This window comes from Aulonocara stuartgranti (genome assembly GCF_965226115.1).
Source record: "Aulonocara stuartgranti genome assembly, chromosome: 11".
In the NCBI taxonomy this organism is placed as follows: Eukaryota; Metazoa; Chordata; class Actinopteri; order Cichliformes; family Cichlidae; genus Aulonocara; species Aulonocara stuartgranti.
The window spans coordinates 35,563,247-35,812,133 of NC_138947.1; the positions used below are offsets into that span (position 1 = coordinate 35,563,247).

General features: G+C 40.5%; 2 protein-coding genes across 15 annotated transcripts; both read right to left on the reverse strand.

The window, feature by feature from the left end:
* Positions 1-18,343: 18,343 nt before the first annotated feature.
* Positions 18,344-237,548, reverse strand: adgrb1a (adhesion G protein-coupled receptor B1a). 13 transcript variants are annotated; one of them, XM_082550997.1, is made up of 36 exons: positions 237,253-237,548; positions 236,965-237,058; positions 232,584-232,671; positions 232,240-232,319; positions 189,784-190,687; positions 138,692-138,850; positions 137,888-137,992; positions 135,662-135,829; positions 135,112-135,276; positions 132,483-132,647; positions 131,495-131,659; positions 131,266-131,367; positions 131,047-131,153; positions 130,620-130,814; positions 128,462-128,530; positions 127,089-127,197; positions 99,614-99,757; positions 90,754-90,829; positions 87,610-87,712; positions 87,474-87,517; positions 73,768-73,894; positions 61,801-61,904; positions 56,213-56,315; positions 55,851-56,001; positions 55,448-55,517; positions 55,131-55,197; positions 51,809-51,894; positions 49,015-49,074; positions 42,680-42,778; positions 35,906-36,077; positions 32,903-32,998; positions 32,095-32,134; positions 29,579-30,240; positions 27,530-27,565; positions 27,231-27,389; positions 18,344-20,502 (listed from the first exon to the last, which is right to left on the reverse strand). In XM_082550997.1, the coding sequence occupies exons 5-36, from the start codon at positions 190,517-190,519 to the stop codon at positions 20,308-20,310; spliced, it is 4,839 nt and encodes a 1,612-aa protein (XP_082407123.1). In that variant the 5' UTR covers positions 190,520-190,687; positions 232,240-232,319; positions 232,584-232,671; positions 236,965-237,058; positions 237,253-237,548; the 3' UTR covers positions 18,344-20,307. The 13 variants fall into 13 exon arrangements, with proteins under 13 accessions (XP_082407123.1, XP_082407126.1, XP_082407116.1 ...); XM_082551000.1 differs by having other exon boundaries at positions 135,662-135,826; positions 236,965-237,548; XM_082550990.1 differs by having other exon boundaries at positions 236,965-237,548.
* LOC309716920 (uncharacterized protein) lies at positions 175,184-178,756 on the reverse strand. Of its 2 annotated transcripts, XR_014279541.1 has the most exons (6): positions 178,413-178,756; positions 177,878-177,971; positions 177,594-177,749; positions 176,635-176,727; positions 175,703-176,268; positions 175,184-175,656 (listed from the first exon to the last, which is right to left on the reverse strand). XR_014279541.1 is itself a non-coding variant. In XM_082551070.1 (5 exons), the coding sequence occupies exons 2-5, from the start codon at positions 177,884-177,886 to the stop codon at positions 175,888-175,890; spliced, it is 639 nt and encodes a 212-aa protein (XP_082407196.1). In that variant the 5' UTR covers positions 177,887-177,971; positions 178,413-178,756; the 3' UTR covers positions 175,184-175,887. The 2 variants fall into 2 exon arrangements, 1 of the variants encoding a protein (XP_082407196.1); XM_082551070.1 differs by having other exon boundaries at positions 175,184-176,268.
* Positions 237,549-248,887: the final 11,339 nt, after the last annotated feature.

The window sequence follows — 248,887 nt, forward strand, 5'->3', positions numbered from 1 at the left end:
TAGATTTATTTTTAGGATAAAGGGGAGAGCTTATAAGTAGAAATGATTTTTATACATATTGCATTTTGTGCCTTTGTTGTGGCTCAATTCGTCTCTTGAGGGTCACGAGCCTTTGGCTAGCGCTATGATTAGCCAATCTACTGTGAGGATGATATGAGTTATTGAAGGACTGCACACGCTTATAGACATAGAGTCCATAAACACACATGACAGTATTGATTCCAGGCAAAAGGCCTCAAATTCATTCAGCTTTTAACTGAACTTAAAGAAGGACCAAAGAGGAAGGAAAGGATATATTTTGGTTAATTCTGATAAACTAGAATTAGAAGGTATTGTTACATTAAAAGGAGTAAAATGAAATAAAAAGGCTATATTAAAAACAGGTTATAACATAGGAAATGTGAGTTTTAAAATGAAGTTAGTGTTAACACACAGGAGTTGTTTCAAGGCAGCGTTTAGCTATGATGAAATTTATGTATGAGTGTGTCTGTGAAGGTTGTCAGTCATCCAGGTCATCGTAGTCAAAGGAGCTTGCAAAGAAAAGCGTCTGGACTTCTTTAAGTTGCTTGAAGACGTTTCACCTCTCATCCGAGAAGCTTCTTCAGTTCTAAGGTCAAATGGTGGAGAGTCCCAGATATAAACCTAGTGGGAGTAACCCCCCACAGAGGGACAAAAGGACCCCCTGATGATCCTCTAATCGCCTGAGCCAAGGTGGGAAACTGGGCGTGGGTCCCAATCAGCCAGAGTTTCGGGTGTGTTCATGCTGAGCATTCCTCGCTGCACTGTACAGCATACACCACATTGTTAAGCCGGTGTATCAGAGAAACTCAGGAGAGTTTTCTCCAAGCATGACATCCCAGTGTATTTCAGACCCAGCAACACGCTCAGACAGAAACTGGTTCACCCGAAAGACAAAACGCCAAAACACAAACTTAACAATGTGGTGTATGCTGTACAGTGCAGCGAGGAATGCTCAGACCTCTACATTGGAGAGACCAAACAGCCACTTCACAAGCGCATGGCACAACACAGAAGAGCCACCTCCACAGGACAAGACTCAGCAGTCCATCTGCATCTTAAGGATAAAGGACACTCTTTCGAGGATGCCAATGTTCACATTTTGGACAGAGAGGACAGATGGTTTGAAAGAGGAGTGAAAGAAGCCATCTATGTCCACTGTGAGCGACCATCTTTGAACAGAGGCGGGGGTTTACGACACCAACTCTCTGCCATCTATAATCCAGTTTTGAGATCCCTTCCCAGACGCCTTAATGCCCACTCACATCCGGGGCCATCTGACCTCAGGAATTCGCATGATAAGGTGGGGCCAGGTTTCACAATGAACACACCCGAAACTCTGGCTGATTGGGACCCACGCCCAGTTTCCCACCTTGGCTCAGGCGATTAGAGGATCATCAGGGGGTCCTTTTGTCCCTCTGTGGGGGGTCACTCCCACTAGGTTTATATCTGGGACTCTCCACCATTTGACCTTAGAACTGAAGAAGCTTCTCGGATGAGAGGTGAAACGTCTTCAAACAACTTAAAGAAGTCCAGACGCTTTTCTTTGCAAGCTCCTTTGACAATTATGTATGAGTAATTGCTTATATGCTTAACCTTAATTGATTAAAGTGGTTGTTTTCTTTTGGAGCTTTTAGTAGAATAGGCGCTTATAATGATTTTCTTGTGAAAGGTGACTTTAGATCAGAGTGGAGGAACTTGCAGCAGCGACAGTTTGTGTACAGGATGTTGATGATCAGATAAGGGAAAATAGAGCGAGCAACCGGACGTGAAAGCAGCGCTTTAAGAGTTTTAAAGTGATAAGTAACGTTGAAGAATATATATAAATACAAGTCAATAAGTCAAGAAGATAATTAGGATAAGGCTTTTGATTACAGAGTCCCAAATATGATAAGTTAGGGAGGTGCAGGAAAAGGTGTTTTGTTTCCTTTGCAGAAGATCTCGGCGACCACAGGGGGGGCGAGGATGCTGGAGGCCCGAGGCCTGATGGACCACAAGAGAGGGACCGAGAAAACCTAAGCTTACGCATGGAGTGTTCTCGGATGGAAGCTGGTGTTTATTACTGGACCCCTTAGATGACATGAGGCTGTTGTCTGATTTGCTGAGCCAGAGGATGGATGTCAGAGAAATGAAACAAGTGTAGTGACCCTCTTTTTTGTTTTAGGGAAAAAAGAGGGTCAAAAGGGGAAGTGTGGAGATCAGGGAAATTATTTTACTGCTATTGTTAAATAATCATCATCATTACCATTGCATTAATAATATATTTTACAGTATTGATATTGCATTCAGATGTTTAAACAGTGTGTGTGTCTTTCAGAAAGACTAAGTTGCAGGCTGACAGGAAGTTGCAGGCTTTGCAGTTAGGTTGTTACACATAAGGATGAGCCTCTGTTCTGGTGAAAGGTCAGAAGTGCAACGGGTGAATTGAGAGAGCATTTGAGGACGACATACACACACACACACACTCAGAGGGAATCTGTCACGGTTCTGGGTCCGTTGGACCCAGTATTTTGAGTTTTTTATGTTTTGGTTCACTTTTGTCTCTCTGGTACCTTGTGTTTCAGTTATCTTGGTGTTTTGGATTGTTTCTCATTCTCTTGTTGTGATGTTTATTATTATTATTATTATTATTGTTGTTGTTATTATTATTATTAGAGTTTCATGTTTCTATTATCCATGTTTTAGGAATGGTGGTTTCATGTATAGTTCAGTTCCATGTTTCATTTTCTGTCTCTGTGTTGAGTCCATGTCTCTGAGTTGTGATTCATGTTTCCTGTTTTATTGTGAAAGTCTTTGTCTTATGTTAGTGTGTGCAGCTTTGTTCCCCATGTCTCGTTAGCCCTGATCTCTCCCAGCTGTGTCTCCCTTCTGTGGCCCATTTCCTCATTACTACCCTGTGTATTTAAGCCCTGTGTTTTCCCATGCCCAGTGTCGCGTCGTACCCACAGATTATGCCTGTGTGTCCTTGGTCTCAGTGTTCCAGCCTCACTTCATGTTTGTTTTCCTGCCAGCAATAAAGCTGAGGTTTTTGAGTTACATTCCGTTTTCCGAGTCCTGCATTTGGATCCTCATCTCTGCCTGCCCGCACACAGAGCCCTGACAGAATGACGCGACCAGTATGGATCCAGCGGACTCACTTTTCACCTCTGAGGGAGAGAATCTCACGCACCTATGGGATTACTGTCGGAGGATAATCCACGCTGCGAGCCCCTACACGAGGCATATGGAGGTAGTGTTTTTTGATAATTTCTTGTCTACTGCCTCCACCATCAGTTTTCTGCACATAAACGGACTTAAGAAAATGATAACAGCTCTAAGAGCGAGGCTAGCCTTTGAACTGTTTGGCATGGGCGGCCCAGGGAAAGAGGATTCAGCTGTTCTCCTGGAGGCCCTCGTCACTTGGTACTCTCAGCGACAGCAGCATGTTTTGCCACGTTTATCACCAAATCATTTGATCCGTCCCTGAGGAAGAAGTGCAACCCTTGCCATCATCATCCTACCACACTTCCATTCTCACCTGTAGTACGGACTGGTGCAGTTTTCGTTTCCACACCTTCAGCTCAGTTTTCCGATCAGCAGCCACCTTCAGTTCAGTCAGCTGATCAGCAGCCACCTTCAGCTCAGTCTCCAGTGTCACCTGCTCAGCAGCCGTCTGTAGCCCAGTCACCAGTGTCACCTGGTCAGCAGCCGTCTGTAGCCCAGTCACCAGTGTCACCTGGTCAGCAGCCGTCTGTAGCCCAGTCACCAGTGTCACCTGCTCAGCGGCCGTCTGTAGCCCAGTCACCAGTGTCACCAACTCCACCACCACCACTATCACCTCAAGTTCAGTTATCCATGGCTCAGTCGCTACCTCAATCAGACCTTTTGCAGACTTTATTATGGTCCATAGCCCAGTCAGTAGCGCAGCTAGTGCAGGAATCGTCAGCTTTATCTTCTGCTAAATCAGCCTCTCATCTTCGCCCTCAGTCAGGGGTCCCTATTGCCTCTGGCCCTGCATCCGCTCCAGCTGGAGGGCCCGAGGAGCCCGTCCAGCCTCAAGCCACGTCCGCTGGAGGGCCCGAGGAGCCCGTCCAGCCCCACGCCACGTCCGCTGGAGGGCCCGAGGAGCCCGTCCAGCACCACGCCACGTCCGCTGGAGGGCCCGAGGAGCCCACCCAGCACCACGCCTCGTTAGCTGAGGGTCCTGGGGGACCCAGCCAGCACATCCTCACACCTGCTGATGGTCCGGGGAAATTGGTTCAGCCATCACCTGCTGAATCGTCACCCGCGACTTTTACATCATCATCCGCAGCCGTCCCGCTGCCGTCAGGTTCCACAGCCGTCCCGCTGCCGTCAGGTTCCGCAGCCGTCCCGCTGCCGTCAGGTTCCACAGCCGTCCCGCTGCCGTCAGGTTCTGCAGCCGTCCCTTCATCCACGCCTGGTCCGGCCTCCGTCCCTTCATCCACGCCTGGTCCGGCCTCCGTCCCTTCATCCATGCCTGGTCCGGCCTCCGTGTCTTCATCCACGCCTGGTCCGGCCTCCGTGTCTTCATCCACGCCTTCGTCTTCGTCTGGTCCGGCTTCGGCTCCGCCTTCGTCTTCGTCTGGTCCTGCGGTTGCCACACTGCCGTCAGAGCCAGCTCGACCCGTTCCGCCTTGCCTCTGCCGGCCGTTTTCCGGGCCTATTAGGTGGCATCATGGCCTTCGAGGACGGCCTCCTGAAAGGGTTTGTCGCCACCGCTGGCATCGCGGCCGCCCTCCGGACCTGCTCAATGGCCGCCACTGCCTTCCAAGTGGTCGGCCTCCGGAACTGTTCGCCCGTCGCCGCCGTCGCTGTGTGCACGGTCGGCCCCCTGAACTCGTCGTGGACTCTAGAGCTCCCGTCTCCTCCCGGGATTCCACACCACAGCGACAGCAGACGGAGATCTCCACCAGGCAGCCGCCGCAGCGGCAGCGAACTAAGCTCGCCGCGACGGTATCGCAGCAGCAGACGGGGCTCTCGGTATCGCAACAGCGGCTGCTAAAACGAGAGGGTTATTCGGCGCCGCTGCCGCAGAGCCTTTCTCCATCTCCTCTCAGCTCTGACCGTCGCTCTCCCGCTGCTTTCCTAGCAGCGATGTGGTCGGATGATGAAGAGGAGACCGTCACCCCCGCATTATCACTGGTTTCCCCCATCACCTCCGTTCCCTCATCAAGGAGGAGACGCCGTGCACGCCGTCGCCGGTCCTCTCCTCAGCCGGATTCCGGGACTACTGAGCAGCCGGCTGGGGTGAGTGACAAAGACACTCTTTCTGTTCACTCTGAGGCTAGTTCTCACTACTCTGAATGCAGGAATGCAAACTCTGTGACTCTTGCCGTAGGCTCTGAAGGCTCACGATCTGTAAATGTTGAATCCAAACCCGAACTTCTTATGAACCGTTGTACTGCCCGGAGAGTCAACTCAGAGACCGTTTCTCCTACGTTTGGACTCATATTTGAGAGAGGCCCGTTCAGCCTCCTGTCTCGTCAGCTGGGGGGTCCGTGGGGCCCATCCAGCCTCCTGCCTCGTCAGCTGGGGGGCCCGAGGAGCCCGTCCAGCCACCAGCTGCTCCACCAGCAGCCTCATCCACGTTTGCAGCAGCAGTGTCATCCATGCCGCCGCCTGCTGCAGCGCCTCCGTCTCCGGCTTCGTCTGGTCCGGCCTCATCCGAGTCTTCGTCCTCGTCTGGTCCGGCCTCATCCGAGTCTTCGTCCTCGTCTGGTCCGGCCTCATCCGAGTCTTCGTCCTCGTCTGGTCTGGCCTCATCTGAGTCTTCATCCTTGTCTGGTTCGGCCTCATCTGAGTCTTCATCCTCGTCTGCAGCGTCAGCTGCTAAGCTAACGTCTGGTCCTGCCTCGCCTGGTCCTGTGCCCACCAAGCCTCGGCCAGTACGCCTGACGCTTGGGAGCCGCCGCCGCCGCCTTCCACGCGGCCGGCCCCCTGAACGGCTCCATCGTCCCCTTTGCCGCCACCGTTGCCGTCCACGCGGCTGGCCCCCTCAACAGCTCTGTCGTCTCCTTCGCCGCCGCCTTCCGCACGGCCGGCCGCCTGAACTGTTTTCGCGCCGTTGCCGTCCGCACGGTCAGCCGCCTGACCTGCGCTGTTTTGCACTGTTGTGTTGCCATCCTCCAGGTCAGCCTCCCGAACTGTTTTTTGTTTGCTCCTTGTGCTCCGGTTTTTGTGGTTATCTTGTTCTCGGACTCGGTCCCTCCGTCCTGGGGCCCCAGTTTTCCTGTGGTTTTGTATTTCGTTCCTTATGTTCATTGGATTGTTTGGTTTGGTATTTGGATCCCCCCTTTGTCCATGCTGTTATTGTGGTGTTTGTTGTGGTACCGTGTTCCCGTCCTTTGTGTTCTGTGTTCTCCTCATCCCCTCGTGTATTCATCCTTGTTCTCTGCCTCTCTCTCTGTGCTCTTCTCTGTGTGCTGTGTTGTGTTTAAGGTCCACATCTTGGTGTCAGTATTTTCAGTTTCATGTCCTCCCTGCCCGGTCATGAGTAATTGTCTTCAGCTGTGTTCCCCGTGTGTTCCCACTTCCCTCATTACCTTCTGTGTATTTATGTCAGAGTGTCCCTTTGTTTTGTGTTGCGTCGTCCCTCTAGGTTGTGTGCATTTACCGTGTCTTCCCAGTGCCTCAGCTTTAGTTGCTCCCAGTATAGTTTTTGTATGACTTCTTATGTTCCTGTTAATAAAGACCTGCCTTTGAGTTCATCCCCGTGTGTCTAGAGCCGTGCATTTGGGTCCTCTCTTGCCTTCACACAGCCGCCGCATGACAGTCAGACCTTGTTAGATTTATGGCTCGACGCGAACTGGTGTCTACAGGGCTCCTTCACTTCAACGACCGTCCCGAATTCTACAGAGCCTGGAAAGCATCATTTATAAATACCAACAGAGGCCTCAACCTCTCACCAAGCAAACAGCTTGACCTTCTTGTGAAATGGCTAGGTAAGGACTCAGCTGAACATGCCAGACGAATACGATCCATGTATGCAAACCAACCAGCAAACGGACTCAGAGCTATGTGGGATAGGCTTAATGAATGCTATGGTTCACCAGAGGTCATCGAGATTAAAGATTAGACAACTTTCCCAAGATTCCAAACAGAGACGGTCGTAAGCTAAGAGAGCTGGGAGACTTGCTGTCGGAAATACAGGCTGCCAAAGAAGATGGTAACCTGCTTGGGCTTAGTTACTGGATACTCCTCGTGGTGTTACCCCTGTGGTGCAGAAGCTGCCATTTTATCTCCAGGAAAAAAGGCTTTCTCTAGGCTTTGAGTACAAAGAAGATCGCGGGGCTCCCTATCCCCCATTCGGCTTCTTTGTGGACTTTGTGTGTCGGGAAGCACGGATGCGCAATGACCCTGGCCTCACACAGACAGCATTCAGCAGTGAGTTATCAGGCGCTAAGCAATCGTCTAAAGCCGAAGGTCACAAAGCTGTGTCAGTTTTTAAAACGAGGGTCTCCTCTGCCCCCTTCCAACGGTACAAGGACTGCATCGTTTGGCACCCAATCTGGAAGCGAGTCGTCCACTAGAGATGATCTAGCAGAGCGCTGCCCACTACACAATAAACCCCACCCCTTACCCAGGTGTCGTGGGTTTAGACAGAAGCCAATAGAAGAAAGGAAAGCACTCTTAAAAAGGCACGGAATATGTTACAGGTGCTGCAGAGCCTTCACAATTGGCAAGGAATTGTGAAGATGACATCTCCTGCTCAGAGTGTGGGAGCAAGAGCCACATTGCAGCCCTCCACCCTGGATTTGTTCAATGGTCCACCAACACAGCACGTTCCGCACCAGATCAGGGCAGGGAGGGAAACTCCAACCTGAATGAGGCTGATGTTTCCACAGCATGTACTGGGGTCTGCGGAAACTATTCCGCAGGGCGTTCCTGCTCAAAAATATGTCAGGGTGTACCCGACTGGTTGCCCTGACGCTGTAGCTACGGTTTACACAATATTAGATGATCAAAGTAACAGATCACTTGCACGTACCGAGTTTTTCGACTTATTCAACATTTCAGGGTCTCCTTCACCATACACTTTGAAGACGTGCTGGAACACAAGAGACAGAAGGCAGACTGTCATGGCCCGAGGCCAGTAGGAAAACGGACTCTAAGGCAGACAACACCCGGAGGCGCAGGGACTGAGGGTGACAAGACTTTATTTACAGTGATGAAATTAATGTAATCAAAGTGCTTACCATAACTCCGAATTGCTTAACGTAAACAAGGAATAACTCAAAAACACTCATAAGGAACCGAGGACTAGCAGCAACCTAAACAAACTTAACACACGCTAGAAACTCCACTCTGGGACATGAATTTAAATATAACGTTACTTAGAGGCACACTATATTTCATAGTATTCCGCTTGGAGACAAACAGTTTTAACTCAGAAATTCACAATCCTTTACTTTGAAACTCATGGCCGACTTGGCATTTCTATGAAACAAAACTAGAAGGTGCACTAGAACTGGTGCACTGTGGGGCTGTCATAGATTGAATGGAGAACCCGACAATGGAAATCTGTCAGTGCAGGAACTCCCGAGGAGAGGGGGGGCCAGAGGTAAGGGTTTAGACATCGAGCGCAGGCGGAGGCAAAGCTTAGAGGGGAGGTGGTCCGGGTGAGGGGAGATGATTGTCCTGAGCACTGGGCAGTGAGGCAGGCAGGCATGGAGAAACTGTGAACAGACCAGCGCTGGAATCCTAACAGATGATGGCAGCGGCTTGACAACGTCCGGAGGTCCTAAAAGTTTGCAGACGATCTGGTGAGGTGTGAGTCTGAGCGCTGGTCTTAAGAACCCGGCAATTCCAATTACGCTCAGGTGCAGCCCGTCAGCATGATGTGGCGGCTCCGCCCAGGGATGGAAATGCCGGCCCTGTGGGAAGGCCCAGCACTCACCCGGACCATGACAAGACAAGCACATGGCTTTGTGATCGAACCCATCAACGGCAGTGTCATACTCTCTTTGCCGCCACTGATTGAATGCAACGAGATCTCAAATAACCGTGCAGAAATACCAACAACAGAGGTAGCATTAAACCACAGTCATTTGAAGGCCCTTGCAAAACACATTCCAAAGCTGGACTCCCAAGATTCCATTCTGCTCTTGTTAGGCAGAGATATCATTAGGGTTCATAAGGTCAGAAGACAAGTGAATGGCCCACAAAATGCACCCGATGCCCAGAAGTTGGACCTGGGTTGGGTTATTGTGGGAGATGTGTGCATTGGAGATGTCCACAGACCTACTGTTATCAGCTCTTGGTACACTAACGTACTGAAAAATGGACGCCCTTCTCTCTTTCAGCATTGCCCAAACAAGTACTCTTTAAAAGAGAAATACAGTAGTGGTGGGTCCCCTTCATTTCCCCTGACATGCAAACATTCCCTTGCCAGTGAGAAACGGGCCACTTTAGACAGTAATGTGTTCCAGACAACAAAGGACGATGACAAAGAAGCTCCTTCAATCGAGGACGGACAGTTCATCCACATCACGGAACAAGAGGTTTACAAGGATCAAGAAAACAGGTGGGTGGCTCCCCTGCCTTTCAGATCTCCACGACCAAGGCTCCCTCATAACCACGAGCAAGTACTTGAACGTCTCAAATCTTTACAGCGGTCTTTCAGAAGGAAGCCTAAAATGAAAGAAGAGTTTGTCTCGTTCATGGCAAAGATTTTTCAGAATGGGCACGCTGAAGAAGCCCCACCTCTGAAGCCTAATGAGGAGTATGGTACCTGCCTTGTTTTGGGGTTTACCATCCCAAGAAGCCCTCTCAAATAAGAGTCGTCTTCGACTCCAGTGCCCAGCACAAAGGTTTGTCTCTGAACCAAGTACTCCTAACGGGACCAGACCTCAACAACACCCTGGTAGGAGTCCTCCTTCAGTTCCGGAAAGAACAGATCGCCTTCACTGTAGATGTACAACAGATGTTTCATTGTTTCATGGTGCAAGCTGAAGACCGGAACATCCTCAGGTTCCTCTGGTTTAAAGAGAACAACCCAAAGAAAGAGATTATGGAGTTCCGTATGAACGTGCATGTCTTTGGAAATAGTCCTTCACCGGCTTTGGCTATTTACTGTCTTAGACGTGCAGCACAGGAAGGCCGGAAGGAGTATGGGGAGGATGCAGAACAGTTTGTCACTCGTGACTTTTACGTAGATGACAGGTTAAAGTCCTTGCCCACAGCAGATGCAGCTATTGATCTGCTCAAAAGAACTCAAAAAATGCTGGCTTGCTCTAACCTTAGGCTGCATAAGCTGGCTTCGAACAGCAAGGAGGTCACGAAGGCCTTTCCCAGTGAAGATCATGCCACAGACCTGAAGGATTTGGACCTTACTGCTGACACTCTACCAATGCAGCGTAACCTTGGGCTGTACTGGGACTTGAATTCAGACTGTTTTACTTACCGGGTTCAGGATGAGAGAAAGTCATTCACTCAACGAGGAGTTCTCTCAATGGTGAACAGCCTGTACGATCCTCTAGGATTTGTTTTGCCTGTGACAATTCAAGGAAAACTGCTGCGTCGAGAACTAGCCTCAGAGTCTTCTGACTGGGACACCCATTGCCAGAAGAAAAAGAAAAGGTGTGGGAGAGATTCTCTGCAGGAGTTAAGACATCTGAGGAAGTTAACAGAACTCTGTGTCTTTTCAGATGCTTAAGAGAAAGCAGTAGCAGCTGTTGCCTACTTGAAGACTGTGGATGCAGATGGGGGATGCTGCACTAGATTGGTTGCAAGTAAAGCCAAACTGGCCCCACGTCCAGAGCATACTATACCTCGGTTGGAGCTTTGTGCAGCAGTCATGGCAGTAACTCTGTCTGAGGTCATCACCTCCGAAATAGACATTGTATTTGACACAGTCAGCTACTACACAGACAGTAAAGTGGTGCTCGGATATATCTACAATGAGAAAAGGAGGTTTTATGTATACGTGAGCAATCGAGTCCAGAGAATCAGATGAAGCACAATGCCACAGCAGTGGCAATATGTCTGCACAGAAGACAATCTCACAGACATCGCCACACGGTCTATCACAGCAGACCGCCTTGAGAACACAATATGGTTTTCTGGACTGGCATTCTTGTCTTGACCTGAAGGGGCGTCACCCGTGGTACAGAGGTTTGACTTTTTGGAACCAGATCAAGACAGTGAAATCAGGCCTCAAGTCACAACACTGTCGGTCACAGTCCTCAAACATCTTGGCTCTTCAATCGCTTCTCATGCTGGAGTTCCCTCATAAGGGCTCTTGGTACCCTTATTCACATTGTTCAGAGCTTCAAAAAAGGAAAGGAGTGTGTCGCTCAAAAATGTGAGTGTTGGCATCAGTGCAGCACACCCCCAACCGGGGATATTCTTGAACAGAGTAAGCTAGTCATTATCAAAACAGTTCAACAAGAGGTCTATAGAAAAGAACTGGAGTGTCTTGCATCAAACGCCAACATTCCCAAGAGCAGCTCACTTGTTGCCGTGGACTCAGACAGGCTATTAAGGATTGGGGGTCGTCTCATTGAGGCAAAAATAGAGTTCCACGAAAACGGCCACTGGTTCTGCCTGGACGGCATCACGTAACCACTCTCATAGTGCGTCACTTTCATGAGCAGGTACGTTACCAAGGACGTCTCTTCACTGAAGGAGCTGTCCGATCTACAGGTTACTGGATCGTTGGTGGCAGGAGATGCATTAATAGACTTGTTTTCGAGTGTGTCACTTGTCGAAGGCTGAGAGGGAGGTGTGAAGTTCAAAAGATGGCAGTCTTGCCACCAGACAGGCTCAGCATCGAACCACCTTTTAGCAACGTCGGCACTGATGTGTTTGGGCCCTGCTCTGTATCAGCCCGTCGCACGAGAGGAGGCCACGCTGATAGTAAGAGATTTTGGACATAAAAACCTATTGAAGCAACAGTGGCGCAGGGTCCAAAGCTTGTCTAACACATTTTGGGTGGCGGAAACAGTATCTGTCAACGGTACAGTGTCGAACAAAGTGGACATCTAACCGGCCAAACCTTAAGCAAGGAAGTGTGGTGCTTCTTAAGGACAGTCAGTGCAGTAGGAACGATTGGCCCTTAGGTATTACCGTTGATGTGTATCCCAGTAAAGATGGAAGGGTGCGTAAAGTGCAAATGAAGGTCATTAAGAAAGAGGGACCAAAGCTTTACATCCGACCCGTGAATGAGATGATCTTGCTCATTCCTCCAGATGACTGAAATGTGTTTGACCATGTCATATTAGTAGGTGAAACCTGCTGAGTTTCAGATGGGAAGTGTTCTGTCAACATGTAACCGTGTTCTGTTTAAATAGATTTTCCCTGAGAAAGTTGCTCTTTAGTGCCTCCTTCTGGCATGACCTGGTGTAACGTGCGCAAATCTGTCTCTGTTCTATGATGTCATCAGAAAGTGCATGGTATTGTTTGGGGAAAAGACTTCTCCTGTTCTCCTGTTCTCTGCTGTAGTGACAATTGTCTTCCTTAAGATGGTCTTTAAGGGCATTGTCGGTATGTAATTCTGTTCCATCCTTACTAATGAACAAAATCTACTTGAAGAAATGTGATTGCAGTGTTTGCTTAATAGAAATGTTTGTAAAGAGAGGATTCGCTAACGCTTTTGGCTAAACAAGTCATTTGTACTGTTATTGTGTATTTGACATCTATGATTTCTAAGAGCATTTCATGTTGTTTCTCAGTTTTACCCTACTTCAACTGGCCTAAGTAAAGGGAGTGAAGTCAAACCCTCTTGTCGGCGTGGTCATTTTGAAGAGGAGTTTAGTCTGAATGTCGACTCTAGCAAGGCGTTAGAGGCAGAGGACATTACACTTACTTCTTGGAGCTTAAAACACCATCACTAACACGTCACAGGGAGAAATGCAAATTCTGCAGGAGTAATGCAGTGCAGCTTGCGTTTTCTGCCTGAACTAGCTCACAGTCCATGTCTTAAGGTAAGTATGAGCAGGAATGTGTATGTGGACACATACAGAAGAGCTAAGTGATTAACAAAAAAAAAAGTCTTTGAAGAGTTTAACGGAATCATAGTGCAAGTGAAGGATGTTTAAATAAACAGGCGAATATGACTGCATCACATGCTAAACTTAGAGGAACTCTCTGAAAACATTATAAAAATTAGAAATGACATGACACTAAATGGGCAGTTATTCTGGATTGCATATATTGTTTATTGTGTCCTTTCTACATTCTAAGCTGCACATTAGCTTCACTATACACTTTATAAGACACGACAGGCAGCACACCACAGTGTTCAGGAACACACCCATCTTGACTCCCCATGCAAACACAGCCTCTGCAAATTTTGTGTTACAGCAGCCATGAAATGATATGTCACTGCAATAATCATGACCAATGCCACAGTTATGTCACCCCAATGCTGCAGTCATCTTCACAGCTACAGGATGTAACCTGTGTCAGTCATCTGAGTAACAAGCTTCATTCGGTACAGTAGCTACATGTAGAATAACAATGCTGTGAAAAATTGTTCACCTTCGTCCAGGTTTATAGTTTTTTACATGTTTGTCACTCTATTTTTCACATCAGCAAACACATTTTAATATTAGACAAAGATAACCCAAGTGAATACAAAATGAATAACATTTTTTAAATTTTTATTGTATTATACCAGCATTATACATATGATCTAATATTACACGTTGTATAAATAACAGCATTGATGTGGCACTTATTCAGCCCCATACCATCAGAGATGTAGGCTTAAGTTACTACTGAGAGCAAGCTGGATGGTCCCTCTCCTTTTTAGTCAGAGGATATGCCCAAGGGTCAGTCAGTATTGATTTTCAGCCCTGTTTCTCCAGCACAGAGGTGTCCTCTGTTTCCCAGAATCTGCTGATGATTATATAATGCAGATGATAAGCTATTTAACATCTTGGGAATTTTATGTGCAGGAACACTGTTCTGAAAAAGTTACACAATTTTAAAATGCAGGAACCTGTGCCCATTTTTATTTTTGAGAAACTCAGCCTCCCTAAGAATATATATTTTTTTATGCACAATCATGTTAACCTGACCTGAAAAATGTTTTTCCAGCCATTTCTTTTAAATATCACCTTGTTTTCCAACCTTTTGTTGCCCCATACGAATTTTTTTCAAACATGTTACTGCGATTCATAACACTTGACAAATAACCACTAATTACCCATATGGAAAGGATATATATAAATCTTATAAAGTTTGTGTCTGTCTGTGTGAAAACTTGTATGAAAAGCATGCAAGACTGAAAACAGATATGAGATCCCTAGAAAAATTATGTAAATTAAACTTGTATGTTTTGGATACTTACTAAAACAATATACAGTGGGGCAAAAAAGTATTTAGTCAGCCACCGATTGTGCAAGTTCCCCCACTTAAAATGATGACAGAGGTCAGTAATTTGCACCAGAGGTACACTTCAACTGTGAGAGACAGAATGTGAAAAAAAAATCCATGAATTCACATGGTAGGATTTGTAAAGAATTTATTCGTAAATTAGGGTGGAAAATAAGTATTTGGTCACCTCAAACAAGGAAAATCTCTGGCTCTCACAGACCTGTAACGTCTTCTGTAAGAAGCTTTTCTGTCTCCCACTCGTTACCTGTATGAATGGCACCTGTTTGAACTCATCATCTGTATAAAACACACCTGTCCACAGCCTCAAACAGTCAGACTCCAAACTCCGCCATGGCCAAGACCAAAGAGCTTTCGAAGGACACCAGGAAAAGTATTGTAGACCTGCACCAGACTGGGAAGAGTGAATCTACAATAGGCAAGCAGCTTGGTGTGAAAAAATCAACTGTGGGAGCAATCATCAGAAAATGGAAGACATACAAGACCACTGATAATCTCCCTCGATCTGGGGCTCCAAGCAAGATCTCATCCCGTGGGGTCAAAATGATCATGAGAACGGTGAGCAAAGATCCCAGAACCACACGGGGGGACCTGGTGAATGACCTGCAGAGAGCTGGGACCAAAGTAACAAAGGTCACCATCAGTAACACACTACAACGGCAGGGAATCAAATCTCGCAGTGCCAGACGTGTTCCGCTGCTGAAGCCAGTGCATGTCCAGGCCCGTCTGAAGTTTGCCAGAGAGCACATGGATGATACAGCAGAGGATTGGGAGAATGTCATGTGGTCAGATGAAACCAAAGTAGAACTTTTTGGTATAAACTCAACTCGTCGTGTTTGGAGGAAGAGGAATACTGAGTTGCATCCCTAGAACACCATACCTACTGTGAAGCATGGGGGTGGAAACATCATGCTACGGGGCTGTTTTTCTGCCAAGGGGACAGGACGACTGATCCGTGTTAAGGACAGAATGAATGGGGCCATGTATCGTGAGATTTTGAGCCAAAACCTCCTTCCATCAGTGAGAACTTTGAAGATGAAACGAGGCTGGGTCTTCCAACATGACAATGATCCAAAACACACCGCCCGGGCAACAAAGGAGTGGCTCCGTAAGAAGCATTTGAAAGTCCTGGAGTGGCCTAGCAAGTCTCCAGACCTCAACCCCATAGAAAATCTGTGGCGGGAGTTGAAAGTCCGTTGTTACGAGTTCAAATTGGGGATGGACACAAGAGAAAAACCACAATAACAACACTGGTCCGGCCGGGTTGAGTCAAACGATGATTTTAATGCACACACGCGTGGGAGATGGACACTGTATGCAGACAGCCTCAGATCTCAAAATGGTGGAGCATTACTCAAACTCTTATAGCCTCTGGTGCCTCCACCTTATCATAAAAAGCCTAAACATTCACATGTTTTCTCTCACACGGCGCCGAAGCTACAACCTTGGCTCCCAGTTTATCTGCTCCGGCTGAGATGGGGCAGAAAACTCCAGTATACTCTGTTCTCTTCTAATCAGACAAATAAGGCGATGACTTTTCTGCAAACAGTATTTCTTATAACTCAGCAGTATAATGCATCATAAAACAATATCATTCATTCACAATAAATCAGCAGTCTACTCTAATGCAAATCAGTTTAACTAATGCAATAGTTGTCAGCTTCTTCTAATTTAGGGGAATAATGCAAACTAAAACTACATAATAATTCACAATCTTTAATTAGGGGTATAACATGGCATAAAATGATATTATAATCTAACACCGTGTTGCTCGGCGACAGCCCCAAAACATCACTGCTCTCGAGAAGATCTGCATGGAGGAATGGGCCAAAATACCAGCTACTGTGTGTGCAAACCTGGTAAAGACCTATATTAAACGTTTGACCTCTGTTATTGCCAACAAAGGTTATGTTACAAAGTATTGAGTTGTATTTTTGTTATTGACCAAATACTTATTTTCCACCCTGATTTACGAATTAATTCTTTACAAATCCTACCATGTGGATTCATGTATTTTTTTTTCACATTCTGTCTCTCACAGTTGAAGTGGCTGACTAAATGCTTTTTTGCCCCACTGTAAGAAAGTAATGAGAAAGTGGCCACTTTCATGAGTAAATCATAGAAGCCTTATATGATTCATTATATGAAGTAGGCCACATCTGATTCAAGTCTTTTAGAAGTGTTTTCTATTTCTTTTCCATATGGGTAGGTTTTTTGCCTGAATTAACACTTTTTAACACATTTCTTTGTGATTTTAATTATTACTTGCCCAACTTAACAAATGCTGTGCTTTGATAAAGAAAAAACATATTCTGGTGATATCTGATTAGCTGAGTGATTAGGTGATGTTTCTGCAAGACATTATTTCACTACTACAGTATATACAACTAGCGAACATGTGGCAATATTACACAGTGGTTTAAGATAACATGAAAGGCCAAAAAAACTCTAGCTTACAAACTAACGTTTCACAAAAGTGGCCTAAGGATAATTTCAAGTGCTGACTGTGAAACTGGCTGATTGCATACTGGCCACATCAGAGAGTTTCCATCGCAGCACAGAGAAACATCTAATTGTCAAAGCTGGGTTGCAGTAGTGCAGATCACCCACAAAAAGTTCAACAAGGACACATTACAAGGTGTAAAAAGAGCTTAAAAACTTCATATAGAACAAGACTGAATTTCCTGTGCTATTTTTTTTTCTTAAATGTATCTTAAAGTAAATTTTTCTGAAGCCATCTTATGTCCCTGCTATAAGCTTGTGTACTAAAAGTGAACACACTGCATTTTCTTTGTAAAAAGAAGATGTTACAATGCTCACACAAATTGGTTTATATAGTATCAGTAAACATGCAAATGAATTAACAATTCTAAAGAACTATTAGTTTTTTTTTTACTTGTACAGAACAAACAAAGGTTTGTGAAGTTTGTTTTTATGCAATGTCTAAAAAAACGCATACAAAAATATTTTAAGGGAGTCTTGAGTGATTAATGAATGACTAATGAGTGGTAAGCTCAAAACAATACTCAGATGGCGACGGTGTTAAAATACAATAAAGAAAACTTAATGAACATTCCTTGAGTTGAATAACTATCAATACTGCCATAATTCATAAAATTATTGTTACTTCATATTGTTATCTATCCATCTTCTTCCGCTTATCCAGGGCTGGGTCGCGGGTGCAGCAGCGTAAGCAGAGAAGCCCAGACCTCCCTCTCCCCTGTCACCTCCTCCATCTTGTTTCGGAAAACACCCAGGCCAGCCGAGAGATGATCTCTAGCGTGTCCTGAGTCTGCCCCAGGGCCTTCTCCCAGTGGGACATGTCGGAATACCTCACAAAGGACGCGGATACTACGATACCCACCCAAGCCCACAGTTTCTCACCAAGGGCAACTCCAGACTGTGACAGAGTCCAGCCCCTCTCCAGGAGACTGGCACCATAGCCCAAGCCGTGCATTGATTCACTGCTATTCCCTATTCACTGCTCTCTTACTGTCTTACTCCTCTCCTGCACCCTCTTATTCTGCTGCATGTCTTTTTTTTTTTATCTTTAGCTTGTCTATGTTTTTCTACAACTACTTTTAAGTATTTGCTTTACAGGAATCACTTTTGATTTGTCATTTGTTTAGTTTAAATGTAAAGTTTAATATACAGGATGTGGCTCTCCTCAGCTCAGGAGGTAGAGCAGCTCCTCTACTAATCAGAAGGTTGGTGGTTCAGTCACTGTCTGCTCCTCTCTGTATCCCAAATATCCTGGGACAACATAGTTCATAACATAATTCCTCTCCGATGCATCCATCAGAGTGTGAATGTCAGGGATGCCTCATTTAGCTTAAGGGCTTTCTGAGTGCTCAGGTAGGGTAGAATAGCACTATGTAAGAACCAGTCCATTTACAATATCCATGCCACATTGTCAGTTCAGGTTTTATTTTCTGAATCAAACCAAGTGTTTTGCCCACACCTACACAAATTCAACATGTAATGGCATCTTAGTACCACAGAAAATGGGAAACTAATGAACTCTGTGCAGGACTAAAACTGAAGTTTCAAGTTTGATGAGTAAATTGACTTACACCAAAACAAAAACAGCAAAACTTTCACCTTTGAAATAATTTCACTTTAAGTTGATGGACTCAGATCAATAGCCATTAAAAATAGAAATGCATTTCTGTACAAATTGACATTCAAGAACACAAATAGATTAAATGTTGTATTTCACAAATGCTCACGAGAGACTGTTGGCAAAACAATAACAAAAACAAATCATTTTGTAAGATCACATGATGTATTATGATGAATGACTGTGTAAGAAAATAAGCAGACTTGTGTTATTTTATTATATAGATATGCTTTTATTAGAAATAAGACACATTCATTTTGTGCTCTGAAAACTGTACATTAACAAAAAGGCGACCCCAGTGAAATAAAAACAGGAGTGAGGGGAGGAGAGAGAGAGAGTGTGTGTGTGTGTGTGCCAGGGTGGGGCGCAAATCAGAGGTCAGAGGAAGCAGGAGCGCAGAGGTCGGCAGTCAGGGTTTTTTCGACAAATACAGATCTGAGGGAGTGACTGGCGGTGATATCAAAACACACACTGTTACACTGTGATACAGAACACTCGTATAGTCCAATACCCTGAAAGGACAGGGGGAGGGGAAGGAAGGACTGGTATCAGAATAATCATGTTCATATTTATAATAATGATGACAACTATCCCCAAGCACAGTAAGAAAGATATTTATAGGCTAAAATCCATTCTGTAGAACTCTGTTGAAATAATTACAATGCTGTACATCAGGACTCCAAATGAGCCTTGTGCTTTCTCTGTGTGCAACCACCATCCTTTATATTACTCTACCTTGTATGTGTCATTATCTGTAATCATCATAACATATATATCGATAGATCTATGGATTTACTCATCTTCCATTTTTTCAGTGCGCGCACACACACATATACACACACAGTAATACCTTTTTTCCCTTAGCATCATGTTTGCATTAACTGTATCAAGCCTGCTTGTACATCAAGAAACTGACCCAACCAACTCGTGTTTGCTGTATTCCTTTTGGACGTCCACGTTGTCCCTCTTTTAGGCGGTATTGAGGTTGAAAAGCGAACAGAGCGCAAAGCCCGCCGGCATGCGCTCCACCATCTCTGAGGTGTCCGTCGATGAGAAGGCAACTTTCCATTTTGGCTCAACGTGATGTTTTGGATTTCTTTTTCTCACTCTCCCCCATTTTTTCCCTTGTCGCTGCAGGGTGAGCCTTGGCCTACTATCGTGAGGGGTGGGATAAGGCGTTAGAGATTGTTGGGGAGCAGGGAGCGGCACTGAGGGGCACATATGGGTGTATGTTTGGCAGTCTGCCTCCTCAAATGCCGTGTGAATTTTTTCTTCCCAAGTCTTATGTTGAAAAAGAGAGAAATTCAGAGGCATGTTGAGCTGCATACAACATCAGAATTTGGTCAGGAATAAAGAGAGCAGAACAGCAATGCAACAATACTCTCAACAGTGAAAATAAAGAGACATAATCATGATTATTACATCGTAACCATTTAATACAGGGGTAAACATCGTGTGATTACCTTTGCTATGCTGTTTATTACATGACTTAATGATGCACATATAGCAGCTTTGTCTGCTACTTTGGCAATCTGTCTCCAGCGTAAGCCTGAAGATCATATACAGGAAGATGACCAGTAATTGGTGACTTCAAAAACATCAAATGAAACAGAGAATGAGACACCGTTATCTCATTCTCTCTTTAATTCATTAACTTGATTTTCTGTAATCGTGACTCTTTTCCTTGCCCTCCTTGCCCCCTCACGGTCTTGGCTACATCCACCCTTTGAATAGAAGTACACAGTAGGGCAGTATGTGTGTCGTGTGTCTGCTTGGTTGTCTGAGAGCTCTGGAGCGAAAGTGGAATTGTTTAGTGTGAGCCAGAATCTGGGTCACACCTCTGTCTGCAGGTCCATGATCTCCTGGCCCACAAGAGGAATGGTTGCACTGGTCTTCTCCCACTCTACTGTCTGCAGCTCAAGAGGGGAGGCCGCCACTGTCTCCAGGTCCTTCCGCACCCAGGACGGGGGTGAGTTGGTCTTACGAATGCCTTCCCACGCCCTCTTGCTCGGGGTCTGCTGTTTGTCCTGAGGGGAAACGGACATAAGAAAAAAGTTGGTTTGTCTCATCTCTTAGAATCGCTGATGTACTTTAGCTATTTTGGGGGCTCTTCCTCACCTTTTTCAGTCAATTTATTATACCCTTACAGAATCAGTCTAGCATTTCAAATTGTTAACGTTCAACCGGTCACCAGAGACCCATCTAGGGTTACTGGCAGAGTTATGTTAATATGAAGTTATATGAAAAAAACAACAACATAAAAAAAGTCATGCCAAAATGAATGTATGAGACTTCACTCCTCTATCTCCTTAAACTATGCCAACAGTATTTAATAGGTTGATAAGCAAAAAACCCAACCCTAACCCTTACTTAAAGATCCCCAATGATCCCATATGAAGCTGAGATTAACATTAGGACACTTTGTAGCACAGTTTTGTAGAAGATTTTGTCTACCTCTTTCTAAATGTAAAAATACTGGCGGCAGCTAGTGGTACCGTACAGCCTAAACTAGGTAATTTCAATTCACAAGATTTCCAGGAAATTTGACCTTTGATCTTGACCTTGAGGTCGAGGTCACTGAGATGCAAACTTGTCTGAGATTTTGAGTGGACACACCTTTGGTATCAGTTTGAAACTCCTATATTGCCTCATTTTCGAGTTTTCACATTCACAAACTTGGGTGTCCAAACTTCCTTCCCACCCACCCACCAGGGTGACGACAACACCCAATGTGCATTTGTAGGTAAAACCTTCAAACTCACAATTTTGTAAGCTGAACATCATAAACTGTAATAATTGTTATTTAAAGTGAACAACAAAGTTCTCAAATTTTACATGCAGATGGGTGACAAAGAAAAAACACAATATTAAGTCTCGTTAGGCCCCTATACAGTGATAAAAACCACATGCTCTTTACTTCTGACCTCTAGTTGAAGTGTGGAACACGAGTTCTTTAAAGCATATACTCTCATTTGGTGTTTGGATAACAATAATGGAGAGTGCTGTTTAACCTGGGTTGGGATATTTATTTTCTTTGTTAGTCAAGGCTTTGTGCTTCAACCGTTGTGAGTGCTCATATAAAACAGTAATTGAAGCATTGTTTGGCTCGTCTTCCACTCAAATTGAACTGATCGATGTCCACCTACTTCAGTCAGATCATGGAGAGATATAAAGAAAAAAATTATCACTGGATTCAAGTAAGGCAAGACAGCAAAGCTGTTGTAAATCAATAAGTTATTACTATATTAACAGCAGCCTATCATATTGTGCTGCCATTTGTTCTAATGTGATGGATGGACAATGGAGCCGTTCCGTAATCTGTGTTTGATTTACTGAAATTCAGCATCATATAGACTTGGCAGCAAATCAGGAACAAACAGAATATTTAACCTATATATTTTCTGCATTACTTATTTACATACAGTCTGCACTGCTGTAACTGTAATGCACTGCTTTGTTTGTTAAAGTACAACGTATACTTCATCGAGTTTGCATGTATTCTCTCTGAGAATCAACTAATAAAAGGAATCAATACAGAAACATCACCGCTTGCTTGCAAAGCCATGAGCAAATATTATGTGCATAAGTTGCCATAGTCATTTATCCAGTATAAAAGAGATTTATGACATGAAAACTCTTACATGTGTCATAGTACGTTACTCTGGTAACTTAAGGTCAGAGTATATGATTCACATCAATGGCATGCTATTCAAACCATTCAGTAGGTTTACTGAATGGTTTGAATGATGAAACACTGTTCAGTGAGTTATTCTGGAAGAGACCCCTCCCACCAGGACAGAAAGAAATGTTTCATCATATGATAAAGGAGACCACTCAGGACAAGTGTGTATTGACTTGGTCCCCTCTATCAGGACAAGTGCACCCAAATCCACCCCACAGCATAACAGACCTAACAGATGCATTCTTGTAGGTGTTGATGCTTCAAATTGTTCTTAGAATTTGCCACACACCTATAGTTTATTAGTTGGAAATAATTCTGAGAGAGTCATTTGTAAACAAACTGTAAATGCCAGAGTCCTCATGTGAGCCTTCACTGTCAAAGGGGTCAGTCCATACAGAACACAAACAGAATCTGTCAATTCTGTTTATGTGGGAAGTTATGAGACAGAATTACCTCTCTGCTTGATTCCAAACTTGCCCCTCATAGTTTCATTCTTTATGCAAAGCTAAGCTAATCACTTCTCAGCTCCAGCATCAATGTGAGACAATGCCACATGAGTTCTTATCCAAATTTCATTAGCAGAAGCAAATATATTATTCGCCTACTTCCTAAAACAATACCTATACTTATAACTCTAATGACCACAGAATGGACGTAGATTGTTGATTCAATCTATACTGAGTAGATGCAAAATGTTTAATTACAGTTGTGGTCAAAAGTTATTATGGTCATGATTATCATGGTAAATTAGGACTTTTAATGATTTCTCTTGACTGTTCTTTTTCAGGATGGAATGACTATATAGCACACATTTTTTAATGATTTAAAAAAAGATTGATGTTTCAAAAGCATAAATATAGGTCAAATATATACATAAACACCCACTAATATTTCATTAAATGTCCATTAGCAAGTTCCACCTCGACCAGATGATTTGGTAGCCATCAACTAGCTTTTGGCATAATTCTGATATTTCTTGGAAGAACTGGTAGAGTTATTTAAATCAGGGGTGTCGAGCTCATTTTACATTGTGGCCCACACTTTGACCTTAAGTGGCCAGACCAGTGAAACTCCCCATTCTGTCAATGTAAAGAAGTTACATTTTTAATAATTGTTCTATATGGCAAAGAAAACGCTGCTGTGACAAAGAAAGAAATCTGTCAGCACGACTCTTTTTGACGTAAATTATAAGAAATAAATGTGCAAAATTATGGAAAAAAAATCTGGTAGCTCATTGCCCAGACTGTCCAGCTTTTTGTTTGTTTTAACTGTTCAGGTTGTAAAAAACCTGAACGACCATAAGGGAGGTTTTCATCAGTAGGAGAAACTGCAGTTAAAAGTCCAAAATTTTTGCTTGTGCTTGTTTGTGGTGAGCAGCAGATCAAACAAGTTAAGAATTATAAATTGAGTCAGGCCTGTGAGACTATGAAGAACACACATGAGGTCTAAGGCCTGGACAAGTCTGAAACCTTTTGACTTCCACACTGCAAAATGGCTGAAAATAAAAACGGGTTTCATTTTTATAAATTCTGTACTCAGCTTTGCAGTCTTGTTTTGTCTCTGGAACATCTGCACCCCATCCTTCTTTCACATAATGGTATGATCCCGGTCTGTCTTTGCATGTGATTGGCCGCATGGTGTGCGGCCCCCCCCTACCTTGTATGGATCTCAGCAGGGCTGAAGATTGGACTTTCACATAATGATGAGCCACTAATAACTGATATATGAAATTAGAGCTGGGCGTTATGAGATTTTTTCATATCACGATATGTTTTTTTCATTTCAGGCGATAACGATATATATCACGATATAAGCCAAATAACTATATTTGTAAGATTTAAATGTGCCGTTGCTCACAAGTAAAATGTGAAATAATCAGCAGCTTGTTTTTATTTAAATATTTATTTCCCATAATAAGTTCAACAGGGTAGATGTACTTAAGGAACATGAGACTTTTTCAGATAAATAAAGGCAAATATTACAAACTACACAAAAGGCAGCCGCTAAAGCGTTTAAGTTTCAAAATAGAACAAACGAAACAGACTACTAAATTGTCAATTCCACTTAGAAACAAAATATTAATTCTAAAAATAAATCTTAGTTTGTTTTACAGAAGAACAGACAAAACTAACTTTTTTCAATATCAAATAAACTGAGAACTAAAAGGAAATTCTCAATCTCTCCTTGTTGTATAGCTGAGCTTTTCAAACAGTTTTAACAGTTACTTTAGTCTGACAAAAGCCGAATGATGAATTAGCGCTTCCAGTCAGAGACTGAGGCTACGTCCACGCGTACACGGGTATTTTTGAAAACTGAGATTTTCCGTTTTCGTTTTAAAAAATAATTCCGTCCACACATAAAGGCAGAAATGAAGGAAAACGCTGCTATGAACATGCCAAAGCAGCAGGTGGCGCTAGATTCCTAACCGTGCAGAAATGTTGGCCAATCAGAAGTCTAGAAGCCTCGGTGGGAAAAAGTAAACAAAGCTGGGGCATAGAAGCAGAACCGAGTCGTATGTGTGGAGGGACAGTAACTGTGTGTATATGTAAGCATTTAAACACTGCAGAGAGTAGAATGAACAGTAACAGTATTGTAGAAATTCATTTCACCGAAACAATAACGTGGCGCAGTGTGACGCATGCACCAGTTTATTGTATTTCCAGACTTGCTTTCAGCACAATTTACAGTGCACGCTACTCTGTTTTTTGTCAGACTTGAAATAGCCGAAATACCTTCACACTACGGAACTTCTATGGCTCTTCCGTTCGACAATCTCTCCGGCGTTGGAACCATCATCTGTTTTCTCTTAAGGTCACGCTCGGTTGATTTTTCTAGTCGGCACACTACTCATTTCCTCCATTACGCGCTGGCTGCTTCCCAAACAAACACACGTGCGGCTTGGCACTTGTGCTTTACGTAACAAGTCACGCGACGTGACGCTGCGGCTGTGATTGGTTCGGCTCTGCGCTACTTAATTTGGATTGGCTGACCTTTTTTTTTTTTTTTTTTTTTTAAGAGGACAAGAGCGGCGAGCTCTATCACGATAGTTTAATTTCTCTATCGAGTAAAAGTTATATCGCGATACATATCGTTATCGTTCTATCGCCCAGCTCTATATGAAATTATATTGCAGACTGGATCTCGAGTCAGATATTGCTCCGGGCCATAGGTTTGACACCCCTAATTAAATTTTGATGGCTTTACTGAACCTGGCTTTTAAGCCTAGTCCACAAATTTCCAATAAGGTTCATGTTTTGACGCTTTGGGAAGGCCATTAGCCAAGCTTAAGGTTAGCCTGCTTTAAAAACGGAGAATGGGAGGTAGTCGTCCTTCTTCATTATTCAACTCAATATACAATATACCAGTACCACTGTAAGCATTATGCTACCATCACCATGCTTGACAGTTTTACAATCGTCTGATCAAATTTACTCTTCCAAACATTAAGACCATCAAAAAGGCAGTCGCTACCCTTTCTATCACAGCTCATGCTTTACTGAAGCAAGAAAGATGGTCAGGGCCATGGGACAGTCATACAATTCCTAAAAAAATAAACAGCCTCTGTGGGAAGCATTTTATTACACAATTAAGGTTGTGATGGCTGGGTCAACTTTATTATCAGTTAAAGAATTGAAACCCATTTAACCAAAATTCAACATGTTGTGACTAAAATCTGATGTGTCGCTATCTGCTGCAGCAACAAGTGGCATTGTTGTCTAAATGTGTCAGCTCGTTATCCATGAAAACGGGGCATTTATTATCAACCATACACACAATTAGGGATGCTCCTAGCACCATACTTCCAAGCTTATCAGAAGTTTACAAGTAACATTACACCCAGAGTGTGGCCTTATGAAAGGAGCCAGCTGAAGCCAACCTTTCTTTTCTTATGTTCTCATGCCTGTGGGTGCACAATATTTATGACAAGCTAAAGTACCAAAGTACTTTAAACAAATCATCTGTCCCATTTAAATGTTTCACATCTTGGCATTAGTATGGAGGGAGGTGGGGGTTGCCCTGGTTGCACGCAGATCCTGCACCACCATTCTACATATTTTTTTTTGTTATTTTCAGAATCTATATATAAGCTACATTTACTACCAGAACTTTGATGTGGTACCTCCATTTCAGTTTCATAGCATCAATTTCAATTTTATACTTCTATTTCTGTCACAAATATTTACATATGAAACTGACTGCTTGGAAAGAGATGCTGCATCTAAAATTGCATACATACTAAAATTCAGTATTTTGTTCGCATGGACATCTACAACTTTTATGAGCATAAATGGTATACTTAAAAACAGGAACATGTCTCTTCCTTAGCAGCTGCCTTGGCCAAGCAGCAAAAACAGAGAAAACACCAAAGAATTTTCAGCTAGTAGAAGAAGGATTCATTGAAATGCTTCTATCTAGGTAGCTCGGTGCAACCTTTGGTGTTATAATTTCATGTTATTGTTGATAAATTGTCTTTACTGCATAAGTCCTTGGTATATGCAGTCAGAGACTCAACAAATTGCAAATTCCACAGGTAAGAAGACAATTAGTGTCAAATCCTGTGTCATTTTTTGTCAAGTGAACTAATTGCTGCACTCATTAGTTTAAACTCATGCACAACACAATTAAGCACGTCGTTCACACAGTGTACGACATATATATGTATCTCCGAAGTATCTGAATTGGGCAATATTATGTGTATTCGGTTCGGTTTGTAGTTGGAGATTATATGGCCATACACAAATAATGCCTATGCATAAGTTAACACTGTAACAGGGGTGCGCAGTGAATTTTCCCAAGGGTCCTTCCACATGAGAAACCAATACAGAATTCAGTACAGCACATTAATCATTTGACCTCTTTTTAAGCTTATTGGAGTGTCCCTCCCAGTTTCTCATGTGGCTCCTTTGGGAAAATTAATAGCACACTGCAATAGAAAAAAATGACAATTTTGAAAACGGCTGCACTTACAAATCAACAAGCAAGTGTGGTAATTTTTGCTAATTATAGAAGGAAAGGGGAACATTAGATATTAGGGAGGGAAGGGGCAGAACAGAATAAATTTAAACTCTTTACACTCATGTTGGTCTTGTCGCTGCTGGCAGAGGACACACTCCATCTTTTGGCAGCTTTGGCGTCAACAGGTGGAGATTCTCTATCCTTGTCTGCACTGTGAATCTTCCTGTTCAGGTCCTGAAACATGTCCTGGTGGCGTTTCCGGGTGTGCATTATTTTCTACACAGGGACATTGCACGTTATGTACAAAGTAAACAGCACAGGTGACCATCACTCCTATTTTAAAAATAAATGTATGCAAAAATGTTGTGCTTTGAAGTCTAAACAGCTCTGTAGGAATCAAAGAGACTAAAAATTACCTCAAAGTCAAGCTCTGCATAGCGTGATTTTCGTCTCTGGAGGGAGATGAGACAGAGAGATTAAAGATGTGTCTTGATATTGTGTGTTTTTTGAGTAGCAAGTGTTTCTCGGCAGTTTTTACTGCGTATGTGGACATTAGGTAGTTAGTAAAGGGCGTCTCTGGGACTCAGAGAAGAGCAGTGAGTCATGAGGGAGGAAACGAGGTTTGCTGCTGGTCATTTTGATCCTGCTGGCACAAGTTTGCAGTAAACAGATTGTGACCGAATGACCTTTCGGTCCTCAGTCACAGAGTGGTAAAGGAAGACCTGACCTTCAGGCTGCCTGGTTGCCGTGGCAGCTGCCGTCTCGCACCAAATTATAGAAGTGTGTTTTACCCCCCAAGTGAAAAGACACCAGCAAGCAGAAGCCTGACTGCTCTGTGGCGATCTTATCCCGCCACTTCTGTCTGCAGTAGGAGCTCTATGAAAACTAACCTTTTCAAAGATGCCGCCATCACACGGGTGACAAAATGTTGAGATACTTCTTGTGATGTGAATTGGAGATTATAATGGCACTGACAAATATGTGGGATGGTGCATCTCTGTGGAGACCTAATTAATGTTGTTTTTTATTAGTCCACCAAGACAAGAAGAATCAATGCTGGCCATCTGTTTGCAAGCAAAATTACACAAAAACTACACAGCCCAATTTCATTGAAGCTGAAGTGGTGAAGCTCAGGGAAAAGGACAACTTGTTTTCTGTTGGATTGTGAGATGCAGCTGAAGGACTACACAGACCAGTGTTCCTCTTCTGTTTGTCAGCAACACATTTTACTGAAGAGCTGGAATCCAGAGAGCCTTCTGACCTCCTTTCTTAGGTGGATGAGGATCCCTTTGTTTAAATTTTGGGAGAATGTACTGTCTGAGTTTTAGCTTCGTCTCAAAAAAAGATAAAGCAAAAACTACCAGCCTGAAACCTGAACTATAGACAACAACGTATACAAACAAGTTTTGCTGCAGCCAAGTTTTTCTTTAAATTCAAAATCTTTCTTTTTTGCCCCTAGGCGATCCTCCTAACTCGACCACTCGAGCATCACTGATGCTGTAGTGGTCATACATCACCACATGTGGCACGCACCATGCCACGTAAATGATTCCAGAAAGCAAATACAAAAAATGTCACTGGTTTCCCAATTTTTCTATATGAATGGCTGCAGACCATGCAAAATAACACAGTAGTGTAGCAGTCAGAATGTTTGGCGTCATTCGCTAATAGGAAAAAGCTACAGCACCTTTAGAGTTTGATAGCCCTTTAGTGAGAAAGTTATAATAAATCGATGTGATAAAAATGAAAGTGACATTCACCACAGTGATGCAACCCTAAATTCTCAAACAGGCAGTAAAAGAACATTGAGACTTGTGAATTATATTATCACACATGATAAATTCTGCATGATGTCCATTTCCACATCACTAAACCCATCAAAGCAACAACAAAGTCATGTACCCACCACCCTGCTGTTTGAGAAGCACTCTCAATAATTCATTCCAAATGTGTTTTTATGTTCTTTCTCTACAACTGTTTACAAAAAGTCCCCATGTCCTGGGGCTGTTTCACATTACAACCCTTCCAGAAAAGAAAGGGATTTTTGTGTATGAGCTACAGAACTCGAAGGCCTTGCAGAGTTGTATTGACAGAAACCTAGCAGTGGTAGACAAGATGGCAAATGCTTTGCTTGAAAAGAAGAGAGTGGTTTGTCTGTTGTTATTCTGATGGGAATACACAGAATTCTACTTTTACTGAGGAAATAGCAAAATTGTTCGATTGTTAAATTCATATTATCGAAACTATCAATACCAAATCATATTAGCAGATTAGGAAACTCACTCAAATATGTGAGCATTCACCAAATAATCATAATAAAATGCCAGTCTCCGATACAGCCTACATCTGGTTGTTCATTTGAGAATTTATGATAAGCACAAAACACAACTCAGCATGCATGTATTATGTTAAATATGAAGTATGAGGCTGATAATTCAATACATTAAGAGGTTTTTCCGTCTTACCTCCAGCGAGCTCATGGACAGTGTGGAGACAGTCTCACTCTTGGACACCACTCCAGAATTTCCAGACTCTCCTCCGTCACACATGTTGTTGGCCACCTTGGAGTCTCTGGGCATATTCTGCAGGTTGTGCGCAGGTGAGTCTCTGTCAGAGCATGACACACTGACCTGGTCAGCAGGCAGGCTTTTCAGCCCAAAGCCAGGCACTGGCTCTCCACTGACAGGGTTAGCCAGGTGGATAAGCCTGGTCTGAGGCAGCTGCTCAATGCTGATGTTATACTTGGCTGCCTGCTCCTCTTTCCCCTTGGACGGTTTCAGGGTGCCCGTGTTGTTTGTCGGTAGAATGACATATCCCGGGCCTTTGCCAGCCCCCTCAGAGCTGCTGCCTTCACCGTTCCCTCGAGGCAGATCTCCATCCAGCTGCTTGAAGAGTTCGCCATCGCAGATGTAGATGGATTTGGCACCCGGCAGCTCGGTACTGATTCCTTTTGTGGCGCCTTTCTCCCTCCGCATCGTCAAAGTGTGGCTCGTATAGTCGGCCACATTCTGGAGGTGAACCTTGGCCATGCTGGCCGGCATGGTGTTAAAATTAGAACCTTTTTGAAGAGTGAGGGTCCCAGAGGAGGCCTTCTCCTCCCCCTGGAGGGATGAGCGCTTCATGGTGCCTAAAGAGACCAGAAAGAGAGAAAAGCTGTGTGAGATGCAATTTCTCCACCTGGGAATCTCGGGAAGAAACCAGCAGCGGAATGTGTGTAAGTAATAAACACATTACTTTTGCACTGTGTGAAACAAGGAGATTTTATAAATCAATTATTAAATCACTGAAATTATAAGATTCTTCCCTCTACGTCTGACAACCAATACAATCCTGGATGAGTCTCTTATTTTACTGCTCGACTGCATTTCAGAGCAACACACCTTGCTCTGGTTGAGCACCTTAACCTGATCTCTAACTGCTGCAGGTTGTGATCACAGTGGGTAACCAGAGCAAAGAGAAAAAACAAAACAAACAAAAAAAACCTCCAGTGCTGACAGATTCTCTCTGGGGAAGCAGAAAATCATATCCCGGCCAGCCCCCTAGCTGGTAGGAAAAATACAAGATGGAAGGACAAGGTTAGCAACTAATAAACTTCCAAACTAAGAGTGATGGGATTTTTTCAATTGTGGATGACACTAAAGACAAAAGAAAGAATAATGCTACAGTGACTTGTAAATGGACTGGTTCTTACATAGAGCTTTTAAACTCCATGAGCACTCAAAGTGCTTTACACAGCCATTCAAACAACATTTTTCTATACTCTTCTATCTAACATTTGTACACATTCATACTCCAACGGATGCATCGGAGAGCAACTTGGGGTTAGTATCTTGCCCAAGGACATATGGCGTGCAGACTGGAGCAGAAGGGGATCGAGTACTGTTGATGACTTGTCAAAAATACCTGTGTTGCCTGTCTACATAAAGTCTTGGCCTATGACTTCAGTTTTGCCATCATTACTACATTGAATACCTGCTAAACACATCCAGAAATCCTAGAGCGAGAGAACTGGAGTGAAGAAAGTCAAACAAAGCCACACAGTATAGTATTTTTTCTCCACATGAGGACATACAAGTGCTTGCAGTTCTATCAATATGCTCGTCTTCTAAAAGGTATTGCTTTAGTGCACAAAAAACCTCCAGACCTCTGTGTCGCTTTCCGGTGTAAAGTCCTGGAATTTCTTCACTAGATTTTCATTGGAAAATGCTTCCTACAGCAAAAGGTTGTAACCAGTTTTGACATGAGTAACGTAACATTCAGCTGGGTACGGCATGACCTTGTGGCCCAAGCTTTTTCACAATAACAGCATTTGGCATATGGCAGCAAACATATCCTGCACCAGGTCGAGGCTGCTGAACAACATCAGACAATGCTCCGTACTAAACATCCCCTGATCGTTTTCTGCCATTCCTGCTCCCTCTTGACAAACATTAAACATCTCTCATTTCTCTCTGCTCTTTTCTGTCTTCCCTTGCTTGAGCCTGTCTGCTTCTGAATAGCTTTTCTCTTCCAGACACTTTTCTTGATATCTTGTCTCAAGAGGTAATCAGATTTTCACTCCCAGTGGATTTTAGAGCATCAACCAGTATCTGATGCAGCGCTGTTGGGAGGGACTTAATTACACAGCATCAGTGTAGGAGAGGCTCAGACAGCCATATTTATCTGCATATAACTGCTCAGCACACATTCATCCCACTCCCATCAGCCTGGGATAAACGGAGTTACGCAGCAGTGATGTGCTGCATCTCTTGTCAAAACAGCTCCTTGGCGTAGGGAGGCTGCTGTGATGTTGACTGTACGGCACAAGCGCAAAAATGAGAGGGAACACGGCTCACATCTGTTCCAACAACAACGAGGAATTTGACGCAGTCAAAATACAGAGAAGGAGGCACAAGAGACATCTGTAGCATCTGAGAAACAGTTCCCAAAGTCAAATCAAATGCAAACACACAAACTCAAACACGCTCAACCTGGAGCTTACCTGATCTGCAAGCCATATCCACATCTTTCTCAAAGTCAGTCTGAGGACAGAAAACAATAAATATTAGATTAAATGTGGAGACGTGGGAAAAATATCATATGGGGGGATTTTAAGCCTTTATTTGGCGACTGCAGTGAAGACAGGAAATGGGGAAAAGACACCAGGGAAATGGTCCAGCCTGCATCAATCAATGGAATACCTGCTCAGGGCACATGCACACTAACTTTTAGCTATCAAGTCAATGTGATGGTATATTTTTAAAGCAAAGGCAGATAAACATTGAGAAAATGAAGACTAATCAACAAAACTTAGATTCATTAATAATCAGTTTTATTATATTTTTTTTATTTGGATACAAGCTGAAGAGAAAGAGCTTTGGGTTTTGTAGAATTTCTTCTTGTAAGTCACTCTGACCTCTTCCTAAATTGTTTTATTCTAATCATGATTCTAACACGATGCCATTTCCTAAACAATGCTTTGACTTCATTATTTTTAATAAATTTCTATTAGGTTAGTTATCTTGAGGGGTTTTTATAAATATTTTCAAGATCAGAATTTAAGAAAAAAAATATATGTATATTTTCCATAAAATTAAACATATGCTTTAGTTCTCTCGTGCTCTGAGATGAGAAGATCAGAATTTGGAGGACACAGGTCTTGAACCTTTTCAAGCTGTTTAGAAGTCAAAATTTCAAGAATGGAGCAAAAAGTGCGTACCCCTTTTTGCGCTTTATTATTCCATGGAGTTAGTTATTTTAAATATTCTCTCACATCATATCAAATTTCTCCAAATTTTAGCTCTTCATACCATTAGCTGAGCATGGCCATTCTGAAATGAACCTCCTGAATCTCCATTGGTGTCTTCCTGTCGGTCCACCACACGACACTTCACTGCCTCCTGAACCTGAGGCAAATCATCAGGGCATAGATCACGATCTTAATACAGACAGAGTAATAGGACATGCAGTCCTGTGCGAAAGTTTTAGGGAGGTGTGGAAAAAAAAATGCTGTAAACAAAGAATGCTTTCAGAAATATAAATGATTGTTTATTGGCTCCAAATGTATTCTGCAGCAGGACGACGACACCAAACACACAGCCAAAGTCATTAAGAACTATCTTCAGCATAAAGAAGAACAAGAAGTACTGGAAGCAACAGAGGTGGGACCAAGTCATTGTTTTGCAAGTCTCAAGTAAGTCTCAAGTCTTTATCCTCAAGTCTCAAGTCAAGTCTCAAGTAATGTCAGGCAAGTCAGAGTCGAGTCTCAAGTCACTGGTGTAAAAGTCCGAGTCAAGTCACAAGTCTGAAACTTTGAATTTCAAGTCCTTTCGAGTCTTTAAAAAAAAAAACAACGAAAAAATAATGTTGCAGTTATATGCTAAATGTAAATATTAGACCATGTAATTTTAAAATCTGTGTTTTTCTCAACACATGACAAAATAGTGAACTTAGAAAATATACACAAATTGTGAAATTGCACCTCTTTAAAATGCAGCTCAATTAAACCTAGCTCCAAGAATAATTTTCACCGACAGTTCTGAGATAAGCTGCATGTTATTCTTGGATGCGGTTGTAGGACCAGCTTTAAAATCGCATGACAAAAATATACACATTAAAAAAAACTGTATCACCAACGTAGCCTGGACAACATTTGCTAGTTAGATGAAGTCAGCTATCTCATCGTAGCATATTTATATGCATATTTATAATTATACGCTTCTTGGAGTGAGTGCATACACTCATGAAGTTTAGTAACTTCCGGTCACTGCAACAAGCCCAGGTACAGTTTACCGACGGATGGGTGCAGGACCTTGAAATGCACCGTGTAGAACGAAAGACCATCGTACGTATCATAAGTTTACCAGTCTCACAAATCGTCGTCATAAATACACATTCGTTAACCGTTTATTAATAGGACCTTTGAGCTCAACGGTAATTAATTAGTAGTGGAAATAATTTCTGGTAGCATCACAGAAATGTAGCAGTGACAATAATACTGTATGCTGTAATCGTACTGGGCAATTAGTGATACAAAAAACCTGTTTTATCCTGTGAATAAAAGTATATGTTTTTGTCAGTGTACCATAATAACAGAAGCGAAACGCAATATTGTGTCAGGACAATTCACTATTTATGCACAATAAACAAAGGAGCATAGCGCGACAATTTCTGTTCAGCGCCAGACTTGCTTGTAACCTATATCACCAATTATGTTATGAAAATGACGTATTAACTACTAAAAAACACTGACCTTCGTGTAAATGCTTGGAGCAGACTAACCTGTGAGCTGGAGTGTTCTGGGACGTTATATTTGATCTTTGAATGATCCAGGCCATCCGTCGCGTCTTTGTTACTTCGGAAACACGGCTCAAACAATTTCTCTTCAACGACGTAATCCGATAACAACCGATCTCTTTACCCGTCGGCTTCCCGTGGCTGTCATGCGACTGGCTATTGCAGTTAATAATACAACAGCTTCTTGACATTTTTGTGTTTCTTTTTATCGCTGTGTGACTGATTTCAATTGAAAGCCTGCGTGCGCTAGTACCGCTTGCCACGAGTTCCCAGAATCCTTTGCGGTTCTACCCGTGAATGACGTCACATTTTCAATCTCTATATAATATGCATGTTAAATTTTATATTTGGGGTAAAATATCAAGTCTTTTCAAGTAAACCGGTTCAAGTCCAATTCAAGTCCCAAGTCATTGGTGTAAAAGTCCAAGTCAAGTCACAAGTCTTAGAACATTATTTCAAGTCAAGTCTAAAGTCATAAAATTAATGACTCGAGTCTGACTCGAGTCCAAGTCATGTGACTCGAGTCCACACCTCTGGGAAGCAATGGTACGGCAGACAGAGCCGTGATCTCAAGATCATGGAGTGTGTCTGGGATTACATGAAGAGACAGAAGGAAGTGAGGAAGCCTGCATCCACAGAACATCTGTGCTTAGTTCTCCAAGATGTTTGGAAGAACCACCAGCTGAGTTCCTTCAAAAACTGTGTGCAAGTGTGCCTAGAAGAAGTCACCCCAAATATCAATTTGATTTATATTTCTCTCTTGTTCACTCACTGCATTTTCTTGATTGATGAAATCAAATGATTAACACTTCTATTTTTGAAAGCATTGTTTGATAACATCATTTTTTCTCACCTGCCTAAAACTTTCGTCTTTTAAACATATACAGTACTGTGTAGAGGCTTTTAATGAATAAAGACGACAGGCTCGAGCGGATCTGACTCCACATTGGCTTAAGTGGGGTCAGTTTAGGATTCCCAGATAATAAAGTATACATCATACAGTTTGTCACATTTCAGCTATCAAACACTCTTTGATAAACTCTCCATGAGAGATGCCTTACAGGTTTTTCATTTTGTGAGAAATGACAATATAACTTACCTGCTTTTATTATGAAAGGGATAATTTTTTACACATTTCATACGTACGTTTGTATAAAAGCGAATGACGCTTTACTCTAAATGAGTCGAAACCAACATTTATGAGTCCATGTCTTGTTAAATAATCTAAATTCATCTTTCGGGGCTAGCATGGTCACATCTCTTAAATGTTCACTATCCAATGGGAAAATTTAAGTCAATGAGACTCAAGCAGACCCTAGTGGACTTGGAAAGTATCACCACACCTGACTGAGATGACATCCAGAATTGTATAATATGGTAGCTTGCTGTAGCTCAACATATTAAATCAACACATCACCCACTACAGTGGTAGTAGTCAGCAAAGAATCTCAGCTGGAAGTACTAGACAGGACGCACAACTACAAACAAAACAATAGGGTAGCGTTCCTATAATATACCTCTCTGCGAAGGATGCAGTGAACCATGACAATGACAAAGCCTTCCAGTGAATCAAACACAGCAAAAAGGATCTGGAAGAGCGCAGAACGCCGGTCGGTGATGGCCAGGACAGCTGACATCCACGTGAGAGCCAAGAGTGGCAATACCACACAGGAGCTCCACAGTGACGCCCTACAGAATGGAAGGGGAACTGTAGTCAAGAACAGTACAACCCAAACTTTGTGAAGGCAGGACTACAGTGATTCCTAGCCATTGCATTCTAAGATAGTTAGAATTATTAGCTGATTTTATATTCAATGCCCTATAACACACACACACACACACACACACACACACACACACACACACACACACAAAAACAAGGTTAAACTGATTTCTTTTGCTCAACTGGACCTGTTCACCCTGTTAGCATAGTGTTAGCCTACAACTCTAAACATGCACTAATACAGAACATCAAACAAATAATTATGTTACCAACGCAAACAAAAACATACATCCATTATTTGCTGATATATATGTTTTTAACTCACATATATTACATGCATGTATGTTTAAGATGATTCAGTCAAACCATAAAGGATCTAGTGCCACAGGAAAGAGAGGGAGGGAGGTGAGCAGTGGGGGGAAAAAAACAAGTGTAATGAGGCTGAAACAGAATGCAGACAAACAGAAGAGGCAGAGCAGAGGAGGACAGACAGAGAAAGAGAGAGAGAGTCTGAAGAAGTGTTATCCCCTGACTCTTTCCATTTTTCTAATGCAAATACTGATAATAAACTAGCACAATAACTACTGGGAACGACTGTACCCGCAATGAATGTGGTGAAACAGTCTTTCATTCAGATCCTCCAAATGAAGATAATTAAGCAGGCTAACTTTTAATTACAAACTATCCCAGAGGTGGAAAAAAAAGCACTGAAGACTAAGTCAGACTAAACTAAACGTCTGCTCCAAGTTGCAATTCACACCCACTTTCTCTTTTTAAATTATTTTTAAGCTGTTGTCAACAATGCTTCATATATTGTAGGTCTTTCATATTCAATTGATATCCAGAGACTGAGCTTACAGTAAACATTACTGAATAAAATGAATAAAAAATATTTTCAACTTGTTCTGATATTGATTATTGATGTGTGTCAGACTTATTTTAAATAGACGTATTAACATGGATTAAAAAAAATAAATATCTGATTTCGCTGCAGTTAATACCACTAGCTAATGTCTCCCATAGCCGCCTTGTAGATCTGGTTAGGGTGTAATATTTACACCTTTGGCATACCAAATGTCCTATAACAGAAAAACTAGAGCAAAAATGTGTGATTTGAAAGATTAACTCTTCTAGCTTGCGAAACTATGTTTTATTAGCATGTGGCTGAAATGCAAATAAGTAGGTTTTTTTTCTGACAGATTTTTACTTTTACATCCTACATTTTAAACAAATATCTACACCCCACATAGCAAGGAGGTCTGGCCCGGATCTGGTATCAAGCTGGCACTGCTGGCTGACTTCTGGCATGACAAGACGTATGTCATCCAGATATGGGCCAGGCCTGGCATAGATGGCACTGTCTATGTGATGGCATGCAATATCTGGCTCGATTGCAGTTTGGTTTATGTGGCCAGGCCCATGGAAAACAGGTCTGGCCGTGATCCGGCATCAAGCTGGCACTTCTGACTGACTGCTGTCATGGCAGGGTGTATGTCAACCAGATGTGGGCCAGGTCTGGCAATGATGGCACTATTTATTTTCCTATTTTCCTATTTTAGCTAGAAGACCCAAATGCGATGTTGCAATACTATACTGCTATGGTAGCCAACGTTTCAAATGCAGGTTTGATAGGTTACACTTTATCCAAAACCTAGTGACGGTTTACTCATCCTTGCCAGTGGGTAGCTCAGGAAGGAGAGCAGGTCACCTTGTGATCGCAAGCTTAGTGGTTCGATCCCTGACTCCTCCAGTCTGCATGTCAAGAGTGTGAATGTGTATGAATGTAATTAGGAAGCACTCAGTTTAGAGAAAGTGTGGGATTGGGTGAATGTGGCATGCTGTATAGAGCATTTGAGCAATCCGGGAGACTAGGAAAGCATTGTATAAGAGTCCGTCCATTCACTGTCTGAGCAGAGTTTCGTCATGTTACTTTTGCACTATTATGTTCCGGCATATATTGTTATTACATGGCTTGATTAAGGTACACATTAGGCTGACATCTGGGGCCAGAGCTGAAACTGTTCTGGGCCAGCACATGGCCAGCAGTGTGTCTACAACTGGCCCGTGGCTGCACACAACTTACACATGGCCCACATACCGCAAAGAATGACAGCCCTTTGGTGGCCACAGACGGGCCAGCACAGGACCACCAGTATGTCTGCAACTTCAACATTATGCACTCCACACTGTATATAAATGCCACTTGTTTTGCACATATTCAACTCTGTATATTTTATATATTTTATTATTATTATTATTATTATTTTATTTTATTTTTTTTTACTATTTAATTTGTAAAAATGTGTATACACACACACACACACACACACACACACACACACACACACACACACACACACACACACACAGGAAAATATTTAGTATACACATCCAGAAATGCATACACTATTATATATTGTACATATATTTATTAGTTTCAGGTTGGCCATTCTTGTATTTTGCTCGTTTGTGTTGTTGTGTTTGCACATCTCTGTTGCTTGTGGGGCTCGCACACAAGAATTTCACTCGCATGTGCTGTGCCAGTGTGCCTGCACATGTGATGTGACAATAAAAGTGATTTGATTTGATTTGATTTGATTTGGCCTTGTGCTGGCCCATGTGTGGGCCACCTCTGGCAAACCAAATCTGGGCCACCAAAGGGCCGTCATTCTTTTTGGTAAGTGGGCCATGTGTAAGCACATTGTGTGGGCCAGATCCAGGCCATACCAATTTTGATATGTGGGACTTTCCACTCCTTACAGTTTCAAAACAGTATTATTGTACAGTCAACCTTACAATGTAAAGTGCCTTGAAACAACTGTTGTGATTTGCTGCTGCATAAATAAAATTGAATAGACTTGTTACTTTTGTTTTAACGCATTTGAAAGTAAAATGTTGTGGCAGGTAACTCCAAATTCAACGTTTCTATTAGCTGAACAAAAATCAGATAAAAAACAAGCTGTTTGTGTGCAGTTTATCTCACAGTGTGTTGCTAGCTAAAGGTCCAGCTGCTGTATTTCACAGGGAGAGAAAAGAAAGAGAGCTAAGAGGTTAGATATAAAAGTAGAGACTGCTCCGTTGCATTTGACAAATTGGAAATTTAAAGCTTACATGTAAGTCCTCGTGTTTTTAAATCAAGTACTGGGCCTGTACATGTGACAATATGTTTTTTTCACATTGTGAGAGATGCTGCAAAACAAGTGTCACTGTTTCATTTAAAGGTTGCATGAAAGGTTAGTGCAGGATAAACAGCTTAGTTTTCTGTACTGTGATGGGTTTAGAACAGCTGATAACAGCCTGTACATTAAGAGTTATGATTCTTCCCTATGCTGAGCCATTTCAACATCCCCCATTTGCTGAATCCCACTTTAACCTCCTCCCTACTCATTTCCTGTTTAATGTAAGCAACAGAAAACAGCGATTTTTTATTTCCCTTCTTTTTCTCTGCTCATGTTCTGTTTAACAAATTCAAGATGAGAATATTTATTAGAATTTTGATTCTAATAAATATTCAGGCTAATATAAAGTTTGTATTCCCATCTACTTATATTATTTTATTATTACATTAACATAGTACAAGTTTCAGTTAGCTTTGCTAACAGCTAGTAGAAACATCATCCAAAGAGCTACTTTTTACTTTCTTACTTCAGAGTACACTTCAAAGCTGGAACGTTTTCACTTTTACTAGAGTAAGAAATTGAACCAGTACTTCAACGTTACTGAAGTTTTATTTTTTAACACTGGTATCTGTACTTCTACTTAAGTACACAATGTCTGTACCTTTGCCCCTCTGACCTCTACCCTTAAATGGTTTGCCAGTGAGAAACAAAATAACATTCAAGGAGGTGCACACTTCCTCCAAGTCATGACTAATCAATTCATTTTTACACAATCACTACAAATCATGAACAACAGTGGAATTAAGTCTCTGGTAACTTTCATTATTTACCACATATCTAAATTCTCACTAGCCACACAGTGGGTTTATTTAAAATGTTCTGTATGATCATTTTATCTCAGGATAAAATATTTCCTATTTGTCAAATGTTTTTTTGGTCAACAATTCATATTTTCTAAACTTGATATTTTGCAAAATGAAACCTGGCATCCATATTTAGAACGTAGAAAACAAAAACAAAGTACAATGATGGGAAACCCATAAATAACTGAAAAAGCATAGCTAATTTCCACCTCTGGTAATAACCTGGGCTTTGTTAAAAGCATATCACACGTTTCTTTTGTCCCATTGTGCGGAGACTTTTCCACCCTGCGAGCAGTAAACCCCTGTGCAGCATCACTGTACCACGTCAGTGTCTGCACTGGCACTTTACACTTTAAGTGAGTTCTTCTTCCCCACTGTCACCAATTGCTTTCTCAGAGCAAATACATAATATTTTAAATATTACTAATGATGAGATTTTGCATTCTATAAAATAACTATGCTATTGTGTTAATATATTTATAAACTATAAACTATCAGCTTTACTTAAGACCTAATGCTTACTTTTTTCTCTACAACAATCCAATGATAATTTACACACAGAAGTTATGAGACATTTGGTGACCAAGTGGCTGTCATTTGTAATATCCTGAAAGCAAACACTGTTTGCCTCAATGGCAGCTTTACACAATGCTGGTAATAATAATAATGGCCAGCTCAAGCAGGTAGTCACCTGTAATAATTTTCAGTTAGCATGGAATATTTTGGTCAAACGTTAACGGACAAATTCCTGTACCTGTGATTACAGCCCAGGCCCGAGTTTAAGTAAAGCATCTCAAAATCAGCACAGAGACAAAAATACACATCTGGGCACTATAAGAACTTTCTGATCAAGAAAATGAAGTACTGCATTTAATCGCCTACTAGGGCTGGGCGATATGGCCTAAAATTCATATCGCGATATAATTTGAAGCATGTGCTGTAACGATATATATCACGATATATTCTTTTCTTCTGTATAACGTATTTTCCACACTATAAGGCACACTTAAAATCCTTTAATTTTCTCAAAAATCGAGAGTGTGCCTTATGTATGAATTCTGGTTGTGCTTACTGACCTCGAAACGATTTGGGCGTGCAGAAATTTGTTTAAAAAATGTTTTTAGGGACAATCGCATAGCAGGATGCTATACACGGGCCAAACTTCAGTCAGGAGAACAACTGAGATTATTCATCCACAATACGAGGTTAGTTATTAATATACTGCAACAACATGGAAATAGAGCAGCTGCGAGAGAATTCAGCATTAATGAATCAATGTTATGGAAGTGGAGGAAGCGCAGTTTTTGGCTTTCCCCATATTTCAAAAGTGCTTCATCTCTTTGCTATGACTGTCGCCCGGCATAATTTGCAGATTATAATGGTTGTAGCCGCTGCGATGCTTTTGACCAAAACAGGCGCAGCTTAACGACATCATCAACATGCGCTATCGCGATAGAGCGGTATAGTCAAAATCTCTATCGTTGGCCAAATTTATATCGTTTCTATTGTATATCGTATATATCGCCCACCCCTATCACCTGCCCTCTAAATTGACAACCCAAGCCCAACAGAAATGTTTAGGAGTAGAATAAAGCAAAACCAGCCAATAACTGCTCAGCATAGAAGCTGGAAGTATGCACTGTGTCTTTTAGACTACAGGAAATGTGAATGGAGCTGGTTGAGGGAGTAAAAAACGTCCTCCTTAGCTTTGTTTAAAGTTTAGGAGGACGACTTTGTTTCAAAATCAGAATAGGCAGGTCTGTGCAAATGTATAATAATAGTTCAGTGCAAATCCCACAGAGTACTGAACATATGCTATTTTGTAATATAATGTCTCTGTCCCAATAACTAGCTGCTCAAACCTTCTCTGGGCAGCAAACCATTTAGAAGAAAGTTTGCTTAAACTTGAAGAACAAAACCAGCTTGTTTCTGACAAAAGGGTGGCCCCGAGGTCCAGTATAACATAGATGAGGATTGTGTTGAACTATAAATGTAGCAGTGTCCAAGAAATGTAGAATATAGAGCTGTAAATGAGCAAAATGGGTTTACCTTAAGCCTGTGGCTATTGGTCGTATTTCTGGATTTTAGAAAAGTGTAACAGACATACTGCAAAAAAAGAGGACAACTACCTTCCCTTTTTCTAATCAGATTCTATCAGCACAGTCTCTAAAAGCAGAAAACTATTGCCCAGGCAATAGTTACATAATGGTCAACCTAAGAACTTACAGATGACAGCAAGGCACATCCGCCCACCCACACAGACAGACAATAAATATAAGTATATGCTAATACCCCTTCAATATCTGCTTCTTTATCTCCTATTAGACAAACACACAAACACGCTTTCTCATTCTCATTCAATCGATCACATATGCAAAACTATTTACATGGGTACAGCTAACACAAGTTTGCTTTGAGTAAGAGCACATAACCCTCAAGAACAAAATCCTCCCTGCTAGTGCACGAGGGAGAAAAAAATGACAGAAGGATAAAGGACAGAGAACCAATCAAGTGAGGGAGAAGAAGGCAGGTAGAGGAGAGAACAGAGGTAAGAGGAGTTAAGGAAAAATAATTAGCAGGACTAACATGGCGTTACTGGTAGCTGTGGTGGAAACGTCAGCCGAAGAGATAACTCCGCACTTGGCACATTTGAGCGTCATATTGTACAGTGGCACTGTCATCTGACTGCAAAGTCAAATTAACACGCTGTAACATACACAAACAGATACAGATGCACCTGCACACAGACTCGCACAGATGCACGTGAGCACACATACAGCCACGCACGCACAGTGAGTCACAGTGTTCTCGCACAGTGTTCTCGCACAGTCTCTCTCTCAGGGCTATTGTACAGTTGTTGGATGGTTTTGGGTTTACCCGTGTTTGGCTGAGGGGCAGGGGAGGTGGGGCAAAGATTGCTCAATTATTAAGCATTTCCTATTAAACATAATGTCTGATTTTCCTCACAAATAACCAGCCGGTGGCATGAAGGAGTTGGCGCTCACTGGCATGCTCTCATTGTAATTCATAAAGCTTCAGTCAAATGCCAATCCTGAACAGGACTGACATCACTGCCGCTCAGACCATGATCACGTGCTGGTTTTGTGCTTGGTTTTGAGTAAACGCCAAGCCTGTATGCAAAGATGCTCTCTCTCTCCCTCTCTCACACACTCGCACAGACACACTCAAACGCACCTGGCTCCATACAATCCCTGAGTCAAGATTACATGTCAACAATGCATTCAGTATGTAACAATGATTTAAGTCATAGGTATCAAACTCTGGCCCGAAGCCATACCAAATTACTATTAGAGCTGGCCTACTGGTGTTATACAGCTAATATATATGTATTGTTTAGTATTAAGCTTTGCTTGTTCCATATTCAGTTTTTCAGCAAAACTTGTTTGAGTCCATAAGAAAAGATTCATTCTTATATCTGGACGAAGAATTTTTTTTCCCAATAAATATTAATGTTAGCCCGCAACTTTGTTCCAGCTTTGAATTTTGGCCCTCTGTGTATTTGAGTTTGACACCCCTGATTTAAGTCAACAAAAAGCTGTCTCTGTTCTCATGGCCACCCAGCCAAAATCGGAGCTACAAAGTTAATGCAAGCCAAAGTCATGTCTATTTCACATTTTGACATTTTCTTCAAAGTCTTTTATCTGAGACTGTCTGAAAATATTTCTAATGGTGTTCTCACTCAGCAATTTGCTGAGATATCAGCATATCCTAACTTTAAGTATCATGTAAGCTTACTTACACTTACATTTGGCATGAATGCCATGGTAATTTGGGGCATTTAATGATTTCTTTGAGATGTTCTTTTTCCTGGGTGGAATGATTTGTACATCATAGATGTTTAATATTTGAAAAAGACAGAACTGGATGCACAAATATATACATACACCTCCACAAGTATCTGATTAAATGTTCTTTAACAAGTTGCACCTTGTATTTAGAAATACCAAATCCAGTTCTAAGATTTCAAGTCTTACACATGTATGTTGACCATTTCCATCAAGTTGGAGGAAACCTGTTCAGGGCTAGGCTTAAAAACACATCACTTTGTGCACATAGATTTCTCATAACAGAATGCATGAAACAGCGTTGATGTAAAATGTTATCATTTAGTTACTGAAGGTGATAACCTAAAGGGTTTGGCGGTGAATGTTAGAGGTTTTGATGTTCGCCAAAGTCTTTGTCTGTCTGCAGGTTTTGTCAAAAACAAAACTCTTGTTTTTGACTCAAATGTTTGGCCTCTAGACTGTCAGTGTCAAGTAAAGAAATGATTGTGTATACAGGGCTCTGAAACCAAAACCAAATGTTTACCATTGATTTTCTGGATCATTGAAGCATTGCTTGTCTTACATTTCCATTACAGCAAGTAGATATTTCTCAGTGGGCCACATTGTTTGTGCCAGAGTTATTCTCAAAAGTATCAAATGGACCCAGTGGTGGTCAAACGTGATGTTTGGGTGGATTTCTGTTTTAATTAGTTCACTTAAAGCTAGGGATGGGAATCGAGAACTGGTCCTTGTTCCCAGTAGTCAAATGCCTGCCTATTGATCCCGTTTATCAGTTCTTTGGCTGATTTCAGTTTAAGTGTCAAAGGAACAAAATAGCGACGCAGTCTAAAGCATGGATATGGACATTTATTTTTATTGCACAAAAGGACGAAATGGTAAAGTGGAAAACTGCATCCAACTGCATTATGCTGCTAACACAGCTTCGGTTGCCTTGATGCATGCTCAATCATCCAGGTAAGAAATTCCCCAAAAAGTTGATTCTATTCATCTGGACGTAGCGTTTTAAGTGGGAGAAACGTTTCATCACTCATCAAGTGACTTCTTCAGTCAGTTCTTTGAAAGCATCTGCACAGACAGCATGCTTAGCATTAGCTAAGCTAGCCAAGAACGCCAGCAGCCTAACATCAACTGGTAACAAGCAGCCAGACTGCAGCCTCCTTTTCTACCTGTTCATTTGATTTGATTTGATTTGATTTGTTTCTAATCATAAAATCTGTATCACTAGTGACCGCTTTTTTATTCTGGTTGTCATCTTTGCTTTGTGCGGTCAGCTTTGTATTCTACTAACAGAAAGATCTTAGGCTACGATCACACTGCAGGTCTTAATGCTCAATACCGATTTTTTGCTCAAATCCGATTTTTTTGTCTGCTTGTTCACACTACAAATAAAATGCGACAGCAAACGTGCTCTAGTGTGCCCGCATGCGCAAAAGAAGACGTCACACACAATGCGCTCTGTTTAGACCCAGAGCAAACAATATTGCTTGACTGATGGCCCTTAATATAAAGACTTCGGATTTTACGTTTCCCAATTTTTGCTTTAAGTTATTGTGTTATTTACATAATAATGTAAATAACCTAATAATTATCCTTATTGCTGTTTTAGAGAGGAGCGGTGCTTCAAAAGATAGTTACAGATTTCTGTCAGAATCTGCAGATTATACAGTACAAATAAAATGTTCACGTTGTCTTCCCAACAGTTTCACTGACATCTACACGGGATGGCCAGGAAGCGTTCACAATGTCTTCGTGGGCGCTTCTCCGGCGCTGATAATTAGCGTCTGTCTTGTGTCAGTGACGTAAAAGACGGATTTAATGCGACATCACCGTTCAAACAGCAGTCGCTTTCTAAAACATCGAATATGTATCGGATTCAGCACCACATACGAAAGTGACCCAGATCGGATTTGAAAATATCAGATTTGTGCTGTTCACACTGTCAGACCATGATCGGATATGGGTCGCATAGGGTCAAAAAAATCGGATTTGATGCGCTTTTGCCTGCAGTGTGAATGTAGCCTTAGAGATGCGTGTCCTTATTAGGGATTTGTGTTAGTGCATGGGGTTGTAGCCTCAGATTTATATTTTTAAACGGTGATTATAAGACCGTATGTTTCAGCTATTTACTAACATGAAAGCAATGTAACGCGTAGTATAACGAATTACATTATTTTCATGAGAGTAATTAAGTAACGTACTGCATTCCTTTGAGGAAAGTGTTCTGTGCAACATTGAGTAACGACAACAACACTGGTAACAATAAAGCAGATAAATAGCATACATGCACAAACTTTTGACCCGAAGCATGCAATTAATTTACATGTATGAAGTTTTTTTTATTGCTGCTTAACAATGGTGTTGACTCTCGTAAGTGAATCAATCTGTGATATCGATAATGGAATCGGACTCACTAAAATCTTATCAATTCCCATCCCTACTTAAAGATTTTGACTCTCTACATGTATTTCTATAATTTTGCACTCAAAAAGTAAGCAAACAAATAAACAAAATAAATTTAGTTGATTTGCAGGTGTGATCACCATGAAAATACATCGCTTTGCTTTCCTCCCAAAATTCTTCTGTTTGCAGCTCTCCTACCGCTGCTGTTGCTAGACAAAGACTGACTACAATGCTTGCAATATTGACAAGTAATAACAAACTAATCTGTTGCCATATGGCCTTCTGCTAAACAACAATTAGAGCAGAGGAGCTGAGGGAATCGATTTTTGTAGCCTATGGATGCCAGGATTAAAAATCACATAATGGAAGAAATTCAATTTCAAGTTAAAGGGCAATACAGGCACTAAATGTACACTGCAGGCAGTGATATTAAAAAGCAATCAACACTTTGTGAAATACACCATTTCCCTGGTCTTAAGGATTGAGAGGCAAAAGGTGGCCATTTGGCAGGTGGGGTGACATGCATTAAGCTCAGTAAATAAATAATGTGCAGCTCACAGACAAATATTACATTAATCAGGTGGAAGGTAATCCTTTGGTCAAACATAAACCTGTCTATAGACTTTATAAGATTTCAGAGCAAATGGTAGGTTCTCAAAGCTAAATGTTCGATTAACCCTCTATTACAACCTGTAAATATACGGCCTGATGACTGAAACCATTTAATGTTCGTTAAGGAGGAAAGGAGCTCTAGCACTGATTTGATTTGGCCTCTCTTGTCTGTTGTAATTTTCTAATTGAATTACCCTTTAATTTTCAGTGGCGAGGCCCATCTGACGTTCAGGCTGACCTGTTTTGGACCTGTTTGGTGGGGACCCTGCTGTGCAATTAATCATTCTACATATTTAATTAACTTCATTAAACATGTTTTGGATTGGATGCTTGAGAAGAGTCATGTGATGGAAATGAGATTAGAACATTAGACATCCTTCTTTACTATTTTGTTCTACTCTACCAAGCAAAGAACAACAAATTTCAGAGTCACAGAATGAAAAGTTCACAAAGTAAATCAATGTATGATTTGGCATCTACACTGGACACAGCCTTGAATAAAGCAGTCCCTATAGACTCTATGCTAGAATAGTCAACCACTTTTATAGCCTGGTAATAAAGAGGTTAAAAAGACTTTCTTTCTTGATCTCTGTAAACACTTTGGCCCCGAGTTCATTGTCTCAGTCATATTTGTATAATACAAAATAAAAAATGATGGAAAAAGGTTTAGCCATGCTATTGCTCATTAGCTAACAACCTGTCACTCACAAGCGATTAGCCAATAAACAAGCAATTTCAGTCAGGCCTGCAACTTCTCATAATATCACGTTTCTTTCATACCAAGATGGCAAAATTAGAAATGTTTATCTTGAAACTCTAAAATGCAAGTTCAGAAACCGACACATAAGGTCACACTAGCTGCGTCCATCTTTTCTCCAAAAATTTAAATAGATAGAAAACCCCCCAAAATAATTTACCTGTTAAGTAACAAACTTTTATGAATAAATGATGTGACATTTTTGATTGTCCAATCCAGTTATGGTCAATATAGCTATTCTTAAAAAAATAACACATAAAGACAATTTTTTAAGAAGATGGTGCCCTTACAATTAGTGCCACCTCTTGTCATGTAAGTATTTGGGTTACATGAAGACTGTTATTGTGGTTCAAGATACTCATGGTAAGTTACAAATATAATAGAATAGTACTTCAATTTCAACAGGGTAGGGTTTTCTCGAATTGAACACTTAATTTTGTCAACATCTGCAAAACTGTTACAGCACTAAACACCACAACATGTCTACTGTCAATGCCCGCCAGCAGACGTGGTTCTCATCTCTCATCTCTGATGATCTACAACCACTGAGGGAGAGAAGCGTAACACTGCCGTATTTCTTGTGCACATCATGTAGCCATACTTGTCTGACTGTATTTATGCACTCAAGTAAAGTGCAAGTATGGAAGCACACAATATGAGCCATATCTTGGAGCATGCTGATGAAAGCTCAATAGCAAAGCAAGCAAGACTAAAATTAGAATGACTCATTCCAAGGTCAAAAACGTCTGTGCTATCAAGTTTAATTGAAACATGAAATAATAACATAAATTTCTTCTACTTCTGTGATTTTGTTAGGCCACAACTAAATAGCTTAGCAAAATAGCCTGAGCGATCACTCTGAACAGATGTAACCAGATATTCATTTCTGACATTTATATTCCCAATTAAGTTCTAATAAATTCAAGACACAGTCTCACCAGTTCATGCTGTCAGTCAGGCTATGCGTTCCGCCATCAGTTACGGAATACAAAAACAGAGATAAAATCCTGACAACCATTTTAACTTGGTACACGCACACATTCTCATACTATTCAAGCATACAGAAAAGATTAATATTACCGCTATGCATTTAGCACGAGTTATTGGAAAAAAGACATTTTCTATAAAAAGCATTACAGAAACTGTCAGACTCTAAGGCACTGTGTTATTCTACCCAGCTAATGGGAGGCAGGATCAATTGGAAAATCAATAGTGAGGTGAATAGGCAGGAAATAATAGTAAGCCAATCAGAGGAGCTTGCTAGAGGATTCTGCAGGTTTGGCAATTGATAGGGCTGGTAAACCATACACTACAGAGAGGGTGGAATGGGCAGGTATTTTTTTTACCCAATCACCGATGACAAGGGAGGGGGCTTCTGAGACTGATGTGTCCCTGATTGGAGAGCCCTGAGTGAGAGAGAGGGGATTCTGTGCAAACTCAAACATGACATTTCAGACAGAATAAAAACAAGTACAGTTGAACAGAGAGATCATTGAAGAACGCAAACATGTTTTTCAGAGAGAGAAATAAAATAACATCTGAATGCACCAACATGGCCAATGGGGACAGAACAGCCTGCGAGGTAAAGGGCAGCAGGGTACATGTCTGCTCTGTGCTCTGACCAATTTTTAGAAGCTACACCATCAGTCTACTGACATTTGCCATCACTACCTACCTAGGCAAATATACTTTTTAAGTATTCATATCTTTTAAAGAAACTAAATTGTAACATTTACGTACATAACAAGATTTTTCTAAGCAGGTTTTCTGGGTTGTGGCTCTGATGCACTAAGAAACAGTCTAACATCCTGAAAAGCATGCTTATTTGCTTTAGACTGGATATAAAAGAAAGACATATTCTCTTGGTCAGAGAAACGTTGCCAATGCTAAAGTACGTTAAACCTATGTTTCTGTATGTAGCTTCAGTCTTCACTATCCAGCAGGTAGTGTCAAAGGTATTACGCCCATCTATCAGATGCAGCCTATTTTGTCAATTGACAAACCAATAGTCAGGTGATAGGACTGATATAATGCATGAACTAAAAGCAGCATTAAACATGTTAGACAACTGTACAAATGCACCTTCCAGCAACTCCAGAGCTATCATATTAACACACCGTGTCCAGCTGGACACAAAACTAGTTTGCAGTGCTTTGAAAAAGTATTTTCCTCATTTCTGATTTCTTAGTTTTTGACACCTAAATATGTCACAAATGGAGGAAACTGCAGGGAACCTTGCCATGAGTGCCTGGCCTACAAAAATTACTGTGAGAGTGATCAAGAACTCATCCTGGAGCCCAGAACAACATCTGAAGAACTGCAGGCCTCTCTTAAGGTCAGTGCTGATGACCGGACAAAATTTTGTTTGATCATCTGAAACATGTAAGTATGACAAATATGCAAAAAAAAAAACCTTCAAAACCAGGAAGATGGCACATATTTTCTTTTCACAGCACTGTAAATCCAAGAGTTGAGTGGTGTTTGCTGAAACACCACTTAAGAAACACAAAATCTCATCCAGTGCTCATCATTCAAATTTGCACTAAAGTTTGACCTCGTCCTCTGCCTTTCGTTTGTCCTTACTAGCTGTAAGTCCACAGTCAAGTCTAATTTATATAAGTCTTCTAATTTGCATTTGAAGTTTTAGCCAGTAGCCCTGCGCCTTCCCTCCAGTATTCTTCATTGCAACATTGTAAGACATAGTGGGCTGTGTCACATCATTGAATACACATCAAATAAACGTGATACTGATGTGACAGACCATGAACCAGTTAAGGTCCAGTTACCGGAACTGGTCCATGCGAAGACGATTTCTGACACATGACACAAACAACTGAGAAGTTGCTGGAAGGTGTATTGCCCCCAGATTCCCAGAATTCCCACCCTTATGTTGGCAGTCCACACACCTAAGGTTTCTCAACAAATGCTAAAGTATATTTCCCAAAATGCTGCACTGTGTCTTTATGAACAATATCAGACGCATTTATCTGCTTATTCTACTAATTCTAATAATAATAATATTAATAAAAAATACTATATCTACTTCAAGTTATTGTAAATTTGAAATACATTTATGGTTTATTACTACTAGGTTTCATATCTTTTGCTTTGGCCAAGGGGTTTATCAGTAATGATAACAATATACACATAAAGTGTGAATGAAACACGTCTCATGGTATTTTTCCCGAAGCAAAATAAAATGAGACCAGTTTTCCATGAATTTTTCTGGCAGCTGGAAAACTCCCATGAATTGTTGGAAACTGCCACTGAGTTTGAAATCTGGCAATTGAGAAGCTTGGCATTTCACTTCATCCCTGTAGATAAAAAGCTATATCAATGCTAATCATGATAGCAGGGTGCAACCCCTGCTCCAAGTTATACCTTTCCTCAAAGAACGTGACTCTATTTGAAGGTATTCTATTAAGTTCTAAGGAGATAAAATTCAATATTATGATTTCCATGTATTGTTTTATTGGGTTCATTCAATGACTTGAATTGTCTTCACTGTTCACATTTCCATTCTTTCCAAAACTTTGATTAAAATGCCATTATCACAAACAGAAATTGTGGCCAGAGCTAGAATACAATCCCAGTCGTAATAAGCCAGCTTTCCCTTTACAGTGAGGTCTCGCTGCTTAAAGTCCCTGCTTCCCTTTACCAGAAACAACCAAACGGGTGAAAAAAAGACATGGATGGGTTTATAGAACTTCACATTAAGAGCAACACCTGCAAAGAAAGAGCAGCTGGAGGAAAATGTGACACATTTGAAACTTAAAAGGAAAGCAATGAAATGAGACATCATCTTGCTCAGTCTGTGCAGGACCAATAACCAGACAGCCTCCACATTTTATTTGTCTTCTGTCTGCAGTGTCACGTGACTCACACATGTGTGAAAACAAACAGTATATTTTCTTTTGCTTGTTCATTTAATATAATTTCAGCCAGATTTCTGAATCTTCTTTTTACTTCATCTTCTTCGGATTAAAAATGTTGTTCTCTTCAACCAATTTGCCAATGACATAATGGCCCGGGACAATTTCAGACTAGAAGCTGATAACTGCACCGGTCTCAGCCACTACCTAGAGCAATGAGGCTGGTTATAGGTCACTGTGTAAAATGGATGTGTGGTATAAGGCATACCCCGCCCTCTCCTTTAGTTTCATATCAGTAATTCCGTCTTTGGACACCAGTTTGTTAAAAACGAGAATCCCAATAACCATGTTAACCTGCCGAAGAGAAGAGGTACAAGATTAAAGCGCAGCAAAGACACTTTCATTACTTTCACTGCATGCAGCACTGCTCTGGTGATGGCAGTAATGGAAAGCAATGGTGGTGATGTTCATCATAATGAGACGATGGCAGCAGTATGCATATAAATTAGTCACATCGCACATTAGCTGTACTTACTGTAGGTTTAGCATTGCAAATACTAATTGGTACCAGGCCAAATATTAGTGTCACAAAATGAAGAATGAACGTTAAAAGAAAACTAACACAGACATTATTTTTAATTGAAATGGTACGCTAAAAAAAATACATAAAATGTGAGCTCTGCAAAATCAAAGGTGGTGGTTTTTTAATTCATACAATCTTACTGCCTTGAACAATTGCCCTCTATAAAACTCTCTGGTACAATCCACTCCGATAGTGTTCCGGGGTGTCTGCATATTGCAGAGGTAGCTCTTTATTAGAGAAGCAGCTTGTGGAAAATAAGGACACCCAAACAAGCTGTTCACTTGTGGTGAGGAGAGGCAAATTGGGAAGTGAATCGCCGAAACTGTAGCTAATAGATTTGATTATCAAAACAAGGACGGTGTCACTGCAGTGCGCTTTCTGCTGAAGTTTGTCTGTGATTTAATTCTGGTTTGGGCCAAACACTACAGGGGGGTTAATATAGGTCAATACAACAACAGCTGTGAGAAGCTGGAAGTTTAACATCTTATAAGATTTCTACATATATACCTGATATAGCATATGAATATGATTATTAAAACTGCTATTTCTGATGCCAGTACAACTTGGCTTAATTACAGTGGCTAATTACAGTGAACTTTCCCACATTTTGTCACATTACAGCCACAAACAAGAATCAATTTTATTGGAATTCCACGTGAAAGACCAACACAAAGTGGTGTACACGTGAGAAGTGGAACGAAAATCATACATGATTCCAAACATTTTTTACAAATAAATAACTGCAAAGTGGGGTGTGTGTAATTATTCAGCCCCTGAGTCAATACTTTGTAGAACCAGCTTTTGCTGCAGTTACAGCTGCCAGTCTTTTAGGGTATGTCTCTACCAGCTTTGCACATCTACAGACTGAAATCTTTGCCCATTCTTCTTTGCAAAACAGCTCCAGCTCAGTCAGATTAGATGCACAGCGTTTGTGAACAGCAGATTTCAGATCTTGCCACAGATTCTCGATTGGATTTAGACACCAGACAGGTCAGGGATAAAGTTATTGAAAAATTTAAAGCAGGCTTAGGCTACAAAAAGATTTGCCAAGCCTTGAACATCCCACAGAGCACCGTTCAAGCCATCATTCAGAAATGGAAGGAGTATGGCACAACTGTAAACCTACCAAGACAAGGCCGTCCACCTAAACTCACAGGCCGAACAAGGAGAGCGCTGATCAGAAATGCAGCCAAGAGGCCCATGGTGACTCTGGACGAGCTGCAGAGATCTACAGCTCAGGTTGGGGAATCTGTCCATAGGACAACTATTAGTCGTGCACTGCACAAAGTTGGCCTTTATGGAAGAGTGGCAAGAAGAAAGCCGTTGTTAACAGAAAACCAGAAGAAGTCCCGTTTGCAGTTTGCCACAAGCCATGTGGGGGACACAGCAAACATGTGGAAGAAGCTGCTCTGGTCAGATGAGACTAAAATGGAACTTTTTGGCCAAAATGCAAAACGCTGCACATCACTCTGAACACACCATCCCCACTGTCAGATATGGTGGTGGCAGCATCGTGCTCTGGGGGGGCTTCTCTTCAGCAGGGACAGGGAAGCTGGTCAGAGTTGATGGGAAGATGGATGGAGCCAAATACAGGGCAATCTTGGAAGAAAACCTCTTGGAGTCTGCGAAAGACTTGAGACTGGGGCGGAGGTTCAGCTTCCAGCAGGACAACGACCCTAAGCATAAAGCCAGGGCAACAATGGGATGGTTTACAAACGCTGTCCATCTAATCTGACTGAGCTGGAGCTGTTTTGCAAAGAAGAATGGGCAAGGATTTCAGTCTCACCCAGATTTTACTGGAATTACCTGTAAATTATTATTATTATTATTATTATTATTATTATTGTTCTAATGATAAATGTGTATGTGCTGTAAACTAGAAAAAAAACTATTAAGTTAGGTGGCAGTATTTAGAAAACCATGAATGAAGTAAAGGGAATGATAAAAGGAAAAGGTGGAGAAGAACATACTGTGAATATGGACAAAGAAAAATTATGAGAGTAACAGGAGGTAAATGATGAAGTAGGAAAGAAAGAAAGAAAAGACAGCAGGAAGCATAAATAACATGACGTAAAAATATAGAAAGCAGGAAAGGCAAGAAGCAAATGAGGCATAGACAATGAAGCAGAATAAAATTAATAGGAAAATTAATAAACATCAGAGATTATTATGGCAAATAAACAGCCTAGAAAAAAGAAGAGATAGAAAAGAGACAAATCAATACAAGAAAAAAAATCCAGGAGGATTAAAGGTGGAAAACAAGAAGATGAAAAAGGGATGAAAAGAAAAAAGGGATAAAAACTTCATGGAAATATGACAAATGTCAAGGGAGTAAAGAAGGAAGTAAGATAAGAATGGAAGGTAGCAAAAGACAACAAAGAAGACAGGAACTAAAGAGGATGGATTAAGGGCAGGAAAGTGCCATGGATGACACAGAGGAGGAAAGAAAGACTAAGGAGAAAATAAAGACGTGGGGCAGAAAAAGATGAAAACGAAGCACATTGACAGGGAAATAGAAGAAAAAAAGGAGGGCAGGAAAAAAGGTAAATAATATTAGGGAAGAGCAGGAAAAGGAGGAGGAAGTAAGCATGATAAGAGGAGACAGAAAAAATGAAAGATCAGGGAAAGGGAATATCCAATTGTGCAATGTTTTCAATGTTTTATTTTAGTGCTGAGATTCCAGCACTAGTCATTGTCCAAAGGTCTAAATGGTGATGTACAGTAATGCTTAAACACAATAATAATATTATAATATTATTGTCCTGGGTCAATATTTCAATTTTAATTCTGAGTTTCTTTTAATCCTGCACTTTTATCATCTGTTTACAGCACCAGTACCAAGACTGTTAGAATGATTAAAATGTATAGCAACTACTATAATGACTACTAGGTTTAATAAATCATTAAGCAGATACACACATGAAATTGGCACATGATGGGAGCTATAGCTACAGGTTAAACTAATGCACTGAATACAAACATAGACTAAAAAGGGTAGAAGAAATACCAAGACTACGGCTGCAGCAGGTCCCACAAATGCATAGAGAAGACCTCCTTCCAGAGACAGCCAGCAGCTACAAGAAAGAAGCAGGAAAACATGGAGGTTGAGAGAGGGAATTAATGTGGGAGAGATTTGAAGAGAAAGTGCAGGAACATGAAGGGTTTGAATGAGGTGAAAAAGAAGTGAATGATCGATGAGACAGGAAAAAAGAGAGAGGTCAATTACACACAGCAAACAAACCTTCAGCCATGTGTAATACTCTGCCATTAATAGTTAAAGAAGAGGTAGCATACAATGACAGCTCTATAGGACAACTTGCTTACTAGCTTGATGTTCCATAACCCTTTGCCTTGGTGAATCCCACTGAGATCGCCACTACTAGAGCAGGGAGACCTGGGAGGAAATAAAAATGGACTTTAACATAGAGATTATGAGGTAGATGACAAGACACATAAAAGGAAGTGAAGAAAAGAATAAACAGGTAATGAAAGGTAAAACAGCAGGAAGGAAAGCACAAACTAGGCAAGAAAAGGACAGTAACCTGGAAAAATAAGAAAAAAAAGATATAGGAGGAACTGATGTGAACAATGAGGGAAAAAGGGAAAGGGGATAAAAAAGAAGAGAAGAAAAAAGCAGGAAGCAAATAAGGAAGAAAAACAGGATGAACAAGGTGAATAAGCGCAAGAAGAAAGAAAGTAAATAAAATTGGAGAGAGAGAAAGCCCACCCCAGCCGAGACACAGGAAACGCTTGCGTATGATGCGATTCCTGAGGCGGCCTGTCACTGCCATGTAGGACTGCCATGCCTCTGTCAGAACCCAGCAGAATGAAGACAAGAAGAAGAAATGAAGCAACGCAGCAATCAGGGTGCATAAGATCTGAAACAACAGGTGAAGACAGGAAACAAGTATGAAGACACTTTATTCATTAATACATACTCTGGCAAAGAACATGACTGCAGTCATATGAGTGACTCTCACTCATATGACTGCATACAGTAGAATGTCATTTAAAACCTGTCTTGTCATTACACTACCTTTAATTGGCACCACTGGCTACTACCATTCACTAGGGAAGAGTTTGGCTTACCTTATTCCGTGTCTGCGTCTGTCCAATGAGAATAAGAGCATTGGACGAGATAATGGAGAGGCAGAAGTTAATAAGGATGACTGAACGCTCAGACCGGATGTACCTGCAGGAGGATGAAAGAGACACCTATGAGTGAAACTAGCAGTCAGACCTACGGAAAAGATCGGGGCATCAACTTCAAGGCTTTCTCCAGATGCTGTGGTATTTTCCCACCACAGCACCAAATACTAATTGAGGATGTTCTATAGTGCCAGTTTATTAACATCTTTGGATTGTGGGAGGAAACACATGCAGACAGAGGGAGAGCAGACAAACTCCACACAGAAGAAACACAGCTGACTAGCAGGACTCGAACCCAGATACTCTCACTGTGACATAACAGTGCTAGCCCTAAATCTGTCAAGCAGAACTCTGTTACAGTGTCACTGTATTCTTCCAACAACAGAACATATTAAGAGGGATGCAAAGATTCTAGACATATAGTGATCTTCAAAATAACAATCTGGTTCCAAGTGCAAAGACTTTTTTTTTGTATATTCTGTTTTTAGCAGTCTGTTCCCTTTTTTTCCTTTTGTCAGTGCATCTCTAACTCTTATGCAAGAGGTGATTCTTAATGCTGACTTTTTCAAACCAAGTTTGAAGCAAACTGTAAAACTCTCCTTTGACAGAGTTTGTTCAAATTATCTTTAATTATTATTTAATTTTATTATTATTTTTAGCGTGCACGCATGAAACGTTTTTCATACTATAATAGGATATTTCAACAGTGTAAAACCAGTCTGACAAAAAAACACCCAGCACGCCCCTGCGGGCGGTTTATCCTTCAAGCTCGGGTCCTCTACCAGAGGCCTGGGAGCTTGAGGGCCCTGCGCAGTATCTTAGCTGTTCCCAGGACTGCGCTCTTTTGGACAGAGATCTCCGATGTTATTCCCGGGATCTGCTGGAGCCACTCGCCTAGCTTGGGAGTCACCGCACCTAGTGCTCCGATTACCACGGGGACCACCGTTACCTTCACCCTCCACATCCTCTCGAGCTCTTCTCTGAGCCCTTGGTATTTCTCCAGCTTCTCGTGTTCCTTCTTCCTGATATTGCTGTCATTCGGAACCGCTACATCGATCACTACGGCCGTGTTCTTCTGTTTGTCTACCACCACTATGTCCGGTTGGTTAGCCACCACCATTTTGTCCGTCTGTATCTGGAAGTCCCACAGGATCTTAGCTCGGTCATTCTCCACCACCCTTGGGGGCATCTCCCATTTTGACCTCGGGACTTCCAGGTTATACTCGGCACAGATGTTCCTGTACACTATGCCGGCCACTTGGTTATGGCGTTCCATGTATGCCTTGCCTGCTAGCATCTTGCACCCTGCTGTTATGTGCTGGATTGTCTCTGGGGCATCTTTACACAGCCTGCACCTGGGGTCTTGCCTGGTGTGATAGACCCCAGCCTCTATGGATCTTGTACTCAGAGCTTGTTCTTGTGCTGCCATGATTAGTGCCTCTGTGCTGTCTTTCAGTCCAGCTTTGTCCAGCCACTGGTAGGATTTCTGGATATCAGCCACCTCCTCTATCTGCCGGTGGTACATACCGTACAGGGGCCTGTCCTTCCATGATGGTTCCTCGTCTCCCTCCTCTTTCTTGGGTTTCTGCTGCCTGAGGTATTCACTGAGCACTCGGTCAGTTGGGGCCATCTTCCCAATGTATTCTTGGATGTTCCTTGTCTCATCCTGGACTGTGGTGCTGACACTCACCAGTCCCCGGCCCCCTTCCTTCCGCTTAGCGTACAGCCTCAGGGTGCTGGACTTGGGGTGAAACCCTCCATGCATGGTAAGGAGCTTTCTTGTCTTTATGTCAGTGGCTTCTATCTCAACCCGTTCTCACTCCCAAAGCGTAACTTTTTACGCTAGGTGACAAATCGTCACCATATTACGTTTTCGGCTACCCACCACGTTCCTAAATGACGACCTCGGAAAAAGAGGAAATATGAGAACCGTCTGGACTGAACCTACACATGTTCGCTCTTATTCTTCAAATCGCTTAGAAACACGCTATTTAACATCATTAAAGTCCTGGTTAAGGTCAGGAATAAGGTTATGGTCAGGGCTAGGGATAAGGTTAGGTTTAGGGCTGGAATACAGGGCTGGAACGTCTACTCCCGCGGGAGCGTCATTGCACTGGATTCCAGCCATAACCCGCCGCGTACCATAAGAACGCCGAAGGTCTCCTTTCGCGTTCCTTTCGCGGGACGTGACAAAACGTCGACATGTTACGCCTCGGGAGTGAGAACGCTCTGTCTATCTCCTCCTTTGGCCAGCCTATTACCCCAGCAGGGTACCTGATCACGGGCAGGGCGTACGTGTTGATGGCCCGGATCTTGTTCTTACCATTCAGCTGACTCCTCAGGACTTGCCTGACCCTCTGCAGGTACTTGGTGGTTGCAGCCTTTCTAGCGGCCTCTTCATGGTTCCCATTTGCCTGCGGGATCTCCAGGTACTTGTAACTGTCCTCTATGTCTGCAATGTTGCCTTCTGGTAGTTCAATCCCCTCAGTTCTGACTACCTTCCCTCTCTTTGATACCATCCGACTACACGTCTCCAGTCCGAACGACATTCCAATGTCATTGCTGTATAGCCTGGTAGTGTGGATCAGTGAATCGATGTCTCGTTCACTCTTGGCATACAGCTTGATGTCATCCATGTACAGGAGGTGGCTGACAGCTGCTCCGTTCCGTAGTCGGTATCCGTAGCCAGTCTTGTTAATGATCTCACTGAGGGGGTTCAGGCCTATGCAGAACAGCAGTGGGGACAGAGCATCTCCTTGGTAGATCCCGCACTTGATGGTGACTTGTGCTATGGGCTTGGAGTTGGCCTCTAGTGTTGTACGCCACATCCCCATTGAGTTCCTGATGAAGGCTCTTAGGGTCCCATTGATCTTGTACAATTCTAGGCATTCCAGTATCTTGTCGCTTGTCGCTTGACACACATATATATATATATATATATATATATATATATATATATATATATATATATATATATATATATATATATATATATATGTATGTGTGTGTGTGTATAAATATAGTGTATATTTTGGGTTAAATTCATTCTACAATTTACATTAATTTTCCAGAATACACTGAACATGCTTTTTGTGCAAGATTCACTGAGGTAAGAAAACTTTTATTTTTCATGCTGCATACAGTAGAATGTCATTTAAAACCAGTCTTGTCATTACACTACCTGTAATTGGCCCAACTGGCCACTACCATTCACTAGAGAAGACTTTGGAAAGTAGTTGGTGGTAATCAGCATGCGAAATTGGTTGCAAAGAGGTATACAGTGCTTCACTGAAAAAGGGTGCTTTAGTTGCTAACAGATTGCCATGGTTACCTGTCCTTTGCTTGGAAGACTGACTTGTCTGCAAACATTCACAAACTACTCATCGAGCGGTAGCGGAAAGAAAGAGAGCAAAAAGTGCGATGCAAACCAAAAATAGTTGTGTTTTTTTTTGTTCAGCTGTAGTCAAAACAATCGCAGAGCAGAGAGGTTTTTGGTGTAGCAACCTCTGGTTTCACTTGCATACAGTCAGTCTCCAGCAAAAAAATGACCAGCTGCTTGGGGAATACACTTTTTCCCTAGAGGACTCCAAAAAGTCAGTATGGATAAAAAAAATAAAACAAAAAAACAAAACTAGAATTAGGTGTTATATCACATTTCAGCTGCTTAGCCAATTAGTCCTCTAGTAAAAGAAAAACATGGTATATATTTTGTGACTTCAAAAATAGAAAAGATACAAAGAAATGCAAAGTTTGCTGTGGTACATGATAGCAAAGCTCACGTTTTTTCAGTTTCTAAACTTCAAAAGGGGAAAACTAGAACTCTTTGTTGTTCTATACCTCCACCAACTGGTTCAGGTACAGTTTACATCCATTTCTGTCCAGACTCATAGATCAAGAGACTTAAGGATTTGATAGGATGGCACCATTACTCTCCCCATTCAGTATCTAAACAAATGTGAAATATAGGCTCGGTTTTAATGAGACGCTCTCTTTAGGCTTGGGTATCGTCAACCTGATTCAATGTGATCCCCGATTTCGCTTTGATTCAATTTAATTCAATTTTGACTCAGACAGTTATAATTATGATCATTTATCAGTACATATCCATATTTTTATATCTAAGTATAAAAACAAAACTGACACTTGTGAGACTTCATCAGAGGTTTAAACATCACAGCAGATGCTTTTGTGTCAAAGTAACAGAGGATGAAACAAAAAAATATGAAGGAAATTTTCTTGGCCTGGCTTTTTATAGCAGATAACCGCCTTAAAAATATTCTGCAGTAGATCAAAAACTGAAAAAAAAACATTAAACCACATATGAACATGTTGCTGAGGTGAAGCAGAGCAAAGTTCAAGAGGTTTTAATTACACAGCTAAGTGTTTTGCAGTTTGGCATAATTTATAAAAGTTTCAATTTCTTCGGTACTGAACAGCAGAAATGAGGTTTTCTTGCGGGAAGAAAAGAAAAAAACTGTTGCCGATAACACTGTGCACTACGGTAGTTTGGTGCTTAGTAAGCAAGCAAGTAATAGCGATAGAGATAAAAAATAGAGATTCTTGATGGTAAACTGGTCTTGAAGTATACTGAGAGAAAGAGCTGTGAAACAAGAGTGATTTTATTATGGTGTGAGCAAAACTGCCAAAGTAAGAGGGCACTTTTTACTATGCCTTTCAAACGTGAAGCGTAGTTTTGGTCTTCTTTTGTTGCTGATTCAGTGAATTTTGGTTGGAGATTGACGAAAAACCTGCAGCTTCAGAATCTGTGAGATGATGGCATGTCCGCGTACGTGCCGTGGATCTCGTTTTGTGTTTACATGTTTGAGCGGAATCCGTGTACCTGCTATTTTGGCTTTTTGGTGGTTGTTGAAATAGTTTTGTGAGCTTTACGCTGAGATTCTGGCGTTTCTGACATAATACATTTATATTTAAAAACCAAATCAGGATTTAATGAATGGATATTGCATTATTCAAACTAAAATCAATTTGAATCAGGAAAAAGCCACCCCTAGTTCTCACGACTCATCGAGTGATGCTACTAACCTGCCAATCGGTGGCATGCAGTCTGACGACATCACATTTTAGGACATGCTCGGATTGCTTTGAACCCTGGGCGAGCAGGTACTAAAAAATACCTGGTATCAGGTGCTATGACCTAATGGAAAACTCTGAAAACTGTGGCGATCCAAGTAGTTACTAATGGAAAAGATACTGTAGGTACAGCTTTGGAAAGTAGAAGATTTTACATTCTCAATCTACACTGTTACATTAGATTTTGGCTCTACTGCTTATTTAAGAGCTTTTAATAATTTTGTAGGCTTTTTAATAAAATGAAACACAATCTTTGAAAATCTTAAAACCAGCAGAAAGCATGCTTTTAGTAGCACTGTCCTTTTGTCCTTGATAGATTTAAGTCAGATGGTTCATATCCTCCCACCTGATGAGCTGCTAGTCTGTTGTTAACACTTCCTCCTCACATTAATCACAGCCCTGTGCTAATATTTTTAATGCAAGCTGTAATATCTCACCTCCAGACAGACACATAGATGATGATGAGTAGCAGCAATGTCAGTGAAGACACTCCACAGCCTACAATCAGTGTCACAGACGGGAGTTGTGTCTTATCCATGTTCTGCAAATAAAAGGAAGGAGGACAAAAAAGAAAAATGTGAAATACAATCAAGATCTATTCCACTTTATCTGATAAAGTGAAAAGTGAATAATGAAAAAGCCCATTGCTGCAAACAAAGTCAGAGGGACTCGTCAGTGGGGTCTTGCAGATCTGTTGTGTGCACAGAATTTGACAAGAGCTGACAGCAGAAAAGAAAAATCCATGTTGGCTTGATTTGTTGAGTTTTCACCTTCTAACTGGGTCATCCATGGTTCAAATTCAGCGGAGTCCATTTTCCTGTTGTTAGGTAAATGTGTAAGCCAATACATTAAAGAGCCACTATCTATATTAAATTTATATGTAATATGGATGGATTTAGTTTTTATCATGTGTAACTCTAGCTAATAAAGCACCAGCACACAAAAAAACATTAAACTAGGACTGTGCGATATGACGATGGATGACGAAAATAAAACATCTACCGTTTAATATTATTTGCTATCATTTGTTTGGTGGTGTCACAAAATCCACTGTTTATGGAAATATTTTTTCATCATTTCAGAGAATACAAGCATGACCAGTGAAGGTGAGGTAGAACCAGGCAGCTTGAAACAGAAAGACCAGTCAAAACAAATTGAGGACCTTATTCCTAAACGAGGGGCTACCTCTGTAGCATGGATCTGGTTTGGTTATGAAAAGTCTGACATGGAGAAGAAAACTTTACTATGCAAACTTTGCCGCAAACAGGTCCCCACAACAGACTCCAACACAACAAACCTCTTCTACCATCTACGCAAGAATCATGTGAAAGAGTATGGAGAGAGTTTACGGATGAGGAGCAAAAAAGAGCGCTGAAAATAATCCTTAGACTCAAACATTAGAACCGGCTTTTCCCCGCACCACGCCGTGTAATAAATACTCATATATAGTTTCATGCATCAGTCAAAACACTCAACTCCAGGTACACAAGGTTGTCTGAGATTCACAGAATTTACAGAAAATGCTCTATTTTGTGATATATATTGTTATCAGGATGAGATTTTGGTCATATCGCACCGCCTTACTTTGAGCCTGGTTTAATGGCTGCACAGGATAAGATTAGTAGAGGTGTAGAGTAGGTAGTTACTAGAGGTGTAAAGGTTAGCAGGATGTCACTCTCTCTCTCTCTCTCTCTCTCTCGCTCTCTCTTTCTCACACACACACACGTAGAGATTCTGAAAGAATGCTCCTGCTTCTTTTCTGCTTTCAGTTTGACAGTAAGGTGACTTCAAGGTGATTTAGGAAGAAACCACAATACTTCCAATCAGCAGAAATGCACACACACCACCCACACACACACGGACAATGTATGCATACAAAGTCAATTTCCATATTGAACAGACAAATTAAAATAAAGGAAAATGAAGACGTGACACCTTCGCTTTTTTCATTCCCAAAACCTTGTCTGCCACTGTCTTGGTCACCATAGCAACCATGTAACCATGTACCATCTGCAGCAGCTGTACAGGGAGTGCAGAATTATTAGGCAAATGAGTATTTTGTCCACATCATCCTCTTCATGCATGTTGTCTTACTCCAAGCTGTATAGGCTCGAAAGCCTACTACCAATTAAGCATATTAGGTGATGTGCATCACTGTAATGAGAAGGGGTGTGGTCTAATGACATCAACACCCTATATCAGGTGTGCATAATTATTAGGCAACGTCCTTTCCTTTGGCAAAATGGGTCAAAAGAAGGACTTGACAGGCTCAGAAAAGTCAAAAATAGTGAGATATCTTGCAGAGGGATGCAGCAGTCTCAAAATTGCAAAGCTTCTGAAGCGTGATCATCGAACAATCAAGCGTTTCATTCCAAATAGTCAACAGGGTCGCAAGAAGCGTGTGGAAAAACCAAGGCGCAAAATAACTGCCCATGAACTGAGAAAAGTCAAGCGTGCAGCTGCCAAGATGCCACTTGCCACCAGTTTGGCCATATTTCAGAGCTGCAACATCACTGGAGTGCCCAAAAGCACAAGGTGTGCAATACTCAGAGACATGGCCAAGGTAAGAAAGGCTGAAAGACGACCACCACTGAACAAGACACACAAGCTGAAACGTCAAGACTGGGCCAAGAAATATCTCAAGACTGGTTTTTCTAAGGTTTTATGGACTGATGAAATGAGAGTGAGTCTTGATGGGCCAGATAGATGGGCCCGTGGCTGGACTGGTAAAGGGCAGAGAGCTCCAGTCCGACTCAGACGCCAGCAAGGTGGAGGTGGAGTACTGGTTTGGGCTGGTATCATCAAAGATGAGCTTGTGGACAAGATAAATAGTAAAGTGGAAAACTGCTTAGCAGCAGATCTATGAGATCTATGGATGCAGTTTTCCACTTTACTATTTATCTTGTCCTATCCATGCACTGCGCTGCTGTTTTCCTCCTCTGACATGTGAACCGAAATCAGTTGATTCTACTGCAAGTGCAAGAACCGATAAGCGGGACTGATAGGCAGGCAGATTAACAATTCCAAGGAATTGGACTACTGGGAACTAGTTTTCTGCAAAACCGGTTCTCTATCCCCTTCCCTAGTTGTAAGCCAAAATGCTTTGGCCTGATCAAAGCACATCACGCGATAAGGTTAGCCCATTACAGTAATATCTATAGCAGGGGTGAGGGAAGTTTTCCTTGGAGTGTATTTCATCTACTACTAATACCACAGCAGAATAGACAGTTCTCAACATGTGAGCTGGTTCTCAGGATACACCAAGATATGTAAGTTGTGGTTTACATATTCCCTTGGCAAGTTAAAGTTTTGTGGTTTGATTGAAGCTAGACCCCCTAAGCCTTTTATGGCTGTGTCGGCCAGTGCATCCGATGTAACTCCACTCTGACAAATAAGAGGAGCTACCACCAGTGGCAATCCCTTGTGACAAGGGAGGAGCTGAATTTTTTTTTTAGAACTGGCTCCACAAAAAAACCTAGCAAGATTACCATCATTCAAGCCAAGAAGTTCAGTTAAAAACAAAAGGCATTTTAATGACATTTCCCACTGAAATGCACTTATATTTAGTCGGTATAAACCAAAAGCTCTAGGAAGAAGAGACATTTACAGCAAAGAGTCAATACCCACCGACGTTATTATGATTGCACTAAAATTCCAAATTTGATTCAACAGAAATGAAGTGAAACAATTGTACACCCATTTCGTCATGGTAGGCGGTCTCTTCAGTGAATATGCAAGGGAATGCGTTTTAATAACAGATACAAAGTTATTTGCTGGAGTAATCATCCAAACCTAATGTGGCTGGATCAGTAGCTGGAACAGCTCATCGCTAATGCTGTGCTGTGTTCGGGTGAAGAAGATTAAGGTGAGATGAGGGTGCAGTAGTAGCAGTGAAAAAAGGCTTTGCAGTTGCTCACAGATGGAGGATGGCTGGACCTGAGGGGACCGGGACGCGAGGGGTTTCCAACCCCATCACATTTACCCCCACCCCTCTAGCAGAAGATAATTGGCTGAGTTTATAGCCTGTCTTGTCTCCAGGTTTGATGTGTGTGCCGGGGCCAAGTTAATTAAATCCTCTGATTAATCTGCACTGCAGTGAGTTCCTTCTCTAAAAGCAAAGTGGGAGAAAAAAAGATTACAAGTGCAGTGAAACAGAAAGGCGTCTGCTGAGACAGACAAACTTTTTAGTTCTTCCTCAGCTAACGACAGAACTTGCCTCGTACCAAAGCTCACACAGAGTCCAGATGAGAGCATTCCTGTCCACAAGAAAATGGCCAGACCACATAATTCCACATGAGCAGACTTTAAACACACCACTGACAAGTATGCAAAAAGCTAACAAATCAGATAAATGCTTTTTCACTGCACTGCACACATGCTACTTTATCTTCATGCTGGAAATAGATAATAAACCTGCACATACTTGGCTAGAAAACCAATCACAAAAAAGTGGCTTAGTCAAAAAATGAAAACACAGAAGGTTTCTCTTTCACCGATCATCAGATCATTTGCTTTCCATTTATTTATTTTTAGGTTTTCATATGACCACAAGACATCTTGATGTGCAAATCAGAGTACAGCTATGACTCCCATAACTGTAGTTCCACTTGATAGATAAAACATCAACAGATGCTGCCTCTCTAACAGCCTACAGCCCTCATACTATCTACCTATTTGTTACTCCTACAATGGGCTAATTGACGTGAGGCTTGTCACTGCGACTAGAGGCCAGGCTTATAGCATCCAGTTGATACCAGCACAGGCACATTCATTCATCCTCTCTCCCTACACTGCACACGGGTCTACCAATGGTAGCACACTGGGTTCAGAGGGCTTTGCCTTTGACTGCAGTGCATTTGTTCCCTGTTTTTCCTTCTAAAAGTCTGCAGTGAAGCTGGACTGAGCAAAACGCACACCAGAGGTGGCAGCTAGAGAGTAAATGATGTAGTAAGCAGAGGGAGAGAGGCAGAACTACAATGTGATGCGACATCAGAGAATGAAAAATGGTGGGATGAAATGACTGAGGGGTAGAGAAGAAAGAGATGGAAGTATGGGAGGAGCAAGGGGGGGGGGACAGAGGAAAAAAAGGAGGTTGGGGTATTTGTCATGCTGAGGCTGTAGAAGGCTAGCTGCAGACAGAGGCTGGGCCATTTAGAAGCTGCTATGTGTTGCATCAGGAATAATTCAAATGGCGGCCGTGGCTGTCTCGCAAAATAATAGAACATAGGGGAAAGGGGAAAAAAGAAGAGCATGAGAAATGAGAAAAGCTGAAATTTCTGGAAAAAGCACAAGCGGGAATTTAGCTTTCCTTAGGAGACACAATGCTTTCTGGAAACAACAGAATTCAAACAGCCTGTCATCTGCACAGGTGGTTGCAGGCTGCAGGGAGGCTGCAGCACGTTGAGGATATGCCAATATTAGTTTACTGGTAATTATTAGCTTAATTCATTATGTCACACATGTGAACAGAGCAAAACTAAAGGCCAAATTAGCATTAGACGGCAACAGGGGAAAAGTACCAACAGGAGAAGAAAGCTCTTTAAGTGATCTACTTTATATTTGCCGATTAATGAACATAGACAAAGCCAATAATGACCAACATGGTCCATAATACTAAGAGCAGTACACATGATCAAATCGCGAACAGAGTGTAAGTCATCTACTACCAACACAACCACAACATGTTCTTTGTATTGTGACAAACATAATACGAACATAAGGCTTTATCCTCTCTCAGGAAACAGTATAGCAGTTCAGACCATCCTGTAGTACAACTGGAAGTGTGGAACAAGGCTTAAAAAAAAACACACCAGCAGCAACCCAGGGGAAACACTATGCACTAGGGTTGGGCGATTGGACGAATATATCGACTATCAACAATAGCCAGCACGATAGCCTATCGCCGATAGTTTTTACAAGGGCAATTTAATTATTTATTTGCCCATGAATAAGTTTGCTATTAATGATGGAGCTAATAGAAGCAGTCAACAGGAAAAAATTAACTGCACCCTCTTTCATCTGCGAGTGAAATGCACCCTCCTCAGAGTGCGCCCAAATGCTTGTTGATGGAGCTGCAGAAGCTGGTGATAGCCTAGCATACTCAGCCGGATGGTGGACACGTACATGCTCATGCAAGTTAGCCGTGTTTGAGTACTTTGCTCGCACTATACGTCTGCACAAGTGACACACCGCTTTGGTTACATCCTTAGGTTTACCTCTTTCATCTCGTTTAAAGCCAAAGAAATCCCAAATTGGCGACTCTATTAGGGCTGCCACAAACAATTATTTTGATAGTCGACTAGTCACCGATTATTTTTGCGATTAGTCAACTAATCAGATCATGCGTCCATTGGACTATATAACTATCATTAGCTTACAGATTTAAGTGTTTAAGGTATGTGCTAACTAAAAACAAAGACAAGATATTAGTTTATAAAATTTTAATGAAATTTGCAGATTGTTTCGGCAGAGTTTAATAAACTCAGCCGTCTGCTCCTTGCTATCTAAAATATAACAGGACACCGGAGTATATTCTCGAGCATCTCACACTTCTGATAATCAGTTGTCTGCTTGACATTTATTCTGCTGTGTAAAAACTATAACTTTAATCTCAGCCAAACAATTTACTCAGGAACAAATAAAATACTGAAAAAAACCAAACAATAACATTTTTAAGTTATCTAAGTGACTTATATATATCATGTTTAACCTGAGTAGCGAAAGACGGTGGTGGGTTTGAAAACGATTTGCCAGGAGTCCGGTGTTCTCACCGGCTCTAGTGAGCCTTGAACCCCAGCTAGCTATCGAGCTAGTGGGTAACAGACGTCTCGGAAAACGTCGGAGCGCTTTTGAAAATATGTGGTGTCTTGATAAACTGAGCAGATATTTGAAATTTACACAGCTACATTATTGCCTGAAAATATCTTAAACGTTTATTTTGTGACCCAGAAAGAATAATAAGAGTAATATTAAAACTAATTAGCTGCCGCCATTGTTGGAAACTGAGCAGGGCCGCGCTATGAATTCTGGGATAGGTTGGGCCACGAAGTATACACCCGACCCATCCTTCCAATTTGGGGAAATGAAGGGCGCATTTGTCGGCCGCATTTGTCGGAGTTTTTGAATTTGGACAGTCTTTGTCATGTCGCTGTAACGTAATCAGCCTACAAATGCGGGCACAGGAGGATGTGGTTCCTGAATTTGGACACAGCTACGATACCGGACACTGCTTCTTCTTTTTCGGGGTTTAACGGCAGCTGTCATACTTGTACATGCAGTGCTGCCATCTTCTGTTTCAGTCTGTTATTACACTCTTACACTCTACTACTTATTCTTACTCTTTTGGGATAAATGGTAAAAATGGTAAATGGCCTGTATTTATATAGCGCTTTACTAGTCCCTAAGGACCCCAAAGCGCTTTACATATCCAGTCATCCACCCATTCACACACACATTCACACACTGGTGATGGCAAGCTACATTGTAGCCACAGCCACCCTGGGGTGCACTGACAGGGATGACTAATCGTGGCAGCCCTAGACTCTATTTTTTTTTTTTTGTGCTGTCAGCGTTAATGCGCAACTAACGCGATTATCAATTAACTCATCTGGAGCGCTGACTGAGTCAAACATCTTCTGTTTCAGTCCGTTATTACACTCTTAAATCCTACTACTTATTCCTGGGTCTTTTGGGATCTTACAAAGCTTCAAACAACGCATCGACTATAAAATTAGTCATCGACGATTTTGTTGTTTCAGCAACATTAAATTTAAAAACTGTACTTTTGAGTTAAAATATATATTTATAATTTTAATAAATGACAAATTAAAAAGGCATGAACATGTTTTTGTATCGAAAAAATATTGAACCGTGACACCAAAGTATCGAACTGAACCGAACCGTGAATTTTGTGAATCGTTGCACCCCTACTGTAGACCAGCGGTCCCCAGCCCCCGGGCCTCGGACCGGTACCGGTCCATGAGTCGTTTGGTACCGGGCCGCATGAGTTGAGGCTCAGGTGTGAAATGTATCGTTTTCAGGGTTCTTATTGGTTTTCAGCGTTATTTTGTTATCGTTTTTATCGTTAACTCGGTTTTTCTGGGTCTTTTCGCGTGTGTTATGAATAAATCTTCTTTTTTTCGGTACCGGTACTAGTTTTATTTTGTTGTATTTATCCGCGACACCTTAAAGGCCGGTCCGTGAAAATATTGTCGGGCATAAACCGGTCCGTGGCGCAAAAAAGGTTGGAGACCGCTGCTGTAGACTATGCCATTATTTCCCCCTCTGGCACACAAACTGAAATCAGCAGACTGCAGCGCAAGTGCAAGTGGAACTGATAACCGGAATCTAACAATTCCAGAGTATTGAACTACTGGGAACCAGTTCTATACTGGTTTTCCATTCTCATCCATTCTGCAATAGGATTTGTGCTAGTGAAGGATACTAATGATTGACATATGATAGAGGGAGAAACAGGGGTGGACAATACAGCCTTTACATTATATTACAATATTTCAAAGAAATTTGCAACACTATTTCTAATAATATAGAAAAAAAGCCCTAAAAACGTGTGTTTTGCCAGCATTTTATCAGCTTATTAAAGGGAGCAACATTTAGCAGTGCAAACAAAATGAAGGGCATTTTCCATCCTTCTTTTCTGAAGAGTTACTGTCATTGATCACAGACTGCTTAATTGAAAGTCTGAATCTATTGCTTTAAGGTGCCAGAAGAAGCAGCAGCAGAATTATAGAGCAATAATAGCTTTATACCAAATGTAAACACAAAAGTAGTTGTAGTAGTTTCCTGTGAATTTATTACATATTGATTATTAAATATTACAACTTATTAGTAACTATAACGCTACATGACTGCTTAACACTTAAAGTAAATTATATATGAAAAGTAAATTATCTTTATCTGGTAACTTTTCAGGAGAGTGTGGAATATTATCATAGGGTGGAGTGTTTTAACTAGCTGCTTATAGCCCTCCTTTACCGTCATGCATCAGTGATTTCCATCCACTGTTTGCACTTCCTGTCATACGCAAGGTAACAAGTGAGTACTTCAGTGATGCTTAGCTGAGATATTTGTTTAGTTTTGGGTCACACATCATCAGCTGCGTTTATTTCATTCTTGCATTTGACTGAATTGTCAGAGATGTTTGTTGTTTCCACCTTTAGGAACTGTTCTTATTTTGAAAATAACTATGCTTGATTGGATGTTGAAGTAGCTCCATTTTCAGATGCTAGATTGTCATCAAAAGCTCCCCAACGTTTCCGAGCTTGTCTCGTGGTTGTCGCTGCACGATGTCGTTGCAGCACTGATATCCAGAAATGTAAGTTTTGTAAGTTTTACATCACATAATAATTATACCTGTGTTATAACAGACAATATTATATGGCACAGCACTGAGAAAAGTGTTAAAAGATGACCTATAAATCCAGAGACAGAAAGCTAATATCTACAGTACGTGTGGTAGCATTGTAGTTTAATGGCTTGAGTTAAGAAACTTGCCTCACTACTAGAGCCATGTCATATGTGAAATGGAGTTAAGATCGATAATGAGTGCAAGGCTCTCTGCAGATGGCCGTCAGCTTTCAAATTTACGTGTCCACAAAATTCTCAGGAGTTTACAGGCTTTTAGTTTTTAATGCACCAACTACCCATGTGCCATTCAAGCAAACAAGCAAAGAACTAGAACAAGAATGACTACCAGTCCACAGCCATCATAATTCAAGGTATAAATGAAGGACTAAAGAAATGACCTCAGATCCTCAGTGTCATTACTATTCTTCACCCCTATAATTTCTGCCTGCTGATGCCACTAAGGGAAAAAATAAAACAACAAAATGATTAACTGTCTTTGCCTCGCTGATTTGAAAAGAAATATTTTGGGGTTAAGAACCGTCTATGGGCTAAAAGGAGAGCTCTTGGCCCAATTTCTAATTATAGCTGTAATTGTTTAGTAACTAACAGTTAATTATTTGAAAAAATATTACCAGATTAATCATAAAAATCTCCAGCTGAATATTTATGCATAAAAGATGAATTTCATAGGGTTTCAATTACCTCTCCTATACACCGTTGAAAACATTTAAACAGGGTGTGCTATTTTTACGTACGCAAACACATAGAGATTATTTTATCTATAAAAAGTTAAAAAGACATAACTATCTCACAAATTTAACAAATTTTCTCACATTTTTATATATATTCTGAAAGTCTAAGACTCAGAGATAGCACATTTCTAATGACAAAGTAGCAAATTCTCAAATTTGACAAGTTGGACAGTGAATATTTGGCATGTTGATTAACTAAATGTTTTAAATTATTAACTGATTTTTAAACTATTTGACCTTTTTCCAGGACTAAATTAATAAAATGGAAGCTCATTTTTACAATGTGTTTAATTCAGATAATACATATTATACAGCGATTTTTTACATGTCTCCACAGACACACTTGGATATCAAAAAAACAATCGACTGTTAAGGCCTTTTTGTTGTTCTACTGTTTCTTCCTAAGCAAGACGGTTTGCTCCATACTCGCACTGTGCCCAGTGTGTCAGCTTGTAACTTATCAAGGTATGACCTCCTGCTTTTTCCTCCTCTCCTCCCTCAGCCAAGGTCCTGTCCAGATAACTGAATGGCTCATCTGGAGGTTGAGAGGAGCGAATAGATTGTCCTCATTTTTGATCCCTGTACTGATCAAGTTACAATATAACATGAATCATTAAACCCACAAAATAAGAAAAGCAATTTCATTATATTATATTAAAATATAGCAGTGTCAAACATTTCTACTGAACACAAAGGATTCAACTGATTTAAAAGACATTATCAAAAACTTGCGATTTAATGGATGTTCCAGTGTGAAAATTCTACCTGGTCAACAACACCGTGCATCTCTATCATTACTGGACTGGCTGTGATGCATCAGAAAAATGCAATCAATGTCTAAGTACCAAAAACTGGACTTCTTCCATTGGATACATGACCCTTGCATCAAAAGTCCTGGCATCAAGGGTCAGTCCTTGTAAAAGAAATGGTTTCCCTTTTCATAACAGCTCTATAAAAGAAAGGTTTTAATTACTCATCCATATAAGTACCAGTAAGATAAGATACCAGTAAGATGTAAAGTCACTAGGACTCTCCTGCTTATTCTCGCCTTTGAACTACACGTCTCAAGCAGTGCTTAATTATTAGTCTGTTAGTTAGTTAGCAAGTATCCATGCCCAATCATGCCCAGTGGGCACTACTACTTTTTCAAAATCTCTTTCACACATGAACCAAGTCCCAAACCAAGGTACCTACCAACATGACTTTTGTTTACTATTACAATTTTAAATATCAATAAGCTATGCTAAACTAACCACAACCACACTCCATCAGCACCTTTCATCCCAGCTCTTCCCAGTTCAATCAAAACCTGAATTAACTTATACGTGGTGGCTGCGCTATAGCCAGTCTGTTTTTTTTTTCAGCTCTTCCCCTTGGCTTAGCCTCTTTCTCTAAGTTGTTCAGGCAGCATGACGGGCAGCCTGCTGCCTCCTGTATCTTTAAGAAAGCCTCTGTGCCCATGTTGTTACCAGGGCAACTAGTGAACAAACTGCTTCTGAGGCAATTTCCAGTCTAATAATAACTAATCGGTCTAAATGAAAAATTGCCACAAAGACACAGCCCTGTGCCCACAGAAACTGGGCCACGTTTGAGTCACTGGGATTCGGCTGGGATTTCTGAAGACACATAGCTGACTGCTGAGCCCAGCTGCAGCCACAATGGAAGGGCATTGTGTTCTGTGTCCTGCTTTACCTCCAAGTCTGGGTAAAATGTGTCCTGCTGCTTGTTGTTGTAGTACAGATTATGGAATTGCCATGCAGCACCTTCTCCACTGGGCCTGTGATAACCATGGAGACACAACTGACAGGCTATTATGGGAAAATATGCTAATGTGAACACCAATTGTTGGCGTTTACCTAAAATAAGAAAATTAAGGAGGGGTGTGGAATTTGAGGGGCATGCAGTTATGATCATCAGCTCTAACATGATTTGAAATCCTACTTATGGTGTCATGTGTGTGAATATCTGAGAGCAGAGACCACAGGTTAGCACGGTGCTGCTCCTCCTCTTGGAAGAGATAAACAGCCACATAAGTAAAGACACCCCCTAAATAAAATCCTTTTTTTGGCAAGCCTTTAATAACCTTTTGCAGCATGGCTTTGGCATGTCGAGACATAGAAAAGGAAGGAGGGGGAAAGAGGGAGGATCTGTTGATATGTAATGACAATGACGCCCTTTAGAGAGAGAGAAAAAAAAGAAACAGCTGATGCATTCTCAAAGAACCCCACAAAAACACATCCCGTCTCCGATACCTTTATGGAAGTCATGGGAGGTTGTCGGACTTACCATTTCGGGATTTAGCCGTGCTAAAATGGCGAAGGTGGACAGTCTGTCACAAGAGCATTTGGTTCTGAATGAGTCGACAAGCACGGTTTTGCAGCCCCTGGCAGACCAGGATCCCAGCAGAGAGGAGCTGCACGAGAGAAACACGCGCGCGCGCGCACACACACGTACACACAGAGAGAGACACACACACAAGCACAAAGAGAAAAGCGATGCGGTGAATATAAGAGAGCCCCGGCAAATTAAAGAAAGCAAAGAAAAAAGAAAAAACGGCGGTTCAAATCCCACCGCGTTATCCCGGCTCTTTAATCCACTTTACATCTCTGCCGCTGCAGCAGGCACGCGCACACAGCGGACTGGAGGCGACGATGAGGCGCTACAAGGCGGCGTGCTGCAGCTCTCAGCCCGGACACATTACAGAAACACACTGCCAACACTCACATCTGAACCATTCGGGATCATTATCATTATTATCATCGTTGTCCTTATTATTATCATTATTATTATTAAAAATAATAATAATAATAATATTAATAGTGACGTGTTGTTTCAAGTGAGCTAAATATTAGCCATTACAATATTGTGCTATATGTACTATGCACAATGTATATACAGTAGAGTTCTTTATTTAATGTAATTTTTTTTTATCATAATGTTAAAATTCCCATGCATGCCTCATATAAAAAAGAGGCAACAAATTATGCAATTTCTGATGGGAAACTGGTGCATGCTGGGAAAGCAGCGCTGCAAACATGGAAACATGGCGTGTTGATCAAGATCGCTGTTAATTAATACAGCGATCAGTGCCCTATGACGGTGGATCAGTGGCAAGTTTGGAAACAACTGGAATTATTTTAATACCTAACGTGAAATACGTTTGTATTAAGTTATATTGCGGCTCATTCCTGTCTACAGTGAATGCCTGCTGCGTTAATGTTTTTTTTTTCTTTTTTCTGGCCCTATTGTTTAACGATAATACAATTTGAAAGCCTGTTATTAAAAAGTACACCAAAACATGAGCAGAAAGCAGTGCCACTATCATGGAAATCTGGCCCAGTGATCAATACCACTGCATCTTTTGTAACATAACATAACCCAGTAACATTAATGAGTCACAGCTCTTCACAGTTGACAGCGGATCAAAGCAGAAAGAAAAATAAAGAAAGAAAACTGACCATTACATGTATATCAGTTACACCTGCTTATTTCCTGCCATGGCTGTTCAGAATGCCTGCTGTGGAAAAGGGCCAGTAAAGTAGTAGCGACGAAGTATTTTAATGTGGAATAGCTGATATAGAGTACAGGTGGGCACACCAAGAGTAATTTTTTTTACACTAGCATAAAAACAGAAATGTATATGTTATTCTATCATACTGCAAAAATATGCAAAGAGTGGCATTGGTGTAAGTGTTGGGAATAAATTTATTCTAAATGTGAACTTAAAATATATCAGTTATTTTTTTAGCAGCTTGTTTGTGGGTTGCTCTGCCATCCTTTTTAATCCTGTAATGGTTCTTGGGTTGCTCAGCAGTATGGTTTGGTTCCAACTTCTATTCGCAATTTGAAGCACCAAGCCTGAGAGTCACATTAGCAGTAAAAGTTAGGGACTTTTATCCAACAGCAACCATAAAATGGCCATGGCATAATGTTACCTGCACCTTGTTTGACAGAATATAATGGTATGCTTCAGATCATGAGCTGTTCCTCTCCCTATTTTTCTCCTCCTATCATTCTGTTACAAATAAATCTTGGTTTAATATATAAGAGATCTGCTCTTCAGAGCTCTTTTAGATGTTTTCAGGTGAAGTCTAATATACACCTCTGTATTTACATTCCTGAAAGGATGAAAGTGTCTTAACTAAATACTTTGATGACACACTTACCTCTTCGAAAGTGGACTTGACTTGGTTAAATGTTGTGGGAGGGGTTATTTTAACTTGGAAAGAATTCTGTGATCATCCACTTTAGTTTTCTCTTGTCTGGGCCTTTTAGTGTTGCTGAGTTGACCAGTTAATTCCATCTTTTTAAGACTGTATGAGATTATGGATTTGTTGACATCTAAAGTTTCTTCTACTGCAAACACTGTTTCTAACAGTTATACTCTTGGTTCTGTATGATGTCACAGGGAAGGATAGGGCAACACGTTCTCACTCGTGTTAGATAGGGAGACACACAAGCTCAACCCACTTATTTTTCATTTTGAACATGCTAGTGTCAAAAGGCTGATGTTTTGCTGGTCAAATCAAAGCAGTCTGACACACTCTAGCTTCACGGTTTCATAATTTGACATCTCTGGCAATTAGATAGCAAAACTCCATTTGACCAGGCTCCTGACAAAGCCCAGCCTTATGTTACCCTGCTTCAGTGCACACAGAAATTTAGACACAGTCAAACTGATGAAAAAGCAGCTGAATGTTAAGAATGATGAACGGAAACCAAGCACCAAACTACAGCTGTCAATTGGCAGAAAATAAATTGAGACCAATATCAATAATTATTGATTGTTTAAGTTATTTTTCTTTTCTTTTTTTACCTCTTAACATTCCATGTAGCATTTCTGTAAAGAAAGGCCAAAATCCCTCCTGAAAACCTGCCAACTAAGTCATGTTTTCCTTGAGGATTAAATACTAATTTCACTCAATAGCATACAAATCAATTTAGAACTTACATGTAATGTGTTTTTTTGGTTTTACTTTGAGTTGATATTCTCTCCCCAATGAAATAAAAGTACCATAAATATTAGAAACTGTTCATTTCTTTGTATTTAAATTTATAAATTTTAAGTGAATGTCCTCATATGTGGATGTCATTTTTATCAGAAACAAAGATCAGGTAAAAAAAAAAAAAATCAGGTAATTCTTTGTTTTTACATTCATCAGGTCCCAGTCAGCCAAATATCAAAGAGAAATAAAAGATGCACGCTATGAAAGCGTTTGGGTCTTAGGAGGTTAAAGCTGGATTAAAAAAAAATAAGTGTTTTAAGTTACAGTTATTAGAGCACAAGTAGCACCATTTTGTGTGAGTACAGAATATGACGTCACTGGGTCGGTTAGTGGCAACTAAATGGCAAACAAGGAAGTTGATATTAAAAAGGAGTTTGTGGGGATCACTTTGGTGTTGCAGCAAAAAGTTTTTATGTTAAAAACTGAGGAAAGATTGTTCAGTTTCACTTTTTTTCCCCCAAGCAAAAAGTGGTTCTTCAGTGTTGCCTAGCTACTCTGAAAGGGGAAAAGCCACTAGTTAGCAGTAATGTTTTTGTTTGCAGAGAACTTTATAAATGGGGACCGTGTGGAGGAGAGTGTTTGAGTCAGGTTCACTGGTGGTTCACCAGGATGACCAGCTGACTGTCACTGTCCCCCGTGTTTGTTTTCTTTCCTTGTCAGATCCGGTGTACAGACAGAGGCACAATAAGGCACAATAGCTGGCACAGCATATGTCCACAAAATGTGATCAGGACTACTTTCAATGTGTGACTTAACACCCAGTTATATAATAAATGTATTTTTTCCTGAGAAGATGCTGATGGATGTTGATTGTGCTTAGGTAAATTGTGGTTTAATGTGATAACCTGTTAATTTGTTGCATTGCTTAGGAAAAGATGGTCTTAATCGCAGTATAACTGGGAGTTAAATTAGTCCTAAATAATGCTGATCTCATCTTCTCGACACATGTTCTGACAGATGATTGCGTAGCTGAAAAGTTCCCATAGATATAAGTTGCTTATCCCTCATACTGAAACTGGGCTTTTGTCACTTGGTGGTAGCTCTGCCTTTCCTTGTGAAATGGAATTCTCAAAACCACGGCTTCTGTTGTGTGTACAAGCTTATGTAGACTGAATCTGAATGTACTGTGCTTTTATGGTTGCTATTACTCCTTTAGGCCAGAGATGCCACTGTGAAACAGGCAAATGAGGAGGTTAGAGAAGAAGTGGAAGAGTGTGATGTAATCACTTTAACATTAAAGTGTGCCTAACAACGAGCCATTGTGTTTATATACAAACACAACATCTTCCTCATTCAGTAATAATGAAAACAAACATACAATTGTGAGACAAACCAAATGTTATCATCATCATCATCATATTTTCACTGTTTGTCATGTACCCCCACGTGCATTCAGCTGCATTCAGTAGAACTAAAATAACCCTTACACTAGACCTAATTACGGCAACCCTTAAATACTTGCAACACCATTAGGTCTGGTGTTCAGGCACCTACTTTAGGGCATAAATAAAATAATATTATTTGTCATGTAGACATTTTAAAAATGTAGCTATTTGCTGAACTGTCCAGAACCAGATTTTGCTCCTACATAGATCATCCTTGTAAAAGCACACTATATTTTCTTAATGCTGGCATTCACCTTACTATCCATGTGGCCAGTTCTTGGCAGAGGACACTGTTCCATGCAGGGCTGCTGGACCAGCACCTAAATTATCCAATTAGACAGTGGGGGCAAAACTGTCCGCAGGCCATGGTGCGGCTCACAGAAAGACTTAATCACATCATCTGCACAAAGAAACTGCACTCATTCCTAATATATTGGATTTCTGTTAGAGGTGATGTGCTAATGTCAGCACTGAGTCACCTCCTGAAGCTAACACATAAACAAACAAATACACACACACACACACACACACACACACACACACACACACACTCTCTCTCTCTCTCTCTCTCTCTCTCTCTCTCTCTCTCACACTCTCATTTGTCCTTTCACTTTATTGGAATTTATTCAGCATACCTATTTGCCATACAATAACAGACACACTGTAAGCCACAAATGTCTGCGAGAGAGTTTATTTCTGATTTTAAACATCTCTCTTTAACTGTGCGCATTTAGCATGTGGCCAAAATGCAGCCTTGTTTCTCTCTCTCTTTTTTTTGTGGAATATTTATTGTACAGTTGACTCATTAAAGGAAGACAAATCTGTGATTGTCACAGATACCAGATCTCAGTCCATACTAGATTCCATTCCATTCTATGCAAAATTAAGCTGTTCTGGAGGCTAATGTGCGAGCAACACAAGACAGTAGATGAATGAGGGTTTCCAAAGTTGTGTACAACTTGGATGGATCACTTTGAAGGTGCCAGCTGGTCATTCGCAGACATTCCTGGCTCCAGTTCAGCCAGGTGACCTTCTACTGTATCTACTAGTCATATGTAAGTTAATGGTGTTCTTCACTCTCACTGGTAATGTCTTCAGTCATTTGCTGGAAAGTTTATCACAGGTCCTGCAAGTTCCAACCTAATTGGCTCTGGGAGAAAAAGTAATTGCTCCCTTGGTACAATGGAATTGATTTGCTACATAAAATTAAATTTACCTGTGATTCACTACATTATTTGGAGAGCTGAGTTCAATTTCATTGACAGTTCACTATAGTTGACTATGCTTGACTATAGTTCTTGTTGCTCACAAGAACCATCAACAACCAGCTGATAGGTAAAAGGGCAGTTACTTTTTCACACTACATCAGATAGCTTCAAATAGCTATTTTCCCTTGATGAATCAAATAATTAGAAAATTATGTTTTGTACATACTCAGGTTGTATTTGTCTAATATTAAAATTTGTTTGATGATTTGAAACACGTGTGTGTGACAACTATGGAACAGAATAAGAAATTAGGAAGGTAGGGCATTTTTCACAGCAGTGGATACATTAGCTTAAACCTCTGAGGACTAAGCTATCATAGGCTGTAACCGTTCCATATTATTTTCTTTGTTCCCTGATTGCCAAGACAATAGAGATTGTCAGCCACCAGGAACAAATTAGACTTCTTGGTTGCAATGCCAATCAAACTCTCACTACAATTGCAGTGGGACTGGAAATAACTAAAACCAACTAAAGCTAAGTATAAACTACAGGCACTTATAGCACACAACTGTGCTCCATGCTATACTCGGGGCATACTGGCTGTGAACGGAGGAACAAACAGTTGTTACCTTGCTGTATTTGTTTCAGTACCAAAGGTAACAATAACACTTCAAGTAGGTTGTCCAGCAGAGTATTAGACAGTCACATAAGCAAGGAGAGTTTTCCTCACTCCCAGGAGGTCATTGGTGATTGGATTAGGGCTAACAATGTAGCAGCATCAACTCTCCTTTTCATGTGTGGCATAACCAGGGTACACCCCAACTGTCTCAGGTAGATCTGGTGGTGTTTCCAATGTTCTGATAACTTCCAGGCTGGGACGTTCCATATCACCATGATGAATGCAGCAGTGGAGTCATTCTTCAAAATAACTGACAGAGCGTCCTTACCCTTATTGATACTGCATAATACTTTAACTGAGGAGCCATGGCAAAAATTTGAAAATTAAATACTTCCATTTATTAAAAGTGAATAGGCAAAACTGGGTACTTCTGACTGGATTAACAGTCAGAAACAGAAAACAATAACGTGACATTATGAAGAATAACAAGGTTTTAAAAACTGAATAATAGGGAAAAAAAACATTTGTGATATATGACAAAAAAAATACAACTCTGGGATCTGCACAGACGGCAGTGTCATTGCTAATGTTTATACCTGTACAGCCACGTTAACACAATGTGCATTTACATTTCTTGGGAGCTGCATATCAGATAGCAGTGCAGATTACAACACAGAGCTTCAAAATGGTTTAGGTTACATCTGTGTCTTCAGGCTACTTCTTGTTGATATGTTCACATAACAACTGGATCTGGTGTCAATAACATTTGTGGTTGTACTTGTTGTGGTGTCTTAAGTGGCCAATTAATAAAAAATTTAAGAAGTAAAAGATCTAATCTGAAACTTCTCTGTTGCAGCGCCGATGCTTTGGAATAACCTTCCTCTCCATATTAGACAGGCTACATCAGTGCCAGTTTTTAAATCATTATTAAAAACCTATTTTTACTCCCTGGCTTTTAACTCTGTGGGTAACTAACATTTTTATTTTATTTGTTTTTTTTTTATTGCTATGTCTGGTTTTATTACTATGTGCATATTAGTAATGTACAGCACTTTCGTCTACCAGGTGTGTTTTTAAAGTGCTATATAAATAAATGATGATGATGATAATCTATACAGACCATATACATGCCATACACAGGCTGGCATGCTTAGAACACGCTTGATTAGCATGTTCTGACTATATAAACACAACAGTGTGTTCCCTGTAATGCAGTCTCTTTCTATTCAGAGACACATGTAAATAAATATGCTGCCTACCCCTATCCACTAATCTTCACCTTCCCTTGTATTACAGTAATTGATGAAAACTCCAGCCCAACATCTCTGATGAATTGAGGCAGCTGCTCAACATCAGCATCAACTCTGTAAATTAACTGAGACGGCAGGGTTGATTTGTATGGTCAAAAGCAAGGTTAGTGTTTATTGGCTACAGTCTGGTAAACAATGTTTAGCCAACACACTAAAAGCTCTTTCCTCTGATTTAAAAAAGAAAAAGAAATAAAATCTTTTCTCCTGTGTTGCTGTGAATGTTTGAAGGTAAAGCTAAAGGTTTTTTTTGTTTGTTTTGTTTTGTTTTTTGGATATATTGCACAATTAAAACATAAAATGCTCTTTCATTCCAAAAATCTTCAGACTATTAGCTGTTTAGTTTTGTTTTCAGTTCCAGTCTGGTCAGATATAGGCACCAGTCTAGTTTCTGGTTACATTTTCTTTTTTTCAGCACAGAAAATAATTTCCATATTTTATGGAGAAATGGAGAATGTGTTAGCAGAGAAATAATAACTACTGGACAAATAATCTAGCTAGACTATAGACTATATACAGGGAGTGCAGAATTATTAGGCAAATGAGTATTTTGTCCACATCATCCTCTTCATGCATGTTGTCTTACTCCAAGCTGTATAGGCTCGAAAGCCTACTACCAATTAAGCATATTAGGTGATGTGCATCTCTGTAATGAGAAGGGGTGTGGTCTAAATAGTGAGATATCTTGCAGAGGAATGCAGCAGTCTCAAAATTGCAAAGCTTCTGAAGCGTGATCATCGAACAATTAAGCGTTTCATTCAAAACAGTCAACAGGGTCGCGAGAAGCGTGTGGAAAAACCAAGGCGCAAAATAACTGCCCATGAACTGAGAAAAGTCAAGCGTCCAGCTGCCAAGATGCCACTTGCCACCAGTTTGGCCATATTTCAGAGCTGCAACATCACTGGAGTGCCCAAAAGCACAAGGTGTGCAATACTCAGAGACATGGCCAAGGTAAGAAAGGCTGAAAGACGACCACCACTGAACAAGACACACAAGCTGAAACGTCAAGACTGGGCCAAGAAATATCTCAAGACTGGTTTTTCTAAGGTTTTATGGACTGATGAAATGAGAGTGAGTCTTGATGGGCCAGATGGATGGGCCCGTGGCTGGATTGGTAAACGGCAGAGAGCTCCAGTCCGACTCAGACGCCAGCAAGGTGGAGGTGGAGTACTGGTTTGGGCTGGTATCATCAAAGATGAGCTTGTGGGGCCTTTTCGTGTTGAGGATGGAGTCAAGCTCAACTCCCAGTCCTACTGCCAGTTTCTGGAAGACACCTTCTTCAAGCAGTGGTACAGGAAGAAGTCTGCATCCTTCAAGAAAAACATGATTTTCATGCAGGACAATGCTCCATCACACGCGTCCAAGTACTCCACAGCGTGGCTGGCAAGAAAGGGTATAAAAGAAGAAAAACTAATGACATGGCCTCCTTGTTCACCTGATCTGAACCCCATTGAGAACCTGTGGTCCATCATCAAATGTGAGATTTACAAGGAGGGAAAACAGTACACCTCTCTGAACAGTGTCTGGGAGGCTGTGGTTGCTGCTGCACGCAATGTTGATGGTGACCAGATCAAAACACTGACAGAATCCATGGATGGCAGGCTTTTGAGTGTCCTTGCAAAGAAAGGTGGCTATATTGGTCGCTGATTTGTTTTTGTTTTGTTTTTGAATATCAGAAATGTATATTTGTGAATGTGGAGATGTTATATTGGTTTCACTGGTAAAAATAAATAATTGAAATGGGTATATATTAGTTTTTTGTTAAGTTGCCTAATAATTATGCACAGTAATAGTCACCTGCACACACAGATATCCCCCTAAAATAGCTAAAACTAAAAACAAACTACAAACTACTACCAAAAACATTCAGCTTTGATATTAATGAGTTTTTTGGGTTCATTGAGAACATGGTTGTTGTTCAATAATAAAATTATTCCTCAAAAATACAACTTGCCTAATAATTCTGCACTCCCTGTAGACTACTAGACACGTGTTTTTTTTTTCCAACCTATTTCCCTCTCAGGCAAAACTTCTGTGAAAAGACACTGAAAGACTGTTGACTTCTCAAAGCAAAAGTTGAGATTTGGTGGGAAATTGAAAGCTGGAAAGCTGCCTTCACAGGTCATTGCAAAGATATCTTGAAAAAGATGTTTCCTCTAAATCTGGTTGACAGTGAAAAGACACTTTTCTCACTCAACGCCTCTGCAAACTTCTAACAAGCCAATTGAAACCCACAACATTCACATGTGGGATGAAGTTCTGACTGTCAGAAAACGCTCAGGAAATAAGCTTACTGTGTGGCACACAATAACACATAACCCTACGAAAGACAGTTTCCTTGTAGATAAATCTCTCTCTCTCTCTGTCCCCTGTGCACTGCCTGGATTGACTAAAAAAAGAGCCTATGACTCATGCAATGCCTAGAATTATAAAAGATCAACATGACCCTAAGAGCCTTTATCAAGAACTCATGGGGATGTGGCAAAAAACACTAAAGGCCAACTTTGGCCAGTTGCAAAAGTCACTATCAAGTGCAGATCTACCAAAAGGATGCTCTGTTCCCATTGCTTTTCTATAATGGCCTGAAACCCCTCAGTGAAACCACTGACAAGCCTGGCTATGGATACCAACTGCGGAATAGAGCAATCATCAGTCACCTTCACTGATCCACTAGGATCTACAGAAGGGAATGTCACTGGGACTGGAGAAGTGTAGTCGTATGGTAACAAAGACAGGGAAGGTAGTCAGAACTGAGGGGATTGCAATACCCGAAGGAAACACTGGAGACATTGATGACAGCTACAGATACCTGGGAATCCCATAGGCAAATGGGAACCATGAAGAGGCCGGTGATGAGATACCCTGCTGGGATAATAAGCTGGCCAAAGGAAGAGATAGGAAGCCACTTACATCAAGACAATATACTTAATGAATATCTCAGGTAGCAGAAACCAAAAAGAGAAGAGGAACCATCATAGAAGGACTGGCCCCTGCAATCATAGAAGGACTGGCCCCTGCACAGTATTTAACACCGGCAGACAGAAGAAGTGGCTGATATTGAGAAATCCTACTAGTGACTAGACAAAGGTGGACTGAAATATAGCTGAGCCACTAATCATGCATCAAAGGAACAAGCTCTGAGCACAAAAATCATAAAGGCTGGGATCTACCACACCAGAACCCCAGGTGAATGCGGTGCAGAGACGCCCCTGGGACAATCTCACACATAACGATAAGACGCAAGTTTGGAGCAGGCGGGCCATAAATGGAATGCCATAACCAAGCGTCTGGCATAGTAGAGTATGAGTATGGCTTGGAAGTGCTGAGATCAAAATGGGATATGCTCGTTAGATTGGTAGAGAATGCCTGAGCAAAGATCCTGTGGGGCTTTCAGATACAGACAGATAAACTTGTATCTTCCTCAATGCCTTTTTTGTACGCTCCCAGTTGGCCAGCCTATTCAACCCTCTGAGGTCCAACAACCTTTTAACTCTTATCCTTCCCCCAGAAAATAACACTATAACAATAAGCATGGCGATATTGCAATAAGAAAATAAGTAATGCCTTTTCATTTTTAATTAAATGCTCTCCAGGGTCTTGAAAGCCAAAGAACAAAGAAAATAATAATTTTAATTGACAAAGAAGATGCTCAGTTTTTTTTTTGAAAGTCCACCTGCCCCACTCCACTTTATAGAAAAGCTATACAAACAGGAGAATACAGTGAACAGTGTGTATCACTGGCAGAGTGTCTGAGCTGCCATTCACGGCAATATTATTCTGATGCCAATTAATATTTAGTATTTATAGCACATCAGGAAAACGTATACTGTAAACAAAGTAGTATTAATGCCAACATGTGTGAGACAGGGAGACAGAGACTGCTGATGTTCTTGTTATTGATTCCAGGAGATTGAAGCCTGATGCAAGTGAAGGCCCAGGCAGCTTCAACGCTCTTATCAACATGACAAGGACGTCTCCTCATATTCCAATTTCTCTCCCAAATATTAAGTCATTAATCATAGCTCCTGTCCTAGATAGATTTTAATTTCGCATAGAACGTCTCTTCCCCCAACCCCGCACCCAAACACCACAAGATTGGATTCTTTTGTCCTTTCTGTGTTCCTGCTTTTGTCTCTGTCGTCATTTAAGCTTGCTGAATATGGCGATATCTACGAGGTGATTATGATCAGTTTGGTCAAAATAAAACTCTTATAGATGCTGGTTTTGAGTAGATATTAGACAGATAAAAATGTACCACTATTTATCACATTAAAGCTTGCATTCATAACATAAGAATTTGGCCTAAACAAATTTAGTTTCAGGGCTGTGTGAAAACTGGGAACAGAAATTCTGCACAGGAGGCACTGACTTTCGTGCATAAAAATACAATTATTTAGAGAAAGAAGCAGGATTATTTTAATAAGAAAAGTTGTTTCCATGAACTGAAAATGTCTTTTTTTGGCAGGGGAAATAATCAATTTAAGAAGCTGTTCAGAAAATTATTGCAAAATACCGTCATATTAATATGTATACTTTCCTTTAAAATCGGTTTGGGAATAAGACTTGGCAAAATAATCTGCGTGTGCTTTCGTGTTTATTTTGCCCCAGGTTTCTACACACCAAACCAAAATTATTTTTATCCCTTGACTGAGGCGATGAATGTTCTGCTCTCTGTCTCTGTAACACAAGTTTATACACCCATCTAAATGCAAATATCCAAACCTGCATTGCAATAAGGCTACAAAATGTTCGACTCTTTCCTCCTCCCTGTCCACATCTGTCTTTCAGTGCTCACATAGTTTCTTTGTATTTTCCAGTCTTAAACAAATAGGGCATTTAAGACAAGGAACAAATGAGTACTGCTTTGAATCTGCCCGTAGAGGTTGTAAAACCGAACTGTTCAATATGTATCTTTTATTCGTTCTCTTTCCTCCACACTCTCTCCTCTCTCAGTAGACTCTGAGCTGCTCACTATCGTTCATGTTGATAACTGTGCGTGGGTTGCGAGAGGGAGGAAAGCAGTGAGCGACACTTTTAATTTTCCACACGCTACATCAGTGTCGTAGCAGTGATAGCACTGGGTTAATGTTGTCCCAGACAAGAGCAACCAAGCTGTCCAGCATACTCAGCACCTTCCACTGGGGAGCAGCTCACTGACTTTGTCAAGATTAAAAACACTGTGCCTAGCCAAAGAACTTCAGAGGGAGCATGGCCTCTCTAATGACTTGACTTAGGTGCCATGTATTACTATGCATGCGGGTCTGATTTTAATACATGGCATAGCTTGTAACTGGGTGATGCAGTTTGTTTTTTTAATTAGTTTTTAATAATAATAATAATATGCAAACAATGCGCAACGTTCACATTCTGGGCTCTAAATCATTCACCAAAGCCTACGTTTCCCAGATATGGATTAAAAGTTGGAGTATAGTAGAGATTTTCAGAAATATAGTAAAATTTATGATAACTTGTCACTGTTAGCTGTGGTAAAATGTGTCAAAGAAATGGAAACAGAGGGTCCATGTGGTTAGTGAAAAGACCTGAGCAATCACAGAATAACATTAAAAAACAAAAAAGATCTTAGTAAATAATGACATAATTGTTCATTTTGGTCATTATTTCCCCAGAGTACCTCCCTTGGGTTGGGGGGGGGGGGAGATGGATGGATATTCTTCTTCTTTAGCTTCAGATTATCTTAAAGCTTCACCATAAAAAATATTCACATATATAGGTGTATACATACAATAACCAGCCAATGTGTTAAGTACTGTTCAGCTGCTGTTTAACACAAGTATCTCAGAGCATGGACTCTGAATTTAGGCCTATAGATCTGTGGGAGTTCAAACCAAGAAGGGCGATTCAGGTGACATTGAATATGGTATGGTTGTTGGTGCCAGAGGGCTGGTCTGATTATTTCAGAAACTGCTTATCTACTGGGATAGTATCCAATGAGTGTTAGTTTCTGCTGAAAAATGGCTTTTTGATGTCAGAGATCAAATTAGAAGGGACAGACTGCTTTGAGCTGGAAAGAAGGCAATAATAACCACTCATTACAACAAAGATATGCATAAGAGCATCTCTGATGCATGTAAAACCCTGAAGCAGATGAGCAACACCAGATGCCACAAAGCAAACTGGGGCTACAAAGCTAAATTGTCTCAAACTGCTTTCTTGAACACAACGGTGAGTTCACTGTTCTCAAATAGCCTCCATAGAGCATCTTTGGTTGTGGTGGAATGCATCATGGATGTGCAGCTGAAAATCTTCAGCAACTGCCTAATGCTCTAATTTCAATATGGCCCCAAATCTCTCAGGAATTAAATTGCATGACATCTGAAATGTCCTACACGTCCTACTGAATCCATGCCACAAAGAATGCATTAATATTTAATTATTATTTGATTAATATTAATTAATACGTCTGTGTGTGCTGTCAAATGTCATATCAGAAATATCATGGGCCTTACCTGTCACTCTCATCCCAGGATATACAGGTGTGGTTGGTGGTGCCCTACATAAATGGAGAACAGAGAAACCACATGGTTATGAAAGAGGATCAGTTGCAGCAGCTTTATAGCTGTAAAAAGTTGATTTTTTACTCACGTTATAAAGGTGAGAGAACTCAACCACAAATGGAACAGTGAGGGAAGCAGGAGTGGGCTTGATGGTCACTGACAATACCCTGGAATTGAGGACTGTGCTGTTTCTATAAGAAGAGAAAAGGCAGCACTGTCACCTTTAACTGACAATCTATACTGCAGTGGAAATGCACCCAAAATTTCAAGATACTCAGATGTAGATGAAAGCACACCAATGTTTTGTCTGAAGTATCTAATATATGAAATGGATTCTTCTATAAAAATATTTCATTATAAAAGTGGTAAACTGACAACTAATTTAATATACATAAAACAAAACAAAACCCTGGAAATTAAAGCTAATACAACTGGGAGATGCTACACATGAATGCATCTAATTCATCCCAAAGTGGGTGTGACAGAGGGCAGAAGATTCCTCGGAATGTCTAGACAAACAAAATATAAATAGATGTATGGAGGAAACATAGCCCTACAAACACAGAAGTGCATTTCAACACTGAAAATTGAGAAAACTAATTTAGCATAGACAAACGGATGAATTGCTATCTGGAAGATCACTGGTCTTACTGACTCCAGTTCTTTGATTTCATCGAACATCAAATGACACTTGACTTTAAGCTAGCTAAAATGATGTCCTTGATCCTGATTAAGTTCACAGTCCTGATATCTTTAAGGCCACTTGGGGAATATGCTGCCAATAATGGCATCCACAGATGACAAAGTCATATTGAAGGCTGTTGTTCAAATGAAATTTGAAAGGACATATTGACATTATCCTTAGTTTAGCAAATATTATGTAGCTGCCACAAAAAGCTAGGCCACTTAGAGTTCATTTAAATACTGATAGTTTGTGTTCAGTTGTATTTTTTATGAGATCCAGACCAGTCATGATTTCTTAATCAACAGGATGATAAGTACCACATTTCTGCTTCAGTCGTTTTACAGCCACTTGCCAGAATCTTTGTGCTCTACTTCAGAACAAATGGATCCAGTAATCCTTCTTTTCCAGTAACTGAAGCACATTGTCTATCAGTATCTTATAACATTTGAGACATTTTATTTTAAATTCTCTATCCCAGCTTAGTATGCATTGCTATTTCTGTTTTTCCATAGCTACTATCAATCATGTGGAATCAGACAATCAGAAAAAAGTGAATAGCTACTGGTAGAACTGACATCGAAAGCTTCCAGTTGGCCAATCATGTTCAACAGCCCGTGCTCTGTTTCCTGATTATTCACATCATCACTGTATCCACAACACACAATCACCCTCTCACCATTTGAAAACACAATCACTCATCTTAAACTTTTGTGTCACCTAGTCTCTCGCTTCAAACTTCTCTCATTTTCTTTTAGAGAGGCATCAAAAACAGAAAAGGAGTAGAGACAAAGATAAAATTGGGAGAAAAAGAAGAGTGAAGAAGAGCGGAAATATAGATCTCAGATGGTGAGGGTCTGCTTGATTTTTCTCTTATTTTATCAATTCATGTGTTTTTAGCGTATTATCATAATACATTACTCCTTCTCAACGTTACTGCAGGCTGTTTCTATTAAAACAAATGTAAATCATCATGCTACCAGCAACTGCAACTTCCCCCCAAGATATGCCTTTACCCCAAAAACAAGACGTACATGGGGCCACCCACTGCGAGAATAGTACTCCTACATTTATTCCTTGCATTCATTTAGCTAGAAGTGCTTACTGTTGCAGCTGATGCTAAAAGGCCTGGCAGCACAGTTTTGCTGCATTGGAACATGGTTAAACGTCTTGAGCATTGTTGTTAAATGGTGTGTGTGCACTGCGTGGCTATAATACTAAAGCAGTTGGATTAATTCAGAATACCTTTCTACACTTTTGATAACTTAAGCTTTACTGGCCATCGCTGACCAGAGGAATTCTTGATAGGGAGTTCTAGCAACATATACTAGGAGAGTTTATCTTATAACTTTTGAAGATTGGACTAACTCTATTAAGGACAGAACTGACTTCAGACAAATGTTTAATTCCACTTGATTCTGTTGTTACCTTACAGCTCAGTGTATGACACCTGAGATAAATTAACCATTTATCCTCCACACTGTTGCAGTTTTTAGTGGCCAGAGAAGCTATTATTCTTCACTGGCAAATTTCCCTTCAGGGAATTTGGCTACGTGGGTAACCTGTGTCAAGGATGTTTCACTGAAATAGCTATGTGTTTGCATCACAGTATGAAAGAAAATTATGGTGCAATTAATGCAATGAGTGTCTTTCTGCCTCTTCCATACCAGAGTTCCGTAAACTAAATCAAACTCTGCAGAGCCCGTTTTAGCTGGAATATTCCAGGATTTGATTTGTGCCTTAACAGGTAGAAACTGAGAAAAATGATCATACACAGAGTCCAATCTCCATCACTGCTAATAACCTGACCCTTTTCTGTTAAGCCTATGTGGTCTTAACACCTTAACCTGAACCCTAAATCTATATGTTGAAGAATGAAAAAAAAAAACAGAAGATTGCTGAGAATTTTTAACTTTAAATGTTTGGGGTTTTTTTTACATGAATTTGGATATGTCTTTAGTCTATAACAAAGTGGTGAACAGACAAACCCACTTAACACCCCTAGAAACACTAGTAGTATAACAAAAATTTTTTGGATACAAAGTCCAGTGCATGTCTTCAAGTGACTTCACTGACAGACTCATTTAAATCAAATGTAAGTGTTCCCTAAAGAAAAAACAAAATCCCATAGTAATGCACATGGAGACCCATTCTGACCCTAGGCTAAATAAGCATTTTTCATTAACTGATAATTATTATTTATTAATAATCATTATTTTCTGCCTTCATGATAACTACAAAATGAATATGCTGAACAAAACCATTACATACAACCAAAAACTCGAGGAATAAGAAAAGACAGATGAAACAAAAAAAAAGGAATTCTGAGATGAATGGATTTCATGACAACTTCTGTGCCACCACAACCTCTATCACAAAGTCATATCTATACTGACACATGGAAAGTCTTTTTTTTGTGAAACCCAGTATCCCTGGTTCATTGGTATAAAACATTCTGTTGCATTCATGCAAACCCATTATCAAATTCCCTGTCTGAAATCCACCTCCCCAAATCCCACTTCTTTCAGAAGCAGCCTTGAGAAGTCTTACCTCTGCAGATTGAGAATGCTGCCCAGGTTTCTGTACAGAGCAATGCCAGTTACAAATGTCGAGGTATCATCTGGATCTGCATTAGGAAAGAAACAGAGGTACAGACAAGGATTAACATGGGATTTGGCATATGGGAGGAACTCTAAGAACAAACTTAGGGACCTCCAACGGTGTAGCAGTAAACAATCTTGATGCATGCTCAATCATCCAGATATGGAAATCCCAAAAAGTTCATTCTGTTCATCTGGATGTAGCACTTAAAACGTGTAGGGATCCAGCACCTCCTGTTAGTGAGCAATTCAATCTCTTAGGCAGGTTAATCCATATGACTGTTGAATGGGTTAATTTTTAAGATGTATAAAAGGTCAAATTTGGTGAGAGAATCAATTCTGTATCATCATCTTTACTTTTAGTTTAAATCAATGTCTGCTCTCCTTGAAGTAACCTAACACAAATATTACATTTTGCTCCGTACAGTCCAACAATATGCATCACTGTAAACTGCACCACACTACTGCAAACCAACCAATTTAGCCTACAATAAACTGTCTATCACATCTTTTCATACAACCTTTGAATGACACAAAAGTATAGTATACTTATTATAGTATACTTATAGTATAGCATACAAAGTATACTTAGTATACTTCACTTGTACATTTAACTAGTGGACACATTTTGTGATGAACCGTATAAAAATTGTTTGCATGACTTTTAATTTATTGAGCTGTTTGGAAAGTTGCTACTGAAATGACCCATCACTTAAAAAAAGATAATTTATGTTCAGCTCTGTATCTCCAGCAAGACACCAAAGTACCTTGAATGCAACTTTACATCTTCACCTTGAGTGCATCACAGGGTTAAGCAGGAAAAAGGATTTTTTTGAGGTTGTAAGTGAGCTGTTTGTTATGCTCTTATTATTGAGCAAGTATCTCAATGCCATCACTGAAAGAAACACCAGGCTGCAGCACATGAAGATTTACCTATTCACACAGACAGTAATATGGATTAACCTGCCTAACAGATTTAATGCTCACTAACTGGAGGTGCTGGATCCCTGTTCTGGATTGTTCCACCCCACTTTAGTCCAGGCCAATGAGACAGGCTGAATGTCTCAGTCTCTGCTAGCACAATGGCTTTTTCTATAGAATGCAGGTCAGCCACGCTGCCTCCACTCCTCCAGCCCCCAGAGCACTTACAGTGGGGCTGGCCTACATGACTACTCAGCTATGAACTCTGTCTCTCACACTGTTAGACACAAACCCACAGATACATGAAAACACAACTGTGCACACAGAACAACAATCATGCACATGCTCAGACAGATATGTAAAGTTGAAACCAAAGATAATTTTCTGTTAAAAAGTGCAACACACACACACACACACACACACACACACACACACACACACACACACACACACACACTATAAGCTCAAATACAAAATACTGTCCATGGTCTTTGTATATTTTTGTCTGACACCAAACTGATTCCTGGAATTGCAGGAGACTATAGCAACATTAGTGACACTGTCATCACTCTGGGAAAAATAATAACATTTTTTAAAATAAATTTCACTTGGAGAACTAAAAAACTCTCACATGGCTTGATAGTTTCTGGGCTGCTACACAAATGTGCTTCTCAAACTCTTGCAAACCTTTTTTAGGACGTTTTTGTAACCCCCACCCCCCATTTTATTGCATAAAATGCTATTTTCAACATTAATTACAACAATTATTGTGATTTCATTCTTTCTATATTTGCACCTGAAACTAAACTGGAAAGTGTGTCTTCCAAATGTAACTCTCTTGAACTGGCTGCTTGGTGTGTAGGGTTGTTCACAGCTCAGGTTGCCAGGCTTATAGTCTTTGAGGTTGAATCCTTCCTTTGCAGTAATTTTACATTTCAGTTTCACTGGATTTCATTCAACGTTTGGTTAAACTTAGGAAAAGATCAGTTGCAAGTTGCAGCAACAGCAGAGGGACACATTTTTTTTTCAAGCCAACATGAAAATAATCAGGGGAAAGCGTTTAAATATATATTATTAACACATTTACATGTAAATACAAATTAGCCATCTAGCTTAAATGCTTCTGGCATAGACGCACCCTGGAATGCATTTAATTCCTCCTTTGGTCACTAGCGACTTTGTGGCTTTAAATATATTATCTCCCCCTGCTGGTACTGCAACATCTGCTTAAATGCCCATTTTTCACTTTGGACAGGGAAAGTATGAAATGGACAGGGTGGACCAGCATGTTTATTACATGCTCTGCTTTGATATTGGGTTGGATTAGACAGTTAATCCAGAAAAGACTATTCCTATCATGACAGAGATGTTTCACTTTAACCTAAATGCGATAACCTTTGCAAATTCAGACTGCAGTTGCTTTTCTTACGAAAAGAAAGCCTCAACATGGCATTTAATCTGTTATTAGACTCAATTGGCTTCTCTCAAAATGTAAAAGAACCCACCCACCACTTTAATCACACTCTAGATCTTGTTTCAACATATGGCATAGAAACTGAACATTTAACAGTGTTTCCTGAAAACCCTCTCCTGTCTGATCATTTCCTGATAACATTTACATTTACAATAATTGATTACACAGCAGTGGAGAGTAGACTTTATCACAGTAGATGTCTTTCTGAAAGCGCTGTAACTAAATTTAAGAATATAATCCACCCACTGTTATCATCTTCAATGCCCTGTACCAACACAGAGCAGAGCAGCTATCTGAACACTACTCCAACAGAGGTCAATTATCTTGTTAATAATTTTACCTCCTCACTACGTACGACTCTGGATACTGTAGCTCCTCTGAAAAATAAGGCCTCAAATCAGAAGTACCTGACTCCGTGGTATAATTCTCAAACACGTAGCCTAAAGCAGATGACTCGTAAGCTGGAGAGGAAATGGCGTGTCACAAATTTAGACGACCATCATTTAGCCTGGAGAAATAGTTTGCTGCTTTATAAGAAAGCTCTCCGCAAAGCCAGAACATCTTACTATTCATCACTGATTGAAGAAAATAAGAACAACCCCAGGTTTCTCTTCAGCACTGTAGCCAGGCTGACAAACAGTCAGAGCTCTGTTAAGCCAACCATGCCTTTAACGTTAACTAGTAATGACTTCATGAACTTCTTCACAAATAAAATTTTAATCATTAGAGAAAAAAAATACCAATAGTCATCCCACAGATGTAATATTATCTACAGCTACTTTCAGTACCACTGATATTCATTAAAGACATTCTTATAGCCTCTGACAGTGGACTCATCTCTGCGCTTGTCCTGCTAGACCCCAGTGGAGCGTTCGATACTGTTGACCATAATATCCTATTAGCGCGATTAGAACATGCTGTAGGTGTTACAGGTACTGCACTGCAGTGGTTTGTATCATATCTATCTAATAGACTCCAGTTTGTGCATGTAAATGGAGAGTCCTCTTCACACACTGAGGTTAATTATGGAGTTCCACAGGGTTCAGTGCTAGGACCAATTCTGTTTACATTATACATGCTTCCCTTAGGCAGCATCATTAGAAGACATAGCATACATTTTCACTGCTATGCAGATGACACCCAGCTCTATCTGTCCATGAAGCCAGATAACACACACCAATTAGTTAAACTGCGGGAATGTCTTAAAGACATAAAGACCTGGATGGCCGCTAACTTTCTGCTTCTTAATTCAGATCAAACTGAGGTTATTGTACTCGGCCCTGAAAATTTTAGAAATATGGTATCTAACCAGATTCTTACTCTGGATGGCATTACCTTGGCCTCCAGTAATGCTGTGAGGAACCTTGGAGTCATTTTGGACCAGGACATGTCCTTCAACGCACATATTAAACAAATATGTAAGACTGCGTTCTTCCATTTGCGCAACATCTCTAAAGTTAGAAATATCCTGTCTCAGAGTGACGCTGAAAAACTAGTTCATGCATTTATTACTTCCAGGCTGGACTACTGTAATTCATTATTATCAGGAAGTCCTAAAAACTAAACCTAAAAGAGAGCAGATTTCTCCTGTATTGGCTTCCCTTCATTGGCTTCCTGTCAAATCCAGAATTGAATTCAAAATCCTGCTCTTCACATGCAAGGTCTTAAATAGTAAGGCCCTATCTTATCTTAATGACCTTGTAGTACCATATCACCCTATTAGAGCACTTCGCTCTCGCACTGCAGGCTTACTTGTTGTTCCTAGAGTATTTAAAAGTAGAATGGGAGGCAGAGCCTTCAGTTTTCAGGCCCCTCTTCTGTGGAACCAGCTTCCAGTTTGGATTCGGGAGACAGACACTATCTCTACTTTTAAGATTAGGCTTAAAACTTTCCTTTTTGGTAAAGCATATAGTTAGGGCTGGACCAGGTGACCCTGAATCCTCCCTTAGTTATGCTGCAATAGACATAGGCTGCTGGGGGATTCCCATGATGCACTGAGTTTTTTTCCTTTCCAGTCACCTTTCTCACTCACTATGTGTTAATAGACCTCTCTGCATTGAATCATACGTATTATTAATCTCTGTCTCTCTTCCACAGCATGTCTTTATCCTGTCTTCTTTCTCTCACCCCAACCGGTCGCAGCAATGGCCCCGCCCCTCCCTGAGCCTGGTTCAGCCGGAGGTTTCTTCCTGTTAAAAGGGAGTTTTTCCTTCCCACTGTCGCCAAAGTGCTTGCTCATAGGCGTCATATGATTTTTGGGTTTTCTCTGAATCTATTATTGTACGATCTACTGTACAATATAAAGCACCTTGAGGCGACTGTTGTTGTGATGTGGCGCTATATAAATACAATTGAATTGAATTAAAACAGCCAACACACTGAAAGATCTTAGCATTCTTGTGAGTTTACTGGAAGCCACACTGTAGACAACACAGATCTGATAAACTTGAATGTTGATGAGCATGTCAGCTTTACTTGTTTCATTAAGTTGTAAAAGCAGTCATGTTGGCAGGCTATCTCAAATACTGTATGAACCTTTCTCACAGTTTTTTGTTTTTGAACCACAACCAAAGCTACCATCTATTTATGTTGGTTATCCTTCCCAAATCTCAAAAATATACAGTGGATAAATAAGAACAAACAAATGTGTGGTTCAGGAACACCAAGTTACACTTTTGTTTCCATCGATATTGATCTGTAAAATCTGTGGCTGCAGCTTTCTGTGGGTGAACCCCCACTGTTGAAGAGTAGTGCCAACATGTGAGGAGACTTAATTGCTGGAGAACATGAAGTCACTGGCAGGCCTGAGGGAAGGAAATGCTTTCTTTATCTGGCAGCTGTGTCAAAGGCAAAATAATATTACAAATAATAGTAAAAATATTAATAATAATTAAAACACACACACAAACATGCACTCTCTCTCACATATAACTCCATCTGCTGGGACATTTGCTGGGACTTCTGCTCCAGCACACTACATGGCAGCCCGAGAGAACACAGACGTGTGCCAGGCAGCAGGCAAAGGCTTTAGCTCCCAGGCAACAGCTGAGCTCCCATGGGCATCAGGGGGTAACCGAAAAAGACACGTGCGAGTTGTGAGGGGGTTGAAGTATTATTTGTCCTACTCATACACGCTTTGGCTGGCCTAACCAATAGGCTAGTCAGACTGTGTGTGCTCAGTAAGAACTAGCCTGGAGGGACAATAGTTTATAAGTTATGTGTGTGCAAGAACGGAAACGGTTAAATATCTGCTAAACAGCTAAATCTCTGCTCATAAGCACGCACACGCACGCACACACACACACACACACACACACACACACACACACACACACACACACACACACACACAATATGGCTCCAGTTTTAGAGCCATATTGTGGACTGTTCAGAATCTGAACCTGTTAGTGGTGAGAGGAACTGGACTAGAAAACCCATTAATAATGAATGTGTGCTTGTGCTTATCTAATAAGCTCCATTATCTCTTTACAGAAGCACACATGCCGATCATGGAGTACAGAATATGCAAATTCCATGTGACCGATAATATTTTGAGCATGTAAAATGAATTTTTGCTCACACTGTCTTTAAAAGATGTTTAAATCACAGCTGCTTTAGTTACCAGTTACACCAGCTACCTACAAATAGAGTGGAGCCTTGAACACACCTTTAAATTAACCTGTACTTGAGTTGAGGTTGTCACGATTAATTACTATGTCAAACAGAAAGTTGCGTTCAGAGGGAAGTAAATGAATTTACAAGAATTATTTTTCTATTTTAGCAGTTTTTCACAATTTAACAATTAAATTAACTTTTAAAAGCAGAGTAAAATAAAATAAACATCAGAACCTGATAAAATTGTTTCATGTTTAAAATTACAGGTGAGTGTTGTGCTGTTTTGTGCTTACACATTGCAAAGAGGAGGAAAATCCTGCCTGTGGACCCTAACTCTATTCACACTCCTCTCGTTTTTTCTGTCACAAAGCATGTAATTTGTAGTTTCCTTTGTATGAAAAATAAAGCTTTTTTCAGAACATTTTGGAGCTGTGTGAAGGGACCAATCAATCAGCACAAACAAGGGATCAGAGAGCTGTTTTAATCAATGTAAGCAAGTCCACGCTCTATGCATAAAGAAGGCTGGCTGCTGGTGTGACATTGCCGTTGGGAGACACTTCTAGCTGCAGAGAAAATTGTCTCTAATTAGTCCTGATTGGCTCCTGTTGACTCCTGATTAGGAACGATGGCCTCACTGGCATGCTAGCAGTATAGTACTGTCTTTAATTGTTGTAAACTTTGTGACTGTCAAATAGCCCTGCTGTGATTGAAAGCCGTGCACCTAGCACCTGACTACAGACAAAAGTCAAGCCCAGCTGGTTTTGTCCCCATCAACTGTTAGAATGGCACAGGGCGAGAAGTCTCTCTTCTTCTCTTTCCTCTGACCAGCAAAATAATACGGACATGCCTAGGATTTTCTACCTTTTCCAACAGATACTCTGCTGGTCTTTTTGACTTTTTTATGAGGTTTTTATATATAGCTTTGAAATATCTGAATCCACTACTTTATAAGCAGAACACAAACACTGAAAAAAAATTACATCTGGTGTCATTTTGAATTCAGGGTGCAATCCAAACAGGTGGGTACAATGTCCACAGGTCGAGTTGACTGCTCAGAAACTCATTAAATTCATCCTACATCAACCAAACTTTTGACTAAGGACATGGTCACCTTTGTGACATCACAAAGGTTGACACCAAATGAGCCAGCTGAGATACTGGTACTTGCAGATGCTTTGTCCACCTGGGAGGGTTTCCCTGGGTAGACTCTGGCAAGATTTTACTGTACTGTGCATTCAGTTTGGCCAAGGGAACATCTTTGAACTCCACCAATGAATTACCACTCATGGCTATATACTCATCTTAAGACGATGTGCTGAATCTGTGCTAGTTTTTGTAGCACATAGAGAACATTCAGTCGCTGTCATGTATACCCTCAAAAGCTGTATAGAAGCTGAAAATGCATTTCTATATATATATAATTGAAAAGAAAATGGCCAAGCTTGGCCAATAACAGAGATACTTTGGAAACGTCACAGGGAACAGGACTTCTTAGTGTAATTCAAAATCAGAAGCAAGTCTCAACTGCAATCATGAAACACCTCTGGGCGGTTATTTTAAATATTATCTAAATTATCTAACTTTTTTTCCCACAAAGATATACAAACTGGAAACTCCAAAGAATCAACAGAAAAATATGATTAAAAACTTAAAATGTTTTTTAAAAAATGGACTGGTATTTTTGCTTTTTTACTATTTGAGCGCTCAAAGTGCTTTTTACTACAAGCCTCATTCACCCATTCACAGACATTCATACAGCTCTTTTATTCTAAGCCTAAAAGCTTTGACAAGGCAAATCAGGGTTTAGAATCTCGATACTCTAAAATATTGATGGGTTGTCTTACAAATAGCAGGCAATACGGCTACCTCCTGAACCACAGTCACCATAGTGTTGATTTATGTCCTTTATGTCTCTGGCGTCTCCTATTTTTTTCCAGATGGAAACCCTTTACAACCTCTTAGGAACATTATTTCTAAAGGCTAAGGATCACTATTTTCCTCTCTGTTTGCTTGGCAGCTGAGTTTTGGTGTCAGAGGTCATGGAACTACAACTTCACAAGCTCCGTTTGCTCTGGGATACTGCAAACGTTGACTGAAGTGAAGAAAATATTGCTAAATTAAGCTCTAGTTGTGGGTTATATGGCACTAGGCCCTGTATTGATTAATCATTTTCATAAATGTTAATGACCTATTTTATAATTTAAGATAAAATGACTCAAGGCAAATATCTATCATATAAACACATTATGTATTTCACACACACATAATTTGCTCATTTTCTTTGTCATGGTGCCTCCCTCCTCCAAAACCAGTGTTGTGTAATTCCCTTTTACTATAAGACACAAGTCAGTATGTAAATGCTCCTGCTTGTGATTCAGTGCCATCACATTGTTAAAGCAGATGGGCTCTGTATTAACATTTTATGAAACTTACTCATGCCTGATTGAAGACAATGTGACTTTTTGTTGTACAGCTGTAAAACTGATTTTATTCTCCTGCATGTTTTATTTGCGACATTAAATATGAGCATCTCCGCACGCATTTGTCTGAGCAGGGTGCTTTGCTTTGCAGATTAATGGCAGTAAACACGGTTTTATAAATCAACTGCTGTTCCCCATTTTGCCTTTGTATCTTGACAGCTCCTGCCCAACCAAACAAACAAACACAAACATTCACAGATTCAAGCGTGTGTTCCTGAATTGTCAATCAGAAGCCAAGCTCCGTGCAATCAGTATTTGGTGATTATGTTTAGAATATTATTTTCATATTTCTGCTAACTTCTTATTCTGACAGCTCTCACCTGGCTTGCCAGTAGACAGGATGTTGTTAGAAATGTTGACCTTGTTCTCAGGGCTGAGAGCCCAGTCCACCATGCACTTCCAGCTCTTCATAGGAAAGCTGATGCCTCCATGACCCCTTACTGGACGCTTATGGATGCTGAGAACTGTAAAAGAAAGAAAAAAAAATGTGAACTTGAAAATGGGAGAAAGTGAGAGATAAAAAAAAAGAGCAGTTTAATATCAGTACTTATTTAGCCAAGGAGCTCATTTTAAACCAAAGCTGGCGATGCATTTCATTTATGTTATCTTGGGATATACAGTATCCAGCCTTAGTAGTTTATACAGTATTTCTATATTATTATTATTATATATACACATATTATTATATATTGTAATTATGATTATAATTATTATTATTATTATTATTATCGTATATGTGTGAGCATTACATTTTTCTCCTGTAAATTACTTTTCTGAAAATATAAAATTTAATTATATAAATTTTTTTTTAAATACCCCCAGTACACAACAAAAAGCACTCTCAAGGGACTTTATATTAAGAGATAAAGGTATTTGGTTCTACCCCAAATTGTAACCCTGGCATGATCTCTAAAGCTAGATGTTTCACCAGTGACGTGGTGGACTTGGTGTGATTTCATTTAATTTCTTCTTCTTCTTTGAAAAATAAGATAAGATGCTCCAAAGTTTCGTGCAGTTAGGCCAGCAAAAAAACGACATATGCAGGTGATTTATGCAGTCTTCATAGTCTAATTCTCCAAGGAGAATAATGAAAGAATACTTCTGAAAATAGACTAGCTAAATTGTCAAAGCAGTTTAAAAAAAAGATTGCAATTCAAATTTGGCACAATTCTGCATTCTAACTTCACTACTTTTACAAGTTTAGAAGAAGAATGTCTGATCAAACTCTGTGCTGGAAGTGGATGGTAGATTTCCCTGCATGACTTTGCTGCCATTTGAGGAGTGGGAGCAGAGAGGAGGTCAGCCGCTTAGGGGAAGGATGTAGTGCTTGTGTAGGCAGCTATTTGGCTGCAGACAGAGAGGCAGCATCGCTATAAACGGGACCTCTCATCTGCCCTCAATTCCCACGTACTCTCCCCTGATTCAACAAACACACTTTGCCTCGTTTTTATCCGGAGGTCACAGAGAGATTCAGAGCCTTTGTGATGACTACACTATGTGTTTTTCCTATGTTTGAAGAAAGTTGAGTTAACAGTTACGGCAATGGAAGGAAGCAGCAGGTGGTTTTGAATGTGTAGATGTGTCATGAGACACATCTAAAGACTTTCAGCCCTGAGGAGTGCTAATAATGAGCCTTAGTTATTCTCTTCATGTAAGAACAAGGCAAACAGAAACAGAAGGCTAGAATGAGGGCTGTGCTGTTCCTTGATGCGACAAGGTTCACAGTTAAGGAAAAACAGGAATTTGCAGAACAAAGGGTGGTGACAAGGGCATCAGGGTGAAGCAGTGGTTAGCACTGTGGCCTCACAGCGAGAAAGCCCTGAGTTTGAATCCACCATCTGACTTTTCTGTGTGGGTTCTCTCTGGGTCCAGAGCCTTTGTGAGCCTACTTTCACTGGGGTTAGGTTAATAGAGATCGACAGACCACATTACTTTTGCGCATTGCATTGTAGGTACGAGTGGCAGCAAAATCAAAACACTGCATCAATCGCTAGCATTTCCAGCACCGGTAATCATTAATTCTGCGGTTTTAATCCCTACTTGCATTTTATTTGCCCCAAAAACAGTTATGTACAAAACGAAGGAAAACACTGCAGGTCCGTACAAAGACAGACGTGACAAAAAGGCAAAAAAAAAATTATGAGGAAAAAAAATCAAAGGAGTGAAAGGCTTAGACCCATACGAGCATACAGAGTGGACTAAAGACGTTAGCGTGCTGCCCAACTTTCATCACGCACATATTTATTATTATATGGTCCTAAGTGTGAGTGCATACACTCACAAAATGTTTAGTAACTTCAGATCCCTGCAACAAGCCCAGGTCCAGTTTACTTTGGTAATTTGGACTATTCCATTTCACTGCTGTTGTTAATTTTCAGATCCAATACAGATTGAAAATGTGACGTCATTTCCGGGGTAAAACCGCAAAGGATTGTAGGTACGAGTGGCAAGCGGTTTTTATCGGATTCTGTTGTGGAAGAGAAATTGTTCAAGCCATGTTTCCGAGGTAACAAAGAGGCGATGGATGGCCTGGATTGCAGCCATTCGAAGACCAAATATAACGTTCCAGAACACTCCAGCTCACTCCAGCTCACATGTTAGTCTGCTAAAATAAGTGTTTCATAATTCATTACATTTATTGTCTTTATTTATAACTGGCATTATTGTTTCATTCTATTATAGAATCTTACAAGAAAGATGCCAAATTGTATTCCATTATGCTGTATTAGCTGCTTCAGTGAAAAACAAATCAACAATGCAAAAAAACCAACCAAACAAAAATAATCATTTCAAAACAACATACTGGAAAACAGTTATTCATCACTTGATTGCTTCAATACAACACTTGGGCACATATATGCGGGACTTTTTGTGGCTGTTTTGATATCACTCTCTCTCTCTCTTAACCGATCAAATCTCGCTGTGGTAGCAGCTTTAAACTCGGTATGTCCCAGGTTGATAGAGGGTGCCCAGTCTGGATCGCATTCCAGCATTTTGTAGGCTGGTTTTCCTACAAAATACATCAAGCATTAGCCCGCAAAGCCACAGTGAACAAAGCAGCATAGCACAACGAATTCAATTCAAATCAATAGAAGACTTATTTGTAACCTACATCAACAATTATTCAAATCCAAATCCATCCAGTTTATTTATATAGCACGTTTAAAAGCAAAAAGTTTGCCCAAAGTGCTGTACAGAAACACAGGGTAAAACACAAAATACAACCACTGACACTCAAAAACCATATCAACTCAAGCCAGTCTGAACGCTATCGAAAAAAGGTGTGTTTTCAAAAGTATTTTAAAAACAGGAAACGAAGATGCCTGTCTAATATTTAAAGGCAGCATATTCCAAAGTTTTGGGGCCATAACTGAAAAGGCTCGTTCTCTTCTACGTTTAAGCCTTGATTTTGGGACAACCAACAGCAGCTGGTCAGCTGATCTAAGGGTCCGTGAAGGAATATAAGGCTGAAGTAACTTGGAAATGTATGGGGGAGCAAGATCCCCCATACATTTCCGAGTTACTTCAGCATTAAGGCATTTATAAACCAGTATTAGGACTTTGATATTAATTCTGTGATGAACAGGAAGCCAATGAAGAGAAGACAGGATAGATGTTACATGTTCATAGCTGTGGGTATCAGTTAAGAGGCGGGCAGCGGCATTTTGAATGAGCTGAAGACGAGCAAGAGATCGTTGGCTGACTCTAAAAAACAGTGCATTACAGTAGTCAAGCCATGTTGAAATAAAGGCATGTATTACCTTCTCCATGTCACGTCTTGACAAAACTGGCTTCAGCTTAGCTATTTGCCTCAGTTGGAAAAAGCCTTTTTGCAACGCTGAACTAATATGTTTGTCCAATTTAAAATCTGCGTCCATAATGACTCCCAAGTTTGTCACATGCTGCTTGATATAAGACCCTAGCCAACCACAATTTACGAGCAGGCTGTATGAAATATTTTTAGGTCTAAATACAATCACCTCCGTTTTACTCTCATTGAAACTCCAAAAGTTCAGAGCCATCCAAGCTTTGATATCTTCAAGGCAGTTCAAAAGGATTTGGATGGAGCCTGGGCCATTTGGTGCTAAAGGCAAATAAATTTGGCAGTCGTCTGCGTAGCAGTGAAAGGATATTTCGTGTTTTCTAAAAATAGACCCCAAAGGGAGCAGGTATAATAAAAGAAGAAGAGGGCCAAGGATTGATCCCTGGGGCACCCCACAAGGAAGGGGGGCTGAGGTGGACTCAAAATTTTCAACTTTAACACTAAACGTTCTTTCACTCAAATATGAGTGAAGCAGATGCAGTGCTGCACCTTTAATGCCAACCAGGTGTTTCAAACGAGAGATAAGAATATTGTGGTCAACAGTGTCAAACGCTGCAGTAAGATCTAAAAGCACAAGGATCACGGAACTTTCACAATCAGTAGCTAAAAAGATATCGTTAAAAACACGTAAAAGTGCTGTTTCAGTGGAATGTAGATGTTTAAAACCAGACTGAAAGGAGGGTCAGAGTCAGAGGTAAGTGACGGAGTCAGAGGTAAGTGATGAAAGTGACGGACAAGGTAAGCTGACATCAAGCTGACTGTTGTAACTGACATCAGACGCCGGAGATTAAAGCGAATGGTAGTTTACATTTCAGTATTACCAAATACACTTATCAATTGTCTTATAACTAACAACATTTGTCTAAATCATCTCCAACACCCTGGAGAACAACGGGGAGAGTTTAGAGGATCTCCAAGATTGCATTGATCAGTGCTTCCAGTATCTCATGATGAAGAAGGTCCAGAGTGCAGCTTCCCCGGCCAAACCTGACACGCCGTCGTCAAAAAGACTTCACCCTGCAGATTCCCCCGGCACAACATCGCCAGCCAGCAAAGATATTGTCGACATATTGGAGTCAATCGACCAACGATTGTCCAGTTTCGATGAAAGGCTGTCCTTGGTGGAGATTCTTCACCGGGAATTTAAATCCTTGCGAGAATCCCTGGAGTTCAGCCAGCAGCAGGTGGAAACGCTCGCTGCTGAAAATGCCACGCTAAGGGAGTCGGTGAAATGTCTCACAGACAATGTTACCCAGCTAAATAGAGAAAATAAAAAAATAAAAGAAACAGTTATTGATCTACAAGCTCGTGGCATGCGAGATAATCTCGTATTTTCTGGTATTCCAGAAGCCGCTGGAGAAGACGCGGAGACTATGGTAAAAAGCTTCATCAAAACCCACCTGAAGCTGCCGGAGGACACGGTGAAGAACATCGCCTTTGATAGGGTGCATCGCATCGGCCCCATGCGGGCAGCGGCCGGGAGACCACGTCCTATTGTGGCCACATTCGGCCACTTCAAACAAAAGGAACAGGTGAAAAGCCACGGCAGGGAATTAAAAGGAACGGACTTCAGCGTGAACGACCAGTTTCCCAAAGAGATCCTGGAATGACGCAGGGTCCTCTTCCCAATCCAACGCGGCTTCATCCAGAAGGGCTCCCACGCTGTCATTGCTGTGGACCGGCTGTACGTGGACGGACAGCTTCACCGTGATCCCGACATCACTCCGTGGCTGTATTAACTTCACACCAGATAAGAATCCGCTACACCCTTTCCCTATCCACTCACACTAACTTGCATTAACATCTGTTTAACTCAAATCGCATCTTAAGTGTAATATCATAGCAAAATTTACACCGTCACTCTCCGTCAATGGTTTAATTGGATTGTTTCCGTTTTTTTTCTTCTCGTTTTTTTCCCCGTCTTTTTCCCCCTCTTGTTTTTATGCTGCTCACCCTTGTCCTTGGTTTCTTCCTTTTTTTATTTTCTTTCACTGCTTCGATCACCTGCTTCCACACACATCCACAATCAACATCCTTTATTTCGACACATACGCACAGCACGATCATGCAAAATCATGCGCTCAACGACAGCGCATTTACATCAGTCAGACAGCGCACACAGACCTATAGGATACACACACTTAAGCCAAGCGTACTCATATTAGTAAATATGCACACATATAGTCAAACTCAGGGAGCATCTCGCCACACATTTTTTCTCTCTCTCCTTCTCTTTATTTATCAACAAATGATGTATTCTCTCCACCTGTCTAAGCGACACACACAGCGTACACCCCTAGTTATACACAGACATCTATGGGCGCACTAAGGTTTGTTACATGGAATATAAATGGAGCTGGCTCCAGAGAACAGGCAGATGTTGTCCTTTTACAAGAGACCCACAGACCTCTTAGAGGTTCGAATGAACTTAAAACACCTGAGTTTCCTAATGTGTTCTCAGCTTGTTATAATTCTAGACAAAGGGGAGTAGCAATTTTAATACATAAAAATATTAATTTCACAGTACTCGATACAGTTATAGATCCAGAGGGCAGATTCTTAATCATTAAACTATCTATACGTGATAAAAAGCTATGTATTGTAAGCGTATATGGTCCAAATGTTGATGATCCCTCATTCTTTCACGGTTTTTTCAGTGCACTCTCTGAACACTTAGATGGCACATTTGTTCTTGGAGGCAACCTCAACCTTGGACTAAATGAAGAAATAGATAGGCTCAGTACAGCAGGAACTCGCCGCAATTGGCAGTCCACAAATATAATCAAACAGCATATGAGCGACTCTTTGCGATGCATGGCGCTCCCTTCACCCCACCAGTAAGGAATATACTTTTTTCTCACATGTTCATCACTCCTTTTTTTTTTTTTTTTTATCTAAATGACATCAGAAACAGCAGTATGCGACATTACGTGATGGCAGAGCTTCAGTTCATCCTTTGTCATTTTTTTTTTTTTTTTTTTAATAAATAGGACAGGGGGAATGAATGAGAGAGAGAGGGGGAGAGAAAGAAAGAAAACCAAAGGGGAGAAGAGACGGTGAGAAGGGGGGGGGAATAGAGACAAAAAAAAAACAAACTCCTGGGTCACCTGTATGGAGAAAAAAAAAAACCAAACAAACAAACAAAAACAAACAGAGGAGACAGCAAACAAGTTCAGTTCAGTTCAGTTCAGTTCATTTTTATTTCAAACATTTCAAACATGTGCCTTCACAATCATTACAAAATATCATTCCATTATTTGTTTGAAAAGGAGTAGGCTGAAGTATTTACTTATTTGTCCCTACCCCCTCAAGTTTTACCTCTCATTCATTTAATTTTTTTTTGTCTTAAATTAAACAAACAACATATGAAACATATAAACATATGAAGTAAAACAAAACACAACATACATAAATCAAAAACAAGAAATTAGCAAGCCCCACCACAGTATAGTTTCTTTCATATGAAAAATACAGAATGTGTATATTTGCAGATACACAAGTTATGGAAAAACAACAAACCAAAACAAAACAAAAAAACAAAAAAACAACCAAAAAAGAACCGCAACACCATTACCAGCAACATTACCATCCTGGGTTAACCCCGTTTTCTTCATTCTTATACTTATTTAAAATTAGGTTTTTATATTTTACTTTAAACTGTTTTATGTTTTGACTGTCTTTTATTTCTTCTGTTAGACTGTTCCATAATTTAACTCCTGCAATTGAGATTGACATAGTTCTTAAAGTTGTTCTAGCACTTTGTATTTTTAAATTCCATTTCCCTCTTAAGTTATACCCACCTTCTCTTTCTATGAACAATTTACAGATTTCTTTGGGAAGCAATTTATTTCTGACTTTATACATTATTTGCGCTGTTTTAAGCTTCACCAAGTCTTGGAATTTAATAGCTTGCATTTTGACAAAGAGTGCATTTGTATGGTCCCTGTACCCTACATTATTTATTAATCTAATGGCCCTTTTCTGTATTATAGTTATTGTTTGTGTGTTACTTTTGTATGTGTTTCCCCAGACCTCTACACAGTAGCTCATATATGGCAGTAGTAAAGCACAGTATAAAATGTGCAGTGCTTTCTGATCCAACATATGCTTTGCTTTTCCCAGGACGGCAATGCCCCGTGCCAATTTCCCCCGAACATAAGTAATGTGTGGCTTCCAACAGAGCTTGTGGTCAATGATCACCCCAAGAAATTTTATTTCATTTACTCTTTCTAAATATACATTGTCAACACATATTTCTACTTCGATGTTTTTCTTTTGGTTTCCAAACAACATAAATTTGGTTTTATCAAGATTCAATGATAATTTATTTATATCAAACCACTTCTTTAATATCGTTAATTCCTGTGTGATCATTTCCAAAACCTGTGGCAATTCCCCACCTGCACACAGTATATTTGTGTCATCTGCAAATATTACAAACTTTAAAATCTCCGATACTCTGCAGATATCATTTAAGTACATAATAAACATTTTTGGACCCAGTACTGAACCTTGAGGTACTCCACAAGCTATATCCATCAAATTAGATTTATATTCATTTATTTGTACATATTGTTGCCTATTCCCTACATAGCTTTTTAACCATTCCAAAACCACTCCCCTAAACCCGTACTTTTCCAGTTTTTTTAATAGAATTTCATGATTAACAGTATCAAACGCCTTCTTTAGATCTAAGAAAACTCCGAGCGCATACCTCTTATTATCCATACATTCCGTTATCTTTTCCATTAGATCTATCAGTGCCAAAGCTGTTGATCTGTTGTTTCTGAACCCATACTGACTATCTGTCATTAATTCATATTTTTCCACAAAACTGTCAAATCTTTTTATGAAGAGTTTTTCCAGTATCTTAGAGAACTGGGAGAGTATTGACACTGGTCTATAGTTTGTAAAATGATGTCTTTCACCGGTTTTGTAAATGGGAATAACTTTAGCAACTTTCATTTTTTGTGGAAAAACTCCTTTTTGAAACGACAAGTTGAATATATATTTTAATGGTTTTACGATACCATCAATAACTGTCTTTACCGTTACCATATCAATATCATTCCAGTCTGTACTGGTTTTGTTCTTAAGTCCTCTAACCATGTCATAAATCTCTTTCTCTTCCACTGCTCTTAAAAACATTGAGCTACTATTCCTTTCAATATTTTCACCAGTGTCCCTTTCTATTCCATCAACCTTTATTTCTTCTGCCAGTTTTGGCCCTATGTTTACGAAGAATTCATTAAAGCCATTTACTATCTCCTCCATGTTATTAATACTTCTTGTCCCTTCTATAAAGTACCCAGGGTAATCATTATTCCTTGATTCATTTTTGATTATTCTGTTTAATACATTCCATATATCTCTTGTGTTATCTTTATTGTGTTCTAACCTTTTAATGTAATACTCTCTTTTACAGGATCTCATTATATTAGTTAATTTATTTTTGTAAGTTTTATACTTCATTTCAGTTTCTATTGTTCTCTTTTTTATGAATTCTCGATATAAGGTATTCTTTTTTTTGCTGGCATTTTGTAGTCCTTTTGTCATCCATGGTCTTCCTGCATAATTGTGTTTCCTATTGATTTCAATTACTGGGCAGTTTTTATCAAGTAATGTGTTAAATGTTCTTAAAAATCCTTCGTAAGCTTTATTAACTTCTGTTTGTTCATATACAATATTCCAATCTTGCTTTAAAAGTTCATTTCTAAGACAATTTAAGGTCTTCTCTGTTCTTATTCTTTTGTAAATAATCTTATGTCCATCGTTGTTCACTTTATAATGGCAATTATACGATGCAAAGACTGGTAAATGGTCACTTATATCATTGATTAACAGCCCACTTTTTATCTTTCCTTCTATTATATTTGTAAATATATTATCTAATAGAGTTGCACAATGAGATGTTATTCTGGTCGGTCTTGTTATCAGTGGAAATAAACCGATGCTGTACATGGAATCAATAAATTCTTCTGTACTCTTATTATGATTTGGATTCAATAAGTCAATATTAAAGTCCCCACAAATAAACATTCTTTTCTGATTTATATTTGTAAATAAGTTCTCCATATTATCCTTAAATATCTCAATCTTAGATCCTGGTGTTCTATATATACAACTGACAATTAGGTTTTTCCTTTTTTCTATAATTATTTCCACTGATAAACATTCCATCACTCCATCAATAACAGTTGTCATTCTTCCCATTCTTTTGTACTTTAGGTTTTTATCAATGTAAAGTGCCACCCCACCTCCTTTCTTGTTGATCCTGTCTACATGACAACAAAGAGCAACATAATAATAGAGAAAACAAAGCACCATCACAATAAACTAGCTAGTCATAGATATCAGTATTTACTAAGTAATAAACGATATTGTGCAGCACGCAAGATAGACAGCGCACAGTGTGCTTTGAGGCAGCAGCCAAGAAAGCTTTAGTCCACGTCTGTGAATACCCATGTGTGCATACCTGTGTGGATCAGCATGCTTGCATTCCAAAGGTTTCTCCATGTAATGATCTGCTAGGGAGTGTGGGGGGGCCATAGCCCCGTCCTCCAGGGTGTGAAGCGGGTATGGAGGAGATCAAAACTCCAGACATCCAGAGGCCCCCAGAACACAAGAGACCATGGAAGACCAACAGAGGGGCAGCCGCGCCACTGTCCCAGTAAGAGCTGAGGAGAGTCCCAGATGAGGGCTCGCCCAGCAGCCGCGGAGCAGAAGTCAGGGGGAGTTGCAGTGACGCGCCCGTGAGCTCCGCCGGCCCCCAGCTGCGCCTGAGTGACCGAGCCCTAGGCCGAGAGGCCGGGGGCACCCCACCTCCAAAGGGGCCCGAGCGAGCCCCAGGCCCCGACAAGCGGCCGCCAAGGAGTGAGCCGGTGTGTACCCGGACGCCCACCCCCAGACACAAAGAACCACCAACACACCGACACCTGAGGGAGTCCGCCACCGGCAGGGGAAGTGGTGGTGGGTGGAGATAGGCCTCCAAACCTTGGAGAGCCTGAGGTGTCCCCAGAGAGGTGGCGTCTGATACCCAACCTGACATATAGACACAGACATACAGGCACACACAGACACAAACATCCATTCCCACCCTCATGCTCTCATGTGCACTCACTCCACACTCAACCAACGTGGAGACAGACATAAAGAGACGCTGTACACACAATCACACTCCCCAAGCATACTCTACAAACCGGGTCTAGGTACCCTTGCCCCTGGAGGGGGGAATTGCACCCAGGCCCAGGTGGTGTTACCCTTTTCCCTGCGGTGGGGAGAGGCAGACCACCCCGACTCCGCAGCAGCAGGGAGGCCCCACACCCCAGACCGCAGTCGGACGGCCAACTCCTCCTACTAGCCCTCCCGCTCCAGCAGGCCGCAGAGAATGGGGGTGGGAGAAGACTCCAAACCTCCCTCCACCCGCTCATTGTAGTGTTGATGCATATGTGTTCTAAGGTGCAATTAAAACCCAGGAGGGCATGGAGCTACCTGCCAAGGAGCAGCAGGTAAGCGCATAGTCCCTCCTGCTAACCCTCAATGACTAAGTGTATTTAAAATTGAGAGGTGGGCAACGACGTCAGGGGTGAGGTATACACCCTGATGGTGATTTGGACTCCGTGATTGTGCCCACCCCCAAGATCCTATATGTATGTGTAATGAGAGTGTGAATAATGTGAATGTCTAAGTTGTGGGATAAAATTGAGGCAGAGGCAGCCAGAAGGGGACAGGGGGGGGGGGGGGGGGGGTAGCCTCCTCTGCACCCTGGTGACATACCCCCACTCCAAGGCCCTGCATGTGTGGGTGGTTGTGGAGGAGCGGGAAGAGGGAGGCAGCTGGAGATGGGGAGGGAAGGAAGGGAGGGGCAGGTAACCCCTCCCTGGGGCCAGCTCCCCCGCTGACCCCAGTAGGCACTCCCACCCTCCGCGACCCGCCAGGGAAGGGGGGCCCAGGCCCATCAGACCGGGGCCCAGTGCAGTAGCGCCCCCCGGCTCCACAGAGCCCTGGACAGTCCACCCAACCCCACCACAGAGAAAACTGCACCCACCCCACCATCCACTCATCTTCCAGACTACATAAGACAATAAACACCCAGGCTGAGATCTTCCTCCACCTCTCCTGTATCTCCCCCTCCTGCAGAGAGTTCCTGAGAGAAGAAAGCTCCTGCAAGATGTGACCATCCCCCCCACCAGTTGAAGAGCCCCCCAGGTGGCTCGATGCACCGGCGGCACCCTGCTCCAGGGCCGGGCCCCCATGCACCCACCCGCCCACAACCCCGGCAACACACCAACCAGGACCCGAGCCCCCGAGGCCCGGCCCGGGCCCCAGCCCAGAGACGGAGCGCCCCCAGAACCCCACGCCCATCCCGGACCCACCCAGGGGCAGCCAGGTTGCCAGGTCAGTAACCCGCGTCCGTCAGCACAGACCCTCCCCTAGCCCCGCTGCACGCAGCCGTGAGGAAACAGTCACCTGAGAGCCAACAGAGCCCTCAACCGGACGTGACCGCTACCCCGGGTTGAGCCCCCCAAGGAAGATGCCTCCGGGGAACCCCCCGACGCCCTAAGCCTGTCCCTACCCCCTCACCAATCACAACAGTGAAGGCGGGACCAAACTATGACCCCCCACCCCCACTAGGTGATGGAGCTGATAAAAGGGGCCCAGAGCAATTGATCTAATGTGGTGGCAGAGGCTGTATCAAGACTAATGTAATCTAATAGATAATTTCTATATTGGTTAGAATTAAGATTATTTTTATTTTTCCAGTTCATGAGGACTGTTTTCTTGGCTATGCATAGGGCAGTGAAGATCATATGGGCTATATTCTTTTCTGAAGTGACATTATCTAAGCTGCCCAACAAACACACTAAGGGGGAGGTTGGAATGTTACATTTCAGACATTTTGATAAGTCTTCACATATCTCGCGCCAAAACTTTTGCACTGGTGGACAGAACCAAAGAGCGTGGATGTAATTGTCTGGTGTATTGCCTTGACAGTGTGAGCAGTTGTTGGAAGATGTAAAGCCCATCTTGAACATCCGATGACCTGTATAGTGCACTCTATGAAGTATTTTGTATTGTATTAATTGCAGACTGGGATTTTTAATTAATTTAAAAGTTTTTAAGCAAATCTGAGACCAGAAGTTTTGGTCTAGGTTGACTGATAAATCTGCTTCCCACTTTGCAGTAGGAAGGGATATTGATTCATCTAATTTAGAAAGTGTTCTGTATATTTTAGATAATAATTTGGGGGATTTAAGAGTAAGAAAATGTGCCGCACTTAGTGGTGTTTGTAATTCAACTTGACTGAGGTTAAATTTCTTTTTTACTATGGATTTAATTTGTTGATATTCTAAAAACCTTGTCTTGTTGATCCCATATTGTTCAACTAGTCTGTCAAATGGAATAAATTCTGTTCCCTCTAATATATGTTCTAAGTATTTAATTCCTTTACAACTCCATTCTGGGAAATTAATCATATTATTGTTTTGTAATATGTCAGGGTTATTCCAGATAGGTGTACGTTTGCATGGGATTAATGAAGACTCCGTTATTTTTAGAAACTGTTCATCACTCCTACTCTCGTCTGGATTATTTTTTTGGTCAGCAGCTCACTGCTGAGTAGCATTTCAGACACTGAGATTCACCCTATAGCTGTTAGCGATCATGCTCCTGTATCTTTAACACTAATGCACAAGAATAATACTACGCCAAGTAAAATACATCACTACTTAAAGATGAAGACTTTATTAAATATTTTAAAAAAGAGTGGACTTCATATTTAGACTATAATGACACTCCCGGAACTTCAGCATCTGTTCTATGGGAAGCAAAGCTGTAATGAGAGGTAAAATAATTTCTTTCTCATCACATAAAAAGAAAGAAGAAAACAAAAATATTAAGGAATTAGAAAAAAACATTACATCACTAGAAGAAGCCTACGTGTCCCACCAAGATCAGGAAACATTGAACAAAATATGCAAAACAAAACTAGAATTAAATGAGATGATTGATAAAAAAAAAACAAAATTCTTAGTACAAAGACTACGCTTTCAAAATTATGAACACGGTAATAAATCCGGTCAATTTCTAGCAAACCAGCTAAAAATAAATAAATAAAGAACAACTATAGGTGCTGTTCAAGATTCATCTGGGAACACAATATATGACCCGAAACAAACAAACAACATTTTCAGGGATTTCTATAAAAGATTGTATTCACCACAAATAAACCCATCTAAAAATGAAATTGATCAGTTTTTGGACAACATAACTCTTCCAAAATTATTAGACACTCAAGCAATGGCACTGGATTCACCACTGACACCAGGTGAACTCCAGGAAGCCCTGATAAGTATACCCAATAATAAGGCTCCAGGTCCAGACGGCTTTCCTGCAGAATTCTACAAAGAATTCTGGTCGATTCTAGCACCAGTTTTTTACAGAACGTTGTTGGAAATCAAAGAAAAGGGCTGACTTCCACCAAATATGAATTCTGCAAACATTAATCTCCTGCTAAAACCAGGCAAAAACCCTGTATATCCCTCAAGCTATCGTCCAATATCCCTTATAAATGTAGACCTTAAAATAATCTGCAAAGCTCTCTCAAAGAGACTAGAGAAAATAACCCCCCTCTTAATTCATCCTGACCAAACTGGTTTCATAAAAGGTAGGCACTCATCAAAAAATACACGCAGATTACTTAATTTGATAGACTACTCATACAGTAAAAACCTTGAAACTACAATATTTTCTTTAGATGCATTAAAAGCATTTGACAGAGTTAACTGGAAATTTCTATTTGCAACTTTACACTAATTTGGTTTTGGATCCTCTTTCATAAACTGGTTAAAAATATTATATAATTCCCCAACAGCTTGTGTTAGAACAAATGACCAAACATCCTCAAGCTTCTGTCTCCTGAGGGGCACCACGCAGGGATGCCCACTTCCCCCTTCACTGTTTGCAATTTTTATTGAACCACTAGTAGCAGCAATTAGACAGAATTCAGTAATGAAGGGCATAAAATGCAAGAACGTGGAACACAAAATCAGCCTTTATGCGGATGATGTGTTACTTTTTCTCCAAAACTCACAAACCAATATCTCTGGGGTGATTGAATTGATAAACTCTTTTGCAAGAATATCAGATATTAACTGGTCAAAATCTACACTCCTTCCGATTAATTGCTCCTTCCATAATTCTTCTTCTACACCACTGCAATGGGGAAATATAAAATATTTAGGTATTAATGTTTCTCCCAAGCTTGTAGTGTTTTCATAAGCTTAAAAACACTACAAAAGACCAAGGATAAAGGAGGATTAGTACTACCTAACTTTCAGCACTACTTCTTAGCCAACAGGCTTCAGTTTATCTCAGGATGGCTAAAACATACCTTCTTAGATGAACCTTGGCTAGATGTAGAACAAGCACTTTGCAATAATATAGAGATTTCAGATCTATCATTTATCAGCTCAAACATCCAACGACATGAATGCTTCAAAAGCATCAACATCAGCTCTTCTCTGACAGCATGGTGGGAGTTTCTAAAATTGAGTCTTCATTAATCCCATGCAAACGTACACCTATCTGGAACAACCCTGACATATTACAAAACAATAATATGATAAACTTTTCAGATTGGAGTGGTAAAGGAATCAAATATTTAGAACATATATTAGAAGGAACAGAATTTATTTCATTTGACAGACTAGTTACACAATATGGGATCAACAAGAAAAGATTTTTAGAATATCAACAAATTAAATCCATAGTAAAAATGAAATTTAAACCGGGTCAAGTTGAACTACAAACACCACCAAGTGTGGTTCAATTTCTTACTCTTAAAGCCCCCAAATTACTTTCCAAAAGATAAAGAATGCTTTCTAAAACAGATGAATCAATATCACTTCCTATTGCAAAATGGGAAGCGGATTTATCAGTTAACTTAGACCTAAACTTCTGGTCTCAGATTTGCTTAAAAACCTTTCATCTAATTAGAAATCCCAGTCTTCAATTAATTCAATACAAAATACTACATAGAGTGCACTATACAGGTCATTGGATGTTCAAGATGGGCTTTACGTCTACCAACAACTGCTCACACTGCCAAACCAATTCACCGGACAATTATATCCACGCTCTTTGGTTCTGTCCACCATTTCAGAAGTTTTGGCGCGAGATATGTGAAGACTTATCAAAGTGTCTGAAATGTAACATTCCAGCTTCCCCTTTAGTGTGTTTGTTGGGCAGCTTAGATAATGTCACTACAGATAAGAATATAGCCCATATGGTTTTCACTGCCCTATGCATAGCCAAGAAAACAGTCCTCATGAACTGGAAAAATAAAAATAATCTTAATTCTAACAAATATAGAAATTATCTATTAGATTAGTGTTGATACAGCCTCTGCCACCACATCAGATCAATTGCTCTGGGCTCCTTTGATTAGCTCTATCACCTAGTGGGGGTGGGGGGTCATAGTTTGGTCCCACCTTCGCTGTTGTGATTGGTGTGGGGGTAGGGACAGGCTTAGGGCGTCGGGGGGTTCCCCAGGAGCATCTTCCTTGGAGGGCACAACCCGGGGTTGCAGAGTGAGTTCTTCAGGAACTCACTCTGCAGGAGGGGGAGATACAGGAGAGGTGGAGAAAGATCTCAGTCTGGGCGTCTATTGTCTTGTGTAGTCTGGAAGATGAGTGGATGACGGTGTGGGTGCAGTTTTCTCTGTGGTGGGGCCGGGCGGTACTGTTATGATGGGCCCCGGTCCGGATGGGCCTGGGCCCCCTTTCCCTGGCGAGTTGCAGAGTATGGGGGTGCCTACTGGGGTCAGCGTGGGAGCTGGCCCCAGGGAGGGGTCACTTGCCCCTCCCTTCCTTCCCTCCCCATCTCCAGCTGCCTCCCTCTTCCCACTCCACCACAATCACCCACACATGCAGGGCCTTGGGGTAAAGGTGTGTCACCAGGGTGCAGGGGAGGCATCCCCCCCTCTGTCCCCTTCTGGCTGCCTGTGCCTCAATTTTATCTCACAACTTAGACATTCACATTACTCACACTCTCATAACACATACATATAGGATCTTGGGGGTGGGCACGCTACACGGAATACAAAAGACCATCAGGGTGTACACCTCACCCCTGGCGTTGTTGCCCACCTCTCAATTTTAAATACATGTAGACATTGAGGGCTATCAGGAGGAGCTATGCGCTTACCTGCTGCTCTCTGGCAGGTAGCTCCATGCCCTCCTGGGTTTTAAAAGGCACCTTAGAACACACATGCATCAACACTACATATGAGCGGGCGGAGGGAGGTTTGGAGTCTTCTCTCACCCCCGCTCTCTGCGACCTGCTGGAGCGGGGGTGCTAAGAGTAGGAGTTGGCCATCCGACTGGGGTTTGGAATGTGGGGCCTCCCTGCTGCTGCGGAGTCGGGGCGGTCTCTTTCTCCCCACCCCAAGGAAAATGGTAACACCACCTGGGTCTGGGTGCAGTTTCCCCCTCCTGGGGCAGGGGTACCTAGACCCGGGGCTAAGAGTACGCTTGGGGAGTGTGATCCTAATGTGATGCACGTATGTAAATCCTGGACCAAATTTCATATAAAATGGTAAACGCTTTTCTAGTCCCTAAGGACCCCAAAGCGCTTCACACTACATTCAGTCATTCACCCATTCACACACACATTCACACACTGGCGATGGCAAGCTACATTGTAGCCACAGCTGCCCTGGGGCGCACTGACAGAGGCGAGGCTGCCGGACACTGGCGCCACCGGGCCCTCTGACCACCACCAGTAGGCAAACACGGGGTTAGTATCTTGCCCAAGGATATTTGGCACACAGCCAGGAGGCAGCCTGGGATCGAACCACCGACCATGTGGCATGTTGACTCCTATGACAAACTGAAGCCTTTTGGAATCTGTATAAATGGAGCTATTGATGGCTTTTCGAGAGTTATGATTTGGCTTCATGCCTGTTCAACAAACAATGATCCCAAAGTCATTGCTGGATATTTCATAGCAGAAGTTGAAAAGAGGATGGGAACACCTGCTAGGATTCGCTCTGATCTGGGAACAGAAAATGTCATAATGGCGGAGATGCAACAATTCTTGCGATGGACTATGGATCCGAACGTCAGAAACTGTTTTATTACTGGATCCAGCAATCACAATCAGCGTATTGAAGGCTGGTGGGCCTTTCTGAGACAACATCATGCTCAGCACTGTATAAATCGTCTCCAGGAACTAAAATACCATGACTGCTTTTCTGGATGTTTTTTGGACAAGCAGCTCATATTGTTTACGTGCCTGAACGTCATCGAGGTATGTAACCATGTATATTTTTTTAATGAGTCATTGCGGGGCGACTGTGGCGCTGGGGGTTGGGAAGCGCATCTGTAACTGGAAGGTTGCCGGTTCGATCCCCAGGCTCTCTGTCCTGGTCGTTGTGTCCTTGGGCAAGACACTTTACCCTACCGCCTACTGGTGTTGGCCAGAGGGGCCGATGGCATGATATGGCAGCCTCGCTTCTGTCAGTCTGCCCCAGGGCAGCTGTGGCTACAACTGTAGCTTGCCTCCACCAGTGTGTGAATATGAGAGTGAATGAATAGTGGCATTGTAAAGCGCTTTGGGTGCCTTGAAAAGTGCTATATAAATCCAATCCATTATTATTAGTGTGTGTGTGTGTTAGAGAGAAAGAGAGACACGGAGACAGAATAAAAAGTTTGCTTTAACACCCATCATGCACCATCCCTATTATCACTGGGTTCAGGATATGAAAAAAATGCATATTTCACTGGCCAGAAACATAAAATCACACTGTCTAAAACAATTCACTTTTAATAATTACTTCCACAGTATCACGTGTTTACCACTGTTATTCTTGTTGTTGAGTATTTTTGATAAACTCTGCTTTTCTGACTGTCACTGTGTGGTGCTTTTGGGTAACATGTTGAGCCAAGAGAAATGTGTTCTTTTACTGATATGAAATTTTTTAAAATTCTTAATATTTAATAGGAAGAGCTGCAGCAAGTTGCACATATGTGGAACACCCACATAATACGCAGAAGCAGAAATGCTGTTGTTCCAAGTGGACGTCCGATTCTCATGTACACCATCCCTCATCTCTTTGGAGGACAGGATCAGAAAAGACAATCATTATTTTGTTTGGATTGTCGGTTCAAGATAGTAGCAAGCAAGCCTGTCTAAATATATTTAACCAAATCTGTGTACTCCAGTGAAGAATCAAAATTAAAGCAGGTCCTTGTATTAGTATTGCTTTTGTTTTTTTAATATTTTGACTGAGACATTTATGCAAAAAACAGGTGTTTGCTTCCCATCTAAAGAAAACATTTGACATCTGTTTATTAATTGAAATGAGAACATTGAAGTAAATGCTTGAATACGCAAAATGTTTTAAAAATAAATCAGAAAGACGTGCATTGAATAATTTCAACCTTTTGGCATTTCCAATTATTTTTTTAACTGAATTTCTATTATATCTGATTTCTGTTTTAAGACTGTCGAAAAAACATTTTTTGCTGATCCCATATATTCTCATTCATGAAATATTGTTTTCAATTTTACTGAAACATTGTGCAACTGTTATTCACCCACAAACAGTTTCTTGTAAATAAAAATTCTGCATTATTTAATAATTAACAAACACTGTTAGATGTTAGCCTCCCTTTTATTTGTGTTCAAGGAAAAGAAAACACAGACTCTTGATAAACACTACAAAACTTAACTTGTGTGCCAATTTTCTGTGTCTTTTATTCCAGTCAACTATTGCATCAAACACATTGCCTTCCAAAGTTATTCCCTTAAAATATGTTCTAAACAAATGACTGGTGGAAAGGTAAAAAAAAGATACTTGAAAATAATTAATATTAAATCTTTTGAATTATTACTAAACAAAACATCCCCTCTAGCAGACATCTTGTATCCAACAAAACTGTACCACAGACCTGTGGAAACGACCTTGACACATGATAAGAACTAATAATAAGCATAGTTCACCTCTTGCTGCTAACCATATGAACTTATTAAACATAATTAGTTAAAAGTTTTACTAGTTTAAATGTTAAGTATGAAAATTTAAACTGAAATCTACATATTTCATGGTGGAAACAAATTGATGTTATCCACAATTTTTGAAAATAAATTCAAATATGAAAAAAAGAATGTTTGGGTTTTTTTTTGTTTTTTTGGGGGGGGGGTTACTAATAAAACACTTCCCTGAAATTTAAGCTCTTTCTTTTTTTATACAATGATGTGTTTCCTGTTTGTGGGTTTAACAAACTTTATAGCTTCATGGCCCGTCATTGTTAGTGCAAACCTTTTATTCTTTGGTTTAAACATGATGGACTTTAATCAAGCTATGCTGAACTCATAAGAGCTTTTAGCAGCCAAAACATTGTCCAGTTCATTTCGTAGTTCTGGGTAGGACGTGTATGTCCATGGTAGTTCCAGAAGAGGGCCGCGTGTGTGTGCCACAGGTCGTCGTGCCAGTCCATCCACAGGCGTGAACAGTACCTCAACCTTGTCAACACAGATGACATCTGACCCAGTAAGAAACCTGAACATCCTTCTGAGCCCTGTATCTTCAAGTCCTCTGATGTACTGGTGCAGAAATCTGAAGCTCTGCTTCTCTGCTTGAGTGGTGGGAGAGACAGTAAGCAACTTCAAAAGCTTTCTCGTTGTTGGCTTTTTATCTTCATACATTAGTAGGACATCTTGTGGGCTTTGAAAAGCTTTTAGGAAGTGGCTTGCAACTAAGGACATTTTCTCTGCGGCATATGCTGGTTTTTGGATTAATTGTTTGTGTGCGACTTTCAGAAGGCCTTTTAAGTTCTCTTTGGTTGGAAGCACTGATACATCCAGGCGATCCATGAGATCCAGCACTTCATCCCTGTCTTCATCTGAAAGATCTTCTTTTAGTGCCCTTTTTATCTGATCTCTATCTGATTGACTTAGGTAAAAGAGAAGACTTTCAAACAGCAGATCATCTGATACTTGATTCTCACCGAAGATGAGTGCCACTGTGAAAACAGGAGCAAGGCGACAAGGGAAATATCCATGGTCTTGAAATCCCTTCAGTAAAATTCTACCCATGGATTTCCACTCTTCTTCCTGCCATTTAGGAAACAGTGATGGCACTCTGAACTCCTCTCCTTAAGCTGTGTTGTCCACAAACTCTGACCAAAATGCAGCATACACATCTCTTGATACACCGTCTGCATCAGCTCCTTTTTCATCAATGTAGGTGTATTTTAGAGGTTGTATGAGGAGTGCTGGATCTTTGAACTGGCTGATCATCTCCTCCAGAATAGTAACCCTGTGAAGTTTGATGGTAACGCAGACAATCATATGATCCTGCAGAGCTTATTGCTTCATTGCTTATAGATGTATCTGGACTACTGACTGCTGTGTTTGTTGGAGGAAGTGTAATGGATGTGATGACCAGATCATCTTCCTCAAACTGCAGGAATGGTTCATCTATTACAGTGTCATCAAGTTGACAAGACAGAGGCTCTCCAAGGGAGGGTCCAATCATTACCTCAGATGTGTCTAATAATACATCTTCATCAGCATTCCTAGATTCTGATGATGAGACCACAACAGTGTGAGAAGCTTCTTCATCTCCTTGATGTGAGTCAGTCAGTTGTGTAACATTGTTTACATGTGTTTTCCCTCTATCATAAACTTCTTCATCATCTTCATCATTGGAAAATCTTCTTGTGCACAAGTAAAATCTCAACATTCCCATTTTAAGTGCTGAGTAGAGTTCTCCAACTCTGACATCTCCACCAAATACAGCCTCTTCCTGATAGTCTAATATGTCATGACCAGTGTTGGGACTAAGGCGTTATTAAGTAACGCGTTACAGTAACTACGTTATTATTGTGGTAACGAGCACGGTAACTAGTTATTATGCCAAAATCAGGAACGCGTTAGTCGTTACTGGGATTTAGATAGGCTCGTTACTCGTTACTTCGTGTGGTGGCTATCACGGAGCTTCCACAGATTCAGTAACATTAGCAAGTGGTGGAGGCCAGCAGGTGGATGAAGGAAAAGGGACGCAGAAGGAAAAGAGACCCGAGGCGGCCGCCGGTCCAAGTATCAGGTGAACTGAACTTCAGGTAAGAAGTTATGACCTGCAGTCTATCTGGGTCAGATATAAACCAAGTTTAGGTGGAGTTTATTTTCGTTATTCTGACTTTTTCTGTACTGCGTGCTAGCTAGCATGACGGAGTTTCTATACAGCTGGGTGGTGCTATGAAGTTAATGAAGTTGAACTTTATTTTGTTCATAAGTTATTAGAGTTGCCAACCGTCCCGTCTGGTATTCAGAGAAAATATTGCGCGTTTCTTATTGAGGTGAAAGGGAACAGTTTGTCCCGTAATTCAGCTACAATGAAAAAGACACAAAGCTGGAGTTATTCTGTGTTTACGCTGCACAGCTGCCTCTTCTTCTTTCATTCTCCCCCCTCCCTCTCCCGTTTCTACTTCAATCATGAAACCTGATCAATGATCAGCTGATCGGCTCTCTTGTTTGTTTATCGCCCACTTTGCGCCTTAAGAGGAACCAGCGGATGTCGCGCTAAACAACAGCAGCACTTTTAAGCTTGATCAGCTGTTGTTAGAATTTATTTAATATTAATTTCTAGTATCAGCTGATGTTTGCTGGAGCCACAGCTGCAAAAAAGCTGCTGGTCATGATGTCGGTTTGTATATCTGGTGAGAGGGAAACATGAAGATGAAACCAGGAGATGTCCTTACTGGATCATCAGAGCTGTGATGGAGAAACAGGTTTACCTTTTAGCTGACATGAATGAGTTGAAGGGAAGTTATGAACTGTTTCTGAGAGACAAATAACCCCAGGATCCTTTTTTAGGTAGCTGACAGCTGGTAACTGTGCAGGGGCGGGTCTAGCAAAGTGTTGCCAGGGGGGCATGTAGGGCATTAACAGGGAGAGGTGGGCACAAAGAAATACTTTTCTTTCTTATTCTCATTTAAAATGTCTAGCTTTTAAAAAATAATTATCTGAGTCTTACAACAAACGATTGATAGATTGATGCATATATACCATCAAAACAGTGAACATCACTGTCACAACAGCGTTTGTTTTCATTCAAAGGCTTTATGATTTTTCCTATAATGGTGGGCGGTCTCTAGTCAAAATGCCCGGGACGATTTTTTTTTTCCCAGTCCAGCCCTGTATGCAGCTCATCTGCAGTCTGGTGTTACCTACATCTTCCTATTCAGAAGGCAGAATTTCCGAGTTCTGAGTACAATCAAAGCACCACGACTGCAGTTTTTGTGTTGGATGTAAAAGGTGCACATGACGCTGTGGAGTAGGCTAGAATCATGGCAGCAGTCAATGACGGTCCAGGTGTGGGATTTCTCTCGTGGAAATATACACATTATCTTTTCCTATCTATTGGTAGGTGGCACAGTGCACTTGTGGCAAGTAAGCAAGCTAGAAGACTGGCAAAGTTATGGAAGAAACACATTAACAAGAGAATTCTGAGTAAAACCAAAGTTACTTTCCCTAGTAATTAGTTACTTTGAAAGTAACGAGTAACTTGAAGTAACTGAGTTACTTTTGAGAGAAGTAACTAGTAATGTAACTAAGTTACTATTTTAAAGTAACTTACCCAACACTGGTCATGACTGAACACCTCCCATCTTCCAAAATTGCTTTTTCCACTTGGAAAGAAAAGATCTTTAGCATACTGTAATATGTCAGCTTTTTTGGAGTCTTTGGGCACATCAAAGGTCCTTGTTCCTCCTCCTCTGCGCTTTCTCACTTGCTTACCTTCATGGATCCACCCTAACTCAATTTTTCGAGTCTTTTTCTCAGCCCATTTGTTGTTTTTTGCATATGTTCTTTTTCTCTTAGAAACAAATGCCTCCTCATGATCAGGTTTCTTCTCATTTTCATTGATTCCCATCTTTTCCTTCAATTTTTCAAGCAATGAGTTTTTTCTTGATTCCTTAGTACTTGCACCACTGTTTTCAAAGCAGAACTGTCTGGCAGCTATCCGATCACCATATGTTGGGATGTAACCAGACAGGGTCTTGTCTTCCATGAAATCAATCACTGTGGGATCAATCTGTAATAACAGAGATATTTATTAGTATACAGAAGTACAAGGTATACCTGCTGCCACACCACATGAGGTACCTCACTAAAGAAATGTATGTAAATTTCACATGTGTTTTGATAATTGTCTATTATTATTTTAGTGGCAGCCATCGATATTTAGCATTTATTCTTTTCCTCTCTTTATGCCAGCAACATTAATCAGATTCTCTAACATGTCATTAATAGAAATATTACAGTATATACAACGCCCACTTTTGAAAAAGTAAATTAGTATTCACGTATCTTTCAGTTGCACAGTGCACAAAGGGTTTAACTCATTGTTTTTTTAAATTGAAGCCAAATATCAATATAAGCACAGTTTAATTCATTTGTTTTATATAAACAAGGAAACATTGTGCATCACATAATATAGTGATATATTTAAGAAACCTGGAATCTGCATAGGGTTAATTAGTAACAATTAATAACCGTGGTCATAACAACGACCCAGGGTTATACAGTGGGTTAATTTGTTTTACATTCTCGATTCCATATAGAGCCACACCAATGCAGCCTACCGTTACGTCCTCACGCAGTCAAAGCGAGAGAAGCGAAAAGCGCTGTGGTTGCTAACTTAGCAATATGTCACATTTTTAGATGCTGTAACTTCGTAAAAAGCGAGTTTTACAAATTTCCCCCTTGAGAGAGCACTTACGCGTTCTTGTAGCATTCATAAGAGACAGTCCTCAGGTACACCACGATTCCGAAGAAATCTCAGAAGTGGGCTATCAGTGTTTGTGTCTATGTTGAAAGCAGGGCATTGAAAGTTAAGTGCCAGTTCTGAAGAGCGTGAGCTCTCCACATCTACCATGGATTTGGGTTCCCGAACGCAACGCGTTTTACATTCTTACAATAAAAAATGTTATTCTAATGGTACCTTTTTTTTACATTTGTACAATATATGATTACGTTCGTACAATATGATAATTATATTGTACAAACGTGATAATTATGTATATTGTAATAACGTGATGTTATGTTGTTCAAACGTGAAAAGTATATTGTTAGAACAATAAACTTTTCACATTATAACGTGATATACTTCTATTTTCCTTTTGCCTGGGTGGCAGCTCTACGCTTCCGTAGAAGAGAGCAACAGTGGAAGAATTAAATATTCGACAGCACCTGGGTGGAGCACGAGCTTTAAACTCATGCACAAGAGAAATGTCAAATAAAACAGGTTTGTGATCAGAAAACACGGAATCCCCAATTTCCAAATTAAAAACAGATAAACCGCACGATAACACCAGGTCAAGAGTGTGCCCCTGCTGGTGTGTAGGGCCTTGTACAAACTGCACAAAGTTAAAAGATTGAATAAGATTTAAAAACTCCTGAGCAAGCAGTCCATCAGAGCAACAGACATGAATATTAAAATCACCAACTATTAAAATCCGATCATATTTAGGCACAATGTCAGCCAAGAAACATGAAAAGTCATTCAAAAAGTCTTTGTTAAACTTCGGTGGTTGGTAGATTACTGCACACCCAACCGGTTGAAATGTCCCAGTTCAATTATCAAAAGTTCAAAACTGGAGGGGGAACCGGTACATGGAGTTGTTTGCAATTAAAGTTATTTTTAAAAACTGTCAATATTCCTCCTCCTCTACCTGATATCCTTGGAGCATTTAAAAATGAGCAGTCGGAGGGCAATATTTCAGAAATGAAGCTAGACTCACCCATTTTCATCCATGTCTCAGTCACAAAAAGGAGATCCAATCCATTTGAAGAAAATAAATCATTTAAGACAAATGTTTTACTTGCTATGGACCCGGCATTTATTAAAACCCATCCTCGTTGGAGCTGGAGTCTGGGCGGAAGTTGTCTGTGAAGCCCAACTTAATGGGCGCAAATTCACAAAGTTTATTCCACAACGCCCAAGACATGAAAAACACCGGCGAGCAGGCTCACGTCCACTCGAGCATACGACAGGAACCAGACAAGGAGCAACATGATCCAGGAGATGCCTTGGGATGCGATGGAATAGACTATAATCCACTGGAGCAGCTGCTAGAGAAAAAGTAAGGCAAGCTTTAAGCTTCACTAGCCGACCGGCACGTTTACCGCGGCGTCTGCGACGATGTGTTGGAGCAGGAGGAAGTGCTCCGCGTAGCAGGTAAGAAGGAACATCAGGAACATCAGCCAGGGATAGGGGATACCCTGTTGTTTGTCCTTGCTGATTTGTCAGAAAATATTAAAGATCCAAAAGTTTTTAGTGTTCATATACCAGTCGCGAGTTGATTTGGGTGGCACAAATTGTAAAAAACAAAACAAACAAAAACAAATTGACAGAGACAGACGGCAAGCCACACACACCGGCGCCAATTGTGTTATGATAAATTACGTAATAACTACAAGAGAAGACTTACCTTTGTGGAAATGCTTGGAGCAGACTAACGTGTGAGCTGGAGTGTTCTGGGACGTTATTTGGTCTTCGAATGGCTGCAATCCAGGCCATCCGTCGCCTCTTTGTTACTTTGGAAACATGGCTCGAACAATTTCTCTTCCACGACAGAATTTGATAAAAAAAAACAAACAGCTGGCTTCCCGTGGCTGTCATGCGACCGGCTATTGCGGTTAATAATACAACAGCTTCTTGCCATTTTTTGTGTTTCCTTTTATCGCTGTGTGACTGTTTTCTTGTGAAAGCCTGCGTGCGCTTGTACCATTTGCTCTATTGGTGATTCTAAATTGACACTGTAGGTGTGAGCGGTTGTCAAGTCTCTGTGTTGGCCTTGTGACAAACTGGCAACCTGTCCAGGGTGTGCCCCACCTTTCAGCCTATGGTAGCGGGATAGGCTCCAGCAAACTGTGAAATGAATAAGTGAAAGAGAACAAATGGATGGACTAAAGCTTCATAAGATGCAAGGCTAGGACATCTCTGTCTCACGTGTTTTGTTTCCAACACCAACCTTCACCCCCGAGTGAAAGTAATAAGCCCAGTTTTACAAAAGTGCAATTTTAAATCACTGAAAACTGGAGGTACATAGCTATCCAATTAAATAAAATAGCTTGTGAATTGAATTAATATTTGACATTTAAAAAGCTTTACCACTGGGGATACCAGCTATAGCTACCAATTTATTCCTAATGTACTACTTCATTTTCTGTTAGTTCTATCTATAGCTGTTTTCACACATGCACTGTAGAGCTGAACTTTTGCAGACATTACCAGGAGGAACTGAATGTGACAATGCAAATGTCCAGGTCAGCTTGAATGTGTGCTGCCTTCTTTGTACTCTACTGTACATGCAGTATAGTGTATGTTCCTTAACAAAGACTAGTTAAAATAAATTCATTGCAGGCTGGTTAGCACTATTGTCTTATCAGAGAAGATTGTGGTATAGATTTGAGCACGTCTGCTTGACTTTTTGCTTGAAGGTGTATTCCAGGGATAGGCTGCAGAAATAATACCGTGTCTTGTCTTTTATCAGAGGAAAAAGGTTCTCCTTGTTCTTGTCAGTCAGGAGCCAGAAAAATCAAATGCATCAAAAATTATTGACATTTTTTTCAAAAAAGAAAAAAAGCATAGTAATGTTCTTTATTTTCTGAAATATGTCTTTTATCTCTGCAGTTTCCTGTTACTTATTGGCCTCTATCAAAAACTGATATGGGCTAAAATCTGACAGGGCATATAGCCATTGGTTGATGGAGCTTTTTTTTAGACTGAACCCAAAGGAAATGTCTTTAACCATCAGGCTGCCATCCTGTGTCCTCACTTTTAGTGGTTGCTATTGCATTTATGAAGATTTATCTTCAGAGAATATAGGTGTGATAGGAGAATTTCTTTGATAAAAAGGGAGAGGTGTGGAGATCTTCTAGATGGAGATAAGACTGACCTAGGTTATCGGAGACTTCACACATGTCTTGAATGTCTTTCATCCTCAGGCCAATGACATCCACAAAGTCCTCCACCAGACGGAAAAGCTCTTTGATGTTTGGCCCCAGCTGAGAAAACAGAGACACATGAGAGCAGAATAAAAGAAAAAGGATTATGGATTTGAGGCAAATGTTCTGAAATGCTGTTCGAGCACTTGACACACAAAAGGCCTTTTATAGGAAATCTGGAATTTGAGACAAGTATTGCCATAGCGTCCTGTTTCAGTTCAGTGTCACAATGTCTTATAGCCCACACTACTATAACCAACATGAACATTTACAATTTGTACATCACCATTTTTTCTTTTTGATGACAGGAAATACACTGCAGCTTTGTTCTTATTTTCAATACTGAAGAAAAAGACGGCACACGGTTCTACTGAATGCAGGTGATGAGAAATAAATGGCTGTGATAAAGGCCTCAAGGCTAAAAGCTTGACTTTTTGATTAAATACATTGCAGTGATGCAACATCTGCTATTACATCAAATCACATTTTTTTTAAATGGCAAAATAAGTTAGGAAACCTTACATTTCTAAGCAGGGCTGCCACGGTTGGAGTTAATCACCGCTGACAGAAATGGCTGTGCTACTGTAAAGCTAGTCAGAGGCCAAAAGCAGTTCAAACTCAAAAGGTCTCTGAACGTTTGCGAGTGCCTTCGCCACAGCCTAGATCAAAGAGGGGCTTCAATATTATGAAAGAATCTGAACCTCATATTGCTTGTAGTATTAAATGGCACAAAAATTATTTTAAAAAGTGCAAATATGAATGAACTATCAGCATGAAAATGCAAAATGCATCTTTTTTAGTTTAATCAGATGTGATTCACTACTCCCCAATGTTGAAGATAATAACGATAGTAAAGTAAAGTGGTTGAAATGCTAATGCTCGCTCTCCTTCGTGTATTCAGACCATGCTGGGGGAACACAGAGTGTGCCATTTCCATTTTAAGATATCTGAAGCAGTTGGAGTAGAGCAGCTTGTTTTATTTAGCATTATTTCTCTGTCTGCATGCTGAAATTCCTGAGAACAGGCGGATGCGGGACAGCTTGTTGGAGGCACAGAGTGAATAAGTGCAGCAGATGGATGAGTGGGTGTTTGCGTCATTATCTGTAGTTATTTCTGTCTTTCAGCAATTCTCGCATTCCCCTTTCACTTCTCCTCTGTCTGTAAAGACACAGGTGGGCTGTTTGTCCACCTGTGTCTTTGTCATCTCTGCTGCCATCAGGATTTCTCCTTGATTGTTGAAGTTATTATTGCTCACAAAGTTCAAAAGGAGCTGCAATTACAGACAAGGACAGGTCCTATTTTAGAAAGAGAGGCTGATACTAACCAGTTGTGCTTCCTCCCATCTCTCCTTGTTTTCTTCCATCAACAGATTGCTGACTGATTGCACAAAGTTCTGGAAAGGAAAAAAATGATTTGCATTCAGTTTTTTGAAATCCTTCTAGACCCTTCTTAGTGGCTGCCAACTTGGTTATGTAGCAGAATCTGAGGGACAAATATTTGGACAGTTTTTAGCCAGAAATTATAAGTTTGTTGCTATTCAGACAAGGAGAGACTAGAGGATCTTTAAAATCTCACAAAGGACAAAATAGGATTTACAACTTCATCAGTAAGAAGTAAATACAGCAAAAAAATTTAACTGCATATTTTACAATATACTTTTACTAACGTGTGCTTTTTATTAAGACACAAACTATAAAATTCCAGGATCTGGTGAAGTTTAAAACAGTGCAAATAATATATAAGGCAAGGAAAGGGATGCTCCCAATCGAAATCTTAGAAAGAGAAGGGAGGTATAATTTTAGAGGGAAGCAGAATTAAAAAAAACAAAGAGTAAGAACAACATTGAAAAGGATGTCTATTTCAATAGCAGGAGCTAAATTCTGGAATGAGTTAAAAGAAGAAATAAAAGGTCAGTAGTGATATTAACCAGTTTAAAATAAAACTCAAAAAAGAAATTTTAAATAAGTAAGAATGAAGAAAATGCAATTAACCCAAGACAGCAGTCAAAGTGATTTTTATTTTCTTCTGTAAATTAGCAAATCTAAATATAGTTTTAGTTGAATATGAGAAAATATTTTTTGTAATGTTATGTTCAAAGTTGAAGGCATTGTATACGTTTTTGTTGTTCAAATTTAGATGATGAGGATGTAAACCTGAGGGGGTAGGGCTAAATAAGTATATACTTCTGCCTACTCCTTTTCAAACAACTGCATGGAATGATTTTATGAAATATTGGTGAATGTATATGTTTGAAATAAAAATGAACTGAACTGAACTTTGTAGCCTAGATTGCACGTTGAAATAGAATATCCATTCATCCATCTTTTTTATTCCTCTTATTCAATACATTTGTAGTATAAAACATAGGTTCTATATAAGAAACAGTCAATTTACATTGTTAGGTGGGTATAGGAACACAGCCTTTCCCAGCTGGAGAGCAGAAGGCATCAACTGAATATCAACATGTATAAATTTGTCATCCTGTGTCTTTCACCTCTACCAGGCCACCAGCGACCTGTCTAGGGTCTAGGTTAGGACTGGATTTTTTGTATTATGACTCGTTAGCCGGTGATTGCTCAGATTTATTTTTTATTTTTTGCATTCATTTCAAGTAGTTGCAGCCATCATCAACACAATCAACCACTGGGCAACAAATTTTAATCGCAGGGAGATTGCACAGGGTGGGAGGTAACCTGTGTCCAAAAAACATCATGGTGTAACTCAAATGGTGTGCAAATAACTGCTGTCTAACTTAGAAAGATAGACAGATTGCCAGTGTATTGCAGTCAGTCTGCATGCAAGTCTGAAAGCAACCACGTCTCTTTGGATTAGTGGACTTAACTCTGCTGGTTCTATTCTGTTTATACTCCTGCATGAAAACAAGGTTGCCTTAGTTGCCCAAGTCATTTTGCAGGGACATGGCTATCCTCCAGCCAAGAGGTTGTTTGTAATTACCAACCTGCTCAATCCACAGTTTCCAACCAGTGTTTCGCATTATATGTAGCCATTGTAGGTTTTTTTTTCTGTTTAATACACTTTTATTTGGGTATTCTAAAAGGGCAAAAACTCTATAAAAGGAATATTCAATTCAATTCGATTTTATTTATACAGCGCCAAATCACAACAACAGTCATCTCAAGGCGCTTTATATTGTAAGGTAGACCCTTACAATACATAGAGAGAAAAACACAAAAGTCATATGACCCTTTATGAGCAAGCACTTTGGCGACAATGGGAAGGAAAAACTCCCATTTAACAGGAAGAAACCTCCAGCAGAGCCAGGCTCAGGGAGGAGCCGTGACAGGTTGGTGTTAGAGAAGGAGGCACAAAAGAGTTAGACAACAAGACAAAAATCCTAGCTCTAACCCTACATGGGTTGCCAGTGACCTTTTGGATCTTAAGAGATTACCTGTAAGGGAAGAAGACACTTTCACACTGTATTACACGCTGCAGCACAGTGGTAAAACCGTGTACCAGCTCACCCTCGTGTCCTCATTGCTGGGGCTGTAATATGTCCTCCTGAAGATCTCTGTCATGTTCTTCAGCACATCTACAATGGCCAGCAAATCACCACTATAGCTGGTTCCATCACTGGATATTTCCCTCAGCTTTGTCATTACTTCTGATACTCCATCTCCCACAAGGCCACGCTGCGCTTTGGACAGATGCTCCCGAGTCTAGCAGAGAAAGTGGCTTCTGTTAGTTTTCACAGTTAGTGGTCAACACAGCAGCAGTATCCATGTCTTTTTTTCAAAAGTGATAACACAGCATAATAACAGTTCAATGTAACTTAGACTTAATGAAAAAAAAGAATTAACATGTATGCCATGTGTCATACATTTTTACCCAGACACAGCTAAAACATTGCAATATCTTCATATGCATCTTTTGCAAGTTATTTAGACTCACTAAAGTCTGTATACTGCGATAGTCATTAGAAATGCACTTCATATAAGTGGGATTCTCCCAGTAGGCAATGCCCTCCTCATCCAGGGTGCAGCGGCGAAGGATAAGCCCTGTATGGGGAAACACATGAGGATTAACCTTCAATTATTTGGTGAGCCCTTGTTACATCATGCTTTTACAGGACATGCAAATGTAATCTTTCTACATGCAGGAAGAGCTCACCCATGGCATTGGGAGGACAGCGTACTGCTGCTGTATCTCCAGCTGGAGTCATCTTCCACACAACATTAGAGTAGTTGTCTTCTCCACATATTTCATGTGGTTCTGTTACCAGAGAAACATCAAAGTGTGTCATGCAATTGTATTAATCACATAACCAGGAGGTAGACTGTCTAAGTAGTGCACTTTTCAGTCTTTGATGTAGTGGAGCAAACTGCGCCCACCCACTGACCTGGGCATCTCTTTTTGTTACAGCTGCGGACCTCTTCCCGCTCTCCAGGACAAGGCTGCCCTCCAAAAAAGGGCCCATAACAAATCCGGTTTCTCTGCTGACTCCCCCCTCCACAGGTTTTAGAACAACCCGACCACAAGGACCAGGTCTGCCACTTGCCATCCACTAAGAGAATGAGTGAATAATGATAATGAAATACAACAGGAACATGTAAATTTTACACATTTGCTATCAATGAAGTGAATTTAACCATTATGCGGACCACAATGTTCTGTTTTTATATTTATGAAATCTCATTCAGCACAGTTGGCTGAAAAAGAGATCGCCATGGTGGATTGTCCACCTCCATCTCGCCCTGTCCCTAGCATCCTCATCTTTCCCACTAATCCCTCTGCAGGTCCTCTTTCACTACATCCATGAATCTTCTCAGTGGTCTTCCTCTTGCCTGGGAGCTCCATATTCAACATCTTTTATATACACTATCCCTTCTCTCCACATGTCCAAACAATCTCAGCCTTGCTTCACCAATTATGTCTCAAAAGCACTTAACCTGAGCTGTATCTCTGATGTCCTCACTCTAACCCTGTGCATCTGGATCACTCCCAATACAAATCTGGGTATCTTCAACTCTGCCACTTCCAGCTTATCCTCATGTATTTTTGTTAGTTCTACCATCTCCAAACTGTACATCACAGCAGGTCACACTGCTGTCTTGTCAATCTTTACTTTCACTCATGCTGTTGTTCTTCTGTCACAATGATAACCTAGTATAGCCTCATAATAAAAACATGGAGTTGAAAATAAGCTCTCCAATAAAAAAAACCCAAATTTTATTAAAGAAGTGAGAAAAGGAAATCAAATATTCTGAATTTAGGTCATTACGAAATACTATAAAATGCAATGCTAGTAATCTGAAGGTCTGTGTAATTTGTAGTAAATGTGGAGTTAAGTAACTATCTTTCTTCAACTTAGCATCTGGCTCTCTTACCTGGACACTCTCCAAGGAAGCAGTCGACAGTCTCCAGCCACTCGCCTCTGCACTCAGCACCCCCATATGAGGGGCCATTACACTCCCTGGTTCTCTGCATGGTTCCATTAGAACAGGAGGCAGAGCAGGAGCTCCAGCTGGACCACTCATTCCAGACGCCATCCACTGAGAGAGGCCAAGGTCACCACAGCAACAAGAAAACAGAACAAAAGAGAACGCTATCTGTTTGAAATACTATAACACTCAAAATACAACAAACACATTTTATAATCGCCTCTGTCAGTGCGCCCCAGGGTGGCTGTGGCTACAATGTAGCTTGCCATCACCAGTGTGTGAATGTGTGTGTGACTGGGTGGATGACTGGATATGTAAAGTGCTTTGGGGTTCTTAGGGACTAGTAAAGCGCTATATAAATACAGGCCATTTACCAGAGGTGTGGACTCGAGTCACATGACTTGGACTCGAGTCAGACTCGAGTCATTAATTTTATGACTTTAGACTTGACTTGAAAAAATGTTCTAAGACTTGTGACTTGACTTGGACTTTTACACCAATGACTTGGGACTTGAATTGGACTTGAACCGGTTTACTTGAAAAGACTTGATATTTTACCCCAAATATAAAATTTAACACGCATATTATATAGAGATTGAAAATGTGACGTCATTCACGGGTAGAACCGCAAAGGATTCTGGGAACTCGTGGCAAGAGGTACTAGCGCACGCAGGCTTTCAATTGAAATCACAGCGATAAAAAGAAACACAAAAATGTCAAGAAGCCGTTGTATTATTAACTGCAATAGCCGGTCGCATGACAGCCACGGGAAGCCGACGGGTAAAGAGATCGGTTGTTATCGGATTACGTCGTTGAAGAGAAATTGTTCGAGCCATGTTTCCAAAGTAACAAAGATGCGACGGATGGCCTGGATTGCAGCCATTCAAAGATCAAATATAACGTCCCAGAACACTCCAGCTCACAGGTTAGTCTGCTCCAAGCATTTACACGAAGGTCAGAGTTTTTTAGTAGTTAATACGTCATTTTTCTTAACATAATTGGTGATATAGGTTACAAGTAAGTCTGGCGCTGAACAGAAATTGTCGCGCTATGCTCCTTTATTTATTGTGCATAAATAGTGAATTGTCCTGACACAATATTGCGTTTCGCTTCTGTTATTATGGTACATTGACAAAAACATATACTTTTATTCACAGGATAAAACAGGTTTTTTGTATCACTAATTGTCCAGTACGATTACAGCATACAATATTATTGTCACTGCTACATTTCTGTGATGCTACCAGAAATTATTTCCACTACTAATTAATTACCGTTGAGCTCAAAGGTCCTATTAATAAACGGTTAATGAATGTGTATTTATGATGACGATTTGTGAGACTGGTAAACTTATGATACGTACGATGGTCTTTACTTTCTACACGGTGCATTTCAAGGTCCTGTACCCATCCGTCGGTAAACTGTACCTGGGCTTGTTGCAGTGACCTGAAGTTACTAAACTTCATGAGTGTATGCACTCACTCCAAGAACCGTATGATTATAAATATGCATATAAATATGCTAAGATGAGATAGCTGACTTCATCTAACTAGCAAATGTTGTCCAGGCTACGTTGGTGATACAGTTTTTTTTAATGTGTATGATATTTTTGTCATGCGGTTTTAAAGCCGGTCCTACAAGCGCATCCAAGAATAACATGCAGCTTATCTCAGAACTGTCGGTGAAAATTATTCTTGGAGCTAAGTTTAATTGAGCTGCATTTTAAAGAGGTGCAATTTCACAATTTGTGTATATTTTCTAAGTTCACTATTTTGTCATGTGTTGAGAAAAACACAGATTTAAAATTACATGGTCTAATATTTACATTTAGCATAACTGCAACATTATTTTTTCGTTGTTTTTTTTTTTAAAGACTCGAAAGTACTTGAAATTCAAAATTTCAGACTTGTGACTTGACTCGGACTTTTACACCAGTGACTTGAGACTCGACTCTGACTTGCCTGACATTACTTGAGACTTGACTTGAGACTTGAGGATAAAGACTTGAGACTTACTTGTGACTTGCAAAACAATGACTTGGTCCCACCTCTGCCATTTACCATAAATAGAGTTGTACCGTTCCAATTCTTGAGCAGACTTTTCACATTAACATGATTTTTTCTACTGGAGCATCTTATAGCTGCTTGAACAGACAAAGTACAGGTTAAGTATGTTTTAGGTAAACTAGTTTTGTGTTTCCAGGGTTGTGCTCAGAACTCTAAAACAGCATGCCCAGTAGCGTTCATAGTCGCAGACTTTTGAAACAGTCAGACCTTTGTGCACATGTAAGATAATGTCATGTTCACACTCACAAACATGCAGATACAGCAACTACATTTTTTGCTTAAGGAATAAAGATAACCTGAATTCTTCTTATTCTTCACCTCCCCACACTTGGCTTACTGCTGTGTGAGGTGGGAGTGATTGTTAAATTTGTATGTTTTATGCCCCACTGTACATAAGTGCAAGTGGGTGGGGGTTTGGCATGATGTTAAATAATCTAATAAGTGGCCTAAATCATTATTAACATTACCATGAAAATCTTCAGAAATCAAATCACATCTGAGGTCCTTACCCGGACAGACTGCTATATTGCAGAATTTGGTCTGTTTCTCTGGCCCTTCACATGGATCTCCCCCAAACTGCGGAGGGGTGCAGGTTCGTGTTCGAGACCTGTAACCTCGGCCACAGGTAGATGAACACAGACTCCATGGTGACCATTCGTCCCACGCTCCGTGCACTGCAATCAGAGCAGCTAGCGTATGATTTATAGACAGACAAACACCAAGACAACACAATACCTTCACTGCCACAGTGAACCGTGGGCAGTTATCTGGGATAATCTGTGCTAATTCAATGTGGTCACTGTACTTTCAAAGTTTAGGAGTCTCCCAGTATGTCTGCTCTGGTTGTATGAGAGTGTGAGAATATCCTAAAATCTCTAAAACCGCAAACCCAGTCATGCTTGTGAGGTGAGGTGTACGTTGTCCCATAGGCCACAGACTTGCTGCAACTGTGGCGCTGAATCATGTGGGTCTCGTAAGGGTGAGGCAGGGTCCTGGAGAGGGCTGGGTGAGCACAGGGAGGCAGCAGGAGGGATTTTGGGGTGGGGGGTGGGAGCTTACCTGGACAAACAGCAGAGTTGTTGCAAGGTCTCTGCTCTCTCAGTGGCCCACTACACTGGGTGCTGTAGGAGGAGGACACACAGAAACGAGTGCGACTCTGCCAGCCCTCCCCACATGTGGCAGAACACACACTCCACGATGACCACTCCTCACCTGAAGCTGAGTCTACTGAGGAGGAAGGGATGGGTAAAGGAGGATAGGGGAAAAAAGAGGAGCGAAAGGAAAGGACAGGACCATAACTAATTATCATGCAGGATCTAGCCTCTGTGGCCAAAAGAGGAAGGGTTGTGCTCTGATAAAGGGTACATTCTCGCTGTGCTGCATTTAAGGGCTGCCTCCATTAAAGGCGTAATTTTTCCTGACTAGTATATGAATCTGTTCCAAAGGTGTTGATAAATGTCCTTTCTTTAGCAGACAAAGATAATGGTGCCTAGTCAGTCTTCAAATCCACTACAGAATAGAGACAAGAAAGTGAAATTTTCCTGTCCAAGTTAAATTTCTAAGGCTCTACACAAGTTCCCAAATGTTGTCCTTCAGTGGAGACAGCCCCTGAAATGGGCCCCAGCTTTTGGTCTGCTGCTGGTCTTTTCCTTCGCTGAGTTTCTGATGTCATATCCTTGGCATCGACTTCCAGTGGAAATTAATGCCCATGACTCTGGATATGTCAGCGATTTTTTCACTGCCCACGACTGCCTCTTCAGTGGGTCACTTTACCAATAAGGGAAAAGTGGGCAGTCTCAGGTGGGAAGCAGGGAAAGAAGTAAACAGGAAGTAGGGAATCAATTAGCAAATAAAAGTAATACTCCACTCAAAACCTATCTTTGCTGTAAATTTTACCCCCGTATCTTCAACAGATCTCAGTGGCTTTGTATGTTGTCTTGTTTTCCAAAGACCAATAGCTGTGGTCCAGGGTGTGCCATGTCTTTTGCCCTGTGACAGCTTGGTCAGGGTTCAACAACCCCAGCCACAGGTGGACTCTGGAGGTGATTAGCCCAGTTTAGCAGTGAGAGTTGAGATCCAGTTAAATCTAAACATTTGTTATGTAGTTATGTTCCAGAGCAGCTTCCAGGAGTGCAGGAACCTTCTGAAGGTTTGTGGTTACAATATCATATTAATGTCACCGTGTATGTTTGGAATTCGTGGGGAAATACTTCCACCATAGTAATTAAATACTGTGTGTCTGCCACTGACTTCTAATTTTATAAACTATGCTACAGTGGTGGGTGTATAACTATGACAAAGTAGGATTACGCATTGTAATAATGCGATTTAGTTGAATGTTCAAATAAGCAACCAATTAAATATATTATTTTTTAATATATAGTAAATAAATATGTTACAGTGTTTCCTTGTTCGTTGTTGCCCCATTGTGTGGGAGGAAGAAATGAAAACTGACTATCCAATGAAATAAAGTCATTACACCAGGAGGAAAATGTAAACCATAACATAACAGATGGGCTTGTAAATGGCAATAATCTTGTAATGCAACCTGCTATTTTTACATGGAACTCTATCCAACACTGCTCAGCTAGGCTACTCTCCAGCTCTATATTTTAACCCTTTCACGCATAGTGGTCACTACAGTGGACAGCTATTCAAAGGCTGTTTTCTTGTATTTGTGTCAGTGTTGATGGTATACTTGCACATAAACACAACACACAGCGTATATTGTTCATTCGTTTGTCAAATTCACAAGTCAAAATGTATGTTGTCCACCTAAGTGGACATGTACAAAACTTTTTGAAAAGTACATGTTTAAAAGAAAATGAAGTTCAAAAATCTTTTTTTCATGCCTAAAGATGAATAAAAATACTTAAGAAAAAAAATCCTGATTGAGGTTGTCATAATTCGTGCATGAAAGGGTTAAGGACAGAAATGAAATTTGTCTTCCTCACAAATAAAGCATGAATAAGATCCAAATTTGTTGAACTTTTGGGTGGAGTATCACTTAGAAGGAAGACTTCATTTGATGTGTTGTTTTACAGACAGGGGACCATGTCCTGCCATAATTTCACAAAAATACAATTTTACCATGTTCAGGCAGGGTCCATGTTGGAATTAGTCCATTGCGGACGAGGCACTACTGTGGGAGATTTTGATAGATGTGCTGTAAGTGAATGCAACTCTCTCTATTGTGGGTGTCATGTTTTTTGTGTGATATGCTGCTATCACCCAAGCTGCCGCAGTGACTGATGCATGGGATCCCTCTGCGTCCCGTTGTCTTACCTGTCTGAGAACTCTGCTGTCCACTGCGGGGCTTGTCTGCGTCATCACGCTTGCGGCTGTCCACCGAGCGAAGCGATTGGCTGCGAGAGAGATGGCGACCTTTGCCTAAAGGGGGGTGAGGCAAGGCCGGGGGAAGGAGGGGCGGGGGTTAGCAACCAGAGCTCCTTCATTAATGCCTTATATTTGGGACACAACCGTGACGTGATTGGTCACCCAGAACAGCATCAGCCAAACTTGGGACTTGTGTTGTGCTGTCTGTGTTAGTGTGCTGTGTGTGTGCGCAGTAGTCTCTTTATATTGTCAGCTGTTGTATAATGTTCCTTGTGATGGCATAACTAAATAGAAAAGACATGCAATAACATCAACAGTAATGAGTGTAATCTGATTTTTTAGCTGTCAGTCATGCACCGCCAGTTCTGTACAAATAAAGAAAGCTCTAACCAGTGAAACATTGCAGCTCTTGGTAAATGGCTTCAATAAAACAGAACTCTGATGTTGTTTTCATGTCCCTTTAGTCATTTGTGGGCTAATGATGTTGACATACTGCCTAAAAACCTGACCATGTCATTCTTATTTTTCATCGATCAAAGTCCCCTTTCCAACATGCACTCTTTAAGTCACAACTCTGACTTACAGAGAATGGATACATAAGCACATGAACAAGATGTTAAGAAAGGAAAGGTAAAGAAAAAGTAGTTGTAAAAGCACAGTTTGGACACACCACATACTTGTATTTACCCACAGAGCTTAAAGCACCCTCACTGACAGACATAGAAAAATGAACACGAAGAATAAGGAGCTTACCAGTGCAGGACTGCGAGTTGCAGGGCCGGCCCTCCTCCACTATGCCCTCACACAGGTACGACTCCTCCGGAGGTGACCGACAGGTCCGAATCCGGGTTTGGATCCCTCCACCACACTCGCTGCTGCACTGTGCCCATTGGCCCCACACACTCCAGCCACCTGGAGACACACAGACAGTAGTGGTTACTTGTGTGTTAACTTAGCAGCAGTGTTTTTCACTTGTAATGCCATGTGTTTTTGAGCTCATCTAATGGAGAGTGATCTTCAAATCCTACAATCCTCTGTGCAAAGCTTCAGTTTTGAAGAGCTGCCAAGGCATATAGTGTGTAGGAAGAAACACAGCTTGGAGCTGAACATCTCCAATCTTAAAAAAATGACAAATAAAAACAGATGCAAAATGTATGCCCTAATGATGCTAACACAGCCCTACCTCATACTGGGAAGCCTACATTCCAAGAGTTAGGTCAGTCAAGCATACTGTGATGACAAGGTTTGCATGTATGTAGAATTTTGAATTTTTGAATTTTTCTGTCATAAACTGTGCGTGGCAGGCAGGAATGGAGGACCAAATGCAGAGTCCAGGATGTGAAAAGTAACTCAAAAAGCAGCTTTAATGCTGAACACTAGGAAAAAAATCTACTAAACTTGAAGATACAAAATAGGCTTGGCAGACAGAACACACAGACAGGTATGAGGAAGATCGTAATGCTGGACAGAAGAAAAGAAAAAGGTTTAAATACACAGGGAATGACGAGAGAACAGGAAAGTCATGGGGAACACAACTGGGGCAGATTACACACAACGAGACAGAGGACGCAAAGCTAAACATAACACACGAGACAAGATACCTTCAAAATAAGAGAAACAAAGCAAGGTGCACACAGACAGGAGACTACCAAAGTAAAACAGGAAGTAATGGGAACACACAGAGAGTTGCAGATAGACAGAGACATGACTGGGGAAGCACTGATATCATGACAGGCAGGGAACACCAAATGAAACACAAGGGAAACACAAGAACTCACAATAAATATAATCAGAGCCTCACAGACGACGACACAGAGGGCAAAGACACAAGGGGGAATCCTAAATAATCCAAATCTAAACAGGAACAACCTAGACACTAGAGAATCAACTTAAGACTACCAAAAAGGACTTAAACACGAAACATAATATAAAATGACATCAAAACACGTGAAAATGAGCTAGGATCGAGACGGGCGCTGTTAGAATCAGCAATTAACCTTGTTACATTTCTACACAGTGTTAAGGTGGTTACTATAACCTTTAGCTTTTAAAGTAATTTCTAAAATTCTGTCTATTTCTAATACTTAAGAGTTCATAGAGTTGCAACAGTGATTACCTGTCAGAATAGTTATCCTTTGTATTACTACCTCAAGCTGCTTTTCAAGCCACTTAAAGAAGTGCAGACACTTTTCTTTCCAAGCTCCTTAGACTACAATAACCTGGATGACTGAGAACCTTCACAGACAGGTTCTGACAGGCTAAGGTTCTGCAGACACAACAACAGTTCAAAATGCTAGCACTAACCAGGGAATAATGCTTAGCTGACATAAACAAGAACTATATCCAATGCAAAAAGAATATATTTCAGGACGTTCCAAAAGCCCATTGCCCAAATCAGAGCTCTTCTGCAACCTCCAGCTGCTGACAATACTTCACATCAACCTCCAACCACAACTTCTACTGAAGCCTTCACCACCTCCTTTGCAGGATGCTTGGTCCCCAAGAAATTTTCCCCTTTCCAGGGAGCAGTAGTTGTAAAGACCGTTCACTTTGTTGCAACTTGACCAGTCAAACAAAAAAGAGCACACCCATCAGAAACTGTAGCTGTACCGACAGGCAGAGCTAAGGCAAATCCCCCACCAAGTTTACAGTTACTAGCAAACGTTTGTTTTGGTCAAAACATGCAAGCCCTGCAGGCTCTAATTGATTCTGGAGCAGAGCAAAGGTTTTTCTATCATTGATTGATTAACAATTAGGGATTAATGTGAAATATCTGAAAGAACCTGCTGTTTTGCCTGCTGTTAGATAGATTCCTGTAACCTCTAGCCTAGCCCCTAGGAAAGTATTTGGTTCGGTTGCTAGAAGGAGTGACAGTGATCAGGATTGTCATCTTTCATCACAGTGGTTTCTTCCATCTACCTTCGCCAGATTGTTAAGTTGCAGTTGTAATGTTAAGCTTCACTCTCTAGTTTTATGTTCACTTCATGACTAAATTGCCGTCTCTGTCTTCAGGATTTTTCCAGTGTGACTTTTTGTGGACGTGCTACTCAATACTGGACTGCACTTGGACTTTGAAATTAACCTTCTTGCCCACTCAAGAGTTTGCCTACCTGTTATTCATGTAACTCATTATTCATGTAAAGCTCAAACTCTTGTGCCTGGGTCCATCCACCTTGAGTTCACTATGACAAATGAACTTCTCAAACTAGCAACATGGACTTTATGTAGAAGAGAGCAAGGTCTGATCCTCTGCTTTACCTCCTAACCTTTGTTTCCCTTCAACTCACAGCAAGAACAATAAATGTTATTAATTAATACTGAAACAGCTGACAGAGTTCTTTCATTTATCTATATATTTGTATGTGTAATATGAGCAGCACTGTAGGTTGTTGAGAACAGATAAAATCACTACTAGGCCTCTAGGTAGGAGTATAATGAAGGTGTAAACAGAGCACTCACTTCCTCTCTTCTTTATATTAAAAATAACAGCAAACCTGATGTTTCTTGAACAAAGAATGTAGCCATCCATTCTCTGGCTCGGTTGGCTTTTCCTTATTTTAATGGTGCTTAAAGGAAAAAAAATGTATAGAGACAAAACTGCTATTACTGCTACTATTGTGAAGGAGCAGATTTTACTGAAACAACAACCATTCCCCAGATCTAACCAAGTTTTGTACCTAAAGTTGAAAGGCTCTTGAAGGCACCAAACAGGGCCATCATTTTGTCTGATATAGGGAGATACAGGCGACATCTGACAAAACAACATTAACTGACATCCTGGGATACGAATGCACAAAACACATAAACTACTGACGTCCAAGCATCTTCAGGATATTGCAGCACACCAAGTTGGACAACCAACTGAAAAACAATCCTCCCTAGAAAGTTCCAGGGTCCAAGTTTCATAAGCCATGTTCACAAAGGTGACAGGCAAAATAATCTTTTGTGAAGATCTCCCCAGGTCTCAATTTGTTTTTTAGTTTTTTATCTCAACTGTAAGGTGAGTTGAAGGGAAACAAAGGTTAGGAGGTAAAGCAGAGGATCAGACCTTGCTCTCTTCTACATAAAGTCCATGTTGCTAGTTTGAGAAGTTCATTTGTCATAGTGAACTCAAGGTGGATGGACCCAGGCACAAGAGTTTGAGCTTTACATGAATAATGAGTTGCATGAATAACAGGTAGGCAAACTCTTGAGTGGGCAAGAAGGTTAATTTCAAAGTCCAAGTGCAGTCCAGTATTGAGTAGCACGTCCACAAAAAGTCACACTGGAAAAATCCTGAAGACAGAGACGGCAATTTAGTCATGAAGTGAACATAAAACTAGAGAGTGAGCCAATAGGAACAAAGTATGACTGATACAGGTTAGGATTTTACATTACACAAAAGAAGCCTGGACCGGCCACTGCAGACGATATGTGTTGACAAGGCTATGTCGTACAGGACACACACGTTTGGGCAAAGTTTTGCCTGCCTGAAGCACTCCTGCACTGCAAGTCTGTGTGGATCTCTTTTGGACACTGTGCCTTGGCATTCATCAGACATATGGGGAGAACATATAGCAGGCAGGTGTAGATACACGTCCTCCATCATTAGACCACAGTGCAATGGAAATAAGAGTCACTGTCACCATCTGTCAAGGGTCTGATGTCCAAGAATTAGTTACCAAACTATCCATATACACATGAAGGATCTGGTTTATCCAAAAGGGGCCACAGCATTAAAAAACACAATTTAGCACACAAAAAAGTAACCTGCATCAGACTGATGATATCTAGCAGCTAAGGAGGATCTGAGGGGAGATTTTTTCCTCTAAAACAGAGATATGATGAATGCCATTGTCACTCTGAAATTCCCTGTTTGGCCATTCTGATTTAATGTGCTCCATTAAGATGTGTGCTGATCTGAGGAGGAGCAGGCAGAGCACTGTCAGAATATCTCTGTCTCTCTTTCTCTCACTGTGTGTGTCCTGCATGCTCATAAATGTTTAACGTCACAGACAGATGCCTTTCAGCCCCCTCAGGCGATGGCAAATATGTATTAATCTGCATGAATAGAACATGAAGTTGGCCAACATCCAGACACACACGTTTTTAATTACTTGCAAATCAGTTTCCTTTAGGGTGAGGCCCTGAATGAGGGAGGGCACTGTGGAGAGCGCTTGATTCAGTCGAAAGAGTCAAATATACACACACACATGCACACACACCTCGATTCCTCTACAGCTGTGTGTCATCTCACCATGACAGTGTTATGAGTCAAACTTTATGGATTGAAGGAGACAAATTGCAGTGAAAAAAGTGTAAATGATTTCCTTTCCCTTCAGAGATGAAATTAGCAGCACCAGCGATCACAGTCAATATCTGTTTGCTGTCAGCAGACTGACCTGGTGGGGTCCAAGTGTTCACTTATGGCTGTGAAACTGGATTTGATCATGTGACTGCACTCATTCAGTGGATAACCAGTTCAGTGCAGTTCACAGTATGTACTGGAACACAACTTAAAACATCTCAACTCAACTCAGTGCAGCCTCCCTCTCCCCAGTCACCTCCTCCAGCTTGTCCGGGGGAACACCAAAGTGTTACCAGGCCAGCAAGCAATTCCTGGGTCGGCCCCAGGGCCTTAACCCAGTGGGACATGCCCGGAACACCTCACCCAGGAGGTGCCCTTGTCAAATGACCGAACCAACTCAACTGACTCCTTTCAACGTGGAGGAGCAGCGGCTCTACTCTGAGCCCCTCCCGGATGGCTGCACTTCTCACCCTATCTCTAAGGGAGAGGCCAGCCACCCTTCGGATGAAGCCCATTTTCACCGCTTGCATCGATGATCTTGTTCTTTCAGTCACTACCCACAGCTTGTGACCATAGGTGAGAGTAGGGACGTAGATCGACCGGTAAATTGAGAGTTTCACTTTTACACTCAGCTCTCTCTTCACCACGATGGACCGGTACAGCAACTGCATCACTGCAGCTGCAGCACCAGTCCATCTGTCGATCTCCTGCTCCGTTCTCCCATCACTCATGAACAAGACACAGAGGTACTTGAACTCCTCCACTTTGGGCAGGAACTCATCCCTGACCTGAAGTGGGCACTCCACCCTTTTCCTGCTGAGGACCATGTCCTAAGATTTGGAGTGCAGCCAATCAGTAATAAAGCCATTCCAACTCCCTGAGCCAACATGCTGATTCTTCTGTGCATGTTAACATGCTACGTTTACCCCCCTTCAGGTTATTTGAGTGGGAGTTGTGTGACACATGAAATAATACACATTACAAGCAGGGCTACCATTCTGTTACTATGGTAAACATTAATTCATGTATATGAGCCACAATGACAAACTGCAAGGCAAACTGAAAGAAACTGAGCATAGCCACTTAAAGCAGTGATCTGGACTCCACATGACATGCCTCAGCTCATTTAAGAAGCAATCCCACAAGTGCTGCTTTGCTTAGAGTCTTTGAGGTTGCTGTGACAACCTGCATGGAGCAGATTAGCTAGCCAGGAAATCAGACCAGGAATGCACACAGCACTCAGTCAATTTCCAAAATAAGACACCGTGTGGAGACTGCATTTTTGATACCCACATCAATATGCCTATTTAGGCAGTTTTTAATTTATTTGTAAAAATTGTAGAGGGTAATGTCACTTGTAATGGAAATTGTGTATTTTGTTTGAGTGTTTTGTTTTGGGGTTTTTTGCTTTTTTATATAATTTTTAATATTCACATGTTTACATTTTCAGAATTGTAAAACCTTATTGTGGATCTAAGAGCCAAATTATGTGGACAATTTGCATCCAACTCATTGTGTAACGTTTTATTTGGTGGTATTTGATGGTTTGGGCCCCAGGAAGACTAGCAACCACTGTTGTGGAAGCTAATGGGGTTCCTCATAAATAAACAAATATGACTGGTGACACCAGACCAGAACTTAACCACTTAGAGGGATTCATCTTGAAGAACACAAAGTGTAATGTGACACAAAGGTGATTCTCAATAGAAAGGAAAAAGAGAAGATTTTAACTCATACTGGGATGTATCTGAGTACTGGGGACAAAATGATCTGCATCTACGTGATATGGGGTTGTGTGAAGGATGAAAAACAATTTAGGATATTTAATGCATAGATAGAATTAGAAATAAGATCTTATAGATCCATACCACACGTGTCTCTGGAGTAAGAATGTGCTTACTCCATAAAGCACAGAAAATGAGAGATACGTTATCCTCGGTTTAAAACAGCTGAAACAGCTTTTCAGAATTTTTTTTTTTCAATGAGAACTACAACTGCTTGTCACTGGGGCAGCATCCACTAAGGCACTGCTGTTATAGTCTGCACAGGAGGTACACTATTGTCTTGAACATTTGATGATAACTACAAAGACCGTTGATAAAAAAAAGAAGAAGAAGAAGGTGAAAACTGGATGTACAGTTACCCATTCATTTGGATTTTCCATTTATCTGTGGAGACAGCAAAAGAAATTTGACTGTACTCTTACTTCAGGGCATGTCACAGCTTATATCTATTACCATTGTTCACAAGCACTTTGTGTGTTTGTACCTTATACATGAATGATAGTACATAACTAATGCAGCTTTTCTTTAAATTGCCAAGTCTACACAAATAGCACGTCATTTTCATTCTATTATTTATAGTTTATAAATAAAGAGTTGGGTTAAAAGTTGCTGTCTTTATGATTCTTATGTATCATACGTTTTCTTAACTACTTTTGGAAAGCTGCACTGCTTTGGAATGAGTTTGTTTGTCAAGCAATGATAAAGTCACACAATTCACGTTTTATTAGAGCAGAAAAATGAAGTTAGTTTGCTTTTTAGCTTCAAGCTCGTCACTCTGTAAATATGATATATACAGAAACTGGGGTGTGATGAGTAAACATCCCTGAAGGCTACAGGTGGATGCTCGGGTGGTGGAGGGGTTGAGACAGCGTGGAGCAATGCAGGTCAACCATGACATTAATATGTCAGAAGAAGTGATGGAAAATTTAAAGCATAAATAGGACTCCAAATTGGAAGGGGGTGTTTGGTAACATGATGTGAGGAGAGTGAAGCATGTTTGTGTGTAGCTCCAGATCTGCCCAAACTAGCTCAAAGGCTTTTCTCCATTTAAACTGACTAAAGTCTTAAATGAGTTAATTCAGAAATGGTCCAGTGGACCATTAGAAACTCTCCATCCGGTTAATAAATTTAACAGAATACTACTACTACGACTACTTAGGTAACTAAACAGCAGTTCTGGATACATATAGTCATAAGTGTATGTGCACTTTAACAAGAGCAGAAACATTAAAGGCCTTAGAAAAAGAAGGAATAAAAATACATAAACTTGACTGAGCACATGAGCACAATCAGATACTGATGTTTTTGTGTAATAACTTCAGAGTGATTAGGACCCAAACACAGGACACACTTTACCAGGGACCAGCTCCAGTGTGTAAATCTGTAGTGCAATGAGCTAAAGGTGATTCCAGCAAGGTTCAAAAAAGGGCAAAAGGTCACAAGAACTAGACTAGGAACACAACAAAATAACAATATTCAAAGACATCCCAAACAGGAATAGAAAATGCTAGAAAATGACCAAAGCACAGAATTGCAGAAAATGGCTAAAGGGTTTGTGTGGAACAGAGGAGTGTTTATCCTGGGCTGAGTAATTAACTCACAGGACACAGGTTAGCTAAAAATGTGATGGTAACCTATTAAAGCAGGGATTACACGGTATAACAGGAAATGGCAGAACAGACACCTCAAATCATGACACTTGATGACATTCCACAGGACGAGCTAACATGGCATTTTGTCCACTTGAACACGTAATGCTCTCTGTTGGGTTCGGCTGACCCCTTTCATGTGATGACATGTAATCAGTTTAAGTGTGTTCTGTGGAGGTTTTTAGTGCACTTCTGTGTAAAGTAGGTGGCAAATGCTGCAAAAAAAAGAAGGCTAGACTAAGAGAGCTGCCATTGTGTGTTAGTGCCAGTCCAGTCACCAGAAGGGGAATGTCATTACCATGACAACGAGATGTTGCCGTCATCTAGGGCTGTTATCGCATGAACGCCTGAGACAACATGTCATATTTGAAGTAAGGAAAGAAAAAGGAGTAATGAAGAAAACAGAATTCAAAGAGGAATAAAAAGTGAGATACAGAGTGAGCCTGATTCATACAGCATGCTGTCCTACTCAAGGATAACATTCTGTAGTTTTCTTATCGCCAACAAAAGTAATCAAAGGAGCCAAAGCAACAATGAATTTATCTACTAACAAGTACTGCATATATACCAAATCCCGATACATAATCTTATTTCTCTGTGTCACAGAGCTCCACAGTATTGTGTAAGCCACACTGCACTTCACTGTGCATTAATCTGTGTCTCAAAACACTCCCCAGTAAACGCATCAATTCCTGCCGTTATAGCAACCTTGAGCTTTGGTTTTTAAAGAATAAAACTACATATTTGTTATTTTTTTTGATAGATCATCTCAGGAGACAATCTATTAACCTTTATTTGTGTCTCCAAGTTCTTTTTACACTGGAGCAAACCTCTGACCTCATATAAAATTCATATGAGCACCTCGTAGCTCCCTGAAATTCTGTTCCCTGACCTTGCTATTTGTACCCCCTAAATAAGTTCCCTGTCAAAGTCATTATTTTTTCATTTTTATTTGCCGGTACATTTACACCAAATCCAACAAGAGTACTGACTCAATGATTGATCTACCAGGTGACCAACAAACCACACAGGATTAGGAAAATATACATATTTAACTAAAAACTACAAGTGCACTTGAAGGCTTCATTGATACGCTCCCTAACGCTTCCCAAACCTTTTCTAATAGATGATTTTTGGCTTTTAATTGTGCTAAAAAATCTTTGTTATTAGTTGCTAAATGAAAGAAATAAAGCTGACAGAGCTTGGGTATTTAGACATCTGGTATGTGTCCCTGCTGAACAAAGAGTAGATATACACGAGAACCAAACGCTCACTTTTTTTCTCAAAGTCCTTCTTTTTGGGGGACTAAAGCCAGCCTTGTGAAACATAATAACCTTCAGCTACTCTCCTGAATCATTTTGGGTTTATTGTGAACAAATATGCTTCATGAATATAGAGAAACATGAACTGCAGTTTGGAGCAGGGGACCGGCGCGTTTTTTCTGTCGAATGAAGGCTTTGTCAAGGCAAGAGAAAAAGAGGGGGGTGGGTCCATTTACAGATAAGATTCATTCTTTTTCAGGGGGAAAAATGGAAGAAATGACAAGACTGTGAACTTTCTTTTCTTTTTCCTTTTTCCCTTTTCTTCCCAGTAATCAGAGTCAGAAAGGGTGAGGAGGGGATGGGGTGCGGTTGGGGATGTGGGTTCGATGGGAGGAGAGTAATGCAGTGTTGTCTTTCTCCCTCTGCAAGGACATTTCATTATATTCTCAATAATTCAGATGGGGTCTTTTGTCAGCACGCTCCCTGGTAGCAGGACTGATTGCAGAGTCCAACTCACCTCTGTATTCCTTAAACTCGCCCCTCCTTCCAAAACATTCTCTTTATTTTGACCTTCACTTGTCTCCAAAAACACACACGTTCCCCTTCATTGCACTCGTGTGTGTGTGTTGGGGGGTATCGGTGGCCGTGCAGTTCCGTGCATGTGAATCATGCGCTTTTGCTGGGTCCATAATGAACTTCCTGAAAGTCACCTTCACCTCCTATTTGGAGTGATGGGATAAGTGGATGGGCATCTCCTGTTACAGCTCCAGTTTCTGCACCTTTGAAATCATCAATAGCTGCCACTAACCACACACACACACACACACACACACACACACACACACACACACACACATAAAGCTCTTATGGCTACAGTTACTGCAGACTTATTGATTGAGTAAGTATGTGCATGTGTGCACAGAGCTATGATGGAAAGGAAAAAAATAGAAATATGTTGACAGCTGTTGAGGAAACAAGTAGGCAGCTGCAGGGTGGGGGTCAGAGAGCGGGAGTGAAGATGTTAAGAAAGACAGAGACAAGAGGACAGGAGGCAATAATCAGGAAAACATGAAACTCGGGCAGAAAAATATGGTGACGGGTTCACACAAAGCTGTGTGGCTGAATGAAGGATAAGGCGAATGCTGACACCCAGAGGACAGAAGCAGTCAACTGCATGGCAGAGATAACAGGCGGTGAAAGGGGGGAGCGGAGGGGGGAGGAGAGACGGAGATGAAGGCAGACAGGAACAGAAAGAGGGGAAAAAATGTTCGGACAGATAAGACGAAAGAAGGGAAATGAAAGAAGTGGAGAGAATGGTAGGCTGCTGTCACCGTGTCCTACGAGAATAAAAATGTGCATGCGAAAGCGTTCTCATAAAACAGGGAATTATGCTCCCACATTTATTTTTATTGACTGTGTCTTCATTTGCAGCAGCAGGAGATTATAAATTTCATTATGTGATATTTCTTAGAGACAATATGCTGTTAAATTCAGCAGACTGACGCTCTGCCCTGACTGGCTGTAATGTACCAACATGAACTACATCTTATAATCGACTGCATATTGCCATAATTAACAGAGGCTTTCTAAATGAATAGGATGGCGTTTGCCAAAGTAAATGGTTCTCACATGGCCTGTGAAAGGGAGAACAAAGGGCTTGTATCGCAGTGTCAAAGGAGCATTTCTAAACCTTCGCATTACGAAATTAAAGCTCTGATTGTGTATTTTATCAAACTTGAACTGTAACGCAGGTCTTAAGAATCATTCAGGTACAAATGTGCACCTCGTAATAACCACCATGGCATTAGCAAACCATTAAGGTTGGGGTGTTTTTAGCCACTTTCTAAATAGGCAACTTTTCAGAAACTAGAATATGTCATACATCTATTTTGGTATCACAGGTTTTCTGCTGAAAGCTTTTGTGTTTGGGTGTAATCCTGCCCCTAAACCTACTGTAGATGTGTCGCTGGTGGTCTGGTGTCTGTTCAGATGCCAAAGATTGTAAACATTATACTAATTTCCAGTTCGATCTTTTTGCCACTAAAGTAACTTTGCACGAGCAACATTAATAGTTCCAAATAATCCTTATGTTGCACTGAGCATTGATGCAGCTCCTCAGTTTATCCTCTGTCTGAAACGAGCACTTTTACCTCTCGTCCCCCAACATTTAAGCCAACTGCTCCTTCTACACAACAAGTTTGATAAGCAAGTTGGTGGAGCTACTTTTCTCACAAGTGACGCGCACCTGAGATGCTACATTAGGAATTCTGGATGGATCCTGAACTCTTGTCTTCTGGGAATTACCTGTTACCTCATGATTTGAATCTTTGACTGTATTTAATATGAGCATGAACTATTGTAACTGTATACATGCAACAGCAAATAGATTCCCTGTGAAAAAATTATTTCTGCCTCATCTAAATGGGATGGCAGCAGCTCACACACACTTATCCACAGAGTCACTAGACTTGGACTAGTGTGATGTTTTTGTTGTTATTCTTTATTATTATTTTATATGACATTTCCTTGTCAAGAGCAATAAAGATTTAGCAATTGATTATTATTAAATAGTTTTTATTATTAAATAGGGATTTTTTTCAAATAGTTTGCTGCATTCACTGTTAGCACAATTTTGCCTTCTACATAACATAAATAATAAACCCAACAAATAAAACTCTTAACACAACTGCATGTTAAGACATTTATCACTCTCTCTCTGTAGAGTGAGGAGTTTAACCTGTTAGTGAACCAGGCACTGAACCCCACCCCCAGCACCCAGTCAGCTCCCCATGCCAGTCCCAGGTCTCTGGTGACTTTGAGCAAGCAGTAACCTGCATGGCAAGTCAGCAGCATTCTGCTCCGAATCCTGGTTTCAGGTGTAAGCCTTTAAAAAAGCAAAAGTTTGAAGTTTGGTCTTGTTTGTTTGTTTTAGAAAAGAAGGACCTCTAACCTCTGTAGCAAATGTTAATCAAAAAAGAATTGTCTCAGTGTATGTAGGTACTGGTTTTTAGAGGTTTTGAACAGCAATACAGATCTTGGGTCTAGAGCCAGCTATCATTTCATGAATGCAAGGGTGTGGAAATGATGTCTTTGACACTGCAAGAAGAGATCGGACTATGGTTGGAAATGAGGATTATTTTCTGTCGTCACTTGCAAGGACTTGTTAGGCTTCATAGGCATTTAAATAAATGAATAAAAGCAAAAAGTAAAATCTTTAGCTTCCTGTTCTAACACATCAAAGACCCAGGATGTATATTTGCTTGAAATACTGTCTACAGTGGTTAATCAAATCAAGCAACAGAAGTGAGTTTTGCAAAATTGTTCCCAAAATATAGCAACATCAAAAAAAGGCTGTGATAAGCTTGTAATGCCGATGGATTTGACTATTTTGGAATCAAAAAGCTGTTTAAACTGACCAAGATTTATACAGGCCTGACAGACAATTTTGTTGTTTTGGCTGTAGAATGAAAAAAAAATTTCTCATCACACAGGACTCATTTGAATTTTCTTATACTGGTTGAGAAGTACAGTGATTTGAAGTGCACATGGTAACATGAAGGCAGAGCTGATTTTTTCTGTCCATGTTCAGACAGCAGTACTTTGTGGATGCCTTGTGCTGCAATGATACTCCAAATATGCCTGCAAAGCTCACATTCTCCTGTTTGAATTTTGTCTCTTGCCCAAATTGTTATGGAGTTATCATTTAAAATTGGGCCCTTTAAATAAAGGGTTAAATGACACCAGTTCTCAACTCTCATCTCTGCTGATAACTTTCTGTTTCTTCATTACTGTAAGTGACATTTTGTACTGTCAGCCAGCTTTAACAAAAATAACTGTCGCAACCTGTAATAATCATATCTACAGTCTTAATCACCTAACAAGAAGTGAAAATGCTTCGAACACTCACAGGGACAAGAACTTCTCACCTGGCTTCCTCCACTCTTTCAGAGATAAAGGGCCTTTGAAAGAGCATCTAGAGAATCATGGGACACTAACTTTTTCATTGGAAGCTAAAATTGTTTTAGGTGTGTTAACAGTTCCTCGAGGTATCTTTGATTGCTGGTTTTACACAATTTCCTCCCACCACACTGAGCCATTTCTTGTCAGCTATGTTCAAATGATATCCAAACACAGTAACTAAATGCAATTGAGGAGGAACACTAGCCTAATATTAAAACATAGATTTTTTTTTCATCACAGTAAAGTAGTATTTTCAGGGTTCTGTTTAAATGAGACAGGGAAGACATATCAAGAGCCACAATGCTCACACTGGCACTGGACAGTAAAGCAGTGGTGTGTGATATATGACATGTATGCGGTTTCAGCCATGATAGAAACAAATAGAATGCTGGGACATTTTTCCCTTTCGGGAACATATTTGTCCCTCATGTTTTTCCACTCTCCCCCAAGGATTTGCTGACATCTGTGAGTCATTATTTTAAGGCAATGATTATTATTCTTTACGTTGAGACAGTGATTGTTAATCTCTCACTGGTAAATTCAATAGGTGGCAGGAAATGCGTAGGAGGAATCAACAGTACTGAATCAGAGTAGTTGCTGGCCACATCGACGTGACAGTGCAGTTACAAGAGAAACATGTCAGGTTATGACATCAGCTGTGTAATACTGCATATCAATAAAGAGGACAATAATACAATGGTAACACTGAGCAGGTCTCCATCAAAACGTGGAGCAAACATAATAAGGTAATAAGCAAATAAGAAAGCAAATTACTGCTAGGACAATTTTAGTTTGTCTCAGAAAAGTAGATTTGTGAAGAAGAAAGTAAATCCTCTTTCAATTCTAAGGATAGTTAATATTTTAAAGTCATCTGGTCCTTAGGAGACCTAAAAATAAGGTGAAACCATTTTAAAATAAACAGCATATTACAAGTTGCCATTTTCCCACCACAGGAATCTCAAATATTCTTGTTTGATATGAAACTAGTGGAAGATTGTCTCAGTGTCGCTGAAACTGAAGCTGAAAGTGTCAAAGGACAGCCACCGATGTGTTTGTGAACACTGGACCAGTGAGTAGATGGTTGTTGAGAGATATTTACCGAAAGACGTTACTAAGCAGAGCAGTCAGATATCACATGCATGTTCCCTGGGTGAGAAACCCCATGATGTGAAATACAGCAAGCCAAGCTGTTGTCATTTTCTCTCAGGGACCTCTTCTGTATCACCACGCGAAATATGTCTATCATGAAGTTTGTGTCCTCCGTAATACCTAGATAGGTGCTAGATAGGTACTAGATATCCTTATGTTAGGTAATGTCAGTCTTAGATCGACTTGTAGATAATTTACTCTTATATGTGTAGTTCTTGAGACTTAAAACTTCTGCTATTTCTTGTGCTAGTTGTGCTGTGAATGAATGAAGGACTGAAATTATTGCAGTTATTTATGTTTTAGCTCCATGATAAGTTACTGTTTTTAAAGTAACACTTGTAGGTATTTATTGATGTTCAGTTGATTGCACTCTTTCTTAAGTCTGATTTTGCTTGGCTTGTGGTGATTTTTGTTTGCCTCTGGTTTGTTCTTCACACAACACGTGGCGCATATTAGGAAACACTCCTAATGTTGCAGATCTTTGTGTGGCGGCCATGCTTGAAACAACCTAAGCATAACCTTTCTGCTTGAATGAATCTGATTCTGTCAGCAAGTGCTTTCTCTATCAACTTCCTACATTTGGAGAAGGTATGCTCAGTCATTTCACAAAAAATACACACAATAGGTGCAGTGTTTTTTTTCACTGAAACTTCCCGAGTACCTTTGCTGAAAAGCTCAAATGTCTTGAAGGTTTTTATCTTTAAGCCTAACCTTGTTTCAGTGGTTGCAGCAGTATAAGAGGGTTGTAAGCAATTTTCACCTATTTAGGTGTCCATATCTTCATATCTTGATTGCAGTAACATAAGCTGATTCAGCTAAAGGAGGATATAGCCAGTAATTGATTTCTTGGCTTATCCACTCCCATATCTGTAAAGTGAATAGATTTTGTCTGTGTCTTGAATGTTTTTCTGGTCAATCAGCATCTCAAAAGGAGTTTCCAGTCACTGTATTTCAGTGGATCTCCACTGAATATTGTAGCTTCAGGAATTGGAATTCTGTTGGCACTAAAAGCTTCTGCCAGCACTTAAACAAGTTCTGCAAGACTTTTCTTTGAAGAAGTGGCCACAACTTGTGGCACAGAAGAAAGAGGGGCAAAGAGCCTGTAGGAGCATGCACTTCATTATCCACAGAAATCTCAAGTTGCATTATGTCCTCTTGCATGACATTCACTTGGTCAGACTCCAGCATTTTCACACGTGCTGCAGTGAGATCTTTAACTGCCTCCAAGGATGCTCTTCCTCTATTTCAGCCATGATTTTAGCTTTCTCTTCCTCTCTTTCTCTTCTTCATTTCATTGCATCTCTTCTGCGTCTCTTTCCCTACCAACATTTTACTTTCTGACCCCTGTTGAGCTATCTTTATTTAACTTCTGCTTGAACATACTCAGTTTCTATCTATTCGTTAACAACATTTAGAACAGCCTGACTTGCAGCAACCTCAGCAGCAGCATCTTGCCATTTTACAGAAGACCTGCTTGAATACTCTGAGATCCCTTTCAAAAAAGAAGTGACAGCTTGATTTAGACCTGCTCTTCCTTTTCTGGAATCCTTCCATTCAGTCTGCCTGAGGCTTTGGATAAAACAAATGTAAAAATCTCATTCTTTGACACATAACCTGGTCTGGACTAGGGATGGGTATTGTTTAGGTTTTATCCGATACCAGTACCAAACCGGTACTTTTGAAACGGTGCCGGTGCTTAAACGGTGCTCGAACCGGTGCTTAAAGAATGGAGAACACAAACTTTGTCCAAAAACCTCTCATGTTCAGCTGTTTTTTTGTAAAAAGATAACAATGTTAGCCTTTTCTGCAGCTATGGGCCATATATGGTATCACTCTTGGCTGGAAGCAGTGCTTAAACAATGGAAAAAACACAAACTTTGTCCAAAAAACTCTCATGTTTAGCTGTTTCCCTCTTTTTCTTTGGTCATTTTAGCCTTTTTGGCCAGGGTGAAGGGAGTATCTGCCATCAAACAAGAAGACAGCCGCATGTAGCTATGATTATGTTTGCTAGTTCACCTTACATGCATTAATGTAATAACGTGGTTAGCCTACTCAACGTAAATTACACACGAACAACGTTAAGCGACTCACCCAGAGAAGAACGGCTGCTGTTGCATCATCATCCTCATCATTTCTGCTACACTGGCAGGGCTAGGGGCCAGGACGCTAATCTTTGGGTTCTCGGGGAATGTTGCTAACTCTGGGTCCGATAACAGGCAACATACCCGCAGTAGATGCGCTCGGTGTGAGGTCTTGCAGCAAGCTATCAAATATGGTGCATTTCTCGGCTTTAAAAATAAATCGCTATGCGTCACCAGGTGTTTCATCGGATTCGAGGTGTTACCTCCTTTGCACAGCATCACAGTATCAGCTTAAAGCACTTGTTGCAGGCTGCTGAGTTTGCATCTTTTGCTGTGAAGTACAGCCAGACTTTGACCGCTTCGCCTTGGACATTTTTAATCTGTAGCTCTGCTCTAAAAGAACGTATGTACCTGGACCCGCCTACTATCCTTGGAAAGGTAAAATGATTGGCTAGAATTCAAAGTGTAAGACATCTCAGGGGAAAAAAAGCACCGAAATAAAGCACCGAAATGTGCGCTGCTTTTCGGTCTGGTTACTACCGTTTATGTCAGAACCGGTGCCATTATACCGGTACCCATCCCTAGTCTGGACATCTACAGAAAGACCTATGACATCACCTATAATATTATAAAATAGAGCTTTTGATAATGTCTCTGTTGTCACTTGCCTTTGAGATTAAACTGTGTTTTCTGTTAGTCTTACATGCCATTAAACCCCGGCCAAAGCGCTTTGATTTTTGTTGCATGGGGCTTTCCATTTTAAAGTTTTGATTCTGTTTCAATCTTGTTGTGCTTCAGTGTTATACACGTCATCTTCTTGATCTCAGGAGTTTATAACTATGTACACCTTCTTTTATGACTGTATGCATATAGTGTGGGCACTGTGTAATTCCCTTGAAGCACCGGCAGACACAGGTGGTGTTCTTTCTATTCATTTATTCAAAGACTTCCCTCCAAATCCAACTAAAACTAAATGCCCAGCATTAACAAAATTAAGACTGTTGACTCCAAATAGGGCACTTTATGCAGAATAACATGCATACATGCCAGCATCTACTGTAACAATCTGACTCTGGAACTAACAATCTTTGGACTACCAGTGTGCTATCCTAACACCTCACTCCCAAACTGCCACGTATGATTTCTGCATGCCTGCCTTAATATTATATCAGTCTGAATTCAACCATGACAGAAACAGCAGCTTTGTGTTGGATTTAGCTGTAGCCCATATCACATTCACCGCAGGTATACAAATGAAGTAAAAGCAAATAAACTTGAAGTTTGAATGTGTAACGTGAGTGAAAAGAGAGCAGTGAACTTATGTGTGTGTGACACAGACGACTGACGTAAACGATGGACTACGTAACACATCCTGGAACTGTCACGCACAATGCATCGTTGTTTGAAACGCTGCCAAAGTTTTCAATAATGAAGCCAAAGTGTGTCCGACTAATCACTGTGAACTGAAAGGCTTGCTCCAAGGTAAGATTTCATGTGTTTCAGGATTTTGCGCTCTTACCCCTCATTCATTTTGAATGGGTTGACATCAAGCATTGTCAAAGTGAATCAATCAAATTTTGTCTGTTTAAATGCTCCTTTGCTGCTGTTAGCCAATCAAAGCACATTATGAAAATATCACGACAGAGTAAGTTTGTTTGTGGGGCATCCCATTCAGTATCAAAATAAAAAGGACATTTATCATTGTGGAGAGGAAGCACCCTGTTGTATGAACTAAGTTAGTAACCAGCAGGTAGCTTGTCTCACACTAATGGTTAATTCAAGCTCTGTTAGCTTCCTTCATGAGTGATTTATCACTATGACAGACATACTAGCAAACATTTCCCTCACATGCCAAGTAAACACACTGTCAAGTGTTGAGCTCTCCGTATCTCAATCCTTCCTAAACATTCAATTTCAGACCGTTTTACTCACATTCTCTGTAACATCACAGTGGTCATCTCAAGCACAAAGGTGTGGTTGTGAGTAGAGATGGCACAATGCCACTTTTTTATGTCCGATACCGATACCGATATTATAAATTTGGATATCTGCTGATACCGATATGAATCCTATATAGTGTTTTTTAATCAATAAAACTTTTTTTAATATCTTGCTGCATTTTGTATAAGTTCATACTCAAGTTTAAAGCAACAACAACACTAAAGCTATTCTGTTATACCTGTATGCAAAAAAAATTTCATAGTTCAGCAATAATGATCAATCTAATAAACTTAAACCTGCAACATCCTCCCTATTCTGATATTTTAAAGAGTACTTAGCGTAAATATTAAGCAACCTAACTAATAGGGTTCCAACTCCCAGCAAAAAAAAAAAAAAAAAATACGGAACCACCCCTTACCCTCCACCTCATGATGCTTAATCGACGTAATCAACATTAATTTGATGCATTGTGGGGAAAAAAAATGCACAGAAATCAATTATTTTTCAAGAAATATTAAATAGATTCAACATCTTTCTCTAACAGAATTGCAGGCTGCACAGATGGTGCCTTCCCAAAGGAAAAAGTACTACAGCTTACTAGGGTATATGTTAGACTTAAAAGTTACTATATACAGTAATGGACTTCTATTCATTTTACATTAAATTAAAACTTTGAGTGTCAGATAATTATTTAATAAAAGCTAGACATTTTAAATGAGAATAAGAAAGAAAAGTATTTCTTTGTGCCCCCCTTGTCCCTGTTAATGCCCTACCTGCCCCCCTGGCTAACCTTTGCTAGATCCGCCCTTGACAGACAGAGTCTGGCTCAGATGCTGGCAGTTCTCACTGCAGTCTACCGGTAGCGTCTCCTTTCAGGCCAGGATAGACGAATGTCACAGAGCAGTGACTAAGTTTGTGGTAAAAAGGACATTACTGGATATTCTTGTGTAATTGCTACAGAATAATTTATGTTATACTTGGTTATTGCTACAGAAGAATATTTATTTTATTATTTTACATTTACAATTTTTTTTTCCTGGGGACCCCATTGAAGAGCCGTAGGCTGGATCTCTTAAGATGTCACTGTTGGGTTTGTAAGGCCATGTTACTCCTAAATTTCTATCTTGTTCAAAGAGAAGATATAAAACAAAGTTCTAAGCTAATCGACCTTAGTGTTCTCCTTTTTTAAAAAGAATCGATAAAGAATCGAATCGCTAAACAGAATCGAAAATGGAATCGTAATCATGAAAATCTTATCAATACCCATCCCTAGTAACAGATCCTTTAAGTTGTGAGGTGGGTGGCTCCATGGATCAGACTTGTTCGTCCAGCACACCCCTCAGATGCTCAACATGCATCCTGGTGCCAGGTATTCTTGAGGTAAGCAGTGCAGATACATCTGGCCATCCACCTGATGTTAAAAACAGCCCACTTTCTTCCCTTACTCCATGGTCCAGTTCTGATGTTCTCATGTCCATTGTTGGGTCAGCATAGGCACCCTGACTGCTCTCTGGCTATGCAGGCCATACGCAACAAACTGTATAGAGTTGTGTATTCTGACACCTTTCTATTAGAACCAGCATGAACTTTTTTGAGCAGTTTGAGCTACAATAGCTTGTCATTTGGATCAGGCCACACAGGCCAACCTTCAAACTCCACGTGTCTCAATGAGGTGCCGATGACCCTGTCACTGGGTCTCCACTGTTCTTTCCTTTGACCCCTTTGACAGATACTGATCAGTGCAGAATGGGAACATACTCTGACCCAGTGGTTTAGTGATCACAGCCCAGCCCTTGTCCCACTCACTCAAATCTTTTCACTTGCCCATTTTTCCTGGTTCTAACACCTTTTCACTTGCTCCCTAATATATCCCACAGGTACTATGCTGTGTTATTCTCTCCACCTGTCAGTGGTCAGAATGTTTTCAGATTGGTATATAGCATAATGTTTTTTTTCCTGATAATTTGTGGGGATTCAGAAGAAGTTGAGCGGTACTAGAAGTGTATCAGAAATGTTCCGTGTCCAGCCTACTCAGATGCAGTTTTGTCAGAATGTGACTCAGACTTTTATTCAAATATAAGACCGATGTGTGAAACTGCCAGCACAGTTCAGTGATGCGCGTCAGAAAAGAGCGAGTACCTCATGTGTTAGTCAAAGTCAGGTTTTACTCTGCTCCCACTGTAAATTTACTCAAACCAATTAGACTGTTAATCCCTCACACTTTAACAGATCCGAATCAGCATAAGCCTTTGCTATCTCCTTTACCGAGGAGCTCAAGCCATTACACCCCTTGACTTTGCAGCATCGCCATCCCCGAAACTCTCCTCTCAAACCCCATGTCTATAAATACATATCATGAGGACTGCTCTTTGGTTTCAGGTGCAGGTCAGCCAACCAGACATTTCAATTCCGAAGATGGATGCCCCATTTCAGAGGGAACGATAAGAAAAGCCTCAAAAGGTCTTTCACCACAGGGATCAGATGGTTTTTGTTACTTTTCCTCCAGTCTGACAGACGTCTCAGTGAAATAAGGCTTTTAAATTTATTTATTTTTACTCGACATACATCCATCTTTGCCAGAGACGACTGCTGATAGAGCCTCGATGGCACTTGTGCGACTCCTCGTGATTTTGCTTGTCAGACAGCTCAGTGTAATTATTTTAGAAGTCTCCACCAGCAGAGCTGCAAGTTCAGCCATGTTTGTGTGTGTGTCTGATTGATTTCCACAACAGTTAAAGAACTGCTGAGTGCTGTTGAAAAGTACTTTGACTGTTTACAGGTTGTCTTCCTCCCAGTCCCCTAACATGTCGAGCATCAGGCTAAAGTGCTCCTGTGGGAACTGCCATGAGCCTCCGGATTTATTTCCTCCCCAGACTTGAGTGGATTCCCCACCTCCTCAACCTTCCCCCACATGACTATTAAGGCTGAAAATCGCCCCCGCTGTGTTGCTCTGCTGTGTCCTCGGCTCTCTGCAGCTTCATAGTTCCCTCCGCAGTTGATGAATGCCTCATTGTTTTTCTTCACAGTGTTTCTCCAAGTTACTTTGGGAATGCATTAAACTGCTCCATTTAAAGCCTGTACGGCATGCTCTGGTATATGAAACATATTCAGATGTGTCCAGGGATCACTAACCTGTAAGATCCGCTGGCACATACACAAAGAGAAGCAAACACGCACACACAAATCTCTGAGCAATGCGATTTATTCTTCCCACGCTTTCTACCACTCTCATACATCAGAAGCCCTTGTCTCCCCACACAGTGTGGGATGGTGACTGCATTGTGACTCAGAGACAGAGACACAGAGTGGGAGAAAAAGAAACAGAGATGGATGAGTAGGTTCACTCTGATGGAAGAGCCTCACAGGTCACTGTGGGTCATACATATGTATGGGAATGGAACTCCCCCCACTACGCCCCCACCAACCCCCACTTAGGTAGGCATAGATGTGAACTACCTTTTTCCATATTTACACATGCTAAGGACATGCTGACATCCTTTAACAAATTCTCAAGTATAAAATAGGCTCTAAAGTCCAAGAGCACTTTTAAAACTCTAGCATGCCTCTATCATGCTCATATCAACCTGGAAATGATCAGAAAGGGGTTTTGACATGTCAAATATTTCAGTTTCAAACTGAAGCTGATCTGTGATATTGCCCAAGTTTTGCTTTTTTTTTTAAATCATTTTTGCACAAAGAGTTCAGCTGAATCCTTTCATTGATCGAACATGTGTCAAAGTCAAGAGCGGGGCTCTTCAAAAATGTTAAAACCAATCCATACATAGTTTTAGGTTCTAAACACATTTCTGCCCATCCATGCAGAAAGCTACACAGTCACAAGTCCACATCACCACCAAGCTAATAAACTAGTTAACAGAGATTGACACTGGCGTTACATCCTCACCAGGTGCAAAGTAAAGAGCTATTTGGATCAAGCTAATTTACAGTGTTGAACATTTCTTATCAATTCTATGACCTCTCTTTGTCAGCAGCACTGCACTGACAGCAGGAGACAGAACAACAACAGCTGCTTAATTTATTTTGATTCTGGTAATTGTTTTATTGATACATTTCTATTTAGTAATTTTACTCTTTTTTGCGTTTAGAGTAATTCTGTTGTCTTGACCATAAAAGAAAGATTTCCTCTGCTATCTTGTAAGAATTAGAAAAGGTTGGATCTGCACATCCCTCGTGTATAGAGTGTCTCGTATATCCATCTGAAAACAGAAATAGTCTCGTAAAGGCAGATGTATGGTACGGGTAAACTACACGACCAAAGCTCTTTAAACGATTACGACTTCTGGCTTTTTAAAATGAAAACACCAAGAATAAATGTAAAGACTAATCGCTTTGCTTAAACAACAGGATGTATTTGGTTTACTAAATATCTGGTAGTAGCTGTTATATTCAGGCTTGTGAAACTGGTTGTTGTGAATTGGCTGTGTGGTAGTCTTCTTGTAGGTATGTAATGTTAAAATTTATTGGTAAATTTGATGAAGGGTAATAAACCTTTCTTGTTCTCTGGTTAAAACCAAACTGCATGTGGGCCATGTGATACAGGAATTCTTCGTTAAAGCATATCAGTAAGCTATGTATGTCTGGGCCTTGATGTGATTCGCAGCTCCCAGTGTGACCCTCAGTTAAACTGAGTCTGACAAGTCAGCATCTGTGGCTTATTCAAGTAAATCAAACTGCAGCCACTTTTCACGTGTTTAAAATGAGACTGAGCCTGCAGTCTTCCCAAGCAGCACTGTAAGAGTGGAAAACATGGCTTCAGTATTCCGTTATTCTGAATAAAGATGGGCTTTCTCAGCATCCGTTCAGATTCAAGGGTTCTGTGGTGCCAGTGCATTGACCTCTTAAACATTTGACAAATTATCATAGCAGAGTAATGCAGACAAAAACCAAGCACACCATCAGCATATCAATATATCAAGCTTTGTTCACTCAGAGAGGAAACAACAATTTTAACGCAGATGCAAAATTAGTTAAATAACGAACAACCAGAGATGCTGGGAGAACATGCAAACTCCAGCAGGCCTCAGTCAGGAAGACCCTGATCCTTCTTGCTGACTGCTATATTGAACAGGAGAGGCAACCATTGTTTGTGTTTTCTACCAGAGTCATAATTATGCTTTACCGTCAAACAAACTTGTGTTTTTTTTGTAAGATTGGCATTTCTTGATTAGTACAACTCAAGCTCCCAAACTACATCTCCTCTGTTCTGTTGTAGGCAACATTCATTTGTATGAAAAAATAATTCAAGAGTAACATGGAAGTCTGAAAATCTGTGACAGAAACAGAAAAAAAGTTTGACAGTTAGCTAGTAAAGAAGAAGCTCATGACTAAAATGCTATGTGAGAACACAGAAATGGCTCACATTAGTAAAAAATGTGACTCTTCTCATAAAGACCTCTAGGCAGGTGCTTGAATGGAGTTGTTTGTTTTAACTTAGAATAAAAGCTGGTTTTACTTCACAGCATTTTTCTTTTTTCCTTTTTGCACATCAACATCTTTTGTCGGTGAGGAACTGAATGTGTTCAACAGGTTAATTGCCGGACTCCTGGTAACATGAACACCAGTTTTTGTATGATATCAGTCTCTCAGAAATAATAAGTGAATGTCCCTAGAATTCAACATAGTTTCTACATGAAGCTATATAATGAATATTGCTCATTGACTGGTTGAATGCAGTGTGTGGGAAAGAGAGCTCCATTGAAGAAATTTAAAGAAAAAAAGGTGAGATGATCTCAAAATCAAAATCAACAACTACATACAACAAAGCATTAGTTAAGGAGACTGGCAGCACAGCTCCAGCATGAATTTTACAGATCAACAAACTTAGCCCCCGCTGACATTGACGCGGAATTACTCAAAGCCCAACAAATGCAGACATCGACATTACAAGGGAACTCGCCGAACTTGGTGAGTCAACTCCAGCTCATATGATGGGACACGTGAGGTGATGCACAAGCACTTGTGACCCAGACACAAGAGCTGACAGCAGAGGTTTCCAGTTTGGCAATATCAGTCAATGACTTTACCATAGCCTCATATACAGACCCTGGATATTTTGCCACAACGTTGGTTATAATGTTTGTGTATTTGTAAACCACTTACAGATTAATTGAGTGTGAGTGCTTCCTTTTTGTTCCGTTGTTAGGATGTCTGGGTCGTTGACCCAGGGTTTTTGAGTTTATTATATTATTTATCATTTCTAGTCTTTGGTTTCTTTGAGTTCTGTCTTATGGTTTATGTCTCTCTGTTCTCTAGTTGCTCTGTCTCCCCTGTCAGCTGTATCCCCTTGTCAAGTTCGCGTCTCTGTGTTATGTTTCCTGTTTTACTTTGAAATTACGTGTGTCATGTAAATGCGTCTGGTTTTGCTTCCTTTGTCACGTTAGGCCTGATTTGCCCCAGCTGTGTTTCCCTCCTGTTACCCATTCCCTGAGTGCTCCCTTTGTGTATTTAAGCCCTGCGTTTCTCTTTGTCCATGTTGCGATCTACCATTTACTATGCTCTGTGTTCTGTCTGCTTGCCTGAGTTTATTTGGAGTCTCAGTTTCGTTACCTTTTTTGAGTTCAGCATTAAAGCTGTGTTGAGTTCACATCTGTCTCCTGAGTCTGCACTTTGGGTCCTTTTCCTGCCTGCACACAGCCGTTCCATAACATCCGTTTCAGATGCCAGGGATTGATAATAAATGTTTCATCAATTGTTCCCAGGATGTTTGGAAATCCTGCAATGATTTGAGTTCAGTGAGATCACGACCTAGGGTGAGACTAATGAAAATGCAGGCTATAAAATTCCTGCCACAGGCTGACTCCTTTTGGTTGGAGGCTACATCTAGTATCCCAAATAAATTGACACTATTCTATTATATCATTTTAAAGCCAAACCTTCCTTTAACCCTTCTTCTTCTGATTTCCACAAAAGTGAGTGGGGAAATCTGTACTCACAGCCAGAGCGGTGTGCCTGAGATTATCATATAAAGGATGTTTGCTCTCTTTGCCATCCTACAGAACCAAAAATAGAGAAAAACGAACTGCCTGAAACAGAGTTTTTCAAGCAGTATAAAGCTTCAGCTTTTAACTCACAAAGACTGCTTGTACAAATTGTCAACTTTTTATTTAAAGCTTTCACTCAAACTTACATTCACGCTTGTAAAATTAAGAATTCATTTAAATTATATTCAATGTTATGATGTTTAAGGAACATTTAAAGCAGATTAATTGCTGGATTCTAGTATTTAAACGTCTTGTATTATACCAGATGTTTTATAATCAATAGAGAAATAAAAGAAATTGAGACAGTTTGCTCTTTTTTTATATCCGATCGTTCAGTCTGATGTCACTAGCCATGTCTGGGCCTAAACTCTGCTGCAGGTCCATATATCAAATGATCACTGTGGCATTACTGAGAGTTAAAACACTGTCTTAAGTCTTTCATCTTTAATAAAATGATCAGCGTTCTGCTCTACCAGGTGTAACAACTGAGTTTAACATCCAGGCATCCATGAAAATGGGATTTTTTTTTTTTTTTTTTTGCCTGTCCCGTTTGGCTCTTTTGCCATCAGAATTGTTGTCTAAAGGCAAAGAAAGATGCCCAACGCATTTACTTTACCAAACTGACCATCCCAGCCTTGCCATAATGGTCCATTTGGTTCACCTTTTATTGTTTATTTTATTTTCACTTACTGAATATGGGACAGACTTGACTGGGGAAAGAAGGGGAGAAAGAAAGAGGGAAAGAGAAACAGCTGAGAAGAGGGACAGGGGAGAAGGGCAAAAACCAAAAACCAACAGAATGAGCAGAAAAAGAAAAAAAAGAAGAAAAAAGAAAAAAGAAATGCATATATCAATCACCTGGGTCACCTGCTGAGAAAGAAAAAAGAAAACAAGCAGAAGAGAACAAGAGTAATAGAATAAACAACATCACAATGATATATGGGAATATGACAGTAAATACTAAATATTAAACATTATTGTGCAGCACATAAGATCAACAGAACACAGTGTGCTTTGAGGTAGGAGCCAAAAAGGGTGTAGTTTGTGGGTGTGATCACCCGTGTGTACACCTGTGAGCATGGACGCGTTTGTTTTTTGTTTTTTAAGAGGTTCCTTCATGTAATGATCTGCTAGAGGGTGTGGGGGGGCCACAGCCCCGTCCTCCAGGGCATGAAGCAGGTATGGAGGAGATCAAAACTCCAGACATCCAGAGGCCCCCAGAACACAAGAGACCATGGAAGACCAACAGAGGGGCAGCCGCGCCACTGTCCCAGAAAGAGCTGAGGAGAGTCCCAGATGAGGGCTCACTCAGCAGCCGCGGAGCAGAAGCCAGGGGGAGTTGCAGTGACGCGCCCGTGAGCTCCGCCGGCAGCCAGCCGTGCCTGAGTGACCGAGCCCCAGGCCGAGAGGCCGGGGGCACCCCACCTCCGAAGTGGCCCGAGCGAGCCCCAGGCTCCAGGCCCCGATAAGCGGCCGCCAAGGAGTGAGCCGGTGTGTACCCGGACGCCCATCCCCGGACACAAAGAACCACCAACGCACCGATGTCTGAGGGAGTCCGCCACTGGCAGGGGAAGTGGTGGTAGGGGGAGATAGGCCTCCATACCTTGGAGGGCCTAAGATGTCCCCAGAGAGGTGGCGCCTGACACCCAACCTGACATATAGACACAGAAATACAGGCACACACATATACAAACATCCATTCCCACCCTCATGCTCTCATATACACTTACTCCACACTCAACCAACGTGGAGACAGACATAAAGAGACGCTGTACACACGATCACACTCCCCAAGCGTACTCTAAGCCCCGGGTCTAGGTACCCTTGCCCTTGGAGGGGGGGAACTGCACCCAGACCCAGGTGGTGTTACCCTTTTCCCTGCGGCGGGGGGAGGCAGACCGCCCCAACTCCGCAGCAGCAGGGAGGCCCCACACTCCAGACTGCAGTCGGACGGCCAACTCCTCCTCCTAGCCCCCCCGCTCCAGCAGGTCGCAGAGAATGGGGGTGAGAGAAGACTCCAAACCTCCCTCCACCCGCTCATTGTAGTGTTGATGCATGTGTGTTCTAAGGTGCATTTAAAACCCAGGAGGGCATGGAGCTACCTGCCAGAGAGCAGCAGGTAAGCGCATGGTCCCTCCTGCTGGCCCTCAATGTCTACGTGTATTTAACATTGAGAGGTGGGCAACGACGCCAGGGGTGGGGTGTACACCCTGATTGTCATGGTTGGCTGTGTGGCAGGCGGGCAAGCAGGAGTGGTGGATCCAAAATGCAGGACTCAGACACAGAAGTTCAACTTAAAGCGCAGCTTTAATGCTGGAAAACCTCTTACTAACTAAACTCACCAAAAGACAAACAAAAACGCTGGTGGACTAAAACACTGAAGCACAAAACACAGAACTGGAACTGGAAACAAAACACTGGCAACACGGAGGCAAAACACACACAGCTTGTTGAGGGTACGACGCAACACTGACTCAGAGAAACACAGGGTCTAAATACACTGGGAAGTAACGAGGAGAATGAGACACAGAAGGAGAGCACAGCTGGGGGAAATTAGAACTGACGAGACAAGCAAAGCAGGACACATTCACATAAGTCACGGACCTTCAAAGTAAAACAGGAAGGATCACACAGAGACGCGAACTTGACACCGTGGAGACAGCAACTAAGAAACACAGAGACATAAACCATAAGGCAGAGGACTCTAAGAACCGAGAGACACAGAGGGGAACCCAAACATGCAGACACAGACTTACACAGAACAGAGGGCACATAGAGAAACATGAAGGGCAAGGGATAGAAACTAGAAACCATAGCATAACTCACACCAAGTACAATAATACAAAACCCACAAAGAACTAAAACGCTGGGTCAGGAGACCCAGGACCCTGACACTGATGGTACTTTGGATTCCGTGTATCGTGCCCACCCCCAAGATCCTATATGTATGTGTAATGAGAGTGTGAGTAATGTGAATGTCTAAGTTGTGGGATAAAATTGAGGCAGAGGCAGCCAGAAGGGGACGGGGGGGGGGGTAGCCTCCTCTGCACCCTGGTGACATACCCCTACTCCAAGGTCCAGCATGTGTGGGTGGTTGTGGTGGAGCGGGAAGAGGGAGGCAGCTGGAGATGGGGAGGGAAGGAAGGGAGGGGCAAGTGACCCCTCCCTGGGGCCAGCTCCCCCGCTGACCCCAGTAGGCACCCCCATACTCCGCGACCCACCAGGGAAAGGGGGCCCAGGTCCATCCAGACCGGGGCCCAGCGCAGCAGCGCCTCCCGGCCCCACAGAGCCCAGGACAGTCCACCCAACCCCACCACAGAGAAAACTGCACCCACCCCACCATCCACTCTTCTTCCAGACTACATAAGACAATAAACACCCAGGCTGAGATCTTCCTCCACCTCTCCTGTATCTCCCCCTCCTGTAGAGAGAGCCCGTGAGGAGAGGAAAGCTCCTGCAAGATGTGACAATCTTCCCCACCAGTTGAAGAGCCCCCCAGGTGGCTCGATGCACCGGCGGCACCCTGCTCCAGGGCTGGGCCCCCGTGCACCCACCCGCCCACAACCCCGGCAACACACCAACCAGGACCCGAGGCCCGGCCCGGGCCCCAGCCCAGAGACGGAGCGCCCCCAGAACCTCACGCCCATCCCGGACCCACCCAGGGGCAGCCAGGCTACCAGGTCAGTAACCCACGTCCGTCAGCACAGACCCTCCCCTAGTCCCGCTGCACGCAGCCGCGAGGAAACAGTCACCTGAGAGCCAACAGAGAAAACGGAATTTATGACATTTAAAGGAGTTAGAAGTTAGAAGTTAGCATGAAGTTAGCTCGCTAGCTTCTATCTAAATACAATATAGCATGTCCTGACTGCGGGGTTTTGGAAACAAATTAAAAAGTACAGCTCTGTTATCACTTCCAGCATAAATGAAGACAGAAAACTAAACAGCGGTGACGTTTGTAGGGTTACTGAAGTTGGGCTAGCTGGTATATAATGATGTGCTACGTGACCGCTAGCGACACAGCTATGTTAGCATAATATAAACAAGCTAACTTTTTTTCCACTCGATAAAAGTTAACGTGAGGGTTCTCAGTGGTCAGGAACAAATGTAATCGCATGGCAGGATGCTGTAAAAGGATCAAACATCAGCCAGGAGAACAACTGAGATAATCCATCCACAATACGAGGTTAGTCATTCATATACTGCTGCATGGGCTGGGCTGTAGTTACATCCTAAAGTTTTAAAAACTGAGCTTAAATAAATGATTAGCGGTAATAAAAGCCGGGGGAGGTCAACGGTGATCACTGACTTTTTTTTAGGAGCTTTTTGAGATTAAATAGAAGAAAATACAAAGTTTACACATTTTCTTGTGTAAATCTTGCAAAAGGTTTTTGAGTTTTCATTTTGACTGTGTGTGTGTGTGTGTGTGTGTGTGTGTGTGTGTGTGTGTGTGTGTGTGTGTGTGTGTGTGTGTGTGTGCAACAGCTCAAAAGGCTGAATATATTTTGAAACATTTTCATGAACATGAAAAGCAAGCAGAGAATCTGTTTATTTGGCAAGTTAACAGCATCGAGAGACAGGCTAGTGATGTTACTAAGTTAGACAGGTGACATTACAACTCACTCAGAAAATCCACAAGAGATCATTTTCTCTAATGACTAAATGTGATGAATCTTTTCTACAATGAAGCAGGTTGCAGGTTGCATATACACTAATACAGGAATAAAGTTTTTTTCCTATTTTAATTAATTGTTTTTTAAACTTTTCCAGGTATTGTCTGATCAAAACATATTTTCAGTATTAGACGGGTTAGTGTTAGCACTTTTGCCTGAGGCCCTGGCGATTCAGATAAAGTTATTTCACATCTGCAGCAAGTCAAACAAAAAGTTATACAAATGGTAGTCCATTTTCTGGTGTGAATACAACCCAGGTGGCTACACCCCTCAAGCGTCTGTCAATCAGAGTACAAAAGTCCTTCAGCTACAGTCATACCTCCTATTTCAAAGACAGATATTGCCATACACCCCAAAGCTGCCCTCACATGAAGACAAAGAGTTACACCCTTTATAGCTGCTGTCAAACACAGACCCGTGCTCTTAAAGTTGCTGTTAATCAAAGAAAAAGAGAGCCACGCCCACTAAAACTTCGGTTGCTGCACAGAGCTCACCACGCCTCTCAGCTTCTTTCGGATGCAGAGGACCACATCCTTCATAATTCCTGTCAATCAAATTTAGATATTGACACACCCTCCACCTGCAACAGATATCAGTATCACAAGTCTGTAACTCCACACATCCATCCCACTCTGACTATTTTCAAACATAACAAGAGTACACCTCTTTTGCTGTCAATCGAATGGAAAGTGCGACTTGTCCTCCCCACTAATATGTCAACATATATGATATTTTAGCAGCGTCCATCACTTATGAAGAAGGAGCTGGCTTTGCACTTGTGTGCACTGCTATGTTAGATCAGGGAAGGGACAAACTCAAACTGTTGCTACAAACTATGAAAAAGTGAAATGGCTTCCTTAAATAATGACATTTTAATATCAGTGTCAGCTGCTGTCTCAGGCACATAGCTTACCCTTCTTTTCACTGATCTTCTTCAGTAAATTGTGGTTAGCACAGGTGATGGATGATGGCTGATGACAGCAATCACAGAGCTGCGTCCAAAGAGTTTGTAACCTTCAACAATCAAACTATCAAAGCATTAGAACCACATTTATCACCTAAATTGAAAGCAGAAGCAGAAGCGCGACGCAACACTCTTAACAGCAGAGATAAAGATAATTCATTAGTGATCTTTCTGCCACACTGCGCTGAGAGAAGAGAAGTGCTACAATCTGCAGGGGAGAGAGAATTTGATTTAGCCGAAGCAGACTAAAAATGATTTACTCTGAGTTGAGCCTCTGGGCACCCGAGCTGAAATAACTATGTGTTTCTCAGTGTTTTCAGAATGTCCAAAAATAATTAATTGACATTTTTGTTTGAGATTAGATTGAGCAATATAATCTTTAGCGGATATGAAAGTAATGAAAAGATAAGAAGTCTATCAAGCACTTAAACTGTGAAAAGGCACACCCTAATCATGTTGTGATGCTTTGATGAGAAATAAGGTGGTAAACAAATCAATGTAAACTGAGGAGAAATGACAAACACCTCTTAAAAGTTGACCATAAATTCACTGCATTACAGAAAGTGATACATAAGAAGAATACTTCCTATGACCGTTATCTTGTCTGGTAGTACAAAAAAGAGCCGAGTACCACATTGTATTCGGTGTTTGGTACTAACCAGGGACCTTTGATACGTGCGCTTCTTTCTTGAATCACATTCAAGATTCAAGATTCAAAGTGTTTATTGTCATGTGTCCAAAGAAAAAAGGCATTTCAGTAAGAAGTAACTGTAAGTAAGTAAGACGTAATCAGTAAGAAGAACTGGTTATCTACTAATTACAGACTGGCAGTTTGATATCCATAAGTCCTACATAATACCACAAACCATCATCATCTTTGTTCCTCAATCTGAATTGCTGTTTTCTGGACTGTATGTTTTGAGGATTTGAACAGCCTAATAAAAATAACCCATAAAAACTAGAATGGCTGCCCCAAAGCACTTGGAGAAAGCTGTTACAGGTAGAGGCACAAATCAGGTCCTCACAGTAATTGCCAAATTCACAGACTTCCACAGGGTCAAAGCCAATAAACATCAGCCTTCAATAATTGGAGCTATAAGGTTTCAAAGGGATGTAGGCAAAGGCAAGAACAACAGCCAAATACATTCCTTCTAAGTTGGATTGAGCTTTCGACTGGGAGATGCAAGTTGATCTTTGAGAGAAGCTTGTCTTCGTAAAAGAAACAGCAGCAACCACGCTCTATCCAGACATGATTCTCTTGTCTAGGTACACGAAAACCATCTTTGAAGTTAACCACACTGTGCCCTGGAAGGACAGGCTATCAAATCTGAAGAAAGCCAACTACCAAGACCTGACTGATGAGGTGATTGTGAAAGGTTGGTACGCAGCCTCATTTTCCATTCAAGTTGGCTGCCATGGATTTCTGGCAACATCAGTGCATCATTTGCTGGTCAGAGTTCAAAGGTCCCAAGAGGGGAACTAAAATATTAATGAAAAATTAAAGTGGTGCTTTGGCAGACAGGTGGTTGAACTGTGCGCATTTTATCCAACCCAGTGATTTCTCGAAGACACTATTCTGAAAGTGCTAGCAGAGCTTGTGCCCTTCTACTTGCCTGTTTTTTATGAAACCAGATCTGAAGACCATTATTAAGGTTTTTCTTGCTAATGTGTCAAACAAACTATTAATTTTCACACTGCACTCCATCTTCTCTAAATCACATGCTAGCCAAGGTGATTGCAAGAGAAAACCTATATGTTACAATGATAAATCACAGAAGCACATCTATTTGTTAATGGTGGCTCTGTTTTCATACATAGCGTGGCTTGTAACTGATTTCAGAGAGACAGTGTCATCTTGTCTAGCATGCTAATTTCCCATCAGTCTTGCATCGGAGACTGGCGATTTATCCACAGTCTGCTTGCACAAACAAGCTGGGCTCTCAACTTGACAAGTTCCATCCATTTTTAATGGGAAATAGACACACCTGTGAAATGGAGACATACTACAGTTTCCAATTGGATCCAAGGCAAGCCTGCTTGTAGTGACAATAGCCAATTGTGGCCACAAGATGGCAGTGATGTAAAGCAGGGGGGCAAACAGGAGAGAAGCTTTGTGACAGATTGCTATTGAAAGATGACGTGGTAAGATTTCTTTCCCCTTGGTATATTTTGATTGATGTTTATTTTTATATTTGACTAGGCTTTGCTTGTCCTGACAGAATGCCACTGGTGCAGTTTAATGTTGCACTCAATGTAATGCTACCCACATGCTGTAATACTAATCAGTAATTTCACAGTGGCACAGAAACCAAGTGGAGTTGCACATGTGCACTCTGAACACAGGAGGACAGAGGAGGGAGACAGACGGGACTTTAGTTCCTACTTCCATAACAACATTTCATCTTCTTCACCTACAGAAACAAATGCTTTTGTTTGGCTTAATTATTCTACATATATGGATGGATATCACTTTACAATCAGTCAAACAATCTATTTTATTACCATTTGCATGGTTTTAAATTCCTTTTTATAGCTACTTCATTTTTTTTCAAGTTATTGCATATGTGTAAAACAGTTAAATGGGAAGAGTGGGCTCATAAAAAACATTACCTAACTGTCTACAAAGATGGGCTTGGAATGCACTGAAACAATCCCATCACCAGTCCAAACCCACTTGAAGCAGTGACATTGAATAGAAGCTTCTTTTCAGTGATGGACACAAATCCTGTGTTAATCAATGTCTGCTGTCATTTTTTGGGGGGAAATTATTTTAAAAATAAAATTATTGTATACATAAAATTGAATGGAAAATTGAATTAAAATTCACCTTGTAGCTGTATAGAAAACACCTCAGAGAAGTCACACACTTTATGCTTATCCAAAAACAAGAACAAGGAGCTAGGTGAACTGCAAGACAAACACCTAATCCCAAATAGTTGATTCTCTTCATCTGGATGTAGAGTTTTCAGTGGGAGAGACGTTTCGTCACTCATCCAAGTGACTTCTTCAGTCTCAGCTGACTGCTGGTTTCCCCAATTTTATAAACAGTACATTTGCACAATGACTGAAAATAGCACCACTGAATGAACAATGGGCTGTGAGGTCAGTTCCTGTGATTGCAGTCATTCCCCAACTCTCTGTGAATGGTACTCATGGCCATTGATCAATGAGCTTTGATTTGTGATTGTTGATCAATGCTCATGACAATTTGCATATTAATGATCAAGGAACTGACTTCTCAGCTCAATGTTCATTCAGTGATGCTAGTTTCAGTCATTATGCAATGAACTGTTTATAAGATTGGGGAAACCAGCAGTCAGCTGAGACTGAAGAAGTCACTTGGATGAGTGACGAAACATCTCTCCCACTGAAAACTCTACATCCAGATGAAGAGAATCAACATTTTGGGATTTATTTACCTGGATAACTGAGCATGCATCAAGACATAAACATCTAACAGCTAATTGTAAAAGTACAAACATGATTTTAGATGAAGCTTTGCTTTAAACACCATGATCCTCAACATGTGTCTTGGAGTATGTCTGTCTGTTTGTGGAACATGTCTGCACTAATGAGATCTTTTCCTGGACCTGGCAGGCGTTATCCAAGGTCTTCTGTATTTATTGAAGGTGGGTGTCTCTGTGTGTGTATGTGTGCCCCACGTCTTGTGTGGGTGTGCTCTGACAGTGTCACCTCTGGGTGTCATTCCAGGCGATACCGCCAAGGAGAGCAGCCTTTACAGCTATCCCGCAGAGCCACCGCCTGCTATTAACAAGGACACAAAGGCACACTGATGAATCAACACACACACACACACACACACACACACACACACACACACACAGATTCATCCAGCTCTGGTGCACAGGAGCAGTAAACCCGTACACTGCAGCGAGATCCGAGGTAATTCATCTTCATTGTCCAAGTTATCAAATCTGAAGAACGACAGCAAGACAGTTAGACTAGCATTAAATGTCCTCACAGCCAAGGAGACTGGCAACATGAAGACACACTCTAATTCTCTATTTTCTACCTCATTCACACACACACATATACACACACGCACAATTTCACCCTTTGAAGATACAACAGTCTCTCAATAATAGAGTACTTCGCTGAGGCAGAAAAGGGGTTTCAAATCTAATGGACTAACGGATTTCTAAAAAAAAGAAAGAAGAAAAAAAGTGAGATGAAGTGTAAAATAGAGAAGAGAAAATAGAGAAAGAGTAGCTGTGGCTATGTGCTGCCTGTCAGAATGGACAGGGATCCCTATCACTTCCTAACATCACCGGCTCGCTATTCCCACTCAGTCACACATGGCTGTTGGGGCAAATGAAAATAGTTCAGCTTGTCTTTTCTCTAATCCTCACAATTTTCCATATGGCAGGAAATTAATGGCCTTACCAGGACAATTTTTTTGTGCACACACACACATACACACACGCACACACAGCTCCATCCTGGAGCAGAGCTTTTATCATCACCCCATAAGTATCAGCGGTAAAATTGCTTAATTAAAGCATGAATGTTTAATAAACCCTCTGGCTTTGTGAAGACAGACCTGAGACAGGACATCCACTGATGAGGAGCCCCGAGGAAAGAGACAGACAATTCTTCAAGTTGCTTCATGCTGAATTTAAGGGCAAGTGAGTCCTTTGATAAAGAATAGGTGGAGCTGGTAAAGGCCAGAAACTTCACGAGCAGCTGGGTTACTGCCCTGAACTTTAAAACTGCTACTTTAGTAATGGCTGGGAGTGTCAGCTTCTGAGCTAAATCTGTAACCACAAGTATAGACATGGATTTCATTTAATTTGTATACATGCCTACTCACTATATCACTTAAGAAGCAGACTGTAGTTCATGTCCTGTATGGGAATTACTTCCACTTAGATTCTCCTTACACTGTTTACCTTCAGTTTTAATCAGTGTTTATAGGTTTAAGCATCAGAACTCTTTGGTGATATTTAAGAAAAAATACTCAGAGTATCTAATGAGTACTGATCCAACACCAGTGTTAAATCAATAGTTTTAATTCTACATTGTGAAGAAAACATTCAGAATAATTCTTTCATATGTCAGGCGACATTAAGTATATCATGAGCATTGCTTTTATAACTTTGTAATATACAATTTTACAGATACTGTAAAGTATATGACCCTAATAAAAAAGTCTAAATGAAAACAACTAGATCATGATCAAATATTTTTCTTAAAATGGTCTATGCTTTTCTCGCTTTAAACATTTGATATGTCTTCTATGTTCATTGCATTTTTTATTTACATTATTTATATTTTGCACATTTTACACAGTGGCCTATTGGGCTTGTGCATTTACTGAATGGATATGAGTCAGTATTAAAATAATTTAAAACTGAACAAAGGAAAATAGAGACAGCCTTAGCCTTCTAATACACTGTAAAAAGAATAACCCTATTCAAATAAAAAAAAATGATGTCCAATTGTCACATCCAAAATATTTGACTTCATAGAATCCAAAATGAGTCACTTGATATGACCTGATACTTTTATGTTGATATAAACAATATTACTAGACTTGACTGAAACTTTAAATTTTGCATTGATCCAAATTGATTTTTTTACATAGAACCATATTTTAATTATTGAACCAAGCTAATATATTGAAATTTAACCAACCTAATGTATTCACATCGAACCAAATTAACATGAACTAATATGTTTGTGTTGAAGCCAGGTAATTGATTTACATATATTCAAACTATATTTTTTACATTTCATTTTATTTCAGTTCAAAAATGCTCTGCATTTCCTATAAAAAAGACAGTTGGCCAACCAATTATTTCTAAATTATTTATTGTTCCAAACCATTTTAACTATAATCAATAGAGAGGATTAGTAATATACAGATTTAGTGCTACGGCAGAAATGATTAGAGAAATGTTTGTTTTATAAAACCTGCAACCTTTTGAAAACCAGTATAAAACCTGCAATCTTTTTAGAACTGGTATAAAACCTGCAACCTGTCTAAAACTGCAACCTGTCTAAAACTGGCATAAAACCATTATAAAAACTCTTTTTAAACCAATTTGCCAGTACTCAAAAATGTTTATATGTGCACTGTGCCTGTACAATGTAAAAAAAAAAAATCTACACATGTATCAATGAAATCAACTTAAATCTCCCTTTCAAATGGGTGTTCTTATAATTTTTGAATGTAGAATATCACTGCAGGCCAACCAAGAAAAATAACCAAGCACACATGCACACGCACATACACATGCATGTGCACATACACATGCACACATGCATGCAAATGCGAATCTTAGAGGTCATCTTGTTAAAGTCAAGCTCCATCATAATCTTTTGAAGAGCCTCAAAGGTGAACCTGAATCCTCGTGGATATTCCATATTAAGAGCATAACAGAGTCCAAAGACCTTTGCCACTCCAGCTGCCACAGAAGGCAACTCATTCAGGACTTCCACACCATCAATGATTATCCCGATGTCTCGAGGCTGATGTAGGAGGCTTGAGTTGTCCCTGAAGACGAAGAGTGCCATGGTGGTACTCTGCAGCTCTTCCTCAGCTTCATCTTTCTGGGATATCTTGAGGTAAAATATGGAACAAAATGTACAAGTGAAGAACTGAAGTCTGGCACACCTGATAAATCTTTGACCATAATAAACTACTATTTTGATAGTTGTTTGGTCACAGACTATTAGAACAATTATTTGACTAATCAGATTGTGAATTGCATAATCATTAAATTAAATCAATGGCGGAACATTTTCATAAATGTTCCACAAAGCCCAAGAAAAAAAAAAGAAAACAATACAGAACCCTAAGATATTAACTTGATGAGTTGATTAATCATTGCTGTCCTACATTAATCACTGCATTTAATAGCAGAGTTGTCAAATTTACATCAAGAGACTGCATCTCATGTAGAGACAGAACAGATATGGACATACCGTGTATTCTTTTATCAAGTCCTCAACACGTTCTCCAAGGTAGATAATGAGAGATTTAAGTATACACTCCCTCCTAATGTCAGCATCAGCATCCTGCAGGAACAGTTAAAATTGTTACTATGCAATATGGAGAGTATGCTGCGTGAGAGGAATTTTTTTTCACCTCTCTATCCTCATGAGGTGACTAATGCCCCTTTTCCACCGACAAATCGGCACGGTGCGCTTGAGAGCAGTTCAGTTTAGCGCGGATGAACTCGCTTGTTGTGGTGGAAACATAAAGCAGACGTAACTGGGAACAGGGGTGAACCCATCTAGCTATGAAAAGTCGTGTGCAAAAGTCTTTGTCCGCAACGTCACAGCCCGAAGAACAACAACAATCGCAATATATGTGTGTTTTTGTACTTTGCTCCGTCTGTGGTTCATTTTGATTGGTTTGATTTTTGGTTCTTGTGGAGGAAGTGGCCATGGTCCAAAGTCAATGGAGTATGGTTGCTGGGAGTTTTTTTTTAAAGCCTTTTGTGGGAGCGCTTCTATATCACATCACGTGGGCACCACACACACCCGGGCCAATCAGGTGTAAAGGCGGTGGAAAAGCATCCGCAGGGGGCTAAAGCGAACTGAGCCACACCGTGTTCTGTCGGTGTAAAAGCGGCATATGCTTTCTTGTCCCTAAATAAAAGTTTATACGTATATATGTATGTATGTGTATCTGGCGAGTGAGAGTGAAAATGTGTCTCCAAAATAAATTTTGTTGTAGTTGTGCTCTGTACTTGTATAATGACAATAAATCTCTTCATTCATTCAAGAACAAAGCCCACACTTCCTTTCAACATTTTAAAAGGTCACAGCCATAATCACTGACGTTACCAAAATAAAACTGTAACAGGATACAAATTCTCATTAGATACAGCGGTTAAAATGCTAACTGTCACGTTAATAGTTAATTATATACACCCTACCTGATCAAGAAACTCTAGGATTATGGCAGTTTTTGCTTTGGTTGTCCCTCCTTTCTTTCTGATTATTTTAAGTAGCTGTGGGGAGTGCTTGTCCAGCTGGACCATGAATCTGGTTAGCAGGGGAACTGCAGTAACCCGCAGAAACTCTGCATTAATCTGTACATGAGTAGACAGTGTACAATACATTTTTTTAAAGACCAACTTCCAACAAGAAAAAGTCAAAACATAATTCCAATTTCCAAACTATGATAAAAGGCATTAGTATAAAAAAGTTAAAGTTATACCTCTTCCATCTGAAATAGACCTGGCCATCTTTCCAAGAGGTTCTTGATGTCAGGCTTCTTATCCACAACCTCTTTCCTCCTGAATTCGAAGGTCCTGGCCATCAACACACAGATATTTATATGAAGAGAGACAGAGACAAACGTGCGCGCACAAACACAAGCTTGTGTCTAGAAACCGCGAGCTCACCAGAAAAATTCAAACGAAGCGGAGCACGGAGTTATACTATGAATGTTATGAACTATGAACTTATGCTAGCTAGCTGTATCCACCACCGATGCATCGTGGTAACGCTAGGTAGTTAGTTAGTATACTGGTAAAAAACGGCTTTTTGCCTAACTTGCATTCCCGACTGTGATGGTCGGTTGCTGGTAACCAGTTCTACCGTCGCGCCGGATAGCTAGCTAGCTTGTAGCTAGCAGCTACAATCATGCAAAAATTGGGGGTGGCTGTCGACCCAGCTTAAATAGGGTTATTTTCTGCAATTTTGGTAATACAAATTATAAAAGCTTTTGTAACACACTTGGCTTTACTTACGTTTATTTTCAGATGAAATTAATCAAAGATGTGACATGATGTTTCCAGCAGCCATGCAGAATAAAAATGGGTCCCGGTCTATTTCTGGTGGGCGTGTTCAAGTGCAAATCACTTTGACTCAAATTAAAGATATTATCTGTTCAACATGAAAAGAAATATATGTTTTGAGAGAAATCAAAAACTTTGCGTTGTGTCCTTTGTACAGATATTTAGTTTCATCCAAATCAAAAGTGGTATTTTAAAATGCAAAAAGAAAGGGTTTCACAATCAAATCAATGATTTTATTCTGTTTTGAATGGCACTTATTAGATTGAATGAATGACTGCATGTTAGACTTTTTTCAGTGTAGATGCATGTGTGGTATAAATATGAGAGTCAGAATTGTACTCATATGATTTTAGCTTAGTGTGAATCCTCATTTTTATAGGCAAGGAAAAGAGTACCTGTTTAGTTAGCGCTCTCTCCACAAGAGGGAAGGAGAGAAACCAACAGGGAAAGTGATTTGGTTTTAGCTTTTCATCAGTGTCTTATTTGACTTATTTGACAGTTTCGAGTTACAGTAAAAAAAAATACTGCAAACATGTAAAAAAAAAAAAAAAGATGTTGCAAACAGGTTTATCCACAAAACTGAGGGGACTGGTTAGATTAAATGGAAATTAATCTAAAAGAGACCATCCATCTTCATCCGCTTTATCCGAGGCCGGGTCGCAGGGGCAGCAGCCTAAGCAAAGAGGCCCAGACCTCCCTCTCCCCAGCCACCTCCTCCAGCTTATCCGGGGGAATACCAAGGCGTTCCCAGGCCAGCCGAGAGATATAATCTCTCCAGCGTGTCCTGGGTCTGCCCCGGGGCCTCCTCCCGGTGGGACATGCCTGGAACACCTCACCCAGGAGGCGCCCAGGGGACATCCTTGTCAGATGCCCGAACCACCTCAGCTGGCTCCTTTCGATGTGGAGCAGCAGCTGCTCTACTCTGAGCCCCTCCCGGATGGCCGAACTTCTCACCCTATCTCTAAGGGAGAGGCCAGCCACCCTTCGGAGGAAGCTCATTTCTGCCGCTTGTATCCGCGATCTCGTTCTTTAGGTCACTACCCACAGCTCGTGACCATAGGTGAGGGTAGGGACGTAGATCGACCGGTAAATTGAGAGCTTCGCTTTTACACTCAGCTCCCTCTTCACCACGACGAACCGGTGCAGCGTCTGCATTACTGCAGCTGCAGCCCCGATCCATCTGTCGATCTCCGGCTCCCTTCTCCCATCACTTGCGAACAAGACCCCGAGATACTCGAACTCCTCCACTTGGGGCAGGAACTCATCCTGCCCCAAGGATAAGCATCCTGCTCCTCCTTGAATCGCTACCTTATCGTGGTGGAGGGGTTTGTGTGTCCCAGGGATCCCAGGGGCTATGTTGTCTGGGGGCTTTTGCCCCCTGGTAGGGTCTCCCATGGCAAATTGGTCCTGGGTGAGGGACCAGACAAAGAGCGATTCAGAAGACCCTTATGAAAAGAATATCAAGGGAACAGTTTACCCTGCCCGGGATAAGGTTACCGGGGAGCCAGGCCCGGGGAGGGTGCCCGAGGGCGAGCATCTGGTGGCCGGGCCTTAGTCCATGGGGCCCGGCCGGGCACAGCCCGAAGAGGAGACATGGGCCCATCCTCCCGCAGGCCCACCACCCACAGGAGGCGCCATAGGGGTCGGGTGCATTGTGTGCCGGGTGGCGGCCAGGAGCGGAGGCCCTGGCGGACTGGCCCCCGGCTGCCAAGACTGGCAATAGGGACATCTAAAAGAGACATTTAGCAAAAAAACAAAAACAAAACCCAAACACACAAATCAGGCTCATTGTGTGATAGCACCAGAGCAAAAGGCAGGAAGATCACAGAATCATCAAATCATCCTCTGGGCAACAGAGATAGCCAAAGTGAAATGGCAATCAGTCCAGTAGTTCCATCCATCCAACTCAGGATTGCGGCGGGACCAGAGCCTATCTCAAGCATCAGTGGATGAGAGGCTACCACGGACAGACTGCTCGTCTATCACAGGCTGTAACATAGAGGCCAGAGGGTTTGAACCTGGAACTCTCTTGCTGAGAACTGGCCATAGGTATGAACATTGTCTGTCTGTGGTGGCACTGCCATAGGCTGTCAACCTATCTCATCCAATCACAGATAGGCACCATGTGGCCCTGAAGTGGCCCTGAAAGTGATTAAGAAAATGAACAATCGACTATCTGTTCAGATAATTATTAACTTGCTATACTAAGGTTAGAATCTCTGTATCGAGTTAGTCTAAAAATCGCTTATTTTTAAGGATTTTATTACTTCTATTTTTCTTGTTCTTTCTCTCAGTTTCTTTTGTATGAGTCAGAATTTTGCAGTCCAATCTGAGAACACTTTAAGTGGTGACCCTTGAAGGAAAGTTCTTCAGCTCACAGGAACTGACAGCAAAAACTGACATCAGCTGATGTTTTAGATCCAATTAAAAGTCCCAAACCCAATTTAACTCCTTTGCAGCTATGTTGGATAAAAAAATTTTTTTTTAAAAACTACCTCAGATTTCTCACTGTCTTCAATATAATGAGAGCTACTATAATTATAAAAATGACCTATTGTATTAGCTATTATATCAGTAAAAGATATAGATGAATAGTTAATGAAATGAAGTGCATAGTTTTGAAGTGAAGGCTGAGAGGAGCACAGATTTACAGGAAAGATATCTGATGTACTCACTGTACTGATGGTAATGATCTCACTGTGGTGAATCTCATGTGTCCTACTCTGATCAGTTTCAAGGGGATGAGCTTTGGCTTTTCACTCTAAATTCATCAGTTAGCCTAAATTATTAAATACCCCTCAAAAATTAAAAAAAAAAGGATGCACAGTCAGAATATCATTCACTATTGAATTAAGTCTTTATTCAGCAAAAGGACTATAGTGTTGATTATTCTGTGGTTTACATTAGAATCAGAATCAGAATCAGAAGACTTTATTTATCCCCAAGGGGCAATTAACAAACAACAGAGCAGCATAATGTTGAAGATAAGAACAGGCAATAAGAGTGAATTATTAATTAGCATTATTAAATTACTATCTTATTAGAAAATATTAGAAAAACAACCAATAAAACCAGCTCTGTAACAGCTGCATTTGTAGTTATTGAGGTAATTTTTTCAAAGCTGTGCCTAACATCAGAGGTGGAAGATAAATAAAATCAAATTAATGTTAACGACAAAAACAATTTTATAAAGTTAACAGTCTGTTTACCGTCTCAGGGCAAACAGTTTCCTTAAGTTGTTTCATTCCAAATAAAGTCTTTTTTTTTGCCCTTGCAGTTCTTCTGTAGGTTTTTCCATTTCGGTATACAAAAACTAGGAGTTCAGCTGAAATACTGAGCAGAGAGTAGATACGTTTGTAAGAGTTACTGCTGCACTTTACTGTACATCACATTGCCAACTTCACAGTAACCCTTTATGTATTTGCTTTAGACTTTCAGCACTGGGAGCTACAGAGCTGAACTCATATTCAAATAAAGAGATAAAGAGTCTTTATCCTGCTAATAATCAGAGGTAATGTTTGCTAACCAACATGTTTATAAAATAAGTGTTGTGGTCACAGACATGGGAGGTTTAAAGGCCAGATATTTAATTAATCCAGGTTACCCACAATTTCAATGTACATGCCAATAAAGGTCAGTTCTATTCTATTCTATTCTGTACAGTTACATATTTTGTGATGGCTCCAGCATTTATGCTGGCCTGTTTCATACTGTCACCATCCCTGCAGCAGCAGTATATGATGATCTAGCAGCTCTTTAACAGAAAGCAAAGCAGTAAAGCTGCAATCATACCAGATACTCAACACTCCTCAATCTTTCCAACTTGATGAATTCCAGATGTTATAACACTTCAACATACTTTGGTTAGAATTGTCAACCAAACTGACCAGACTTGACCTCTTCACACTGAACTATTTAGGCCTTCAGTATGATTAGGTTAGATTTTTTCACCTACAGTGCTTAACAGCTTGTTAGGCCATTTATAGTAAAAACAACTAAACTCAAACATTTTTGGCTCAAAATAAAAATTTGTTGTTATTTATTAGGCAAATAAATTCAAGTCACAGTTTTATTCCCAAATATTAGCCGTCACAGTGGACTCCAGTGAGAAGATGGAAATGAATCAAGCATAAGATTCAAACAGCAAAACTATTTATTTATTTATTTATTGTTCAGTAATGAAAGTAATTAAATGTATTTTGGAACCCTAATCAAAAAATTATAATGTGCTTTACTATTTTTTCTGTTTTTTTCTGAATAACAACAATAATTATATTTTAGAATGAGAACTATAACTTTGATTCACTGGTGGATCAACCATTACAGAAACATAACAAAATATTCGGGTAATTATCAGGCCTACTGTGTCATAAACCTATACTGGGTGGTGGGCTAATAAATCTGTTAAGCATTATATTTGCATACCTATTTGGAAATCTTACAGCAGAAAGGATAATACTTTATTACTAGCAGTATTCATTTGAAATCTTGTAGTTTCTGAAACTTGCTTGTTTAGCTTGTTGCTGAACTAAAATGCAATGTAATCCTACTGCAAAGTAGTTTGTTGATGAATATTAAACAGTTCAGAAATAAATGTGGTGACCAACCCCTTGCACTGCACCACTGTCCTTATACCTGCTATTAAAGAAGTGAAAGCAATTTCAACATGTTTGTCTAATCACGTTCCCTTCCCTCAGTCCATAAGAAAACACTCTCAAACCAACTTGGGGCTTTCTGCAGGTAGAACAACCTCTACACCAGAACACAGCATTTCTCTGCCATCTCGTTTCAGTTTATTCCTACCCACACGGCGCCCCTGTAGAGAACACCACACCTCATTCTCCACTCATTGTCACACAGATACACAAAATCACCATTACCCTCTGTCGCAGTCAGCCACCCACACCCAGTCACAAGGTGCCATTTTCTGGCGAGACGTTTCACCATGAATGTGTGTTTGCATGCTTTATGCAACACACAAGTGCATGCACAGATGTATGCATTAATGAATATGGGTGTAAAGAAGAGTTAATGCATTATCTCTGCTTTAGAATTCCTCGCTGCTCCTATGGAGGTGGGCTGGAAATCCCTTAGGTTAGCAACAATGTGCTTCAGCCACGCAGAAGCATGCAGAGGCACAGACACAGCGCTCACATTCATCTTCCTAACCCACAGCCGGCCTGCCAGCAACAGAAGAAAAAAGTGCCAAGCAGGAGGCTCCAAAGGTATTTCTTCTTCACTTTGTGTCCACATGTTGTCACTTTTTTAGACATTCTGGCCTTTTATTATTTCTTTAGCCATCCATCACAATCAATACACCAGACAGCAGTGATTAGGGTGTGATAAGAGTTGTGGAATTGATGAGTTGGTGATTCTGGCAGTTGAAGCAGTAAACTTAAAAAAAGGAAAGGGCAAAAATGAAAAAAAAAAAGAAAAAAAGTTTCGAGTCTGATTTCACTTCTGTCAACTTGTTATATGAATGCAGTAATCTTTATTACTGCCTTTGGACATCATCTGTTAACCCATCTGATCTCTAGCTGGTAGGGATCAGCTACCAATGGATTTATCGGGCCAATGTAAATATAAACCATACAAGTTTATTACAGCTACTCACGCTTGGTATTTTTCCATATACAAATACCCTACACTTCAACTGAAAGAAAATACAATTATCTGGAAAATACTCCTGGTTAAAAGTGGTAAGCACCTCTCAGTCTACCCAGAGACAGCAAGGAGAGATAAAACAGAGTCGTCACTGATAACGTTGGAGCGGACATTTATGAGTTTTTTGTAACTAATTTTTCCCAGTGACAGACTGACAAACCTTTCTGGGTTGTAGTCTGCATCTGACTGTATGACAGCTGAAATCGGCTCAAGGCCATCTGTGCCCCTAAGCTGAGTAAATGATTTATGAGGAGTGTTTCATTATTGGTGACAACCCCCATCCCCAACCTCTGAATCTTGGAGAACATCAAACAGGACTTTTTGGGGGGGAACAAAATGTAAACAGTTAATTTTATGGATATTTATGCAGCTGAAAGTTTTAGTCCAGAGAAGAAGACAGACCGATAAAGCTGACAAATGCACAAATCTACTTACTAATCCTTAGTAAAATGTCCCTCACGTTTCACCAGTGCAACCAACATTAGTAATTACTATGGTATTACCCAGTAGTGAGGAAGGACAGATTGATTTATTTAACATTTGTTTAACATGATCAAGTGCACAAGTGACTGCAAGAGAGTTCGAGTTGCAATAGTTACATCAGTACACACTAGCATTGTAACAAAACACGTGCCTTGAAGCAGATCCATCCACAGTAATGGTTTTTGATGAATTCTAAGAAGAAATGCAACTTTTGAATAATTCATTTTCAGATCTAGCATAACATTGCGTGGATAAATTGATGAATTTTGTATTAAGATGTTCTGTAATATTGATTTCAGACCTGAACATTTTCAGTTGGGTTACACTGTGACTGAGCCACCTCTCTGTGTCTTGGTGCAGAGTGCTTTCCATCTGTGACACCGTGTCCTTGTTTGGTTATTTTTCAAGCCTTTCTGCTTTATTAAATATTTCACGCTTGAAAATTGAAAAGCTGAAAGTGAGAGTGCATGATGTGCAACCAAGGTCACGACTCAGATGATCACATGGCATCACAGAGGACTTGCCTTTGTTGTCCTTCCCTTCAGTTAACTTTATTGGGCACTTCTGGCACTTTCTCAAATGTGTCTCTTTTGTTCAAATTGAGTCATGTGCTTTCTCATCTCTTCACATCGCTCCAATACATCCTTTAATCACTCACTGCCTCCCCTGCTGTCCACTGAGGGCTAACAAATGAATCCTTTCACACTGCCACCACACATGCACAACCACTTATTGGAGTTCTACCAAAATGGAATTTCAGGGACAATATCACTGCAGTGAAGCTACCGACAGGCATCATTTTTGTTGCAAAACCTTTAACTTTGACCGCTTGAATATTACAACATTCCAAAAATAGCCCTGAAGTCATCAGTCCTCTCATCTTAAAGGTTGAGGATTTCTCACATAGTGCAGAAGCAGCAAGTTTCCTATGTGTAAAACACAGACTCCTAACCGTTCCTGTGTTAGGACATTTAGATTTCAGAATAACATTTTCTCTCTAAACTGAGGAAGCTCATACCTCATACCAATATTCATGGTCACAGGGAAAGTGAGACTCTCTCAGATTGACATCCTTTCTACTCTGGATCAAAAGGCCACATCCCAGTCACTACAGTTTAAGAGCTTTCTATTAATGATAGTGTTGACATAGTAGTGTGATTGCTAGAGGCCAGCCACACTCATTTGTCATCGAGTTTGAACAGAAGGAACTATCGATGGGAGTTGAATGCACAAATAAAAAGAGGCATCAATAGCACTCGCTTCTGCAATTTCCTTGTTAATCTTTTCTTTAAACATCTTTAAAACGATCATTAATCACACCCTTTTTTTATTATAGCCTCTTTCAAATGAGACCAACAGCATACATATGACAAAAAACAAAACAGTCCCAGTGAAAGCCCAGTACAGTCGGATGGGCGGCTCACAGTCCATTAATCTCACAGTTCCTGAATCTGATCCACACCATAGAGGGTGGCGTCAAGATGACAAAAACATTCATTAATGCATCTTTTCATTTTGAAACCACTGAATTACAGCCCACATCTGGAGCAGATTTGGTGATTTATGGTTGTTTCCCCCTGTTCAAATGTAGTCAACCAAATCAAGCTTTGAATGCAGGACAAAGGCTAGGACGATGAAAAATAAGGAGAGAAAAATGGCCACATACACATCCACAAAAAGAGCCTGGATAAGAATGACTACATAAACGATTTTGGAAATGGCGTAGAGAAAGTTTCCAGATTAAAACTAACATCGTTATAGTCTGCAGTGATGCAATAATATATATTTGGTGGCATTGCTTTGTTCTGATAATGCCCCACCTTCTCATATGCATACATAGAAAGCCAAAGTCAGGGAGGGAACAGCAACACAGAGCAGAGCAGCCACCAGTAACACCAGACACAATGACAGATACAGCATGAAAGGTGAGGGAAGTAGCAAAGTGACTTCATAAGCAGCTGCTTAGAAAGGGTGTCCTATATAAAACTTGATGTGTAGAAACGTGACCGCTGAGCCACCTTTTCCTAAATAAAAGTCTTACACACCTGCCAAATAAAACATCAATTCCAAAAAAGTTAGGACTGTATGCAAAATGTAAATCGAAGTAGAGTGTAGAGTTTGCACATCTCAGAAACCCATATTTTATTTAACACATATACAGCAGATTGGGCTGAAGGAAAACACTTTGCCCAACCTGTTGTTTAGCTCATTTTGGCGCCTGGACTCTTCTGCTATGAATCAGTGATGCAGACTTTTGAATTGAGCACTGAAAACAACACAGGATCTATGTTTTCTAAAAATAAGATTTAAAATTTGATTTGTCCTTAGCACACAGAGATTCTTCCAGATTTTCATGATCAAAGTCATCACAATTTTACATTACTGTTAGTATGAACAGAATTATGAAATTGTTCCACAAACTGTTTTAGATACAGTTTGTTGAAATTCATTGCAACAAACTGCATGTGTTCAACTGTAGTGAAATATCTATTAAATTTAATTCGTTGTCTTTACTGCAGAGAAACTCTCCCTCTCAGAGATGCTCTTTTTGCTATTGACCTGTTGCTAGTTAACCTAATTGACAAGAAGAATTTCCATCAGCTTTTTTCTTTTTAATAGCACTTATTTTTCCAGTCTTTTGTGCCAACTATTTTCAGACAGGTTGCTGTCATATTTTTCAAGACAGTTAAATATCCAAGTTTAAACATTTCATATTTTTTGTATTTTCTATTGTGATGATAATATGGGTTTATAAGCTATGCTGATTAGTGCATTATCTTTTGGTTTATATTTCAAACCCAAATTTTTAGGAATCGCTGTTGTCTGAAGATCGATAACTACTTTTTTTTTTACTGGCAAATCTGTGAAATGCAGATATGTAACAATTAAGGTGTGAGACTTGTGTTTTTTATTGTACAGTTGTGTTTTAATAAGAGTTTGCTGCTTCTAGGGCAGTAAGGGTTAAAAGTGGGGTAAGACTATTCTTACTTATACTAAATTTAACTTCAAGGCAATCATCATTTGCATTTGTATCGAAATACAAACCTCCCCTGATGAAAATCTGATGAATTCCACACCCACCTTCTGCCTTCTGCTTAACTACACAATAAATAAGCTATTTCCTGCAGTACCACTAAACAGTAACTCTGCGAGGTAAAATGCAATGTGCAATGTTGGATTATGTTTTGACTGCGAACAGCACACACTGAGATTGTACAGCTACCCATAGGAGGCAGCAGATAACAGCTCTCAAACACTGCAAAGAGCTGGGCTTTGCATAAATTTTTAATTTACAAGAATTAAAGGATTACAAGCTACCAGGACAATCAGATAAATTCCCTTTTTCTTTGTAGTTTTACTTTGGTGACCTTTTATGCTTATGGCTGTATGAGGACAAGGAAATGCTTCAGAACCCTCTATAAGAAGCCAAACTCCTCATCTAGGATCCATCCGCTAGACATGAGCAAAGCTTGTGTGCTGCTGGACAGGACCTTCCACACACCTGCAGAGAGGGAGTGAAGGAAGCTGGAACACAGATTATAATCTAGGAAGTCTTTGGTTACTGAGGGTCCTGAGACTACAAAGGTCTAACTGCAAACAACATTTATCCTAATCAAGCCTCGTCCATCTCAAATATCTCACCTCTCAGCTCACCTCTCAGCCTCTATACTTTCCTTTATCCTCCCCTAACCTCTCTCTCTCATCTCTATGCCTATTGTCTTTCCTTCATCCATCATTCACAGCCATCACCCCTCTGGTCCCCTCTTTGCTGCGCAGTTGGCCATAACCATCTGACAGTCCGACCTTTTCACACAGAATCTATTACATCTCCCCAGCCACTCTTTATCTTCATCTTCCAATTCACTCTACCAGTCACCAATCCAACCAAATATTCACAGACTGCTTGCCTCCTCCATTTGAGGTCTCACACAGTTCCAATGTCACTCTTTCACTCTGAACATAGGATTATCATCTATGAGATGCTTTGCCAGGATGGGCTGAAGCAAACAGGGAGAAAAGCCGTAATGTGTCCTTCTTTATCGCCACAGAAGCCAACAGTGGATGTTATATTTATTTTTTATTTTTCACACCTTAAGGCACAAACAGCCCACACCCCACTGATGAGCACCATAAGAAGGATTATATAAGGATGATAACTAGCGAAGAGGAGGCTGGAGCGGCAAGGGGATATTAGCTGCTTCGGAGACTGGAGGAGGATAAGGCACGAGATACCCACCACAACATCTTCTCTGCTTGGTTGGCTTCCCACGACTGGCTCAGTATCAGCCCACTATCAGCCTGGGGAGGGAAAGATGGGGAGGCAGCAATGGTGGCTCAGAGGAGAAGTGGGAGGAGGAGGGCCAAGGAAATAAGGCCACAGGCTGATTAGGAAAAGTAAGTGAGGGAACAGAGAAAAAAGAGAGATAGATGGAGGAAAGGTTAGGGGGTTGAAATGGAGGGGGTGAGAAATGTTCCATCCCTCTGGCCATAGTCCTGATGAAGCCGGGATAGAGATGTCAGGCCACATCCTGTCTGCTGGGGGAGGGGGGGGGGACTGGGTTCAAGCAGCAGACAATTACACTTCAAGCCACAGGCCCTCAGCCAGCCCAATGCATTTTTGTCTTTCTCTCCATCTCTCTTCCTCTTTGCTCCCCCTCCCCCCAGCTCTGAGTATCCTCAAAGCTATCCAGTATCAGCACCACTTGATTCTCCTCTGTTCCCAAAAGCTTCCTGGAGGCCGATCAAATGTCTCTTTCTGGACCGCAGAAGGATGAAATATGGTGCAAGGTCACAGATCTTGCTTACATCAGATGACACCTTAAACCTTCCATTTGCCTCTTTCTCCCTTCTATAGCCAGTGCACTCGAGGACAATTGTTCTCACTTTTCACAAATAATACATATTTTCTCCAGCTTGATTGCCACTGAAGATGTCATTTTGATGTCACTCTCCATTACTTTGGAGGGAGCACCATGTTAAACACCACTGATGACCTACTGAGGTTCAGCCACAGACCAATCTAGTGCAAATAGTTTGTTGAAAGCATTCCTTGTTTCTCCTCATTTTACAGGAAGGCAGGGATTTTTTGGGAAGAGATGCAGTTGATATTTTAACAGTGAATCAACGGCAATCAAATACTTTTAGCAAAAACAACCGCGAACGCATTTCTACTTACCATTTATCTCAACATCTTTTCCACTCTCTTTCACACTGGGCAAACAGTTTTCAAGATAAACTCCATTGTGATAGCAGCTATCACCCTCACTCAGTAGTGGTGGCTGGTCCCAGCATAAACATGGAGTCTGCATGATGCCACAGGGTCTGTTGGATGTACTAGAGGTTAAACAGTCCTCAAGCCACTGGCACAGCATCTGACAGGCTGCCATGCTAGGGTTGCGCTTCCCCACCACCAGATACTCTGTCTTGAAATCTCCATTTCCCTCTGTGATTGCCATATCAGCCCTAGGATGTCCTTTCCTCATTTGTAGGAACTGTTTCCCAGCCTCCAGGAAGGCCACAGGCGCAGATGTATCACAAAGCCTCACAACTTCATCAAAACTCTCCATGCCCAGGTAGGTGCGTGTAGTCTCCAGGAAGGAATCATACTGGAATGTGCGAAGCTGCTGCGCCATACAGTGCTGAGTGGGTTTAGTCACTTTGATGAAGATTGTGTAGCGTCGTGGATCGGGGTTCTGTAGGGTCCAGGAACAAGGCACGGCGGGAAACACTGAAGAAGACAGGAAAAAGCCAAAAAAGCGGCTTTGGACTACTGTGGAACACAAATCAGACTCTGGGCCAGAGGGGGCTGCATGACAACAACCCCTCATCAGCAGAAAAAGGGCAATATGCAAGAATAGCATTGGGAGTGGCCACCTTGCCTGGCCAGGAACCAGAAGAAGAATGCTTGTCATGGTGTGTGGATAAATAGAAGGAGACACCTCTCTCTGACTGTGGATGAGTCAACTTCCAGCTCAGTGTGGTGAGGAAAGAAGAAGGAAGAGGAGGGGGAGTATAGATTCTTTCAAAAACGCAGTAACTGGCCCATGGCTGCGTCAGTCGACCCTGAGAGTCACAGGAACCTGCAAACAGAGAAAGGACAAGATATAAATCTGATCACACAATGGTACTGGATTATACTTATTCTGTTTATCTGCATGATGAGAAATCTCACTCAGCTATTATTGTTTATGCTGCAAAATGAGAACGACTGTGGTGACTTGGGCTCTGTAGACAAACAAGAAGACGAACAGCAGCAGATGGAAGGAGGGAAGCTGTGATTTAGTTTAAGTTTTTCTTCATTATGTGAGTTCAAATTGGTCTCCTCCTGAGAGACAACTGTTTTCCTCATATGTCTGCTCCCATATTTCATCCGGCAGCACATTAATTTGTCCAATTATAAGACTATTAATTACAAAAAAGTCAACACCTGCAGTCATTCACTTTATCAGGGCCCAGCAACAGACAGAAATGCTATGATCACTACTTGTACTTGTGTTTGCTTATTAAAGCCAGAACAATTACCTTATGTATTGCTGTCTGAGACACTTTGGAGTGTATTCCACTTTTGACCCATTTCTTCTTTTAAACTCTTCTCTCTCTCTCTCTCTCTCTCTCTGTCTGTCTTTTTTTACATTATATGAAGGACTGCGTTTCACTGAGTAGCTTTGCTGCTTTTAGTAGTTAAAGATCAGTACTACCATATTGACATGCTGTGATGTGGAAAACAGCTTTAGAATGGTAAACGGCATCATTCAGATTTACATTGCTTTATTCCTCTTGTAGTGAAAATTAAATCGTTTCAGCTGAGTGAACAAATCAACTTCAAATGGGTGCTTTATAGGAAATTGTTGAATCCATTGTTTAAGGTGTTCTATGAAAAACAAAAGGCAGAATGTTCAAGGGAGATCTGAACAAAGAAACAACACAATAACATGAAGACATGACGAAAACAGGTTCAACTGATAGAAGTTTGAAGAAAGTGATAGAAATGTGTTCGGCAACCTTCAAGTGTAAGTTGCAAAAACTTTCATATACATTTCACGGTATTTTGTGTTCTAGCAGTCAAAAGGAAAGCAGTTGCTGTTTGTCATAAACCCCCAGACTGACCCAGCAAATATTCAAAATTTTATTATAAAAACTATAAAAAGAAAAGGCAACACTATTGGCAATATTCTGCTTTCTGAAACACAATGAATATAAACCTATTGTGGTATTTTTGTGGCTATAGTTTAGATCCATGGAAAATGACAATTTTTTCTTTTTCTTACATTTTATTTTGCCTCTATATCACCAAAGTGGATTTTAAATCAAATGTCAATATGCAATTAAACAGCAAACCTTCAACTTTAATTCAAGGGGTTTAACAAAAGTCATGTTTTAAGGATTTAGGAATTAAAGCTATTTTTAAAGATAGTCCTCCATTTTCAGAACTTCAACAGTAACTGGACAAATGAACATAGATTTGCATGTAAGGATTGGTTTAAATGGATGAAAATCCTTGGCAATGACTGCCTGAAGTCTGGAAATCACGGACATCACCAAATGCTGTTTCCTCCCTTGAAATGTTCTGCCAGGTCCTTACTGAAGCCGCTTTTAGATGCTGCTGCTGCTTGTTTGTGGGTTTCAGTTTTGTCATCAGTAACTGAAAAGCACGCTCTGCTTGACTGAGATCGTGTGACTGAGAAACTCTTGGGTTGCTCTTTGGGTCGTAATCCATTTGCACTATAAAATGCCATCTGATTTGTCTGAACTTCAGCAGAAAGTGTAACCCTGTACACTTCAGAATTTATCCCACTACTTCTATCAGCAGTAGCATAGCACTGTTCCACTGGCAGCCATGAATGCCCATGCCCATAAGATTACCTGTTAAACATGGTGGAGGCAATGTGTAATGCTTTGGCTCAATGTGTGTTCTTTTCCTTCTCCATACTTTTCTCTATCATTCTGGCACAAGTGCATCTTGGTTTTATCTGTTCAAACATTTTATTTCAAAGCTGGGTGACTCCATTCAGATGTTTTGTGCCAAAATCTGCGCTGGCCCTGGTGTTCTTGAGTGTAGCTGGCATTTTGCGCCCTGTCTGGATGCATACATAGCAGTTGCAAAATCACAGACTTAAGATAATGAGAACCAATTTCTCAGATGTAAATTCAAACAACAACAAGGTAAATATGGCACTATAAATTGATAGCAGGCACAACTGGATCTCTGTCGTGGACCTCAATATGGATTTCACATAGAGAGATCCTGACAGCAATTTTGTTTAGTGTAGCCAAGGAAACTAGCACAATGTGAAACCTGTGCCGGATTAATCAAAATGACCTGTGTGTGTCTGTGTTTGTCTATAGGGAGGCTTGAAGTGGGATAGCATTAAAGATACAGTAAGCTGTTGGGACTCAATAAAGATGAGCTATTATAACAAATGAAACACAATCTAAACAGAAAATTTAGAAAGCGGTCTGTAGTGTCTCTACAGAATGGAGTTTCATTTCCAAGCAATGTTAATTAAGCAAACCATAATCAACATATACAGCTGGCATTGTCAAACAAGAGCATTTTTTCTTTGACGATAAAAATGAAGCCACTCCGAGCAGCTTTGGAACTTCACAGATCTCAGATCACTGTAGTAAATAAATGATGAAGATGATGATTTGTACAGAAGAAAAAGAAATGCTTTTATATTTCATGGTGTATTTTAAATGCTTTGTGTAGCAACTTTATAGCTGCCCGTTAAATTAGGAGAGATACAATAAGCTGATTTAACCACACAAAATGACCACACTCCCTTACATCTGTTTTTTTTTAGTTCCAAAAGAGGAAGAGAAGCCAATTTTAAAAAGTAGGCATTTCTCCAAATCCTGAAATAGCAGAAATTTCTGTATATTAACAGCATATGAACACCCTTAAAAACTTTATGTTGCTAATCATTGTTCATCCGTGGCTACTGCAATCTGTATTCTTGGATTGTCACTCGTGACATACTGGACTTTCCTACATTTGTCAGCATTCCTTTGAACAGAACATTTGAGATAAGTTTTTTCAAAGTTGAGTTCAAGGGTGTAAATTAAAAAAAACAACCCTCTGATTTGGCAAAATATCAATCTTTAAAATTACTGAAGATTTACTATTAGTAATTGGGGTTCTTTTTTTAGCCTTTTTATGGATGTTAAAAGATTTATAACTAAATGGTGCTCCTCTGGTGCAGTGATTCTTCTAGTCTCCTTTCATCTTGCTGTTGCTCACACCTTGTCCTGTTTCACCTTGTTTTTTCCTGTCTCATCCTGGTGGCTCTCTAATTTCACCAATCTCTTTCACTAGACAAACCTGACATGAGTGAATTAAATCAACGTTTAATGGAGGATAAAGACCTGGTATTGACAGCTCCACCTCTTCTTTCTCCAACCCCTCATTCACCCACCCATTTTTCCAACTCCTCCTGCTCTTAACAAATCTTATTACCCAATGCACAGCTGCCTGTTCATGTCAAAACTCCCCTCATTACTAGGGATGGGTATTGATAAGATTTTCACGATTACGATTCCATTTTCGATTCTGTTTAATGATTCGATTCTCTTATCGATTCTTTTTAAAAAAGGAGAACACTAAGGTCGATTAGCTTAGAACTTTGTTTTATATCTTCTCTTTGAACAAGATAGAAATGTAGGAGTAACATGGCCTTACAAACCCAGCAGTGAGATCTTAAGAGATCCACAGCCTACGGCTCTTCAATGGGGTGTCGCAGGGTCCCCAGGAAAAAAAATTGTAAATGTAAAATAATAAAATAAATATTCTTCTGTAGCAATAACCAAGTCTAACATAAATTATTCTGTAGCAATTACACAAGAATATCCAGTAATGTCCCTTTTACCACAAACTTAGTCACTGCTCGGTGACATTCGTCTATCCTGGCCTGAAAGGAGACGCTACCGGTAGACTGCAGTGAGAACTGCCAGCATCTGAGCCAGACTCTGTCTGTCTCTCTCATCATGGTCACCTAAATGCACAGTAATGGCAGGTTTTGTAATAAGGCAGAACGCGCTAACATAATATGCACTGTTAGTTGATTATTTACCTTAATTAACGGGAGAGGACGTGCAAACGATTGAGATTCACGAGTCCGGAGCAGAATTAAAAACATGACATTCATTTAAGGTTATCGTGTGTTTTGTGAACAAATGCTTTTGCATATTTGTAGTGTTTCCTCCCTTAAATGAAGTATCTACTTTGCAAGTATTGCAAGTTGCCCTGTTGTCATCAGTTCTCGTAAAGTATGATCAAACTTTTGAGCGTTTGAGCCGCTTAGGCGCTGTGTTTTCTGCCAGTTAAATGACGCTCCGTAACGTGGTGACGTCATTCGGGGCGACTGGAATCAATAAGGGAATCGTTTGCAAAAATGGCAAACAATTCCAATGAATTGAAACAGTGGGAACCGGTTCTTAACAAGAACCGGTTTTCGATACCCATCCCTAGTCATTACTGAACCCTGCCATTTCTTCAAACCCCAGCACTGGCACACACACAGACCCCATACTGTCACATATCGATCTTTGTGTTTGAAAAACTTGCAGACCCAGAGCAGCTATTAACACACTTTCAACTACTGGTGTAAAGAAGAATAAGATATGGCAGTGAAAGAAATCAGAGTTGAGGATTAATCTCATTGTTTCCTGTCAATTAATCAATACACCCCTTTGAATCTCTTCTTTTACATGCTGCATTATGGACAGGGAGTGTTTTATCTTCCCACAGAATAACAGAACAAGATACGGACACTGGTTTTCTTAGGCATTCTCTAAATTCACAAACTTTAGCAATGGTGACACAGAAAATGGGGTATTTAAATAATTTATGTATTTTTAAAGCTTGTTTCTTCGTTTGGTAGAAGTAATAATACATTCAATGAAAAGTGGTCCAGTGTGTAATGGTTAAGCCCATTTTCTTTCTTATGTCTTATGTATGAGCATGAAAAGCACACAGATATGGCAGAATAGAACCAAAACATAAAGATTCATGACTTGACATAATATTCAAATCTACAGTGGTGTGAAAAGTGTTTGCCCGCTTCCTGATTTCCTATTTGTTGTATGTTCGTCACACTTAAATGTTCAGATCATTACATTAACTGTGGTGTATTACATCTTTGAAAAGTTGAGTTTAATTTCTCTAGCCATTACTGCCACACCTGTTCTCTATCAAGAACTCACTTAAAAGGATGCGCCTGACAATATGTGGAGTAGACCAAAAGACCCTCAAAAATCAGACATCATGGTGTGGCCCAAGGAAATTCAGGAACAAATGAGAAACAAAGTCATTGCAATCAGCTGGTCTGGAAAAGATTATAAAGCCATTTCTAAAGCTGTGGGACTCCAGCAAACCACAGTGACAGCCATTATCCACAAATGGTGAAAACATGGAAAAGTGATGAACCTTCCCAGGAGAGTTCAGCTGACCAAATTTACTCCAATAGCGCAGTGACGACTCATTCAAGAGGTCACAAAGCCCCAGAACAACATGCTAAAGACTGCAGACCTCACTTGCCTCAGTTAAGGTTCATGACATCGTCATAAGAAAGAGACTGCGCAAAAAATGGCCTGCATGCCAAAGTTCCAAGACCAAAATCACTGCTCAGCAAAAGGAACATAAAGGCTCATCTCAGTTTTTCCAAAAACATCATGATGATCCCCAAGAATTTTGGAAAAATACTTTGTTGCGAGACAAAAGTTACATCTGGTATAAAAGTAACACAGCATTTCAGAAAATGAGTGTCTGGCTATCTGTTCGTGACCTCAAGCTGAAGCACAGTTGGGTTCTGCAGCAGGACAATGATCCAAAACACATCAGCACATTCACCTCTGAATGGCTTAAGAAAAACAAAATGAAAGACTTTGAAGTGGCTTAGTCAATGTTCTGACCTGAATCTGATTGAGAAGCTTTTTAAGGCGGTTCGAGCATGAACTGCCTTAAAAAGGCCTGGTTTCAATGTGATGCCCCCCGGCTTTTCTGTCACTCTTCACTGCACTCTGTAATAAAGCTGAAAAAGACCAACAAAATAAAGGTACCAGGTACAGATAATTACTTGCATTCCTGAACAGAAAAATTACTTGTTTAAAAGTCAGTAATGGCTGAATGTTGTGCTGGATTAATTTCTGACTTCCACTCAGCAGTCCAATATGCCGTCTTAAATTTGGGTATTAAAAAAAGTCAAATCATGTTGCCTAATAAATAACAATATAATTTTAGTTTTAAATAGGGTTTTGACCTATTTAGAAATTACTTGTCTTTTATTGTTTTTATGACAGGTGGTCTAATAAATTTGTTAAGCACTGTATGTTGACCTTAATACTTTGAAACTTTACTGTCGTATTATGACAGAAAAGCAAAACCTTCCCCCTCCAACAGCACATTTTGTAATTATTCACAGTTTCTGTTTAATATCTTGGCTTCTGGAGGTAATTTTTTGCCATCAGCATCAAACTCCCACCAAATCTGGCAGATATTTCAATTCACAGTGAAAGCTGCCAGTTCTTTAAGTGACACTCATATGTTTAGCAAATGCCCAAAGGAACACCGAAGGATTTATTTCCCTTTTTTTTTTTTTTACTTTTCCAAAAACAGAAGTTGCTAATTGATGACAATGCCTGTACAAGTATAGATTCAGTCCTGTACACCGCTAAAAGAGTATATCTGTATTCAGAGCAAAAAATGCTTTACTGGGTGCAAAATTTAGTATTCTGTAGTGTGGAATTATTCATTCCTTTCAGCCTGTGGCTAGCACAGCAAGCAATTAAAAGAACAAAGTTGTTGCATTAGCCAGCAACCTAGGAGCATGAATCCATGTAAACATGCCCAACAGGCTGAGTCTGTGAGCGAGTCAGAACAATGGCTCAATCAAAGGGAAGCCACAGTCCCTCAGACAGAAATGCATAGAGACAGAGAGAATGATGGAGACAGACAAAGAGAACACTGATGAGAAAATGATAGAGTCGCGTGGAGCATCAGTTCTCACATCAGCAGCACAGGGATTACAGGCTGATTAGCAGAGTACCTCTGGGACCTGCTGCCACACTGCCATTTAAACTACAAGGCAGAAAGCCACTGGCAGCTTTCCTCTTCTCTGTAGCAAAAATTGAGTAAAATTGCTCTTCTGTGTCAGCAAATTCTTTCACATGCAAAATATGTCAGCAGGGACAACATTTCTCTGTCTTTATTTGGTGGATACAAAGCACCAAGGCTGTTCATTTCATGTATACAAGGCTCTTGTGAGCAATCACACACAGAAGAAATGGGGAAGGTGGGAATCACCTACAGTAAAGCAACTAGGGAAAATCCAAAATGAATTCAAACTTGTGCACCCAGTTACTGTTTTTTAAGTCATTAACGATCTATGCTCTACAATCATTCTATCACAGAAAAAGGAGAGAAATCATAGAAATTAAAGAAATCATTAAACGCCTAAAACTGCCTTCATGCGCATGATGAGTGGATGTTAACTTCTGACCACAACTGTGCATACATGAGAGGCAGTTTGTTCCGTGGTTAGACTTCCCTGACTGATACATTGTGAAGTCACAGGGTTGCAAAGAGATACTCTCCAGTAGCTACAATCATTTTGTGTAGTCAGTGGAGAGTGTGACGGTCTGTTTCCAAGATGAAGTGTCTGCCTAGAAGATAGTACTTCAATGACTCCACAGTCTATATCATTGGAAGACACTCCACTTTCTAGAGTGGAATATCTTTACTCTCTGTCGCACAGCTTTCTTCTGAAGAAAATAACTTGATGTCTTCCTCCATCCACCTCCTACAGCAGTACTGTCCCTATGCCCACTCTGCATTTAACCCATTCACTCAGTGAAGCAGTGGGCAGCCATTGGGCGCCAGGGGAGCAGTATGTAGGGACGGTACTTTGCTCAGGGATACCTCAGGGCAGCCGTTCAGTCGATTTGGACCTTCCGATCATGGGGCCACCACTACCTACTGAGCTATCCCTGTCCCTGAAAGGCCTTGTGAAATCCAGAGTGTGAAGAACTGAGTTGCCTGGGATGGCTGACTTCAGCTCAATGGAAACCCTGTCACGCATTCGTTAAGTCAGTGAGGGCTGTTGCTGTGAGCGAAATTGTACAGAAACATACACCTCCCTGTATGTGTCAGGGACTGGATAATCATGGATAGCGGAAAATGGAAAGCGGAGGAACGCCTTCCTCAGCTGAGTTTTGACTTGATACTCCACCAGCTTTTTTGCCGGTAGGGTGAAGTGAGCCACATGCTCTGCCCAGGTCTGGCTAGCTACCACCACGTCATCAAAGTACACTGCAGAAAAAAGAGTGGTGATAAACTTGCTTCTCCCCACTTTCCACTCTCTTCACTGATGCCAGATATTGGATAGGAATCTGACTTGGAGACAGAGTTGAGATATCTTTAGTCAATGCAGAGCCATCTACACCATAATTGGGTTGATGCTTCAAGTATCTGAATTGCCAAGAGTAGGTCAATCTCCTTCTTTAGCTGTGGCAACAGGCATTCAGAAATTCTGTAGAACTTTGTGCAGGGTAGAGTTTTGCCCCTCAGGGAGACTTCAACAGAGTTATAAAACTAACTTTTCTTATAACAATAGTGGATCAACGTCTTATATCTTCCTACTGGGAAGCCTGGGCATGAGTAAGAGTTACTGAATCTTGCTCTGCTTTGCTTGTAGGAAATAATTATTTTCCCTGTACTTCATACTTTAATTAAAATACTTGATGGGTTTTTCTTTCTTCCTATCAGATATGTAATATTATTTGACATTACCAAGGCATTTTGGTACACTGTAAGGCCCAGCCCATTTGGCCAGCAGCTTGCTGTCACTTGCATTGAGCAACAACAACACCTGCTGTCCTGGTTGGAAAGCCATTCCTTTGTTGTACCAGGTTTTCTGAGCTACTTTCATGTTCTGCTGTGCCAGTGTGGTCATTTTCTACAGTCTGTCTTTTATTTTCTGCACATAAGCCACAATATCCTCTCCATCTGCTCCTGGATGTTCTTATAATAAAAAGATAGCTCTTTCAGCAGGTCCCCTCTGAGCTCTCATGGTAACCAAACTTGAAACTGCAGATTCTGAGTGTATCTACAGACTCATTTCCTAATTTGAAGCAGCATTCAGATCTCCTTGATTTTCAATGTGTATCAGTGGAATCCTACCATATAACACTGTAGGAAAATCTAGACCTAAAACAGGGCAGCTTGTTTGCTAAACCCACTGACAAGAGGAATGTCTGGCTACCTAGAGTCAAACAAACATCGGCCATGAAGTAATCCTTCTCATCACCACGGAAACAGCTTAGCCCTTTATAACTGGAACCCGTGTCTAAGAGTGTTTATGCTGGTCATTTACTAGTACAGGTGCTATGTTTACAGGTTCTGAGGACTGAATACAAAAGGGATGCCTTTCTCTGTGTAGTTCCCAGGCAGTCTAAGAAGCTTGGAAAGAAAAGTGTCTGGATTTCTTCGAGTTTCTTAAAGATGTTTCATCTGACTTCTGAGAAGCTTCTTCAGTTCTAAGAGCAATTGGTGGAGAGTCCCTGATTTTTAAGTCCCTAAGAGGGTCATGGACACAGATGGCTTCTTTCATTGTGAGAAATCCATACATGGATTCTTCCAATGTATCTGTCTATCTTTGAACAGAGGGGGTGGCTTGCGACACCAACTGTCTGGGATCTATAATCCACTTTTGAAATCTCTTCCCAGATGCCTTAATGCCCACTTACATCTTGGATCATTTGACCTCAGTATGTCACATGATAGGGTGGGGCAAGGTCTCACAATGGGTTCTGATTGCGACCCACACCCGTTTTCATGCCTTGGCTCATGTGATTAGGCAGAGGATCTATAGGGGTTCCACAACCCTTTTAGGGACACTCCCAATAGAGCTTAAAAATCTGGGACTCTTCACCTATTGCTCTTAGAACTGAAGAAGCTTCTCAAATGAGAGGTGAAATGTCTTCAAGGAACTTAAAGAAGTCCAGACGCTTTTCTTTCCAAGCTCCTTAGACTACAATGACCCGGATGGCTGAAAACCTTCAAGACATAGAAAGTTGTAATGAGTATGACTTACTTGATTGCAGTAGTAACACCTGACATCTGATTCTGAGAAAACTTGTACAAGTTTATCTTTCAAATCTTTAATCTTTCAAATTCATCATTCATAAATATTCATTTTTGTTCCTACAGCTACTAACTCCTGCTGACTCCAAACCACTTAATTAATCTGCAGCTCATTTAGATAGTACTATCCAGCCAGAAATTGCAATGCACAAAACTGTTATTGAAAAATCTATTTTGTTTTATAGGAATGTATTTTTCATGCCATTGAGAAGTTTTAACTTTGAAGTGAACAGAAATAAAAGAGGTGTAATAACATTCAAACAATTACATATCTTAACTCAGGATGAAGGAAACAGTTTTAAGGATTTAAAGCACAATTTAACAAATGCAGTGTTGCAGAAAGAAAGAAGTTTGAATGTGTACCATAGTAACAGTAAAATTATACAGCTGTGCCATAGTTAACTACAAAGAATACCCCAAACCTGTAAGGTTTAAAGCTTGCATTTACAACAGCAGATCATGCAGAAAGTTTGAGTGCACTTAAAAGCATTATTGATGGCTGCAGTACACTTGGAAAATGTATAGTATTCAGTAACATTTTGTGGATCCTTCATTGCAAATCTCTTTTGCATGACATCTGTCTTCAATCTGCCCATTTTCTGCACTTCCACAATACATTCCTGTCCTTAGCTATGAAAGTTAATAGACAAATAAGCTAGGGGAGAACTCAACAAACTGCTGCTGTTTCTGTGCAGCTGCACCCTGACGACTGCTATAACAAAACCTGTGACATCTTCTGAGGCTCCAAAATTAAACAGATAATCATCTGTCTCTGTTGATGAATGTGTTTACTGCGGTAAATGTCAAAACCTTTCTAATAAGCAGAGGAAAGATATGTCTCACACACACACACACACACACACACACACACACACACACACACACACACACACACACACACACACACACACACACACACACTCGTTCACCATCATTCAGGTACATGTTTCATTTCAGCTCCCGCAGAGCTCAACAGAATGTTTTACAGTTAAGGCGGGGTATGTTTAATTGATAAAAAGTGATGCAGAATATAGTCACTGTGCAGGCAGTACTTGATTGCAAAAAAGGGATAAACAATTAATGAAACGATGTGCATATATGCTTATCATACTGGCATTGCGTGCACTCCCATATGGAAAAGAAATAGTAAAAACTTATATGTGATTACTCATGAAAGTGGCCACTTTCTCATTACTTTCATAAGTAATGAGTTTCATTATATAATTTTTCAAGGGATCTTATATCTGTTTTCACTCTTGTATGCTTTTCATACAAGTTTCACACAAGACAGATACAAACTTTATAAGATTTATATATATCTTTTCCATATGGGCTGTTTTGTTCAACATTCTAGAAATTCTGCTGTGCAACCTGTTTGTCTTTTTTTTCTTCTAAGAATGGGGCTAAAGGGCAGCATGCAGTGGCACCAGTTCTCCTGAAAATTTGCATGAAAAGGACCTTGTCCTTTAGGTCTTGGAGTCTGCTTTAGATTGCATTGCATTAACACCATTACCACAGAATTTAATCTTGTGCTTCGGTGCTGTCGACATGCTGTTATGAGGCTGCAGCATCTCCTAATAGGTGTTTATGAAGGCAGAAGCTCTACAAATAAATTAGAACTTGCATTAGCCAACTTTTAAGTGGTCTGGTGTGTTATTTACTTCTGACAGAAATTTATGACTCTCCTGTGTGTGTGTGTGTGTGTGTGTGTGTGTGTGTGTGTGTGTGTGTGTGTGTGTGTGTGTGTGTGTGTTTCATGCAAGAACAGTAAAACTGCATTCAGCAAGAACCCGCGGAATAAAATAAAAGTTAATATCTCTTTCCGCTGGCTTCTGTTATGCAAATATATTGTGGAAATTTACTGAAATATATTGTAGTGTGATCTCAGTAGTTGTTTTAAAATAAGGAAAAGAGGATACAACAATTTTGAAAATAAGGCTAGAGTTTGGGTATATCCACTATCTCTCTTCACATGTCTAAATGATCTCATCCTCACCTCTCTAACTTTTTTCTAATACTCATTTCTTACTCATTTCTAATCTTGTCCATCCTGGTCCTTCCCAATGAAAATCTTAAAATCCTCAATTCTCAACTTGGACTCCTGTGTTTTTGGCATTGATCCCACCTTCGAACCATACATCATAGTAGATCTCGCTATCATCTTCTCTTTTCTCTTGCTGCTATTCTTCTGTCTCTAATCCCTGATCCTCACTCATCTCCACATACTGCACCCTGACTGCACCCTCTTCTTCACCTTTGGATAGCTAAACCAGTTATTTAAACTCATCTAACCTTATGTCTACTTGTTGCATCTTTGCTTTTATACCTGCTTCGCTCTTATTTATACACATATATTCCATCTTGCTTCTACTGACTTTCATTCCTCTTCTCTCCAGTGTGTACCTCCTCCTCTCCGGGCTTTCTTTATCCTACTCCCTGCTCTCACTACAGGTCACTGTAATGTCCGGAAGCATCTCAGCCTATTGGCTGTTGACTGATGAGGTCAGGCAGGTCTCTCTATTGAAAGACCTGCCTGACGTCATCCGTCAACCTGTCCAATACCATTACAAACAAAAAGGGTCTCAGCGCAGATCCCTGATTCAATCCTACCCCTATCCTAATGAACCCATACTGCACACCTCACGTCTTTGTCCTCATGCATGTTCTGCACCAGCTTCACATCACATTCCTGACTTCCTCATGCAGTCCAGTTGACACCATTTAAATTTTTTTTTTTTTTACCAACCTTTGATTTGAAGATTTACATTGCATTATTTAAAGAAAGGTTTTAGATGTGAATCTAGCTCTAAATAAGTTACTGGTAACCTGGCAAAACTAATGGGAACCAAAGTGCAAGTTAGTGACAACCCTATCAGACGTCTGTGTTGTTGAGAGATATCTTGTTCCAAACTGAGGCATTCAATAGACAGACCAGCTGACTAAACTGACAGCGATCCTCATGCCAGGCTGTCAATGTCAGTCAGACATCATAATGTAGAGTACAGACATTAAACAGATGTCAGTATTGTTCATAACACTGTAACACTTAACAAAGCATGAGGCTAATATAACAGGTTTAATATCAGATTTACTTTACAGACTGTTTGTACTGTAGGTGTTGAATGCTGCTCTGTCCTTGAATGTGAAATGAAATAAGGAGACAAAGAGAAGAGACAACTAGCAATTATTCCAAAAACACAAGACAGTGGCTGTGTCGTTCATCCAGAGTTAAACACAGATTTAATTGGATTTTACAGAGATGAGACTTTATGACATGTGTAACCCCAGATTACACTCTTGTAACATATAGAGCAAACAGCATCAGTGTTTTTTAAGCAAATTAATGGGTTTAAAATGATAACTGATCCTCAGCTTTGCTGGGATTCTCTCATAGCTGCAGTCACAGTGGTGCTCTGCCCACAGCCAGAAGAGAAAGCAATGCAAGATTAGAGACATGATGCATGTGACTGTTATCTCTTACTCCTAATACCCGTACTCAGTAGGGATGTTACTGATGGCAATGTGATGGTCCTTTTTTCAACTAGCACCATAAGTCTCTGTATAATGGTTGCTTTGTTCCACGACATAATCGCATTAATATGAAAGGCAATTGCTTTGGATAGCAAGCCAGATTGCATTGAAATGAAAATGAGTTAATCAGAAAAGCTATGTGTTTGCACAAAGTGAAAGGGATTAAAACTGAAAGAGAACATCATATGCAACTCACTTCTTTCAAATGTCATTTCAGCTGTGTTACATGCAGCTATAAATGCATTATATGTAGAGCTTTGAAAGTCTACAAAAGAAATGTGAAATCACTGTGATCAATCAGCTAGATCTAAGAGACCTGCTTTATTCCTTCTTTGAATATTAAAAATATGCACCTACATGGGTTCCTGAAATGACATTTGAAGAATTTGTTAGGACTGATTTTTTTATTGGAGCTCTTCAGAGATCAAATTTTTAAGTATCTTCCTCCAGCAGTCCATATATTAAGCCTGACAAAACCTTCAGTTTGCATTAATTGACAGTTCTTATCAAATGTTGTCATATGGATGTAACAGAAGTCATTAGAAATGACCACAGATGAAATCTGCATATAGTTTAGAGAGAAAACCAGTGACCACCCAAGTTCCAGCTCAGCAGTCAGTTCTGAGGACTCAAGATTTAAGTTGTAAATCAAGTGGAAAACCAGGACAAGTAACAACTTAATGCCACCTAAATGAAGTCCTATTGTAAGTCAAGTCATCACTCAAAAACAGCAAATTTTGAATGAGTTTGTCATGATCATTCACTAGGTTCTGTATATATTTGAGTTTGGATTCTTGGTTAATATATTTGAGTTTGAGTGTCTGTTTGGGTTTTATTGTTATTTCCAGTGCATGAAGACTATTTTCTGTTTTTGCTGTTATGTGGAATTTCAATACCGGCAAGTGGAACTGACTCAAATTATTGTCTCTACAAAGGTCTACTGAAGGTCACGTAATAAAAGTCCTCAATACTGAAATTATTCAAATTGTTGCTGGTCATTTTACTTAAATAAGAGCATACATCTATATTTTCAAAATACTATGAAAAACATTAACTCTTCCCAGCAGCCACTACTTGAGCTTTTATATTTACTGATAATGATAAAGCTTAAATGTCACATCCTAATGACTGACTGGAGAAAACAAATGACTAATGCACAAAATGCCAGGTGGCATAATCAAGTAAGAAGATGCTGATATACTTTGCTGGGTGGAACAAGTGAGCTACATGCTGTAAGGCTTAAGCAGAGGCTCAGGTTCAAATCTGCACTGAATGTTTTTCTCCAAGCCACTGTCTCCGGTTCTTCCACGGAGCACTGGAGTTCTTCTAAAAACTCATGGTAGCCCAGCACCAATTTGAATAAGAACATTTAGTGAGATGATGTGATGTTTGGCATCTATATAATGTTTTTTTTAGTGCAGTCTTACTAAGCACTGAAAGCAAATCTTACACAGGATTTGATCTGAGTTGCAACACATTGAGAGCCCAATGTCCATGTAATCGGTATGAAACAGCATCACAGTAACTATTTATCTTGATGATTGATGATGTTGAGTCAATTGTATTTCTGTTAACAACACTTAAATGCATCATGTCTTTGACATTGCACTCATGCTTGAAGTAAGGGGGCATCTAAATGTTGAAAACGCTCCAGTGAGTACTCAAGTAAAACCCTTGGGAGCAATGAACAGGAGCTTGGCTGCCCATTACAACTCTTTCAGCTAAACTATTGACTTTTCTAATACCTTTTACAAAAAGATTCTCAACTAGTGCGGTTTTTAGTACGATTTTGCGGATTTCATGCATCTTTTCTAATTCACTTTTAGACCTGCTTAGTTTTACACCCATCTAAGGTAATGTGTCTTTTTCACGCTGCTTCTACATCAATCGAGTGCAGATTCCTGATCAGCTGCAGGTTAAGTGCTGTCAAGCAGAGGAGCAGCATGAAAATTATTCTGCCCATTACACCATCATTAGTGATGTATGGGAGCAGAATTACATGATGAGCCTGTTGTGCCAAACACATTATTATTCACACCCAAATGCAAACATATGCAAAATTATACATTGACACATACACACAGAGATACATATTTACATGTCCAAAGCAATTTTGTCTGTTTGGGGTGTGCATAATGCATCCATACACGCACGCACACACACACACACACACACACACACACACAGGCAAATGGCACCAATGACTCAGCATGATAGCACAATAGCCAATTGTGAAAGCGACCTTAGAAGATGACGAGGAAACACACTGACCACGCATGCCCTTGCAGTCTGAAAAAAGTTCAGACAGATGTCTGTATGTATCTTACAAGAGCTCTGCGATGCTGAATTCTACACCAATGTCTCTGGAACTTAGTCCTGATATTGTCTCCTTTAAATAGAATTCAGTGTTGCCATTCATTTTACCTATATTGGCTGATATTTCTTCAAAATGAGTATGTCCATGGGTTTTCGACTGTTGGATAGACATTAACTTGGGCTCTGTGCATTGTTCAGCACTTTTGACTTTCTATGAAATTTTATTCACACTGAGACTTGTCCCAGTTTTCACTTATAGAGTGAAGACCTAATCAAACGCATTTGCTTATAGTTTTTTTTTTTTCTTGATAAATCAAAAACTGCTAGATAAATTGCCATGACATTTGCTCCTGACAGTCAGGAAATGACTTGTAATGAATTTAACCTGATGAGGTTACCTATGCTTAGTTTATTGAGGCAATTGTCTAACTATATATTCCAAATGTCACAAATCTTTCACATCACAAAATTTGCTATAAATATCGATGTTAAGTGACGGCTGTGTGCAGACAGGAATAGGACCCAAGGTGCAGACTCCAGAGACAAACTTAAACCGAAACAGCTTTAATGCTGAACTCACACATAACATAAGTGGAAAAAATCAAAATAAACTAACACCGGTGGACTGCCAAAACACACAGCAAAATAAACGGTAGATCACGACACAGACACAGAGAAACACAGGGCTTAAATACACAGAGGAAGCAATCACGGAATGGGTAACAGGAGGGAAACACAGCTGGGGCAAATCAGGCCTAACGAGACAAGGGGAAGCAAAACCAGATACATTAACATGAGACATGGACTTTCAAAGTAAAACAGGAAACCCATAACACAGACTGAACAAAAGACACAGACTCACATGCAGGCACTACAACAGAGGGAACAGAGACGTCGGACCAGGGCAGACACAGACACTGACTGGACACGGGGATATAGCAACTAAGGATACACAGAGAAGTGAACTAGACAAGGGGATACAGCTGACAGGGGAGACAGAGCAACTAGAGAAGACAGAGACATAAACCATAAGACAGAACTCAAAGAAACCAAAGCCTAGAAATTATAAATAATATAATAAACTCAAAAACCCTGGGTCAACGACCCAGGCATCCTAACAATCGATCTCGCTCACTCTTACTGCAGTCACTTCTACAAAATCCCCCCTTTTCCCAAGCAACCAAATGCCGCGTGTTGCCATGTAGTTTTCCTTGGCTGACATTTTTCCACCAGTAGGAAAGGGCGAGGGGTTTCAATCCAGTGTTTACTGTTTCTTCTTGCACTGAACATGTCAACAGTATTCAGGAGGGGTGGCTGGAGCTTAGGGGGTAGAGCAAGTCATCTACTGAGTGGAAGGGCAGTGGTTCGATCCCTGGCTGCTCCAGTCTGCTATGTAAAATATCCAAATACGCTGCTCAAGATGCATCCACTGGAGTATGAAAAAAGAAAGTACTTGTATGATGAGTGTGTGAGTTTTTATATGAGGCCAGAGTCACTGAGATTCTAACGTCACTTTTAGTAAACACAGCTATGCTATAAATGTGAAAATCTCACGTAATCCCAGGTTTCCTTCTTGAATTATCACATTCACAAGATTTTCATTAAACTTGATGTCTGACCGTAAAGTCAAGGTCAGTGAGATTTGTACTCCTCTGGCATTTTTAGTAGATATATCTATGGTAGCTACACCTACATCTAGTAGATAGATACACCTATGGTATCATTTAGGTGTCCATGCTGTATGCCTGCCCGCCTGACAATATCCCATCAAACCTTTTACAAGTGAGGGACAAAAAGCATGGTCTAAATCAGCAGTCCCAACCTTTTTTGCACCACGGACCGGTTTATATCCGACAATATTTTCACAGACCGGCCTTTAAGGTGTCATGGCTAAATACAACAAAATAAAACCAGTACCAGTACCAAAAAAAGAAGATATATTCATAACACACAGGAAAAGACCCAGGGTAACAGAGTTAACAATAAAAACGCTAAAAAAAATAACGATAAAAACCCTGAAAACCATACATTTCACACCAGCGCCTCAACTCTAGCGGCCTGGTATCAAACTACTGACGGACCGGTACCGGTCCGTGGCCCGGGTGTTGGGGACCGCTGGTCTAAATTACATATCATAAAGTTTTACTTTGAATATCACAATTTAAAAACGAATGTATAGTCTGAAGCCAACGAGCTGAAATGGTAACTCAATGAGGCTTCATCTTGCTCCTAACATCATCTTAAATCGGCCATGTGATTTGGATGTGATTAAGTGCTCATGCTGATAAATGTGTATTACCCTTTTACAAGAAACAAAACAAGAACATGAAACATAATTGCTGATGGCCATAACCCTGTTCCATTAGGGTTTGAGTTGATCAATACAGATGTTTCTGCTGTACAAGCTATGTGATGACATAATTCTTAAATGAACTAGAGGATCTTTGTCTCCATTTTGCTCTTTATAATAATAAAAAAGTTCCTTTTGTCAGTTTATGTGTATCTCATGTTTTATATCATTTTCAAAGGTGGTCTTCAGTTCTTAAGAGTGTCATTTAAAAATCATGTGTGTCAATATGGACTTCAAAAACATTCCATGTGAATCTTTCTATCAAGACCAAAAAGTATAGTCAGTGACAATGTGAGAATAGTTGAATCAGGAGACAGTGTGTCAGAAAGCAAAATGTGACATCACACCATTACACGTTAAATAGCTCATGGCACTTTGAAAAAGCAAGCGAGAACAAAACTGCATGTTGAACAAGCAGACATGCTGGCTAAATTCCTCAGACTATTTCAGACACTGAAAGAAGATTTCACAGATTGTGTTCCTGGGGTTTTCTAATGCGCCTGTCTATTTTGGGAATGAATGAATCACTGTAATTCCCCTACAGATGAAGGAGGAAGACTGAAACACAATCAGCAAATAAAAAGGCTGGGAATTAAGGTTTCTGGCCGTTCTTTGACACGTGAAGACAAACTCACAGAGAAACGTCCTTGTCCTAGTAGACTTGTGACTACACCAATGCATTTCAAGTGTATTACCCAGTCAGTCTTATGATTGGTATAAATCTAAACATTCAGCTAAAAAGTTAAATCAGGGATGAAGTCTTACCCATCTACTCATTTTCTGCTGCTTATACAGGGCTGGATCACAAGGGCAGCAGTCAATGCAACTCTCCAGCCAGTTAATCTGGGGGAACACCAAGGTGTTCCTAAGCCGACCAAGAGATGTAACCTCTGCAATTTGACCTGTGTTTACCCCAGGGTCTCCTCCCAGTAGGACACGCCTGGAAACCTCAACTAGGAGGCACCCAGAAGGAACAGGTGCCTGAACTGCCTTGACTGTGTCTACATCCACATGGAGAAACCAGCAAGCCCGTTTTTACTTCTCCAGTGCCTTCAGCACCACCAGACTGGTTCTACTGGGTGATAAGCTGGCGGCAATGCAGGTGGATACCTCTCTAGCAACCTGGATAGCTGACTACCTGACTGGGAGATGATATACGTGCCTCACTAGCCACTACCACAGGTTTAAGCTACTGCACAGAGACCTGCCACCTTTACTTTAAGTTTTCTGATGGCTCTGCAAAATTCTGTTGGCTGGTCCGAGCTAAACCATCTGCAGCTTAACCTGAGAAAGACAAAATGAACTGGTTCTATACATAAGAAGGACAAGAACACTGAACTCCTATTTCCATTCATGCATGGAGTGGAGATTAAAAATGCTGCACACTGACAATAAAGTGGACTTTCATTTTCTGAGAAGACTGAGGTCCTTTAACATGTGGCAGATGATGCTCGGGATATTTTACGAGTAGTGGTGGCCACTGCCATCCACTATCTTGTAGTGTGCTTGGCCAGCAGACTGCGGGGATAACAACAGACTCCATAAACTGATTTCCAAAACCACTGTAATTGTGGGGACAGAGGGATCAAAAAGGATGATATTGTCAAATTTACGATCAGTGTTGGGCAGCCTCTTACTCCCTCTTCCATCTCGTGCTTGACAACGACATCATGTGTAACAAATGACTCATTTAACTCTGATGCACCACAAAAAGCCACAGGAAATGATTCCTACCTATATGCCTACTACATTTGGTTTTGAATCCAGCTCTAAAACAGTTGAGAGGATTTTCCACTCACTAACAGATACATTATTTTGTTCTCAGCAACTCAACACAATGTATGTCAAAGCCAAAAGCTGATGTTTGATTTAGGTTTTTCCCTTAATTGTATTTATTTATTTATTACTTTTTTTTCGATTAGCATTGATTATTATGTATCAGATCACTGCACTGTTGCCCACTTAGTAAGTGTTGCTGGATTTAGCCACTTCATTAACCTTTTTGCTTTGTGTTTGCCTTATCAAAGGCTTATTAAAAAGTTTAAGAAAAGTGCACTGCCTTCTCCGGCACAGGAAGAGGTGTCCAGTGAGTGAGGAAACAGCAAGGCAAGACTGACAGAGAAAAAAGTTAGACATCTTCTGTTGCTTGCGGCACTCTGAGGAATCATTTTACATGTCAACGGAGCCAAAATCTAGCAAGGTTATTTTCTTTAACACTCAGTTAAAAGCAACTGTCACAAGTTCAAATCTTTACCACCGTAAATCTTTGATTGTCCTGAGTACTTGTGAAGCGCTTTGACATGAATGACTGCAAATATGTGTTGCTGTACTGATACAAATGAGGAATATGGCAGGTCAAAGAAGTATCCTTTAGATTCTACTTACCCTCTTTTATTTGAAACACATTTTCAATTATAAACTTTAGGGGGCTTCTTTCCACACATGAAATGTACATTTTGAAGTCCAACTTTATAGTTCTGCCAAGATTTTAAAATGTTCATATCTAAAATTCCAATCATAAATTCAGAATAATGACACGTATTTCACACACTTCATCGCTCCCTTTGTGTATTCCATTAATGATGGAACCAGTGTCAGACAGGATATCAGGATCTGTTCCACCAACATACACCACAGATTTACTGCGAATGCTGTGATGCATCTGTGTGTTGTTGTGTGTATGAGTTCAGGAGGAATGACACTTATTCTGCTCAAGCACAGTGATAAAGACTCTGGATCTAGGCTATTACTGTAAGACCAAACACAGAAACCCATACAAACACAGAGTCTGTGTAGTGGAGCTTCAGAAAAGAGCAACGATGTGCTTGTGAGACTTGTAGGGCCACAGCAGGGTGAAAAACCAAATGAAAGAAATTTTACATGGGTAAAATAAGAAGAATGACATCTAGAAATTAACTGTTCAAGAAATGTTTTCCCTCTTTTCTTTGTAGCTGTACATGCAGGTGAGACAAGCAATTAAAAGAAAGCCCTGAGAAACGTCTTTTCTTGCAACCAGTATGCACTGCACATGCTCCTGTGCTTACAGGTTATCATTATGTTTGCTTTGATCTAACAACTACAGCACATTCATCCTCTGCCTGGAAATATTAGTCACAGTTGAAGAGAAAAGATCTAAGTAAGCCTAGCCCTTTCTACAGCACTGCACCCATATGATGTTGCTTCATTATTAAAAACACAGTGTCTGTGTTTTTCTTAAGGTCATAATAAAAATGATTTCTTCCAACGTGTACATGCAGAAGGGATTACTCACATATACAGGCTTTTATATGTAGTGTAATGCACTCCAACATCTGATGTTTTTGTCCACTTGTATTAACAGTATTGCAATTCAGCTTATAAGCAATTTAAATGTGTTATAGCACAGCTGTTCAACCAACATTGGTGTCAGGTCAGCCAACATGATGGCAGAGAATGGTCTTTACATTTTTGTAGTATTCACATTATTTTGCTCAGGATGATAAATGCGCTTGAGACTGACTTGTTTTGAAGAAGCAATGGCAAGCAGACAACAGTTTGACAACACTGGCAGTGAGGCTCTAAGTGGGGATAATGATGCCAGCGTTACAGCACCAAAACCAAAATGGCTAGTTTTTAGCTAAAGCTGCTTGTGGTTGTGTAGTGGAGGAAATGCCACTAACATTAACTCGTTATGCAATGTGCTAAAGACAGTACCCAAACTGGCTAAAGTAAACAACAAGCACAATGTGTTACTTTTCTCAGATTAAACCATTATGCTAGTGATCTTGAATTCAAAAGCATTTCAAAAAGAGCATCATAACTTATATGATAAAAACCTGTGTAAGGAAAAGCTAAACATGGCAAGACTTGAGAGGATTGCTACACTGTTAATGGAAAAATGATGACAGTGATGAAAAATTAAATTAGTTACACTTGAGAAATTTGCAGCATTGTCAGTTAATGTTCAGTGTCCTGCTGACTTGTGCATATACTGATACACTGCTACCAATAACACTGTGTGGGTGCAAATGATTATCAGCTGAGATGGCATGCCAATATGTGTATGTGTGAGAGAGAGAGAAATACTATAGAAACCAACAAGCAATGTAACATTACAGAAGACTCGTAGACAGACAACATAAAGGTTGCACTGAGTATTTTGAGACTTGTTTATATGTGTCTCAGTGTGTCTGTGGAGACATTCTGGAAGCATTGCACCTATGGAAGACGCAGTAGCAAACCCTCAAAGCCCAAGTTTGAGGCTAAGGGACAACTGGCTGGAAGCAGTTTACTCAATCCTTTTACTTGTCACTGTGTTTGTTGCTTTTCTGTATTTTCCTCTGTTACACAAACCTACAACATTTATCTGCCACCATAGCACTGCAAGTATTATTTCAACCATATTTTATGCATATGGAGGATGTGCATGTGTATGTGTGTAGCTAACATTTGACTAAATGTACACTCTCAGAAATAGATCTAGAATGAATGAAGCTTCTGGGGCCAAACAGAACAAGAAGAAGTAAAAGTTTTTACTATTTTCTTAATTAAATCAAAAGTATTCAATTCGTTCAACAGTTTCAGTTTCGCTGTGTCTATACCCACACTGTGTTTGAATGTTCCTGGGCCTCTACCTCAGTTACTGATGAATTATCTCCAGGTTATCTAGTCTCCTCTCATAGACTAAAGACATGCACCCTAATGCAGATGTGAGACAAATGAATCTTGTTCAATGATAAGAAAGATCAGAAAGTACAACAGAAATCTTGTTCCAGTTCAAAGGTTTGTGTGTATGAATACGAAATAAAATACATTAATGGGTAACCTTGGACCTAATTTTAAAAAGACACATTTTTTTTAGAATTAAAGTGAGGTCCAAAATACAAGTGGCTATCCAGTGTTAGGCACGAAGGCAGTACTTTGGAAGTTACTGCCCCACGGACAAAGTATCTCCTAAATGTGTATGGTTACAGTAACCAAGACGGTGTGAACCCATTGCAAGTCGTTCCCTATTTCCCTCTGAGTATCATGCAACCAATGTAGATTAAGTTGAAAAGAAAAATGCTACCAACTTGACAACTAAAATTTTTTAGAAAGAAATTGAAATGAATAAAAAAAATGCCTCAAACAGAACACACTAACCTGTTTCCAGATGAACATATAAAAACATAAAAGTTTTAGCTTTCTATCAAACATCACTGACTTTGTAGCTTCATTACTTGTGGCATGTGGATCCTTTTTTTGCACCAACAGAAACATTTTGCCACTGTGATTTGTGTTATTTACACAGTTTTTGTATAAAACACAACCATGTCTTACGACACTGCCTGTGTCATAAGATTAGCAAGATTGGTACTTTTTCTTAATTTGTTTTTGTTCTGCATGTGTTATTTGATGGTGCGGTGTGTTGGTCTCTCTGGGCCATTGTAGATAAGCTTTTACTGACCTGTGTGCCAAATTTTATCTGACTCTGATAATTGTTTGGCATAAAAGCTGTAGCACAGCTACAGATTTTATGCTGTATTAAATTAAAACATGCAACACAAATAAAAAGGGAAAAAAAACAAAATTAGAAACAAATCTTTGATCAAATTCTATTCATCTCTGTGTTCAAACCAAGAAAGTTCCAAGGCTCTGTGTGAACTGGTGATCTTTCATTATGCCTGGTCTTAACAAAGGAAAAACCTCAACTTGGTCTTTGCTGACAAAGTTCCTAAACCATCCATCCATTAATTTGTTATTGCTTATCCAGTCTAAGGTGACTAGACCTCACTTTCTTTACTAAAGCACTATTGGCCACAAAAGTATTATACTGTAAATAAATAGAATAAGGATCTGTAAATAGATATCATTCCCTACAGGTTAGAGCCAGCACACTGGTGCAGTGATTAACACTGTTGCCTCAAAACAAAAAGGTTGGGATCCTAAATTGCCCATAGGTGTGAATATGAGTGTAAATGGTTGTCTGTCTCTCTGTGTTAGCCCTGCAACACACTGCTGAGTTGTCCGGGGTGTAGCCTCTCCCCCTGTGGTAGCTGCGATATGCTCCACCCCCCCGTGACTCTGAATTGGATGATCAGAAGAGAATGGATGGAAGTCAGAGCCAGTTAGGCCTCTTTTGTTATCCAGGCCTGTGTAGTTCAGTGGATTAATCCCCATCAGTGATGATCCCCAACCCTAATGTTTTTTTCATGTTTTCCTAAGTCTTTCGTAAGAAAAAAACACACAATAAATAAAAAAAAAAAACCCTAAAATAAATCAATCATTCCAAGTGAAAAAAACAGTGTTGGGAAGTAACGGAGAACATGTACCGCCGTTACGTATTTAAAATACAAAATATGAGTAACTGTATTGTGTACCGTTACCTTTTAAAAAGGTGGTATTTAGAATACAGTTACTTTGTTGAAATAAATGGATTACACAGCGGTCTTTTCCTGTTTCATATGTTCGGCTATGTCCTCTCTATTTTTGGTAATTCCACGCCGGTGGAAACCCAAACAAAACACGCATTAAGAGGCTCTAATGCCTGTGTCTCAATCTCACGACCCATGCCACCTCTACTTGCGCATAATGATGTGAAGAAATATTTTTAAAAATTATTCAAGAAAGGATTTAATATGAAGGCAATAGCAGAGTGTTACAGGCATAGCCCTAAAGAATGTAGCCTGATGGGCAGTGTAGTCCGTGCTGCAGGGAGAATGGACTGCCATACCCGTTATGTGTCTGTGAGCGAGGGAGGGAGAAAAAGGAAAAGTACGAGCTGTCACCGAGCAGAAACGGGAGCTGGAAGCATGTAAATATAATAATAACCACTGCAGCCAAGAAGAGAGCCTGACGAGCCCAGCTGTAAGTAAGCTATTAAGACTCGGCTGTACGCTGTGTTCGTGTTTTCCTCCGAAATAATAAGCTCCGTTGGAGCAGCCTTTCAACACCTCTCTCTGTCTCTCGCTAGCAAAGTTGACCCAGACAACAAAGTAAAGCTAGTTTTCAGCTACGAGCCCGACACGAACCCAACGTATCAGCCAGAGGTCCCTTTGCTACGGTTCGGAGCCGCGGACCTGTTTTATATACGCGCAGAATAGTTTCTATACGAGATCGCTGCAAAAAGTGCAGCCTTACCTAATGTCCACCTACTGTTACTCATTTATATTAAGATTTAAACATTAGTTGGTGTTGGTGTGGAGAGTAACCTTCAGTAATACTAATAGATCACACAGCAATAGTACATTCATGTAGTTGTAAAAAGCATGATAATATGTTAAGTAATCCTAAGTATTCAGAATACGTTACTGTCATTGAGTAACGTAACGGAATACGTTATAAAATACATTTTGGGGCATGTAATCTGTAATCTGTAGTGGAATACATTTAAAAGTAACCTTCCCAACACTGGAAACAAATCAGAAATGATTTACATTTAGTAGTTTTCGGATTTCTCTAGAACACAGACTTGTGATTAGGGCTTGGATGTAGGGATGGGGTCGTCATTGACGATGACTTAGACCTCAGAGGGTTACTAAGAACATATTTGTGTCATTGTTGTGTCTGATTATTAGGCTCTGACTGAGGGAATACAGACTTGCACTGTCCTGTGATCGCCACTCAGCTGGTGTGTGTGTGTGTGTCTCTGTGTGTGGAGGTTTCCCAGGGTTGAAGGGCTCCATTGAGACGGGCTTGCCTCCTTTCCTCTCATTGCCATGCAAAGGGGACCAGCTGCCTACTCTCGGCTGTGACGGCTGAAATATTTACCACTCTGTTTGACAGGGACGTCCTGACTGACAGACCCACCCCCCCATCCCTTCTCTTTTCCTAAAACTTCACCCCCCCCCCCCCCCCCCCCCCCGCCCTGCTGCTCCTTTTTCTCCTTCTTCCTTCGCTCCTCTGACTGAGCTTCCTATCAGCACTGGCTCTGTGTGTCTTATGCTGGTTCTGTCGATAATAGACTCTTTGAGTGACACGTTTTAATCCAGTCTCATTTGAATGATATTTGCGCCCCCCTCCCACAAGTATGTCACCCACTATCAAAATGTCACAGACAGATTTACAACTGCACAGGCTGCCAAACAAAGCTTATTTTAGGCTGGGGCTTTAGGGCTGAGAAAAAAATCCATATGTACTACAAATCAGTGGAGCTGAATTTATAGCTGGCACCTGTGGAAGCAAGAGTCCAAACGAAGTGGATATGCACAGAGAAATAAATGACTTGGTGGATTTGATCTGTAGCTGTGTGCTTCATTCATTCTGTCATTCTGTGAGGACGCTGCAGTCTTTCATTGTTACATTTCTTTGCATGATCAAAATCAGCAGGTTTGCTTTAAAGACAGTGGAATGTGCATGACTGGCTATTTTACCTTTATGGGGACTATGTTGCCATTGGTCATTGGCCCTGCTTAATCTAAGTCCTAATAATTAAGGGACAAATTAAGTTATTATAACACATTAACAGTGAACACTGGGCCTTTGTCACCTCTTCTGAAATGGGAAGAGGACACATCAACTTTTATTTCCTAAATAAAAACTGGTGAAACAACATTCGCCCCTTGTGTAAAATTAAATGCAATCAACATACGTCATTAAATGTCAATTAAGCAAAACATATACTATATGTTTCAGGCAAATAAATAAATAAATAAATAAATAAATAAAAAAGTGGATACTTTTATTTGAATAGTTTAAAGTCTGAGGAAAAATGCAACTACTAAAGTTAATGCAAAAGCAAATGAACTGAATTTATATAGCATTTTTTTAATTAACTAGCAAGCTTGTTGTATATGGCAGCTATAAAAGTATTGTGGGCTCAGTTCACTGCCCAGGGACTTAAACTAAATGCTGTGCAATGCCACAACAGTGTGTCACCCCTGTAGCTTTTATACTAGGGTGTATTACTATTGGATATTCTTTTGCTCAGGGGCCCAGGAGCCAGAAAGGGTATCCTTTCCTTTTGGACTTTTAACTGAGTTTTATTGCTTTTCCTTTAAGTAGAGACATCTCCCACAGTTATTCATAGCACACCAAAGTAGATAATTAAGACATAAAATTTAAATTACAGAAAAGTTCCTGTTTTTTCACTATTTTATCTGTTATAAAAATTACTGGGTGATTTTTTACACCTTGTCTAAAAAAACAATATGCTGTACTATTAAAAAGTTTCAGTTTTATAATTACAGGACAGTCTGGACAATGAGCTAACAGAACTGTTTATGTAATTTTGCTTATTTCCTATAATGTCATGCTGATAGAGTTCTTTCATTAGCTACAGCAGAATTTATTTATCTATCATGTCTCTTTCCATAAGATCGCCAGGATTAAATGTTCAAATAAACATCTGTACACTGAGAAAAAGGTAACTTTTACTGATCTAGCCCACTTAATATCAAAGTAGGGTTTACTATATGTAGCCCACAATAAAAATAGAGTTGGGACACCCCTGTTCTATACATTATTTTTGGCTTTTAACCCTCATCATTGTTTACAGTCTCAAATTTGACCCTAACCTTAAGCAGTGTTAAATTATTTTCCCAATGTCTTTCCCCTCAAGAAGGTCTGTTTTACCCCTACCTTTCTCTACAGTATGATGACCTATATCTCAGAAGGGACCATGTGAAAGACATCTACCATCTCATTTCAATGCATGGAATCTGTGTTATAATAACCATCACACTTGTTCATCATTAGTGACTTTTCAGACCCATTCATAAATGTGTTTCGGAAAACACTGCTAACAGAGCTCCCCACACAAAAGCTACCTGAGAGGAAAAATGACGATCTTCTGTTGCTTCTACCTTTAAAAAAAAAAATCTGTAATCAATTGACATATAAATATAAGTAGAGTCACATTCAAGCCATTTTCTGTTGCTGTTACAAAATTAGATACAAGCATGTTGTCTGAGGTTCTTTGTGTCTTTGTTCAAGGTAATTACAGGCTGTGCATTTGTTAAATATGAAAAGTATTTCAGCTTGTCCCTCTAATTCCCAGCTGTGATAGTCATATTTCAGTTGACCTCATTGTTGTAAACCTAGTGACCTTTTGACAACATTTATTTAGTTTTTATGGTTTTAAAAAAAAGTACTTAATGAAAGATGTATTTGTAATCTTGCTGTAGCTTGAAGTGAAGCACTTGGCAGGCTCTGACCATTGGATGCTGGTTTACAAGAAATCACTTCTAATGAGACAAATAATACATTTTGCTTGAAAAAAGATATCTCCCCACCACAAATAGAGCTACAGATCTGGAAAAGTAACACTGGTTACCTGTTTGGCTTGAAATAAACTAATCCTAAATATTTGTTCATACATTTGATTAGTAGTTGAAACGTGTTGTCACATTGCCTTTCAGTGTAGTCAGTGCAAAAAAACCAATTTCTGCTCTTTTTCAGTTTTTTTCTGATTTACCCAGTCGTCTCTTAAAAACATTTAAGCTGGACAGAAATTTCAAAAACTGTAGCACAGATTTCCACATTTGATAATGTAATAATTAATGCAATAATGTTATATTTTCATCTTTAAAGTATATTTGCCCTTAACTTTTAGAATATACACCTAAACATATATACATAAGCACATAAACAGGGTATTAATAGCTTTGTTTGTATCTCTGTGTGGAGCATGTGATGAACTGGTGAGCTGTACAAGGTGTAACAGCTGTCATAGGTGCCACCTATGACAGTTGGGATACAGCCCAGTCCCACCTTAACCCCCCACTGCGAAGTGGTTATGCTTAGTTAGGTGGATGGACATATTACGAATTCCCTATCACCTCCAAAGAGGTGTTATGTTTTATGTTCCTTGAACTTGAGTCCTCCTCCACAGACCTTGGAGTTTGAAAGTTCTGAGAATTATTTTATTTGTTCCAAGGACTTTGATTGTGTCTAAAATATGCTGGAGCCGCTCTTCCAGTTTGGGTGTTTTAAAGCTAAGACTGCCATATCCCGGCTCATAGCTTATGGTAACTGCTGTCTGGGCCTGATTTGGCCAGATTTCACAACACTGCTAACAACTGGCAACATAACGTGGACCTGTAAGGCAGCCACACTTACTCCAAATCAGCACCGCCAGTCAAGGTCAAAGATGGTCTACAGCAGTGGTCTCCAACCCCCGGGCCACGGACCGGGACTGATTTGTGAGACATTTGGTACCGAGCCGCGAGAGTTGAGGCTCGGGTGTGAAATTTATGGTTTTCAGATTTTTTTATTGTTTTTTATTGTTATCGTTTCAATTGTTTTTATCATTAACTCGGTTTCCCTGAGTCTTTTCCCGTGTGTTATGAATAAATCTTCTTTTTAGTGGTATCAGTACTGGTTTTATTTTGTTGTATTTATCCACACCACCTTAAAGGCCATGAAAAAATTGTTGGACATAAACCAGTCCGTAACGCAAAAAAGGTTGGGGACCACTGGTCTACAGGTGAAGGGCACATTTGGGCCACAGATTCGTTATAGAGTTAGAACACCTTAAAACATAAGGAGGAAAGTACAGATATGTTTACTGCAAAGTAGTGTTTACTTTTAAGGTAGACTAACAGTTAAAGATGAACTACAGAGTATCAGTTATTGCCAATTCCCAGATGCTGATAGAGGACTAAAACTAAAAGTTGGGGGTTAAAAGTGGAATTGAGAAGTGTCCACAGGGTAATGACACCCTGTGACTGTGTTTGCACATCTTCATTGTTGATAACAGCAGACATCAGGACACCTCAATCCCCACATGTCCTCCCTGTAATTACCACTAGGAGGCTGAAATGAAAGCGTCACCCCAGCTGACAACTGAGTTTCACTGGAAACCTGTCACACGATTCTCAGCACCGCTTTCCTTTCTGTCATTGTCATCTCTTTTCCTTCTGCCTCTATCTATCCCCCTGCAGTCGCTGTCTATGCTGCGCTCATTTTAAACGCCTGCGGGCTGTTGGTGTGATTCTTCAGCGCAGAAGTAAGTAAATAAATAAATAAAATAAAATAAAATAAATAAAATACCACCACACACCTTTAGGGCACAATTACCCAATGCCAGCTACTATTTGTGGAGTTTTTCCACAATCATTTCCTGAGGGAAGGGGATAGAAAGTCCACACAGCACATCCCTCCCCCAAGTAATGGATTTATGATACCCTCTCAACCTTCCATATGGACCCATTGGCTAAATATACATAATCAACTCACACATACCCCCCTGAGCACCTCCTGACTGATTTAACCAAACATGTCCCACAACATACATGCATTTCACACAGGGTCATGCACACTTTTAATATTCAGTATATAACACTGACTGCATTCATATAAAATCGACATTTACTTGACACTGTATGAGATTCGTTGCCTTCTAACATCTCACAAGTTTGTGTCTGCCTCTATTAATAGTAACTTATCTTCTGCCTGAAGCATATTGTGAATTCTTACTGTAGTCCTTTGGCTCTTTCTACTCATATATCTGAGCGTGAAAGTCTAATCTTGATCTTGATGATAGTTGCTTAAAAAAGATACTCCAGGGCTTTGTCACTCTTCAAGTAGGACATTTTTTTCTTGACATTTGATTTTGCAGAAGCCTGTGGCTCACACCACCGACACCTCTGGGCAGAGGAGCAAGCAAGTCTTGAGAAAGTATGTGAAGCACTGAAACTGACAACTGGCTGAAATATCACTCACTTTTACTGAAAAAATGTTAAACACTATTAATAAAGATATTTATTGCTTGCAGCTATGCAATCATTTACCCCTACATAACAAATATATGGCGTGGGTTTTTTTTTTTTAGCTCTTCCCCTACAGGTATGGCTGCTTTCATTGACAGGTACTAAATCAGTTGCACATGGCATTTTTATTTCATTTTATTTCTTATAAAAAAAATTTAAAAAGTGAAAATGAGTTGGCATAGGCAGTGTAAAATCAGTGACATATCTTCAGGTTCTGAAAACTGATGCCAATATGAAAGCACTTAAACATGCATTCTTTCCACTGGCCAGCAGGGGCAACCCAGAAACAAATAGAGGTTGGAGGGGAGACCACTCCCAATGTGTAACATACCTACGATTTGTCACGTCCCGAGGCATCCCATAGGAACGCGAAAGGTGACGCTCCCGGCGGTAACACGGTTCCAGGCGTGTATTCCAACCCTAACCCTAACCACAACCTTAACCCTATCAGATAGTTCTTTCCAAAGTGATTCATGATGAGAAAGTAAAATAAATGTAGGGTGTACAAATAGATGTACATGTGTAGATTCATTCCAAACAGTTCTCATGTTTCCATATGTGTAACATACAGACGGGTTGTCACATAGCGTTGGTATGTTATGTTTTGGGATGAGAACATGTTGTGGAGGGAAGACAGCCTCTGTGCTCTGTAACCTTGGTAAATACTTTATGGGCTTTATGTGCTGTCCGTGATATGGTCACTGGCCACATCCATAGCTGACATGCTAGTTGGATCCACCAAAACATAACTGTGGAAATGTTCAGACTTCATAACACAACATCAGTAATAAGATAAGATAAGATAAGATAACCTTTATTAGTCCCACACGTGGGAAATTTGTTTTGTCACAGCAGGAAGTGGACAGTTAAAGTCTTTGTTGTGGAGTCTGACAGCAGTGGGGAGGAAAGACCAATCAATACGTGGTTAGTATTGGTTACCAATTGGTGGGTTAGCCATCTTTTTGTACTGTCTGTGTGAGTTGGTAAATATATTTGAGTGGAATAAAGTCTATGAAATCTGGGAATAGACGAGTTATGCAGCAAGAAAGCTCAAACCTGGGGCTCCTACAGGCTTTGGGGCACTTTTCCCTGCTGGTAATAAGGCCTTGCCGATGCTTAATATCTACAGTGAATTAATGGATCTTGAGTGAGAATTTGTGCATGGCTTTCTATCTCTCTCTGTGTGTGTGTGTGTGTGCTATATCACTCTGTGATTGTGTGTCCCTGATGGCTGGCCAGGGTGTACATGGCTGATTACACACATTGACAGGCCCACTTCATCAATGTATAGTGAGCCTGTGGCAGCTACCTGCACCCTTCTTTTACTCACAAAGCACTTTCTTTTTTTCTTTTTACAGTGAGCTGCGTCTCTGTTTCCTGCCCCAAACTTTCAGTTTCTCCGTTTTTACAAAACCCTTATTTTGGTCTGCATGTTATTTCTGCTACGTGACCCTACATTAAAGTAATGGGCTGTGGTATTTTCATTGAAATTAGAGTCTGTTTTGCTGCTCTTATGCTGATGGAAAGTATAGCTAGCTCATAAAACTTTTAACATTTGGTGTTCTGAAAATGGTTCTTTCACCAAGAAAAATCATTGAGTGTGCAGCAAGTGAGGCATGTTGTTTCCCATTTCTTTGGCAGAAATGAAAGACTTGGGTAGTTAGCATGAGCAGTGGCTGAACAGACAGTGAAAACAGTGCCAGCTGCAGAAACTCAAACTTCATCAACATTAAAAAAAAATATAATCTGCTCATTCAGCACAGGCAGAGATGAAGCATTCAGAGACGACTCCAGAGAGGGCAGATGGTGGAGAGGGTAAATTAAAGGCCAACAACAAAAATCACTTCCAACACATTCAGTCTTCATTAGACACCAGAGAAGGGGGAAGCGGGACAACAGATTCTTAATTTGGTGCCTTTTGTCACTTTTTGCCCACACTGTGCTCTCTTTGACCCGGAGTCATGCTCACGACTGCAATTTAATATTTTGCTCCACAGAAGGTTGGTGTCTAAAACTCTGGGGAGCCAACAGAGCTGTCACTACTGTAGCTGAGATCAGAGGCACACTGTTTACAACACTGATCAAAAAGGCTCTTTTCAATATTGTTCACCTGTAAATGCAAATGTACAGCATATTTACCCCTACAGATTAAAAGCTGTGTTTGAGTCTAGTCAATTTGATTGGATAGACCAATCAAATTGACTAGACTCAACATTTCAAACAGGTAACATCCCAGGTGAAACAAGACTTTAAAGATGCTCCTGGCTACTGAGGCATTGAAAGCTGTAAATGTCCTCAAGGGAGAAAAGTGGGCAGCCAACAATTTTCTGGAGCAGTGAAAATGACCCTCTGGAGTGTCTCCTGTCTACTGAGGAGCAGCTGGTGAACCATGCAGAGAAGTAATAGCTCAGCAGATTCTCAGTGGAATAGCAGACACGAGCAGTTTTTTAGCCAAGATGTTCTTTCAGAGAAACAGAGGAGTCGCTGTTGACTACCATTTTTCTATGTGTATTTTCAATTTACGCTTAGATTTCAAGGTTGATTTCTTTCTCTTCTTTCTTGAGTGTGTCTCTTTCACTGCATAAAAGCTACCAGCCACACTAGCTAACATGACCCAAAGGAGTCTATCTCATATAGCCCCCGATGCTAATTATCTCTTATTCCATGTTGACAAAGATAACTGATTGATTTATTTTTTGATGAGCAAAGTTCAGGAACAGGGCATGATTTACGGAGGATTTAGAATTGAACCACCAAGCTAGGTTCCTTCTGGTTAGTGAACACAAAAAACTGTGAGCTAACTAACGTTGTAAATATGGCCTGGGTTTTACTAAGTATCTGTATTTTGCTGAGAATATTTATAAAAAGAACATTTAATATACCTGACCTTTATTTTACTTTTAATATCTTTTTTAGATAATCCAGTATGGTAAAATATAGCTACTAATTATAGCACGCTAATACAATATTACTAAATAATATTAAATGTTACAAAAATTTAAAAGTAATTAAAAAATTTGAATCTTTAATGAAGTCTTTTCTGTTTCTAGCAACCAAAATATTTAGTTTATGAGATGTTTTTTGTATAATTATTTTCTCATTATCATGACGCCACGTGAATCCTCAATAACATATGTATACAATAATATGTAATACACCAAGCTGTTCTGGATGATGCTAGCTACCACAGGTGCACTTTACTTGCAGGTGCCATCAACAGTTTTACAGATATTTATGCAGAGAGCCTTTAACTTAGGACTGTTGGATCTGAGATTTTTATTTACAGATTATCTAAATCACATCCCTCTGAAGTGTAGGGTTATTAAAACACAGTGCCTAACTAGTCACTGAACATGACAACAGCTAAGACCGCCAGTTTTACACGTGCTAAAGGAAAACTGAAAACTGTGTGAAGTGTTGCAGGGCACAAAACAATAACTCTATAAGAGCTTTAACAGTTACTTTTTGTTGATTGTTTTGGTTTTAAGCCTGCTCTCATTAACCTCACGTCAAATGGCAGATGGCTCTGAGAAAATTCTCTTAAAAAATGTTGCATCAAACATCAGCAACATTAGACTAGCTGTAACAAAATCATATACATACACATACTATTTTCATCACTATTTTTTCATTTTCACAGTCACCACATGCCCTAAACCTGAAAGCATCTGGCCTCATATCTACAGGCAAGACAGGCAAGACGGTTAAGAAGAGTCAGGGTGACCTTTTGGCTCCATTGCTGACAGCCACTATTATGGACAGGATTAGTAGGGAGTATATCAGAGGGGCAGCTCAGGTTGGATGGTTAAGGGCTAAAGTAGGAGAGACTGAGCTGGTTTGGACATGTGCGGCGGAGAGAGACTGGGTATACTGGGAGAAAGATGTTAGCTGTTCAGTTTGACAACGCTGTGTACTTGATTTTACGTATTTTTGTTGAAGAAAAATGAAATTACACATTTTCTGGTTCTTACAATTGTTCACATTTGCAGCCGTGGTGAACTTACTCTTTAACAATTATTTTGTATTTTATAGGTTGCCAGTGTTACTAAGTTTTATTTATTTAGATTTAATCTCTGTATTCCTTATTTTAAGCCAACAAAATAAATAGAGTAGATTTAATATTTCTGGTGTTGGTACTTAAAGTTAACCTTATGAAACCATTCAATATCTCTACAAGCATAATTTCACAAATTGCCTGGGTTTATTTTAAAACAATCTTACCAGTTTTTTCTCAAATTTGCATTTTTTCTGAAAGACTGTGGTCTCGTTGGACGCACTGGAGTTAATGTGAATTGTTCAGGGAAAACAGGAAAGAGCTGCAGCGAGCAGCTTTTACTGTAACAGAAGCCGAGTCTATAGCCACTGGCTGTACCATCCCTCAGGATTAAGTCTCCCGTTTCTTCGGGACGGAAGTGAGACAGTAGCAAATAACACTCTTCTTCCACTTCTCTTAAGTCAATGACCTGAAAAGACCTACGATAAAGTTGTGGAGGGAAAGAGGGAAAACACTGAGGGCCACAGACACTGAACAGTTGACAGAGGCTATCACTGTCAGAGGATACATGCTGACCCACGCCATCCATCACACAGAGAGGAGAGGAGAGGAGAGGAGAGGAGAGGAGGGGAGAGGAGAGGAGGGGAGAGAAGAAGAGCTGGAAAAAGATGAAAGGGCAAGGGAGGACGAGAAAGCAGCATTAAGAGCAATGGCTCTCAGAAGAAAAGAGCACAGATGATCAAAATTTGAGAAGAGAAAACTTGTGAGGTTGAAGAGGGAGATGATGAAAAAGGAGGAGAGCTAAATCAAGCACTATAGATCTAAGAAAAAAATGGGGAAGAGGGAAAAAAAGAAGACAAAGGAGAAGAGAAATTTAAGAAGACAAAGAGAGGAGAGCAAAGAAAATGAGATATTTGTACAAAAAAAAATTTGTGGGGGAAAAGGACAAATTGATTTATAAGAAATTAAATAAGGGAAAATAAGTAAATACAAAATGTGAAATAAGAAATGTCAGTTATTCTGCGCTCTTTCAAACGGATCTAGCCTGTTTTCTTAATTGTCTTTCTTAGCCCACTGTTAGCTCCACATGAAGGGGCATAACAGCAAATTAACAAGTGCTCAAGTCGACAAAATATGCCGAGCTCAGTATCCAACTGCAGCATCGTGTAAGTGCAGTAAAACAACATCGTAGATGTAATGAGGTGAAACGTGGAGGGGTCACAAATAAATGCTTCACTTCAGCAGAGCTGTTGTACAGCACAGCTGACAATGGCAGATTGGAAAGTCAGCGCTTTAAGGCCACATGTTTTCCATTTTGGAAAAGACAAAAAAGTTTCCAAAGATGACAAATTGCTGCCAGATGACCTCTAAATGTATGCTAGGAGAACTTGTGCACTTTTCCTGCGCTGTAAAACAAAACAAAAAAGGTAAAAAAAAAAAAAAATGTAATTTCACAATATTAGTTAATACTGTATATATAAATATGTGAATTTTGATGCAATGAGAAAAAGATATCAGTAAATATAGTTTCTATGATTTTACATAAATGTATTTAATTGTTTTCACCATAAAAAAGAGTACAGCATTTACATGAATTAATACACTGTCCAAATAATTACTATAATTTCACAGAGTTTTTTAAAGCATCTTTTTAAATTATTGACAAAAAATGGTAAAATTAGAGAAAAGTCAAACTAATAGAAATGCCTATTCTCTATAGATTTATTCTTAAGATATTTTAAAAAGATACAATAAATATTAAATGCATGGATAATTTCATATACGTTAACACATATGTTTCTAATTTTCCAAAATCTTTTCATACATTGTAGTTCTGGGCTAAAGGATGCTGGGCCTTTGTCAGAAATAGACTCCACGAGGATGGCATAGTTTGGTCAGAATAGAGTGGGATAGCTGGGGTATCATTTTATTGTATTAAACTATTAACATTGATTAAATGAACAAGATTCACATGAAATGACATCACAAAACAGGAGCCTAAATCTAGTGTAAATCTAAAGCTTTAGATATGAGAGGTGGACACAAATGTAAAGATGATATTTTTCTAACACGAGAGCTGACTTTAAGCATACACTAACATATCCCACACATGAGCTGGGACACTCTCTGATCATCCTTTATGTAAAACCCTTTGATCACGAGGACTCGTCGAAGAGACCTGAGTAAATTGAATCCAACTTGAAACTTGTGAGCTGCCTTAAGCAATCAAGCAATTGAATTTGCCTACTTTGATGCTGTGGACTCTTGCTAAATATCCTTACATTAGTTCACATCTAAATTACACTTTGGAAGCCATCCTTTCCTCTCGGTTTGTTAGGATTCCTTACCCCTAAACACAAATAATACTGGCACGAGCTACAAAGAAAAGGAGAACCATCACTCGAGGTCAGACCTTAAAGTTCGACTTCAAGGAGGTTTTAAAACAGAGCAAATCTTCACTGAAGGTAAAACTACTCTACAATGAACTCTCGGATCAGATGTCAGATGTTTTAAATAGAAATATAAACGTTCAAACAAGGTAGGAAGAACATATTTTAGAAATCGTCTACCTCTTTGTTTGTTTTCTTATCGGCCTGACGGTTCAGCAAATAGCCAATGCGCTGTACAGCATCAACATGAAAAACAATAGCGCTGCTATTCAGTGCTGCGTAGCTGATCCTACATCTGGAGAAGTGTGCCGTTCAGTGGGGAGAGTGGTAATAACCCTGATTAGTTCCAGTGTTGATGGCTGCTTGTGGAGCTTCCAGGGGAGAGTTGAATAGAGATGGAAATCAGGGCTTAGCTACGGATGATTATCTAGCCACTCCAGATCAAAGATTTCCCTCTGTCTCATCACAAAGGATGAAGAAAAGATCATTTCATCCCATGCTGTGAAACTACCTGTGCCTGTTTTCTTGAAATATGCTGAAAAAGGTCAGCAGAGCTGTCTGCATTTAAGCAAACAGACATCAGACACACGCATATGTGCAGACATATGATCATTATTTCATATGTGGCTATACAAAATGAGCCAGAGAGGTGATTTATAAAACAAAACGCTTATGAAAATGCTTCTGAGACTACGCATGGAGCTATGATTATTTAATGAATTAATTAATGAAGTGCCAGGAGTTTGGAAAGTGCAGAAATTGCAGCATAATGTGTTGATAAGAACTCATATTTTTAGCCAATAGGAGGGTCACACTACTGCTGAGAAATCTGTGGAGGAAGCAGAGTGAACCATCTGTGAATTCACAAGCAAGGTGTCTGTGTGCAGTATGTGCGTGGGGGGGAAATGCCATGAACAGGCCTACGTGCATGTGGCTCATTTCTTTGGCATTTCTTTAACTCGCAGCACGACAGAGGGAAAGAGATGCCGTGGTCGTGAAGATAAGTTGGGCTTCTTTTGAAAGCTTGGTCTGTTCAGTTATAATGAAGCCTTTGAACATTCAGCTAATACCTGCAGATTTTTGCCAGAAGCTTTTTTTCACATTTTTGTGATTTCCTGTTGAATGAAAAAAGGCACGCATTGATTAAAACACTGAAAACAGACATTTTAAGAATGAGCCACATATGTCTGAATTCCCGACTACCCAAGAGGTTAAACCTTCTTTGGTTTAATAAGGTTGATAAAAACAGAGAAATATTGAAGAAACCGATGTTCTGATTTCACAACGTTCCAAAGTCTCAGAGTGCAAACAGAAGCCTCACATTATAAAATAATATTCAAACCCCAGCTTAATGTCTGAGCAGCTGAAAATTCAGTTTTAATCAAACTGTGACACACAAAAAGCATGTCCCATTGTTGTACTTACTTTTCACATGTGGGATGCTACATTTTTTGCATGATGCAGTTGGGTAAAAATCTCAGTATGTCCAAAGTCCACTTTCTCCATTGGTCCATTATGATGTTTTGTGTTGCCTATTTAAGGCATCTGTTTGTTTTTTGTTCTTTTTTTTAATTAGTGGAAATAAAATGTCCAAAATACAAATTTACCTTAATATATTTCTTGGATATTTGTGCAAATTAGTAACTACGCAGCCATTTAATCATTTCTAATTTGCATATTTAAAAATATTATAAAATAACTCTTTTTATGTGAGAAATCAACTGTGATATCACCAAATTCTTTTTTTTCTTTTTAGTAAAAATCTACAGAATCTTCAATTCAGCAACACTTACTTCCAGAAATTGCATTTTTATTCCTGTGTGTGTTTTTACAGAGTGGGTGTACTATTCAGTCTGATTTACAGAACATGTACCTAAAGGCATGACTTGTTGACAGTATTTATCATTTTTATGATTCTAATGTCAAGAATAAAATTGAACCTGAGTAATGTTAATATTTCTGCTCCAGAACACACACATTTGCACACTTGGATAATACCTCATTAGCATACTTAAACATAGAAATTCAGAAAAAATTATGGCTTTAACACAAGTTATCAAGCAGCTCTGACCTGAAATGACTAAACAGAAAAAACTCTCATGCTAAGCCTTTAATATTAATATTTTTTTATTTTTACACTATCTGTGTGTGTGTGTGTGTGTGTGTGTGTGTGTGTGTGTGTGTGTGTGTGTGTGTGTGTGTATTAAACAGAGTCTGCTGGGTCTTTTTGTCATCACGGGTTTTCCAAGAAGCAGACTGAGGTGTGAAGGTGTTTCCTCTGCTTCTCTTACACACTTGCTAACATGAAGATAAAAATAGCAATCAACCAAGAGAATCGTGCTAATTGAAGACCTTAGCTCACAGCCATGCAGTGCAGATCCAACATACTGTAACTGCTACTACACAAGGGTTCCACCAATATGGGCTGCTAACCAGAAGTCAAATTGAATCATTTTAATGCCTTAAACAAACAAGGTCTAGGAAATAGCACTGGTCTGACTTTACCCCCAGTGTATGAAAAAAACTGCCCATCTTTGTAAAGCATGTCCTTTAGGACAGAGACACTGAAAGTCACCTCAAGGCTACACCTTTTCCAGAGAGCTGCCTAAATGTTTAAAGAGCATGAAGCCTAAAAATGGAAAAAGTCTACTAAGATTCCAGAACTCATTTAAAGGAGAGGCCTGCCAAAGGAAGCAAGAAGAACAAACACTGACAGGACAGAATGCTACCATGTAGCTCAGCATTATCTGAAAAACAACAACAACCCAAAACTGTTCTGGTCTGAAAGATAAGAGAAGTATTTTAATCTTAAATCACACTGAAAGCATAGACTGAAACAGACACATAATTAGACAACTCCAGCATGGCCTTGTAAATAACTGGTAGGGGGTGAACCTATTACTGCATATAAAGAGATGTCCAACGAGTGTATATTAGTGGCAGTGCTGTGTTAAACATTTGCTACCAGTGTTGAATCTGCGTGGCACTTTTTCAAAATGCACCTGAAGATTTAACCCTGTGAAAAAATTTGTTTTTAATGTGTTTGGATGAGAGGGGAAACATCTTCAAAAAAACCTAAAAAGTAGTCCAGTTGCTTTAATGCAAGTTAATTTGAATTTTTAAGTGTTTAAGAAAGCATGCAGCAGCAGCTGGTTTGGCTTGCAATGTTAAAATCTACCAGTTATTCAGCCTTTTGTATATCCTGAGAGCTGCACTTAGTTTCTTTTGACTGGATTCAAGGACAGACTGAACTTGTTCTTGTCTAACTGTAGCAACTGAGGAAGTGCCTCCAATTACAGAGGATGTGCAGTGTATAATCATGTCATCATTAACATTCCCAATAAAATAAATCGAACCACGTACAGGTCCCTGTGGTTGTGTTTTATTTCACTTAAATACAGTTCATCGTTTCAGTTGCCTAACCTAATCGGTCTCCAGGTCTTCAAGTTCTGATTCTGCAAAAGTGAGGGTTTTTTTTTATTTACATTTCATTTTCACTTAATTAATTTTGCGTTTGTTTGGTTGGATTTACGCACAAAAAAGAATTCACAGTTTACTCAGAAAGTCCTCATCAATTTTGTTGGTGTCTTCCATAGTCGTGAGTCTCTCCCCATCAATTATATAACTAATGATCTAAAAATAAAGAACACCAGGACAGTCAGCTTTGTGTTTCACTTAGACTGAAGCCTCAGGTGCCCTTAATCTGTTTCAACAACACTATCCTCAGCGTGAAAGGCAGTGGTAAAATCATGTTGTTGCTTATTCAGATAGCTCAATACTCTGAAGCCTTCTTTCTTTGGAATGGTGAGCAGTGTCAAGTGCCTTGGATAAATCAATAAACCAGTACTACAAAACATGCTTTCCTAACCAAAGACTTAATTATACCACTGACCGCCTTTAAGTCTGCGGTACCAGTACGATGCTGTTTTCTTCTCACTTTAGTTCATTGCTTATCCTCTCTGGTTATTGGAGTTTAGGTATCTGCCATTTGCCCTTGACTGGGCATAGTATTCCTCCTAATATTATTATTGTTAGTAGTAGTAATCATAATGCTAATAATATCACTAATATTAGTAGTATCATTGTGTCATTTCAACACGCACTTTTAAAAAAACTCAGGAAATCTACAAATTTGGTGACCAGTGCACGATGCTGACCTTCGTGGTATACAGAGTGAAGTTTAGTTAAGTTCAGTTTTGCTCCTCTGTTCTTCAGACACTTGTTTACAGACAACAGATACCTTACCTTCCTTTTACACCTCAGCACAGGAATGATTAAGTGATTACAACACGTTGCCTTTGCTTTAAAGATGGCTGTCATTCTGTCTGTAAATGAGCAGAGAAATAAACAGGGGTACAGTGCATAAACACTCATCACTTAAAAAGCAGGACTTTTCTCCCCTGAAAACAATATCCAATCACACAGTCTGACAGTCTGTGATGTTAAAACACTTTGCACAGCAGCAACAATTATGACCACAGACACAAATGTGAAACAAAACCAGCATAAAAAAGTGATCGCCACAGTGATTCTGCTTTAGACACACGAATAGAGGCTGTAGCAGGAGACTGCTTCAACAGGATTGTTACCTGTTAAAGTTCAGGGTCTGGCTGCTTGGGTCAGCATGCACTCCGCTTTCACTCTGGGTTCTTGGCTAGCTTAGGATTAGCATGCTGCCTGTGCAAAGAACCAAAGTTGGGTTAGCAGCATAATGTGGTTGTTTGTGTTCTGCAGTTAAAAAAATAAATGTCCACAAATATCCACACTTTAAACTGTCACTTTTTTTCCCTGTGAAACGTGAACTGAAATCAGCCAGTTGCAGCACGAGTGCAAGAACCAATAAGCAGGATCGATAGGCAGACAGGCTGACAATTCCAAGGAATTGGACTACTGGTTTTCTGTAAGAAGCGGTTCTCGATTCCCATCACAAACCATGCTGTTGTTTTGTTTACCTCTCATCATTTCAATACATCACTAGTTGAAGCTTTGCAGAAACAGTGCAAATATCTATCAAAATAATATTTTACAGCGTCTTTTTATGGTTTATATCCAATTTATATTTTGGTGCTAAATTTAGGTGCAAAAAGGAAGGTGATTATCTCCCTTAGAACAGTCACAGACCCCACCACATTAAACGGAGTCTGTGACTGCATACCCACTGCTTGTCAAAAGTCATGCACTGAGTATATGCCTGCTCTAAGTTTTTATTTAGTGTGCTTGTTTTTGTCAGGAATCATGTACAAAAAAAACTTTGTGTCTGAAAAAGGTGTCAGTGCCAGCATTTGGCCTCGAACTAATCATCAGACCAAAAAGCACACTGCCATGACCTCCAAGCTACAGCTACACCTACCTCTAAGTCAGCCAACTATTTTCATAAGCCCTGCTTCACATGTTGTGTTAAGTCAGTGTGGCGGTTATATGGTTGTCAGCCAGTTCCCCCTTCACTCTCACACTTGCACGCGCACACACATACACATTGGCCAAGGCTCATTAAGCTCCTTCCCAAGCTCCTCATTTTGTCCCTAATTAGGGGAACCAATGGTTTTGCAGGATCTGGTCAACCTCTAAGTCACTCCAAGCAAAGATATCCTCCCCACAGTACTGTTGAGAAGCCATTAGAAACTTTCAGGACATTGGATGCTGACATGTTTCACCTTTAAAGCGCCTGTGTGACTAGCCTGTCATTGCTGACTGATTGCTGTGTATTTACTCCAAAACGCAATGGGTGTCACACAAAAAGTGATCTGTGGAGCTCCGAGGCAGCAGAAAGGCACAGTGTGTCTACGTCACACAGCTCTCTGTCTCTAGCTCGCCTTTAATGCATCTTCTATCGTCCCACAGACTGTCTCCTCGTCACCCATCTATTCATCTCCCCTCTCAATGGCTCCCTCTGTTCCCCTCGACTCACTATTTCCTCTTTATCCCTCTGATGTCACAAATTCAGATATGAGCTTCTCTGATAGAACACACACCCTTGGACACTGCAGCTTTGTTTGAAAAGACAGCGATCAGTGGATGCGAAGAACTAGGGAAGGGGAACAAGTCGACAATGTGGTTATTTTCCAAAGCTGCAGGAGACTGTAAAATGCAGAAACAAAGGGAGACATGTAGGCTAAAAAAAACATGCATGAATGCTTCTGAAAAGGCCTGCGTTGTGTTGCTGCCTTGTCTCATCCCTGTGGCTCGGAGCCAGCCGTGCCTGCCAGGGCACTACTGTTGAGTCTATTTCTGTTATCTGCTCTCTTTCCCACGAAGAAGAAACAGCTGACCGCTAATATCGCTACCTGGGAGGGGGTGCGACAAGACTTCTCAGACCTGGCGCTGTCTCAGAAATACATATGCTTACAAAGGATCACACACTTGGCTCTCGGCTGAGTTTTGTGGCACCCGTTGGGAGGATTTGTTGGCACAGTCGCATAAACACGTACTTGTCTTTCAATGACAAAACCAAAAGAAAAACACAGTCAGTGTTTGGAAGGTCTAAACAACCATTTTGTTTCTTTTGTAGTTAAACTGTTTAGTAGAATTAATTCTGTGTTGACATATGACCCTCAATTCTGCTTCTTTGCCCCTGTAGTGTACGGACGCCTTTTCCTGTTAAAAGGTAGTTCTTCCTCTCCACAGTCACAAAGTGCTTGCTTTGTTACTAACCCTTTTTTTTTCTTCCAAATCTTGACAAACAGGGCACAACTAATAATGATTCTAACTCACCCATTTAAAAAAAATCCAAAAAGTATATTTTGCTTTTATCCGACAGTTGTGGCTGTGGTTGGCAGTCATGATATAGACCTCCCAGGGTTATTAACCTGAACTAACAAATTTAAGTCATCTGAACATTTAACTTAAAAATCAAGAATAAGAAGAGGTCAAAATGTGTTAAAACAACAACCATGAGATTTTGGAGAATGCAACATGTCTTAAACAGAGATAGTGGCATGGGTTCAAAGTAAGGTTTGGTGAGCTTGGAGGGGTGATCGGCTGAATTAAAGTCCCTGACAGTGATGGGGATTTTACATGTGTTAAATGCATCAATAAAGGAGAGCAGAGAGTTGAGTTTAAAATGATAATGCACAGACGACACTTGCAATCAACGCGGCAAGGGTGTATTTAATATAATGTGACCTTTTCAAGCCTACTGTTTGCATCTGACCTGGAATGAATACGCAGCATCGGGCTTTTCAAAGCCAACAAGAATTTCATTATTTTGAGTTCCAATGGTGTTTTATTGCCTTAGGGCTTTTACACAATATCTTGTTGAACAGTTATTGATTCAAGCGCAGAAATGTTGATACAAATCTTTCATATTAATAACTGAGTTCTGATATTTTCATGGGTAGAAACAACATTTCAGTATAAAACATATGAAGGTGCAAAGCCTTCAAGAATTCCCAGTATCAACAGTTTTTTGGCTGTTTTTCAATAACGTCATTCAACCTTAGATCACTTGTTGAGATGCCAAACTTTTTTTTAAAATTAAAATATACAGTGCAGTTTTTCAGGGACAGGGAACTTAAAGAGTGGGGGTTATATGTTCCCTGTTGTGTGGTTCATGACTGAAGTCTTATCCGGGGATGGGCTGTGTTTTAGAGCGCCCCCCAAATTAACATGTCAGAGTTTAATATTTTGATATGCAGAGAAGAGCAATTATCTCTTTAACTATTTTTAAAGTAAAGGAAATCCAATGATAATGGTTATAATAATAATAATAATGCAATTTTGAAGTTTTACAGAAACAGCATCGACCATTCATGCTGCATATCCAAGACTGGACATTGCAGCAGTAGCAGAGATGAGGGAGGCTCCTTGCACCAGAAGGGGACAGTGAATGACAACCCATTTTGTTGGCAAATAGGACTGCTGGCGGTCAGTGAGTGATAGCAGGCTGACTGTCACAGAGATGGGCTCAAAGCGCTCATGTGCCTGCTCCGTCTCTGCTTTCACCTCTGCTAGAATTTCACACTGCTTTATCATCACCTATTACTAACCACAGTTTGAGCAAATATGTTGTGTTTTACTGCAAGTAAAATCCATAAAGCATAAAAAAGATTCATCATTATATCCAGGATTAAAATTGGCTCGAGGAAACAAATAGGCTAGATGATGTCAAAAAGGGGACGCAGATGATTAGACCGGTTGTGTCTTTATTCATACCATGATGTTAAAAGAACGCAGACTCCAGTAAGCACTGTGGATAGGTACAGGGGATTTGTTTTTGTTTGTTGTTTGAAAACATTAATGTCAAACTCAAATCAGAATAAGAGCGTGTAAATGTAACCCTCTCTCTCTGACAAAGCTTCACACTGCTTTGAAAATGCATAAGCTTTGTATTTCAGCTGGTGGTTATAATATCGCAGTATCTAGAAATGCATAAAAAAATAACACTGAGAATACGTGTTCAATAACGCGCGTGTGTAACGAGTCAAGTAAAGTTAAGCATATTTACAAAAAAAAATTAATTTTGCTGAGATTAATCGTCAGAATAAGAGTTGTCCTTACTCATTCTCGGAATTCCCTAAATGACGCTCTGGCTCCAGGTTAACCTCTGTGAATGAGCGACCAGTTGTTAAATTACACGGAGATAAGTGGCGGTTCCTCCCTAGAGGAACGCGCCTTCTTCCATCCTCTGGGGCTCACCAACTAGCTCAGACAGCGACTGTCCACAGCGGTGCGACTGACTGAGCGCAGCACGGTTGGGTGTGACTTGAGCATACAGCGCTACCCTCAACTACACTGGACAGTACAGGGGGTTGCAACACACAATAAATCTACAGGTATTTTGCGAGTTCGGTCATTTGTTTCTCTTTTATTGTGGCAACAAAAAAGGGGAAAAAATGCCTAATGTGAATTCACAAAACAAAACAAGAAGCGCACACACGTCGAAACTAGCTGTGCTGATGAAATATGTGTGCCTTAAACTTCATAGTTAGCAGCAAGAGTTATATTTTTTTAAAGGATAGAGAAAGATTTTACCTTGAGCAAGTTACCAGTCCTTCTGATGCATAATGACAATGGTCAGAGCTCGGTGCGTTCACGGGGATTCGACAATTCCAAAAGACGGTAAGTCCTAAGATAAGTCCACAAAACGTGTGATAATGAACGGAAATCTCTTCCTATAATGAGCCCAATACATGTGACATTACTAGGATGAAGAGGAGGTTAAAACTCAGACAGGAGTTCTGAATGTCTGCTAGTTCCGACTGCGCGCCCAATGCAAGAAACAGGTTCAAAAAATCCCGACTGCCGCTGTTATTTTCTTACATTGTTCCCACAGATAACATCCCCGCTCTTCATTAACTGTGAAAATAAAATCCTCTTTTTAAGACAGTAATATTTTATTTAGTTAAATTCCACAAATTCTATGATTTCCTCTGAGAAAAAGTTATTCTCCAAATCTGAAATTCTCTCTCGTCCGCAGATCGCGCAGCCTTCCAGGTGAATGTGATCGCTGAATGGAGCGGCGCATCAAAGAGGGCTCGCGCGTGTCTCGGGAACCGCCGTCCCCAGCTCGCGGCTCTGGAGCGTCCTTGCCTGCCTGTGTGTCCGCGCGCAGCAACAGCCGGATTCCTTATTTGGAAGCCCGGGGCTCGCGCTGCAGTCAATGGTTTGAAATTGTACCAACATGACTTCCAGGCAAGTGTTTCAAAATAAAATAGGTAAATAGACGCGAAAACGTTGATTGGAGTAATACACACACGTGTGTGTGCGCGCGTTGGTGATGGATGTTTCTGATGTATGTGTGTATGATATATGCATTCTTAAGTACACTCAAAAAACTAATTTACTTACTTTACTCAAAAAGTCACAATTATTTTCACATTCCCAAATTGCATTTTCAATACTGAAATCCCAAAACACATCTTGTTTCTGTTGCACACAAAAGCTGCACCTTTATTAAAAAAATAAAAAATTAAAAAATTAAATCCTACAATAAACTGAGGTTTCCCCATGGGAGTGCTTTTATATTGAAGGTAAAAGCATCCACTTTCCTGCCAGATTCTGTCTGTACTGTGTTCAAAGCTGAGGGGGAAGGGGGGGGGGGGGGGGGGTGTCACTCAGTAGAAAATTCACCCATCAGCCCCCTCTTCTGGAGTCAAACAGCCTCAATTGGATGTTGTGTCAGGGCAGTGGCACCACCTACATTAACACACAGAGAGGGAATGTTAATAAATGGCCATGCATACATTTTAACAGGTTATATATATTCAATAACTATACACACATCACACACAGACACACTCTATCTACAGCTACTATTAGTCTCTGGGAAAAATCTCAGTTTCTGCCCCTTTGAAATTATGCCTTTAACCTCTTAATATCAACACACTTAACAACTGGATCAGGGGTATTGTTTGTGTTTGGTTATGCTTTCCATAGAATTTTCACCCTTTTGGAATACTTACATTGAAAAGCATTTGAGACACAAAAAAAACCCCCTGTAATGTCAACATTTATGGGATGTCATTAGAAATTTAAAATACTAGTTTCTAAAAATATGCATATTAAACTTGTGGCTACAATAAACCCAACCATAATCCATAACCTTAATGTGTTGCTGGTGACCTGGCAGATGGTAACAGGTTTATTACCAAGAGACAGGACTTTAGTTTTTCTTTGCAGTGAACTCATAAACAACGAGTGCTATAGTGCTGCAATATTAAGAAAATGAACTGGTTCCTTGTGTGATGCTTACTTTCTTTTATCTTAATATTTTCATAATGCGCTCGAGTGCCACATATACCGTACTATGTAAAAAATTAAGCAAGTTAATAACTGGAATTGTTAAAAAAAAAAACATTATTTCAGTTCATGTTCCTAGTTGCAGTTTGCTTTTGTAATAGCACCATGGCTTCTGGGATTCCATGGAGTTGTGCCCCCAGGGTGTTGATAATCCAGCCATGAGAATGTGTCAGTTATTTCAAAGATAAATATCAAAGCAGGGATTTTTCTCTCTATTTTCACTATTAATCTGTCTTATGTTCTGAGTACATGGAATACAACATAATTACAGACATTAATTAGACAGCTTGTTTTGGTGAGTTTTACTATGCAAAACATGCATCATGTGATATGTGTAGCTATATTTCCATAGAGGAAATACGTTTGTGTGCATTTCTGTGTGCATTCTGTGTTGACCTACATTGGATAATTTGAAAGAGTTCTGACCCACGCAATTTCAAGGCCTTGAGCTGAATGTGAACCCATCAGCTGAAATGCACAATGACAACAGTAACTCACCCATATATAAACTGAGACGCAAACAACAATTAGTGGCAACAGTGTGCTAAAAATCGCTGACAGAAAGAAATTCTAACATGATAAAATGAGGAAATCCGTTCCTCATTAGTGACAACCCCAACTCAAGTGAGTATATTTCGGGTTATATTTTGGGATAGCTGTACAACATCTCCAAAAAACGTTCTATGGATGCCTAGTCAGATGCCCAAAACACCTCCAATAACTGCTTTCAACTGGAAAAAGCTGTTGTATTCTAAGCTTTTCTTGGATGTCTGAGCAGGTGTCAGTAAGCCTAGTTTTTTTCAATTCCATTTCAGTTTCAATTAAATTTTACTTATACAGCACCAAATCACACCAACAGTCACCTCAAGGCGCTTTATATTGCAAGGTAGACCCTACAATAATACATACAGAGAAAAACCCAACAATCATATGACCCCCTATGAGCAAGCACTTTGGCGACAGTGGGAAGGAAAAACTCCCTTTTAACAGGAAGAAACCTCCGACAGAAACAGGCTCAGGGAGGGGCGGAGCCATCTGCTCTGACTGGATGGGGTGAGAGAAGGAAGACAGGATAAAAGACATTGTGTGGAAGAGAGCCATTGATGCTGATAATCTCAGTTTTCAGCCATTACAAAAGTTTACAGCCTTAGATTAAGATTGGAGCATTCGTTGACTGTTAAAGTTAAAAGTTTTGGTTTCTACGTCTTTAACACAGCAGCTTGGTATAATGTCTGCATTACTTCTGATGGGGCCTAATGCTCCCATTTGTTAAAATGTCCATGTGACACAAATGTATTTAACTGGAGGAAACAGTGGATCTTGGAGGCAGGGACCATAGCTACAGGCTCAGAGATGCAAACTCATCTCAGTCTTTATACTGAACTGCAAACAGCTTGTGATGAAGCCACAAACACATCAACCTCAAAATTAAGATATTCTGAGAACTCAAGAATTTATGGAGCTGGAGTCTTTGAATTTTAGCTTAACCCTCTCCACCCTTTGATGAACCCTGAAATCCTGTCAGTAAAATGTAATAGCCATGTTAAAATGCAATATATGTAACAGACTGTATGTGACTTGAAATGCTTGATCCTTGACAGTCTCTTATGTTATTGACGCCTCCATGCATTGTCGAGCAAACTTTTTATACCCATTTTATATAACCAGTGTAATTTTGACCACATGCTGAAGTCATTTCACCGTATTGGGATAGAGTGGAGTGTAAATAATATGCAGTGATTAGAATCTCACCTTGAACAGAAGTGTGATCACTGACATAAGAGGCAGTCCTCAGCATTACATTAAGCTTTGCCACATGGAGGTGAAAATGGAAAACTCACATTACTGTGCAGCGCTCTTCATTGGGAAAAGCCCTGCTCTTTCAACACTGCTACAGTTTTGAGGGCACAGTTACAGCTGATGGTGGATATAATTCTATTTTAACTGAATCATGGAGCTATAGTCAACTGCTGTCTGGCTGGAGAACGTGAAAGAGACGTCTCTACCAAAGTTGTGCTGTCTTTGATTTTTAGAGCATTTCTAAAGAAACTACAGTATGTACCTCACTGTAGGCCATATCGTTTTTGTCACTGACCATCCAAGAAGTCTGTGCTTCATTTTTGGCCATCTCACTAATTGGATGAGCTTTGCACCAATATAGCGTTTGCATACAGCTTGCCAGCCAATCTTGCTAGCACAGGCAGATAACTTTGCATACTAGCTTGGTCCAAACATGGTCAGTTCTGGCTTAGAAAAAGCATCATGAGGCTTCAAGCATTGAAAAAAAGAGCATTTAAAAGCAACACCCCCTGTCCTAATGCCTCATAGTGACATGGAGACATTAACGAGGACTTCATTAATGTTCAATTAATACAAATGCCAAGATGTAAATGTTTCCTGTCACCTGGCTTTTCCATGCTGGAATTCTGGGAGCATCAACTTTTGACTGGGCACAGCACGGTGGCGTGGCGGTTAGCACCGTTGCCTCACAGCAAGAAGTTCTGAGTTATGTATTATGTTGGCATCTGAATTATGCAAAGTTACATTAGTAAAGACTAAGATTAAAAGTATGGAACCGGAAATGAGCAGAATGGGTTACCTTTAAGTAAGTGCATCATGCTTCAACATACTCTGTTTTTATAGATTGGCTTCAACCACTCACTGGCAGGATCCCACTCGTCTATGATTCACTCCTCTAATTTAACAAATCTGAATATGCTGAGAGAAACTTTCCACTTCAACAGTTACAGACTGGCATAGTTGGAAGGCTTCTATCAGTTTATAAGTGAGGACAGTCAGTCGGGAACAGGGTCAAGTCCAGGTCAAATTCTAAAAGTGTTTTTTTTTTTTGTGTGTGTTTGTTTTTTTAAATGAATGATCATATTTTGATTAACCGATTAGTGCTGTTGTGTTTGGAACTATCAGTTAATAGACTATTCAAGGGCTTTGCAGTGTTGCAGTGCTGATTTCCTACCTATTTAACTTCAAGACCCAGTGAGAGAGAAGTTTTAATTAAGACTAACCTGAGTAAGTCCTGTGGAAGCTTTCAGGTTCATTCTGGACCTTGACCACAAGCCTAGACATTTATTCCGACTCATAATACTCATGTCTTCAGCCAAGAAGAGAACAGGACATGTCATTTTGGTTTAACTTAAATGTTTTTAAAGGCATTTTATGACAACATTCTCAGTCCAGGACTGCATATCTGAGGCAATGAAAGAAAAGGTTAAGGATCAGGCAAGTGAACGGCCAGGACTGCAGTGCTCTAGAAAGAACAGCCAGTATAACTTGAGAGCTGCAGACAGCCATAGATCAGGACCAAAGCTCCATTGTGTGCCACCTGGTCTTTATTCCCTTTCATTTCAGCAACTCCCTGTTTTTCATTAACCCCGTGTTTCCAAAATAACTTGTCACCTGCCTCGCAGTCCATTTCCCATCATTGTGTCATGTCCTCTCAAAAAGCTCAAGTTGGGCACATATGTACGTTGTCTCTCTGCCTGTTACTGAACGTAGTCTACCTTTTCTTTAAGAAATTAAAATTTATTTTGCCTGTTAAACCTTCACAATCTTGAAAAAAAGAAAGATTTTTCTCCATTGCCAGTAGATGATCTCAGGACTTCTCAGTTGCGTATGAGTACCTCTTTCATAACACTCTACAACAGCTGTTGTTATTCTCATGTGTATATGTACAGTGGTTTGGTGATCACATACTTTAACACTATGACACATTTCCCTGTAGTGGTATGTCTGTGTTTTTAATACAAAGTAACATTTTTCTTCTTCAACTTTTTTGTTTTCTTCTTTCAACAAAAATGTAATCTAATCTTATCTCTGAAAGCTATGTACCATTCTCTAGTCAAAAGAAAATGCCACGTGGTTAACCATGAATTGGTGAATCATTGAAACGCTCTGTATAAACCTGAAAAGACAACTTTTTACCTTTGATCACTATGGAAACAAATGCTGATATAAAGTGACGTCTTTTGGAAGGCAGTGACTGGCTGACTAGCTCAGAAAAACACCTTCCATGGACATCATGCACTTGGAGGGATTGCCGTCAGATGACCTTTTTTGGAGTACACATTTATTTGCTTAACATCCGCTAGGGTGATGGCAAAGTTTTCTTAAGGTATTTGGGCCTTACCGTTCTTCTGTTGTGGGATTTCGGTATGGTGAATAGTTGAAAATTTAAATGGGTAGAAGTGAAATTAACACTAAACAGATCACTGGCAACCTGGCTGGTTTTTAAAGGCTGAATATTCTGGTACAGTTGTCACCAAAGCCGCAAATAAAAGGACCAGCTAAGTGGGTTTTTTTTTAAATTATTATTCTTTTTTTGCTTAAATTATGGTCATCTAAGGTTAATTTGTTTAGAATTAGAATTTAGGGGAAAAAAAGAAAAAATATGTAGAAAAATGTGGGGCCCTTTATGAATTAACTAGTTCATTTAGGCAAAGACTATTTCAAAGAGTTGCTACCATTACTGTTACTGCCGAATTATTTTTTACTATAAAACTGATAATGGGAAACTGTGGCCTGATGAAGGTATCAGATCAAACCCATTGAGTCATGAAATTCATTATGAAACATCCTTTGGGGAACATCTCATCTGAGAACCAAAAACAATGAAACATTGTTATTAAAATCACAGCCAACTCAGCAAATACACAAAGAATCCTTCAAGTGAGTTTTAGCTGTCTGAAGATGCAGTCTATATACATCTCTGGATCTCAGCCAGTGCGTGTTAGTGGTAGATGATGTCCAATAAAGTCCCCTGACCCTGAATCCTCATAGACAAACAGCAGTGATATTTCAGTGTGTTTCTGTCCCCTTAGTCTCACACTCTCTTTCTTCGAGCTGCAGATGATATGTGTATTCCTTTTCAATCACCCCCACCACATATGCCCACACGCATTGCTAGTTTTGCCACAGGGCTCGGCCACACAGCTGGGAAACCCTTCTGATGTGAAACCCAGAGAGATCTGAGATGCTTCTAGAGGCGAAAGCACAAACAAATATGTCTTCTCCATCACCCTCATTGTCTCCTCGTCAGTCAAACACAAACAGGCATGTGCAAGTGCATATAAGGACACACGGATGCAAAAATCCATCTTGAGACCACTTAGCAAACAGCATTCTCTGGTTACATATGAGCAAGCTGTATCACATATGAATATTTGATGTTAGTTTTTAACTAGATGAATGAAACGTTGGTGTTTCCAAACCTTTTCTTTGCTGATGTCTGATCATGTTTGCAAGCCTTTTTCAGTCATTTTCTCTTCAAGCTGTAGAATACTACTGCGATGTGTCCCAATGTGCTTGCCAACACTCCCTCTTTCTGCTGCAGCCACGAAGCGATCCAATTCCTGGCACAATCAAAGTCTTATGCAGCCTCGTCATGAATTGCATTTACAGGAGGCTGAGAGTGCATTTTCTGGGGCCCTTTGTGTTGGAATTATGAACAGATAGAGTCCAAGAGCACAGGGAGAGCACAGGGATGAGTGCAAGGGGAAAGCAGCTGTGTTAGCAGCTGAACTCATAAAAGAGCATTTAAAAGCAACACCCCCTGTCCCAATGCCTCATAGTGACATGGAGACATTAACGAGAACTTCATTAATGTTTAATCAATATAAATGCCAAGATGTAAATGTTTCCTGTCACCTGGCTTTTCCATGCTGGAATGCGGTTGGCGGTTAGCACCACTGCCTCACAGCAAGAAGTTCTGAGTTCAAATCTACCATCTAACCATCTAGCCTTTCTGTGTCGAGTTTTAATATTCTCCCCGTGCTCTCTTTGTATACTCTGGTCCAAAGACATACACTTAGGCTACGTCCACAAAAAGGCATTTCATGCCTCAGATGCAGCATATACACTGCCTCTTGCTCTGTGTTCACTAGGATAGGTGACCCTGATAAGGGGAAGAGAATGGCTTTAACTGAGCTTATGATTTTATAACCTCAGTGTATTGGTGTGGTAATGTTTTTACATCTGTGTAAGTCACTGTTGTTTCATACTTATTTTGAGTGTGTGTGTGTGCCCTTTGGGGCCCATCAGGTTAAAAAAAACCCCTCATGATTGAAGTTCAATGCCAGAAAGAAAATGATCTTTTGCTGGAACAAAATGAGGAGGACCCAAAATGCAGTACTCACAGAGGCGAAAGTAAACTCAGAATAAACTAATTTATTACAGGCTGCTGATCAAACAGAAGACTAACTAAACTGGAAAATATAAACTAACAGGCAGGCAAAAACAGGTAACAGAACACACAGCGGAATCCGAGGGTGAGTAGACATTGACAACGCGACAGAGAACAAAGGAAACACAGGGCTTATATACACATGGCAGTAATCAAAGGATGAGAGACACACACCTGGGAGAAATCACAGCTGACGAGACAGGGGAAACATAACCTGAACACACTAACATAAGACAAGGACCTTCAGAATAAAACAGGAAACTAACAGATACAGAGGACCAGACAAAACACCATGGACAGACAGAGGGACATACGGGCAGAGAAGACTAAGCACAGGCAAAACCTAAACTAAACACGAGGGCAAGAGAACAAAACCTAACCCAGAAATCATCATCATCATCATAGGATAGCTAAAGAATCAGAACATAATTATAATGAGCATAATCTGGAAACACACCAAAATACAAGAAAGTTGAAAAAGCAGGGTCAAAATGACCCAGAACCGTGACAGATTTGAGGTCAGGACATTGTAAAAGCTATTCATTCTTTTGTAGGGTCATTGTCCACTTAAGAGACAAAGCTGTGTCCAAGTTATAGATTTTACAGAATAATCGTGAGGTAGTATATTACTGCATCAGTTCTGTTTGATGTAACTCTTAAATGGCCCACGGCCATGCCAAACAACAATATTTCAACAACAACAACAAATGAAATGCAACAACAAAATGCAAAGCTTAAAATCAGGTCAGTTCAGTTTTATTTATATAACACCAAATCAGAGTAACAGTTGCCTTAGGTGCTTTATATTGTATAGTAAAGAGCTCAGTGCCTTTATTACCTGCAGAACAGTCTCGGGCTGGACTTAGGATGCTAACAGAGCTAATGATGATCCCGGGTTGATGTGAAAGCTATCTGTGAAGATGCTTGCAAAGAGCTTGTTGTGTTGGCAGTATAGTGCAGTTGTATATGCCCTGAACGTTGTTTGCATTTTATCATCAGGCTGTTGTTCATTTTGTGCTATAAAAATAAAAGTCATTTTCATGTCTCCACTCCTGAAAAAGTTGTAGACTTTCAAATAGTTCCGCTATTTTGCTCTGAAGAACATTTTTAACACAACATAATTGTAATTGAATTACTGAGGCTGGACACCTGCATTGATTAGCTAGACACATTACACAGGGAAGGATGTACATCAGGTTAAAGTGATTAAGAAGAGATGCAATGATGATGTGCTAACATGTAAAATCAAAGGGGAGTTTGAGGAAATGATATATGAGCAGAGGACCAGGAGAAGAAAGAGTGACTAAGGAAGTACAGGCAATTGGTCACAAGGAAGTAAGGACAACTGTGAATAATAGAAATAGAAAGGCAGTTGGTCAAGACAGTGTATGTGTGGATGTGCATCTAGGAGAGAGGACAGTGGGCTTTTTAACCATATTATTTAACACAATCTTAGACAGTTAGGTCTGATGAATGGGAAAGAGTTATTCTGGTGCAAAAGTTTACGAACAGTCATCCTGCAGGCTTCCCATATTTCCATCAAATAAATTAGTGTACATCGAAAAAAAAATTTTTTATTTCCTTCAATTAAGTTAGTCACCTACACTTCGTGCTTCCAAGCACAGTTACTTAGGTATAAAAGCCCTCTCTGTAGACTATGCAAAGAAAAATATCTACACAAACAGATGCAACCACTATACCATAAATTAAGCAGTTAGACATTATACGTTAGTTGTCCTTTTAGTCAGATGCATCAGATGCAGGTCCAAGGCTTATTTACTCTTGCTTCTTTGACACGAGGTACAGTTTTGGTTCTGTACAAACTTTCATTAAAATGATTTACACAATCTGAATTATGATGCTTTGTGCTTTTAAGCAATATGTTGTTTGTCAGTTGGATTCAGGATATGCCAGTGCTATTGAAATCATAGTAGGAGAGATTTCACTTGGCTGAGGGAGTGTTAAGAGGTCAAAATGCCAAGACCAATCGTATCTGAAATGAAGCATCGACTGAAGTCTCCAGAAGCAAAGTTGAAAGTGGCATTGCAGTTAAAGGAAATCTATCCTCTCAGCATTCTCAAACACATCCTCATTCCAGCTCGTTCCAATTCACTACATAAAAGACTATCTACATGCGTTCCTGTTTGCCCTCCAATGACATTAAACAAATGAAATTATACGTAAATTGTGCACCGATGTGAATGAGAATGGGCCGCATATTCTGGCAGGTTTGAATACTTTGATGCAGCGGATAAAGTTTTTTTGATGGACTCGGGAAACATAATTTCATTATGTGACTAAATCTGATTTTCTGTCCTCGTAAGGCACAACGTTAGGATCTGACAGAGCATGAATAGCTGTTGTCTCTGCCTCCAGCTTTGTTTGCTAGGCTCCATTGGTCTAAACATCCTGGAGGTGTCTCTCTGCTGGACACACAAAGACAAAATTGATATTGATTTTTTTTACCCTTTTGGTACCAGGTTTTACATCACACAAGCATATTTCCTTTAAATGCAACTACAACCAGTCATCAGACTGTTTTCTAGCACATTGAAGGTCTATTTTCTCTTCAGTAATGTGGACAAGCAGGCCGGGCAGCAGGATTCTGGAGGCTGCAGAGCTCTGTCATCTGCATTGCACACCATTATCAGACATGACTAATTCAGCACATGGCCAAAAGAGTCCAAATGTGTAATTGAATATTTAATAAGGGCATAGACCATCCACCCACCTCACACTAGCCACTGCGCAGTATTTATGCATAAGGCAATGAAAGCTGGCTCCGACCTTACCTGTGCTCAGTGCAGCTCTCGTTCCTTGCCATCTTTGAGATGTGCCCCAGGTCAGATCTGACAAGGGTCCACGAGGACTTAATAATTGAATGTGAACTTTATACAGAGAACCAGTGCGGCTCACATCTCTTGGTGAACACAAATAATCTTCTTTTGCCTAAATTGTTTGTTTTGTGTGAACTTTAACTGCTATCTAATCTGGGGATGCAGTCCCATGTCATTTGGATTTGTACAGCTCATGCTGGATAACGCTGTCGGGCACATTAAACCCCATTTTGAGTGTGACCTTTTTTGCTGCTTTCATCTAACAGAAAAAGGCAGCCACATTCATTGTGAGGATCTCCTCATGAGTCTGCTCAGTAGCGGCTTATAAATTAGCTTTAGAGCCCCTCTAATACAGGGCAGAGTGTCCAAACCTAACACAAACCTAATAACCTTCCACATTTGGCTCCAGCTCCTTTCCCCATGTCTTTAATCACACATCACATGGTGCTATTTTTAAAAGGCCGGCTTTTGTACATGCTGGCTTATTTTAAGTGATACATTGATCCTCAGTGACCGGGTGCATTCAGGCCCCGCCGAGCCCAGCGTGCTGAGCTGGGACCTGGCGCTGGTCCAGTTCCGCTGTGGCTGGAGTGTTAACTGTGCAGCCGAGGCTGGGACTTTGAGAGCCAGAGAAATCATGATGGCTCACATCTCAACCCCCCAGTCGTGTTTCTGCTGAGACTGTAAGAAAGGACTACAGAGATAGAATAGAATTCAACTTTATTGTCATTGCACATGCACAGGTACAGGGCAACGAAATGCAGTTTGCATCCATCCAGAAGTGCTTTAGTGATATAGATATATTACAATATATATTAGCAATAATATAGATATGTAAGTATATTACAGAAATGGGTCTATTATGGTATGTTATAGTGTACACGGTATGAAGTATGTTGTGAATATTCTATAACTATAAGTATGTACAGGCTGTAGTGAGTACAAGCTATGTACAGGCTATGAACAGGATATAAATATGAAAAACTATACAGAATATGAAATAAATAACTTTACAGAAATCTGAGATATACAGCTATACAGAAATGGGAACTATGTAAGTTATAAACAGTTGTAGGATTAAAAATTATCGAATGTACAGAATGATTATTTACACAGAGCTATA

What these genes read in the sequence shown, in the direction of transcription:
- LOC309716920 (XM_082551070.1), bottom strand. An exon ending in TCCTAGAGTTTCTTGATCAG is followed by an intron (nt 176,728 to 177,593) that starts GTAGGGTGTATA and finishes CTGTTCCTGCAG; the next exon opens with GATGCTGATGCTGACATTAG. An exon ending in ACTTGATAAAAGAATACACG is followed by an intron (nt 176,269 to 176,634) that starts GTATGTCCATAT and finishes TTTTACCTCAAG; the next exon opens with ATATCCCAGAAAGATGAAGC.
- adgrb1a (XM_082550997.1), bottom strand. Translation starts at nt 190,519, where the DNA reads ATGACAAGCATTCTTCTTCTGGTTCCTGGCCAGGCAAGGTGGCCACTC. An exon ending in CAATATAGCAGTCTGTCCGG is followed by an intron (nt 132,648 to 135,111) that starts GTAAGGACCTCA and finishes GGCCTCTCTCAG; the next exon opens with TGGATGGCGTCTGGAATGAG. An exon ending in AAACTAAAGGAGAGGGCGGG is followed by an intron (nt 49,075 to 51,808) that starts GTATGCCTTATA and finishes TCTCTCACTCAG; the next exon opens with GGCTCTCCAATCAGGGACAC.